At 43.2% G+C, this 218689-nt stretch overlaps 3 protein-coding genes and 1 long non-coding RNA gene across 4 annotated transcripts; 2 read left to right on the top strand and 2 right to left on the bottom strand.

The window, feature by feature from the left end:
- The first annotated feature begins 30221 nt into the window (after positions 1-30221).
- On the top strand, positions 30222-97174 carry Wdr19 (WD repeat domain 19). The gene is made up of 37 exons (XM_048415037.3): positions 30222-30327; positions 33158-33249; positions 33520-33585; positions 38466-38591; positions 42007-42122; positions 45613-45728; positions 50896-50976; positions 52422-52534; positions 52797-52970; positions 54130-54200; positions 54640-54812; positions 54900-55014; positions 55833-55939; positions 56782-56904; positions 59178-59327; positions 60253-60400; positions 60525-60729; positions 63616-63775; positions 63952-64062; positions 66033-66142; positions 74684-74741; positions 76765-76905; positions 76984-77066; positions 77496-77579; positions 78748-78894; positions 79503-79627; positions 82103-82215; positions 84156-84224; positions 86175-86252; positions 87372-87468; positions 88615-88739; positions 90921-91002; positions 91910-92060; positions 93670-93793; positions 94353-94429; positions 94695-94819; positions 96448-97174. The coding sequence occupies exons 1-36, from the start codon at positions 30322-30324 to the stop codon at positions 94804-94806; spliced, it is 4029 nt and encodes a 1342-aa protein (XP_048270994.3). The 5' UTR covers positions 30222-30321; the 3' UTR covers positions 94807-94819; positions 96448-97174.
- A 274-nt stretch (positions 97175-97448) lies between these two features.
- Positions 97449-177526, bottom strand: Rfc1 (replication factor C subunit 1). The gene is made up of 26 exons (XM_087909480.1): positions 177456-177526; positions 167568-167853; positions 151903-152031; positions 146049-146124; positions 144428-144550; positions 136230-136462; positions 135121-135198; positions 129789-129866; positions 128532-128619; positions 126347-126627; positions 123860-123967; positions 121492-121671; positions 117916-118020; positions 114764-115163; positions 114042-114154; positions 112750-112864; positions 111106-111197; positions 110823-110960; positions 109880-109975; positions 109459-109557; positions 108174-108328; positions 107937-108054; positions 104448-104593; positions 101692-101905; positions 100228-100419; positions 97449-98673 (listed from the first exon to the last, which is right to left on the bottom strand). The coding sequence occupies exons 1-26, from the start codon at positions 177524-177526 to the stop codon at positions 98590-98592; spliced, it is 3798 nt and encodes a 1265-aa protein (XP_087765606.1). The 3' UTR covers positions 97449-98589.
- Positions 177527-180312: 2786 nt separating this feature from the next.
- LOC146893841 (uncharacterized) lies at positions 180313-202481 on the bottom strand. Its single transcript, XR_015002706.2, has 2 exons — positions 202388-202481; positions 180313-180736 (listed from the first exon to the last, which is right to left on the bottom strand). It is a non-coding gene; the product is annotated as an uncharacterized LOC146893841 (long non-coding RNA).
- Klb (klotho beta) lies at positions 180560-215900 on the top strand. The gene is made up of 5 exons (XM_048415120.3): positions 180560-181384; positions 202317-202827; positions 206586-206854; positions 210211-211354; positions 213766-215900. Exons 1-5 carry the CDS (start codon positions 180560-180562, stop codon positions 214149-214151), a joined length of 3135 nt encoding a protein of 1044 aa, XP_048271077.3. The 3' UTR covers positions 214152-215900.
- The last annotated feature ends 2789 nt before the right edge of the window (positions 215901-218689 follow it).

The raw sequence follows: 218689 nt of genomic DNA, 5'->3' as shown, positions 1-218689 counted from the left end.
TAACGAACAAGTTATAAAAGCTAACTCAAAAAGCAAAGAATCTATGCAGGTCTGTAACAAGTGAAGAGTCAATAATCAAAAAAACTCTTAAGAAAACAATGTCATCTACAGTAGTGGAAGGAGGGGGAAATGATCGTTTTAACTGATTTTTAAAGTATTTAATGAAATACAATAGCCTTTTCTGGTTTAAAAAAAAATTAGGAAGCCGAGACTTCCCTTAGCCTACTAAAAGGCTTTTCTGGAAACCCACAGCTGACAACACAGTGAGTGAGGCCTTCGCCCCTGTGGTCACGGAAAAGTCTCCTCTGTGGTGAGCGCCAACACTGAGTTAGTGTTCCAGCCAGAGAAATTAGAAAAAGAGGAAGAAACAGGGAATTCAGGTTTTTTTTTAAAAAGTAAAACTACCATTAATAGACGATATAATCCTATATTTTAAAAAGACTAAAGAATCCACCCCCCCCCCAAAAAAAAAAACCCAAGCTAACTAAAATTTCAGAGATGTTGTGTGTGAGATCACAGAAAGCCAGTTATGTTTCTATACACTAGCAAAGAATCATGAGATAAGATTAAGGCAGCAATGCCATCTATACCATGGGGAAAATGAAACACTTAAAATCCACTCACCAAGGAGGTGGCACATGTAGATGATCCGTCCATTACTGAAATAGAGAAGATGTAAATACTCGAAAGGCACCTTGTGTTCACAGGTTGGGAAACGTGTTGGGATGACACCAGACCCACCACCGTCTAGAGTCAGTGCGCTCCCTACAAGACCCCAGATGAACTCTTCACTGGATTGAGAAAGTTAATCCTAAAATGCATATGGAATTGTAAGCGACCCAAAGGATCAATGAAACAAGCATCTCTAATAACGGGGAAGTGGGGAAGGACTCGCATTTTCATTTTATGATACTGATACATAAGTAAACACGCAGGCCAATAGGATGAAATCGAACGTCTGGAAGTAAGTTTGGAAAGTGCACTAGACTCGCCGGTTTTCAGCAAGGATGCCAAATCAATTAGGGAAAATATCCACATGGAAAAGTATAGAGTCCGGCCCTTCTCCCTAAATGCAAAGTTAATACAAAGTAGATAAATCTCTAAATATAGTAATTAAAACCACAATACTGAGAAGGGAACAGATATGTCGAGCTGCACACCCAACCCAGAGGCAGGCAGAGTTTGAGGCCAACCTAGTCTACATAGAGAGACTTTGTCCTGTCTTAAGAAAAAGAGAAAGAAAGAAAAGCTAAGGGGCTTGGGAGATGACTGTGAGGGAGACCAAGCTTAGAACGCTTGCTGCTTGTGCTTCAGGACCAGAGTTCAAGTCCCCAGGAGCCACGGTTACATGAGCAGGCATGGCTGTAACCCCAGCAACTAGGGAGCAGATACAGGCAGATCCCAAGAGTTCTCTGGCCCATGAGCCAAGCATAAAGCAAGCTTCCAGGCAAGTGAGAGGGCCTGTCTCAAGGCAATAGGGCGGGCAGAGAGGAAAACATCCAATACCAGCTCAGACATGCCCGGAAATACACACATACAACACACAAAGTGAAAAGACAACTCAGGATAGGAGAAAGTAGTTGCAAATTATATATCTGGTAAGAGACTAGAATTCAGACATTCAATACCAAAAAGATGATCCAATCAGAAATATACAAAGGACATAAGCAGAAGCCCGAGAAAGCGATACAGACGGCAAGCACCTGAGCAGACACTGACTTCCCGGTCATTATGCAAATCCACAGCGCAGTGAGACACGGCTTCACCCACACTGGAATGGCTGTAATTTTAGAAGCAGAAAATGAGTGTCGGAGAAGACACGGAGAAATTGTTCACTGTGAGCATGTAAGAGGGTGCAGCTGCAGAGACAGCTTGCGGCGCGACTCGCCGCTGCGTGACCCAGCAATCCACCCAGACACAGAGGAAGCAAGATTTGACTGCCTCGTTGATAAAAGGCACCAAACCACATGGCTAACACAGACAAGAATTGTGGACTAATATAAGTTATGAGAGTTAATAAGAAACCTGAGATAATAGGCCAACCAGTTTATGATTAATGTAGACCTCTGTGTGTTTCTTTGGGGCTGAACGGCTGCCGGACCAGGTGGGACAGAAACCTCCGTCAACAACTATGCCTGGCTTTTCCTGTGAGTACTGGGGATCTGAACTCAGGTCCTCGCGCTTATGTAGCAAGCACTTTACTGACTGTGCCACTTCCAGGTGCTACTGCCAGTTTTTAAAATAGTCAAAAGCTGATATTAAGAATTCATCTAGGAGCCAGAGGCAGAGGCAGGTAGATCTCTCAGTTAAAGGCCAGCCTGGTCTACAGAGGGAGTTCCAGGACAGCCAGGGCTACACAGAGAAACCCTGTCTGGGGGGTCGGGGGGAGGGAGGGAGAGAATTCAACTAAGGAACTGTTTGAAAGTAAGACCTCAACTAAAATTTGAAAATGGCTGTCTCTGACGTCACACACGTTTGTCAAGACGTGATAAGCCGCGCTCTGCAAAGGTGTGGACCGAGTGGGGTTTGCGTCCTTGCTCCGAGGCAGCTGCAGTGATATGATTAGGGAGAAGCTGCAGAGAGCTGTCTCTGGGCAGCAGCAAGAATAGCTGTGCCATGTGAGCATGTCAGAGAGAAAAGCGCCAGATAATAGGGTTGGCAAAGCTGACCTACTTACTCGATTCTGTATCAGAAACTCGGTGGCGAAGCTGCAGAGAACACGAAGGAAGGGATTAATCCAACAGAGAAATCCTTTACCTCAGAAACTCCCCAATCAATAGAACTCCGAGTGAAAAGCTAGGAGACTAGAGTGAAAAACTAGGAGACTAGCATCTTACACACAAATAGATCCTAAAGCAAAGGAGGGGACCGTGTTAGCACCTTCAGAGTTTACAGGAGCATGCTTTATTTTTATTTTTATTTGGCATGCATTCATATACCTGTGTTTAAATATATTTATATTTAGCATGTGCCTGTTATGCCTTCCCATAATAAGCTCTCACTCACTTTGTATGAACGTAAACACGAAGGAGATTTGAGGCTTGGGCTGAATCGCACCCAAGGCAGGGTAGGGAGAACGAAGAGAATCCCTGAGGTGTCGCTTTCCTTGTGCTGGGGGTGGAGGCTGGCTGGAGAGGACTGGAAAGTATTCACAAGGGGATGGGAAAGCCAGACATCACCAGACAGTGAGGAAGAGCCATGGGTGGGGGCAGCCCTGTGCGAATGCTCAGGATTGGAGGGGACTGGCAGCTCGTTTGTTTAGGTTTGTTGTTGTCGTTGTTGCTTGTTTTTCAAGACAGGGTTTCTCTCTGTAGCCTTGCTTGTCCTGGAACTTGCTTTGTAGACCAGGTTGCAGACTCAGGATCTGCCTGCGTCTCCATCCCAAGTCGTTTGCTATTTTACAGATCAATCATATTGATAAATAAATTAGGAATTATTGCTTAAAATGAGGGATCGGGAACTGGAGAGTGGTTTGGTGGTTAAGAGCATATAGTGCTCTTGCAGAAGAACTGAGTTCAGGTCCCAACACCCATATCAGTCAGCTTACAACCACCTGTGACCCCAGTCCCAGGGGATCCTGAGCCCCCTCCTACCTGCTGCCGATACCTGCATTCACAAGCATGTGCACCCCCACACACACACACGTATATACATAATTTAAAATAATAATTATCTTTTTAAAGTAGAGCCAAGGCTAGTAATCTTTTTAAAAAAAATGAAATAAAACCAAAACAGTCTTGCAGTGTAGCCCTGTATACCTACATGCCTGCCCCATAGTGGGTATAACTCGCAGAGATCTGCCTTCCCCGCCTCCTGAGTGCTAGAATCAAAAGTGTGTACCACAGTGTGTGGCACCAACTTGTACACGACTCCAAAATACATGGAGGCTCTGCTGATGGTTGCAGTAGCAGCCAGACGTAATCTGCAAACAGCCCGAGTTACTCAGGCTGACAGATCTTCTCGACGTATTGAGTCAAATGAGGGTGTGGAGGCAGAGGCAGGTGAATCTCTGAGTTCGAGGTCAGCCTGGTCTACAGAGTGAGTTCCAGGACAGCCAGGGCTACATGGAGAAACCCTGTCTCAAAAAACAAAAGTCAAATGAACCACTTTCAACGGGAGCATTAACAGAGATCTGGTTTCTTTCCTCACAAATTTTCAAATGCATTGACATTTTTAAATTGACGGTTTCTCTATATTGGATGGTGGGAAACTTAATCTCCTTGGAAGATATGGAAGAGTCAAAATAAGAACTAGCCATTACAGGACATAGAGAGATGGAGCTGGGCTGAGCTGGAAGCTTCCCCCATACCGAAAGGCACTGTGCAGGCTGCTGGGGGGAAAAGATCTAAGCCCAGCTGTGGCCCCTGCATGCTACGCCACTAACATGCCAGGCGGGATGTGCCTCCGAGAGCAATAGTGGCGACTGTGAAGGAGTTCACAGCCTCTTCTCTGGTTGGCTTTAGAGGCCGCTCCAGGGAAGGGACTCCATGCCTGGTACTGTAAACCTCCTCAGAAGCCAGTGGCTGGGGATGTCAAAAGCCCTGGTGAGAAATTGATTGTTGTTTTGCTAAGGGTCTGTTCTTCCTGTCACATAGTGCTTTCTACACATTTGTTTATGCTCGTGGGTCAGTGCTGTGCTCGTTTGTCTTTAGCCAGAGAAGCTGCCCATTGCCGTGGGTAGCGATCACTGCAGAGACTCGTTAGCTGAAATAAGCGACTGTTGAATGCTCAGTCCTAAATAGGATATCAGTACCACCCCTTCGAGGTTCAGGGAACCTTGTAGAAAAGGGAACAGGAAGAGGAAAACAGGGGGATAATGAGCTGGCTCAGCAGGAAAAGGTGCTTGTCGCCAAGCCTGAGGACCTGAGTTCGATCCCCAGAACCCACACTGTGGAAGAAGACCAGCTCCTAAAATTTGTCCTCTCACCTCTACTGGGGCATGCTTACGTATGTGCATATATGCATGCAAACACACAATAAATACATACATATATACATACATTAAAAAATAATAATGTAGCCAGGCGGTAGTGGCACACGCCTTTAATCCCAGCACTCAGGAGGCAGAGGCAGGCGGATCTCTGTGAGTTCAAGGTCAGCTTGGTCTACAAGAGCTAGTTTCAGGACAGACACCAAAGCTACAGAGAAACCTTGTCTCTTAAAAACCAAAAATAAAATAATAAGAAGAACGTAAGAGCCAGAAGCGGAGTGTTGCAGAACACTGTCTTATAGTGGTATATTATTTGTGTTTTAATAAATAAAGCTTGCCTGAAGATCAGAGGGCAAAGCAGCCATATTAGTCAGCCAGACAGGCCAGGGAGTGGTATACACACCTGTCATCCCAGCACTTGGGAGACAGAGGCAGAGGGATCTCTGTTAGTTCAAGGCCACCCTGGGATACACAAACTTGAATCTGTCTAAAAGAGAAATAGAGCTCACACAAAGGTGGTCCCAGCACTTGGGATCACAGGCCTTTAATCCCAGCACTAGGGAGGTGGAGACAGGAGCGATATGGGTGGGTAGAGAGAGGAATATAAAGGGGAAGAGACAGGAATTCAGGAAGTATGGAGTATGGGGTGTGGAGTCTTTGGGAGTTGTGGAGACAGGATCTTGCCCATTTGCAGTCTGAGGTGGAGGTAAGAGCCAGTGACTGGCTGCTTTGCTTTTCTGATCTTCAGGTTGAACCCTGACTTCTGTCTCTGGGTTTTTATTATTTGTGCTACACCATCTTCCAGGCTTGGCATGGTCACTGCAATGCATGAACTCACAGCATCTGTGACTACCTGTACAATACTAGGTTCCCAAATAATAGCATTATACACACACACACACACACACACACACACACACACCAAGGAGGACACATTTTCTAAAAACTCCTTAAGAAGATATTTGTCACAGTCCAAAGTAAAAGTAAAATTCAAAAATAGGAAGAACTCAGAGCAGACACTAGTTTGGGATAAGATTTAGGCAGATTATTAGATGAATCATCCTACTTAAAATAACCAAAATAGGAGGGCAGTCAGTGGTGGTACATGTCTTTAATCCCAGCATTTGGGAGGCAGAGGCAGGCAGATCTCAGTGAGTTCAAGGACAGCCTGATCTATAGAGCGAGTTCCAGGACAGCCAGGGTTGTTATACAGAGAAACCCTGTCTTGAAAAAAGAAAAATTAAAAAAGTATCTGAAAAATATGAACTGTGTTTTCTTTAAAACATCAAAAGGCAGTTAGAACATTGAGGATTAGTAGGATAAAAATCTAAATGACAGAAGAACCTAGAATGATGGAGAAGGCACCAGGCTGTTTTGCTGAAGATTGTTTGCCAGGCTCACAAACTTTACTCTTTGGTTTGGTTGACCTCACAGGAAACAGGATAGAGAAGGGGAAATGTAGGGCATGCCCAAGGTGAGGAGACCACAGCAGAATGAAACTGCAACCTCTAAGCCTTACAACCCCTAAGTTGGGGGTTGGCCAAGAGAACATGGGTCCCCATTAAGGACACACACAAATCACACTGGCCTACAATTCTGTTTAGTTGGTGCTCCTTAGCTCCTTGTTCTCTTTCCATCAATTATAATGTGGCTTAAAAGCTGAGCTAAAGAGTTGGGCACGGTGTTCCATGCCTATAATCCCATCACATGAGAGGCTGAGACAAACAGATCAAAACTGAAGCCTGTCGGAAAGAATACAGAGTCTCTGGGGGTCAGGTGGTCTATCAATAAAAAGCAACACATACTATCAGAATATACTTAAAATTCATATTCTGCAGTATGACAAAATCCTGCGTGAAAAAATATTTACACAAGTCCTTTTGGGAGACTCAAGTTAGAGAAAATGCCTGGCACAAGATTATACCTCAGGACTCTAGACCTGACATTGTAGCTCAGTGGATGGAGTGTTTTCCTAGCAAGCAGGAAGCCCTGGACTGAAACCCCACCACCACATGAACAGAATATAGTGAGTAACCCCTGTAATTCCAGCACTTGGAAGGTAGAGGCAGAGGACCAGAAATTCAGGGTCATCCTTTGTTATGTAAAGTGGAGGCCAGCTTAAACTACGTGAGACCCTGTGTAAGATTAATCATGAGAGCCAATACAAAAGGAGGAGGGAGGAGAGATAAATAGTACTAAGGATGCTTGAAAAGTGTATAATCATTTTATAGTTACCAAAAATTATATACTACATATACACGTGTGAACATAATTTAAAGGAAATTGTGCCAGTTGGGGTGATAATGCTCCCTGTAAGATCCATAGAGTATCTAACAAAAACCTCAGATCCAAGCATGAAAAAAAAAAAACCCTCCTTTCAAGATGTTGGCAGGGGAGTACAAGAAAGTCTGAAAACAGTGCAGGCTATTGCTGCTGCCTTTAGTTGCCTCTCTGAAGTGGAAGGTAAATCCCTATTACTGAAGACACCACATGCTTCACTGAACTCAGAGGAATTGAGCTAATTTGACCCAAAGGCCTTCTCTCTGAGGGCGAGCTTTCATAATACCGGAAGATGCTATACAAGTTGCCAAGTGAGGAATGCATCCATAGTCCTCCCCAGCTTTGACACCATGAACCACAACAGCGATCAGCATGCAAAATACCCCTAAAGTGCAATAGTGGCACTGTGTCTTGGCAGTAACCAACAGTTGTCTAATTAGATTTAAAACCTAATCAATAGCAGGGGAAATCATGCCTGGTACTGTGAACCTAGACAATCACCTCTAGCTAGCAAGGCCATAGAGCTTCGAGGGGAACCTACCACTGTCACTTTCCTAAGCCAGGGTAGTTCCTAACTACATTCTAAATACTCATCCTTACACCCACAGATGCATGCGGCTCCCAACCCTCATCAGAGAAGCACCTTTTGCAGCAGTTGGGAATCTTCACAGAAAGACACGGCTGATCAGAAGGCAGAAAACAACTGACTGTGGTGTGCCCGGCCACAACTGATGGAGCTAGAACACGTCCTGAACCTAAGGCTCGGGGAACATCATGAAAGCAGGGACGGGAAGGGTGTAAGAGCCAGAGGATTTAAAGTCAGTTGCAAGACGGCCTGTTCCAGATAAGACGGGAGGGCTGTGGTCATGGACTCTCAACAGAACGGCTGTTTCACCAAGACCTGAACAATGACACCACGAGATGACATGCCAGAGTGGATGAGGGAAATCACTACATGCAGTTAATGACTCCTGAGATGGGAGAATTATCATTCTTCCTCAAATGAGAACCTTGAATGGTTATCCAATCCCAAGTGACCAGCACCCACCCACCCAAAAAGCAGTACAGATTCCACAGGACACATCTATGTGTTATAATTTTTTTATTATATATATTCATTATATATGTGTATGTATGTGTATATATATATGAGCAAGGAAGAGGCACATGGGAGAGATGAGAAGAATGTAATTACATTTGTTTTGTTTTGTTTTTGTTTTTCGAGACAGGGTTTCTCTGTGTAGCTTTAGAACCTGTTCTGGAAACCGTTCTATAGACCAGGCTGGCCTCGAACTCACATAGTCCACCTGCCTCTGCCTCCTGAGTGCTGGGATTCAAGGCTCATGCCACCACCATCTGGTTATAATTACATTTTAATTAAATATTTCAAAACTAATTAAATTTTTAAAAAACTTAATTCAGGGAAAATATAGTTTTGAGTATATAAACAGCAGCTCTCTGGTCAAATCTGTCTGGTGTTTGCTTTTTGTAAATAAAGTGTTGTTGAAAGAGACTCTTAGCTGGGGGGGAATCTAGAAGAAATTAAATTTTAAAATGTATGTTTTATTTAACCAGCTTAGGTGCATTGTGGTGTTAGTCTGAGTTAAGTTGCTGAAGCACTAAGCACTTCATATATGTGCCATCTCGTTTAATCTTTACAATGGTTCTGTGAAATACATAGGGTTATTCCCAATTAATGGTATAGAAACACTCTAAAAAATGATAAAACAAACCAAATCTGTGAAGGTTTTACCGGCCATTATAGCGTGCTGTGTGGAGATGATTTCCTGCTGTCTTGGTTAATCACAAGGACGTGTTTCGTGCCAAGGTCAGATGTTGTCGTGTGTAGACGTGCCACATCTGAGACTGTTTCTTCACTTTCTGTAATGGCAACAGGCTACAATTCAGCCTATTATGTACATAAACACACACACACACACCGCCCCGTGCACGTGTGTGCGGTCGTGCGCGCGCAAGCACGCACATGCTTTCCCTAGCGAAAGGACAAAAGAAGGTCGTTTCGGAAGGGCTGGCATGCTCCATGGGTGCAGAGAAGCTTTGTCGCTATTAATAGAGCGGAGAGCAGGGGCGCTGAGCAGAGCGGTAATGAATGAAAATGAGGGGATGAGCACGAGGAAGGAGTCATGAATCTATTATTAGAAATTTAATATAACTTAAAGAGGGCAGCGGCTGTACTAGTCTAGGGCAAGTGGATAGTTATTTGAGAAGTAACTGGGCCTCTGTGATACAGCAGTGGGAAGCCAATCAGGCCTCGAAAGCCCACAGCTGATCAGGGCCTGTTTGCTACAGAGACTGGATGGCGCACAGACGGATGGACTCCAACACGCTGGCTGGTTACCAGGGTCTGAGATCTGCCTTGCCCTACTTGACTTGATTAGCCTGTTATATTGTTTAATGGTTGCTATCACAGGACACCGTGAGTGAAAGACGACTTTTATTAGGACACCGAAAGCGCTGTGGGCACCATGCGTGGCTCAGTTCTCTGATTCCAAGTCCCACAGGCACGCTGCCGAGAATCCCAGGAGGAAACACACTGCGCTGGAGAAACCCGGTCCTTTCAGACAGAGGTAGCAGACCAGGGCTTTGTCCTCAAGGTTCCTCGCTGCATACCCGTGCCTACTAAGTAGCCCGTGTGTTGGCAGGGACACGCTGGACCGTGACCGACCTGCCCTCCACTTCCTCCCGCAAAGTCGCCAGTGGCCTCTGTTGATCATGCCTAACTGCTCCACCCGGCAAAGGATAAAAGGGCCCATACCTATTCTCAACCGGCAGATAATGAAGAGTCGATACAAAGACAAGAAGCAACAAACTGAAAACGGGAAGAGTAATGTTCAGTAGTGCCCCGGTACAACTGAGTGGAGAAACTGTTGAAACCTGAGAAGAAAGAGCAGAGATCCAGGTTTTTTTTTTTTTTAAAAAAAAAATCTATCTAACTGTATCTAACACAGTATCTAACTGTCCATCATCATCTGTTTTCTGTGTTGTGTGTGAGAGAGAGCCAGCAAGAGAGACAAGTCCAATGTTTGCACTAAAATACCTAAAAACCAGGGTCCTTGACTACGATGGTTAATCTTCACTGTCAGTTCGGCTGGCTTTAGAATCACCATGGAAACGGCGCTGGACACATCTGTCAGGGTATTTCCGTAGAACATGGAGTATTACCGCCTACTGGCTTGCACTTCTGGCTCCTGCTCAGCTTGTTTTTAATATAACCCAAGATCACCCTCCCAGTGATAACACTGCCCACAGCGGCCTAGGACCTCCTGTATCAATCACCAAACAAGACAATTTCTCACGGACATGGCCACCAGCCAATCTGATCTGGGTAATCCTTCAGTAAAGACCCTCTTTTCCTAGTAACTCTGGTTGTGGCAAATTGGCAATAAAAATGAGCCAGGGCACCATAGAATAATAATCCAGCTATTACATTTTGATTTATTTTTAATACAGAAAAGGGAAGAAATAGTTTAGAAAAAAAGAAATGTGTGTGTGTGTGTGTACATTCTTACATTGGAGATAGATAGATAGATAGATAGATAGGATAGATAGCCCCAATGTAAGAAGATAAGTAATAAATGAGATTCATTATAAGGCATTAGAAGAATTCAGAGAAAGAAGTGAGAAGTATAAAACTTTAAATGTGACATGGACAAAGGACTGTCTCTGGATAGAGAGGAGGCAGACGTGGCACATACGCACATAAGCAACTGGCGGTTTACAGTAGTACAAGGGAAAACCTAGTGTCAGGATAAGGTGTTTAATTTTAATTGGGCATGTTAGGTGAGCCAAAGGGGACTTTTGATATATGGACTTCAATACTTTGATAGCTGAACCTTGATGGTCAGCCTCAAGAGGAGGAAGTAGCCAAATAAGGGGACAGACCCTGGTGACCAGCTTTAGGAATGTAATCTAATGGCAAGGCAGAAGGAATGGGGAGAAGGGCAAGGCCTGCCAAAACCATGCTTGCCGTGTCCTTCACCGATTTTAAAATGGCAATTTGAGAATATTAGATTGATGGGAAATTTCTTATTAATCATTTGTGCCTTCTCCCAGTAGTACTGTTTGTAAGCTTCCCCGGGAGAGTCCTGAGCATACGAAGCTTCCTGCTTTGGGGGAGATATCCTTATCTACTTGAAGGTCATCCTTCTGCCTTAGAGGTTTTGACACACATAAAGAAGCCAGAGGTATGAGGCTGTGAGATATCCTTGAAGCATCTGCCTCTGTAACCATCTTACTCAGGAACAAGGTCATCAAAACAAAGCAAACTGAAAACGGTCAACAAGATTCCGTGGGCTGGAGGAGCTGGCCACAGCTCAGATCACAAGCCTCTTCCCACTGTACACCCAGACGATTACGTGGCATGTACAGCAACAAAGTTAGATTGGCTGGAGTTACCTCTGCCCCACACAGGGACTTACATTGATGGGCAAAGAATGGTGGAGAAAGATGATAGAATGAGATGTCAGGAACTCCCTTTCTTAGAAAAGTTAGCTTATGCAAAGCCACCGTGATGTCACGTGACCAAGAAGCAAAAGAATGCCAGGATTAGACATGTAAATAAATTCTATAAAGATATAAAATGTAGACATTGTTTTGAAGGGACAAAACCAACTTCATTTTGGACTAGGCCCCAAGGTAGCTATCAGCAAAGCGGGAAATCCCCTAGACTGGACCCAATCAGAGAGTCGCCTGTACCCCTTAAGCCCATAACTGTAGATCTGTGGGGTTTTGCCTTTATAAACCCTGCCTAAGAACAGTGGGGCACCTCCTCTGGTCCCCGCTGTGTCGGTGAGTGAGACGAGGTCCCTACCGTAGTTTGTATTGCATGATTAAACCTTGCTTTTGCATTTTGGTGAGTCTGTGTCTCTGGTGGTCTTCTCGGGGTCCTCATGACCTGGGCACAACAGTATTATGCCAGAAATTGACTAATAACTGCAGTAGCTTTAGCCTGAGGGGTTTTCTTGGACCTATTTGACAACTGGCACTCTGATCATTAAGAGTTAATAATACGCTGCTCAGGACATGGCAATCTGCCCAGGCTGGCTTGGAGATTTTCTGTCTATGGTCCTTAAAGCCACCAGCCTGAGAACAGACTGTCACATGCCTCTAGATTCTTAAAAATTGGGTTGTGGGGTTGATGAGCAAAAATGATTATAACAGATAGCTCTATTTATCAATAATAACTAAACCTGAGGGGGGATTATTGTAAAAGATAACTGTGTTCTGTCACGATTTATCAATAGTGACTAAACTTACAACCCCAGTGTGCAAAAGAAAAAGTTAAACACATGTTCAGAAACAGAAACAAAGCAATCTATGTTTTGGAACGTGAATCTATCTCTGTTTACTAAATTCTATATCAATAAAGAAGCATTCTAGCTGCTAGTCAGCCAGGCTGCAAGTCTTGCCACCGTGGCCTGGTTCATCCTTCCTTGCCTACTGCTTACCTCTGCTCTGGGACCTGTCGACCACCAGAGTGACAGCAAGTGTGTGTGTGTGTGTGTGTGTGTGTGTGTGTGTGTGTGTGTGTGTGTGTGTTGCATCTCCCTGGAAATCTACATGGGAGGGGAAGGGGCAGCTTAGCAACAGGATGGATGGTTCAGTGGTTAAGAGCATTTACTATCCTTAGAGAGGATCCTAGTTCAAGTGTTTCCCAGTACCCAGGTCTCTCCTGACTGTAATTTCAGCTCCAAAGGGCCCAGCGCCCTCTTCTGGCCTTGTTGAGCACCTGCACTCATGTGTACAAATGTACATTTAGACATACACAGAACACAATGTTAAAACTAAAAAGCAATGTTTAAAGGGGAAAAAAGAAGTTACTCTTTGGCTGTTGCTCTGAGAAGGGGGCAGGCCAAGCAGTGCAGATCGGCGTGCATTGCCCCTCATGCATTTCTCTCGGGATGCAGCCCCTCGTCCTGCATCTTCAAATTGGTGCTCCAGTCAGCACAGCTAGCAGTGAGAATATGCATGAGAACAGTAGACTGAACATTTGAACATTGGTTTTGTCAAATTCACAGAATCCATGACGTAGAAACAGCTGTCTTGTAAACGTTTAACGACTGGCTCTCCTTTGGTAGCACTTCCTAGTTATAGCAGTATAAGTATCTCGTCAGTTACAATTTCATGCTACCAGCATGACATCACTAAATGCAGAGTTGGAGAGATGGACTCAGCCAGCCTTTGTGACCCAGGGCTAATTACAGCTGCTCACCAGGGGATGGGAAGAAAACGGCTGGATCCATCTGGTCCAGCTGGTGAGAAGATTCCAGTGCCTTCTCAAGGGGGTGGGGCGGGTGAGAAGCTTCAGAGGTACCATGAGCCAGGCCTCCCCACAAATAATTGTATCTTAATCAATCTTTAAGCTGAAAAGCAGCTTAATATTCCCTTTTAAATCCTGAGTGATCGATATTATCAACAAGGGGGAAAGGATTTGCTGAAATTATCTCTAAATGATAAAACCCTTCAAAATACAAAACAGCCTTCTGGAAGTCACAGAACCTATGACAGAACATACTGGGCTTCATCATTTTCTTCCAATTTCCAGAAAGTGCTAGAAACATTTGTCACTCAATGCATCAGCATGTACACAGACCGCAACTACTGCTCCAATGCATCAGCATATACACATGCTGCAGCTACCGCCCCAATGTAACAGCACATACACACGCTGCAGCTACCGCTCCAATGCATCAGCACATACACACGCTGCAGCTACTGCCCCAACGCATCAGCACATATACACGCTGCAGCTATTGCCCAATGCATCAGCGCATACACACGCTGCAGCTACTGCCTAATGCATCAGCGCATACACACGCTGCAGCTACTGCCCCACTCCACAGAGCACCAGGAAATCAGCTTTCCCATTTTAATGAGTGGTGACTGAGTTTTAAAATGCACAAAGACTTGAAGACAAATTTTTGAAGGAATAGCAAAATAGTCAATAAAATATTCAAAGCAGGGCTTGAGGGATTCTTCAATGGTCGAGAGCCCTTGTTCTTCCAGAGGACCCAGGTTCCATTCCCAGCATCCACATGACAGCTTACAATGGCCCATAACTCCAGTTCCAGAAGATCTGATTCTGGCCCTCAAGGGCAGGCACTATACACTTGTGATGAACATACACACATTCAGGCAAAACACTCACACACATAAAATAAATCTTTTAAAACAGTCAAATGTGCTCGACATAATTAGTCATCAGATGCATGCAAGTTGTATCTAGACACAGCCAGCCACCGCTCTAAATGGGCAAGCTTTCCAAAGGTTGCCAACATCAAACGTTGACAATAATTAAAACTCCTATACTTTGTTGGCCTTAGTGCAGGAGGATCAGAGCTCAGGATCACCCTGGACAGCATAGTGAGTTCAAGACCTGTCTGGGCTACAGGAGACCGTGTAGAAGAAAAACAAACAAACAGAGACCAACCCAAAACATATACAGAAGTGTTCATAGCAGTTCAGTGTAGAATCATTTCAAACCAGAAGGCATCCAACATAAAATTCATAAGCTGTGCCATACTGGCAGTGACAACCAGCCCCCACTAAGAAGAAACAACTACCGATTTGCACAGCAACATAGAGTAATCTCATAGATACAGAGAGCAAAAGAAATAAGGGACAAGAGAGCCACGGCTGTGTGTGTCTGAGTTGCCTCAGTGAAGGTTTTTCGGTTTTAGTATTTGTGTGAGCGCCTGGTTTTAGTTCCTTGCAGGTGTGTATCTCTGAATAGAAATGCTGGGTCATAGAATTCTAAGCTTAACATTTTTTTCCCTTTTGGGGGGTCTAAAGTTGTTTCCACAGAAACAGAGATGATTGACATTCCTATGAATAAAGGGGGGGTGTGCATGTGCGTGCGTGAGCATGTATGTGGGGGCATGCATTACGTATTTGTGTATGCATATGTGTGTGTGTTAAGCAGGAGAAGGTACAAATCTTCAGGAATAAATTTGGCACAGTCTAGGCCAAACCAAACTTCCTCTACAGCACAGGAAGAAGAAAAGAAAAGGTGGAGGAGGCGGAAAAGGAAGAGAAAGAAATATCTGCACCTAAAATCATGCTTGGCGTAGAACTGGACAAGAATATTAACTTAATGATGAATGTAAAATTTTATTTAAAGCTTAAAATTAATCTTACATAATTACAGTTAATAATTTTAAGTGACTAATTATTAGTTATCAATATTAGGTGGAAAATCTGGAAATCCCTGATCAGCAATTGTTTTAAACACACTACGGCTTCTTTCTGTGTCACACTGGTAGGAAGTTATTTAAGTTATTTATTTCCTCAAATAACCATCATACAATGCCATGAAGAGCCCAGCTAATGGCTCAGAAACTGGCAAGGGACATCACTCAGTCAAGGACACCCTCAGGAAAAATGCTCCCATCTGAATCTTCCTTTCTCCTGACCCGAAGGAGTCTTGCTCTGGAGACTCGGGTTCAGCAATGAACCTCCACCTCCAATCTCTCCTGCTGAGCTGCTATTAATATATCAGATTGACTTTGAGAAGTAAGTTCAATCTTCAAGTTGTAGATATTTGGGTCAAAAAAAAAATCAACACTCAAAATCGTTCATTTTCAGTTCCGAATCAGAAGTCCAACTGGTTTCCTGAAAGCCAGCTCTAATGAGAAAAAACTTCAACCACTGGGGAGTTTAAAGGGGAAAGAGAAGGGTGGATGGGGAAGTCTCTGCTTGCTGGTTCAGCCTTTGAAATTAAAAAGTTGAACACAGCAGATCAAAGAGACAGCCTGTGATGGTTGGGTCCCTTCTCTGATGTGCTGCTGGATCGGTTGTGGTTTTGCCTAGGGGCACAGTGGAGCCTGCTGGGATAGGAATGAATTAATTCTGACCTGTCAACACAGACACTCAGACTCAACTGAAACTGTAAATGTAAAATACTCCTAGGTATTTATTCCTTCTCCCTTTTTATCCATCAAGTTATTCGGTCACAAAAGCCGGTAGACTTTAAATATTAATTGTGACATTAAATATGAATTGTAGAGGAAGAAACGGGGGGTTGTCAGCTGTGGCTAGTACTGTGATTTCACTAACTGAACTTCCTAGAATGCTCCTTGAAAACTATGCTATTGCTATATTAATAAATTCTTTTCAGTGGCAGCAAGCATCAGCCTCAGACGATACTCAAGACAGGCCTGCAATGTATGCCCATGTCCAGCTATGGAGACTCTTAAACTCTCTGCTATGAGCTGGAATCTGGTAAGCGGATATTAGTTAGATTAGAGTTGTTTCACTGATGACAAACTCAATCGTAATTTATAAACCATCCTGTTAGAAGGTCTTTCTTTTCTCATTGCTTTCATAATTGAAAGGGAACAGACCATTGACCAGGACAGAGGGGTGATTATGTCTGGTGGTGACATCGCTGCCAATGACAGTTGTTGTATCCGGAGTCAAGGCCAGGTGACAGCTCTGGCACCCCAACTCCTCACCAATCCTCTCCGCTATACCTATAAAACAGAATACTCAGGGGACACAGTGGCTCAAGCCTGGAACCCCAGCACTTGGTAGGAGAGGCAGGTGGATATCTGTGAGATTGAGGCCAGCCTGGGCTACACAGCAAGTTCCAGGTCGATATCTGAAGGCCCCCCAATATTTGAAAGACTCCCATGTCCACATACTATGTTAAACTCTGCTGAAACTTAACTGAGCCATAGGAAATAAAGCCCCCAGGCTCAGCTAATAACTCTGCGAAATTTAGCTGGGCCATAGAAGGAAAGTCCGTTTCTACCCCCCACCCCCCCACCCCTACCCCCTCGCCTAACCGGTGCTAAAACAGGATATCTATGGGTTGCAGACTCACTAACTAGGCTGAGGAGAGGGAGTACCCCACCCCCAAGGCATTCTATCGAAACTGTCAACTTGCTGCAGGGTTCTCTATCTAGCTTTGTGGTTTTTCGGGGAAATTCGGGAATAGACATGGGGCCATTCCTGGGGTGAGCTAAGCCTGCCAATTTGAGAACCAATGAAATGCTTGTTGCTATGCAGCCTCTTATGTAACTCTTAAATCCCTATAAATACATAATGTGCCTTCAGCCCGGCATGCTCAGTAACTTGGTTGCTGTAGCATCCACAGGCGACTGTGTATTCAATAAACTGCCTCTTGCTCTTGCATCCAGTGGACTGGTTCTTCGACAGACGGCTCCAAGTGAGACCCCCTGACATTTGGGGTCTTTCAATATCAATGTTCTCAAAGACAAGCAAACAATAAACCATTGTAACAATAATAATGATTGAAGGGAGCAGGCAAAAACACCTTGGCCTAAGTACTGCCATTTTGACTTCGGACTCCATTTTACCTGTAGGGTGAAATAAAGTTCAGGTTCCCAAGCCCTAGGAGAGATGAGACCCTCCAAGGACTAACCTTCCCAAACCATAGAAAAAGTCAATATGCATCTTTAGTTCTTTAGAAACATTATGGTTGTTTCTAACAATGGAAGAAACAAATTAATCTGATTGGCTGGACTGTGAAGCCTACATTATATGGAACACATAAGGAAGCCCCTAATCTCTGACTTTGATTGGTGAAAATTGCAACTATAACTTGGTAACAAATGTTTGTGATTTTTGTGTTTATAAACCGCACTTCTGCCCCTGTTTGGGACTGTCAGGAGGAAAAAGGCTCCCAAGTCCTCATCCTGCGGCCCTGATTGATCAGTGACCCTCTTTTTTATTAAAATCTTTGGAACCTATAAGTGTTGTCCATCTCCTTCCTCATGGTGCCCAACAGGCTAGGTGTAACAATAGCAATAACAACAACAACAACAACAACAACAACATAATAATAATAATAATAATAATAATAATAAACTTGGTAGAAAGTGAATGTCTATCCAGAGAAGAATATGTAGTAAGCTGCAGTGACCACACATAGAATTCCCCTCAGCAGCTACTAAGGTACAGCACAACATAAATGAGTCCCCCAACATAATATGAAAAAGCATGTTTAAAGATATCAAAAAGGCATGTTTTTAAAATGTGATTTAAATCAGGTGTGATGGCACACACCTGTGATCCCAGAGCTTTGGAGGTGGAAGCAGAAGGATCAAGACATTCAAGGTCACATTCTCAGCTATACGGCCAGTTCAAAGCCAGTTTGGGATGCATAAGAACCATGTCTCAAAACACAAAAGGTAAAGAATTGAATATTCAATTCAGTACAAACCCACTTACATGTAAAATGTAAAAACATGTTAAACTTGTCTGCATATAGTCTCTTGACACAGCACACATATGTAGGTTTTTACTATGCATTTATAAATGCATTGGTTGCTTTTCTGTTGCTGTGATAAAACAGAATGACCTGGCAAAGTTACGGAAGGAAGGATTTATTGTGGGCTCACAGTCCCAGAGGGATGAGAATCCTTTACGAAGCCAGCAGGGAAGCATGGTGGCAGGCAGGCTTACTGACTGGAGCAGCAGCTGAGAGCTCACAGCAAACAGGGTACAAGAGAGCATACTGGGAATGGCACTGGACTTTTGACCCTCAAAGCCCGCTACCACACAGCTCCATCAGCCAGAGACTGAGTAGTCAAACAGCTAAGCTTGTGGGGGCGTGTATTCTCATTCAAATCACCACAATATTAACTTTGTTATATACAAATACCCATCACTTACCACCACACCTCAGCTATTGCTGAGTACAAAAGATAATCCACAATCCATACTTGGGCTTTAAAACATGGGGCCATACATTCCTCAATACAATATATCACTTATATATATAACAAAAGATCAGCATCACATATGGAATGAAGATTTATCTATGAAGTAGCTATTATATAAGAATTTATACTTATATATCAGTAAAATATTGCCAGTGACTTGAGTTACATGCCATTGAAGGAGAAAGTCTTATGATTCACTACGATTCACTACGGCAAGGGACTCTGCCCAGGAGATGTGGAGCTCCTCCTCCTCCTATTCTTCCTTTTCCTCTTCCTCCTCCTCCTCCTTCTCCTTCTTTCCCTTCTCTTCCTCTTCTTCTGGGTGAGGGAGCACTGTGTGAGAGCACACATTCAAAGAAGGAAGGACAATGGATGGGGAGGGAATAAATGGGTGAATGAACTCATAAATAAACAGCTCCAGCAAGCATGTACTCAACAGTCTAAAAGCTGAACCATGTCTGAGCTCTAAGGAAAGCCGTATGGGTAAGAATAGTCATTCTCCAAAGGCTTTATGATAGAGGAAACAGCACCTAGCAGTTAATGTATTGTAATGTGACTCATGGCACCTTAAAAAGAAATACAGTTGATACGGACGTGGGTGATAGGACAGTCAGCTCCAGTCCTAAATCAAGTTTTCTACCCGGCAATTTCTAGAATCTGACCTCATCATTCATCCCCACTGCATGCTCCTACACACTCCTTACATTCTCATTTGAACGCTCTTCTTTACACTTTTTTGAGGCAGGGTCTCACTGGGTAGCCTTGGCTGACCTGCAACTCGCTATGCAGACCAGGCTATCCTCTTATAGATTCTTATAGATCCATGCACCTGCATCTACCTCCTGAAAGCTGGGTTTAAAGTTGAGCGGCATCACGCCCAGCTGGAATGTTCTTAAACGACCTTCTGATTAGTGCGTCTACCTAACATCTGGTCCGTGCAAATCTTCCTAAACTTGCAATCAGAGTTAATGTCTCTGACGTCTGTTACCTTGAATGTGAGATTTCACAGGCATCTGTGTGCATATGGACAAACTGCAAATTCTATACACTGAACAAGTATGAGTTTTCACAGCCATCTGGGAACATATGAGTAAACTGCAAATTCTATACATTGAACAAATGTGAGATTTCACAGGCATCTGTGTGCATATGGACAAACTGCAAATTCTATACATTGAACAAGTATGAGTTTTCACAGCCATCTGGGAGCATATGAGTAAATTCTGCAGTTCTATACATTGAACAAATGTGAGATTTCACAGGCATCTCTGGGCATATGCCCAAACTCTGCAAATTCTATACATTAAACAAGTATATTTTATTACATATCAACTATTCCTCAATAAATCTCGTTTTTAAGAAAGGGAAAATTTCATTTATTTATTTACTAAGTTCTGGGGATCAAATTCAGGACCTTGTATATGCTACGCAAGCATGCTCTACTGAGTTGCAACCACAACTTGGAAAATTCTTTCTCCAACACAGGACAAATCACATCACTTTTACCCCAACCCTCTCTCAATTGCAGAAGTACAGTGCAGACTCCTCAGCAGGGTGCTGAAACAGCTCCCTGCCCAACAGCCCAGCACAGTCCCCTGAAATACCAGAATTGGTTTACCACAGTTAACCCTTCATTCGGGTTGCTCTCGTCGGAGTAGCCTTTCCATCTCCTGTCTGTTCACTCAAACCCTATCACTCGTCAAAGCCCGCCCCAATCCTGACCGTTGTAAAGCTTGTCCCGAATCCCTCCACACCTCCACATGCCATCAGTGCTAAATTCTCTTCTCCCTGCTTGCCATTTCCTTTATAGTGAACTACAGCCAGCTATAAAGCAAGGCACCCGATAAGTAGAATTTTAAAAAGTGGCTTCAGTGTTGAACTGAACAGAATTGGCTTGTTTTCAAATAACTCTTACTATGGGAACTTCAAAAACAGGTTGAAAATGGAAGGAACGGCACTCTGATAGATTCCCATGATTATCCCTGTGTGTGCATTTTATGACTCATTTTTTATTTCGTTATATAGGTGTTTTGCCTACATTTGTGTCTGTTCATCATGTGCATGTAATGCTCTCAGTGGCCTACAGAGGACATTGGAACCCCTGGAACTGGAGTTACAAACAGCTGTTAGGTGCCTTATGGGTACTGGGAACTGAACTCCAGGACCTTTGGAAGAATAGCCAGGGCTCTTGACCCCTAAGCCATCTTTCCTTCCCCCATAAACTCCCTTCTTTAAAAACATTTTACAACTCAGCCATGAGTCAGAAATCTGCCTGAATTTGTGTGTGTGTCTGTGTCTCTGTGTGTATATCTCTGTGTGTGTGTCTGTGTGTGTGTCTGTGTGTGTATGTCTCTGTGTGTGTGTCTTTCTGTGTGTGTATGTGTATCTGTGTGTCTGTGTGTGTGTCTCTGTGTGTATGTCTCTGTGTGTGTATCTGTGTGTGTATCTGTGTGTATGTGTGTGTCTCTGTGTGACCGTAGTTAACCTCCATGTTTATTAATGTGTGCTCTAATTTCTGGCTTAAACGAAAGATTAAATGGGTCAGAGAGAACGCTCTTCCAGAGGACTGAGTGCTGTAGAATATCATTTTAAGGTGTGTTACATTTGTTTATGCTGTGGGACATTTGGTTTAATGATCCAAAGATGTGTTACATTCTTTTATGTTACATTTGTTTAACTCTTTGAAGCTGTGTTACTTTATGTGTCTAAAACACCTGATGGTCTAATAAAGAGCTGATTGTTTAATAGTAAGGCAGGAGCAAGGATAGGCGGAGCTGGCAGGCAGAGAGGATAAAGAGAAGGAGAAACGAAGAAGAGGAGCAAGAGAACAAGGAGAGGAGGATGTCAGGGTCAGCCACCCAGCTACACAGCAAGCCACTGAGAGAGAAGTAAAGAAAAGTATACAGAAGTCGAGAAAGATAAAAGCCCAGAAGCAGAAGGTAGATGGAATAATTCAAATTAAGAAAAGCTGGCTAGAAACAAGCCAAGTTAAGGCCAGGCATTTATAAGAAAGAATAAGACTGTGTATTTATTTGGGAGCTGGGTGGTGGGCCCCTCAAAGAGTCAAAGAGACAAGTGCCAGCGAGTAAAAACAACCAACAACAGCCCAGGTTCAATTCCCAGCATTGACATATTGGCTCACAACTGGTTTGTGGTGCACAGACATACAATCAGGCAAAAAACACCCGTTACACATAAAATAAAATGAAATAAACCAAAAAATATATTTATTTTATTTTATGTGTATGGGGTTTTGGTACATGTGTACATGTATAGCTTGTGCATGTCTGGTATCTGAGGCGGCTGGAGGAGGGCACAGATTCCCTGGAAATGGAGTTACAGATAGTTGCGAGTCACTGTATGTGTGCTGGGAACTGAACCTGGATCCTCTGGAAGAACAAATACTCTTAACCGCTGAGTCTTCTCCACAGTCCTGATTCCTGGCCTTTTTACTTAGGTAGCTCTAAACACTCTAAAATTATAATTTAAGGGTAATGGTTGGAAAAGCACACTCGTAATGAAGCACATCTTTTCTCGGCTCCCCCTCCGCTATCACTTGCTTACACCTCAGAGTTTAGCTTTTCTCTCGGTGCAAAGCAATCACTAAATATGCATAAAATATTGGTTTGTTACTGTAATAATTTTTCCTGGCTCATCTAATAATTTCCTACAATGCACAAAACTCCAAAGGTTAAAATTTGGGGAGTATTTATTTTATGTATATGAGTGCTTTATCAACTTTATGAAAGAAGAGGGCCTCAGATCCCACTATAGATGGTTGTGAGCCACCATGTGGTTCCTTGGAATTGAATTTAGGGTCTCTGGAAGAGCAGCTGGTGCTCTTAACCACTGAGCCATCTCTCCAGCCTCCTTGGGGAGTGTTTATATTATTTGTGTTTTAATAAATAAAGCTTATCTGAAGATCGGAGTGCAAAACAGCCACACCGATCAGTGCATACAGGCCAGGAAGTAGTGACACACTTTTAATCCCAGCAACCACAGTAGCTAGCCATAGAGGCCGGGCCGTGATGATACATGCCTTTAATCCCAGACTAGAGAGGAATATAAACCAGGAGGAGACAGGTCTCAGGCTTGGTTTCAGTCTGAGGATTCGTGGAGGCAAGATCGCCCATTTTGGTCTGAGGTAGAAGTAAGAGTTAGTGGCTGACTGCTTTGCTTTCTCATCTTCAGGCAAGCTTTATTGAAACATATATAATAGACCACTTTATTCATATGAGCTGAAGAACTACAAGTTCACATTTCAAAACTTGTTTTCCCAGGAGCGGTGACACACTTATTATCGCAGCACTGTGGAGTTGGTGTGGGAGGGGGAATTTGCTGTATACAAAGATCAGAAGTTCAAGGTCTTCCTTGGCTACATAGTGAGTTTAAGGCAGGCTGGGATACATTATAACCTATCTCAAAAACAAAAGATTGCTCTTCAGATTATTTATAGGGGGCTGGAGAGATGACTCAGAAGCTAAGAGCACTTACTGCTCTTGCAAAGGACCTGGGTTCAGTACCCAGCACCTGAATGCCAGCTCACATCTACAACTCCAGTTCCAGGGGATCTGCTGCCCTCTTCTAGCCTCCAAAGGAATTACACACACAGTGAAAATACTTACATGTAGGCAAACTACTCATGCACATAAAATACAGATAAAGATTTTCTTTGGAAATTTATTTATAGAATATTCTGGTCATTTTTATTTCTTGGTATGATGTCATGATTATCCATCTACCTCAGTAGGCCAAGAATAATCAAATGCCAATTCGTGGGCTTGGAGGTGAAACTTTAAAGGTACTGTATTTCTTAATGTCAGAATGAAGTCATTCCAAGTGATTCTGTGTTTATAGTCTACTGAAGAACTCTGTATTGTTTTGGTTCCCCATAAAACCTACCAGGCTACAAGGGCCCTAGGAGGTTAAATGATTGCACAACATTGTCCAAAAGAGCCAATTACTTCAGCATTTGCCACCAGAGCCCTAAATCTGAAGACAGACCAAAATCAAGCCTTTATTTGTATAACTGTATAAATGTCATCTAAATGTGTCCACCACTAGCTTTCCCCAAAGCAGCGTGCTATAAATAAACACACTGCATCTGCTCATTGCTATGTATGCCCTGCTGGGATGTCTTCTTGGGCTTAATTACAGACCACACACAGTAATGGATTTTTAGTGGCAAGTTTAGCATGTTAGCCATGTCAGATTCAGTGTGTGCGTGCTGTACTTCTGGGTGATGAAGGAGAAAACTTTGCAGTCTTAAACCGTTATCCACATCAGCTCCAGCCTCTTTGTCGCAAGACCCCATGACTTTAACTCTGATGCACCAGAAGTCTTTAGACACACCACATCAGAGTTTCCATCTTCCCCCACCAGATTCTTCCTTTCCCCTTCAGCCACGTACAAATGGTTCTATCCTGGCATGTGTTGCTTCGGCAAGTTCTTTTGAGACCTATCTCTGCGCCACACACATCCTTCAGGATACGTGAGTCTTGGAGCTGAGCCGAGCGTGATGCCTTGCTCCTACACACTTCAGCCCACAGAGAAGACTCCACTGAAGTTTCTTGTTTTTGGTTGTAACAAAAATAAATGATTGCTGTGTCTGTGTTTTTTACTGTTTTTTTTATTTAAAAAGGTGTGTGTGTGTGTGTGTGTGTGTGTGTGTGTGTGTGTGTGTGTGTTTGCCTGCATGCATGCCTGGTGCCAATGGAGGCCAAACAAAGGCATAGGATCCCCCTGGAAATGGAGTTACAGGCATGAGCTGTTATGTGGGTGCTGGAAACCGAACCTGAGTCCCCTGAAAGAGCAGGCAGTACTCTTAAATGCTGAGTTATCTCTCTGACCTCTTGCCAGCATTTCTTAAATTATTCCCTATTTTCTCATTAGGAAGCACTTCTGTGGGACTAAGACAGCCCACAGTTCTCCCATCCCATCTTTCTGCTGCGCTGTGCCTCAGGTGAGTGGATCAAACAGGACAATGACTCATTCTCCTATGGTTCTTTCCAAGCCATCACTGTCAGCCTTTTACATGGACACCGATTTTACCCATCCTATGCCTCTGAGCTTGCCGTCTCCTCAATGCTCCACTTCTACATCTGCAGGAAGAGGAGGAGGTGGGGTCTCACAGGTTACCAGGCCATTTTTCCTTGACTTTGCCATTTTTTCTTTTCTTTCTTTCCTTCTTTTTCTCTTTCCTCTTTCTTATACCATTGCCACCATCATAAGGTAGTTTTTTGAAAGTGACCACGCAGAGTTTGTGGCATGTGACAAGTATGCCTTGACAACTCGGGCTTTGCAAGAATTGCCTACTATTTGCTTCTCTGAACTAATATTGATCAGTTTCAGGATTTTCACACTCAAGACAGAACAAGGTGCAATGGCTCCATCTAATGTGCCTTGCAGCTTTTATTGGCCTCATGACATCCATAGACAATTCAAGGTCATTCTCAACATCACACTGGATCTGTATCCATAGCTCATGACTGAATTATTTGGTGGGATACACTGGAAGCTGGTTAAGTGCACCATTGCAGCATCAACCATGTTGACTGTAACTGTCTCCATTGCATTTCCTTTGCCTTCAACCCTACTATCGAGTGGGGCATCTGTAGCCACAAAACTGTTCTGACATACTGTGGTTGATGTTGACAGCCATGTTGACTTATACCAACACTGGTTTTATCAGTAAGGGGCAAAGGTTGCTCTTTGCAACTTTTGGTACTTCTATATGGGGAAGGGATGGCATAAATGATTATAAGAGCTCTTCATCTCTGATCTGAAAACATTCACCACTGCAGATATAAGCTTCTAGTTATGCTGTGTCCCCTACCCCAACAGTGGTTGTGCAGCATCCTAGTTGCTTGCTTGTTTGAGACAGGCTTTTCCTGTGTTATCCTGGCTTTCCTGAAGCTCACTCTGTAAGCAAGCTGACCTTAAACTCAGAGATCTGCCTGCTTCTGTCTCCCAAGTGCTGAGATTCAAGGCATGTGCCACCTCAGCCCAGGCACCTAGCTTTCATCAAATAATGACATAAACCAAATGGAACTGGTTCAAGACTCAGGGGAAGACTCACTGGAGACTCTGTCCAGAGGGGCAGATGGGTGGCAAGCAGAGAGAGTTGGGGTAGCCTGGCGGGTGCTACCTCAGAGCAGTGGGCGGAACTATCACACATGTCTGCATTCACACCTGCCATGCTCAAGCTGGCAACTTCTAGAATGTTCTCACTCTGACTTTCTGGCTTTTCGTTAAGGTATTCTGATTCATAAAATTATTCTTTTCTTCCATTTGAGAAACAAATTCAATTCTTTTTGTTTTGTTTTTGGTGTTAGATAGGGTCTCACACAGCCTAAACTGGGCTCCAAATTATTAAAGTGGGGGCTTCCCTTAAACTCCTGATCCATCCACTCCACATCTCTCAAGCCTTAGAACTACAGAACTGCGTATTCGGAATCCTTGCTGCTTGAAGAAAAAAAAAAAGATTGGTACCAATCTGGTTAAGATTAGGGCATTGAACCCTGGTCCTCTGAAAGAGCAGCCAGTGTTAACTACTGAGCCATCTCTCCAGTCTGCCACTGGCATTCTTTAATTAACATAAGGTAGAGACACTATCTAGCACAACATCACACGTGGAGTAGTTATGCTTTTACTGAGCAAGCGTTCTACTAATTTGTAGCCATTTTATTTTTGCAAATGAAAATTCCAGTTTGCTACTCAGATCTCAGAATACTTTCTTCTTTAGGTTTTATGAAGCTCTTCTGCCAGTTGTTTTGGTGGGGGTTTTGGTTGGTTGCCTGGTATTTTTTATTTTCGGGGAGTTGTTTTTGTTTTTTGTTTGGTTGGGGGTTTTTGTTGTTGATTTTTGTCATTGGTTTGGATTTTCAAGACAGAGTTCTGGCTGCCCTAGAACTCACTCTGTAAACCATGCTGGCCTCAAACTCACAAAGATCTGCCTGCCTCTGTCTCCTGAATGCTGGGATTAAAGGTATACACCACCATGCCCAGTTCTCCCTGCCAGTTTTTTTATAATTTACTTGAGAGGAAATTTATGCACCACTAAATTCACCATTTTGAAGTGTACAATACACAATATTCACAGAATTGTATAGTCATCACCACCACGTCATTGCCTACAGTTTTCATCACATCTCAGAAACACACACACATCATTTTTCTGTCTACAGAACTGCTTATTGGGATATAGAATATCCTATATTATGTCTCTTCTTGTGATTAACTTCTTTCTCTTTATATGCTTCAAGGATATATACTTTCAAGTATATGCATACATATATACATACATGTATACACAAATATACAAAGATATTTAAACATAACAGTATATATGCATACATACAAGGATATATACAATCCTTATATATGGATTACATCATACATGATATATAGTGTATATATGATACATATCACATATAATATTTATACATACATCCTTATGTACATATGAGGATCATATATCCTTGTATATGTATATATGTATAATTCTTATATATAGCCTTGTATATATGTATATGTATATATATATATATATATATCCTGTTATAGTGTTGTTATTTATCCTTCACCTACTGAAGGACATCTTTGTTTCTTCCAAATTTTAATAGTAATGACTAAAGTGTCTATAAACAGCTGTGTCGGCAATTTTGTATGTTATGTTTTTATTTTGCAAATACCAGTACTGGGTCACGTGACAAGAGCACACTTAGTTTGTTAGGAAACTGCCAAATATCCTTCAAAGAACCCAGCGCTCTTCATTCCTGCCAGTGGTGATTAAGAAGCCCAGTTGCTCCACATCCTCGCCAGCATTTGGTGTTGCGGGGAATCTGGGTGTCAGCCATTCTAGTAAGTATATGACCACAGTGCTTGTTCTAACTTTTGATCTCCTGATAACACTTGATGCTGAACTTTTATTCTTTACTTACTGTGATAGTTTGAATGGAATTGGCCCCTGTAATCCCATAAAGAGTGGCATTATTAGGAGGTAAAGCTTTGTTGGAGTGGGTGTGGCATTGTTAAAGGAAGTGGGCTCAGGCTCTGAGGTTTCCTATGCTCAGGATACTGCCCCGTGTCTCAGTTGGTGTAGGATTGTCAGCTACTCCTCCAGCACCATATCTGCCGGCACACCACCATGCTCCCCACTGGGATGATAATGGACTGAACTCCTGAAACTGTGAGCAAGCTCCCTCAATTAAATGTTTTCCTTCTAAGACCTTGCCATGGTCATGGTGTCTCTTCACAGCAACAGAAACCCTAAGACACTTGTCATCTGTGGAGCTGTTCTGGCTAGAAATTTGATCAGACACGGTTTTTGCACATGTTAAAATCTAGTCATTTGTTTTCTTGTTTGTTTTTAAAGTTGTTTTTTATATCAGTCTTTCATTAGGCCTATCTTTTGCAAGTGTTTCTCCAAGTCTATGGCTTGTTTTCTCATTCTCTTGATGTCACTAGCGGGGCGTTGCCTGTTTTCATTTTTGTTACATTTATGTGTATGTGCATGTGTGCGTGTATGTGTGTGTGTGTGTGCACATGCATAGGTGTTCTCCACAGCATGCCTTTGTGTGTGTTTGACTGTATGCATGCACTTGAGCATGTGGGGTCACAGGACAACTTGAGGACTCTGTTCTCTCCTTCCACAATGTAGGATGGAAACCTGAACTGAGGATGTCAGTCTTGGCAGCAAGTGCCTGCATTACCTGAGCCATCTCCACACCCTGATTTTAACTGTAATGAAGTTGTTTATCCATTATTTCTCCTATGGATTATATCTTTAATATTGCATCTAAAAAGCAATCAAGTTCAAGATCACTTAGACCTTCTCCCATATTGTCTTATTTACAGTTTAGCATCTTTCATTTGGTCTGCGGTTGATTTCAAGTATTTTTTGTGTTCTTTACTCTCTCTCCTCGGTTCTGTACTGTTCTTCACACAGATCTTGAACGTGTTCCTAGACTCTTAGCTGCATTTCACAGAGATTTGTCTGCCTCCGGAGTGCTGGAGTTAAAGGTGTGTGTCTCCCCACCCAGCCAGGACTTGGTTTTTGCGTCAAGAACCCTGTGTTCTGAACACTCCGTGCTACATTTGGGTCCCAGAATGCCTGAGCAATCCCAGCTGGCTGGAGTAATGGCTTCCAATTGGCTAAAAAGTGTCTGCATGGTGGTGGGCTCCCAGTTAACACTATGAGGAAATCAATTTTAAACCTGGAAATTGCCCACACTGCATGGGGTAGATCTCTCTTAGCCCTAGTACACATATATAAAAATGATAAATTTTAGCAATTATCAGATTCTACATGCTAATATTTTACTGAATATTTTCCATTTACGACTGCAAGGAGTATTGACATGGAGGGTTTTGTTTTGCTTTTTTATGACGGTTTTGGGTTTGACTCGTTTCTACTTTCTGAAAGAGGAGTAGAGAAATTGTAAAACTTCCTCCTTGAGTGTTTCGTGTAACTCACCAATGAACACCTCCGGACTGGTGCTTTGTCTCTGAAGGTATTCACTGTTTATTCAATTTCAGGTTTTCTGTTGTTGATTTATAGAAGTCAGGATTTGAATCAGAAACCTGAAATCAAGAATTAACCCAACTGCAAACCCCAGTAGTTGTCTTATCTAAATCTTTTTTTCTCTGCAAATCAGACTTCTAACAGGTGTAGAGAAAAAGGAAACAAAAAGATGGGTTGATTGTCATTTTCAACTAGCAAAAGAGGCAGTTTCGCAAACACTAAAGACGCCCAAATGTCTTCAGGTCTAATCTTTTTAAAAGGCTGCAAAATTCTAGAGCCAGTTCATTTTATTACCCCTGTTCCTCCCCGACCACACTAGCTAAAACTGTCTCAACGACCTTGAAAGAAAAGATCTCTCACGCCACGTCTCCCCCACGGCACAAAAAGGGGAATAAAAACAGTGAAGGACGACACTCTAGATTCACCAAGCCTTTTACGTGTAGCCCTTGTAGAAGCCGTCTGGCCCCTAAGCCGATTCCCGCCTCCTGCTTGTCAACGTCTTAACTCCTGCCTTTCTCCTGGTGTCTCTCCACGTCCTCTCCCGCTATCCGCGGCGTCTTCTCGTCCCATTTGCTCAGGACCCTATCCGTCCACAGGGCCCGCCTCCCAGAGTCGGTTTCACCCAATCAGAGCTCAGGAAGGAAGTTGACTAGACCTCATGACCCTCAACTTCCTGGGGCTTAGCTCCGCCTCCACACGTGACTCTCTCCACCCTGCCCATCTCTCTCAAAGGAAGGCGCCAGCGAAGCCCCGCCCCACGCTCGCTGATTGGCTGCTATTTGCATGGTCTCCTAGGTGACAGGAACGCGGCAGCCTGGCGGGGGAGTTCTGGTGCGCCTGCGCACTAGCAAGATCGGGGGTGCCACTGGAGCCTGAAAATGAAGGTAAATAACTTACAAAAGCCAGCGGGGTGAGAAGACGCGCTCGCCGCTGGTTTCCTCAGATTCCCGGAGCGCGACTCTGAGTAGTTTGTGTCCCCGTCCCTCCCGCAGGAGTGCTGAGGGGTGGAGGAATGCGCCCCGGGAGCGGGACGGAGGGAGGGGTTGTAGGGATGAGGGGAAAGGACGTTCTGAAAACAGGCGGAGAGGGAGGCCTGTGCCCTCCGGAACCCAGGAGAAGCCTGGAGCTGAGGATGCCCGAACTTCTCAGCGCTGGGGACGGGTCGCTGTGGAGGTGACCCTGTGCCTCAAGCTGCCTCATTTCTGTGGCTCAGCACCAGCCAAGCCACTGACCCAGAGCCCTAGAGAGAATGAAAAGTCTCCAAAACTGTAATCAAAACTTGCTTCGCCTGTGAGCCATCCAGTGTACAAATTCCTGGTCGCTAGAACACATGGCGGAGAAATCTAAATCTGCACACTTATGTGCGTCGTACTCTGCATGAAGGTTTTCTACGATCGGATTTATTGTGAATCCCACAGCTGCCGCTTCTTCGCTCCTGTGGTTTTCCTCAGAGATACCTACCCTGCCCGACTCTGGCAAAGAAATAGGAAAGCCGATTTGAAAATGATTTTCGCTTTCCTAAAGCTTCACGGTGGCTCTTGTGTAGTTGGATTGACAGATAATTCTGCATAATTCACTTCAGATGTGATTCACTTTCTGGTATGATGTATCAGATAGGCGGAAATACTTTATAGCTGAGAATCCTTCGCTTGAGAGTTACAGCGACTTGCTGTAATGCCTATACCCAATACATACGAAGCAGATCTTTGGGTTTCTGGTTGGAAAGTTGTAACTTTCATTTCTGAGTTGTACTAGAGCGGCTATAAAGCTCTGTGGAAGAAAACTAACCTGTAAGACCACAGCCTGAGACAGATCTGCAATGAAAGGAATAAAATAGGGTTTGCGGACAATGTAATCACACAGTTGCAGGAGTAAGATGTTCTTAAATACGTGTACATGTCCATGCTGGACAACCTGTATTTGCTTGGAATCATAGCAATCTCTACTTTTAAGTTGCATTCCCGGGACACTGGCTTTCAGGAGGTGGATACAGAATGTGTTCAGAAAGCATTGGGGGAGCTGTGTTGCCGCTCAGCCCCAAGTCCTCTGCAATAGTATAGAAACTGCATCTATCTAGATAAAGGTGGCCTTTTAAATCGGATATTTTTCATGTAGGATCATGTTCCCAATTAGTCTAGATTTGGAGTCTGATATAAGAATAACATAAATCAATGAAATTTCAAATTTCTAACTTTTAGCAACTATAAGGTTGTTAAAGAAACAGATAAATTTGTGATAATATGTTTTGTTTTGATGAGTATCTCCAACATTTATTTCAACATGTAATCAACAGAAACATGATCCATGAAGCCAGCATTGTTGTCCACACCTTGGGGAGGCAGAGGCAGGTTGACTTTTGTGAGCTGTTACACAGAGAAACCCTGTCTCAAAAAGACCAGGAAAAAAAGAAAGAAAGAAAGAAAGAAAGGAAGAAAGAAAGAAAGAAAGAAAGAAAGAGAAAGAAATAGGTATAACTAGTGGGTAAAAGAAGATAATTTACAGGGATTGTAAGCATTTTAGATAGGTCTGCTGTAATCATCCAAGACTTTTAAGTGGTAATTTTGTTAAATTTAATCCCCCAAATATGTGTCACAATTAACAAACTCATGTTTAAATTCCTCCGGTGTGCATAAAGCACTGTGACACATTTTAATAAATTTAATGATTGGAAACATTTAAAAATGTTCTCACATTGCACAGAGCTTTAACACCAGCATTCCGAAGGCAGAGAGAGTCAGGTGAGTCTTTGTGAGTTGAGGCTAGCCTGCTCTACATAGCATTTTACTGTCCAGCGAGAGCTACATATGGAGACCCTGTCTCAAAACAAACAAAAGAAGTTGTGTGATAATCTCTTTTATCTTTTGTTTTGTTTGGTTTTGGTTTTTTTGAGACAGGGTTTCTCTATGTAACAGTCCTAACTGTCCTGGAACTAGCTCTTGTAGACCAGGCTGGCCTCGGACTCACAGAGATCCACCTGCCTCTGCCTCCTGAGTGTTGGGATTAGAGGTGTGCGCCACCACCGCCCGGCTTCTCTTTTATGTTGAGGTCTGCACTAGTCGCATCTCTGTTGCTGTGACAGACTTACCTGAGAGAAAGGACTTAGTGGCTCAAGTTTATTTCATCTTACCGTTCCAGATTACAGCCCACTAGGCATGGGAGGCACGGTGGCAGGAAATTGAGCAGCCAGGCATATCCATCTTCAGTCAAAAGTAGAGAGCAGGAGAAAAAGCACGCCCACTTGCTTGTTCTCAGTCATTTCTCTTCTACAGTTCAAACAGGCCAGCCCCGTGGAGACAGGCCCTCACTGAGACCCCTTTTCCAGATGACTCTAGGTTGTGCCAACAATTAAAGCTAACTATCAAAAAGTCCATTCTGCTGTGCAAATTACTTGTGGTTGATTGATTGGTTGGTTATATTCTGTTCATTTTATTGTTGATTTTTTTGTTTGTTTTGAGACAGGGTCTCACTTTGTAGCCCTGGCTGGCCTGTAAGTTACTGTGTAGACCAGGCTGGCCTCCCACTGTTAGAGATCCCTCTGTCTGCCAAGTGCTGGGATTAGAGATGTATGCCACCATACCTGGCTCTCACTGTTACTTTTTAAATAAACACCATCATTCATTCTGTAGCTTACATATCTGTATGATTAAGTTTTGACATATTTTCTGACCAATTATAATTGTTTTGAAAATGTAAAAATTGTGTTTCTTTTTTTAGCGTGTTTTCTCCCTGCTGGAAAAGACATGGCTTGGTGCACCAATACAGTTTGCCTGGCAAAAATCATCTGGAAACTTCCTTGCAGTAACAGGGTAAGAAAAGAATGAATATTTTAAATAATGGTTGTGTGCATATGTATCCACACCTAACCTGTGCCCGTACTGTCTCTTTAGTGTAAATTCTGGATGAAATAAATCTTCCAGTTTACAGAATCTTTTCCTTGATCACAACTTTTAAAAATACAAATTTAAAAACTACCATGAAAGAACATTGAAGTCAACTGGTATAGATCCTAATTTTTTTATAACGATAGATAAATAAGAGAAATAGTTAAATAACTTTTATATTCTGCTTGCTTTCAGAGCTGACTGTATTGTTAAAATCTTTGATCGCCATGGCCAAAAAAAAAGTGAAATTAGCTTACCTGGGTAAGTACAGGGGTGAACCAAAAGCTGTTTGTTGTCTATAAGATAAAAAAAAAAAGAAAAGAAAAAGACTGCTGTCTTAAAATTAAATGAGTTGTCCGTCTCCTCTTTTGTTTTCTCTAACTATAAAAGGGATTTTCTTATGCTAAAGTTAGCAAAGCATGTGTGTGGCACTTGAACTAGAGTTTATATCTATATACATAAATATTTACAGGGAAACTTTATGTGAGCAGGATAAGTCAGTCCAAAATAAGGTTTCTCTGGGGCTGGGGATGATGGCTTGGTGGCTAAAGCACTTGCCACACAATCATGGGGACCAGAGTTCAAATCCTGAGAACACACAGAATGCCAGGACAAGAGAAGACTCACCTGTAATGCCAGCCTTGGAAAACGAAGACTGAATTGACCCCTAGTGCAGGCTGGCTATAGACTAGCCATGTAGGTGAACTCTGGGTTTGATTAAGAGGCCCTGCCTCCATAAATAAGGAAGAAGAGTGATTAAGGATGATTTCCAGCATGAACCTGAAGCCTCCACACGCACACACACACATGTGTACCCCTACATGTGAAAACATGCATATACATACAAACACCATACACATGAAAATTACAAAATAAGGATTTTCCCATTAGGATGACCCAACTTGTATTTCCTTTGATAATTCCTCTTCAGTAAGTCACTGGAGAACAATTACTTGGTGCATTCTTCTTAGAGAATGAAGATGCCTTCCCCATTCAGGATCCCATTCTAAGGGCATGGGTAGACCAGGTGCTGTGAATAGTGCAGTGTTCTGTCGACAGACGCCGCAGTCTCTCCCACTGGAGACACCCTGGCCTCGGCAGACTTGTGCTGCCGTGCTTTTCCATGCATGTCTGCTGGCCACAGTTTGTTGACCACTTTTCCCGGTCCCATTGTTTGCGTCTCTTGGCCTGGCCTCTCTCACCTGGTCTGCCCCATGCTTCTGAGGCTAGTGTTTCTGCCGTCTCCTGCACTCTGCATTGTTGCTTCTGATTGCTGTATTTTAGGGAATGAGATCAAAATAGTCACCCAGTGATTATGCCTAAAGGAAGGCACTCAGTAAAAAGCTGCTTTGTGTAAATTGTGTGAGTTTAATTGCCTAATCTCGGTGACACCTGTTTTGTTTGCATAAAAATCTCATCTGAATTCTGCTGCTGGATTCATGATAATTGGGTTTGACCAAAAATAATCTCCAGACAAATAAAATGCTGTCTAATTGTCAATCTTTAACTGGCAAATGATTTTATCAACAATTTAAAAATTTCCCTCTTCTATGCTCCCAAAGAATGGTTTCTGAGACCATTAAAGGAAATTAGGGTCCCCAAACACATCTTAACTGTTTGATGAATAAAATAAAATGATTACCAAATAAATGCTAAATGTAAATCAAAGTATGTTTTAGCCACTACCCAAGAACAAAGAATAATGAAAAATTAGCATTTTATCAATGAAGAAGTCTATTTTGTGAGAATGGAGAAATTATAAAGTTAAAAACATTGTATCTCTCATTATATATTTTACACACATATATGGTTTTCTTTTGATTTTGTTTTTGAGATAGGATTCCCTGTAGCCAGACTTGGCTTTGAACTCAGTATGTAGCTGAGGATGACCTTAAACTCCTGATCTTCCTCACTTATTCTACCAACTATGGGGGTTTGAAAAAAAAATGAGTCCTAAAGGAAGTGGCACTATTAAGAGATGTGGCCTTGTTGGAGGAAGTGTGTTACTGTGGGGGTGGGCTTTGAGTTCTCCTGTGCTCAAGCTACTCCCAGTGTTACAGTCCACTCTCTGTTGTCACTTTGGCAACTATATTCTGCCTGGCTATAGGCCAAATCAGCTTTATTTATCAACCAATGAGAGCAATATATTCAAAGCATACAGAAAGACACACCACGTCAGGTGGGCTTTGAGTTAAAGGAAGTCAGGACAGGAGCTCAAACAGGGAAGGAACCTGAAGGCAGGATCTGATGTGGAGACCCTAGAGAGGACTTCTTACTAACTCGCTCCCGTGGCTTGCTCAGTCTGCTTTCTTATAGAACCCAGAACACCAACCCAGGGACGGCACTACCCACACAATGGGCTGGGCCATCCCCATCAATCACTAATTAAAACGCTCTATAGACTGTCCCACAGACAATCCTATGGAGCATTTTCTCTACTGATGTTCCTTCTCTCAGATGACTATAGCTTGTGTTAGGCTGACATAAATTAACCAACACAACTGACCCCTTTTCAAGTTGACACACAAACATATTGCTAAGTCACACTCTTTTCCTTCTTCTTTATCCCCAAGATCACATATTAATAAAGATATAATGTTATAAAACATTTTATAAACATAAAAGGTTCCATGGCCTTACAAATACTTTAAAATTTGTCTCTTTAAAAAATCCAAATTCTCTGTAAAACACCCAAATCTCTTTCTCTTTTTCTTTCTTTTTAAAGTTTAGAGTTTCTAAAGTGTGGACTTCTGCAAATTTAAGTACCTTCTTATTTCAGTAAGGAAAAACAGGGCACAGTCACAAAGCAAAAATTGTAAGTAACGGAATGTCCAATGTCTGGGTTCCACCCACGAATCTGCTGGGCTCCTCTAAAGGTCTTGAGTCATTGCTCCGGCTCTGCCCTCTGCAGCACACACAGCTTGTCTTCTAAGCTCAGGTGGTCTCCATTCCACAGTTGCTGCTGTTCTTGGTGGTCATCCCGTGGTGCTGGCATCTCCAAAATGCAGCTGTCTCTTGCTGCAACTGGGCTGCACTTTCACCAACAGACTCTTACAGCTCCCTTCATGGTAGCAAGCCTCAACATCTTTTCCTGACTCCTTCAATCCTGGGCCTTCAGTTGCTACAGAAGCTGCAACTTCACAATGGCCTCTCCTGACCTCTCCCAGTGCCAAGCCTCAGCTGCTCTCCATGACCCCTACATGCACTCAAAACCAGCACCACCTGGGTGACTCTTAAACTACCAAGTTCAGCTGCCGACATGAGGTACAACCTTGGCTGCCACTGGAACACAGCTTCTCTGTGCAGACTCTCAGGAAACACAGACGATTTCACCTCAGTGATGCCGGTCTCTTCTTAATCACTGCTAATTCCTCAGCTCTAGCTAACCGCTGATTATCCCAGCAAAGCAAGGTTTCACTTTGTGGTTCTGATAGTTGTTAATCATGGCTAATTCAAAATATGCAGTGATCCCGAAAGAGTCTTTGAATACTCTCAAACTTCCCTCCGAACTTCATAAACTAGGCCTCCACCCTCTGTATTTCTCTTAAAATTGTATCTTCCACACTCTCCCAGAACAGCTCACCAAGCTTTGAAGACTCCATGGGTTTTCTAGCCCAAAGGGCCAAAGTCCTTCCACAATCCTCCCCAAAACAATCCGGTCAGGTCTGTACAGCAGTACCTCGCTGTCCTGCTGGCATCTTCTGTCTTCGTTAGGGTTACTAGTCCGGTGACGAAACACCGTGACCACAAAGCAGGTTTGGGAGGAAAGGGTTTATCTGGCTGACACTTTCATATCATAGCCCATCCTTGAAGGAAGTCAGGACAGGAACTCAGACACGGCAGGGACCTGGAGGCAGGAACTGATGCAGAGGCCATGGAGGGGTGCTGCTTACTGGCTTGCTCATCCTTTCTTACAGACCCCAGGATCATCAGCCCAGGGGTGGCCTCACCCACATGGGCTGGGCCCTCCCCCATCAATCACTAATCAAGCAAATGGAACCGCTTTTCGCAACTGAGACTCTCTCCTCTGCTGACTCTAGCTTGTGTCAAGCCGACATAGAACTAGCTAGCACACCAACCTTGACCTATTTTGTTTGACCTGTCTAGTAGAATTGCATTTTTATAGTGCTTTTTTGTTTTGTATTTATGAAACAACCTTTTTCACTACTTGGTCTTACATAATGAAATGCATTACTTTGTATGCTAACTTTAAAAAAAAACTAAAAAATTTGTCTTAGGAAATGACCTACTAAAGGGCTGAGGATACAGCTTAGTGGTAGAGCATTTGGTTGACATAATTGAGGCCCTAGAATCAAGCTCTAGTAACACCAATAAATAAATAAATAAATAAATAAATAAAATAAGTAAGTAAGTACTAGATACCTATCAAACTGGTACACATCTACAATCTCAGTTCTCAGGAGGCAGAGGCAGGAGAATCACTGCAAGTTTTAGTCCAGGCTGGTCTACATATGAGTCCCAACTAGACAGAGCTATGTAAGAAGACCCTTGTCAAAAAGAGAAAAAAAGAAGGGAAGAAGAAAGGAAGGGAGGGAAGGCAGAAGGAAGAAGGAAACATATTTTAAAAGCTACCTATTGGTTCTTATTTTTAATTCATTTGTAGAAGTACTTGATGAATTTATCTTCCTTGAAGATGATGTTTTTATAGGACTCAGGAAAACTTGATAATTGGTTACATACAATTTTATTTAGTATAGTGTGTGGAAGTAGTACTAAAAGTAGAACTTAAACATTTCTCCATCCCAGCCAGGCAGTGGTGGCGCATGCCTTTAATCCCAGCACTCAAAAGGCAGAGGCAAGCGGATCTCTGTGAGTTCGAGGCCAGCCTGGTCTACTAGGCCAGCTAGTTCCAGGACAAGGCTCCAAAGCTACAGAGAAACCCTGTCTTGAAAAACCAAAAGAAAAAAAATTCTCCATCCCTCAACACAAAAACAACAGAAATATTGAGATTAGTCTTATGTTACTAGTGGATATCAGGTTGAATTTCTTATTTTGGGACGTTCATGTCCTAGTAAAAGTAATGAGTGGTCTTATTGTAGGCAGAAGTCATTAGATGGGTATTTGTTTCTTCTCTCTGGCTTTTGAGAAGTAGAGAGTAATGATTTTATCTTTTCTAAAAGCAACTGTGTTGCCATGGACTGGGATAAAGATGGGGATATCCTGGCGGTGATTGCTGAGAAGTCTACTTGCATTTATCTGTGGGATGCCAACACAAACAAAACCAGCCAGCTAGACAATGGCATGAGGTAAGGGTAATTCTGTTGTTATTTAAGTGATATATAAAGTACTAAATGACAAAATACTTTTATTATTTGTATCATTTTTATTAATGTCAGTAATTATACTTATTATTGGGATATAATATGTTATTTTAACAGATGCACACAATGTGTATTGGCCAGATCAGTGTAATTAGCATTTCCTAACTTTGTAGTTATTTTTAGACTTTTCACTGAGCAATGTTGCTGTTTGTTGGCTTTTAGTTGTTTTTAAAGTTTTCACTGAGAACTGTGACTCTGTTGTCTTAATGCTGACACTTACTGTTTTGACTTTGGAGATGCAGTGATGAGGGCTTTTTGGTGTTGTGATAGTGACTTGGTTTGGTTTTGGGTTTGGGTTTTTGGAAGAAGATGTCATATAGCACTTGCTGACCTCAAGTTCACTGTGTAGCTAAAGATGACTTTGAACTGCTGATCCTCCTGCCCCTACCTCCTAAGTGCTGGGATTAGACGCCTGTACTACCATGTCTTTCTTGAGTAATTTTCTTAGGAAGGAAAATATAATTCCTTTTATGGTTAACATATGTAATCCTTCCGTTAATTAGAATAAAGATGTGTATGGCCAGATGTGGCGGTACACTCCTTTCATCGCAGTACTCAGAAAGCAGAAGCAGGTGGATCTCTATGAGTTTGAGGCCACCCTGGTCCACATATCAAGTTCCAGGACAGAAAGGACTATAGAGAGAGACCCTGTCTCAAAACAAAACCAAAAAAGAATAAAGATGCTATGGTTATGAAATAGATTATTTTGAAAGTCTTTTGGTAAACATACCAAAAATGACCACGATGAGAAAAAATTGATATGGGAAAATCTGGAGGTGAGATGACTGCAGTATCACACAATAAAAGACCACACATCAAACAAAGTGGACGGCCAGGACACCACGGGTGATCTCTCACCTACTCGGGTCTCCCGAAAGAAGAATGCAGTCTTTTCAGTTGGCATTCATTTGCTTGTTTTGTGTAGGAGTATGGATGTGTGCATGACTGTGTGCATGCATTTGTGTGTGGATCCAGGGATTGAACTTGGGCCATCAGACTTGGTAGCAAGTGTGTTCACCTGCTGAGCCATCTAGCCAGCCTCTGATATTAATTTTTAACTAAATTAAGTTAAATTAACTAAATAAAGTATTAATACTTTATTATCCTATGTATTTATTATAACTATGATATTATTATTACTGTTAAGTTTTTTATCAGTTATTGCAGCTAACTTCATATACTTCATTAATATTTCAACTTCAAATATTGTATGTCACCTCATCATAATGTATGACCTTTCACAGATTCAACTTATGTCAACTGCACTAAGAATTTTTGGTGCTCTGAATCCAGATTTAGCTAGAGAGAGTCTCCTCCAACTTAACCTTTGTCCTTCTCAGTGTTCTGAAGACAGAGGCACACTCTATCTGTGGTGCTCAAGATGTAGCTACATTGGAATTACCTAGAAGACGCAGTAACATACAGATAGCTAGATCCCACCACCCTTACCGAGTTTCTGACTGTGTAGGTCTGAGGTGGGAGCTGGTAAGTGGCTTTTCCAGCACACCCTTGGGATGCTGCTGCTGCCTCTGGGATGACTTTTGAGAACTGTTATTTTGGACCCACTGTGATTTCTTCCCTCAGTCTCCAAAGAGTTCTTGTTCCCTTTTTAGGGAGTCATAGAGTAGGCAGCCTGTGAGTCCTAGAATGCTCGCAAGAACTTGGAGCTGGCCAGAAGGCCCTAAGGTGATGAACCGAGTTTGATCCCTGGGACTGACATGGAGGAAGGAGAGAACCAACTCCAACAAGCAGTCCTCTAGCTGTGTTGTCGTTCCCACACACTCAAAGAAATAAATGTGATTTAGGAAAACACCTTTAGACAAAAGTACTTTCTTTCTGATTCTGAACAACTTTGTAATAGTGATGGGGCAACAAACATAATCCTTTTTTCTTCTCTTTTTTGCTGTAGCTAAGAATTGACCCAGGTTTTTGTTTCCAGTGTTCTACCACTGAAATATATGCTCAGCCAAGACACATACTTAAGGTTATGAATTCTCAACACTTTTTCTGATTTAGTTTGTCATGTTAAGAAACACTCCTTGTCCCCTCGTGTACATGTGTGAAGTACCTTTATATGTGTGCATGTGGAGACCAGGGCTGATATGGGGAGTCTTCCTTGATCACTCTCCACCTTTTCCATTGAACCCAGAGTTTACCAACATGGGTAGTCTAGACAGCTTGCTCCGCGGATCCCCTCTGTCTTACAAGCACTAAAACTACAGGCTGGCCTGTCAGGCATTTACATGGATTCTGGGGATCCAAACTCTGCTCCCTCACACTCGTGCACCAAGTGCTGCTGTAGAGGCATTCACAGGAATGGTGAAGATGGCGCCTGTAAATGAAGTAGACTAAAGGTGCGTGCAATAGCCAACTTCACTCAGAGCACCAGACAATTTATTCCCTGGGGGTTAAGCAGAATCACGTGAGTAAAGTATACAATCACAAGGGCAAGCCACAAATGGCCGGCAGGCCCAAGATGCCAGACAAACCCCATGTGGCAAAACACAGTTTTCCATAGAGGCATATAAAGAAATAACAATAGCCAGCTGTAATGAGAATCTGAAGAGAGTTCTCTCCTTCCTGGTCCACTTGGGAGAAGGAGCGCAAAAACCACATTCCAAGAATCACTCCATGTTTTGAAGAAACTGAGGTCACAAGACTCTTGTCCTGCTTTCTTGGAGTGTTCTTACGAGCACCCAGAATTTTCCTCACTCAATTCTTGGACCGTGTTCTGGTAATTTGATTGTCCATTAATATTTTTACCATAATTATAGTTAAAACCATCATCAGTAACACAAATCACCCATAAATTTGGGTTCTGTAAGAACTGAATTGGGGTCTATATCCCTTATTTAGTAGTATTTTGAGTCTAACTGCTACCAAGATGATTTTGTACTGTCTCCAAATCTTTTTTAAATTTTATTTTATGTGTATGGGCTTGCCAGCATGCATGTCTGTACTGCATGTATTCCTGGTGCCTTCAGAGGCCAGGAAGAGGTGTTGGATCCCCCGGAACTGATGTTACAGCCAGTTCTAAGCTACCATGTGAGTACTGGGAATCAAACCTGGGTCCAACCAGTGCTCTTAGCCTCTAAACCATCTCTTTACATTTGCTTGTTTATTCATTTGTTTTCTTGAGACAGTCTTACTATGTAGCTATAGGTAGCCTCGAACTCACAGAGATCTGTCTGTCTCTGCCTCCTGAGTGCTAGGATTACAGCTAAAAGCCCATGAGCTATACTGATGTACTTCAGCTTCTAAGCAGAGGTTAAAGTTATACATGAAGTATGAGAGGATTATGATTGTGAATTGTTCTGTAATATGTGTCTTAATATTACAGGGATCAAATGTCCTTCCTTCTTTGGTCAAAAATTGGAAGTTTCCTGGCAGTTGGAACCATTAAAGGAAATTTGCTCATTTATAATCATCAGACATCTCGAAAGATTCCTGTTCTCGGTAAGTTCTGCTAGAAGCTACACATTTGAGATGCTGCAAGGGAAAACTGTAGAGAAAGGGTTCCCTGCTTCATCCTAGACTGCTGACCCTGGAGGTCCCTCCCTGCTTGCTAAGGTTTCCTGAGGTACACGGGGCAGACTGAGCTAAGGTCAGCCCATGTCTTCGAGCATCAGGACATTAACGGCAACTGATCTCCCCTTTCACCCAGAACTCTAGACATGGGATCGCTCGTATGCATGTCATCACCTGCTGGTCATTTATGCTCATTTTTGACTGATTTTATTCAATGTTGTGTATTATAGTATATACTGATTTTAACCCAGGTAGTACTTGCACTGAAACATTCAGTGATTGCTTATAAGACCCACGCTCTCAATTCTTACCCCACTTTGTCTCCAAACACCAACTGAATGCAGACATTGGACTGGGAGGAGTTTCCCTCAGAGTGTGTGACCCATTTGACCTTGCATGAAGCACTCTGGTCTTCCCCAACCTCTGTTCGCTTGGCCTCGGGCCCCTTGAATACCTTTGAAGATTCCCCTTTCCGCTGTAGCCGCACACTGGTGAGTGAGTGATAGAATGAGCAGGGCTAACAGCATGGATGTGGCCAGAGAAAGCATCCCTGCCACTCTGGAGAGGTGGCGAGCGCTGGAGATAGCGACACCTACAGGACATGTGAGAAAGAGTAGTGAGCCATTTCAAAGATTTTCACAGATATCTCTTTAGTATTGATTTTCATTTTTAATAATGAGAGATAAATAGAAGCATCATTAATCTGTTTGGAAGACCAAACTAAAATTTCCTCCAAGATACAAAAGTCAACTTTTTCCATATAAATTTCTTTCTTTTTCTTTCTTCCCTCCCTCCTTCCCTCCCTCCCTCCTTTCTCTTTCTTTCTTTCTTTCTTTCTCTCTCTCTCTCTCTCTCTCTTTCTTTCTTTCTTTCTTTCTTTATTGTTTTTTTCAAGACAGGGTTTCTCTGTGTAGTCCTGGCTATCCTGGAACTTGCTCTGTAGAACAGACTGACCTTGAACTCAGAGATCTGCCTACCTCTGCCTCCCAAGTGCCAAGATTAAAGGTGTCTGCCATCACTGCCCAGCTCCATATAAATTCCTGTATGATTCCCGTTGACATTTTGTTCCCTGCTTTATCTCTGAGCATGTCCTGTAATACATTTATAAGCCCCAGAGATTTTGATATTGGGTGTATATGTAAATAGTATGTTAGAGCATGATCTCTCATATCAGACTACCATATGAACATGATGTTGCTGTGATCTTTGGATTTAATATGAATATAATTCTGCCCACATTTTTGCTTAATAACCATATAAAATGTACTGAAAAGATTCTAATTATTTACTTATCTTAGTGCCTTTATAGTAAATATACCATTGCTTCTCTCAAACTTGGTTGGGATTTGTGGCTTGACTCTGTTTACTCTTAGCCTTTTTTTAGAGATTTATTTTTGTTATTTTGAATTATATGTAGGTCTTGATTTCTGTGCACATGAATGTAAATGCCTAGAGAGGCCAGAAGTATTGGATCCCTGGAGCTGAAGTTAGAAGTTATTGTGAGCCGCCCGATGTGGGTGCTGGGACCTGAAGTTGGGTCCTCTGGAAGAGCGCAAGTGCTCTTAACCACTGGGCTATCTCTCCAGCCGTTCTTCTTAGCTTTCTTAAAATCAGGCCACCCCACTCATGGCTGCTTGATCCACCAGCACTGTATAGAAATCAAATATGCATTTCATGGTGTACATTTTCTTTCACTTGACTAGGTGCTGGCATTTCTTGCTTTGCAGGTTTCTGATATGTAGAAATGTCAGTTGTGATAGTTTAACTAAATAATGCCAATCTCCCATTTCAGTCACCAGAGTGCTGTAAGTAGGTCAGGTAGTTTGGTTAACTGTTCCTACTGATGTCATGCTTAGCCTGGGTTTTGAGCAGTGTGACAGTGTATGAGAAAAAGGAAGGTTTCTTCTCCTCTCCTTGGTAAAGGACGGTGTTTATGGGCAGTGAGATGGCGCAGCAGGTAAAGGCACTTGCGGCCAAGCCTAACAACCTAAGTTCAATCCCTGTAACCCACGTGGTGAAGGAGAGAGTCACCTCCCAAAGATTATCCTTTGACCTCCATATGTGTGCTGTGGAAAACACATGCACATATGCACACAGCATGTATTCACACACACAAAACAGAAGGAAGGAAGGAAGGAAGGAAGGAAGGAAGGAAGGAAGGAAGGAAGGAAGGACGGACATAGATAGATGTGATTTTTAAAGATAAAGAAGACAGGTTTTTGTCTTTAGCATCTTTCGGCCTCTCTTCATACAACCCTTTCCCGTCCTGATGTAGCTGGACCACCTGAGTCCTTTAGTCTGTGATCAACATGATCTCTCCATATACAGGCAGGCTCTTCTCTAAATGTGCCCTTCACTTTTATGCCCTGCTCTCCTGACTCAGAATGCCCTCTGTGACCTGAGAACTCCTGAATCTGTATCTCTTCAACCCATTGGCTAGACTCACACATGAAGTTCTCACTCTGCATCCTCAGTGCGAGACCCATGTGCACTGCAGATCTAACACCCCCCAAGCCCTCTTGATTGACCAGAAAGCGTCTCGGGTTTTTCCTCTTGTCATGCCCAGGTTGCACTCCTGGCTGCAGTCATGGGGCAGCCTCCTGTTTTCTGTCCAATTTCCTGTATTCTCAACATTTGTCTCCTTGTGCCCTGCTGTAGTGCACATGCACCCTCTGTGTGCTCATGGGCACTGCGTCCTTAGGTCCAACCGTCCACAGCTGGAAAATATTCAGGAAACTGAACACACACAAACATGTGTCTCCTACTATTCTATAGTGGTGTGATACAGTAGTGAGGGGATCCCCTTCTTAACACAGTCTCGCTAGGGAGCATTCACATTTGTACCCCATTGTTAACATAGATTATACTGTAGTTATCGTGGTAACCCCAGTGTTACCATAGATTATACTGTAGTTATCAGTGTTACCTTAGATTATAATGCAGTTATCATGGTAACCCCAGTGTTACTGTAGATTATACTGTAGTTATAATAGTAACCTCAATGTTACTGTAGACTATACTGTAGTTATCATGAGCAGTTAAAATCGTGAATGATGTCAGCTTATATCAAGGACTTATGAGACCACGGGCTGAATGGTAGCTTTGGGATTTACTTCTCTTAAAATATTACCATTACAAGTTTGTTTCTATGATAAGTCAACAACTTTTATAGAGAAAAACATTGTTCTCTGCTGGGGCCTGCGTTTGTAATCAGACAAAAAGTTATTATGTACCATTATCTTAATTTCTAGCTTTGTGATAAAGTGTTTGAAATAAGGTTGCCTAGACACCAAGGGCTTGGATGAGAGTAGAATCCCTTGATTGTTCATTCCCATTGCACAGAAGATTAGCTTCACACATTTTTTTATTTATTCTTTTGAAAAGTCCATGTGTCTGCAAGAATTGTCTCTTTTTTCAGGAAAGCATACTAAGAAAATTACATGTGGATGTTGGAATACGGAGAATCTTCTTGCTTTGGGCGGTGAGGACAAAATGATCACCGTTAGTAACCAGGAAGGCGACACGATTAGACAGGTAATACATTGTAGTCCCTGCGTGAGAGGTTCGTTTTCCCTTGTAATAAACAGCTTCATATCAAGCCAGTGTATCAATTTTTAAGTCACACTCGGTGGTAGTGGCACATGCCTTTAGTCCCAGCACTTGGAAGGCAGAGGTAGGTGGATCTCTGCAAGTTTGAGGCCAACCTGCTCTACAGAGCAAGTTCCAGGATAGCCAGAGCTATTCAGAGAAACTCTGACTTGAAAAAAAGCCAAAAACAAAAAATCACTTTGTAGAATATGCATATAATTTCATATTTTAAATGATATTAATATTATTTTATTTTATGTGTATGAGTATCACACATACAGTTATATATACATACCACATACATGTCTGGTACCCAGAGAAGTCAAAAGAGGGTGTCAGATTTCCTGGAACTGGAGTTCCGATGGTTACAAACCACCATATGGTTTTCAACTGGACCTGGGTCCTCTGCAAGAGCAACAAGCGCTCTTAGCTATTAAGCCAGCTGTCTCTCCAGCCCCCTCCAGCCCCCTCCAGCCCCCTCCAGCCCCCTCCAGCCCCCTCCAGCCCCCTCCAGCCCCCTCCAGCCCCCTCCAGCCCCCAATCTTATGTTTTAACTGTGAGGAACTTTTGTCTGTTCCCATGCATCCATACACATGCGCAGCTCCCAAATACAAATGAACACTCATATTGTCACACTTGCATGCACACACACACAAATCATTTGTTGTGTATTGTTAGGAAAGTCTTCTTTAAGATGAATACGTTATCTGTTAAAGAAAATATGCTTTCCCCTTTGGTATAAAATGAATTGTCAGCCCTGTGGTTTCAGTGAGTATGTTTGTGATGAAGTTTTATTTTATGCATGTATGCTGATAAATGTTAAGAACTAGAAGATTCTGGACTCAAAATCAAGCTTTTTATTCTATAGCCAATACCTTTCATTGATATGTCAAATCATTTCCAAAGTAATCCTGACAAGACTTCAATTAAGATGTAATTCTACTACTTTTGAAATTTCCCAAGATAGATTTAATCCTCTGAGGGCCCCTCCTTAGGGGAACTTGTGTTGCTATAGCTACCTAATATCACCAATGGGAACATTATTCTTTGAATTGCTGTCCTTACTTTAGCATTGACTGAAACGTTCTTGGAATATCTGCTTAGGCACACGAATAAGCCTTGCTCTGTGCCACACCCACACAATTGGGAATGTAACGTATTCATCAGTTGCTGCTGTATAACAAAACATCTCAAAATGCAGGCGCTTAAAACACCTGTGTTTCATGGTTGTCAACAAGGAATCCAGATACAGCTTCTTCGTGTGCCTCTGCCTCAGGGTCTCCCACAAGGCTGTTTCTAAGTTCACTCCTGTAGTTGTTAGCCAAGTTCAGCTCCTTGCAGATTGCTGCTCCTACACAGAATCACTAGTCACTGCAAGTCCTGATTCCTTGCCACATAGATCTCTCCTGTGGAGTATACAGTGATTGAATGTGGTTTGTCACCCAAGGGCTCGTGTGTCAGAAGTTTGCATTGTCTCATGTATAAAATGTCAGGAGGTAGCGGAACCTTTGAAGAGTTGGAGCCTAGTAGAAGGAAATGGAGCCCTTACGGACAAGAAGGAGTTAATGTAGTTCTCTTGGGATTCTAGTAAATAAGTGAAGGTTGTTCTAAAGATCAAGATTGCTGGGGCTGGAAAGATGGCTCAGCAGTTAAGAGCACTGGCTGCTCTCCCAGAGGACCTCGGTTCATTTCCCCGCACCCACATGGCAGCTGGCAACTGTCTATAATCCCAAGATCTGACACCCTCACACAGACATCATGCAGGCAAAACACCAGTGTACATAAAATAAGAATAAATAATTTTTTAGAAAAAAGATCAAGTGTGCCTTGCACCTGCTTCAGCCGCATGCTTACCATGGCCCTCATATTCACCACTCCTGCCGTGATGCTAGGTAGTCTTCTAAAAGACACGTGGCCTTTCATGATTAGTTACCAAATCTTGTGGTACAGCTTACAAGCTCTATAGCTTTGGGAGATGGTAAAGATCAGTAAAAATTTAGATTATGATCTTTAAATGACAGAAAACAGCCTGAATAAGACAGAGTGCAGGCAGATGTTATAATGCAGGGTAGGAGTGTGGCTCAGTGGTAGAGCACTTACCCAGCATGCGCAAGGCTCTGTGTCAGTCCTGACCAGCACCAAATAAGGAAGGAAACTAGTCGTAACTGAATTATAAGTTACAAAGTAGAAGGACTATGAGAATATGGCAGTCGGAGTAGAGAAGAAGGCTGTTTACATGGTGCGCCAGCTCCCTTCCATCTTAGCGCTGCCGTCTTCTAGGATGCATCCCCATCTGCCAGCTGAGAGCTGGCGCCCGGGGTCATGTCTGCAGTCAGCTCCAGGGAAGGACAGAAGGAATTAGTGAAGGAACTGATCCCAGGGAGCCCATCCTGAGTTAGTCTACCTAGATGACCAGATGCCCCGGGAAAACTTACCTTAGCGGTTAATGCAGTATCTATCATTGTGTGCAAGCAAAGCAGCCTGAGCAGAGGTAAGGGACGGACTAGTTCAGGCTGCCCAAGCTAGTTGAGGGTTGCACAAAGATGCAGATATATAGTGAACGAGGTGGAAGAAGTGTGTGCCTCTGCGGTGCTGAGGAGAACCGCTAATGTAGATCTTATCTTTTATTTCTTATTACTGTGTGTGTGCACGTACATGCATGCACATGTGCAAACGCACAAGAATGGAGGTTAGAACAACTTTGTAGGGTCAGTTCTCCCCTTCTGCCTTTATGTGGGTTCTGGGGATCAGACTCAGGTCATCGGCGTAGATGCCAAGCATCTTTCATACACTGGGTCATGCCACTGCCTCAAGCTAGTATAGTTTTTAAGATTTGCTTTGGCATGATTTCTAGAACCCTTACAATTAGGAGCATTCTATTCTGGTGCCCCTTAGAAACAGAAAGGTAGGTATACTGTATTGCTGCAGCACCCCCAATCTGGGTGCCCGTACGGGACATTCCCAATCAGTAGTTGTACATCTTTGTTCCTTGAATCATGAAATGACCTTAGACTATTTTTTCTACAGAGCATCACAAGAGTTCATTACATCTTGCCAGTATTTTTATACAAGATAATTGTTTCCACTTTCTAACCTTACGGTTTTTATTGCCTCTTTTGGTGACTGTCCTGGTTCAGAGGTCACCCCAGCGTTTGGTGACTGTCCTGGTTCAGAGGTCACCCCAGCTCACTCGTGCTTCGCTTGCCCCGTCCTGCTCAGCACTCGTCATCAGCTATGGAGTCTAGAGATCGGTTTGGCTATTTTGTCTTGGTTTTGCAGTTTTAGGGCCCCATGTGAGCACGGCAAGCGCCCTACCACTGAACTCATCCCTAGCCTACTGGTTTTTTTGCATTTGAGACAGAAGCTCACTTTGTAGCCCAGGCTAGCCTGGAACTCACTTTGTAGCCCAGGCTTGCTTTAAACATGTGACCATACTTCTGCCTCAGCCTTCTGGGAGTTTTAAATTTAATAATTCTACATTTTGTTTTTAGAAAGTACTTGGCAGTTCTTTTAAAACCCTATTTGAAATGTATGCAAAGGTAATGTATACATGGAAAAAAATAATTCACAGATGATAATAAAACTCATGATTGCAGAATGACAAAGCAATGCTGAGACAAAATGATATACGTTGTGACCACGTATTATATTGATAAAACTGTCGATAAAAATGATATACCCCTTCGGGATGCACATTTGAAAAAAACTGACAAGGCTACACAGGCCGCAGCAGCCAACCCCTACCGTTGTTAGAGCCTCGCCCAGCAAAAGCATCTCCTATAGCACAGAAGTATAGTCTGCTGGGCTACAGACACTGGCTCAGCAGTTAAGAACACTTGTTCTTTCAGAAGACCCAGGTTTGATTCCAGCACCCACGTGGCCACTCCCAACCTTTCATAACTCCTGTTTCATCAGCCTCATGTTACCTCTGAGGGCACCAGGCACACACACGGTGCACAGACATACCTACAAGCCAAAATCATACCCATAAAAAAAATTTAAAATTAAAACTGAAAAATAAAAAGTGTGGTCTACTGAAACATTTAAAAAGCTTTATTATTTTTTAGTTTATTTATTTTACATCCCAGCCCTTTCTCATTTTTATGAGTAACCCTGTGTCTCTTTAAAGTATTTATTATATAATCTCTTATGCACGCTTGCTCGCTCTCGCTCTCTCTCTCTCATGATTGTGTTTTAGGGACTTCCGGTGTCTTGTGCCTCCCTGAGTACCATTCTTTTGAATTTTAAGCTCATTTTCTGCAGGGTTTATCAGACTTGGAGCATTTGGCTCAACCCTTCAGGGTATGGTGGGCCCGGCTCCTTCCACCTTTCATTTAATTTCCCCCCAGAGGAGCTCCCAGACTGCTCGGTGTGTAAGCCGGAACCGCAGACTCTAACGAGGATAGGAGGGCAGGTCGTGGGTTACGTTCTTGAGATGAATGTTGTTTTTTCTGACCTGGACCACAGCTAAGGAGTAGCTCCCCTGCCGCCCTCTGTCTCCAGCCACACTGAAGCTGCAGCTTGAGCGCACATGCATGCTGCCTTCAGTGTGGTATTTGCTGCTGATCTCTGTAAATCCTCCCTTGAGCTTAACTTTCCATTTAAAAAAAAACACACATTCTGTTTCACCCAGAATTTCCAGGTATTTGGCAGTAGAATTTTAAGGTTCATAATCTAAATTTAGTCATAAATAAAAGCAATCTTTGTGGAGTTTTTGTTTGTTTGTTTGGTTGGTTGGTTGAGTTTGGTTTTGGGGTGTTTGTTTGTTTGTTTGTTTGTTTGTTTCAAGACAGGGTTTCTCTGTGTAGCTTTGGAGACTGTCTTGGATCTTGCTCTGTCCAGGCTGGCCTTGAACTCACAGAGATCCGCCTCTCTCTGCCTCCCGAGTGCTATGATTAAAGGCTTGCACCACCACCGCCCGGAAAGCTTCATCTTTTATTAATATTCAGAATGACTCTCTAAGGTTTGTTTGAGAGAGGGAGGGTATTCTGAATGGAACCCAGGGCTTCAGTCATGCCATGCTTAGACTGTGTCCTGTCCCCGAGCTCCACCCTGATAATAGTGACTTGATTGCTGAGTCTGTGCACAGTGATGATGATGTCTTACCCCGTAGACACCGGTGAAATCAGAGCCAAGTGACATCAAGTTCTCCACCAGCAAGACCGATGACCGAATTTCTTCTGCTGAGAACACAGTAAGCATTCCAATTCAAGCCCACCCCCAATCATTCTGGGAGTTTCACAGTGTATTCAGTTCCCTTTTCATGGCTGACTCAGACTTTGATAGTTATGTCTGTTGTTTCTTAACCGAGGTAAGCCTCATCTCTCAGACCTCAGAGTTGTGTTTGCCATTGCGAACTTCCTCCATCCCAGCAGATGAGGACGTCTGCTGTTGTGGCTACTGTTGCTGGGCCCATTTCTGTGCTAGAGAAACACAGATTCCTTTAAGGATGGAAACAATAAAGCCTTAGGTGATGGCGCACGCCTTTAATCCCAGCACTCAGAAGGCAGAGGCAGGGGATCTCGGAGTTTGAAGCCAGCCTGGTCTATAGAGTGAGTTCCTGGACAGACAGGACTACACAGAGAAATGGCTGTCTCAAAAACAAAAACAAAACAAATAAAAGAAATGGGAAAATGATTTCTATGTGATTTAAGTTTTTTTCACGTTCCTGATGGTAAACAGATCTCTGAAACAGGTCATAGCTTGTGTTTCTTTAACATGTACAATTTCCTTGCTATACTATTATATTCTAGAATCCAGATAATTTTCATAATAAACATAAAAATATGTAAGGAGGTAATTTCAATATTTCCTGAAAGGCTATGTTTTGATTTGATGCTGTTGTAGTTGTTAACATTTTGGAATCCAGGAAATATAGCCAAGTATCTTTTGTTTGTTTGTTTTTGTTTTTTCAGGACAGGGTTTCTCTGTGACTTTGGAGCCTGTCCTGGAACTAGCTCTTGTAGACCAGGCTGGTCTCGAACTCACAGAGATCCGCCTGCCTCTCCCTTCCGAGTGCTGGGATTAAAGGTGTGCGCCACCACCGCCCGGTTGCCAACTATCATCTTTATCATAAGATAATATACACTTTTCTCTCCTGGGCATAAAGATAGCCTCCAGTATCATGTAGTTAGTTCTGATTTTGTGTGGGTAACAGGGATCCTTTTTCAGCCATACTCACCTGTGGGTGGTGGAAAGAGATGCTAGTTAGCTACCTTACCCGTTGAAGAGACACCTGTAATCCTCCTGGGCAGCTCACGATCAAGGAGCCTCTTAGAATGGAAAATTCTGTGCTGCAAAAGTGAATTCAGCTGCAGCAGAACTATCCAGGGTCGCTTTCCTAAAGAGCACAGTAACTGATGAGAGGTATAGAGAGTTCAAAAGACATCCACAAAGGCATTGTAGTGTATCTCAGAGGGATATTGAAAATGCATAAAGCCAGAGACCTTGCCAGACTTTCCATCAGTAAATGCTTTTGGTTACTTTTGTTGGTTAGGTTTTATACTAATGATAGCATTTAGCACATCCAGCTTTGGCTCGCTGTGCTCGTAATGGGGTTTGGCTGTTTGGACTTGCTCATTGGTCTTCTCGTGAAATTCTGAGTAACTCATTCCACGATCTCCTGCTCTTTCCTGGCAGATAAGTGCAGTAGTTGGCAAGAAAATGTTGTTTCTTTTTTATCTGAATGAACCAGATAACCCAGTTGATCTGGAGTTTCAGCAAGCCTATGGCAACATCGTCTGCTACAGTTGGTATGTACAAAAAACTAATTATAGAAAAAGACCCGTGTTTTTTCTTACTGATGATGTTGGCCTGCCTGTAACATTGTATTCTGTGTATAGCATTCTCCTTATTACAACATTGCAGTCTGATTTCACGTGTAACACCACCCAGCATGTTATCTGATACACAGTGGGGCCTCAGTGAATTATATTTTATCATATTAAGGTTTTTGCCATTTTGCCCTTGATAGTTCACCTCCTTTTTAATCCTGTGATCACTTTGCTGCTGTAGGTATGGTGATGGCTACATCATGATTGGCTTTTCCCGTGGGACATTTCTGGCCATTTCTACTCACTTTCCAGAAGTTGGGCAAGAGATATTTAAGGCTCGTGACCATAAGGATAATCTAACCAGCGTGGCACTGTCCCAGACTCTGAACAAAGCTGCTACATCTGGAGACAACTGGTTAGTTAGAGTCGCATATTTCTGGAAATGTGGGGACGTCTTAGTTAGGGTTTCTGTTGCTATGAAGAGATATTATGACCATGCCAAATCTTATAAAGGAAAACATTTATTTGGGGCTGACTTACAGTTTTAGAAGTTTAGTCCATTATCATCATGGAAGGATATGGCAGCATGCAGGCAGACACGGTGCTGGAGAAGGAGCTGAGAGTTCTACGTCTTGATCGGCAGGCAGCCAAAGGAGAGTGGGTCCCACACTGAGTGTAGCTTGAGCATCTGAGACCTCAAAACCCACCCCCCACAGTGACACACCTCCTCCATCAAGACCACACTTCCTAATAGTGCCAATTCCCTGTGGGCCAAGCATTCATATACATGAGTCTATGGGGGCCATTCCTATTCAAACCACAACAGGGGGATATTCAAGAGAATCAACAGAATTTTGTGGTTGGTGTGCATCTGACATCCACACTTTCTTAGCTTCTTGTTCATTATACAATGAAAAAAAATTAAGTCTTCTACTTCCCTGCTCATATGCAGATGGTCAGCACTCATAGTCTCTTGATACTGTATAGTGAAATAGAAGACTATTTAACAAAAACATCTAAAGGTTTCATGCCTCAGAACAGAAGAATAAAATGGATTGTGTTAGAAAATCAATCTAAAACTAAAATGGTAGTTTGAAATTCCACGGACTGAGCACGCTCCATCTGCTTCTCCTGCTGACCCAGCTGTAAACCAGGGCAGGTGTACAGATTGAAGGGCTTTGAAAATTAAGTAATAGCAGGCCAATCAAAGGACAAGACTAGAATTCATGTGCCCCAACTCAGCAGGGAGACCCCCATTTATTTGCCAATCTTTCCTAGCCAGTGTTGACAGCAGCCTGAAATCTGAAAGTGGGCTCCAGGGCACATAGAGGGCCCATGAAGGAGCCATTCACTGCAAACTGAAGCTGTAGCGACAAGAACACATAGCAGGATGAACGATGAAAGTGGGAGGAGGGAGAGCCCAACTGCAGGACCAAAGTGGAGGGAGGGAGGAGAGAGGGTCCAGCAGCAGGACCAGGGCAGGGGTAGCGAGGAGGGTTGATTAGAAACGATATACAAAAAAATGCCAGAATGAAACCAAATAAAAATAGATACTCCTTTTCCTTTACTTTCAGCGTAAAAATCCACGATTTAACAGAATTAAGAGACATGTATGCTATAATTAATCTGGATGACGAAAATAAAGGTATTGATCTTGGCAAAGCTGACTTGTATTTTGTCATTGTAGTTACGGAGAATAATGATTGTTGTATGATTTGCATTCTTATAGGCAGAATTAAATTAACACCTTTCCGCGAAGCTCTCTAAAATGGGTTTTTTACTTTAGGAACTGTGATAAGCCGTGCTACTTGACTAAGAGGTTGTGAGTATGCTTGGGTCCCAGAGGCTTATAACAAACTTTAATCCCAGTCTACAGTGGACATATACTTTTGCTTGAGTCATAGCAATGACTCAGTGCCCATATTTTCTTATTAATGTGAATATAGGAAGTGAATAGTGAAACAGCAAGATGATTTAGAGGACACATCTAAAGTTTTTATGCCTGTTGCATGAAACTGTTTGTTTGATTGCGTGCCACCAAATATTGCGATTTTGAACGATGGTTTATTTGCGCATTGTTTCAGGGTTGGGTACCTTATCCTGGACTGATGATGGCCAGTTGCTAGCACTGTCTACCCAAAGAGGCTCACTTCACGTCTTCCTGACCAAGCTGCCCATCCTCGGGGATGCTTGTCACACAAGGATTGCCTATCTCACCTCCCTCCTCGAGGTCACTGTGGCCAACCTCATTGAAGGAGTATGTAAACCATACGGTCTGTCCTTCGTTTATGAATTGAAACAGTTTTGGCAGTTGGTTCACTACTGCTCCAATCCTGTGTTGTAGGAGCCACCGATCACAGTTTCCGTCGATGTGGAACCCAACTTTGTCGCCGTGGGTCTCTATCATCTGGCTGTGGGGATGAACAATCGAGCTTGGTTTTATGTCCTTGGTGAAAATGGCAAGTCTAAATCCAAGTGTTGTAGCCTCGTATACCATTCTTCTTCTGTTCTATTTGGAAAGCACTAGAAGTGATTTTGGAGACTGAGGCTTCCACTTATTTTCATCCTGACATCTCTTTCTTAGATGGCTCTGTTTCCACTCTAAACCTTTGCATGACGTCTAGACAGATTGCGTTCTTTGCTTCTGTAGTGAAGACAGCATGACTTGAGTTTTCTGTTATAGAGGCCCTAGGTTGAATGGCCCTTTCTGCTAAGGGATTGTAGCTACCCTGTGAGCTTGACTTAATCTAGAAGATAAAGCTGCTTTAAAGGGATCATGAAGCTAATGAGGCAAAATTAAGCATTTGTGACCTCATTCTGCACAATGGCTTTGTTGAAGCACCCCGTAGCCTGGAAAGTGCTTAACTAGGGGAGTCCATTCCTTCCCATTTTGTTATTTGAATAATGCTATTTCCATGTAAATGGAACTTGATCTTTCATTGTCCCTTCTATCTATTCTTTTCCTCAATTCTAAATCAGATTAAAAAAAAAAACCCTGAGAAATGACCCATTAAGAATAAAACTCCATTCTTGTTTCTTAAGGCATGGTTTCTTCTGCTTGTGATGTTACCTGCCCTTGTTTTGTTTCTTATGGACCACAAGGGACTCTCTGAGGGTAACTTACATGGCAACTAAGAGTTTCTTTAGAGTGGATGAAACAGGTTTTCGTTCAGAAGACCCTTGCCAAAGTATACATTGAACAATCATTTGCAAGTAAATAGATGCAGCACTGGTACCTATGATTTAATGTGTTTAAATGTTTTTGGAATTGATGCAGATGTAAAGAAGTTAAAAGATGTGGAATATCTGGGAACGGTAGCCAGCATTTGCCTTCATTCTGACTATGCAGCCGCACTCTTTGAAGGAAAAATCCAGTTACATTTGGTAAGTCCTTTCCCGGAAGCCTAAGTTTGATGTCCCATTATCAAACACCGTGGCTGGGAAGCAAGAATGTCGAGACTAACTAGAAAACCCAGTGTGGGTAAAGGATGAACACAGTCCTTACCTGGCTGTGTGTGATGTTCAGTTGACTTCTTAGCCCTGGAAGCCTGATGAGCGCCAATAGTGTTGCTCACGACATTAACTGTCGTGAGATGGTCCCGTTGGTAATCTGCATCTAGAAGGAACTGCAGACGAGCTGTGAGCACCTGAAGAGCATGCGCTCGCTTCTGTGCTTGTTGCATGCGGTGATCCACCTAACTGTGCCTACTGTTGCTCATTCCAGAGAGACTGGCCCCCATGGGGGCAGGAGTCTAGACCAGGGCATAGCACACATCTATTTCTCGACTCTGTATTCAGGAAGCCAATGAAACTAGCTGCTGAACCTGCTGCACATAAGCTTCCCACTAAAAAAGGATGCTCAGGACTGCCCTTTGGGCCAGCTGTTCTGTTTTGTGCTTAAGCTGGCATATGGTAGTGTGAGCATCTAATATGTAGCTGAACTTGGGAAAAAGACTTCTCCCTAGCTGTGCACCTTATTTACTCAGATAAATCAAGGAACCACCAAATCAGCAGTTCTCAACCTGTGGGTTGCGATCTCTTTGAGGGTCACATATCAGATATTTACATTATAATTCATAACAGTAGCAAAATTACAATTATGAAATAGCAATGAAGTAATTTTATGGTTTTGGTGACCCCAACAGGAGGAACCGTATTAAAGAGTTGCTGTGTTAGGAACCTTATTTAGGAACCACTGTCCTAAATAAAACATCTTCATATTTTAGATAGAAAATGAAATCTTGAATGCTCAAGAAGAACGTGAGACTCGGCTCTTCCCAGCAGTGGATGATAAGTGCCGGATCTTATGCCACGCCCTAACCAGTGACTTCCTCATCTATGGAACAGATGTGCGTATGAGCTTCTGGAAGGCAGAGCACAGACAAGGGCCAATTCCTAGTTTGCGATCTCGATCATCTTCCTATTGTTTCCCTCTCTTTATCAGATTCAATACAAATAAAGTTGTCTGTGATCAGTTATACACTTATGTAGAACCTAGGTGGCTTAATTGGCTAGTATCAGTGCTTGGTGATTTTAAGCAGTTTTGATTACTGTACTGGCTGGTTCTGTGTATCAACCCAAGCTAGAGTCATCAGAAGGGAGGAGCCTCAGCTGAAGAAATATCTCTATGAGATTTTCTCAGTTAGTGATAAATGGGGCAGGGCCCAGCCCATGGTGGATAGTGCCATCCCTGGACTTGTGGTCCTGGGTTCTATAAGAAAACAGGCTGAACAAGCCAGGGGAAACAACCCAGTAAGCAGCACCCCTCTATGGCCTCTGCATTAGCTCCTGCCTCCAGATTCCTGCCCTGCTCACATTCCTGTTCTGACTTCCTCCAATAAAGAAATATGATCTGGAAGTGTAAGCCAAATAAACCCTTTCCTCCCCAACTTGCTTTTTATTCATGGTGTTTTGTTGCATCAACAGAAACCCTAACTAAGACAGCTGCATAATGCAGAGGGTAGACTCTGCAGTCTGACATTTGGGGTTCAGATGTCACTTCCATGACCTGCTAGCTGTGGACAGCTCTTCCAGCCCCACCTCCCCTCGTGGGTGCTAATGTAATCTCCTTTTTACATATTGTTACATTCATTTGCTAAACCTTGGTCTAAATTTGATCTCTTGGGTGTTTGCTTAGTTACTCCTGTGTTTTATCTGCATGTTATGTCTGTGTGCCAGATATGTGCTTGGTCCCTCTGACGCCAGAAAAGGGTGTCAGATCCCCTGGAACTAGTGTTCCATGTAGTTGTGAGCCACCACTAGTTCTGGGAATTTGACTCAGGTCCACTGAAAGAGCAGCAAGTGGTTTAACTGCTGACCGTCTCTCCATCTCTGGTGTACTCCAATTTTAGTTTCTGGAGGTTTGGTTTTGTTTTGTGAGGTGGGGTCTCACTGTGTAGCCCTTGCTGGCCTAGAACATTCTACCTAAAGTAAGATGGCCTTGAACCATGGAAATCCACCTGCCTCTGCCAGTGCCAGTCCCGGCATTAAAGGTGTGCGTGTACTACCTGGCTTCTTGTTTATATGGTGCCTTTACCTAGTCTTGGTATCAGGGCAATACTGACCTCAAAAAAAAATGAGTTAGTCATCATCAACTTTCTGGAGGCATTTATTAGAATTGTGTAAATACTTTTCCCTTCTGTGTTTTGTAGATTTCACCAGTGAAGGCTGACAGGCTGCTCAGTACTTCCTGGGCAGTTTGTTTGGCTTGACTGTATTTCTTCCATAGACGAGTAGGGAGACAGCAAGCGCCAGGGGTGTACACAGCAAAGCCAGACCGGCATGCAGGCCTCTGTAGTCTACAGGGCTACACTAGACGGAAGGAGCCAGCACTACAGCCAGGCAGTTCAGACTCAGAGCTAAACCCTGAGGAAAGTGAATTAGTTGACTCCATGCATCCCTGCAAGCAGGCAAGGATCTGCTTTCTGGAAGTTTCTCCACGGTAGTTGTGTGAGGGGTGAACTGGACAACCTTTCACAAGACTACCAGCCTGCCTGGAGTTGGCGGGGTCACTGACTGCCACCCTGCCATGTAGTTTGAGTCTCTGACTGCCCAGCCTGCCTGGAGTTGGCGGCTCACTTAGTGCCCAGTCTTCCTGTAGTTGGTGGTATCACTGGAGTTTATTGGTTTGTTTTTGAAAGTTTCTCTAGCAAGTAGAAAATCTATAAGTCAATGTGACCACATATCACTAAACATATTACAGTTGCTAGATTATTGAATTACTTCTGAATTCCCATTTCATTTCTCCAGAGTCTCTGCTTCTCATATATATTAAGTGCATTAGCTCTTCCTTTATCAAAAGTAATCATGTTTTTCTTTTTTTTCCTTTTTTTTTAAAAGATTTATTTATTTATTATGTATACAACGTTCCTTCCATGTATGCTTACATGCCAGAAGAGGGCACCAGATCTCATTATAGATGGCTGTGAGCCACCATGTGTTTGCTGGGAATTGAACTCAGGACCTCTGGAAGAACAGTCAGTGCTCTTAACCTCTGAGCCATCTCTCCAGCTCCCTCATGTTTTTCTTTTAAAATTATCTAAATTAAATGTGAAAAGTCAGTATTTCCTTAACCACATTTTAAATTCCCTGACCGGACTTCTGTTCTCTTTCTCTTTTCCAGACTGGCATTATTCAGTATTTCTTCATTGAGGACTGGCAGTTTGTCAATGACTATCGGCATCCTGTTGGTGTGAAAAAGCTCTTTCCTGATCCAAATGGAACCAGATTAGTTTTCATTGATGAAAAAAGTGATGGATTTGTTTACTGTCCTGTAAGTCTAGAAAATTTGAAACTGTGAGCTGAGGTTTAACCAGTGATGACAAAATGCTTGTCTAGCAAGCTTTATTATGCTGCGGGCTCAATTGCCAGTGCTGGGGAAACAAGACAAAACTTAAAACGCTCAGGTTTTAATACAATAAAGTAGAAAAGGGTTTTGTTGTTTTGTTTGTTTGCTTCTGAGACAGGATCTCTCCGTTATATAGCTCTGACTATCTTGGAACTTACTATATAGACCACTCTGGACTCAAACTCACAGTGATCCACCTGCCTGTCTTGGGGCTGGGATTAAAGGTGTGTGCCACCACACCTGCTAAAAAAGTTTCTTATAATAAAGTATTAATCAAATAAAGTTTTCCTTTCCACAGAGTCAGGCCTTATAGTCCTTGGATGTCATCTGTGTCATATTGTGTCAGTGAGCCATGTCAGGAAAACTTGCCTGTTATTCTGTAATTTTTGTATCAGTCTCACAGATTTGTCATTGTCGTTGAGACTGGATATTATTGTACTTTGTAGCCCAGGCTAGCCTCATCCACTCAAGTCTTGACTCAGAAACAAACAATGCACCAGAAAAGCTGCTCTGTACATCTTGAGCGGCGTCAACTTTTTAGTAACTTGGAGTCATTGTGTCTAAACTTACACTTTTTTCCATAAGCTAGTCCAATTATCAAGCCCTGGATTTTCCTGGGAACTATTGTTTTGTTTGTTTGTTTGGTTAGGTTTTCAGGGTTTTTTTCCCAAGCCTGATATAGTACAGTAATCGGAGGAGAAGCTCTCTTGCTGTGGAAATCTGGGGTCAGAGTGGTATTGGATTGGAGGTGGGTTGGTAAGCCATGCCTGCTGAGGCTGCAGACAGACTCTTGATAGGGCAGGTTGTAATGACAGACATGTGAGACAAATTTGTAAATCCTGTCTTGTAGGTTAATGATGCTACCTATGAGATTCCAGACTTCTCACCAACCATTAAAGGTGTTCTTTGGGAAAACTGGCCAATGGATAAAGGTGTATTTATTGCTTATGATGATGATAAGGTGTACACTTACGTGTTTCACAAGGACACCATCCAAGGTACCGAATCATTTATTGTCCTTTTTCTGATAAATGAATTTCCAGTGTAGTGAAATTGAAAACTTTCTAATATTTGTGCCAAGCATTGTCTTGAGGTATTAAGGGGGTCTCCTTTCTAATACAGGATCCAAGGTTATTTTGGCTGGTGGCACTAAACTTCCCTTCTCCCACAAACCTTTGCTGTTATACAATGGAGAACTGACCTGCCAGACACAGAGTGGGAAAATTAACTCCATCTACCTCAGCACCCACAGCTTCCTTAACAACATAAAAGATACAGAGCCTAGTGACCTGAGACAGATGCTGATGCAGACCTTGATGCTCAAGCGGTAAGGAGGAGTGGAAATGATTGACAGCAGCTTGTTTGCCTTCATGTCCTGCTCAAAAGATGGGAATAGTGGTTGTCTCATGGGCTGTTTTGAAGCTTAGAAAACGGATAAGAGGGGCTGGAGAGATAGCTTAGTTATTAAAGTGCTTGCCTTGTAAGCATGAGGACCGAGTTCAGTCCCTAGAAGCCACACTCAAAAGCAGCTGGGCATGACAGCATGGCCGTGACTGAAGTTCTGGGGCTCTCCTCCAGTCAGCCATGTCTGCTTAGCAAACTTAGAGACCTTGTCTCAAAACAACAGCAACAACAAAATGGTGGATGTCATTTGAGGACCAATACCTAAGACTGGCCTCTGTCCTCCACACACTGTGCCATATGCATGTGTTCACTTGAGGTACACAAACATATGTGTACACACACACAAATGTCAGTGCATAAGAAAACATAAATTCTAGTGGAAGTGCTGTTTTCGGGTATGATTTCTATAAGTACTTTATTATGAGAGAAGCACTCAGAGTCACAAATAATCCCATTATTGGAATGTAGTAGGAGGCTACTTGTCCGTTCTCAGCCGCTCAGACCCAAAATAATCACATAGAAACTATATTAATTAAAACACTGCTTGGCCTATTAGCTTAGGCTTCTTATTAACTAGCTCTTATGTCTTAATTTAACCCATTTCTATATTTTATACTTTACCACAAGGCCCATGGTTTACCGGCAAGGTTCTGGTGCATCTGTCTCCTTTGGCAGCTACATGGCATCTCCCTGACTTTGCTTTCTTTTTTCCCAGCATTCAGTTTAGATTTTCTACCTAGCTCTATTCTGCCCAGGCCAAAGCATCTTCTTTATTCCAATGATAATAAAATATATTCACAGCATACAGAGGGAAATCCCACATCATTGGAAAGTTCATTAAACAAATGATGAGGTTTGATTTTTGCCTGCTTGAGATTTCTTTTTTTCCCCCTCTTACCTGGGACCACTGTGAGTTCCTTGGGGCTCTTGAATAAGTTCCTCAGGGTTCCATAAGCTCTTGGACTCTTCTCTATTTATTTATAAAAGCTCACATGACTTTATCACCACCCATACTGACTCCAGAAACTGCCTGTAGGGTTACGTCTTCAGCTTAGTGGCAGAGCACTTCCCTATTGTGCCCAGGGCTTTGGGATCCATCCCTGGCATGATTCAAAAGAAAACAAACAAACTGTCCTTGGTAGCCAAGTGTAGTGACCTGCCCCTGGAATCCCAACACTTGAGACTTCTCAAGTTTGAAGCCCGCCTGGCCTGTCTCAAAAAAACAAAACAAAAAATCTGTCTTCGATGTAAACTTGTATTTATAGCTTCCCATATGACTTCTCCTGCAGTGGTTCTCAACCTTCCTGATGCTGCCACCTGTAATAAAGTTCCTCGTGTGTGTGACCCACAACCATAAACTTACTTTGTTGCTGCTTTATAATTGTAATTTTGCTACCATTATGAATCATAATATAAATATCTGTATTTTCTGATGGTTTTAGGTGACCCCTGTGAAAGGGTCATTGGACCCCCAAAGGGGTGGAAACCCATAGGTTGAGAACCACTGTTTCATAGACTCGTATTTTTCTTCTTTCCCCATCCATCCACTGTGTATTTTCCTAAACACAAATACACACACACACACACAGAAAAACAACAGGCAGCAGAGAACATCTGTGATATCCACAGTTTGCTGAACTCTGAAACGTATACATTTGTGACATTAGAATGCTGATGTTTTTGAGGTGGGGGTTGGTTGGTTGGTTTTTGTTTGGTTTGGTTTTTGTTTTTGAGACACGATCTCTCGAGGTAGCCCTAGCTGTCCTGGAACTCACTTTGTAGACCAGGATAACCTTGAATTCACAGAGATCCTCCTGCCTCTGCCTCCCAAGTACCGGGATTAAAGGTGTGCACCATCATGCCCAGCCTAGAGTACTGGTTTTAGTAGACTTAAGTGAGAACAAAAATCATTTTCAACTACATGTAGATGCAATGAGTGTTTTTCTGTCTCACCAGCCAGCTCCCAAATAGTGAAACGGAGACTTCTTATTAATTATGAAAGCTCAACCTATAACTTAGACTTGTTCCTAACTAGCTCTTATAACTTAAATTAACCCTCTTTTATTAGGTTACATTCTATCACGTGGCATTACCTCTTTTCCATCTTGCACCTCCTGTTTCCTCTCCCCATCTTCTGTGCAATTCAATTCCTCCTCCTCTTCCTTTCTCTCCCCGGAAATTGCACCTACACCTCCCGCCTAGCTTTTGACCACTCAGCTGTTTATTACATCACAGCAAGCGCATCTCCACACAGTCTATAAATGCTCCACAACATGTGGAGTATTAAAACTAGAATTCGTTGTTAATTGGTGGTGGGAAGGGGCTGATAACAGTAAATTCTGACTAGTAAGAGAAGGTATGAGAGGGGCTGGGAGGTGCTTAGTGGCTAAGAACACTTGCTGCCCAAGGATCTGGTAGCCATGTACAAAACTGGGAGCGTCTGCTGCCTACCCAGCCTCTCTGCAAAACCATGAAACCCACATTCAGTCAAAGACTCAGTCTCAAGGAACTAAGGCAAAAAATGATAGAGCAGGATACTCCGTGTCTTCCTCTGGCCTCAACGGCCACATGTAGCTGGACATACATATACCCACTCATACACATACGTGAGAAGGTAAGGAAAAGTCTATGCAAGTGAAGGAAGAAAGTTCAGAGTGCTTTTTTCCCCGTAACTCGCAAGTGCTGATAATAGGTTAAGAAATGTTAGATTTGTCTAGCATGTAACATGTAGTGATACACAGCCCAAAGACTGCCTAGTAGGTGACAAGCAAAGGCAGAGCCATGGTTCAGTCTGTGTATTCAATCCTAGGTTTTCTGATGCTTGGGAAATATGCAAGATGCTAAATGACCGCTCAGCGTGGAATGAGCTGGCCAGAGCCTGTCTGCATCACATGGAGGTGGAGTTTGCTATCCGTGTTTCCCGGACTATAGGGGATGTTGGCACAGTAATGTCCTTGGAACAGATAAAGGTATGCAGTGTCTCGTGAGTCACAGACTAAAGTGTAGATGCTGCTCATCCAACCTTCTACATTTCAGTTAGTCTTTATTGAAACTGAATTGGTGGACTGGTACCACCTCCTACTGAGCAAAGCCTTTTGAAAACTAAAGTCCTTATATTTCTTCTCACCGAAACTTTTATTTGTAGGGAATCGAGGACTACAATCTTTTGGCAGGACATCTCGCCATGTTTACTAATGATTTCAACTTGGCTCAGGACCTGTACCTGGCATCCAACTGTCCTGTGGCTGCCCTGGAGGTATGACAGACAGCAAAGGGAGGCAGGTCGCCACCCTGCTCTGTGGGCTGACGTCTCAGCACCAGACACCACCTGTCTTCCTCTCCTGAAGTGTAGCCGTCCCGCTCCCAGGCCCCTGAGTACTCATTAATGTCAAAACTGCTTTCACTCTGCATTCAGTGGAGGGATGAAAAAGACGTGGTGTTGTCGCATTGCTAAATAATTCAAAGTGTAAATGTGCCCAAGGAGAGCAGACTGTGGAACTTACAGAAACCGTAAAAAGAAAAGTAGGTGCTGTTTATTGGTTGCCTGTATTGCCAGGTGCCATGCTAACCTCTTAACCTGCATCCATCTTATGGGGTAGCGCTGTGTTAGGTCAGTTAACCTCCACTATGGTCCATCTTATGGGGTAGCGCTGTGTTAGGTCAGTTAACCTCCACTATGGCCCATCTTTTGGGGTAGCGCTGTGTTAGGTCAGTTAACCTCCACTATGGTCCATCTTATGGGGTAGCGCTGTGTTAGGTCAGTTAACCTCCACTATGGCCCATCTTATGGGGTAGTGCTGTGTTAGGTCAGTTAACCTCCGCTATGGTCCATTTTATGGGGTAGCGCTATTGTTTCCTCTAGTTTCCACATGAGGACACTGAAGCACTTGATCTTCAAGCTGTTGCTTGAAATTCCACTCTGTGTTAGAGCTGAAGGTTGCAGAAGGACTGAACGGAATGCTGGTCTGAGTTCAGAGGCAGAAGGGGACGGAAGCCTGGCGGTACAGGCAGTGGAAGGGTATAGACCAGCCAGCCTGTGCTGCCTCCCTGTAAACCCAGGAACTCAGAGGCAGAAGCTGGAGGACTCCTGTAGTTCAACATCTGCCTGGTCCAAAGAACAAGTTCAGGCTAGCCAGGGCTACATAGCAAGATTCTGGGGGTGGGGGGGGGGGGTGGCAGGGCTACTTAGTAGGACTCTGTCTGGGAGTGCGGGGAAGGGGGAGACACAGACTTGTGAGGTGGACACACCTGGATCTGATTCCAACTGTGTGTGACCTTGGTAATGTCCTTTGACCTGGCTTCTTTAAAGTGTGGGTAATGCCTAACCCTCAGGGTAGTTGGTAAGAAAATGGGTTTATAGTACAATTAATTAGAAGCTTTATGTGTTGGGTTTTCTGTTATTCATGTTGCTATGCAGCTTCAGATTAGCTGAGAAACTGTATGATGGCAGAAAGATGGTAAAGGCATTTGCCACCAAGTCTGATGACTTGACCTTGATTCCCAGGACCCACCAAGTCTGATGACTTGACCTTGATTCCCAGGACCCACCAGATGCAAAGAGAAAACTGACCCTTGAGAGTTGTTCTCTCCACACACACTATGACACTTGTGTACCCATGCACACGGACATAAGTAAATGTAACTTGAAAGAGAAAGAACGTGCATCAGTCCCAGGCCAGGTGTAGTGGCTTCTGCCTGCAACCCCAGCAGCAAATAGACTGGGAAGGTTGCCGCAAGTTCAAGGCCAGTCTGGACTGCATAGTGAGTTCCAGGACAGCCAGGAATATGAAGGAAGGAAGGAAGGAAGGAAGGAAGGAAGGAAGGAAGGAAGGAAGGAAGGAAGGAAGGAAGGAAGGAAGGAAACCAATTCCTAAAGTATTTTCTAATTTTTTATTGGTGTCCTAAAGTGAAATTTTAAATTAATTGATTACATTAGCTTTAATTTCTCACTATTGGGAAAATTACTAAAGAATACAATGTTTATTTTTAGATAGACTTGACTTTTGAGAGGAATACAAACTACCATTAGAACTAAGTTATTTGTCCAGTCTAGAAAGCTCTATCACTGCCTTTCAAGATGTATATTATAGCAATATCTTCGTAAATGGAAAGTTTCATTATTTAAACAAAAAAAGAATGTAATCCCTTTTACTGAGCCTGGCTCTATGCGGCAACTTTGCAAAGCCCTTTGCCTTCCTGGACCTCAGGACTTTGTCTCTTGGGCAGATGAGACGGGACCTGCAGCACTGGGACAGTGCCCTGCAGCTGGCGAAGCGCCTGGCTCCGGACCAGATCCCCTACATATCCAAAGAGTACGCCATCCAGCTGGAGTTCACGTAAGCCCAGTAACTAACGGCTGCACGTCCACAGTGCCAGATGGTCGCTGATTAGGCCTTTCTTTTTGGAGGTGGGGGTGGGGGGTGGGGATCAAGCCAGGGTTTGACTAAAACTCCCTCTGTAGCCCAGGCTAGCCTCGAACTCAGAGATCCGCCTGCCTCTGCCTCCCGGATGCTGGGACTAAAGGCATGCGCCACCAGTGCCAGGCAAGGCCTTTCCTTAATAATGGTGGGGGCAGGATTCCAGAAAATGTTTTATCTGTCCGATGATGTCTCGTTTTTTAACTTGTCCATTTTCATTTTCAGCATTAAAGTCCAAGTTTGTGTCTAAGATTTTTTTCCTCGTTTAGAGTCTAAATATTGTGAATGACGTTTAGCCAGCAACAGTATCCAGAGCTCCAGGGTAGCACACTGGGTTTTATGATCTGTGCTCAGGATTCTGGCCTCTTTTTAACATTTGGAAGATTGTCTATGTCACATAAAGGCAGAGCACAAAACTTTGAAGTGTGGTCTGTATCCCGGGCTGTTTGTGCTGTAGTCACAGAATGCCTGAGACCAGGTGATTTGTCAAGACCAGAAGTTTTAGGCTCGAGAGACTGCTCAGTCGTTAAGAACACTCCTCCAAGGGACCCCAGTTCAGTTCCCAGCACACATGTTGTTTGGCTCACAATCACCTGTAACTTCAGCTCCAGGGGCCCCCGCAACTCTGGACTCTGCATTTATCCACACACATGTCCATACTCACACATGTAATTACACATAATTAAAAATAAAGCAAATCAGCTGGGCAGTAGTGGTGCACACCTTTAATCCCAGCACTAGGGAGGCAGAAGCAGGTGGATCTCTGTGAGTCTGAGGCCAGCCTGGTCTACAGAGCTAGTTCCAGGACAGCCAGAGCTGTAATATAGAGAAACCCTGTCTCAAATAAATAAATAAATAAATAAATAAATAAATAAATAAATAAATAAATAAATAAATAAAGAGCAAATATTTTTTAAAAAATAGAAATCTGTCACAGCTGTAGAAGCTAGGAAATTCAAGTTGAAGGCACCAGCATTATTTGGGTTCGGCTTGGTTTTTGAATTCTTACACCATGGAAGGCTAAAGAACAGGAGAGAGAGTGTGCCCTTCCACCCTGAGCCCTTTTAATCATGGCTCCAATGGCTCAGAGTTCCTACCTCCCGGCATCACAGCGGCAGGTAAATTCCAATATATGGAGGGTGGGAGGCAGTTTCAACCCGTAATTTAAAAGTTGTAGAATTTTTTTCTCTCGTGAATTAAACTGCATATAGATGAAAACTCAGTAGTGGTGAAAGTCGATGCAGAAGCTTCCCTTAGAACAAATGGCCAGTGCTTGCATAATAACCCTGCATGACGCATGGTTCTGCTTCACAGACCTTTTCGTATCTTTGGAATACCACAATCTATTTTGAATTACTTAGAATGTTCTAGTATTTTTTCTTTTCTTTTTTCTTTTTTCTTTTTTTTCTTTTTTTTTTTTTTTTTTTGTTTTTCAAGACAAGGTTTCTCTGTGTAGCCTTGACTGTCCTAGAACTCACTATGTAGACCAGGCTGGCCTCAAACTCAGAGAGATTCATCTGCCTTTGTCTCCTGAGTGCTGGGATTAAAGGTGTGTGCCAGCATTGCCCAGGTGTTCTAGTACTCTTGATTGTGAGGCCATCTTAGCTACACATCTACCAATATGCTTAATTGACAGACTCTTTTTTTATTTCAATGCTGCATAAAAGTAATTTCAGAAGTATTCAGTAGTCAGTTATTGTAAAAGGTCTCTTGTTTGTTTCCCAGTCACCCGGAAGCTCGAACCCAAAATAATCACACAGAAACTCTATTATTTAAATCACTGCTTGGCCTATTAGCTCTAGCTTCTTATTGGCTAACTCTTACATCTTAATTTAACCCATATCTAAAAATCTGTGTATCGCCACATAGCTGTGGCTTACTGGGTAAAGTTCCAGCGTCTTGTCTTGGGGGGAGGGGTGCTACATTGCTTCTCCCTGATTCTGCTTTCTTTCTCCCAGCCTTCAGTTTAGTTTTCCTCTGCCTAGCTCTATTCCCTGCACAGGCCCCAGATAGTTTCTTTATTAACCAATGGTATTCACAGAATACAGAGGAGAATCCCACATCAGTCAGTTTTAAATTAATGTCCAACTGTAGTCACTGCCCCAAAGCACATAACTATAGCTGAGCCGTTTATTTTCAGACACTCATACAGGCACTGACAGCACCAAAACTGAACAATTTTTCTCAACATTTACTAAGATACATTCTAAATCCAAAAATATTAGAATATTGAAAAATGCTAGTTTGTGGTTATATTTGCTTTTTAAAAACTTTTTATTGATTCTTTGTGGATTTTGCCCCTTATATCCCAATCCCACTCACTTCCCAATCCCTTCATATCCTCCCTTTGCCCTTCAACCTCCCTCCACAAAATAAAATAGAGGAAAACAAAAAAATAACTAAAAAGTCTCGGTGTGGAAGCTGTAGTGTGACACAGTGAGTCACACAGTTACCCTTTAGTCCATACATCTTTACCTGTAAGTGTTCATTGCAGAGTCATTGGTCTGGTTTGAGGTCTCTAGCTTCCACTGGGCCCTCACTGTGACTCCTCATGGATATCCTGTTGCTTTCCTGTGTCATGGATCCTGCAGCTTTGGATCTGCAGGTCCGGCCCCTTCACATGCTTCAGCAGTTTTTAAATGAGGTAGATGTTGGAGTGGGCCAACTCATAGCCCTGGTTCTGGGTCTGGGTGGTAGCTGGGTTGGTCAGCCTGCCAGCTCTCCTTCATCACCACCACCAGGCAGAGTGTCCAGCACTGCCCCAGCTAGCTCACCCTCTGAAGGTGTGGGGTGCAGGGCCAGCTCTCCAACTCTCATGTTCTCTGTTATATTTATTTTCAAAAAATAAAAAACCCCACATTCTTACATAATTCTACATGGTGTTCATACAATGAATTCATTAAGGATATTATCAGACAAATTTTAGTTGTATAAATTATTATACCAAAAGTACTCTTTCATTTCTAATCAGGATACCTCATTTAAAACTTTTCTGTTCTGGGGACTGGAGAGGTGCTCAGTGGTTAAGAGCACTTGCTGCTTTTCCAAATGACCTGGGTTTGGTTCCAAGCACCCAAGTCCAAGGCTCTTAACTGGCTCAGGGTTTCAGATGCCCTCTTCCAGCCTCCCCCAAAAAACTCTACACATGTGTGTGTGACTGACACACACACATACACATAAATAAAAAATAAATTATTTACTATTCCTAGGTAAAAACTTTTTGAATATATTTCTTCTTGATCATTTTTAATTTTAAGTTTCTGCACATATTTACCTTTTTTTTTTTTTTTTGGTTTTTAAAGACAGGGTTTCTCTGTAGCTTTGGAACCTGTCCTGGAACTAGCTCTTGTAGTCTAAGCTGGCCTCAAACTCACAGAGATCCGCCTGCCTCTGCCTCTCAAGTGCTGGGATTAAAGGTGTGCACCACCATCGCCCGGCACCACATATTTGCCCTTAAAAAGTAAATCCGTGAAGCTGAAGAGATGGCTCAGCAGTTAAAAAATGTTTGCTGCTCTTGACGAGAACCCAGGTTCAATTCCCAGCACCCACATCAGGCAGCTCATAACCACCTGTAACTCCAACTCCAGGGTGTTTTGATACCTCTGGTCTCTGTGGGTCCCTGCACATACCCATATACACATATGCAAAATTTTAAAATGTTTTAAAAATTAAAATATATATGCAGTGAATCCAGGAGGCTAGGGTATAATTAAGTGGCAGTGTTGCTTGTTTAGCTTTAAATTGAAAATTAAAAGGTCCATACATCAAAAATAACATATTGGAAACTTAGTGCGTAGCACAAGAGACCAGGCCCCCGTGCCATGGCCCTCCATCTCCATCTAAGAGAAAAGAATGACCCAGTGTGTACCTAGTCAGCACAAACATCTCCGGGAGCCCTTGGACCATTCAGGAGACTGGTTTTTACTTTTTCCTGGGATGTTTTTGTAGTGAACTCTCCCACTTTACCTGACTGGAGTTAGCTCTGAGACGTCAGTGGGAAGTCTCTGCTTTGGTGGTGGCATGTGTCCGTGAAGCTTCCCATGCTATTAGTGCATGCTTGCACCTCTGGTCTAACATGCCAAGCACCTAACAGTTCAGAAATTGTTCCCGGCGATAACCAGGGTGTATCTTCTTACCAAGCATCCCAGTAACCTGCACCTGCTGATCTCAGCACCCAAGGCTCTGCCTGTGCCAGTCCCACGAGCTTCATTTGGTATCCACAACCCTGACTGTGTCAAGAAGGACCGCTCTGTCAAGTCTAGAGAGATTTAGCTCCCCAGTATGTGTGTGTGTGTGTGGGGGGGGGGGGTGTACTAGTAAGCTCAATTCCTGAGAGAGGTCCAAAATGAAATAACAGTAAAGTGGGTGAGCTAAAAATAAACAGAGAGTTCCAAAATCTTAATTTAGGGTCTCCTAATTGAGCAGGATCCTGAGCAAGGAACTGTAATTCTTCTTGTCAGGAGGTGTCCCCAGGTGGGCTGATATAATTGGACCCAAATTAGACATTCCTCCTCAGGAAATTGCTGATTGTGAAGCCCTGGGCTGATGAAAGAAATCTTCAATCAGCAGCACAGCTTCCCTCCCGGTCTTTTTATCTGTCAGTCTTTTTATCCAGAGGTGGATTCGGAAACTGAACAAGCCTCGCAGAACCTGAGTCTTTCTCCTTAGCTGACGAGGGCGCTTGGGTGGATCTCAGTGCCGTTTCAGAGCTAACTGCCTGCAGTGGAGGGGTGGTTGCTCAGAGGAAGACAGCTCAAATAAAAGGTCTTGGCAAGTCACTGTTCTGAAAACTGCAAGTAATTAAGTCTGTCAGACCAGAGCCTCTGAAACTTTATCCATTTGCAACCCCTTTGCCTGAGAAATGTTTGTGCAACCCCAAATCTATAAAACAGAAATGAAAGATTTGCTGTTAATTCGTAAAGAAGTCTATTTTTCTGCATTTGTGGGGACTAGCAATACGGCTTAGTGGGTAAAGAGCTTGCTGTGCAAACACGGGGACCTGAGTTTGCATCCCTTCTTGCACCATGTCATTAAGAAAAGAAAAAGCCAGGCAGGTGTCAGGGTCCAGCCCAGACATAAACCATTTCTCGTACCAGAGTGGAGGTGAGGGAATAATTGAGACACAGTTCACAAGGCAATATCAGGAGGGAGTCTCAGGGTCCATTCAAATCCTGCAGATCACCCATGTTATTATCCAAACAGCTTTTATATCAAGAGGTAAACTGAGGGGGAGGTTCATTAGCGTTCTGTTTCCTAGGCAGCGGGGAGAATGACTTAGGTCACGTCCACAGCTATGCCTGCTCTGTCACCTAGACTGAAAACACCTCTTCCCCAGGCAACCTCCTAAATTACAATAGAAGGAGCGGATCCTGACCATTTGCTTTGGGCTAAGCGACCACCTTCTGTGTGGAAGGTGCAAATTGTCCCTTGCCAGGCCGCTCAGAATTGTGACTGCCCTACCATGAGGAATATTGGCCTGTATAATCCGATCCCTACAGGCAGGGTGGCACTTGCCCATTTTCCCAGATGGGAGGTGGGGGATCCCAGCCAGTTGATGAGCTCCAGGTTCAGTGAAAGATTCTGTTGGAAGAACAAAGTGGCAGGCTAGAGAGACGGCCCTACAGCCTAGAGTACTTGCTGGTCTCAGAGAGGACCAAGGACCTGAGGAAGGTTCTCAACACCCACGTGATGCTATAACTGCAGTTCCGGTGGATACAGTGTCCTCTTCTGGCCTCTGGGTAGCTGGCACACATGCATGTGCATATGAAGGCAAACACCCAGGTGCATAAAATAAATATTAATATTCTTAAAACATAAGGTGGAACCGGGCAGCACTCAGGAGGCAGAGACAGGCAGATCTCTGTGAGTTTGAGGCCAGCCTGGTCTACAAGAGCTAGTTCCAGGACAGCCAGGACTGTTAAGACAGAAAAACCCTGTCTCAAAAAACCAGAAAATAGAAAAGGAAGAAAGAAAGAAAGAAAGAAAGAAAGAAAGAAAGAAAGAAAGAAAGAAAGAAAGAAAGAAAGAAGAAAGAAAGAAAGAAAGAAAGAAAGAAAGAAAGAAAGAAAGAAAGAAAGAAAGATAGAAAGAAAGAAAGAAAAAAGCAAGGTGGAAAGCAATAGAGGCAAATGCCTGACATTACCCTCTGGCCTCCACACAGACATGCAAGGTCACATACACATTTATACTCAAGGCACACAGGCACATGCACACACACAATTCTTTGGGATATATGTGTGTGTGTGTGTGTGTGTATATATATATATGTATATATATATGTATATATGTATATATAAATCTTACCATTTATTAAAGAAGAAAACAGATTTGAATACTAATAAAATGTATATGCTTGTTTATTCTTATACAAAAAATTAAATTTGCCTGGACATTCTTTACTGTAAGGCATAGAACATTGTTATTTTTTTAGAGTTTATTGATATTGTGATCTGTCAATGCTTCACATAAATACATAGTACAATTGCCAAAACTATGTTTAGGGCCATTTCAGAAATTGTTAGAAATTCTGTCCTTATCCCAAGCCAAAATTCAATGAATGATTTTTTTTAAATGAAGCTCAAGTCAACAACTCAGACAGGAATTTTGAAAATCAAATGTTCTAACACAATACAATGCATGTATTGTATATACTAATTTGATACTTACATGCTGATGAATGCGGTAGGAGAAATGTTAAATGTTGTTTTGCACAGTTAAGCCCTGATTAAGCTATAGTTAAGCCATCATGGTTCTGTAAGAGCAGAAGACTCTATGTATAGTAAAAACATGGCAGATAATAACGTTCAGTAGCTTTGGATCTGAGCCAGGAAGCTGCCGGCAGTTTCTCTGGCACCGTACGGCATGTAGCGTGCACAGTACAGTGTATCCAGAGCCAAGGCAGCAGCAAAGTCACATGATGTGACACGAAAGAGCCCTGCCAGAAACACCTTGGACCTTTGTGTTTTATTCTGAGTTGATTTTTTTAAATTGCTTTTACTGTATCAAATGTTTCGTGATGCCCACACTCAGCCCTGGGAGCATGACCTTCAGCTGAAGAGGCTGGTTGTAGATTTGCAGGTCTGTGTTGTTTGCAGTCAGATACAGGAACTGTTACTGCTGTTCTGGATCCACAGTGTAGCCAAAGACCGTGGGTTGAAGGTGGTTTCTAGCCTGTGACGTCAGAAAGGAGGCTGGGCCTAGTATAAGGAAATTAAGTCATTGGTGCCCTGAACACCATATTGGGTCACAGGACCCTCCTCTTTCTCTGCTTCTTGGCCACCATGAAGAGGGTAGCTTTGCTCCACCATGTGTCCCTGCCACGATGCTCTTCTCTGTCACAGGCCCAGTGTGACAGGTCAGGGACCATGGATTGAAACCTCTGAAAACCGTGATCCATTTATTTTCCTCAGCTACTGTCCGGCAGCTCAGCACACTAGCACAATTATAGCTGAGGTGATCCTTTACACAAATAATTTACACATGTGTGTGAATATGGGCTATGTACACACTTAGGCATGTGCTCAAGTGTGTGCGCACACGCCTAAGTGTGTGTATGTCCCACAGTGCGCATGTGGAGGTCAGAAAATGTTTGCAGTCAGTTCTCTCCTTCAGCATGGGTCCTGGGGATGGAAGGCAGACCAACAGGCATGCGTGGCAAGTAGGTTTTTCTGCCTAACCATCTTAGCAAGCCCACATGTCGTCCTTTTGAGCAGAATAAGGACCAGAGCTGTCCACACTGTAGTGACACGTGTACCCTTCCGCACCTACTGTTCACAGACGCAACTCAGACTCTTTTCTTTATGTTTAGTTCATTCCCCTATCATCATCATCCTCCGTTGATAGAATTTTGAAAAGTAATTTGAAAAAAATTTAACTTTTTTATTACAATGTGGGGGGTATGTCTGTCTGTGTGTGTGTGTGTGTGTTCTTGTGTGTGCGTGTGTGTGTGTCTGTGTGTGTGCGCACGCGTGTGTGCGGCTCAGAGGACAACTTGCAGGAATCACTTTGCTCCCTTCACTAAGTGGGTCCCAGGAACCAGCTGAGGCCAGGCCTGGCAGCTAGTGCCGTAACTGCTGAGCCATCTCACAGGCTCCAACCCAGATCATTGCTGTGTATATTCTTACAAATACTGGGCATTTGGAAAAAATGGGTTTCTATGACTATGTGATTGTCATTTCTTCCCTAAAGCAAATAATTAACTAAAAGTAACCCATAAAATATGCCATAGCCTTCCTGAAATACCTAACATATCACATTGTAAGTACCTTATGGCACAACTCAGAATGTTTTTAAAGTACCGAGATAAGAGCATGCTGCACTTTGAATGGATGCCAGCATCCGTGGTGTAGAGCATCTTTCCTGAGCGTGAGCCACTCGATGATAAAGGGTATCTTTAAATCTCTGTGTATGTAGCTAAAAGTCTTAAATATAAATTAGTTCACTGTGATTTTTGTCTTCCAGGGGTGATTATGTAAATGCTTTGGCTCATTACGAGAAAGGGATCACAGGTGAAAACAAGGTAACCTTACAGAAATATAAAATACGCCTGATGCTCCAGGACTGTGTGTTCTGTGCATTTTCAAACCCGAGTCTCGTTTGCATTGTCGTTCTTCAGCGTTAGCTGTGAGCTGACTGTCAGTTTACTAATGGCTTTACAAGAAGATGCTTACGTTACGTTAACCTAACAAAACCAAAGGGGGCGAACGATTTTTATTTATTTAATCTGTTTGCCATTATATCCTAGATAAGAGCTCCTAATGAAGATTGGAAGTAAAATTTTTATTTCATTTCATTTATAGGCCAACATACTGAGTGATAAAACTCGGTGAGAAAGCATGGTATATCCAAAGACAGTTACATTAGATGTCTTAGGTTAAAGGGGGGTGGTGTGCACTAACTTGGAAAGGCTTTGCACACAATAGAACCAAGTTGATCTTCTTTTAAGCCCATGTTATGTACACACGTGTCACAGGCCAACAGTGATTTCATAGTCTTTTGCTCTTATGACATTTCAGTAATCACTGGGCTGGAGAGATGGCTCAGTGGTTAAGGCACCAGCTGCTCTTCCAAAGGACCCAGCTTCAAGCCCCAGTACCCACATGGTGGCTCACAATTGTCCTTAACTCTAGGCACATGTGGTACACAGACAAACATGCTGGCAAAACACTCATAAACATAAAATAATAAAATAAATTTTGATTAGAAATTATATCTATTTACTTATTGATTGTGGGCTGGACGATTAATTGAGGAGGGGGCATGCATGCCACACCGTATAGATGGCTGTTAGATTACACCTTATAGATATCTCTACCATAGCAGCTCCAGGGGGATAGAACTCAGGTCCTCAGTTGAGTGGCTACTTTTACCCGTTGAGCCATCTCACCAGCCCAATATCAACATCCTTGTTTGGTTCCATCTGTTTTGGTTCATTCTTTATACTGTCAAATACAGCAGCAACTAGCTCTGTATGGCAGTTTGGATTGTTAAAAATGAAGTGAAATCCTGCTCCTCCTTTTCATGAGCCACATTTCGGATGCCCAGTAGCCCCTTGTAACCATTAGCTCGTGTGCTAATGGGGAAGAAAGAAGACATTGCTGCTGTTACAGGAAGCTCAGTGGACACACTGCTGTGGACAGAACCCAATCTGACACAGCTCTTCACTAGAAAAGTTGAGTTACTCAAAAAGATCTTGCCAAGTATGGTGACACATGTCTGTAATCCTAGGAGTTGGGAGGCTGAATCAGGAGGATTGCTTCGAGTTTGAGGCCAGCTTGAATTATGTAGCAAGCTGGGTTTGGTTTGGTTTGGTTTGGTTTGGTTTGGTTTGGTTTGGTTTTTCCGAGACAGGGTTTCTGCCGCTACCTGCTGAGTGCTGGGATTAAAGGCGTGTGCCACCACTGCCTGGCTGATTTAGTGAGTTTTAAGGTTAGCCAGAACTGCTTAGATAGACCCTGTTGCAAACATGGCAAATTTAGTAGTTGTTAATGACTTGAACAGTTCTAGATGAAGTTATGTGTAATCCTACCTAGTACAGAGATCTTCAGTTTGATTAATAACTCCCTACTTAATTCTATTTGTAGCATTTATGCTGTAATAACCAGTATGTTCCTTCTAGGTAGGATTTTATACCAAGAGGCATAAAACAAGGCATCCTCACAAGGAATAGCAAAATTTCCTGCTAAGTATAAAAGGTCAAGACCTCTGAGAAGAAAAAAATAACTTTGTATTAATTGATTTTTTTAAGTGTTAATTTCAAAATTGTGAGTTTCTTAAAACAGCAGATGGAAGTAAATCTGAAAATGACGGATGAGCGCAGCCTGACCTCTGGCTGCAGGAGTTCACGGTGTTAGAGTTCACGGTGTTAGAGTTCACGGTGTTAGGAGAGTTCACGGTGTTAGAGTTCACGGTGTTAGAGTTCACGGTGTTAGAGTTCACGGTGTTAGAGTTCACGGTGTTAGAGTTCACGGTGTTAGAGTTCACGGTGTTAGAGTTCACGGTGTTAGAGTTCACGGTGTTAGAGGCCTTGCCTTTAATTGCAGGAACACGATGAAGTGTGCCTGGCTGGGGTGGCTCAGATGTCCATAAGGATGGGAGACATCCGTCGAGGGGCTAACCAAGCCCTCAAACATCCCAGCAGGGTCCTTAAAAGAGACTGCGGAGCCATCCTGGAGAATATGAAGGTACTCTTTTGTCTTCATAAATATTCATGTGGCCAGGTCATAGCAGATTTGGTGTCTTACGTTCCTTTATTATTGTAGCAATTTTCAGAAGCTGCCCAGCTGTATGAAAAAGGCCAGTATTACGACAAAGCCGCCTCTGTCTACATCCGCTGTAAGAACTGGTAAGGGCTGGCCAGTTTGCTTCCAAGTAGCTTTGGAAAGGAGTGTGTCTGGGCTCTCCCCACTTGTCTCTGCCACTCTTCCTGTTGTCCAGTCTGTTCTCTCACTTGGCTCTGCCTCCCGTCTCTGCTGTTATTACACAGATGAGTTCGCATCCATAGCTGCTTCCCAAAGAGCATCCTAAATCAGATAAAGTACTGGGAAAAGAAAATCCTTATTTCCCAAAAGAGTTAAGGCAATGCCTTCATCTTCCCTCTCTGTTGGTGGGAGAGGGGGGATCAGGAGAAAAGGAGGTTAAATCTGGTTTGTGTCTAGGAGTCAAGATGTTTGTAAGCTCGTAGCTGCCCCTGGAAAGGAGAGCGAGTTGTGGGCAGCTAACTCCTCCTGGTTCAGGAATGGTGCTGATCTCGTTCTCAACTCTACCTTCCTAGGGCAAAAGTTGGTGAACTTCTGCCTCATATCTCCTCTCCTAAGATCCACTTGCAATATGCCAAAGCCAAAGAGGCGGATGGAAGGTAGGTACAGTTCCCCACGTCTGTAAAAACCTAAACAGGCTTGGTAGGTTAGCCATGTGCATATTCAATCTTCTAGAAGGCAGACACGTTAACACATTTAACACGATCCTAGTCAGCTGAAGTACCAGACTGTAAACACTTCTGCCATGGCAGACCTGTATGTGTGAGATACAGTCTGCTGTCTCTTCTAACCAAGGCTCAGTACTGATTTTCTGGCACAATATGGCATGAACGTGGTAAGAAAGATGCCTTCAGGATGCAGAAGGAGCAAAGAATAGGCACATGGGTCCCATACTGTTTAAGCCACAGTGCAGTCCTAAATATAGTTAGGTACTGAAAATGTCTACAACTTAATAGGGACAAGAAACTAAAAACCACCACTAGGAAAGGGGGCTAAAGAGAAAAAGGCAGGACTCCAAGGAGAGATATAAAATGAGCTGTATTCCTGTGAACACTGGAAGTTCCTCCCCGATGGTAGTGCAGGCATGCCACCATATTTGAAGTTTATTTTTATTTTGAGCTAACAACAAGTATCAAAATGCCCTTGTTGTGTGTGGCTGATGGAAGTGTAAATTTCTTCAGTCTTTGGAAATTAATGTCAGAAGTAGCTGCTAAAAGGCCTTAACAGATAGCCGCTGTTAAGGGGTTAGTAATGCCTTCCACTTTTAGAAAAATAACCTTGGGAAGTAGATGCTAACACATACTTAAATGTCGTGCTGAAATTGGAAGGGCAGAAAGTCAGTCTGAACTGAGAAGTCCTGAGTGCCATCTAGAGGTGAACACGCAAAGATTTTGTATCTTGCTGTTAAAGCTTTCTGTCTACCATAGTAAAGCAGTCTGTAATTTCTGTTTTCTAAAATAATCCCACACTGCTATTGCGATCTTCCCATTGAAAATAAAAAACACAATAGAATATAAACAAGTTGCATTCTGTTAATTCATAGGAAAAAATAAAATTTATTATTGGTCCCTTACACTTCATTTATACAACCCCTAAAAAGGAATGTGTTTTAGTAGAAGAGTGCCAGGTATTTGATTCTCAAGGAGAAAGAAGTTCGAGAGAACAGAGCAGCTGCTGTCACCACAATAGAAAATAGAAAAGTGTCCCCGCATTTGCTGGCTCCCAGCATTGAGAGCCTGCACCTGACCTGTGTTGCATCTCTCCCAGGTACAAAGAAGCCGTGCTGGCTTATGAGAATGCGAAGCAGTGGAACAGCGTCATCCGCATCTACCTGGACCACCTCAACAACCCCGAAAAGGCCGTCAGCATCGTCAGAGAGACCCAGTCTCTGGATGGAGCCAAGATGGTAGCCAGGTGACGGCACACTTGTGTGTTTGGACCGCCAAAAAAGTCTCTTTTCTGTTCTTATTAGCTCTAGACATTGCAATGCAGTTACTGTCGCGGTCAGCGTGTGAGTGTGTCGAGTATAAGTGTGATGCAGAGCTGCAGCTATGGGACGCGTTTTTATTTTTACCTAGTTGAAAAATATTTTGTTTTATAGGTCCTGGTATTTGATAGTTTTCTCATTACTGGGATAAACTACCTACAAAAGCAATTGGGGGGGTTATTTTGGCTTACAGTTGATAAGAGAACTGTCAGTCACAGCAGGGAAAGAACGGTGGGTAGCAGGTCCGAGGAAGCTGGCATCACATCAGGACCAGATGGCATCCAGTTAGGAAGCACAGAGAGGTGGATGCTGGATGCAGCTCCCTTTCTCCTTTTACTCAGTCTGGGATCCTAGCCCATGGAATGAGGCTGCCCACATTTTTGTGTCCTCACACTTCAACCCAGTTTAGAGACTGCCTCAGACATGCCCAAAAGTGTGCCTCCTGGATGGTTCTAGATCCTGTCGAGTTGATGAATTTGACCACCACAGTCAAACTTGCCACGAGAAGCCAGCTAACTAATGTCCTTTGTCACAGGTTCTTTCTACAGCTGGGCGACTACGGGTCTGCCATCCAGTTCCTGGTCCTGTCCAAATGTAACAATGAGGCCTTCACCCTGGCTCAGCAGCACAACAAAATGGAAATCTACGCAGACATCATTGGTAAATGCCATTGTTTTCCCTGCGTTCTCATAAATATTTCATTATCATAGCAACGTGACTCTTAACGATCGAAAGCCTAAGTGGGTTGTCCATCCAAGCACTCCTGTACAAACTAAGCCATGTATGCACATATGGTGCTTGCTGGGTTCCAGGCTCCCTACAGCCTAAAGATGAGGTAGAATTATAAGAAGAGCAACCGTCAGAAATGTGGGGTTAATTCCAAGAGGCCACATTTCCCAAACCCTGATACTTATCTACCAGAAGTGGTGAGCAAGACTTCACCATGAAGGCGGTGGGGAACACAGGATGATCTTAGACAATAAACCGTGTTCAGGGGCCGGGAGATGATGGCGAGGAGTCCAGAACCCTGGCAGTTGTTGCAGAGGACCTGGGTTCAGTTCCCAGCACCCACATGGCTGTCACAGTGGTCTGCAGCACTAGTTCAGGGGCTCTGTTTGAGAACCTGCATACATGTGGTACATATAAACGTGCAGACAGAACACACATGCACATTCAAAGTAACCATGTTTTAAGAAAAGAAAATGTTTTCATAAAGCATAGAGTTGAGATACAGTTCAGAGATGTAGGGTTGCTTTAAGAGAGCGCTAGACGCAGATTACACTTTTTAAAGAGTTTGCCGACCCAAAACAATTTTCTGTTCTGAGAATACATGTTTGTATGATTCTTAGATATACGTGCATAGGTGAAATCCCGGATCCAATCCCCAGCACTTTAATCTTAAAAGCGGGGGGGGGGGGGGGTCTCTTATATCAAGAGCACTCATGCTGACCCAGTGAAAAGGCTCAACAGGTAAGGAGCCAGTCACCAGGACAGACAACCAAAGCCTCAGTGAAGTGGAGACCCAACTCCCTCCCTTGTCCTCCAACCTCCATATGCACAAGCCCCACCACCACACACCGAAGTGAATAAATGTAATTCTTAAATTCTTTTTTAAAAGAACATTGGGGCTGGAGAGATGGCTCAGAAGTTAAGAGCACCAGCTGTTCTTCCAGAGGACCTGGGTTTGATTTCCAGCACCCACATGATGTAACTCCAGCACCCTCTCCTGGCCTCCATAGGTATTGCACCCATATGGTACACAGACATTCGTTCAGGCTAAACACCAATACACATAAAAATAAATAACACAAATTCTTTTAATTAAAAAAGAGCATTCACACCTGTGTAGCTATCAAAAGTGGATATTGCAAGAACTTTGTCAGTCTGTCCCCACTGGTGACCACGTGCTGTCCCCACTGATGGCCCATGTGCTGTCCCTAGCCTCTGCTTCAGCTCTGTGAATTTGGCTATCAAGTGTCTCATAAGCTGGGCAATAAGATCTTTGTCCTTTTGTGGGTTTGGTTTTTGGTTTTTGTTGTTGTTGTTGTTGTTTTGCTTTAATAGAATTCATAAAATGTCCCTGTGAATTGATAGGAGCCATGAGAAAATTTTTTTCAGGCATCAAGGGAACATGTCATTGAATAACTGAAGAACATAAAGCTCTAAAGGAAAAAACGAAGGACAGACAAGAGCAGTGTCAGACCTGAAGCTTAAGGCAGGAGAATGAGTTTGAGGTCACCTTGAGTTATGTCATGAGTCCTATAATGGATGGGTGGATGGGTGGGTGGGTGGGTGGGTGGGTGGGTGGGTGGAACAGCAGGCTGGAATGTGTTTATGTTGAGTTTTAATTTGGCTTCTGGTTGTTCTGAAGCTCTAGATGGGTCATAGTTAGGGTTACAGACATGGTTGTTCCTGCTGTTTTAGGATTCAGAGTCTGAGACTGATAAGTTCTCAAAGAATAATAGCTGAATTTTCACATAACCTCACCCTTTCCTCTCATGACTCCTGTTGTGAGTGAAAGATTGTGGGATAGTGTTAATATCTGAAGTAATTATGACAAAAATGCTTTGTAATGAAAACAGACAAGATGACAGTATTGATGTTCAATGCTGAAGGGCTTTTGGACTCCTGGGTTTTTTTTTTAAGGTTGTTTGTGTGTGAGTGCTGTGATGTTGTTGATGTGTGTGTGTGAGAGAGTGCTGTGATGTTGTTGATGTGTGTGTGTATGAGTGCTGTGATGTTGTTGATGTGTGTGTGTGTGAGTGCTGTGATGTTGTTGATGTGTGTGTTTGTGTGTGAGTGCTGTGATGTTGTTGATGTGTGTGTGTGTGGGTGCTGTGATGTTGTTGGTGTGTTTGTGTGTGAGACTGCTATGTGTGGGAGGGAGAGCACACATATCACAGTGTGTGTTTGGAGGCCAGAGGACAGCTTTACAGGGTTGGTTCTTTCTTTTGACTTTTGTGTAGATCCTGAGGATGAAACTCAGGTCATCAGACAGGAACAGAGCGCGCTTTTCCTTACTGAGCCGTGCCGCTGCCCCAGCCTCCTGTCCCAGGCCGCCTCTCACAGATCCTGGCCTTAGATTGGCAATGGCAGATCATCAGGTTTTACATTTACAGTGAATGTGTCTTCTAGGTTCTGAGGACACAACTAATGAAGACTACCAAAGCATCGCCTTATATTTTGAAGGGGAAAAGAGACACTTCCAGGCTGGAAAATTCTTCTTGCTGTGTGGCCAGTATTCACGGGTTAGTATTTGCCAAGGAAACATCCCTGGACACCACAGGAGGATTATAGGTCCACCACCCAGCTCCCAAATAAACATGGAGACTTATCCTTATTTATGAATGCCCAGCCTTAGTTTGACTTGTCTCTAGTCAGCTTTTCTTAAATTATCCCATCTACCTGTGCACACCTCTGGGCTTTTACCTTTCTCTGTTTCTATGTAGCTTTTCTTTCCTTCTTATTCTGTGTCTGGCTGTGTGGCTGATTGGCCCCTGGCATCCTCCTCTCCCCCTTTTCTCCCTCCCTTTATTTTCTCTCTCTCCTTCTATGTCTTCTCTCTGTCTGAGAGCCCTGCATATCCCTCTTCTGCCTTGCTATTGGCTGTTCAGCTCTTTATTAGATCAATCAGGTGTTTTAGGCAAGAAAAAGAACACAGCTTCGCGGAGTTGAACAAATACAACATAAAAGAATATAACACATCTTTGCATCATTAGACAAATAGTCCACAGCATAAAAAATGTAACACATCTTCAACTAATATTCCACAACAAACATGCTAAGCACAAACCTTCCAGTGAGCCCCCACCTCACCCTTCAGAGCCATCTTTGAAATCTCCTCCTACACACATACATAAACAGGCTCCCTAAACCCTCTCCCCGCCCCAGTTACATAGTTTACTGTGTTCTCTGCCTCCAGTTTCTTTTGCTTGCCAAGTAGCACTCGCTTTACCTAAGGCAAAAAGTAGTGTCCAAAGACATGGAGTTGAGATGCCTGTCACTGTTGGATCTCGCGCATCCTCCTGAAGGGAACAGACACTGCTTACCTCTGTTGAACTTCTGCACTCAGGAGACTGAGGCCAACGGAGCCTGATCACAGTGTCCTTCAAGACAAACAGAAGCCTAAGGCTCTTGAATTCAAAATACTGCCCAGATTTTTGCATAATACCTCACTGGCCAAGGAAAGCATGTCTGTTTGTAAACACAACCCACAGACTACCAGTTTGCCATTTGTGGCCATTTAGAAGATATCCAAACTCCTTAGCTGGCACGCAAGCTAATTTGCTATCTGTTGACCAGCCAGCCTGGGCACGCCAAGATGGCCTCCAGCTGTTTCTGTAGAAGCGTGCTGCACGAGATGCCTGCAGCAAGGCTTTGCCAGCCTCACCCTCCGTTTCTGCTCTGCTCCCTCAATGACTACCTCAGACTTGTCCATTCTGCACGTCTTTGTCCCTCTGTCACCTTTATGTCATTACACACACACAATCAGTTTTGCCTCCTCAGAACACCTATAACTGGCTTCCCACATAGCCCTTGGTTGTCTAAATTTCTCCACAGGTGTGTGTTAGCAATTAAGATGGTTCCTGTTACTGCCACTGCCTCACACCCATCTCCCCTGCCACATCAGCCTTCCTGCTGTTCTTCAGATACTCCAGCACAGCCCTTCCCCACATGACAGGGTATCAGTAAATATTAAATGATAGGACTTATTTGTCCAGCCATAAGCATCTGCCTGGCATGCCTGAGGCCCTGGGTTCAATCCTGAGACACATGCACGTACACAATAAAAACAATGAATTAAAATAATGAAATCATCCTAAGGAAAAGAACACATTTTACATTTTCATCTTACCATAAATCACAGCTCAGTACTTTAGAAGGGTCTCTGGATCTTTCCATGTTTTAGAACTAGACCCAGCCTCTGAAGTGGCTCTGTCAGGGTGGTGGCACACACCTTTGATCCCAGAACTCAGGCAACAGAGGCAAGTGGGTCTCTGTGAGGCCACAGCCTGGTCTGCATAATGAGTTCCAGGCCGGCCAGTGCCACACAGTGAGTCACTGTCACAAAAGAACTGTGCAGGCCCCTGGTTGAGATGAAGACGCGCCTCCATTTAGTCTGTGTTAGAGCTGACTGCCCAGCACACGTGCCTGGCGAATTCTCACTGCTGCCCATCTCTCCTTTTAGGCACTAAAGCACTTCCTGAAATGCCCAAGCTCAGAAGATAATGTAGCAATAGAAATGGCGATTGAAACTGTAAGTAAACGCTGAACTGAAACTTTGAAGGATGCTAATAGCTTATTTGGTGTTGGTTTTAATTTTTGAAGACCTTTCCCGGAGCCAGGAATGTAGCTCCGTTGGTAGAGTGTACTCAGGAAGCCCTGGGTTCAATCCCCAGCATTGCTTGGTGGTTCATGCCGATAATCCCAGAAGATGGAGATAGACTGACTCAGGATTATCCTCTGCTACATAGTGAGTTGGAGGCCAGCCTGGGCTACATGAGACCCCTGTTTTAAAACCAAACAGAACCCAGTGGTGGTGGTACACGCCTTTAATCTCAGCACTTGAGAGTCAGAGGCAGGTGGACCTCTGAGTTTGAGGCTAGCCTGGTCTACAAAGTGAATCCCAGAACAGCCAGGGCTACACAGAGAAACCCTGTCTCAAACAGAAACTTCCAAATATATGCAAAACTTCACCAAGCCGTGCAACAAACTCCTGTAGCTGTCATCTGACTGTGACAGCTGTCAGCACACAATCTTTATTCACACCCTGTCCCCTTTCCTGAATTATTTTCACACAAGCAAGATCTATCCTTCACATCAGAATACACTGTCTGAATTATCAAAAGAAGATCCTGTGGGTCCCCCTTTGGGTAAAACTTGCTCATAGCAAATGCAGCTCCATCTCCCATAACCCCACGCCTGTGCAGATCTCACACCGAGTGTTAGAGCTTCTCAAAAAGTCCCCACATTCAGAAGCTGAAGTGTTCCCAAATTGGAAACTCACTGGGCATCATCTTGACGCTTGAAAAGTTTCTTTTCTCAGGGTCCAGGGAGGAGGTGGCTCCGTGGGTAAGAGCCCTTGCTGTAAAGGCCAAGGACCTGAGTTCAGATCCTCAGCACCCACATAAAAGCCAGGCATAATCACATGCACCCATAGCGCCTGCACTGGAGGTAAGGGTAAGACAGGTAGATGCCAGGAGCCTTGGGCTCAGTGAGAGCCCCTGTCTCAAAAACATAAGGTGAGAGCAAGAGAAGAAGAAACCTGATGTCTTCCATTGACCTCTGCCCACAGACATGCATATACACTCCACACACACACACACACACACACACACACAAATTTGAGTTCAGATTCTCAGATTAGGATGCTCAGCCTGCATAAGACCCAGCATGTATGCTCAAAATTTGGAGCTGTTCGAAAAGGATGTTAGTCACCAATCTTAAGAGAGGTTTTGGTGGCGGTTTTGGTGATCCTGGGTTGTTTAAGATTTACTTTTATTTTCTGTGTATGTGTATTTCGCCTGCATGTGTGTCTACGCCCCACATCTGTGCAGTGTCTGTAGAGCCAGAAGAGAGCATCTGATCCCATGAGACTGGAGTCCAGGTGCTTGTGAGCTGTCGTGTGGGTGCTGGGAACAGAACCTGGCAGCCGGTGTTCTTAACCACTGAGCCATCTCTCCAGCCCTGGTGTGTGTGGGGTGTGTGTGTGTGTGTGTGTGTGTGTGTGTGTGTGTGTGTGTGATTTATTATGTGTATATGGAGGAGGAGCCAATGGAAGTCAGAAGATATTGGATCCCCTGAAGCTAGAATTATAAGACAGTTATGCGCTACTTGGTGTGGGTGCTGGGAATTCAACTATGGTCCTCTGGAAGAACAGCAAATGCTCTTAACTGCTGAACCATCTCTTCAGCTTCTTAATGTTTTTATAAACCTCCAAGAAGTACATTCTCTGTATACAGAAGAAAAGCTCATACTTTGATACAAGCAGCTAAGAAAAACTAGAGCTTCTAGGAATGGGATTTTACTGAGGAGGACTCCAAACCACTGCTAAAGACTCCAGGCTAAATTGTATTTCAGGTCATTTAGGTGGTTTTTATTCCATTTCCTTAGCAGAAAGTGGTTTCCTCTTCTTCCCAGCCCTCATTTCCTATCCCTGCTAAGTTTAAGATGCAGAATTTAATGAGGTGTCTCTCTTGTGAACCAGGTGGGCCAGGCCAAAGACGAACTTCTCACCAATCAACTGATAGACCATCTGATGGGGGAGAGCGACGGGATGCCGAAGGTACAGGAGGCTCGTCACTGAGGGGTGTTCATGCCCCAGCCTCGCCTCATTGTCTGGTCTTCTTTTTTTACCTGTCATGACTTTGCAGACCTATAGAAATGTCACCCTGGAAGCAGCCATCCCCACACACTAGAGGACGCCAGGAATGCGCCCTTTAGAACTGGCCAGGAACCTGTGCAATAGCCACACCCCTTGATGTAACCATCACCCCACACACAGTTTTTTTCTAAACCGTCACAATTTCGTTTATTCTAGGCACTGAGAAAGCAATCATTGAAACTGTTGACCTAACAATGGGCCCTAAAAATTGGGGTGTTTTACTCATATTTTTAATTTTGGAAATAATCTAAATGTTAAGTATAAATCACTATAAGGTCAGTGGCTGAGAGCAGACGTCAGAATCCATGGCCCCTGCAGGTTACTATAGAAATCTGTCTGCGCTGTCCTGGTGAGGACAGATGTGATGCCTTAGGAAGTGCCCGGAGCCCTTGGTGCCCCTTTGCCTCCGTGTGCAAAGCCATCTGCTGTGACAGACTCTAGCTACTAGTGTGGGGAGACATCATCCTTATACAGATAAAGCCACTGAGACCCAGAGGGACTCTGGTGCCTTGCCAAAAGATACAGTCCCTTGTTTGCCATCTCACACCCCTCCCATTATGTCCACTAATTTTAATAATCTGGAAACCAGCCCCAGGTACAGAGTGAGCCAGCCCCCGTTTGGACTTGGGTGGGAATGGCTAAGGGTGATTACAGAGAAGACTTGCATCGGTGTTAAGATGTCCTTCTGGCCCAGGAGAGGCTGTGTGGAGCTGGGTAGAATGTATCCAGGTGACGCTGCTCCATGCCCCTCCCCCAGCGCAGGAGCGGCTGTGTGGAGCTGGGTAGACTGCATCCGGTGACGGTGACGCTGTCCCAGGCCTCACTCTGTCCCTTTCCTTTCACCTTACCGTCCACAACATGAGCCTACAACAACGGGTTTGAAGGTTTAGCTGTTTCCTAACCACTTAGTTCCTGCGCACGTTCAGCTGAGCAAACTGGCTTTTAAAATCGTCACTGCTGACTGGGAGCTGGATGTGGCCGTGACTGAAAGACACAATTTCTTGTGTCTTTCTCCCCCAGGATGCCAAGTACCTGTTCCGCTTGTACATGGCGCTGAAGCAATACCGTGAAGCCGCGCGGACGGCCATCATCATCGCCCGAGAAGAGCAGTCTGCAGGTGCGTACCTAACACCGACTGGCTTCTGTGGTCCTGGGACCTGGACAGGGCCCTGCCCGTGCAGGGACAGCTTTACCGCCAAGCTACTTCTCCAGCACCAGGTCCCTCATCTTTTTCTTTTCTACCCAAACAGGTAATGGGTTAAAATCCAGGAAAGAGTAGCTAACTTCTAGCCTAGGCTTGCTGTGCCCCAAAGGACCAAACATTGTTTTTTCTTAGATTCAGAGGAGGAAAAATCATGCCCTGTCCCAAGGGATGTGGGTAACTGTGCTGAGACCTTCTCTTGCTGGATAGTTTCTTCTCTTTGTAACCACATCCTGGGAGCTCAGGGGTCACTGAGAACTGGACCACAGTTCTGCGCTTGAGGATCAGGGATTAGATTAGAAGGAGGAGAAAGAAATTGAATTCAGAGTTGCTGTTCAGGATGACAAGTGCTAGACTAGAGAGATATGATCAGAAAGGACCCGGGCCCCCTAAGGTACAGGAAGGGTCTGCACTGGGGAGATGGAGGATGGAAGGAGATTAGGGTGAAGGAGCAGAGAGAGCAAGAGATGAGTCCAGTGCACTGGGCAAGACCAAGAAGGGCTGGGAAGGTGGCAGGCTAGCTCCAACGGGGCTTTGAGCCTCTGCTAAGGAATTTTCGTTTGATCTCACTGCCTTTGGTTGGCGGGGGGGGGTCTTGTTTGGTGGTACTGGGGATGGCACCTCACACATACTAGATATCATGCCACTGAGCTGTGGGTGTCGTAACCTCGGGGCATTGGGCTTGGGGTGAAACTTGAGGTTTTAGAAACCCTGAAAGGAAGACTGGTTAGGAGCCACAGAATAGTGTGGGGACTCTAACCATGGGCCTGAGGAGGCTGAACTTGAAGGATTCAAACTCAGTGCACTGAGGGGGTGACCTCTAAGGCACCACCGTTTTCCCTAGAATGACTTACTGGCTGTTAGTACCAAGGATTTGAACTCGGTGCACTGTGGGGGTGACCTCTATGGCACCGCCGTTTCCCCTAGAATGACTCACTGCTGGTATTGCCATCAACAAAGACATAAAAAGCTCTTGCACTGCCATATGGTTGAATGCTGTTAGTAGCATGACTAACAGGCTGACTTGTGAGGTGAGGGTCTCACCCTTCGCTCTTTTCCAAGGGAACTACCGGAATGCGCATGATGTTCTCTTCAGTATGTATGCAGAACTGAAGTCCCAGAAGATCAAAATCCCCTCCGAGATGGCCACCAACCTCATGATCCTGCACAGTTACATACTCGTGAAGGTGAGGCTGGGCGGAGTGGTGTGGGATCTAACCGGCCAGGGGGCCTGCTCAGCCAGTGGGGCTTCCTTCCCGTGCTTCTCCGAGCTTTAGAACCATTTCCTGCATCTCTATATTCTCAAGTAGCAAAGCAGCATAGCCAGTCCCAGTGTGGCGCCGTTGTACACCAAGGACAAGAAGTAAGTAGTTCAGTAGACTCCTAAAAGGAGGAGCCGGGGAGAGAGCAGTGACGTCCTCCTGGACAGACCACGCAGACGACAGAGGCAGGGTTCAGAGCACTAAAGCCCACCCAGGTGGGAGGAAAGAGATGGGTGCAGACTTTGCCATGTGTGTTTCTCCGGGTTTCGGTTTCTATTGTTTTTGACACAGGATCTCCCTACATAGGCTGACTTATTTATTTCTAGTTGTAGTGGAGCCTTTCTGTTTGGTTGCTTTCATTTTTATATTTTTTATGTATGTGTAGATTGGGATTGAGCCCAGGGCCTCACACATAATAAGCAAACACTGTACCTCTGAGCTGCATCCCATCCCTGTATATTGAGGTTTGTTTGCTTGTTTTGTTATTATTTGTTTTAATACAAAGTCATGCTATTATTCCTGGCTGGCCTGGAACTTACCATGTAAAACAGGCTGGTTTTGAATTGTGGCAATCTTCCTGCCTCTGCCTCCTGTCACTGGTGCCAGGATTACAGCATGCACCTCCATGCCTGGCTTCTGTTTTAAGATTTATTTTTATTATTTTTAATATGTGTGTGAGTATGTGCACAAGTGTCATGCCCACAGAAACCACTGGCATCGGATCCCACTGGAGCAGGAGAGTTATGATCCACCCCACTGGTACTGGGAACGAAATCAAGTCACTGAGCCCTCTCTCCAGCCCCTCCATATGTATATTATACACATAGGTCTTTGTAAAGATGCAAACAGGCTTCAATTAACAATTTTACCCAAAATGTCAGTGCTGTCCGAGTTCTTCTCTCTGTGTCGGTGCCGAGTCAGTTATCTGTCCAGTACAGCAAGCTCATTCAACCTTGACGGCCCCTCACAAAGTTAAGAAAAGTTCAAAAAAGGTAATGGAAGATGAAGCTGACGCAAGAGCAGGTTCTGGGAGAAGCTGAGCAAGCAGAGCTGGCCCTCAGCTCCCCCAGCCCTCTGTTCCCCCGGCCCTCAGCTCCCCTGGCCATCTCTCCACGCTGAGCCAGCCTTGCACCCCTCCATGGAGGAGCACCCTCGTGCCTTCCCCTTTGTGCCAGTTTCTCACAAAGCAGCAAGCACTTCCTAAAACTTGTGACTGTGGTTATCAAAACTGCTTTAACCCTTGGGAGGGCCACAGTGGCTCGCACTTTGAATCCTAGCACTTGGGAGGCCGAGGCAGGTGGAACTCTTTGAATCCCAGGACAGTCTGGTCTACATAGTGAGTTCCAGGACAGCCAAAGCTACATAGAGACCCTGTCTCAAAACAAAACAAGGCAGGCAGTGGTGGCGTACACCTTTAGTCCCAGCACTCAGGAGGCAGAGATGAGCAGATCTCTGAGTTTGAGGCCAGCCTGGTCTAGAGTCAGTTCCAGGATAGTCAAGACTACACAGAGAAATCCTATGTTGAACAACAAAACAGAACAAACAAAAAAGACCAAAAAAGGTTGAATCATGTCAAGGCTGAAGAAACTGATGGATGCTTAATTGTCACAGTATCCTTATAGCTTTGGGGCTGGGCCTCTGCCTACTGCAGCTTCGCCCTGCCTTCAGCACCCCCTTGCTTCCCAGACCCCATCCAGATTTGCCTGACTTCAGTCCCTTCCCACCGCAGGCTGAACTCACTTGGATCACAGCCCCCTCTCTTCCTCCTAGACCTTGACTCAGTGCTCAGTTCTCACTACACCTTAGACAACTTGTCAGCCCACAGAGGCTGGTAAAAGGCGGACCAGGGATTTACTTTGGGTGTCCCAAGGTAGAATACAATACTGAGCATTGCTGTGGTGCCAGATGTCAGTTGTTGAAGAACATAGGACATAGCCAGGGTACAGGAAGCAGCTGTGGAAGAGAAAGTAGGACAGCAAAGTCCCAGCCAAGGCTTGGGAATCTCAGCTGAGTCATGTCTGGACCACAGGCAATGAATTGTTTGGGGAAAGAAAGCATGGATTGGAGCTAATATAAGGCTGCAAGAATTAATGTCATTTATTTCAGATTCATGTTAAGAGCAGAGATCATATGAAGGGGGCACGCATGCTCATTCGAGTGGCCAACAACATCAGCAAGTTCCCGGCCCGTAAGTCCTATCTCAGCGGAGCTCTGTGCACACTTGGGGCTCAGCGCTGAGGTGTGCACTCCCCCAATCAGGCATGTTCAGAGCTCGCTGTGTTGTCAGGTCATTTATCTCCATAGCAATCCAGAAAGTGGCAGGCTGGGGTCCCCACGACCACCCCAGAATTTAATACTTCGCCCAGAAACTGTGCAAGGCTCAGCCCACAGTAGTGCAGTCACTAAGGTTATTATACCAAAGGGAAAAGGCTGGCGGGAGAGCAAGATGACCGGGAAAAAGCCCAGTGGAAACCAAGTGCAGACAGACACTTCTGAGTCCCCTCTGCGCATGACGCGGAACCCGAGTCATAGCGTTGCCAGGCCTGAAGCGTGTGTGCCAGGGTTTTCACTGTCAGTTTGTCACACGGGACCCCCCTGCCTGGCAGGTCAAAGGGAAGTAATGTGTGCCCAAGATCACATTGTCTAACACTTATCATCTCAAGCCTGGCTTCTGGGAAAGGTCCCTTTCTCCCAGAACTGTTTTTAGAACATTCTTAAATGAACAGACTTTTTCACACAGTGTGACAGGTGTCAGCAAACTTGCCGTAGAGAGCCAGATGTTAGACATTTTAAGCCACTTGGTCTGTCACAACGAGTCAGTCACCCCGTGGTGTGACTGGGGCTGAGCTCCAATGGAGCTTTAACTTCTGGACACAGAAATCTGAACCTCATATAGCTTTAACACGTCACACAAAATATTACTGTTATTTCCTTCAACCAGTTCCTGGGCCATACAAAAGCCAGAGGGCCAGAGTTGGCCTGTGCCGTAACTCACCACCCCGTCCTCCTTGGGTTTGTTTTGGAGATGTGGCTCGTGTGGCCCAGACTAACAGTGCTCTCGCCTGTCTCCCTTCTGCTCCCTGCGTGTCCTGCAGACATCGTGCCTATCCTGACATCGACTGTGATTGAGTGCCACCGGGCGGGCCTGAAGAACTCTGCCTTTAGCTTTGCGGCTATGCTGATGAGGCCCGAATACCGCAACAAAATCGATGCCAAGTACAAAAAGAAGATCGAGGCGATGGTCAGGTGGGCAGATGCACCCATTTCTGCTGTCCAACCACAGATGGGACTTCTAATTTACATAGGCTCAGTAGATAAAGTGGGTAGGGGTAGGGGCAGGGGCAGGGGCCATAGCTGACATTTACTGTCAACCTGACTGAATTTAATCACCTAGGAGACACACCTTTGGGTATGTGTACAGGGTGCATCCCTGCCCCAGTGCAGGCTGGAGCCCCAAGCCGGATAAAAAGGAAGAGTGGGTGAGCTGAGCATCACTCTCTCTGCGCTCCAGCCGCCTCCCGCTCCTCCATGATAGGCCCTGAGAACTAGGAGCCGAAGTAACTGCTGCCTCCCCTCAGCTGACTCCTGCTAGGCATTTTGTCACTGGACAGGTAGCTAATAATAGGAAATAAAAGCGACAGGAACCTCACTGATGTCTGAAGTCAGAATTTATGGGAACCATACACAAGGCATCATCGACCAGGGATGGAGCCACTGTGTGCCGACGCCACCAAAACAAATGCTTCCATTTTCCCCATGGGCCGTCCAGAGTATACAGGGCTCCTCTTCTCCCGTGGTTGCAAGATAGCCGCCACATCCAGACATCACATCTCCATTCAAGGCAGGACGAAGAGAGAGAATTAAAGCGCACATGGGTCCTTGCCTTTGTATCCAGGACTGCTTCACTTTAATTTCCAATATAGCCACAGAGAGCCTCCCTATGAAGCATTCTGTCAAGTGTGAGCAATGCTGTTTTGGCAAGAGGAAAATGGCTCTTAGACAGCATTGTCTGCCATAGAGAGATGAACAAAACCATGGATGTTCTCAGCATGGAAACTCCACATTAGCACAGAGCACTGCCAGCAGAGCCTCCAGATTCAAGCACAGCAGATGAAGGCAGGCCTGGCTTCAGAGAGCAGCAGGGAGGCCTGCTTTCCCAGAAGACCCTGCATGGCTGGGGGGAGGTGGGGAACAGTAACAGAGAGGGACAGACATGCTCCTACCCTGGCCCCACAACTGACTTCCTCTTTCTGCAGCTCCAAATCCCCAGGCATCCAGGTTTTGAGTCTGCCATGATCAGTTCATTCATAAAGGCAGAACCTACAGTATCAACACTTCCCAAAGGGCCTCTCTGGACACTGCTGGCAGTGGGGAGCACACCTTCAGTGCACAGCCCTTTGTGGGGACACTATCTCCTAGACAGAAGAAGAACACATCACTGGAAACGTACGAAAGGAAAACTCAGTTATAACTCTGCACTACTTAATCAGAGTAGTGACATCATAACTCGGGACCCTTGACCCAGCCAGGTGAAAGGACTCACTGGTAATGGCAAGCAGAAGCAAGCAGGACTTGAGTGCTGTCCTAGTGAGGGTTACTATTGCTATGATCAAACACCAAGACCAAAAAGCAAGGGAGAGAGGGCTTACTGGGCTTCTACTTCCGTAAATGATCAGTGAAAGTCAGGAACTCAAACCGGGCAGGAACCTGGAGGCAGCAGCCAGAGGCCAAGGAGGCATGTTGCTTATTGGCTTGCTCCCTATGGCTTGCTCAGCCTGCTTCCTTATAGGACCCAGGACCACCAGCCCAGAGGCGGCCCCACCCATCAGTAAATGACATGTGATGCTTTCTCCAGGAGACCGGACACATCCGAGACAGAAGAGGTCACCACCCCATGTCCGTTCTGTCAGTTTCTTCTCCCAGAATGTGAGCTGCTTTGTCCTGGCTGCAAAAACAACATTCCCTACTGCATTGCAACAGTAAGTGCCTTTGTAATAATAATGTCCCTTTCCAGTTGAATATTTAATATGCCAGTATTTCTTCACCTTTGACACTATTTTCTGACTCATTTTCCAGAAAACATTTAGCATGAAATTCCAGGCAGCCGAGGTGAGGTTCAGAGCGCACAGGAACCCAGGAATTAGGCAGCAGCACACTCAGCAGGCTGAGGTGTGCTCTCACATGCTTTTTCTGCCACCTAGTGGCTTCAGGACACAGTGCAGTCTGCTCCTTGTAGGCTTGCCTGTGCTTTGTCCTGAGGTCAGCTGCATTGGTGAGAGAGCACACCCCCAAAGACTTACTTACCAGAAAACTAAAATGTCAAATTTGTTCATCCTTTGACTACCGTAAGCTATAATTTGAAGGAAGATAAATTCACACACTGGAATAAAAAGCCGGTTTAGTCCCTCTGTAAGCATGAGTCTAAGTGGAGCCCAGCTGTAGCCCTTCGGCCGCACCCTTCTAGACAGATGAAGTAGCAATAGTGTCCTAAGTCAGAGCCTTGTTTCAGAGGATGGATTTCACTCTTAACATTTCCAGGGCCGACACATGCTGAAAGACGACTGGACGATGTGCCCACACTGCGGCTTCCCTGCGCTGTACTCTGAGTTCAAGATGTAAGTGTGCATCCTTTCCCGTCACACAAACGAGTCCAGAAATAGGCCTTCCCTCTGGGGGCTCCTCTGTGTTCCTAAAGACCCAAATTTATCTTCTTGGACGAACCTTGTGACCTCTGAGCACATTCTTCCCCAGGGGATCTTCCCTAACACAGGTCCTCATCCTGCCTCAGTGGACAGAGGCATTAAGAGGTGTAGGCAGAAGTGGCTCATTTTCCCATGAGCTTAACCCGGAGACAAATAACTCTGCATTTATCTCCCCCAGCTTACTAAACAGTGAAAGCACATGTCCCATGTGTTCAGAAAGATTAAACTCTAGCCAACTGAAAAAGATTTCAGACTGCACGCAGTACCTACGGACAGAGACGGAACAGTGAGCCGCAGGCCCAGGTAAGGCCCACTGCGCACTCTCCTCCTGGGCCGCAAAGCCCAGGATCCACCGCTTAATCCTTCAGGCTGGCAACGGCTCCTTCTGTGTGATGTGTAATTCTCAACTGTCTTAAACAGACTTATTTATTTAAATGTTCTAGTGATGGTAATATGGTTTCCCAAGTGGCTAAAGTTATTTAGCCAAGCATCATGAATTCTAACTAGACTGTTATCAAACTGTATGGGTTCTTTTTAATAGACACTTACAGCCAGAGCCAGCTTCCGTTAAATGGGAGCTCTTCAGTTGACTATTTGCTGTACAAAGTTTGACTTTCAGAGATTTTGAAATTCTAGTTGTTTTTTTTTTCCTAAGTCTCACTTTGGCCACACGAAGCTGCAGACAGTCCTTCTACCTCATTCTGGTGACAAGAATTTTTGTTCACATGGGATTAAAATCCTGGGATTAAAGGCTTCCAGCACCATCCCTCACTTTATTAGGATTTTTTTTTTAAAGAAAGATCTCTAATCTAATTAGTTTCTTAGTTTTCTGAATGTTGAATTTTGTCAATGAATTGTGTGATGATAAAGCTTTCTCCCTTTATTCTACTTAGTGGGTTATATTGATAAAATAAAATCAACTTTTACTCAGGGATAAACTCACCTCATCACATCGTGGTTTCTAGCCATCCCCTGGTTCAAGGACTTACCCTCAGGTGCAGATACAGGGCCCTGAGTCTAATCCAGCAGATTCTGTCAAAGGGTGACACCCTCCAGCTGCTGCTGCTGCTGGCTGCTTATTATACCCTTGGGCAGTTAACTGTTTATTACATTTTGTCTCAAATTTACACCTGCATCTGTATGTCTCTACCACTTCTAAAAGTGGAGCCTTGTTAATAAAGCTTCAGGCTCTCTCCCGATACTGCCTTTGCATCAAGGTGTGTGGTAGATACAGGAGCCTGAACTGTGGCTGTCAGAGCTCCTCAAGCTATGGCTTCAGTGAGCCAGAACTAAGCACTGCTATGGAGAAGGAACCTTTGTCTAATTTCAGAAAAGAAAAAAAAATGCTCTCTATAGCCTGCCAAGCATCCTTGGCATGTTGACAGCTGGGTCTCCGCAGTGTGCCGTGCAGCTGTGGTCGGGAAGCCCAGTACTGTAGGTGCACAGGACTGGACGTCTGCAGGACTCATGCTCCAGGAAGTCCAGCTTCCTGACGGCAGGACAGTACTGAGACCTCCCTAAAGGCCTATTTGTCCCTTTCTCAGACAGCTCCCTCAGGAGGCTGTGTCCTCCCTGGACTCAGTGACACGGCCTGCAGCTGAACTGTGTCCTCTTGTCCCACACAGTGTGTGCTGTGCCGTTGGTAGTATATTGTAAATACCCAGTTTTCTAATAACCTTTTTATTTATTTAAGTATCTCCTTTAAAATAAAACTGTTGACTAGATATTTGTAATATTTTCCTGCATTTGGATACAGAGAAGGTGATGGAGGAGGTGGCCTGGAGCCTTTATAGGGTCTGTCCCTTGAACCAAAACACCAAAGACAATTCATCTGTACAAAATGCATAAACCTAGTGTCTGTCCATTCTGATGCACGCTATGGATTCCTACTGCACAATTAAGTCCCCTGGTTTCCCCTGTTATGTTCACAGAGCACACTCACTTGTAGGAAGTCTGTGCCTAACCACACCTTCAGCGTGACGTGTGCATAGCCAGTGTCACCAGTCTCAACAGCCAACAGACATGGGAGTCGCACGAATCAGGGGATTCGCGTACAACAGCCAGCAACTGAGCATTACCAGCAGCTTCTGTGGCATCCGAGCATCCCACCTTCACACCTCCAGCTTTATCTGTCCTCTTGGGGCTCTCCAGAGGCTGTGACCTCACTAAGCAGTACAACTTAATGAGAAAGTCACCAGTCCCAAGCTTCTTGCTACCTCCCCACACCAGAGGTCACCTGGCATCTGTGTATTCTGGGATTGACAGGCTCAGCTTTCCCTTGTGAGGACACTCATCCTAAACTTCAGGGGATACCCATCCTGAACAAGTCCTTCTAACTCTATTGCAGTTCTGCCGAAATCTCTCAAAGGAACTACAGGGACTTGTCTGAGACACAGACTCAATGGCCGGGACTTGATACTCTACAGAGTAAGCAGAGAACCTGGGCAGCTTGGGGCACCACAGGCCACTTCAAGAGCTACAAGGGGATTCAATCCCAGCACAGACAATTAGGTCCTCATGAATGCTAAGGTATTCACGCCTACCTTCTTTTAATCTGCACCCTTTACACCATGCTTAGGAGGGCGTCAAAGAGGAATCCGAAAGACCACCATTGCTGTCCTATTGCTCTCATCTGTATTAAACAACATATTTACAGTCTCTAACTCTAAAAAAAAAATTATTTTTACAGCTTATTCACAACATTCATAATTTAAATTATAACTATATTAAATAAGCAAACACCATTTTTTGTTCTGAAAAACAAGCAGAATGCTGGGCCTTTCCTGGAATGTATATCCAACTGAGGGAGGCATGGTTTGCATGTCCAAAGGAAAAGAAATGGAAGAATGCGCACGAGTATCCCCTCTGGGTGAGGAAACCATCACCGCAGCAGCCAAGATTCAACAGAGAAGAGAGGGCAGGACACAGAGGCTCAGGCTTAAGCGCAGTGTTTATTTCCATACTGAACCGATCTCCGTGAAGCATACCTTTCACCCTGGTTAATATACCTGCGATGTCTCCAGGACTTGTCTCCTCTCCCAACAAAGCCATGAGTCCTCAAAGGCAGAGCATGGTCCTCAAATTCTTTCTGGCATACACCTCACAGAGGCAGCATAGACCTCTGAGCACTTACTGAATTAAAAAGCTAAACACCCAAAGGCCAGGTTACGTCCATGGCCCTAGGGTCCTTCAACAAGCACAGTTCTAGATATAACCTGAAATTACAGTAGGGATATGAGCTCCTCACAGGACAGCATCTCCCATCAGAATGAACATGTAAAGCTGACCCATCCTAGACTACTGGTTTCACCCTGAAGGTTGAGACTGCAGGAGGACAGGAATGTGTGGCAGTCCAGTGTCCGCATACCCGAGAGGCCTCTCAGCGACTACCTACAGCAGCAATGTGGTTAGTGCAGAGGGATGCTGTGATTTGAGCTCTCCACCTGGAGAACTGTGATTCACAGGGTTATGCCAAATATTTTAATCTAATCAAATTAATAAGGAAAGTAATATACTAACATAATATTTTTGCTGTACAAGATGACAATCTTAAGAATGATCCATGCAGTCCATAGACATTCGATTCCTGATGCCTACTTTGCAGCTTGACAATGAACCAAGAATACTCAGCTCCAGGTGGTGGCTACTTTGTATTAAGGTTTATTTACAGAATTTCTCCATAAAATAAGAACTACTGAGTTCTTAAAAAAAAAAAAATCAGCCCTGGTCCTTTAACAGCCATGAGGACAAACTGTTAGGCTACAAAAGATGCCTCAGTTCCACTGCATCCAGACTTAACTAAAATCTGACTCCGAAGCCTGTGTGCTCCTAGTTTTGAATCCCAGCACTCTAACTGGGTTGGCAGGGACGGTGCAGGCTGAAGCATCCTGTCCCCCTCTATAAGAGGGGTGTGAGAGTTGCTAGCTAGCCCGCCTAGCTGTACCGTCCTCTATGATGGGACCACCAGGCCACCCCACTGTGCTGCACTGGCTACTCTGGGGTAAGGGGCACGGCTTTCCAATGGGCTAGTTGAGAGGGTAAGTGAAACACAGCTATTGGTACTGAACATGGTTTCATTTCTTCCAACTTTTTCCTTTTCCTTTTTTGGACTCCTTATCTTTGTCTGGTTTTGAAGACTTTGAAGATCCTGTCTTTTTCTGTTGGAGGAGAGACACACAAAAGAGTTAATATGTTGATGAGTACATAAAATGACAGCATAGTCTTTATCTACAACTTAATTAGAAAAGCAAGGTCACAGGTATCTACTGCTGCCCCTGAGAAGCAACAAGCAAGCTACTTACAGAGAAAACATCTAGATCTACTCAGACCTAGAACTAAGGTGTGCCCCGTGTAAGGCAGTTTCCTGGATTCAGAACACAGTGTTCATAGGAAAGCCAGAATACTCAAGAGATGGCTTACAGATATGGCAATGTCTACATGACCAGCTTCCCTTTTAATCTCTCACAAAAGATCTAAGCACACTCATTTTTGAAGCAGGGAGAGAAGAGAAGAGGGGAAACCAATTCAATTTCAAAGGGCCTCTATTCCTAGACGTGCAACACAGAAAGAAAGAGCCGCGCACAGGCGGAAGGAAAGAAGGCTGCAGCCCGGTGCCTTGGCAGCTGCCAACAGTAGACTGACTCCATGCCTCATTCAGATCTTTACTAGTAAAAGAAATTGTCAAGTTCTGCTCTGAGAGACTTTACAGGCAATTCAATGGCTGTAGGCAACACGAATAATCGAAGTGAACAATAGTTTAAAACATTTTTCTATTCATGCTATAAAAATGCACTGTGGTATGAAAGCATATACCAAAATCCAAGTAGGTATTAATAGCACCTGTCTGGGGCAGGTGAGATGATTACTCGGTGGGAAATACTTGCTGCACAAGCTTGAAGACCAAAGCTCAGATCAATACACACATAAAAGCAAGGTATGGCAGGTAGCACACTTCTCTAAGCTCAGTGCTAGGGAGAAGAAACACACACGTAGCTCCTAGGACTCACTGGCTAGCCATCTAGCCAGAGCAGCAAGCTCCAGGTTCAGTGAAAGACCCTGTCTCAAAAACTAAGGAAAACAGAAACAGAAGACACTTGGAAAAAACATACACATGGATACAGGTGTTCTTGTAGTACACATACATGACCATCACTACGATTGCCTACTTTCTTGCCGTTTGGCTCCTCCACTACTATAAGAAGTTCACTTTATAAAAATGAAACTGCCAGGCATGACAGCACACACACTTGGGAAGCTGTGGGTGGCAGAGGCAAGGCAGGCAGATCTCAACTCAGGGCCAGCCTGGTCTACGGAGCGAGTTCCAGGAGAGCCAGGGCTACACAGAGAAACCCTGTCTCGGAAAAGATAGATAGATAGATAGATAGATAGATAGATAGATAGATAGATAGATACATACATACATACATACATACATACATACATACATACATACATAGATACATAGATACATAGAGACATTTGGAAAATAATGATAAATATGTGTGTGTGTATATATATATATATATATATATATATATATATAGTGTGTGTGTGTGTATGTGTGTAAATGAAACCTATCCCATCATCAATGAGCAAGACATACTTGCATTTTCAGCTTACCCTGCTACATGCGGAACAGGCCTTATTATTCCCATATCACACAGGAGCAAAGGTCACCTTTGAGATGTTCCTGCCATAGTGGGACACAATACCTTGATCATGGCATCAGTCTCTATGGCATCCTGCTCCTTCTCATCAGACTGACTGTCATCTTCCTGTGACTCTTCATGGTACTCAGAATCCAGTGCCGGGCCTGTGCTGAGTCTTGATGTCTTTACTGCCTGAAGCGAGTACGGAGTCAGGTGGACTTCCTTATTATAAGCTCTTGTGAAGGCTGCTTTCACCTAAACAACAAAGGAAAGTGGTTACCCTGAGTGTCCTGAGTGCTGGACAATGCGTTAACATCAGTTAAGCTGAAGCTTTGAGAAGTCCAGGAAATCCCTTTAAACTATTTACAAAATAGTTACATACATAATAGAACCCAAGTACATTCATTCTTCTCTAGGGAATTCTGTGTGTGTGTGCTAGAGGTCAAGTATAAGCCTTGTGCATACTCGGCAACTCCACCATCACTGAGCAGCTATGTGCCCAGCACACAGCATTTATTTTTATATTATTTATTTATCTGAGAATTTCGAACCCACAGCTCAAAAAAAAAAAAATTAAGAGTAAGTGGTTAAGATGTGTGTAGTAGCACACATCTTTAATTCCAGCACTCTGGAGACAAGAGGCAGGAAGACCTCTGCTTGGTCTTCAGAGCAAGTTCCTAGACAAGGGCTATACAGAGAAACCATGCCTCGAAAAATCAACAAAAGAAGAATCGTGGTTAATCTGTGATCGATAAGTAAGTCAAAAAGAGCTCACTATAAGATTCAAGTTGGTCTTGACTATAAACTGTGGAAACTGGTACACATGGCAGTAGCACATGCTTGTAATCCCAGCAACTTGAGGAGGCAAAGGAAAGAGAATACAGGTTCAAGAGCTGCCTAGACTATATAAAACATAGTGAAGGTCAGTCTGGGCAACTTAATGACCACGTCTCAAAAAGTTCAAAAGGAGCTGGAGAGAGAGACCTCAGCAGTAAGAGTACATGTGTGGTATACAGAACGTTCTAGGTTCAATCTCTAGTTCTGGGAAAAGAAAACCAGTCTGGGGAAGGGGAAGAAGAAGAGGAAGAAAAAGGGGAAGGGAAGAGAAGGGAAGGAGAGAAGAGGAGAGGGGAGGGGGAAGGGGAGGGAAAAGAAGAAACAAAAGAAAGGGAAGGGAAGAGAAAAGTTAGAGAAAAACTTGATAAAAATCCTCAGACTGTAAATACACTCTACATCACCACCTCTCAAGCTCACCCCGCCCATCAAGAACATATCATTCTTGCACCTTACACCTGTTCTCTTATTATTCCCCTTGAGTAAAACAAGAACTGTAAAAGATAAAAACACGAACTGTAGCGTCAAATTCTGCAATTCATCAAATCCTCTGACCACTATCCTAAAACACTGTCTCTGGAAAGCATGGGCCAGAAAGGCAGCAAACGTTCAGGGAGGAACAAATGTGTAAAGCAACTATAGTCCCCTCAAGCACTGCTAGGACAGCCATAGACAGTGGGCAGTACATCTTACCTTAGGATCCAGTCTGGAAAAGGGACTGGGCTTGCCACCCCAGCTGCTAACTTCCATGATATTCTCAAAGTCTTCTCTCACTAAATAATACGTGTCCATGAGTGTGACAACATGCTGAACTCCTTCTACCCCTTGTGAGGTCAAGGGTCGCACAAGTGCATCTCTGATGTGTGACAGGTAATCCATGTTCACCGTTCTTTTGCTGGAGTAAGTTCTGAAACACACAGGACAGAAGGATACACATCTTTATTTTTTAAATCATGTCAATGGCTCCCCATTACACCCCCCCCACATTAGATCATCACTACCAGTCAGCCAGATTCTTTTGTCTTTTCAACATGTAATTATTTTACAGCATGTAAATTATTTCATAGGTCCTTTTAATGAACAGTATTTTGTCCTTAGAAAAAACAGCTCTTAGGGCGGTCAGATGCCATACAAGCCTGAGTTGGACCCCAGGACCTATAAGTGGAGAGAGAACTACAGGCACTCTCGCATGCAGATGTACACACATAACCAACCAACCAGTAACCACTCTTTAACTACTACAGAATACTGCGTTCAAAATGAGTCAGTAAAATAAGACATCCACATGAGTCAATGGGCTGAAATACAAAAAGGTTTTAGCCAGGTATGGTGGTGCATGTCTTTGATCCCAGTGCTCTGGAAGAAAAGACGGGGAGATCTCTCTGGTAGTTCAAAGCTAGGCTGGTCTACATAGAAAGCTCCAGACCAGACAAGGTTACATGGTGAAAATATTCCTCTCTCTCTTTCTGTCTGTCTCTCTCCACACCACACACACACAGAGACACACACACACAATATTTTTAATTTCAGTAAGCATTGTAACTTAACCAATCAACCAGAATTTATAAATTGATTATGTATTTCTATGCATCCACTCTAAACTGCTGATCCAAGTCAGCATAATAATGTTCAGTGGAACTCCCGCCATTTAACAGGGGGTATTGGGACATCTAGCACTCCCCCACTGTGCTCAAAGGCAGTTTTCTCCTTTGCTCTGACTGGAAAGCAAATATGGGTTCTACTTCCATCTTACTCAACACCCCAACAATTGTGTCTCTGTGCTTAGCCTTACCATAGCCATATCGATTCATCGTTCCCAGCCCAATACCAAAGGCATCAGGAAACAGCGAGAGTGCCTACACTTAGTGCCACTTTTTGGTCTGACTGTAATAGAGACTGTACATGAAGACCTCCTTTGTACTTCCCCATGTCTATGCTTGGAACCTTCCCATCGCGGGCAGGGTTTTCCTCACCCAAGAAGCTGCAGAGACTGCCTACAAAGCTGGAAAATGGTCTATGGATCCAGGGCAAGCAGGGAAACAGGCTTTGGGCTGCTGAGAACTAGAGTGTTACCAAGAATTAACTTTTCTGGGCTGGTGTGGTAACACAAGTACTCCAGAAGCAGAAGCGGGCAGATCTCTGTGAGTTCAAAGCCAGTACAGAGTGAGTTACAACACAGCCAGAGCTATACAGAGACCTTCTCTCAAAAAAACCAAAAAAATTAAAAACTGACTTTTTCTTTCCCAAATACTGGCATTCCCTTAAAAGTAAAAAACTGAGCAAATGCTGCCATTCCACATGTTTACAATTGCTTCTAGCTTCAAACCTGGCAATACTGTATCCAGGTGCTTTAAGCTGGGGGACCCCAGGCTGGGTGTGGAAGTGACATTGGTGGTCCTAGTAAACCCAAAACAGTCTGGCGGCTCCTCCATCTCCCATGCCACAGAACAGCACTTTCAAGTCTCCCTGACTCTGACACAGCAGCCTCCATTTTATAAGGACCTGGGATGGCACTGCACCCACCCAGAAAACCCCTCAGGAAGAAAGGAAGTTTGTGTTGCTTTAAGTCACTCTGTGTCGGAGCAGCAACAGGAAACTAAGGGTGGAACGGGGGCTCCTGCCATGAGCTAGGAAGAGAGAATTTAGGGAGAACTGGGACATCACAGGACAGGAACTGCCCCAGCTTTCCGCAGTGACCGGGGTAGGCCCAGAAATGAAAATAGGATTCTTCAGCAGGCTTCATGGTTATCAGCAGATCCCTCACATGGTAATAACTTATCAACTGTAACAAACTGTGACAAACTCAAGCACTGTTGAACTTCTTTAAACTTTCCAAGTGTGTTCACTTTCATGACCCGAGTGGCAGCTCCTGTCGTGCCAATCTGTGTTCCCTATCCCAGACGACTAGACCAGCTTTCTAGTAAAACAGGTTAAGTAAGACTAACTCATTTCTTTATGAATACTGAAGATTACCTATTCTGAAGAGCAAAGTTATTCCACTAATACAGACACACTTCCAGCACCAACAAACAACAGCAGTCTTTAAAAGATGTACACACTTTAAGAATGCTCTCAAGGGCTGGAGAGATGGCTCAGTGGTTAAGAGCATTGCCTGCTCTTCCAAAGGTCCCGAGTTCAATTCCCAGCAACCACATGGTGGCTCACAACCATCTGTAATGAGGTCATGTGTCCTCTTCTGGCTTTCAGGCATACACGCAGAAAGAATATTGTATACACAACAAATGAATAAATAAATAAATATTTTTAAGAATGCTCTCAAATCATGACACATCTGCCATCTGGCTGGTCTTTTGAGAACAGAACTCAGGCCAAGCGGCAGGAACTTAGCCAGATCATTCAGCTGATGAGCAATGAAGTCCAGTCACCTTCAAGTGCAAACCATCCCTACAGGGTAGCAGAGTGACAGGGATGGCACTAACCCCGCTTACCTAAGACTCATGTGCAAGGCCAGGTCCTGAACAATCCGGTCATGTTTGCCCGTAGATGAATGCTTCCCCAGCCAGCTTGGGAAGCTGGGAAACTGAGTCATGTAGCCCCTCATCAACTCTCCAGGAAGAACACTGGCATAAATGGCCTGGAGAAAATCAAACATACAGTCCAGAATTTAAATTGGTATAAAGTTGGGTCCGATGCCCCAACATAAACCATTTTTTCCTCTCTGGACAGGCATGGACGCGAGGGAATAATTGAGACACAGTTCACACATCAATATTGGAAGGGAGTCTTAGGCTTTATTTATTTTTGAAAATCACCCACGTTTATTTTTTAACTAAGGTGGAAGTTTATTAACATTTGTTTTTGAGGTATTCTTTAGCAGCTTTCATCCCACTGTGAGGTATAAAGAGGGTGGAAACAACCCAAATGCAGCATGTGAAGATGGGGGTCACTGCAGAGTGATTTAGAGCAGAGAATCTTCACTCCGTAAGAGAAAGAGATCAAGCATACATAAACATACACACATCCATCTCCTGCCATGTCATACCTTGTACCACTCAGCACTATTTAAGCAAGGAGGCCATCACCAGACACAGGCTCCTCATCTCCCAAAACTGTGAGCGCAATGAACTGTTCTTTCAATCTTACCTAGTTTGTGGGCAGGACATGATAGCAATCAGAAACAGACTAGCAGTTCATGGATGAAGAAATGGCCCAATGCCTAATTACAGCACCCTCTCCCTGTCCTAATTACAGGTATGGGAAGTTTCTCCCATAGAAAAAACAGAGTAGAGACTAGGGAGCCAGTTTAGGTAAAGTGCTTGCCACCTGCGCTTGAGGACCTAAGTTAGATCCCCAGCAATCGTGAAAATTGTAATCCTAACACTGTAAGAGACAAGAAGATCCTTGGGACTCAATGGCTGTAACCTAATCAATTCCAGGCCATCATCTATTATCTTGGAGCCATTAAGAACATACTGCTCTTCCAGAGGACCCTAGTTTAGCATCCGCACGGGGCTGTCTCCAATACCAGTTCCAAGAAGATCCAATGAACCTGCCTCCACGGGTACCTACACTAGTGTGCACATTCCTACACACACACACACACACGCACACACACGCACTCACTCACACTTGTATACCTTAAATAAATAGGTGAAGGCTGGAGAGATGACTCAGTAGTTAAGAGGGCTCACTGGCCAGACATGGTGGCGCATACCTTTAATCCCCGCACTAAGGAGGCAGAAGAAGGAGGATCTCTGCAAGTTCAAGGCCAGCCTGGACTACAGAGTGAGTTCCAAGACAGCCAGGGCAACACAGAGAAGGGAAAAAAAGTGCTATTTCTCTTCTGGAGGACGTAAGATCAGTTCCCAGCACAACTGGTTGGTTGTGTGACTCACCTCCAGGGGATTCAGTGCCTCTTCTGGCTTCCACGTGCACTCACCCACACACGACATACATTTACACAGACAGACAGCCACACACATGTACACACACTCAGAAAACTAGGCATAGTGGTACACACCTTTAATTTCAGCACTTAGAAGGCAGAGGCAGGCAGATCTCTCTCAGTTCAGGGACAGCCTTATCTATAAAGAGAGGTCCAGGCCAACCAAGGCTACATAGTAAGACTGCTCAAAAAACCAACCAAGCAAAACAAGAAGCAAGGCAGATGGTACCTGATGAATAATCCCCAAGGCTGACCTCCGGCCTCCACATACATGTGAGTGCACACACATATAGCAGTGCAGTGCACAGAGATGAAGTGGGTGGAGAAGAGGGAAAGAGACAAGCAACCCTGGTCTAAAACTGTCTCAGAGTCATCCTTGCAGCCTTGGCCAACCAGCCTCAATCTACCTTTCCCTTCCCAGAGGAGAGTATCACAGCCCAGAATCAGAGAGGAATGTGGCAGCTGACGGCAGGGAGACCAGGTGAGAGCAGACTGAGCTGCCACCCGAGGGAGGTGCCAAGGGGAAGGGTGACTTCAGACGTCTTCTCTGCGCAGCATTTTCAGTCTGTTGAAGACTTTAATTAAACTTTCCACAAATGTTGTATCCTGCCTTATTCTACTAATATTTTCTCCCCAAGTTCTCATCAGATAATCTCTACAAACTGGTTTAAAGGTAGAAGGGCTTTTACCAGGACAACTTACCATAATTCACCATTCTCCTGTAGCTGCCATGTCCACTTTTCTGCAGTGTTTCCTATCAAAACTAATGCTTTGGGAAATATTTTATATAGTGTTTTTCTGTGCTTAAGATTATTTAAGATAAAATCTCAAATGTACAACTACTAAGGAAAGAAAACATTTTTGTACAAATTTTGTAAAAATAAAAAGATAAAAAAAAGGAGGTCTTGGGGGGCGGGGAACGATGGTTGAGTAGTTGAGAGCACTGGCTGCTCTTCCAGAGGTCCTGAGTTCAATTCCCAGCAACCACATGGTGGCTCACAACCATCTGTAATGAGATTTGGTGTCCTCTTCTGGTGTGCAGGTGTACATGCAGACAGAACACTGTATACACCATCTATACTTCAAGAATGAAGCATCGTCTTTTTCTTTTCAAGCAAATGTATGGGTAGAATTAAAAGAGGGCAGGGAGGGCTGGTGTGGGGACAGCCACCTGGAAGAGACTGGCACAGGACTGCCTCAAGTCTGAGACCAGCCTGGGTTACAGAACGAATACCAGACTAACTAGGGCTCCACAAGACTCAAACAAAACAAAACAAAAAAACAGAAGAGGGCAGACTTTCTGGAAAGCTTTGTTACTCGGACCAGTAATACTGCTGAATGGACACAAAATTCAGAGCTATGGCTATAGATCCATGGTAGAGTGCTACCTTGCATGTACAAGGCTCTGGATTCCATTTCTAGTATGTATTCTCACATGTGAGAATACTTTTAAAGATTAAGTGTACATTAATCTGTTTTCATAGTACCTAATAAAATGGATTTCTGCAGCAATGAAGAACCTTACCATTCCTGCCCTGGGTGCACTTTTCCAGGCAGGGCTCTGAGCAGTGACCCTCTCAGAGAGCCACAAATGCACAAAGATTCTTAAGGTAAAGCAGTAAATAAGACTTCTGATGCACACCTGTGGCTGGAACTGACACCTAGAACACTTATTCCCATTCCTCCGTTTACATGAAAACACTTTTTAGCAAATAAAGACAATAGTGACCAGAGTTTTTTTTCTCTAAACAGACTATAATTTTGCCTCAAAAGACTATAGAGATAGTTCAGCAGTTACAAGCACTGGCTGCTCTTCCAGAGAACCTGGGTTCAGTTCCCATCACCCACATGGTGGCTCACAACCATCAGGAACTCCATTTCTAGAATATTTGATGCTCTCTTCTGACCTCCACAGGCACATGCGTACATACAGGTAAAACACTGATAAACATAAATAAAATTATTTAAAGAAAAAAACTAATTATAGGAACCACAAGAATCTTTCTTCAGCTGAAGTAGGCCCCACGCTTACCTGTGTGGGCAGAAGACTCCAGTTCTGCTTACTCCGGACCTGACTGTCCACTAAGTCACCGTCACATATGCTGTCTGCCGCCCGGCTTAAAAGCATCAAGTGCTTTTTCATGTCACCCCTGCAGAGAAGCGCCAGTCTGAGTTACAACACTATCCACTCCAGCCATTCTGCACAAGCACTTGGTCTCTGTAGTGCTGGAAGATCCTGATCCTACCCCTCAGTGCCCTCAGCGCTTACCCTGCAGCCACAGGCTTTACATGGAGATAGTTCTCCTGAACAAAGAGGGGGGCTATGGAATAGTCATGGAAAAAGAGATCCGATTTGTCCATCAGTGACATGTGTGCAGTCTCCTCTCCAGCTGCAAACACCTTCCGGGCAACATCAAATGGACCCTGCCAAGAAAGGGCACAAAATGACTGAATGACCAAAACCTAATACTGGTAAAGAGACGAGCAACAGGAACCTTCACTGCCTGCTGAGGAGATGGCACAGCACTCTGGGGGTCCCAAATGAACAGTTTAAGGCACCTTTATCATCACTGTCAAAATCTGGAAGTACTAAGATGTCCTTCAGTAACCAAACGGGTAAATAAACTAATACACGTCCAGGCCTTTGACTATTACTTCTCAACAATTTTAATAAAAAAAAAATACCAGCTAGGAATGTTGGGATATAACTGTAATCCCAGCACTTGGGAGATGGAGTTCAAGGTCAGCCTCAGCTACACACTGTCTAGAAGCCAACCCAACTGAGCTATAGGCCACACAATTTCAAAAGACCAAATAAACAAACAAAAAGGACAGGAAAAGGAAAGAACAGTTGGTCAGTCCACTAGAAGACAGGACAGAGCCTTAAATGTACACAAATGTACTCTATGGAGTGAAAGGAGTCAATTTCCAAAGGCTACATGCTGTATGGTTCTCACTATATAATGCTCTGGAAAAGGCAAAGCTATGGAGATGGAAGAGACTGGCGGTTATGAGCCAGGCGGTGGTGGTGCACACCTTTAATCCTAGCAATCAAGGGGCAGAGGAAGGCAGATCCCTGTGGTTTTAAGGCCAGCCTGGTCTACAAAGTTAAATTCCAGGACAGCCAAGGCTACATAGAGAAAACCTGTCCTGGAAGGGAGGAGGGAAGAAAAAAAAACTTATAGCTCTAATTATAATTTCTGACTAGTAAAACGGAGCACAGAGGCAACCGACAGAGACCCCTAGCTGTGGAGTTAAAACTAACCATCTGAAACACGTAATTCCCAGCAGTAAAAACCTTGCAGGCCATGAATGCATGCAGAAGATATGCTGAAAAAGCCACTCCGCAAGATGAAGCATGGGCCTCACTTAAAACACCCCTTCCTCAGAATCTGCAACAGATGAGGACCATGCCTGTCCCACTGCCTACAGGTCTGACAAGTCCTTGGGCTCCACAGGTTCAACACAGGAGGAGTCCATTATGTCTACAAAGCTAGTACAAGCAGAACAAGAAACATTTCAACTTCAAACTAGGAAATGGAAACACATTTTACCAGTTTGATGTCCTTCTTGGCCCTCTGAGAATCAGTCTTGGCTTGGTCATACGTTAGTGCCTTACTTTGTGCACACCACATACTCATATTATGTAAAACCTACAAGAAACATAAATAAGATGAGAAAGGGTTACTATTCTCCTACCCTGTACAAGTTTGAAGAATGAGGGGGCAAAGAAATTAACAACTGTCAAGAACTGGAGAGATAGCACAGCAGTTAAGAGCATTGATTGCTCTCCCAGTACCCATATGGTAGCTCACAGCCATCTGTAATTCCAGGGCCAAGGATTCTAATGCCCGCTTCTGGCCTCTGCCAATACTAGGCACACAAGTAGTGCACACTTACATGCAGACAAAATACCCATACACACAAAATAATAAGATTAGAAGAGTAACAACTGACACATAATATATAACTCACCTGTCTGACATCTTGATTAGCTCCCAAAATTATTTCATTCATGGCTGGAGGGGGGATCTTCAAACCCTCTTTAAATGCAATAGACAGCATCGCACTCTGAAATTGACAAGGAAGGACAGCGTCACTGACCTTTTTAACTTACAGCATCTAAAATTCTATTAAAATATTTGTGAGATACTTTGGAAAACTGACCCTTGAGCTTTCATTTAGCAATCATTGCATCTTGGATAAACTTCACTGGCTACAATATTGACATTGCCTAAAGTTGAAATCAACCTTTATGTAAAGATGATAATGACATTTAAAAAAGAAATTCTGAACCAGCGCGCTGGCTAGTTTTCTATAAACCCAACACAAGCTATAATCATCTGAGAAAAGCAAAGGGGATTGAGAAAACACCTCCATAAGATCCAGCTGTAAGGCATTTTCTTAATTAGTGATCGATGGGGGAGGGCCCAGTCCACTGTGGGTGGTGCCTGGGTTCTGTAAAAAAGAAGGTTGAGTAAGTCATGAGGAGCATCACTCCTCCACGGTCTCTGCACCAGCTCCTGCATAGAGGAAGGTTCCTGCTTTGTGTGAGTTCCTGTCTTGACTTCTTTCTATGGTAAACAGTGATGTGAAATGTAAGCAAAAAAAAAAAAAAAATCCTTTCCTCCCCAAGTTGTTTTTGGTCACCATGTTCATCACAGCAATAGGAACCCTAAGGCAGTTAGCAAGATCGCTCAGAGGGTAAAGGCACTTCCCATCACACCTGAAGCCTGAGACTGATTCCTATGTGGTACAAGGAGAGAACGGCCACCCAAAGGATACCCTCTGACCTCCACACGTATACCCTACTGTACATGCATGGGCTCACATGTGTGTGCACATGGACACAGAGACACACACCAAATAAATGTGGTGGGTTTTTTTTTTTCATTTTTTTAAATTACAATCATCATACCTTAATCTGTTCAACCCGAGGTCTTTGGAAACGAAGATCAAAACAATAATGAACCAAAGAGCGAATTTTGGGATGATTTCTATCATTGCACATACAAATGATAGGGATTTTAGTATGCTTTATCAGGCCTATGAGTTCCTAAAAGGCAAATTGGGAACATAAAAATCATTATTTTAATACTATTTAATATATTTTAGTATTTTTAAAAAGCCCTCAAATGCTATAACCCATATTTCTTAATCTATAAAAATCAACAGAAAAAAAAAAGATATAATGCTGTCACCTGAATTCCGCCCCTGTCCTCACTGCCTGCCATGCCATCGACCTCATCCATGATGAGAGCATGCTTCGAGCTTACCGAAGGAGCTGCTCCGCCTGGCCAAGGGTGAGACAGGACAAAAACACAGCAACACTGTTCAAACTGCTATTCTGCAGAAAGTTCTAAACATATTTTAAGTTTCAAAAACTGCAAATGTTAAACCATGAGAAGAAATTCTCCCAATCCTTCCACAGTCCCAGTTTCTCTTCCCAGCAGCTCCCTTAAAATGTGTACCTTGTGGTTCTTCACTTAATAATTTGTGGTCACTGACCCATTCCCCCTCCCATCCATCAATAACACTTCCTTTCTCCTAAGATTTACTTATTTTCCAGGCAGTCGTGGCGCACACCTTTGATCCCAGCATTTGGGAGGCAGAAGCAGGTGGATCTCTCTGAGTAGGCCAGTCTCATCTACAGAGCGAGTTCCAGGACAGCCAGGGCTACACAAAGAAACCCTGTCTCAAAAAACAAAAATCTAATAATAAAAAGATTTATTTATTTTACGCATATGGGTATTTTGTATGCATACATGTCTGCATACCAGAAGGGGGAATGTCCAACCTCAAGAACACTTCTTTTTAATGTAATTTAATATTCTACTTTACAAATGTATAATAATTTAGTTTATTAATGAAATCTAAGATACATCCAAGATTTTGCTATCTCACACTTATATTTAAATATCCCCATATGTATGTATGTGTCTATGTGTGTCTGTGTCTATAGTGTGTGTTTATACCATTGTGCACATATTAAAGTATAATGACAGCTAAATTCCAGAAACTGGAATTCAGAAATCAGAAATTATGTATGATTTAAACTTAAGGAAAATGCCAGATTGCCTAAGAGTTGAATTAATTCTTCCACTAGTCATATAGAAAAAGTAACATGGAGAGATAGCTGTCAGTGCAGTGTTTGCAGTGCAAACACAAGAACCTGAGTTCAAACCCTATAATATACATAAAAATTCTTGGGTGTAGTGATGCACACATCACACATCTCACACACACACACACACAGAAAGAGAGATTGTGAGTGAAAGGACTTTTTCTGAGCAACTTTCAACAAGTAATTTTCAGCATTAAAAATACCAAATAAAATGCCAATTAAAAAAAAAAAGAAAGAAAACAAAGTTCTGAGTAATTCTCCACAGGCATGTGGATCCTTAACTAATACATCTTCACTAGTCACAACCTGAATATCGTGGGCCCTTCCACAGATATGATATCATCTAGCTCGAAAGGGGCCCCTCATTCTTCAAGGCTTTTTGAACAAATACATCCTTTTACTGGTATATTACAGAATGCCCCAATCAACCACAGGCCTTACACAGGCCTTTTGACCTCATATATCACACTGTATTTTTCATTTATTTTCCATACTCCTTTATGGGATTCACCTGCCAATTATCTAAAATTACATACAAAATGAAAACTGTGTTACTCTGTACACATTTTTATCACATTCTCAGAACCCTCTAAGACTTACAAGGGTAGTAACCACTGCTCAGGACACCCCAGGATGCTTACACACAGCAGTACTCACTACAGAACACTGAAGTGACTTGTTCTTAAACACATCTACAGTCGCAGTTCAAAAGGACACATACTTGTATAAAAGCCTTTGATGCTGGTGTTGTTCAATGACTCAGCAACAACTGATTTCAAACTGTTCTTACTTCGAGTATCACTTGCATTTAATTCCACGTAACTGTAGCCCAGTTCCTAGTAAAAATATTGAAAATTGTTACTATCACAGTGCAAATGACCCTCGAGGCGGGGGGGGGGAGGGGGGGATCATCATTAAGGAACACAGAGTTTCTAAATCACATAAAAAAACACAAGTAAAAATATTAAATATGATACAAATAAGCAAATTTAATATTCTTCATAGTTTAAAGATTCTTTTTTTTTAAAGTAATTTTATTAAATTATAAAAGTTTCCATTTACGCCCCTCTTCCCAACACCCTCCCACTCCCCCCTCCCTCTCCTCCTCCCTCTTTGTCCCTAAGGGCAGTCAGGGTTTCCTGCCCTGTGGGAAGTTCAAGTTCCTCCCCCCTCCCTCCAGGTCCAGGAAGGTGAGTATCCAAACAGACTGGATCCCAAAAATCCAGTATATGCAGAGGAAACTAGTCCCAGTGTCATTGTCAATGGCTTCTCAGAAAGACTCCAGGCCAGCCACATTCAGAGAATCTGGCCACATTCAGAGAATCTGGTTGGATTACGTGCTCGTTCAGTCGCAGTCCAACTGGCCTTGGAGTTTAAAGATTCTTGAAACAACATACAGACATACAACACACACAGAAGTTTGCTCTTAAAACCACAGCTGGTAAGCTAGGTACAGTGGCTCATACCTGGTTATCAGACCATCTGCCACAGCAGCACAGTGGTCAAGTAACCCTTAACTTAATAATGGTTCTAAAGAACAAGAGTGGGAATGCAAGGAGGGCACCAGGACACAGACACAGAAGGTCAGACTAACGCTAGAAAAAGGGCAGAGGAAAGCATGGTACACACAGGTCTCTACAGTGCCTGCAGCTACAGCATCTACTGGGGGCTTAGGAACGTTTAAGGGGAAATAGATGTTATTACACTAGCCAATAGAATAGTAGGTTTGGGGGCAGTTGTTTGTTTTCTTTGGCTTTTCTGAAACATTCTATGTGTCCTGGAACTCACTATGTAGACCTGTCTCCCCAGTGCTGGAATATAGATAGGCATGCACCTCCACACCCAACCAGAATAATATTGTTTTTTAAAGGATGGAGTGACAAACATCGCTAGAGCCAAAGAACTCGCTAGGAAAATATACACTGTAGGTTTACACACAGCAATACATACAGAGCACATGCACACAAGAGCTATGTAATCACTGCAAGGTTTTACCTTTCCAGCTACACCCACCTGACACACAAGAGAAGCTGTAGTGGTTTTGCCAACACCCGGGGGTCCAGACAGCAATGCTGCCTTGAAACTGGAACCATCATCTTTGCTGGAAAGTTTGCCAAATTTTGCTGCTAGAGGAAAATAAGTTCCAGAGCATGAACACGCACCATCTAGCGGACTCCAGAAGAGCAGGATCATTCATGAACTGCTCAAGAGCATCCCAAAGCACAAAGGGACAGGGCAGACCCACTGCACTACTGAAAGCACATCATACACGTAACTGAGCTTTAGGCCACTGTGCCAATGCATACCTCGGCTCCATGCCTTTTCCTCATGGGCCCTGAGCACTCTCCACGGTCTCTCACAGGCCTTCGGATCTTGGGACTGGTCATTCTTTCTGGCCAGTGTCACACACCGAGCTATCTACTTGAGCTCCAAAGTCTCCTCAAGAGAGCTGACATCCTCTTCCCTGACCACACCGCATCCCCAGAGCTCCCTGTACTTACCCCTACAGTAGTACTTGGCACATGCATTTAATAACTGGCTCTCTGGGAGCTCCTGAAGGGCCTACTTTGTCCACAGAAGCTCCACCAGGGCCTAGTACTGCACTTGGGCTCTGAACAGTTTCTCAATAAATACTTGCTGACAGATAAATGAACCAACCATGAGCCTTTTGCCCATGTGTGCAACTGAGCCTTACATGCGACAGACACACATAAAATAACAAGTTGTGAAATCACCATGTTTTTTCTCTTCGGGAGAACTCTTATGCCAGTTTCTGAGCCAGCGCAGCAGTTTGTTGGCACAGCTCTGGTCACCTTGCTGTCCGATTATGTGCTTGAGTGAGGTGGGCTTGTACTTATCCACCCAGAGCAGGTTCTCCACCTTGTTCCCGCTGCTGTCCTCAGCCAGACCCTGAGCCCTGCTGTGGCCAGACATCTCCTTCACTTCCTGCTCCGTGAAGTCCACGCCCCTCTGAAACACATCTGCTTCCTTCTTCATGGCCTTCGCCGGGCTGCACTTTTGGGGAGTCAGTTTGTTCTTTTTAGACTCTGATTCCTTCTTGGTTGGACTAATTTTTCTTTTTCCTTGGTCATTTTTTTTGGGTGTTTGCCCCAATTTGGACTTTTCTTTCTTCATCTGAAGAGGGAAGATTAAAAAAAAAAAAAAACCTGAAATGCAGAAGATTGCTATCCTGCTACACATACCCCAGAGGCAAGGTGACATAGCCAAGTGAGCTACTCCGCCTAGGATGCTCCTGTCACAATGGACTACTGCAGTCACCACATCCCACACTTCACAAACATAACAGCATGTACAGAAAGCCAAGAATGCAGTAGTCATTTTTAAAATGGAAAGATGGAGCCATGGGGTAAACAGCAACTGCTTGTTTTAAAGTTTCTTGACTACATAAAGCTAATGTTTCCTCAAAAACTTGTATATACAAAGTCAGAGCGGCACTGTATTGGATGGTACACACACATTACAGCCATAAAATGAAAAAACACAAATATCCACTGCGGAACTTAGCATAAACAAAAAATTACTGAGATCCACACAATGAGACATTATTCAATCATAAAAGTGACTGAATAGTAATACATACTACAACTTGGTATGCTGTGAAGCCATTACAAAAAGTGAAAAGGCTAAAAACAAAAAGCTACATATGGTATGATTTTACTTATATTAAATGTCCAAATTAGGAAAATCCATAAAACAACAGTATAGTGACTGCCAGACAAAGGGTATGACAAGCAACTATGAATAAGTATAACATTTATTTTTGGAGGCAACAACAGTGTTTGGAATTAGATGCAGTAACTAGGCTAACAAGATGGCTCAGTTAATGTTCCAAGTTCAATCCTCAGAACCTACATTGTGGGAGAACCAACTCAAGCCAGTTGTCCTCTGACCTCTTCATGCATGTCATGAGACCAAACACATAAAATACATACAATCAAAAATAAATAAATGTATTTTTTTAGTTAGTGATGATCACTGCACAGGTATGTATTATGCTTTTAAAAGGTGACTTTTTAAGGAATGTAAGTAATATTTTAATTTCTAAAACAGTTAAATGTCTTCCAGGAATGCTAGACCTTATGAATGGCCATTTAATGTAGTGACATTTATTTGTATTTCAATAAATAAAGCTCGCCTGAGGATCAAAAAAGTAAAACAGCCACACTGGCCAGCCTTATAGACCAGACAGAATGGCACACACCTCTAACACCAGTAGCCATACTAGATTGCCAAGGTGGTAGTGGTGCATGCCCTTAATCGCAGAACTAGGATTAAACAGAAGGAGACAGCTCTCAGTCCCGGTCTCATTCTGAGGTTTCCTGGAGGCAGGATCATCATTTTCGGACTGAGGTTGAGGTAAGAGCCAGTGACTGGCTGCTTTGCTTTTCTGGTCTTCAAGTTGAACCCCAATATCTGCCTTTGAGTTTTTATTAATCGTGCTTCAATTTAAGGGAAAACATTTCTGGAGATTCAAGGTAACTGTCCACTAAGGAAAGTCATCAGTTACAAAACAGGAAGTCATTCCACTCATGAAGACCGCAGACACTATCTCAACCAAGTAATCAAGACATATCAATATCATGAACATTGAGACACACCAAAAAGAACACAGTATCACCCTGCGTTATTCTTGCCAAACTGGGTAGCACAATCGAATCAGAGAAATGTCGCACAATGCCACAATAGACATTCTATAATCAACTGACCAGAAGAAAGTAAGGAAAGAGAGAACTACCCTTGGTTGGAGGAGGCTGAGACAGCACAAGTCAATGGAGTGTAGGATCCTGGAGCAGAGAGAGGACAACAGGAACAATGTGCAGTTGGTCATGAAGCAGCAACATTTACTCCCTACTGGTGGCAACTGGACCACGGTCACAGAATCCACATCATTCCCCGGTCACACTGGTGACGGTCCTAAGGACACTAACCTTGCCTCAGGCACTCCTGAGTCCTGCAGTGACTGGCAGGTGGAGAGCAGAACCAGTGTGAGAGCACGAGGAGACGCGCGCGCGCGCGTGCACACACACACACACACACACACACACGCACGCACGCACGCACGCACACGCACACACATACACACACAAACACAATGACAGGGTCAGACTGCGTCCATCCTGTCCCTCGCCTACTCTACTGTCCTGTTTCCCCCCTCTGTTGAAAACAGAGACTAGTTTCTGTCATAACGAAAAACTCCTAATAGAGTTCTCACTAAAGATGCTGATAAACTCCTCTTTAAAAAACAAAGAACAGAAAACAAAGCCTTCAGACAGTAACATTTACAATAAAGTCAATACAAGAATACCAAATATGAACTGAGGACATAGCTCAGCAGTTAAAAGCACTTACTTTCTGTGCAGGACCTGAGTTCAGTTCCCAGAACCCATGTCAGGTGGCTCACAACTGCCCATAACTCTATTTCCAGGGAAAGATGTCCTCTTCTGGCCTCATAAGCACTGCATTCATGTGCATGTGTACACACAAAAAAAAATTTTTAACAGTGTGGTCAGGTGTGGTGGCACGTGCCTTTAATCCCAGCATTCCAAAGGCAGGGGCATGTGGATCTCTGAGTTTGAGGTCAGCCTGGTCTACGTACCTCGCTCCTTACCAGCCAAGACTAAGTAAATTGCTTGAATCTTTTAAAAAATATATGGAAAATAAGTATGAGTAGATATGTTATACAGAACACACTATTTGCTACCTTCCCTCTCTCTTCCCCTGAAAGACATCCTGAGACACAATCTTCCAGAGCAAGAGGAAGTAAGGTGGTACAGGGGCATAGCTAACAATACTGTCTACTATGCATCTCCATCAAACAGGAGATTTATATGCCAACTTCATTAAACCAGGCTTGTCTTATACACACCTCAGCTTCAGCAGCTATTTCATACTTGGATTTCTTGCCTGGCATAGTTCGAATCAGATCCAACAGACCATCTTCATCAAGGATTTTTGTTCCCAGAGCTGCTGCCTGTTGAGTAAAATACAAGTCATCAGAACTCCATCCAAATCACTTCATTCTGTAGAGGAAAAATTATTTTAAGGCCTACTGGTGGATGAAGAGCCATATTGCAAATATGAATAACAGTAGAATTTATCTTTAATTATTTTTAAGATTTCATTCTATGAGTGTTTTGTTCATCTGTGTGTCTATGTACTATGAATGTGCCTAGTAACCAAGAAGGTCTAAAGTTGGCTTCAGATTCCCTGTAACTGGAGATATGGACAATTTTGAGTGGCCAGTGGGTTCTGAGAATTGAATCCAGGTCCTCTCCAAGAGCAACAAGTGTTCTTATCTATGAGCCCTAACACTGGAATTTAAAAAGAAAATCACCAGTTACCATTATGGATGAAATCTAGTACTCCAGTAATGAATACATGAGTCAAGAGAGAGGTTATAAAGCTCTAACTGTTTTCCTAGTTTTAATTTTGTGTGGAGGCCCAAAAATGTGAGCCTATGGCCGCTTGTCTGATAGAGAGTTTGGAGGTTGCTTAAAATGGTTGACAAGTGTAGTTACACATCCTGACTCAGGATGTGGTTACTGGGATCTTTTGGCATAAGTTGGCTCATACAAGTAGATCCATTCCATCCTGACTGATGGTCAGGATATGCAAGTGTACTTCTGCTCCTTCTTTTGTAATGTGAGGTTACCTGGGGAATGGCTGCCTTAGGATGCTTGGTCTAGGGTAGTTTCACTGTCTAAGCAACACAATGCTAATGATTTGATGCCTCAAAGTGTTAAAGCAATTAACTGGTCGAGTTGTCCTTTGCATCATGTTAAAGATGCAACATGTGAAGCTTCACAGTTTCAGATTGGTTATTACAACTATATGCAAGCTCCCCTGAGATATATAGATGTATAGTCTTTGAGCCTGGCTAATGTTACTACCTAATGTTTGTTCGTAAATTCTTTACGTACAGTTTTAATTTTTAAAACTTACCATTAAAACTGGGTGATAGTAGTGCATGCCTTTAATCCTAGCACTCAGGAGACAGAGGGAGGTGGAGCTCTGTGAATTCAAGGCCAGCCTGGTCTACAGAACTAGTACCAGAACAGCTAAGGCTGTTGCACAAAGAAATCCTTTCTCAAAAAAACAAAACAAAAACAAAAAACAAAGCTACACAGGGAAACCCTGTCTCAGGAAAAAAAACAAAAAACAACAAAACAAAACAAACAAACAAACAAAAACCTAACATTAAAAAGGAAATAATGGGGTTTGGGGTGTAATTCACTAGCTATGTGTGCTAGGTGCACCAGCTAAAGGACCTGAGTTCAAACATCCAGTACCTACATAAAAAGCTGGATGTGGCTGCATATGTACCTATAACTGCGACTCTGCAAGATAAAGACAAAAGTGGGTTCCTGGACACCAATGTAGCCCCAGGTTTCAATAAGACTATCTCAAAAGAATAAGGTGGAGAATAACAAAAAAATATCTAACATCTTCTCTGGCCACCACACAAGTGCGCACATTCATGGGTGTGTACGTGCACAAACACACACATGATTGAAAGGTAAGAGGATACTACAGACTTTAAGGCCAGCTTGGACTATGAGGCAAGAACTTGTCAAAAACTTGACAGAAAAGGAAGAGGAGAAGGTTCGCCACAGCACCACATTCCTATAATACCAGTACTCAGGGTTCAGAGGCAGGAGGACCAAGAGTTTAAAACCAGCTTCAGCAATACAGCAGGATCCTTTTAATTCCAAGAAACCAAGGGGTAGAGTACCTTTCTAGCATGTACAACGGCCTTGGTTCAATGTCTAGTATCATCAAATCAATAAATAAACACACTCCCTAAGCCTGGTTCTTAGTTACAATTCCTATTGTTGTGAGAAAACACTTAACCAAAGCAACTTAGGGAACTCTTTTACAGTTTCACAGCACAATCACTGAGGAAAGGAGATCAGGAACTCACACAGGGCAGGAACCTCAAGACAGGAACTGAGGAAAAGACCATGAAGGTGTGCTGCTTACTGACTTGCCTCTCATAGCTTGCTCAATCTGCTTTCTTAATAGCATCCAGGACCAACAGTCCAGGGGTGGCACCATTCCCAGTGAACGAGGCCTTCCCACATCAATCATCAATCAAGAAAATGCACCACAGGCTTGCCCACAGGCATATCGAGAAGGGGCATTTCTCAGATGAAGTTCCCTCTTCCAAAATTAACTTTGAATGACATAAAACTAGGCAGCACAAGTGGCGAGTGGGTAGTAGTTGGTATGGCATTACTACTTTTGTGCTATTCTTTACCTTTGTTCCCCCTAGAAAGGAACAGAGCCAGGAGGACTGAAGTCCAGCCTGTTGTAAGAGGCCGCTTGTTCATTTCCCGGCCACTCAGACTCCCAAAATAATCACACAGAAACCATATTATTTGCAATACTGTTTGGTCAATAGCTTAAGTGTATTTCTGGCTAACTCATATCTTAAATTAACCCATCTCCATTAATCTGTGTAAAGTTCCGGTGTCTGTCTCCAGCGGCTTCTCTCTGACTCCACCTCTTTCTCCCAGCATTCAGTTTAGTTTTCTCTGCCTAGCTCTATTTTGCTAAGCCACTGGCCAAAACAGCTTCTTTATTCATTAACAATAAAAGCAACACATATACAGAAGGACCTCCCACACTACCAGCCACCTCTATTCCCTATGTTTTACTCAGGTGGCAGTCATTTCCTACCTTCCTGCTAAGGACTCTAGTATGTCCATCTCTGAGGGAGCAGGCCCACCTAATGAGAAGGCCTGTTCTCTTCTACCAATGAAGTGGCACATTCTAGAGTGTTGCTGGGACAGCCCTGTAAGACCAGTCCCAGCTACACAGCTTTTTCCTACCCAGAAGAGTAACTACCTCACAAGCACAAGGCAACATGCTTGATACCCAGAAGGCTGAGAGAAGGTGGCTAACTAAAGGGGTTAGTTCCTGAACTGCTAAAACGTCCCAGTGACTATCGCCTCAGGAATTCTTTTTATGTAAAGAAAAACATTAGTCGGGTATCCTGTTACTTCCTATAGACCCCTGCTTCTCTCACACAGCTACCAATAATGAAAACTTAAGATAGGATCTATAATGGCATGTATAAGAAAATCTGGAACCCAAAAAAAAGAAAACTATATGCTTCTATGTTAAAAAAATATTTTTGAAAAGATTTAAACTAGAATACACAAAGAAAGTCAAGTAAACAGCAACTATGATTTCAATTAAAAAACCAAAATCACGCCAGGCGGTAGTGGGGCACACCTTTAATCCTAGCACTCAGAAGGCAGAGACAGGTAGACCTCTATGAGTTCAAGGCCAGTATGGTCTACAGAGTGAGTTCCAGCACAGCTAGAGCTGTTACACAGAGAAACCCTGTCGTCTCGACAGACAGCATGTATATGGTGTGAGGAGTCACCAACAGCCACAGCAAGCAGGCACTACTGTGAGGAAAGCTAGCAGGACCCACCTTGTCACTCTTGGACTGTCCGCCGTCCCGGCCCATGATCAGATAGTTGGTTTTCTTGCTTACATTTCCTGTTACTTTCCCCCCATAACGTTCAATTAGAGATTTGGCTTCTTCCCGTTCAATGGACTCCAGCACGCCCGTGATCACAAATGTCAGGCCTTCTAAGCAATTTTCAGCTCCCTACAAAACCAAAATGTTTAAGCAGAGAGGAAATTACATGGTAGCTTACCAAAGAAGTATCTGGCAGCCAAGCTACAACAAGCTGACTCGTCTCACACGACATTATAAATAACCCCAGCATGAAACCTGGCTGAGATTACAGCAAAACCTCAAAGTAAATCCTGATGAATTCCTACATAGCTAACATCTAACAGACACCAAAAGAATGAACAAAAACACACTGTTAGCAAAATTAAAATTACCTGTTCATGCCATTCTCCACTTTTCATATTTAAATCAATAATTAGTGTTCATAACTTGGTGTAAACATCAAATACAATCTGCCCACTGCCACTCCCACTGTTGTTAAAGGCCAGCTTTGGTTCTGGAAAGCTTCTCAAGTTGGAGCTCTCACCGTTCTCTCTGCTGATTACTCATACTGAGAGTAAACCTAAGAAACCGCTTGATACATAAAGGTCAGATCACAACACCCATACCCACTGGAAAGAGAACTGGTCATATCAGAGCTGACCAGGCTTCTCCTCACAAATCTCAACTGCAACTCTGCACGGCTATAGAATTTTTAATTTTTATAACAGATTGGCTAAATTATACAAACACAATGGTCATTATCATTTCTGGTACCCATTCAGCCACACTTCTCACTTCCAGCCATCCGTGACTCCAGTTCCAGAGACCAATGCTCCCTTCTAGCCTCTGCAGGTACTACAAACACATGATGCACACACATGTAGGCAGAACTCCCTACACAGAAAAGAAAAATAAATAAATCTTCACACACAAAAAAGAAAATGTCACTGGTTAGCACTTCTCACCATTCCTAAGTGATCACCTGTACCTTTTTCTACTCTAGCCATTATAATCTATTCTCAGCAGCCAAAATGATACTTTACAAACTCGTTCTCTTCGGGGCTTGGAAGATGGCTCAGTGGTTAAGTGCTCTTCCAGAGAACCTAGATTCAATTCCCAGTACTCACATGGTGGCTCCAACTGTACTTAACTCCAGTTCTAATAGATTGGACCCTCTCTTCTGGCTTCAGAGGGCACCAGGCACATACATGGTGCACAGACATGCATCTAGATAAAACACTCATGCATTTGAAATAAGTAAATATTTTTTTTCTAGATATTTCTAGATATTTGCGGGGAACCTGAGTTCAACTCCTAACATTCACTTAGAGGCTCACAACCACCTGAAACTCCACTTCCAGGGAATCTGACTCTCTCTTCTGACCTCTGAGGGTACTAAGCATGCATACAGTACACATACATACATACATACATACATACATACATACATGTGCCAGCAAGCCACCCATACATATAATTAAAATAAAATTAAAACAACAACAAACTCCTTTTGGGCAAAAGTCCAGAATATCAGGCCCTACGAAATTATGTCCCTATTCTCCTCTTCAGCAGTCTTTAGTCCTTGGTAACTTTGTACCAATTACAATACTTTTCCTTTAGTTAGCTCCTTAAGCATCCCATGCAAATTCCTTCCCCTCTCAAAGATGTCACACATTCTGACACTGACCACATTTACATGTCATCATGACCTCTTCATACCTAACGACGCCTCTTCATTCTTCAAATCTCCATTTCAATGTCATATGTAAGTCAGTGGTTCTCAACTTGTGAGTCAAGATCCTTTTGGGGGTCGCATCTCAGATACCCTACATATTAGTTATTTTCACTAAGATTCTTAACAGTAGCAAAATTAGTTATGAAGTAGTAACAAAAGTAATTTTGTGGTTGGGGTCACCATATGAGTAACCGTCTTAGGGGGTTGCAGCATTAGGAAGGTTGAGAGCCACTATCTTAGTGATCCACCCAGGATCATCCATGTTTCTCTACTATATTCTCTAAGAGCACCTAGGGCTTTTCTCTCAAGGCATATAGCACAATTGCTATCAAATAATAATGGACTTACCAAGCTTTCCCTTAAGCTCTGAGTACCAGGAATGCAAAAGACACTGGCGATATCAGCAGGCATGGAAAAGTCCATCCCTTCTCAAGTTACTTATTATTTAATGGAAAATGCCTGTGTCCATCAGTGAGTCAGAATATGAATAAAAACTTCTAATTCATATGGGGTAGCTGAGACGTTCTGTTAATAATGGCTCACTAACTCTGCTGGAGCATGAGGCGGAGTCCTGACAGTGCTGCACAATCGTCATGGTCTTACCTTGGGTATTTCTTTGGAGCCCAGAGCTTTGGGACCTTCACGATTTAAGAAGCTTCGATAAGCCTGGTAATTAGTGCGCTTCTTTTCAGAATCTTCTGGACTTACAGACTTTGCACAGAGGGAAAGAAAAAAGAAATCATACAAAATTAAAATGTACCCAGAAATAATTACATATAATTCATTTGTGTGTGTGTGTGTATATGTAAATGCATGTATTTCTGATTCAGAGATACTGGGTGTGTCTAGCACATGTATATTGGGGAGGGCTCCCTAGATAACTTTTAAAACCTACAACATTGTGTATTCCTATTTTATATTGTTTTAACTTAAAAGTAACTTCAAATCTCTTGAAGTAGACAAAATATTCATTTGTATAAATAAGCGATATGACCAATAAGATAGTTAAGCTGGTTTTGAGTTAATCAGCTACTGCAGCTGATCCTAGAATCAGAGCCTTTTGTTGTTGCTGTTGTTGTTGTTGTTGTTGTTGATGATGATGATGATGATGATGATGATGATGATGTTGAGGAGATAGGGACTCACTGTGTAGCCCTGGTTGGCCTGGAACTTACTATGTGAACCAGGCTGACCTTGAACTCAGAGATATAGCTATGTCTGCCTCCTGGGTGCTGATATTAGTGGTATATACCATCACATCTGGCCCCAACCCTACTTAACAATGTCTCTCACCTATTAAAAGGTCCTTGTCAAATTATAGTTGCCTAGACCATGTGCGTTGGGAAGCCATATTTTTAGCAACCTTCAAAAGACATTCCTGTATACCAATTGGAAATATATTCATCTGTAACAGTAATTCTATTATGTAAAAATCTGAAATAATTTTGGACTATCTGCCTGCCTGCCTTGTTGTTTGTTCTCTGACAGGGTCTCTGTGTAGCTGAAGCTGTCTTTAAACTACCAATCTTTCTTCCTCAGCTTTCCAAGTGCTGGGATTACAGGTATGCACCACACAGAGCTACAAAATAACTGAAACTTTTTCATTTACTAAGTTAGAATTATTTGACCAAGATCAGCTGAATTTACCAATCTCTGATGTTCCTAAGTAAAGGTTCTGAGATATTTCGAGTCCAACTTTGGAAAACACCATAACAATAACAATATCACTTTTTAAACTTTGATTTCTTCCTCCCCCAAAATAGTCACCTTCTGCAAACTTCCCGACGCACTTAGTGTGCCTGGAGAAAAAGGTCTCCACCAGGTAAGCATTTAGTGAAGAAAATCTGAGGGCAAAAAGCTAACTGGTCCTCTAACCATATTTATGACCATTTCCTGCAGACAAAGCATTTTAAAGTCATCACCATCCACTGTTCTGCACACACACAATGGTGATGAGCAGTTCAAACAGACACAATTCTGCCTTTGATGCTAAGTGCCTATGCAGCAGGAGAGAATGGTAGTTTCTCTTATAAGTCTAAAGTGCTTCCAAAATGGAGGTCCAAAAAGACCCTCTGTTTGTGCTTTTTTCAAGACAGAGCTTCTCTGTGTAATGGCCCTGGCTGTCCTGGAACTCACGGAGATCCACCAGCCACTGCCTCCCAAGTGCTGGGATTAAAGGCATGCACCACCACACCTGCCCCCCCCCCCAAAAAAAGTACCTTCTTAAATATATCTGAATCAGATTCTTTTTGTGTCTCTGGGGAACTTACGTTGTGACTCAGGCAGACCTTAACTTTGAGGTTCTCCTGATTCAGTCTCTCAAGTAACTGGGATTATAAGGCCTATACCCTAGTTAGGGGAGGCGGGGAGAGGTGCTTTTGAAAAGCATCATTTTGGCTGAACGGTGGTGGAAGCAGTGGCAAGAGGATCTCTGTGAGTTCTCTCCTTCCACCATGTAGGTCTCAAGAACAGAACTCAGGTACAGCAGCGCCCTTACCCACTGAGTCATCTCACTGATGCCAAATATATAATCTTATCTCTATTCTACACACACATCAAGAAGTAACTATGTGTCACAAGCTGTTGAGTACTGTGAGTCAATTACAGCAGATGACAGTTGATATTTATAAGGAAACCCACCAGGTGATCAACTAATCTGATAGAGGAAATTCATAGGCAAGGCTTATGAAAATATTGCCTACAAATACTGCTTCTGTCTGTAAATCCACATGTGCAAAGAAAGCTATGGTATCTCCACAATGCTTACTCTGTAATGTGTAATTTCATGTGATATGTATATGTAATCTCATAATTACATCCCAATCTTATGGGCACATATATCTGTGGATGGTCAGGGAGATAACTTCTCATTAAGCTGTATAATTTTGATATATAGGAAATGTACTAGGATAAGCTTCTTAGCCAGATCTACTATTCCCTGAGGACTGTAAGACACTTAGGCCCTGTTTTTTATCACTAGCTCACACTAGCATAAAGAAAACAATTTCTTCTCAGTTCTAAAACAAGCCACATACAATTTGCTGATTCATAACCTCAAGAGCAAATACATACTTTTCATAAATTTCCTACCTCTTTTTTAGCTGGGGAACTTTTGGTTTTCTTAGGAGTTTGTTTCTCTTCTTTAAGTTCAATGGCGTTTTCTTTTCTTTTTGAGGCAATCAGCTCTGTGTCTTTGTAAGAACTTTCTTCTTTTGCTTTCATAAGTGCCAGCTTGGAGCTGGCCTTAGGAGAGGAACCGGCTTCCCTCTGATGAGCTGATGAGCTGTGGGGCTGTTCAGATCCTTTGGAGCTCCCACCCTTACTGGGCTTAGCAGGACTGCAGGTCTTTCTTTCATTTAAGAAATGCCCTGCTTTTACAAGGAAAGATTATGATTGCTATCTGGGCAATATGCCCAGCATCACCATTTTTATTCTTCATCTTTGAAGAGCATGACTTCAGTAGCACATGACTTCAAAACATTTACTACTCTAGCTCAGATGGCATTCTTGTTTTTTAAATTTAAATATTCACATAATACTTCTTTGCATTCAGTTCAAATTAAGAGATCTGTCATTTTGCCAGGTGGTGGAGACGCACACCTTTAATCCCAGCACTTGGGAGGCAGAGGCAAGTGGATCTTTGTGAGTCTGAGGCCAGACTGTTCTACAAAGTGAGCTCCAGGACAGCCAAAGCTACACAGAGAAATCTTGTCTCAAAAAAACAAACAAACTAAAAAAGAGATCTGTCATTTTAAATTTAAGCTATCCATGTTATATATTATTGTTAGTAACACAGAAAGATATGGGTGTAGCTCAGGAGTGCAGTGCTTGCCCACCAATGCACGAAGTCTGAGTTCAATCCCAAACTCTGTGAAAAGACAAAGATTTCATTCCACGGATATGCTATAAAATTTACAGAGACAAAACTTAGTGCCTGGAAGGTTACATAGAATTCTGTAAAATAATGGGAAAGCCTCAAATCCTGAACTGCCAAGACTAAAAGGTACTATATAAGCAGATTTACTTCTATAATTAGATCTTCTATTAGCCCCTCACATCTACAGGTTCCATACTCATGGAGAAACAACAAGCTATGAATAGAAAATACTTTATATAGATACAACCTATGTACATTTTATCCTGATCACTATTCTCCAAACAATACAGCATAATAACTATTTACATAGCACTACACTGAATAAAAGTATCTAGTGATGGCTTAATGTATATAGGAAGTCAAGCTTTCTATAAATTATATGCAAATTCCACACCTTTTGCATACAGAGGTTGAGTCCTTACAAACATGGGTACCCACAGGGATCATGACACCAATCTTTCACAGATAATGGGGTGGGAGGGGAATCTGTATGCCAGCTACTTAGAAGGCAGAGGCAAAGACTGCAGATCTAAGGTTGAGGTATAGAATGATTCAAGGCCAGCCTGGTTATATAGTAGGGCCCTATCTCAAAATAAAAAGTAGAAGGCTGAGAATATAACTCAGGAATTTTAGCAGCACGTGCAAGGCCCTAGGTTTAATTCCTGGTATTGCAAAATAAAAAAGGGTAAGGAAAGGTGAGGAGTGACAGCATCAGTAGGTGGTTCAACATCAAGACCAGCACAGAACAGGCCACCCAAGACAATCGTAAGAGCTTCAGATGGTCTCAACAATCAGAAGTCAATTCCGTGACACTACCTCTAACATAAAAGCTCAAGGCATTGCTCCTTTGTTGTCACATACCAAACTTAGGAAGCCACAAGTACCTAATGCACTCTTCATAACGCTAAGTGCAGAAGGGCATCCCCACCAGCTAGTGTCCAGCTTTCAAAGTGCAGGTGATCTCTGACTTAGGACTGTTCAACTCAAAAGTTTTCTACTTTATAGTGGTGCAAATGCATTCAGCTGGGAAACATGGCTATTTTGAGGTTTGATTTTACAGGATTGTGACTGTATATCAGCCCACCATCTCTGTGGGTCCCAAACTCATGGATTTAGTACTCTCTTGAGATACTGGGCATCAGCAGTGAGATTCTCCCCAATGTTCTATGCTGCTGACACTCAGAAGACTGGATACATACCTGCACTTTTCACTATGACCAAGTCTTGAGCATAAAGACATCAAGAGAGCAGGAGCAGCTTATCTAAACAGAGCACACACTAGCAGCTCTCTAAAACACCCACCAAACAATTAGTGAAAAGAATGCTTAAGCAAAGTTACCAAGTATTCTCTTCTATAAAGACAAGTAAGCGTTCTCTTACATTCCTTCCTAGAATTACCTTTATTAGGGCTCTTTTGATTTTCTGCTTTGCTTAGATCAGCTTGGAGAGGTAAAAATGATTCTCCCTCTTCAGGGTCCTTTCGGGCCTAAACAGTGTAAAAAAGTGTCAGAAGTATTAATAGGAAAACTGTTACTACAAAACCTGCTGTTAAAATGGATTAAATTTTTAAGTTTAAGGGTCACTTTTCAAACCAAACCAGCAAGACACTACAATATACTGCCATTCATTTATCTACAAAAAACATTGCAGCAAAGGCAATATTTTATTACTCCATTTTACTGATAAGGAAACAGATAAAAGATTACAACAGTATGCCAATAAAACATCTCATTTCATCCCAGTCTCCTAAACCAGAAATGGAAGTCCTATTGGTGTTTCATTTATCACAGCTTCCAAACTACTAATAGTATTATGCAGCTAAAATAGAAACAAACACAAAAAACTGAAAACAAATTAAAACTCAGTAGGAAAATAAAAGAGAAGCCAAGAATGGCAGCTGATGCCCTGATCTCAGCACTGGTTGGCTGAGGGTTGAGCCAAGAAAATGCCAGTTTAAAGCCAATCTAGGCAACATAGTACTAGGCACCCAGAGCTACATGGCAAAGACTGCCTCAAAAAAACAAAGCATAAAAGAACACTCAAGAAAAAGAAGTTCAGCAGTGAGATTCTGTTCCTGAAATACTACAGGAATAGTAATACTACAGTTATTAAACTCACATTTTAGAGGACTGAAATATTCTCAAATAATACATAAAAAAATTCTTCTGATAAGGAATAAAGGCAAAGCCTATGGTTTTATGTGACAAATTCTGATTTATTTCTTGCAATCTTTTGGAAAGACTAACTTTGTAAAGGAATTTCCATACACACACAAAAATTACAAACTCAAAACAGTTTAGCTAGTGGGGTGACTCAATGGATAGTAACCCCACTTATTGTTCCAGCACGGGCACTTGAGTTCTGATCCCCAGCACTCATGGGAAAGCAGGCATGGTGGGGCATTCCTGTAGCTGCGCTGCTTGGGAGAGCAGAGACAAAAGGGTCCTGAAGGCTCACACTCACTGGTCAGACAACCCAGGAGAAATGCCAATAAGCTCCAAGTTCAACTAAGGTGGAGAACAACAAGACCTGACAATCCACCTCTTGTCTACATGCACATACACACACACGCACGCACGCACGCACAATAAGCAATCCAACATCATAATATACACCCACAGTAAGCAATCCAACATTATAATGCCATAATGTTACCATTTTGGTCTTGGGTTCTTCATCCAACATGGCTAATGTTCGAGCAAACTCTTCATCTTCATGCAACTGCCTCTCCAGCTGTAAAATGCACCAATACGGTAAGATGCTTTTATTATTTTTGTATCTAAACACTTTTAAATGTGTGCTTCATGTTTAGAAGAAATTAGAAAAAACTTTCTAAAAATAACAAATGACATCTTCCCACTAAATATTAACAGTATCAGGCTTGTTTCAAAAAACCAAGTTTACAGATCTCTAGACCTGCAAGCATAATAAAGTTAGTGCGCATTTTAAATTTACTTTTTTGTTACATTTACTTATTGTATATGTGGGTGTGTATGCCATGGCATTTGTGAGGAGGTCAGAAGAAAACTTGCAATAATTGTTTTTCTCCTAATACGGACCCTCAGACACAGCAGCAGGCACCTTTACCCACTGAGCCATCTTACTGGCCAATGGGGTTGCCACATTCTAAAGTGATATTTCTTTATAACATCTTAAGTCACATTTTTCTCTTAATGGTCTATTATATGTCTTGAGGCTTGTTGGTTCTAAGGAAAAGCTCATGTGTATATGTGCATCTAAGTGGGAATGTAAACTTGAGTGTAGAGAGCAGATGAGGGCATCAGATTCCCTGGAACTGGAATTACAGACAGCTATAAGCCTGACGTGGGCATCACAAACCAAACTCTGGTCCTCCACAAAGGCTTAACTGCTGAGTCATTTCTCCAGCCTAGCCCAGGCTACCCCATACACCCATTCTTTTTCTTGAGGTGGGGATCTTACTACACAGTTCCAGCTGGCCTGAAACTCACTATGTAGACCAGGCTGACCTCAAACTCTCAGAGATCTGTCTGCTTCTGTCTCCAAAGTGCTGAGACTAAAGGCATGTGCCACTATATCCACTTGCTCCTTGTCCCAATCACCTTTTGTGGAAGGCAAGTGTCTCATGTAGTCCTGGATGATCTGGAACCTACTATGTACACCAGACTTACTTATATGTATTTTGAACTCTAGAAATATCACTAGAAGGAATTCTAAGGGGCTGAAAATATGACTCAGCAGTTAAGAGTACATACTGCTCTTGCAGAGAACCAGGTTAGGTTCCCAGGATCCGTGGGAGACTCAGCTCTAAAAAGATGTGATGTCTCTGATGACCCCCACAGGCAACTGGACTCATACGCACATATCCACACACAAACACACACATATAATTAAAATAAATCTTTTTAAAATTCTCAATCTATAAGAAAATAATCATCTATGAGACACATAAACAGTAAATCTAAGAAACTGTATCTAATACTGGGAAATAGCTGAAGAGGTAAGAGCATCAGATGCTCTTCAGAGGACCCTAGTGTGAGTCCCACATGGCAGCTCTCTTCCAGGCTCCATAGCATCAGGCACACATGTGGGCAAAACACTTATACACATAAAATGCAATAATAAAAACGATTTAACAGAAAAGTATCTGGTTTTTTTTATATACACAATAGTAGGAACACACAAATACCACCACCATTTTTCCTATCAAACGCATAGACATTCTAAGCACCTATCATTGCCAAATGTTTGTACTTTCAGCAAAACAGAGCTCTTTCAGAAGAGAATGTGAAATAATGAAATACACTTATGATGACTAAACATTTCGTGTGCCCTGGTAAAACTAACTGCCCAACTTAGTATTCAACAAAATCTTCTATTATTCAAACAGGAAAAGTCTGCAAAAATCTACCCAGTCTGAAATAAAGTTGAAAGCTGGGCTAAGCCTGATGAGAACTCAGTAAACAAGGTCTTCCTGGTTAGAAAATGAACTAGTCACACTAGAAAAAATAGCTCACTGATAGAGGCCACATCTTAGCATGTGCAAGACCCTACATTTCATCCCCACTAGCAAAAAAAAAAGAATATAAACTCATGCTAAGTAGGCCTTTCCTAGCATGTCTTCACCACAAATAGACTATGCATCTAACTTCTAAAATCAATGTGAACATCTTAATCACAGGAGTTGCAAACACTATGGGCAGGCCCCAAGGGTTTCTGAATTTGACACCACTTGTCCACAATACACAATGTAGTATATTTATGGTAAGAAGGATTCTAGGTGTTTTAGGAAGAACTCATATACTTTCATTAGAAAATTCGGGGCAGTGGTAGCACACACCTTTAATCCCAGCACTCAGAGGCAAGGGGATCTCTGAGTCCCAGGCCAGCCTGGTCTACAAAGTAAGTTCCAGGACAGCTAGGGCTACAGAGAAAAGCCTTGTCTGGAAAAATCAAAATAAAGAAACATTTATTACTGGTAATACATTTTACATAATAAAGATTTTTGTTTATTTGTTTTGGGGGTGTTTTCTAGTTTTGTTTTTTGTTTTTGTTTTCTGAGACAGGGTTTCTCTGTGTATCTCTCTAGCTGTCCCAGAACTCACTCTGTAGATCAGGCTGGTCTCAAACTCACAGAGATCCACCTGCCTCTGCCTCCCTGAGTGCTGGGATTAAAGGCATTTGCCACCGCCCGACTGAACCCTGTGTTTTAACAGAATGTATAATGTAACTGACTTCATGTGGCATCTAATATACTGACTTGAGTGTCAGATAATGGACAGACAGTTATCATGAATAAAGTGGTAAAATTAGGTGGGACTCTTGGAAGATAATTAGGAAAGATTATCAATTATTAACACCCTAAAAAGTCATTCATTAGATTAATAAATTACCTAAAGATTCTAAAAGAATATGACAGAAATAGGAAAACAGGGGACTGTGATACCCTTTGGAAAGCACTGGGCAATCCTCTACTATCTGGTACAGATAAGGTAAGTTATCTAGAGAATGACTGGACCTAGGCCATTTGTACTACCCTGAGTCATCAGGATATCTGTTTAGAAATAATACAACAACAGAACCAATGGCAGGAAGATATTTTTGTTTGTCATTGTTTTGAGAGAGGGTCTCACTATAGAGTGTTGGCTGGTCTGGAACTTATTATGTAGACCAGGCTGACCTCAAACTCTTAAGAGATCTGCCTACCTCTGCTGGGGTTAAAGGTGTGTACTACCACACCCAGAGAGGTTAGGTTAATAAAACGAAGAACTACAACATGGTCTGTCCCAGGCTCTACAACAAGCACTGAGACATAATCAGATCTTGGAGGTCGAACTTGAAAGCTACACACAGAGGCATTTATATCACAATTTTAATAAGCGGCAATAGTTGCTGGGGGTCTGGGAGTCTGGGAAAAGGACACCTACTCTAAGAAACAGGGAAGGGTTTCCACAAACCCCTAACCCTGAAACTTGGGAAGATGAGCACTCCCATGAACTACAGTCGTAGTCAGTGTCTGCAAACCCCGGCTCTCCTGGTCGTCCCCATCCATTCACCACCCTCTAGTCTGTTAGATCCTCCTCTTCATCTCTGACTGTTAAGAACCCCAGTGTTCAATCCTGAAAGCCTTTCCTTTTGCTTCCATTTCTCCAAGGTGGCACACAGGTACGCATGTATTAAATGCTACACAAATGTTAATGACTTCCAAATATACAACTTCAGTTGAACGCCAGACTTGTGTCCTCAGCTACCTCCTCTGCGTTCCACCTGTAGGTCTATCAGACATCTGCAACTCAACTGTTAAAACAGAACTCATTTTTGTTCTGTTTTGGTTTTGTTTTTTTTGTTTTGTTTTGTTTTGTTTTAGAAACATTCCTTCCACCTGAACATGGGTTCCAGAAGTCAAACTCAGGTAGCCCAGTTTCCATGTCAACCACCCTTAATTATCTCTCCAGCCCCAGTAACAAAATGCATAACTTCTCTGGACCAGCTGGCTCTCCATCCTGTGTTTGGTCCTCAAATGGAATCACCATTCATCCAGTTGCTCAGGTCCCCTGACTTCAAACCTGTCACCCACCTTTCTCCATCTCTTCCACTTCCTACCTGATAAAACCAACATCTCCCACTTGCCATACTGTAACACTCTCCAAGCTGGTCTGCTTCTGCTCAGGCCCAACTACTGGGAAAGGTTTCAACTACTGTTTGCATGACAGAAGCCAATGTACTTTTAAGACCCACCAAGTCATGTCACTTTATTTCCCTTTCTTCCTTTCTTTCTTTCTTTCTTTCTTTCTTTCTTTCTTTCTTTCTTCCTTCCTTCCTTCCTTCCTTCCTTCCTTTCTTTCTTTTTGTTGTTGTTGTTGTTGTTTGTTTTTTTCATTTTTAGAGACAGAGTTTCTCTGTGAAACAGCCCTAGCTGTCCTGGAACTTGCTCTATAGACCAGGCTGGCCTCCAACTCACAGAGATCCACCTGCCTCTGCCTCCCAAATACCACCACCCGGCTGTCACGTCACTTTGTTAAGAACACCGACAGTGTCCCATCTCACAGAAACTAAATCTGAAGTCCTGACCAAAGTTCTTTGCATGGGTATCAAAGACCCATGGTGACCTGTAGGGCTTGCTGATGGCCATTTCTCCAAATCCTCTCCTGTCTGTCGTCTCACCCATTACTCCAGCCACACCAGTCTCCTGAGCACACCTCCTCGTCAGGATGCTCACACTCGCTGTCCTGTGCCTAGTGGGGAGCTGGGTAGCCACCACTGCCTCGCTGGGCTTCACCGTCTGACACAGTGCATTCGCCACCCACCCCAGAACTACACCTTCACTCTTCTTCACCATGCCTGTAATTACCTGCCATTATTTTCTTCCTTTGTTTTTTATTTAAACAGTAATCACCTACTACCATAGCAGTGCTAGGCACTCAGTAGTAATCAATAAAACTTTGTCAGATATGGGTTTACAGCTCAAGAGAGCATCCTGAACCAAACACAGATTTTGAAGTCCTCGGTATACACAGTAACTAACACAACAGGAAAGGGCAGATGTGCTCAGAGTCAGAGCAAAAAGACACAGGGGCAAATGAAGGTCTTTCAAAAACACTGAGGAGCCTCCTATTCACAGAACTTTAAATGTTTTACATAAATAATTATATGTTAGGTTTATCGTTTATCTTTTATAGGAATTTACATTCTTATATACCAGATTTTAATTTATCTTACACCAAACTTCTAATAAGGCTCAATTCAAAATAAGACTATAACAATTTTGACCTAAGTATGGTTGTGCACAATTGTAAACCCAACACTCAGAAAACTGAGGCAGAATTGTTGAGGCCTGCCTACACAGTGAATTTTAATCCTGTCTTGGATGGATGGGAGGACAGATAGACGGACACACAGACAGTAACACCCTATTCAAAAGGACAAAAAAAAACTAGAACATCTTGGTTATTTGAAAATATGCACCAAGTCGTAACATCAAGTTATTAATGCTAACTAACTGCAGTACCTCTGCCTCTTCATCCAGCTGCAGCTGCCTGGCGATGGCCTCGTCATTTAATCTGGAATCAGCCGTGCTTTGAGAAGACTATATTCCAAAGAAAATCAAGCAAGATAAACATAAATTAGGCTAAAAGTAAAGTGCTTTTTTGGCAACACCTATTTAAATACATCAGTCAGAGATAGGTCTATCAGTAATTGTCACAATCTACAGCAACGAAGTCAAGATTACAGCTGTCCTGATGACATCTAGTTTCATAAAGAATAAATGTCCTACAGACAGTTCTCACTTTAAGAGAAGTGTGCACACACACCACTGGTTAGTGCTCTGGCTTGCAAATTAGTCTAAAATATTGGTCAACCTATGTAAGGATGATGGTTGAGCCCTGTGAAGGTACCAACAAGTCAGTACACTGAGGCTCGGCCTTCACTGTGCTTCACCCATGCGTTCATTTCCTCGATCACCAGAAAAACTAGAGAATCAGAATAGCTATACTCTGTCAATATGATGCTTATCTCTTTTCAAAATAAAATTGGGCACTCTGTTTGCTGAAGTCAATAGTATAAGTTTCCATTTTGAAAATTCCATTTAATTTAAATTTTAATTAAATTTTAAATTTAATCTAAATTTTAATTAAATTTTAAATTTAATCTAAATTTTAATTAAATTTTAAATTTAATCTAAATTTTAATTAAATTTTAAATTTAATCTAAATTTTAATTAAATTTTAAATTTAATTTAAATTAAAGAACTATGACTTTTTCTTATAGATTAAATGCTTTCTTGTTTTCAAACAAAAAATGCATATGTACATAGTGTGTGTGTGTGTGTGTGTGTGTCTATGTGTGTATAAATTCTAATTCCTATAGTTTCCAAATGGGTAGTATTTGTCTATAGTCATGGAAAAAATATTTCATTATGATTAAAACATGCTTACTAATTTATAATATCCAAGTTTTCTTTAATAGTATCCATGAGTGAGTATCAATTCTAAGCATTCTTATTCTGTTGTTTCAGAGTGTCCCATTATCTAGCCCAGGCTGACCTCAGCTTCCCTCCCCCAGGTGCACACCCCACGCCCAGCGATCCTCACTGTCGGTTGCACGCAGAATACCCACCTCTTTTCTTTTGCTTGCCACCATCTTCTTACCAGATCTCTGGACACTTTCAGTTCCAAAATAATCGAGCACTGATGTTGGTGTAAGTTTTATTGGTGATAAAGGTTTATTCTTAGTCTTAGTGTTTTCTTCATTCTTTTTCATGTTTGATGCTCCAAGGTAACTGTTTGTAGATACTCCATTCTCTTTTGCTTTGGAGGTTGCCTTTTTACATACAAAGTCATCGTCTTCATCTTAAATGGAAAATATTTTTGATAAAGCATAGGTCTTTATAAAAAATAATTGTTTCTAGTAATTTTTTCTAAAAAGCAATACCTTGGGTTATTTTTTCTTCCTATCTTCTGAATTTAAGTCACTCTTATATTCACAAGGCCAGGCCTATGGTTACACAAATATTTGTAACACACCCATTCTATACCAGGCACTGAGGAGGCTCAGAAGAGACCACTTCCGTAGTGAAAAGATACACACCTGACCCCACGGAACCTGTGGTCTACAGGAAGAAACAGACACACTAACTTTACACACACACACACACATGTATACACACATACCTACATACAGATACATTTGTTTCGAGCTGCATTAAGAAGCAGTAAAAGAAAGCAGTCTAAGGAGTGATTAAGAATACCAGAGGCAGCCAGGCCAACCCCAGTCATGACTCCCCACACCAAGAAGGGAATGATTATAGAAAGGGATGTAATTCAGTGACTACCTAGAACACATATGAAGTCCTAGGTTCACCAACCAACACCACAAAGGGAAAAAAATGTCCAACAAAGTGAGGGATGTTCTTTCTGATAAAGCAATCATCAAGGAAAGCCTATTCTTGGGATATCAAACTCAAGGCCTTGTGTACCAGTTAAGTACTCTTCCCCTTAGCTACAATCTTTTAGTTTTTGAGACAGAGTCTATGTGGCTCGGGCTGTTTCTGACCTCCCTACATAGCTGGGCTAACCTCCGGCTCAAACCTTCTGCCTCAACAAACCTGCTACTGAGATCGCGAGTGACCCGGCACACCTGACTAGGGAAAGTGTCCCTGATGAACAAAATCTGTTTATCAGGTGTTGTTGATCGTCATCAACAGCCCTGAAACGAAGACGGCTCCAACAAGAACAGTCAGATAAGGTACACTACAAGCACCAAGCCTTACAGTGAGTGTGCTCCCAAGTTGAAGGCGGTGTAGCTACAAGAGTTCAGGCAAAGAGGCAGAAGTCAAATCCTATAGGGCTTCCTAGGTAATAGAAAGAAACTCAGGCTGTAGCATAGAAGCCCGAGTAGTGCAAGGTCACACCCAGTTAAGTCTTGTCCTTCGGAGAAGACACTGTAGAGGGAAAGGCAAAGGTGAGGAGTTCACTCAGGAAGTCATTACAACTCCAGACAGGGTGCTGACTCGGGTAGGTTCACAGAGGTGGGAAGAAGTTTAGTCTCTGGCTATATGCATACTGAAGGATGATGTCTAACAATTATCTAACCACTCATTTGGGACTTCTGTTTGTTAAATTTTATATCCTAAAATAATTTGCCTCAGTAGGTACAAGTGCTCTGTTGCTAATCCTGATGACCTGAGTCATCCTTGAGACCCACCTGGTAGGAGAGAACTGACCCCACACGGGGTATTCTAACCTCCAATCATTCACTGAGGCGCATGCACCCATACATGTGGGATACATTTTGTCTACCCTGGAGAGAACCTCTGTCCTACCACACGCTCTACACCATGGTGTTCTGCCTCGTCAAAAGCCTATAGATGGGACCAGAGAGAGGGTCAGTGATTAAGAGCATTTGTTTTCACAGAGAACCCAGGGTTCATACCCAGCATCTATCTGGTACCTCACAGCCAGCTGTAACTCCAGCTCCAGGGGATCCTATGCCCTCTTCTGACCTCTGCAGGCATTACATGATGTGGTACACATAAACAGGCAAACACTCATACACAAAAAATAAAAATAAGCTTTTTAAGATTTATTTATTTATTATATACATAGTGTTCTATCTGCATGTATGCCTGCACACCAGAAGAAGGCGCCAGATAGTATTACAGATGGTTGTGAGCCACCATGCAGTTGCTGGGAATTAACTCAGGACCTCTGGAAGAACAGTCAATCACTGAGCCATCTCTCCAGCCCCAAAAAATAAGCTTTTAAAAGAAAAAAATCATAAATAATTATTCTTTTTAAAAGCCTATAAACAAAGCAGTCACATAAGATAAACCTCTGAAATAATGAACCAAGTGCTTTGTCACAGTGGTGGACATCTACCATAACACACTGTCACAAGCACATCTGAACACACCCTGCCATCTTGCCCTGCTAAAACAACAAACAACTCAAGAAAGAGCAGCTCTGTCCCACACAACTGGATGGCTTTTTTAAGCCCTTTTAGGCTTCAGTACTTTAAAGGCTACATCGATGTATTATGTAGACAGAAGGCAATATGAGCTATGCGGCCAAGTGTGATGGTACAGCCCTGTAACTCAGCACTTAGGACACTGAGGCAGGAGTTAGTTCCAGTGAGTTCTAGGCCAGCTTGGCAACACAGTGAGAAAGCATCTCAGAAAAATAACAAAAAGAATACAACAAAGTAACTTGCTTCCTACAAAGCCACAATCATTGAACAGGTTTTGCTGAGCCATCCTCAGGTAAAATAAATCCTTTGCAATCCTACACAATGTGCAGAGGTAAAGCATTCCTCTTGCTTTCTAATGAACCTGATTTGTTTCTGTCTTTGTCAGAAGCCAAAGGCCAGCTGTTCTCTCCTCCCCAAAACCTATAATAAAACACTGATAAACAGATCTAAGTCAGATTTCTGGCCACTACTTGAAAATCATAGGCAACTCAACACTTAAAATTTCCCTCCAGGATATTTGTCTCCTTGTAAAAACACCATTTATTTTTATTTATAGACAACATAATCTCAAGTGTGCTACCAATGACCGAGTAAACTAGCATTTTCCAACACGGAGCAGAGGAATTGCCTAAGAGAGGAGATTGTTCTGCCACTCTGAGTTAGACATGTTCATTTATTTAGAAGGATAACGGGTGAAAGAGAAAGGAATAATGTGAAGATCTATAATAAAATCTATTTACAAGCCAAGTAGGAAAAGCAAATCTAATTCTGGAGCTCCTGCGCTGAGTTTGGCCTCTGCAAATAGATCTGACTGTCCTAATGCTATGAGTGTCTTGCCTTTGGTCTGGAACATACCAAAATCCAATTAACAGGTAGATTTCATTACAAAGATTAAAAGTAATTGACTTAGCAACAAATGAAGCTCTAAGTAGGGAGCTGGCGCGCAAAGCCTCAGTGCGTGTATGGAGAGACTTTTCAATACTGCTCGCTGCTGTCAGTTCGGAAGCAACGGTGCACTTGTTAGGCCTTCAAAACACTTGTTAATTAAATGGATGGAAAAGGCGGGCAGCAAACATCCCATCTCTATTCATTCATGTGGTAAATCAGTCTCACATACAAGCAGAAAACAAAACCAATCAAGAAGCCAGGAGTCTCATAATTTGTTACCAATAAATCCTTTCAGAATCAATATGAGTCAGGTAAACAGGTTTTCTTTTGTGTGTGCTAAGAAATCACACCCACGACCGAGCATCCTACAGGGAGAGGTGGCAAAGGCAAGTTAAGACATTAAACAATAGAAAAGTGGGTTGCATAAATTTATACCCAAATAAGTACATGTGTGCTTAAATACACAAGCTTGTTCAATGCAGCTGCATAAGGCAAAGGACCAGATGAGGGAATGGGATATTCACTAAGTGACTTAACACATTCTTAATCCAAACACTTCACCCATGCTCAAAATCTCAAACTTAAATTCTTTTATGCAAAATTCTAGCAGGCGGGGGCTAGAGAGATGGCTCAGCGGTTAAGAGCATTGACTGCTCTTCCAGAGGACCTGGGTTCAATTCCCAGCACCTACATGGCAGCTCACAATTGTCTGAAAATGCAGTTCCACGAGATCTGACACCTTCACACCAATGCACATAAAATAAAAGTTAAATAAATCATTTTAAAAAAATTTAAAAAAAAAGAAAAAATATCCTAGCATGCTTGCCTCCTAGGGAAGAAACAGTCCTGTTTAAATGTTCAGTAGGAATAGTCATTATCAAACACCATGCTTTATAAACTCAGAACTTCCACATTTTACTCCAAAAAGAAAACCCTAGCATGTAAATTAATATTGGTTCTCAAAAAATGTAATCAAATACAATAGACAGTTCTCACGTCAGAGACACAGTGTCCCGCAATCATTCTGCACGTCTCTGGCAGAATCTATTTAAGAAAGCTTTCAGACAGAAAACTATACTTGTTGCCTCAAACACAAAATTATGTAACTCAAAAATTAAGCAGAGAAGAATATTATACTGACCCTTAATATTTTCTGCTGTTTTTCCAAGTGTTGGTCACTGACCTTACACAGCAACCTAGAAAGTACATCACCACTTTTTTCCCCAATTAATACCTATCAGATAAATACAACTTCCAAAGCACTGCCTCCAGAATCATTCTAAAGTTATCAATAAACAATCCTACAGAAAAGACAAGACAAGGAAAAGCCCTAATTTCTTCAATCAAACAACAGTTCCTGGTGAGGTTCCTTTGGCAAACAAACCCAAGGCCTCTCATTTCGTTAAGAGCTAAAAGTAAATACATTTATCCAGTACAACAAGCATTTGGGGTTTTGCCAACTGAGAAAAAAATTTTACTAGCCAATGGCTAGCTACAAATATAGTTTACAAGTATTTTGTTCCTTTTCCTGTAACTTGGAAAACTGATGTAGTTAAACTCATTTTTTCAAATATCAATAAATACTTGAAGACAGATTTAATCAAAATGATGAAAAATATATCCTGAAGCTGCACTGTAAGCCTGGCTACATAATAATGTAAACAAAAATACTTGACATGACACAATTTCTTCGGTCCTTCTCATGCTGTTTAGGAAGTATTACGCGGAAGGAAGAGATGCAAACATGGCTCAGAGGTAAAAAGCACACAATAGCTCGTAGAAGACCTGAGTTTGGTTCCCAGCAACCACAACAGGCAGCTCACAACTGCCCATAACTCTAGCTCCAGGCTATCCATGTCTTCTTCTGGCCTCCCTGGGGTACTGGGCACCCATACTCAATTTGTACATACCCCATACAGCATACATACAATTAAACCATATAACCACAAACATAAATATAATTAAAAATAAAATCTTTTTAAATTAATTTTTAAAGCATTACATAATAGAAATAAAATGTAGGCCACTTCTATGATTTTAAAACAGCCACATGTTTTAAAGGTAAAGACCAGGTACTGTACTCAGTGGTAAGAGAGCTAGTCTAGCAATGCTCAGGGTCCTGGGCTTCAGTCCTAGCACCTCCCCCAAAAAATGTAAAAACAAATTCAATTATCTGTGGTAATGACCTTTTGGGTTTTATTTTTGGGAGTTGAGTTCTGTTTTTAGTTTGTTGTTTTTCAGACAGATTCTCATATAGCCCTGGCTGGCCTCGAACTCACTATGTAGACTCAAAGAGATGCCACCTGCCTCTGCTTCCCAGTGCTGGGAATTAAAGGCTTGTGGCACCATGCCCGGCAGCAGTGGTTTCAACCCCACAGCCAAGAAACAGGGGATGGTGATGCATACCTGAAATCTCAATGCTGGCAAAGTGAAAGCAGGGGGATCAGAATCAAGATACAGAAATCCATAGACAGGGCTACAGGACACCCTGTCTTCAAAATAGAATAAAACTAGTTTCTACATGTCAATTTTATGGGGTTGAAGAAATGGTTCAACAGTCAAGAGCACATACTGCTCCTACAGAGAACCCATTCGATCCCAGTCTCCACATGGGAGCTCGCAAGGGATCTGACAACCTCTTCCGGCCCTCCTCAGGCACCAGGCACAAACATAGTGTACAGACATATAAGCATGCAAAAACACATGACAATTACATAAAAAAACAAATGTTTTAAATCACGTGGAAAAACAGATACTATATAACACTAAATATCACAGTAGACGGGTGTGATGCTAATCTAACACTAAACATCACAGTAGACATAATCTCAACTGTCAACTTGATGAGACCTAGAGTCACCTGGAGTTAGGCCTCTCAGCGTGCCAGGGAAGTATCTTCTATAGATTAAGGGAGGTGGGAAGACCCACCCACTGTGAGCAAGACTCATTTGGGGGCAGTGACTGGACTAGAAAAGGAGGAGGGAGCAAGCTAGGCCAGCATTCACTCTCTGCATCTCATGCGGATGCCATGTAACCAGCGCCCTCAAGTTCCTGATGCCATGCCTTCCTCACTGTGTCACCTCACACTGTGGGAAAATAAGCCTTTCTCCCTTAAACTGTCGGAGTATTCTACCACAGCAACAGAAATATAACTAAGATAATGGGCACGCTGTACCCCCAAATTATTAGCTAAGATAAGGACAGTCCTCACTTCTACATACATATGCCATGGGCTGAATGGAACAAGATTGAGTCAGATGTGATAGCTCACACCAGTAATCCCAGGCTGAGGTAGGAAAACTGATGTGAGTTCAAGGCCAGCCAGGGCTATACAGCAAGACCATGTCTCAAAAAAGGAAATAACAAAAGACGGGGAGGGGAAATCAAATTGTCTAGTGATTATAAAAATCTCATCTAAGATACTGAACATCTCTTCAGAAGGCTGTAATTAAAAATTATTCTAATGAAAAGAGAATCTGTGATCAGAGCCCTTAGTGTACTTAAATTAGAAAATAAGGATAGCCCTGGTCCACAGTTAAAAGTCACAGCTATCTGGCACTGACATTTTTACTAGAAAGCATGACCACAGCATCTTCACTTACACAATAGACCTACTACCATACTGTTTTAACCCTCCCACACATTTAAAATGCCACAAAGGCAAAAGGTACCTCTTAAATACTGTACAATATGCCTAAGCAGATATTTAGCAACAAAGTAAAAAGGTTAAAAACGCCACTCTGTCCCTTTTGTAAGAAACACATCAGTACTGCCCAGCTTGAGACCCATGCCATGAAAGGAGCTCACCCCTGAGGGCCAGGACCCAGAGGAAAAAGAGCCAGAGACCTAGGACAGAACCAAACACAACTGGCAAAAAAAAAAAAAAAAAAAAAAGGCAATGAAATGATTCCTAGTAACATGCTGCTATATTCATATATAGTTGCCTAGCCCAACTGCCATCAGAGAGGCTTGACCAATCAACTGAGGGAGATAGTTGCAGAGACCTGTGCACAGTCAAACATTAGGTGGAGTTCAGGGAATTCTCCGGAAGAGGGGAAGGGAGGAATGTAGGAGTTAGTGACACCACAACAAAGCCCACAGAACTAACTAAGCTGGGCTCATCATGGCTCAGAAACTAAACCAACAACCAGGGAGCCTGCACGGCATTGACCTAAGCCCCCTGCATATATGTTACAGTTGTGTAACTTGGTCTTCTCATGGGACTACTAACAGTGGGAGCAGGGACTGTCTCTGACTCTGTTGCCTGCTTTCAGGACCCATTCCTCCTACTGGATGACCTTGTTTAGCCTTAACAAAAGAGGCGGTGCCTGGTGTCACTGCAACTTGATATGCCATGACTGGCGGAGATCCATGGGAAACCTGCCTTTTTCTGAAGAGCAGCAGAGGAGGAAGAGAGCATTGGGACGGGGTTGGGGATAAGGGGTAAAGGTAGGAGGGATGGGGAGAAAAAGAGGGAGGGAAAACTTTGGTTGGAATATAAAAACAAAAATAAATAATAAACAAACAAAAAAGAAACACAACAGTCTATTAAAAATGTTTCAAAAAATAGTTCAAGTGGGGGCTGGAGAGATGGCTCAGAGGTTAAGAGCACTGACTGCTCTTCCAGAGGTCCTGAGTTCAATTCCCAGCAACCACATGGTGGCTCACAACCATCTGGAATGAGATCTGGTGCCCTCTTCTGGCCTGCAGGCATATGTGGAGGTTGAACAATGTATACATAAGTAAATAAATCTTTAAAAAAAAAAATAGTTCAGGTGTGGGAGAGATGACTCAGCAGTTAAGAGGACTAGTTACTGCCAGGTGGTGGTGGTGCACACCTTTAATCCCAACACTCAGGAGGCAGAAGCAGGCAGAAGCAAGTGCAAAGGCTCTAGGTCATGATGCCCTTCCTCTGACAGATACAATTCAGAAAGCCAAAAGGAATACATTTGGTACCTTACCTGTCTCAGAAATGTAAGTAACAGGATCCTTCCGAGAAATTTTACCAGGTTTAGAAGACAGTGGCAACTTTTCTGATTTCTTTTTAGCATTTTTCACCTGCACTGTCTCCTCTGAGTCTGAATCTACAAGAGAAGGATTAAAACTATGAAAGGAAATACCAGTATATTTTTAAGTGGTCATTATGAACCAATCCCCTGAGAAGCATCTCTTGATGAATTCTTTACATTACTTTTATCAGTAATAAACTCCTGCATTAGATCCTATTACTGTTTTAACAACCGACCCAAACCTTAAAAACTACCCATGTGGGCTGGGAACATGGCTCAGTGGGTAAAGGTGCTTGTTGTCAAGCTGATGCTAAGTTCAGTTCCCAGTACCCACACAGTAGAAGGAGAAAGCCAACTCCCCCAAATTACCTGTCCTCCACATGTGGCACCCACACCCACACACATACAAAAACAAAGCAAAACAAAAACAAACAAACAAAAAACCCACAAATATATTATCTTTAACAATTCAAGAGGCAGGGGCAGGTGGATCTCTGTGAGTTCGAGGCCAGCCTGGTCTACAAGAGCTAGTTCCAGGACAGGCTCTAAAGCTACAGAGAAACCCTGTCTCAAAAAAACAAAAAATAAAACAAACAAGCAAACAAACAGAAGAGTCAGTTCTCTCCTTCCACCATGTGGGCCCAAGGAACTCATCAGGCTTGACTAAAATAGGTGGGGGGAAAATACCAGAAAATATGAAAATTAAGTCAGGTGTGATACGTATGTATGTGTGAGTGTGGTGCAGGAGACTGAACACAGGCCTGCGGTGCTATCTACTTAGGAGCCTAGGCAATATTACCACGCCCTGTTTCAATAAATAAACAGGGCTGGGGGCTATGGTTCAGTAATAGAGTGCCTACCAGGCAGAGGGTCTCAGTTTAATCTCTGGTTTCACAAAATAAATAAATGAATAAATAAGATATATGAGTCCTGTTCCCCATCTCAAAACTATATCAAAGAAAATCCTTTAAATTCTGATTATTACTTTTTCAACAGAACTGAAATTACCATATCTTCCTATCACACATAAAAAATAAATTTTTGATATTTACTTTGGGGCAAGGAAGAGAGTTCAGCAAATAAAGCCCGATGACCTAAGTTCAATCCTGAGGACCTACACATGCAAGAGAGCACCGACTCCTACAAGCTGTCTCTGACTTCCACTCACACGCCATGGTACACATGGCCACACACACACAAATTAATGAATTAAATGAATTAAATGTTTAACAGCAAACAAGCTCAACTTCTAAGAACCTCAGTTTGAAAAAAATAAATGGAAATATTCTTTTTTTTTTTTTTTTTTTTTTTTTTTGGTTTTTCGAGACAGGGTTTCTCTGCAGCTTTGGAGCCTGACCTGGAACTAGCTCATGTAGACCAGGCTGGCCTCGAACTCACAGAGATCCACCTGCCTCTGTCTCCCGAGGGCTGGGATGAAAGGTGTGTGCCACCACCACCCAGCCACACAGCACTTACTAATGTCAGAAACACGTGTGTCTCCAATGTCAGTTTGGAAAAGTTACATGGGAAATAAAAGACTTTTAAGCCTTTAAAGACCTCAAAAAAAAATTACCTGAATCATAGATGATCCTCTTTTTCTTGTTGTTCTGCTTTGGTTTGGAGGCATCCTCTTTACAGGAATTATTAACCTGTAGACAGCAGGGTATAATTAGAACAAAGGAAGCCTATACAACTTAGCCTGTCATTCTCATTAGACTCAGGCTTAGTGGCTCTCAACAGAAGCAACTCTGCCTCTGTGGAGATATCTGTTGATATCTAGAGACACTGTTTATCACAAAGTAAGAGACGGGTTTCTTATGATGGCTAGTATGAAAGGTGCTCCTAACATCACCCAATGCAACAGTTACCTAGCCCAAAATGTCGGAATGCTCTTGCTGAGCAGGGCAAGAGCAGAAGCGCACAGGAGGGAAGACTCACAGAGAAAACTAAACTATTATTCAGCTACACGTTCAGCACCAGCCCACACAGAACGAAGAGTAAAAGGATGTCAGACGTCACAGGGTCAAGACGCTTATTGCCTTGAATGTCCCTGAATGCCTTGGGCTCCAGGGTGGTGCTAATGAGAGGTGGCAGAACCTTTAAAAGGTAGAAGCCAGTGGAAGGCCCCTAAAGGGGAAAAGAGAACCAGTCCTATCCCTTTTCTACCGGTCTGTCTCTTGGCCATGAGGAGACCATTCTGCTCTACCACACATTCCCAGGGTTACGTGCTGTTATCAGCAGATCACAGACTGGAAACCTCCAACCCAAAATAACCTTTCTCTTTATAAGCACATTATCTAAGCTATTTTGTGATAGTAATGGAAAGGTGGCTAACACACAGGTTGGGTGCTTCCTAAAAATGCAAGATAAAAACAAAAATAAGAGCTAAGCTACCAGTTCATGACTAGCAAATTCATGCTGAAAAACTAAACGCAAGCCAAAAGCTTACATATATTTATAAATGTCATAATTCTAATATACTCAGATTTTTCCCAAAATGCATCAAGAAAGTAGACCGAAAGAAATGATCACTTAGAAAATGAAAATACCTATGTATTTCTGTCCATTAAAACAAAACATCAGAACACAACTAGTTTCAAAAACCAAGACAAATGAACCATAATTCACAGCTACAACAAAGAGCTAGGGCAGGAACCAGAAGTGAAGGCAGCCACAGTGAGTCTCAAGTACGGAGACGAGATACCTCGAAACAAAGTCTCTAAATTCTGCCCAAATTTCATACTGTTTCTATAAAATAACTCCAAGTACTTAAAAGGTCAAAGTTTTAAAAGACTAAATTAAAAGAACTAAACCAAGTCAAGCGGTGGTAGCACATGCCTTTAATCCCAGCATTCAGGAGGCAAAGGCAGGGAGATCTCTGAATTAGAGGCCTGCCTGGCCTACAGAGTGAACAGAACAGCCAGGACCACACAGAAAAACCCTGTCTAAAAAAAAAAAAAAAAAGAACTAAACCAAGATCCAAGATTTCACCTGCTGCCCAGCAAACAGGAAATCAAGAATTTGGAGCCTGAGTTTGGTCAAGTAAATCACATGGTAAGCCAAAAGAACCTGTGTGGTTAAGTACATCAAGACAATGATTCAAAAAGGATCCAGATATTTGTCAATCATCACCGCAATGTTTGTGTGAGGTGCTTTTGAATAAATTTAATATTTAAATCAATAAAATAAAAGAGATGTCCCTGATGGAAATAGTTGAGCCTTATCAAATTAGCAGAAGCCCTGAGAAGCTAACCTTCCCTGAAATGAGAGAGAACTCCTCCTACCTGACTTCTAGTCAGACGTCAGCTTTTTCCTGCCTTTGGACTGGAATTGCACCACTGCTTCATTTTGTTTTGGCTTTTGTTTTGTTGTTGTTGTTTGGGTAGGATTGTTTTTGTTTTTCAAAACAGGGCTTCTTTGTCTTGGCTGTCCTGGAACTTGTTCTGTAGCCCAGGCTGGTCTCAAACCCACAGAGATCCACCTGTCTCTGGCTCCCTAGTGCTGGGATTAATCACTTCCCAGCTGAGACCATCACCTCTTTCAGAGTGGACCCACCTGCTCAGCTATTCTGAACTGCAGGCCTTGCACCTGGACGGGAACTCTACCATCAGCTCTCCTGGGTCTCCAACTTACAAACTGCAAACCTTTTCGGTTTCTACAACCCCCTGACCCAGTTCTTAGTAATAAATCTACTTATGTTCACACTATTGGCTCTGTTTCACTGGAGAGAGTGACTGACAGAAATTGTTAGCACTAAAAAATGGAAGAATGCTATTAAAAATATATCTAAGATAAGAAGTGACTTTAAAGCTAGGTACTGAGTAGAAACTGGACGGAGTTTGAGATACATGCAAGAAAAAGCCCAGAATGCCATAAAGGAACTGTGAGTAAAAACATGAGTCCAGCTGGGCAGTGGTGGTGCACGCCTTTAATCCCAGCACTCGAGAGGCAGAGGAAGGCAGATCTCTGTGAGTTTGAGGCCAGCCTGGTCTACAAAGCAAGTTCCAGGGAAGCCAAGGCGAAAAAAAGACACCCCACCTCAAAATAAAGAAACAATAACCTGAGTCCAGTGGCAGTTCATGAGAGAGAAAAGAGCTACAGTGAAATCTTCCACTGCAGAAAACACGCATCATCATGAACAGCACTCTGAGATAAATGTCTGACTTGGGAATCCAGCTCCATGACAGGAGTAGCTTGCCTAATCTACACAAAGCCCTCTGTTTAGTCCTCATTGTCGCCGTAACAAAATTTAAAGGAAAGAAGAAAAATGAAAGCTAAAGGCCAACTTACTGAGTTCCCTGACAGAAACAATAACAGGCTTTTGAAACTGTAGTAAAGAATTCGGCAGGAGCCAAGCAGGGCTGGAGCATGTTTTTAATCCCAGCACTCAGGAGACAGAAGCAGGTGAATCGCTGTCTGGTTTACAGAGCAAGTTCCAGGACAGCCACCAGGGCTACACAGAGAAATCCTGTCTTGAAAGAAAAAGGAAAAAAAAAGAACTTGGTTGTGTGCAGACCTAATGGCATATGCTTTTGATTCCAGCACTTAACAAAACACAAGCAGGCAATCTCTGTGAGTTGGAGGCCAGGATGGCCTACAAAGGGAGCTCCAAGCCAGACAGTCAGAACTATGGAATGAGACCCTGTCTCAAAAAAAATAAAAGAGAGGGGGAGAAAGACCTAATTTGGTTGTAGGACTGGAGATGGTTGCACTTGTTGCTCTTGCAGAGGACCCAGTTCAACTCCAAGCACCCGAATGGTGGCTCACAATTCCAAGGGATCCAAAGTTCTCTTCTAGCTTCTGTGGGCACTAGGCATGCAGGTGATACACATACATATATGCAGACGAACCACTCTTACATATAAAATATATACATACATACAAAATAATTTTTAGAAAAATAACTTGGTTATGTTCTAGTGCTTTACAAAAAGTAAGAAATTTAAGTATTGAGCTAAAGAAAGTCTGAAACAGAATGCTAACTGTACAGGTTGAGCTCTAAAAACTTATGATAAAGGTGAATTACACGAGAAAACTCACAGAATCACTAACCTGGGCCCTTAGAAGCTCACTGAACCAACAATCAGGGAACCTGCATGAGTCTGACCTATGCTGTCTGCATACATGTTATGGTTGTGTAACTTGGTCTTCTTGTGGGACTACTAACAGTGGGAGTAAGGGCTGTCTCTGACTCTTTTGCCTACTTTTGGAACCCTTTTCCTGTAACTGGGTTGCCTCATCCAGTCTTAATATGAAGGGATGTGCCTAGTCTTACTGCAACACGATATGCCATGTGTGGTTGATATCCCTGCTCTTTTCTGAAGGAAAACAGAGAAATGGATCAGGGGGAGAAGGGAGGTGCAGAAGGAGAGAATTAGGGGAAACTGTCAGGATGTAATTTATGAGAGAAGAATTTTTAAAAAATCCATATGCTAGACCTTGGTAAAATAGTTAAGAAAAAAAGAGAGAAAAAGGAAGGAAGGAAGGAAGGAAGAGAACTAAGTACTGCTAACCAAAACTTCATGACTTGGAAAATTATTTTAACTGCTCACACTGCAAAAATGAGACAGAATATTTTGAAAAAAGTACCAAGGGTGTAGTTGAACTATCACTAAAGAGGTATTAATACATGCAGAAACACTGCCATTTTCAACTAAAGGGGACAGAACAAAGAAATCTACCTGACTTCTTATATTCCATAGATGGACCAATAGACTAAGAGATCATCAGGACTGACTTCATTTTCAAAGGGGAAAACATCATCTTATTCAAAAGACCAGACAGTCTTCACCTGAAGCCTCAAAGGTAAAAGAGTCATAAAGAGTCCCAAGGACAAGACTGCTGCCTAGACTTACAGGAATGGAACCCCAGTGGGTCTGCAAAAGGCTAGTCTAAATGAGACTAGTCTTTATACTTGATGGTATATTATTGATGGTATCAATCCTGGGGAGCGGGTGCGACTGAAATAGAATGAATACACTTTTAGCTGGCCATGGATAAAATGTTATAGACGGGATGTTTACATCCCAACTTCCTGTGCTGGAGCTCTAATCCTTAATCTCGGTACTCAGAAGGCAGAGGAAAGTGGATCTCTGTGAGTTCAAGGCCAGCCTGCTCTCCGTAGCCAGTTCCAGACCAGCCAGGGCTACTTAGTGAGACTCACTCTCAAAGCAAACAAACAAATTTCCAAAGTAATTAACGAGGAGGTATGAAGGAGGTCCTGATTTCCCAAGATTAGCATCCTTGTAATAGGCACCAGCAGGCTCAATCTCTCCTTCCTGAGCACAGGCACCCAAGAAAAAGCTGTGTGAGAACACAGGAAGACAGCTACAAACCAAGAGTCCTCACTAGAAACTACATCAGCCACAGAATCCTCATCATGGAAAAACTGGCCCCAGAACTCAAAGTATGGTTGTCTGGTTTAAGCCACTGAGACAATGGTATTATGTTGTTGTGTCCAGAACAAATTAAAATATGGCCTGCAGACTCAAGAGCAAAGGCACTTAATAGAGATAGATGATCCTCATATATTCCAGATACTGGAATATATGAACAGACAAGCACTTTAAAGCAGAGTCTAACACCATCTACCTGGAGATAGGCCCTGTGTCTCTATGAACAAACCTGGTTGGTTTGTTTGTTTGCTTTATTTGTGGTCCAGACTGACTTCAAATTTCTGCCTCACCCTCTTAATCTTAATTATTTCCTGCATATGCCATGCCACCACAGCTGGCAAATTTTGATCTTAAAATGCAAATGTTTTGCCAGGCACTGGTGGTACACACCTTTAATCCCAGCACTGGGGGGGGGGGGGGGGGAGGGAGGGCAGGCAGAGACAGGCAGATCAGATCTGAGTTCAAGGCCATCCTGGTCTACAGACTGAATTCCAGGACAGTCAGGGCTACACAGAGAAACCCTGTCATGAGAAAAACAAAACAAAACAAAAAAAGCAAAGGTTTTGTTTGTTGTTGTTGCTACTGTTGTTTTTAATGAGTGTAGGAGTTTTGCCAGCATATTAGTCTGTGTACCCTATGCAGGCCTGGTGCCCACAGAGGCATGAAGAAGGCTTCAGATTCCCTGTAAGTAGAATTACAAATGGTTGTGAGCCACCTACTGGATGCTAGAAATCGAACGTGAAAAGAATCGAACTCTGAAAGAATAATGCTCTTGACCGCCAAGTCAACTCTCCAGCCCAAAATGCAAAGTTTTAACAACATGCAAAGTTTTAACAACTCAAAGGAGAAAGGGGGAGAAGACAACAGGATTGAACGCAGCAAGTTAGACTAGACATATTAGCCTTATTTCTTTCTTCCTCCTCTGTTAACTGCACTGAAATCTCTAATTCTTCAACACTCCCAACAAATCAAAGTTAGGAACTGAGTTTCCTGGACGCCTCGCACAGTACAAACTTGAACGTGGAAACTGACCTTGACTTCCTTTACTCCTTTCTTTCCTTTGGCAGTTCCCGCCGAGGGTTTTATTTTCTCATTCTTCTTTACCGTCTCACTTACAGGCTTTTTTTCACTTGATATAACCCCAAAAAATTTCCGAATGTCCTAAAAACAGAAGAGGAGACATGTAACTATTACACATGTAATATTCTAATTTCAGTTACTAACAGGACAACTTTACTCAACTGGTCTAACCCAAGTCATCTCTCCAAATCAAGGCCATCTGTATTCAGCAGCATTCTTTTTTATAAATAAAAGCCTCCTGGTAAAATTACCTGAATTAAAAATAAGTTTCCTGCCTGGTGGTGGTGGTGCATGACTTTAACCCCAGCACTCAGGAGGCAGAGACAGGAGAATCTCTGTGAGTTCAAGGCCAGCCTGGTCTACAGAGTGAGTTTCAAGACAGGCTCCAAAGCTACAGAGAAACTCTGTCTCAAAAAAACAAACAACAACAAAAAGGTTTCTAATATAAAGTAACATTAATCCCAGGCAGTGGTGGCACATGCCTTTAATCCCAGTGCTCAAGAGGTCAAAGGTAGGCAGATCTCTGAGAGTTAGAGGTCAGTTTGGTTTACAAAGTGAGTTCTAGGACAGGCTCCAAAGCTACAAAGCAACTCTCTCTGGGGGGGGGCGGGGGGAGGTAATATTAATCCTCAGAATGTAAGCAAAAACAAGTAAAATTTTGACAGCATTTACTGCTCTTGCAAGGACCTGGGTTCAGTTCCCATCACCCATATTAAGTGGCTCACAACCACCTATTTGGGTTCTCACGCCCTCTGCAGGCACCTACATCCATGTGGTACACTTAACCTCACAGACACATACACATAAATAAAAATAACAAAGCAGTTTTGTTTGCTTGTTTGCTTCTGTTTTTGGAGACAGGGTTTCTCTGTGTAGCCCTAGCTGTCCTGGAACAAGCTCTGTAGACCAGGCTGGCCTCAAAAAACACAAAGATCTGCCTGCCTCTGCCTCCTGAGTGGTGGGATTAAGAGTGCTACACCAACATCCAGCAACAAACCAATTTTAAAGAATTGTTTTTGAGGAGCTGGGCATGGTGGCGCACGCCTTTAATCCTAGCACTTGAGAAGCAGAGGCAGGCGGATCTCTGTGAGTTTAAGGCCAGCCTGGTCTACAAGTTCCAGTATGGCCAGGGCTGCTGAACAGAGAACCCCTATCTTGGGGAGGGTGAGGAACTGTTTTGACAATAGCAGCACAGCTATGAAGAGGCAGGTAGTGACTGAGAACGCATGCACATACAAATCCCATAGTCCCAGGTGGCTGAGAAGACACAGCTTGGTACCACCAACAGCGACAAGACTTACACTTCAGTTTGAGAAAACAACTCTCACAACCTGGATTGTTCTTAGAAACTAAGAACGTTGAAAACATTTTTCTCTACATGATTCTTTTGAAACTCTTAAAGAAAGAAAAAACTATAATATACTCCTTCATTACTTGACCCCGGGCTAAACTACAGCATTCAAATTAATCATACAAGGACTTTACAATACAATTTAGCATTAAAAGCATTCAGTTTTCTTATTCTTCACATATATATTTTCCTTACCTTCCTTTTTTTGTCTTATTTTTATTTTGTTTGCCCTGGCTGTTCAGAGGCTCACTATGAAGGCTAGCTAGGCTGGCCTCTAACTCATAGGAGGTCTGCCCGCTTCTCCCCTCACCCCCAGTGCCGGGGTTACAAGTGCACACCACCACACCCAGCTCTCTACCTTTCTGTAATCTAGTTCTAAAACTACTGTAGAGAGGAAAGTGAACAGAACAGACCTTAGAATCAAGAAGTCTTTGCTTGAGTCTGCGCTCTAGTGTATTCTACTTGTGTGATCCTGGACAATTCATTTATATCTCAAGCTATTTTCAGTTATAGGTGACATGGGATTCATTACACCTACCCTTTACAAAGCTCCAACATGCATCTGTTATCATTTTGGCTCAGCAAAAAGCTTCTCCTCTATTATTCACTCAACTCTCTGAAACAACACCTTTTATAAACTATTTATAAGCAAAAAGGTAGGATTTCATATCTTCCTTTGCAAATCTCCTGTTATATAAAAAGTTCTAACTCATTAATTAAATCTAAGTTTAAAAAAATCTTGCTGCCATAGTGGCAGCATGTGCCTATGACCAGGTGGTAGAGGCTGGAACATCAGGAGTTCAAGACCAGCCTTGGCTACACAGCAAGTTTCAAACTAGTCTGGGATACAAGAGACTCCAACTCAAAAATAAACAAAAAAAAAGATATAAGCAGTGAGCCAATGTGATGACTCAGAAAGTAAAAACAAGTCTCTGGAACCTATGTGAAGGAGGGAGGAGAGGACCGACTCCTGAAACTTGTTCTCTGACCTCCACATGTGTGTGCCATATGTACACCCACACAAATATCACACACATGCATACATACACACAAATATTATAATAATAATAATAATAATGTAAATAAAACACAGCCTATTGACTAAATGCCTTGGCTATAAAACAAGACATTTGTGTCAAGTCGTGAAGAATAGGACAATAAAGAAAGCCACAGTCATATGTATAATTTGCCAAGAACTGAGCTTGAGGCTGACTACTTTATTGCTTCTGGAGGAAATGACAGTTTCTAATCAGTCTCGCTTTTTAGGATTATACGGTGATTCTTCACTCAAACAGTGGGGCTTAAACACATACAAAGGAAAGAAAAAGAAAAGGACAGAGATAATGCAGGTACTCCACAGAAACAGCAAAACTCTAAGTTAAAAATCAGGGAGCTAGCAAGATGGCCCGGAGGGTAAAGGCACTTGCTGTCAGCCTAGGGACCTGAGTTCGAGCCCTGGAGCCCACACGGTGAAAGGAGAGAACTAACTCCACATTGTCCTGACTTCCACACCTAAACCATGGCACACATATATACGTAAAGAAACAAAATGTAAAATTAATAATTAAAGTCCTGTTTTTTACACCACAGACTAAAAGTAAAATATTTAGCGAATGAAGCAACTGGTAGCACCGAGTACTGACGTGGGAAAGTCTGCCCTGCACTCGGCATTGCTGCCTTCTTCTTAGGAGCTCCGCCAGCTCCTCCTCGATCCCTACTCCGATGTCGGCAATGCATACTAGACTAGTTTACATCTCTGCGTATACTAAATATATATTATATGAGCCCGCAAATAAACCAATTAACTAAAAAATCTGACTACATAAAAATGAAACAAAAGACATCATAAACAAAAATATCTACAATATAAGTACTATATAAATGGACTTCTACAAATCAACAAAAGACAACCAAATATAAAAATGAATAAAAGTTAATAATAGAAAAATTATAAAAAGAGATACAAGTACCAAAAAAAAATACACCTTTTCTTCCAATAATCACATTTATTGTATTTTGGGTTGTGAACCTACTTTTAACAGCTGAATCATCTCTCTGGCCCAATCAACACATTTGTAAAAGGAAAGATAGGGGATGGAGAAGCACATGATGCTCTTGAAGAAGACCTGAGTTTGGATCCCAGCACCCACATCTCACGGCTCCCAACTGCCTGTAATGCTAGCTCTGGTGGATCCAAAACCCACTTCTGGCCTCCAAGAGCACATCCACATACCCACACACAGATACACACGCACATACATATAATTTTTAAAAAAATAAGAAATTATAAAGGGGGCTGAAGAGATGGCTCAGAGGTTAAGAGCACTGGCTGCTCTTCCAGAGGTCCTGATTTAATTCCCGGCAACCACATGGTGGCTCACAACCATCTGTAATGAGGTCTGGTGTCCTCTACTGATGTGCAGGCATACAGACAGACAGAACACTGTATATATAATAAATAAATCTTTAAAAATTTATTTTAAAAAACAAGCAAAAAAAAAAAAACAGTGAGAAGGAAAGCTCACACATCTCTGGGCCACTAGGAAGCAACAGTCGACAACCTGATCCTGGTCTGTGATGAGGATGCTAGAACAAACTACACTCAAGGATGGAGGCGCTAGAGAGCTCAGTGGTTAAAGTGTGTGCTGCTTTTGCAGAGGACCTGAATTCAAATCCCAGCACTCACAACACCTGTAGTTGTAGCTCCTGGGGATCAGATGCCCTCTTCTGGCATGAACAGGCTCCAGAACTCACAAGCATATACCCACGCAGAGACACACACTCATACATAATATAGAAGTAATAAATCAAAAAACCAAAGAGAGAAATTCAAGGGTAAGCCCAGAACACCGTAGAACATGGTGAAAGAATGAGTAAAAATGGAAAGTAGTACCAAAACAGAATAGAAAGGGTTCAAAAGAGCAGCGCTCAGAGCAGGTGTTCTGCATGGCACCTCAGGAGTAATGCCAGCTCAGACTCCTGGAGGAGTGTCTGGAATGGCAGGAATGCCCAGAGCTTCCTGCAGCTATGCAGGATTCAGAAGCCACTGTGGTCTTTCTGGATATGGCAGAGAAACAGGTAAATATGACAAGTATGTTATGAATCTTACCAGTAAATATTCAGTCAAACTGAGAAGAAAAGCATAGGTCTTTCTGAAAAAAGCTTTTACTAAGAGTAACTACCTAAGGGATGCCAATTATACAAACCAGAGTCTTAGCCATACCATCAACAGAACTATGTCTTAATGCTAATCTCTACCCCTTGGCACCAAATGTAGCTCAAGATTTTTACAACAGTTTTCCAGAAAGGCATCCATTGAAATCATGGGGTTTTTTTCTAGTAGGAATTATAAATTTTCAACTCTTTACAGTCCTAGGGCTTGAACCTGAGGTCTTGCCCACACTAGACACGTATTTTACCACTAAGCTACATTCCCAGCCCCTCTCTTACTCTTTATTGAGACAGGGGTCACTAAATTGCCCTGGCTGACCTTGAACTTATTCTGTAGTCTAAGCATGTCTTAATCCTCCTACCTTAGCCTCCCTGTGGCTACAATTACAGCTTGTACCACCAGGGATCGCCTAACACTTTATATTTAAAAAAAAAATTTAAAAAAAGGACAGATAGAGAGATGGTGCAGAGCTAAAGAGTACTGGCTGCTCTGCCAGAGGACCTGGGTTCAATCTCAGCAGCCACATGGTGGCTCACAACCATCTGACTCCAGTTCCAGAGGATCTAACACCCTCTCTTGGCTTCTTATGGGCAGTGTATTCCCATGGTACACAGACACACATTGCATTGGTATGGATCTTGGCTTATTGATATAAATTTAAGGTAAATATTTTTTTATTTTTATTCTTGAGACAGGGTTTCTCTGTAGTTTTTGGTGTCTGTCCTGGAACTAGCTCTTGTAGACCAGGCTGGCCTTGAACTCACAGAGATCCGCCTGCCTCTAACTCCTGAGTGCTGGGATTAAAGGCATGTGTGGCAATAAATTTTGTTATATGCATATTTCTGCTCTTGATTACAAAGTATTGTGTTTGTATAACTCATTTAAAAATGTAATGTATAATTTTAAAACATAGGTTAATAGACAGTCCTTAGTTATGATAAAAGATAGATATAAATGTTGTAACTATAATTCTTGCTCGATACCTTTTATGTCTTATGAATTTTACTATGTTAAAGTTAAAACCATCCTTTTTATTTAAACAGAAAAGGGGAGGTGATGTGGAATTCCCCTCTGTATGTTGTGAATACCATTGATGAAGAAAGGAACTACTTTGGGCCTATAGCAGAGCTATAGAGGGACAGAACTAGGTGGGAAAAACTAAACTGAATGCTGGGAGAAAGAAGGTAGAGTCGGGGAGAAGCCATGTAGCCCCACTGGAGACAGACACCGGAACTTTACCCGGTAAGCCACAACCTCATGGTAATATACAGATTAATGGAGATGGGTTAATTTAAGATGAGTTAACCAGAAATATGCTTAAACTTTTGGCCAAATGGTATTGCAAATAATATGGTTTCTATGTGATTATTTGGGGGCTGAGCAGCCAGAAACAAACAAGCAACCTCCTACAACAACACAAGCAGGCAAAACATCCATGCACATAAAATAAAAATGTTAAAAAAAAACAAAAAACTTTTAGTTAGTGGTGTACACCCTTAATTCCTGCACTCACGGCAGGGAGAGCTCTGTGAGTTCAAAGACAATCTAATATACACTGAGTTCCAGATGAGCCAAGACTACATAGTCTCAAAAATAAATGAATAAACAAACAATGTAAGAGGACATGTTAATTGCAAAACAAAATAAATATAATGTGTACTAAAACAACCTTTAGTTCAGTATGGTACACACACATGGAATCCCGGGACTGAGGAAGCTAAAGCAAAGGACTGCCAAATTCAAAGGCAGCCAGGGCTACATAACAAGTACCAGGCCAGCAATCTAGATAGCAATGCCCTATTTCAAACCCCTCCACCAGGAAATCCTTAACTGGAGTTTTTCCTATGATTTGTTTGAAGAAAATGTAAGAAGAGGCTAGGGAGACAGCTCAGCTGTACAAGTGCATGCTGTGTTCAAATCCCCTAACCCCAGATAAAAAGTGGGACATGGCTGCTCATATCTGTAACCCCAACACTGGGATGGGGGCACAGACATGAACGGCATGGGGTTCAGTGAAGACCCTATCTCAGAAGAGGATGGAGAGTAACAGAGCAGGGCGCCAGTGTTTCCCTGGGCTCCTCATGAACCTGGGCCCACACGACACACACACTCCCTAAGAGTGTGACTATAATTCACCTCCTGTATTAGGTCTGGATGCCTTACTCTCGTGTCATACTACAATACTGTGGCTAGAAAAGGCAAAAACTACTTTCACTTTTAGTAGGCCATTTCCTCTTCCTTCAAAATTGGTTTTTAGCCAAACAAATTACTTTTTTTAGAAATCAAAACCATCACTACACACACGATCAACATTACTGGGGCAGCAAGTCCAGCCCTGCCTCAAGCACTTCCCTGAGGAAAATACCCTGAGCATATAAGTATGGTCTAAAAAAATCTTGAATTTTTCAAAACTTCCGGGGGTGGGAGGGGAGTTATTAACTGTACAGAGAAGAATATGTAATACGTTCCAGGGAAGAAAAGTCTAAGGTCCCTCACGGACTCCTTCATTTACCCAGGTTAACACTCAGAACTTCTAAAAGCCTTCAACAGATCAGGATCAATGCTTAGTGGTCAGAAGAAACAAAACAAGAAGCAGCAGGGCCATGGCGGCACACCCCTATAATCCAGAACTAGGGAGGAAGAGGCAAGTGAGCTCTGTGAGATCGAGGCCAACCAGGTCTACAGAGTGAGTTCCAGGAAAGCCAAGTCAAGGCAAGACAAGAAAAACTGCCCCCCCCCAGAAAAGAAAAGAGGAAGGAAGGAAGGAGGGAGAAAACCGTAAAGGAAAACAACCCAGCCCTCAGCTCTCACAGAGCTTTAACCAGTCTCCGTGCTCTTCAGCGTCTTCAGCAAACAAAAGCTGAGCCTAGAGACTGAGAGCAGAGGGACCTGCCCCCGCCCCCGCCCCGTCCACTGAAGGTCTCCTGAAGTCTCTGCTGACAATGAAAATCATCATCATGTCCAGGGGATACAATAGTGTCTCTCAGTTAAACATTCATCTTAGAAATGTTTGGGTTCCTGACCCAAAATTACAAATGGACAAAACTGAGAACAACACAGAAATAATTATCTAATTTAGGTTTAAAATAATTGGTTTCCTTCCACACTCGCTTAACCTGGATAACTAAAGTGTGAGGCTGATTGTGCCTGCTGAAGTGGTTTATTCCAGGATTCTGACATTTTCACCACAGCTAACATACTGAAGTTCTTGTTCATCCAGAGGTTAACAATTCACAACTTATTTCTAATCAAAAAAGTCAAATTTCAACTACCAACATGACCACATAACTTAAGTTCAAACCAAAAACAGACCTAAAATATAATACAGGAAAACACCATACTTCTCTAGACTACCTTACTGTCATGAAGGAAGAAAAAAAAAAAAACTCAAACAAGCCAAGGTCTCAGCAGGTAGCCCTGGCTGGTCTCAGACTCAGGAGGCTCCGCCTGTCTCTGCCTTCTGAGGACTGGCAGACAGTAAAGTGACTACTGCCACCCCACTCACTCATGAAATGCTTTAATAACTTAGACAAAGGGTGGAAAAACATTTTAATAGATTTATTTTATTTGACATGAGTGTTTTGCCTGCATGTATGTGTGTGTACCACGTAAGTGCCTGGTGCCTATGGAGCTCAGAGAAGCCTGGGGTCTCCTGGAAATGGAGTAATGGATGGTTGTGAGTCACTATGTAGGTGCTGGGAACCGAATTTGTGTCCTCCGCAAGAGCAGCAAGTGCTCTTAACCACTGAATGAGTGCGCTTGTCCCTAGAACAGTGGGTCTCAACTTTCCTAATTCTGTTACCTTTAATACAGTTCCTCATGTTATAGTAACCCCAACCATAAAATTTTCATTGCTACCTCATAAGTGTAATTCTGCTTCTGTTATGAACTGCAATGTGAATATCTGTGGTTTCCAATGGTCTTAGATGACCCCTGTGAAAGTCATTCAGTACCTCACAGCATTATGATCCACATGTTGAGAACCACTGTCCTAGAAAATGCCTGCAACTTTTACCTTCTTGATGGTTTTTTACTGGAACTACAACGTTTATTCACACATCAAATATTTATGAAAAATGTACCATATGCCAAATACTACAAAGCAGTTCTCTGTCCCTGCGGCTTCTACCCCTGCAGAGCATCAGTAACAAGCAGTGCATTTAGTAAAGTATGTGTGTATGCCAAAGAAACAAAACACGCAGTCTTTGACTTCCACAACAGTAATTTTTAAAAATAATTTATTTATTACTATCATCTATGTGCACTGGTGTTTTGCCTGTGCGTTTATTCATGTGAGGGAATCAGATCCCGTAGAATGGAGTTACACAGTTGTGAGCTGTCATATGGGTGCTGGGAATTAAACTCGGGTCCTCTGAAAGAGCAACCAGTGCTCTTAACCTCTAAACCCACTCTCCAGCCCCACAACAGGAATTTTTAAGCTTTTATAAACCTCATGAGTTATATTTTCCCCAGAAATATTCAGAAACATACATACATACAAAACTGACTATAGGTCTGAGGTACTCAGAAAAAGTACTTCCCTATCAACTGTAAAGAACTGAAGGATGAGGGAGCGGGGAGGGGCAGGAAGGACTGAACCAGTGCAATGGCTCCGTGGGAAAGGATAACCAAAGTTCAATTCCAAAGACCCACACTGCAAGTTGCCTCTGACCTCCACACATGTGCTGTGGCAGGCAGTACATACACACAATAAATTAATTAAAGAGATGTGGTTGATTAGATAAGTAAATTGTGGCTGGGTAACGCTAGCTAGTACTTGGAAGATGCAGGCAATAGAAGGAACTGAAGTTCAAGGACATCCTTGGATATGTGAGATTCTCATTGATAGACACACACACACACACACACACACAAATACATACATACAAAAATTAATGTGCTTCATCCACATAACAAGCCTAGAAGTTGTCAGCCCCGATTCACAGACTGAGACTGGAATTGAGAGTGTCAAGAAGCCCATTCACTAGCAATAGTTTTAAAATTGAAAATTGGGGGCTGGAGAGATGGCTCAGCGGTTAAGAGCACTGGATGCTCTTCCAGAGGTCCTGAGTTCAATTCCCAGCAACCACATGGTGGCTCACAGCCATCTATAATGAGATCTGGTGCCCTCTTCTGGCCTGCAGGCACACATGGAAAAAATGTTGCATACATAATAAATAAATAAATAAATTTAAAAAAAAAAAAAGAAAGAAAATTGGGCCAGGCAGTGGTGGTGCACACTTTTAATTCCCGCACTCTGGAGGCAGAGGAAGGCCAGCGTGGTCTACAGAGAGAATTCCAGGACAGCCAGGGCTAATAGAGAAACCCTGTCCCAAAATAAATAAATAAATTCATAAATTAAATAAAATTGAAGACTGGGGCTGAAGGGATGCCTCACAGTTAAGATCCTTTCTATTCTTCCAAACGACCTGAGTTAGGTTCCCAGCATCCCTATGAAGAAACCTAAACTCAATCACCTGTAACTCTAGTCTCCAAGGACAACTATACATATGGCATTCACTCAGACACATAAATACACATAAATAAAAATAAATATTTTAATTGATCTTAAATATAAGGTGGGAAATTGCTAATCATCACTACAATCTCAGAACTAGGAAGTCTGAGGCAAGGAGGAACAGGAATCTAAGGCCACCCTGGTCTACTTGGAGTAACTGCCTCGGAGAAAAAGACAAGGTTAGACACAAGAGAGAGGCAGCTCCCATCACTAAGGTATAATTAACACTCTACAAGATGATTGATTAGAGAGAAATGTTGCAAATCAGGCCACCCAAATCCAATTTTGATAAACACAGACCAAACTGAATTACCAGATTTGGTGAGATACTAATAGGAAGGGGGTACATTTTCTAGGTTTTAATTTGTACCAAGGCATTTTATTTCCAACTTGGTTTCAAAACTATCAGTACAAGTAGAGATGACAAACATAACATTTTGCTATATCCCCTAACACCAAAGAAACTCAGCACAAGACGGCCTTCAGCTCAGAACTCCAGGGTGTAGAGCTGATGCACATGTGCTGAGGCACACTCAGAAGCTCTCCTTACTTTTCCACCTGTCAGGAGCTAAACCACCAACGAGGCACATGAGAAAGGAGAAGGGTGCAAATTATGTCGCTATGTTAATTTATCTGTGAAGTGCACAGGATTCCATGCAAAGTACAGACCACAGTGCTCTGCAGAGCAGCTGCCAAAATAATACACATTGGTTTTTACTTCTCTAATTTAAAATTAGCAAACAAATGAAAATATTTAACATTTTAACGGTCCACCAAATTTACAAGAAAATTTATAATCAACAAACTTCACAAAATCTACTCAAATTATCTAACAAGCTTTTACTTTATAAACCACCAAATGCACTGTTTCATTTCTTTGTTTGTTTTGGATTTTCTCTCTGTAGCCCTGGCTGTCCTGTAAAGACCAGGCTAGCCTTGAACTCAGAGATCTACCTGCCTCTGCCTCCCAAGTGCTGGGACTAAAAGTATATATCACCAAGCTGGGCTTGACGTTTTATCTCTTGAATTTTGAATGATCTGAAATGTTAGCTATTAAATAAATAGAAATGCAATATTAAAAATAAGGGGGGCTGGAGAGATGGCTCTGCAGTTAAGAGCACTGACTGCTCTTCCAGAAGACTCAGGTTCAATTCCAGCACCCACAGGCAGCTCACACCTGTCTGTAACTCCAGTTCCAGGGCTTCTAACACCCTCATACAAACGTACACGAAGGCAAAACATCACTGAATGTTAAATAAAAGTAAATTATTTTTTAAAAAGTAATAAGAAGCCATAATTTGTACTGCTGTGAGATTTAACTGCTTAAAATATAAGTGAAACCCTTTAGATACTTTTTTCTTTTTTAATCAACAAGCTTTCTTTTTTCATCAATAATTGGTTGGTATAATTATTAAAATTATGCATATGGTTGAACTAAATACACATCAGTCCTTTTTTCTTTTTTTTAATGTGCCTGGCTGTTTTGCTTGCATATATGTCTGTGTACCATGTGCATGCAGTAATACCTTTTTTAATTTATTTTTTTAAAAAAAATATTTTTTCTCATTTTACATGCCAAATCCATTTCCCACTCCCTCCCCTCTTCCTGCTCCCTCCACCTCCCAACCTACCCCCTCCCCACTCCTCAGAAAGGGTAAGGCTTCCCATGGGAAGTTAAGTCTAGCATTGTTTTGAGGCAGGACCAAGGCCTTTCCCCCCCTACATCCATAGAGAATGAGTTTCAAAAAGCCAGAACAAGCAGTAGGGATAAATCCTGGTCTCACTGCCAGTGGCCCCACAATCTGCCCCAGCCATACAACTGTCACCCACATTCAGAGGGCCTAGTTTTGTCCTATGCTAGTTCCCTCGCTGTCAGGCCGGAGTTGGAAGGCTGTCATTAGCTCAGGTAAGCTGTTTCAGTGGGTGTCCCCATCATGGTCTTGACCTCTTTGCTCGTATTCTCACTCCTCCCTCTCTTCAGCTGGACTTTGGGAGCGCAGCCCTACAAGTCAACCTTGAAGGAAGTCTTTGGGAGTGGGGTCAGCTGTCTGAACACTGTAGTCTGATCATCGTGTCCCGCTCTACAGGCATCTTTACATCACTCTACACATCGTGGCTGACTGTGTGAAGCTCTCCCTGGAGCAAGGCTGCCTGTACTGCAATACAGCCTTTTCCATTTGTGTTACGACTTGACCTGTGAGGCCTCTGCTTACTTTCCTGGCTTTATCCATCTGTTTTCTACCAGGTATGAATACAGAGGTTCAAGTTTATTCTTTATTCTTCCCATGAGGGTATCTGGTCTTGGCATCACTTTTTTAACTGAATTATCTTAACACCTTTGTCAAAAGCCAAAAAGCTGGAAACCTCAAGTTCAATGACCCCCAGAGCAAGAGCTAACCTTCTGTCTGTAGATGAGCTTCAGCAGAGGAGGAAGGCCCTCAGGCGGTGTGGCGTGTGCCTATAGCATCTCTGCTGGCCAGAACATTTGCATACCTCTCACCACATTTATCAAAGGGAACGGAGCCTCAGAAATAAGAACTACTGCACATACTATAACTTAATGCTCAATCAACACTCATTAAATAGAACTTTATTCGGGAGTTCTGCTAGGCTTCTTTTCATGCTAACTGCTGGAGGGTTAAATTAAATACCAATATATAATTTTTTAAACATTTACTTTATTTTATGTGTATACTGTTTTGCCTATATATATGCATATATACCACATACCTGTCTGATGATATTGAAGTTCAGAAGAGGGCTCTGAATTGTCCTCAAACTGGAGTTACAGATAGTTATAAACTACTATGTAAATGCTAGGAATCAAACCCAGGTCCTCTACAAGAGCAACAAGTGCTTCTAACTAGTGAGCCATCTCTCCAGCCCAGTGCGTGTATACATGTGTGTGTTTGTGTGTGTGCGGTGTATTTATTTTCCATGTATATATGTGGATATGTGCACATGAGTGCAGGTGCCCTCAAAGACCAGGTGTTTTGACTCCCTTGGAGCTGCATTTGCAGTCAAATGTCAGTCACCTGACACGGGTGCTGAGAACAGAACCAGATTCCCTCTGCAGGGGCAGCTGGCACTCTTAACCACTAAGCCGTCTCTCCAGCCCAATACAAAATTCTAATCTACTTACTAGAAACATTTCCTTTCAGCAAACAGTAAAAACTGATCGACTTAGCCATTTTTAGCAAGGAGAATTATTTTAAGTACTAGAAAAGTGAACCAGGAGCTGGGGCAAGGGCTCAGTTGGTAAAGTGCTTGCCACCCAAGTATTACGAGTTGAGTCTGAATCCCTAGCAGCCACATAAAAAGCTGGGTGTGTGGTGGTGTACCCCTGCAATCCTAGCACTGGTGACGCAGAGACAGACAAGATTCCTGGGGCTTGCTGGCCAGCTGGCCAACTTAGGCACTGGTGAGCTCCAGGTTCTGTGAAACCCTCACAAAAAGCAAGGGGAGTCTAGTACAAACGTGAGTACCTGCATGCAGACCCACAGCGCCCCAGAAAACTAGGCAAAGCTCTATGTGCTGTACTCCAGCACCAGGGGAAGCAGAGACATGAGGATCACTGGAGTTTGCTGGCCAGACAGCCTACAGTATATACATCAAGTCAGCCTGTTCTAAATATATTGTAAGGTCAAGGCCTGACACATGATACCACTACCCAAAATTGTCCTTAAAAACAATGAACTTAGAACCAACATGATGACAGAGTCAGGAGCATCTCTGAGTCTGAGACCAGCCTGGTCTATATCGTAAGTTCTAGGGAAGCCAGGACTAGTATATAAGGAGACCCTGTCTCAAAACACAAAAACAAACTTGAGAGGCTTGGGAGGCTTGATTGGGAACACCTGTTACTCTTGCAGAGGACCTGTTCAGTTTCCACCACCCACATAACAGCTCACAGCTACTCTTGACACCAGTTCCAAGGGATGCAAAGCCCTCTTCTGATCTCCTTGGGGCCAGGGTTGCATATGATGCACATACATGTACATAGACAAAGCATTCATACACATAAAATAAGAAATTTTCTTTTTAATTTTTAAATGCCTGGAGGGGCATGACTGGAGAGATGGTTCAGTAGTTACAGAGTACTTGCTGCTCTTTTGAACCTGAGTTCAATTCCTAACACCCACAACTTTTTTGTTGTTGTTTGTTTTGTTTTGTTTTTCTCTGTATAGCTTTGGTGCCTGTCCTGGAAGTAGCTCTTGTAGACCAGGCCGGCCACGAACTCACAGAGATCTGCCCGCCTCTGCCTCCCAAGTGCTGGGATTTAAAGGCGTGCACCACCACTGCCCAGCCCACAACCATCTTTAACTCCGGCTCCAGGCATGCATGTTTACAGAAATACATCTAGGCAAAACATACATATTACAAATTAAATAAAAAACTAATGAACATGGAGCTTGGAGAGATGGCTCAGCGGTTAAGAGTGTATACTGTTCTTGTAGAGGGCCTGAATTCCATAACACCCACAGGAGGCAGCTCCAAACCACCTGTAACTCCAGCTTCAGAGGATGACACCCTCTTCTGGATGCCATGGGCACACATGTGTGCGTACACAAACACAGATACATATATACACATAGTAAGCTTTTTTTTCAAGAAAGCACTTTAAATGAATGTTTAGAAAGTGTTTAAAGTCAACAACTCACATATAAACCTGGAAAAAAAAGGCTGACCCTGCATGGCTACTATTAACTATTTTTTCCCCAAGAATAAACAGCAGAGAGCTGAAATTTTTCCAATCTAACATAACTTTTCCCCCTTGAATGCTGACATTCGGAAGAATGCTGGATAACAAGGTGAAGAATAATAGGAAATATACATACATATGATTGTTAAATACCCTCTAGATTAACTGGGGATCTTCGATTGTCCTTTAAATTAAAAATTGCTTCAAATATGCAACTATCTCCTATGCCTCCTGCTATTTCACTTTCGAGCTGTTAGTTCATTGTACAGAATTATGAACTGAAGTTGCGACTGAGGGCGTTTTTTAACACTTTAACAGGTGACAAGAAATGACAGCTGTCAAATACATAACATCTCTCTATACTCGCTGTGTTTTTTACTCCTGGTAAGCCAGATTATCTGTTCGACTCCTATAAATTACTCAACAAAGTAAAACAACTTCCTTGTGTCATCAGCTCTCAAAACACCTGAGACGCGCTTCATGAAGAAGCTGATTAAAGCGAAGGCCCGAGTAACTTTTCCCTAAGAAAGCAAAGTATAACATTCTTCCTCACAAACTTGAAGTCACTGTTTTAGGAAGCATTCCAACTGAGATTTGGGACAGTGCCGCACACGAAAGAAACTTTTAACTCCGGATCCAAATCAACGTTCCTCTTCTTCCTCCCTTCCCCCAGGAGTCGGGGGAGGGGGGGTGGAGTGTGAAAGTGCCGCGTTGCAGCCACATCCCTGCACGCTGCGTCCGCGGGGCGCCCCGCACCCTAAGCGGGCCCCTCAGAGCACCCTGCGCCGTCCTCCCCAGCCCGCACCGCAGCGGCGCCCCGTCCACACCCGGCCTGCAAAGCCTCTGGAGCTGCACGGCCTCCCGGGCGGCTCACCATCGCAGCCCCAAGACCGAAGAGGAACAGGTGGGCAGGCCCGCGGCTGGGGAAATCCGTTATCGGGGCTCGGGATCCATTGGCGCCAACAACTTCTCCCGCGAAGTGGCAGAAGCGCAAGCGGCGGCGCGCGGCGATGACGTCAGGAGGCGCGCGCTCGCCGCGCGGCCCCGCCCCCAAAGCGGGAGTTTCACGCTTGGGCGCGGTACCGCCCCGGCGGCTGGAGGATTGCTGCTGCCTCTGTAGAGTTCGGTGTGCGCGTGCGATCGCGACCCGGACGCCCAATCTGTGAACTGAGGCTGACTTCCTCTAAGGCGGGTTCCCAGGTGCCTTCCTTCCGTGTACACGTGCACAGCAAGGGCAGTGCTCGGCAGCAACTTCCAGTAGGTTTTACTCCCACCCTCAATAAAATGAAATGTATTCGATACTCACTGCATACATCAACTGTTCCCCCTCAAACTTTACTCTGATTTGTTTTGTTTTCTTTTTAATGTTTGACCTATCGATTTTGGCTCAAACTAAGAGACCCACAGTTAGAAAAGTCCCAGGATAAAGAGCAAATATTTATTACTTTTTACACGTTTATTTATTGGCGGTGGAGTTCGCCAGTGACATCAAAGAAAAGCTTGTGGGAGCCCTTCCGCCACGTGGGTACATGTTTGCTTTAAAGGGACTATGTTTGCTTTAAAGGGACTATGTACATTAAAGGAATATTTACGTTAAGTTTTTTTCTTTTAAATATTTATTTTTATTTCATGTGCATTGGTGTTTTGCCTCCATGTAGGTCTATATGAGAACCTCAACTCTCCTGGAACTGGAGTTACAGACAGTTGTGAGTTGTCATGTGAGTGCTGGGACTTGAACCTGGGTCCTCTGGAAGAGCAGCCAGTGCTCTTACTACTGAGCCATCTCCCCAGCCCCTGCATTAAGTTTTGTTGTTGTTTTGAGACAGGATCTCATGTGTACCATCCTGGTCTCAAACTGTTCAAGTCCCTGAGCATGACCTTGAACTAATAATTTTTCTACTGTCTCCTAAGCGCTGATATTTCATGTTTATATACCAACATTCCTGGTTGATATATATATATATATATATCAACATGCAGGGGATCAAGCTCTGAGCTACTATGAACAAATGCAACCAACTGAGCAACCCCAGCCCCAACAGCTCTTTGTTTTAAAACTACCAAACTACAAAAACTAGCCCCTTAATTCCTAAAGCTTCAGTAAACTGTTTAAAGAATAGTGAAGTACCCAGGTAGTGATGGCACACTCCTTTAATTCCAGCACTTGGAAAGCAGAGGCAGGCAGATCTTGGTGAGTTTGAAGCCAGCCTGGTCTACAATGTGAGTTCTAGAAGAGCCAACAGAGCAGTTACACAGAGAAACTCTGTCTCAAAAAAGCCAAAAGAAAAAAAAAAAAAGAATAGGGAAGTCGACCTTTAATCTGAGTACTGGGAAGGAAGAGGCAGACAGATCTACAGGAGTTCAAGGTCAGCCTGGTTTATGGAGCAAGTTTCAGGACAGCCAAGACTTCATAGAGAAAGCCTGTTCAAAATAATAAATTAAAGAGAGAGAGAGAGAATGATAGTGAAGTCTGAAGCAATGCATATCAAGATAGACACCCACAGAAAAACTAGAATCTGAAGAGAGTTAAGATAAGCAAGTCTCAAGAAGGAGCGAGGTTGTTTCACTCTGTCAGTTTGGATAGCTGGCTTTGGTATGTGACTCAGGTGGACCCGGAACTCATGATAATGCCTCTGCCTCCACCACCCCACTGCAGGGATTACAGGGGTAATCCTGTAATCCACACCTGGCCGGCAGGTTTCCGATTAATAATTAAACAACTTGGTTGTGGAATAGAATGTAACATTTGCATACAATTTCAAGAGAAAACATGAGATTATCCAAGAATTTAGTGAGGAGAGCAATATCAAACTTTGGCCTTAGACTTTCAAATCTTTTTCTAACTCTTCCGGTAGGGCCTTGTCCCTTTCTGACCCTGTATCTACCAGGAGAGGCTGTAAAGCATTCAGGAATACAATAGTGTGTATTTACTAGATATCTATTGCGACATGATTTTGGTTTTGTTTTGTTTTTGTAACAGAACTTCTCGATGTAACACTGGCTAGCCTGGAACTCACTACCCAGACCAGCCTGGCCCAGAACTCCAGAGGTTCACTTGCCTCTGCTTCTCTGATGCTGGGATTAAAAGCGAGTACCACATCCTGCGTCTTTTTTATATGTGCAGCTCTGCACTGTTCTAGGTTGAAATTCACCACTAAGAATAAAAATCTCCTAGCTGGGCAGGGGTGGCGCACACCTTTAATCCCAGCACTTGGGAGGCAGAGGCAGGCAGATCTCTGTGAGTTCGAGGCCAGCCTGGTCTACAAGAGCTAGTTCCAGGACAGGCTCCAAAGCTACAGAAAAACCCTGTAGAAAAAAAAAGAATAAAAATCTCCTATTAGAAACAAGTGAACTGTTTCTATGAGCAAGACTTCACTGCCCAGGTCCCCCCAAAACCAGGTACTCTGTTCCTCTCCTCTTTGTGCTAGTTATGTGACCATAGAGAAGTAATTGTGACTCAGTTTCCTTACCTGGTAAAGATGGAACTGTCCCTGACACACATCAAGTAATGATAGCATTTTTGGGGGTGGTAGTTATTTGCTTTGGCTGGAGTTTAATCCAGACAGTCTTGGTATGTAACCCAGGCTGGCCTCAAACTTGAGCTCTTGCCACCTCAGACTCCCACATTCTAGGATTACAAGCATGCACCACTATGCATGGATGATAATCGTGTTCTTACATCAATGCTTGCCTTTATTACTGTGGAGTTCGCACATGTGTGGCAGAAATGACCAGGGAGACCCTGCCTCATCAACAAGGTGGAAGGAAAGAGACAGCACTAGAAAACAGTCCTCTGACCACCGCACACTGTGGTGGGCGTGTGCTCACACCCAGAGACACAAAATAAATAAGTAAAAATAAATATAAAACTCGAGAGCCTTCCAAAAATACAGTATTCTGCCTGCAGGCCAGAAGAGGGCACAAGATCTCATTAAGGCTGGTTGTGAGCCACCATGTGGCTGCTGGGAATTGGACTCAGCACTTCTGGAAGAGCAGCCAGTGCTCTTAACTGCTGAGCCGTCTCTTCAGCCCCTTACTGTACAGTTTTGTTTAGGGAAATAACTGATTGTGGAAGACTAGGTCTGTTTGATCCATTGAGAAATCAACAAAATCTGTGAACCAAATCCCTAGAAAGACACAGCAGATATACGATACAATTTTGTTCATACAACCTTAGGGGAACTAAACCAATGTAAATTATTCATTGTGTTATAATCAATAAATCAATGACTAGGTTGCATAAAACTTTCATATGATAGCTGTTGTGGCACACACACTTAAGCCCAGCACTCAGAGACTGAGTCAGGCAACTTTCTGTGAGTTTAGGGCAACATAGTGAGACCCTGTCTCAAGTAATAAAAGACAAAATATGAGGGTTACTCCTCTTACAGAGGACCCAAACTGGGTTCCCATGAAATTGAAAATTGAAACTTATGGCCTGGAAATTCTGAAGCATGCATGGGCAGCCCGTATATGACAGTTCTGGTGAACTTGTCCCTATTGGGTTTCATGGTCTAAGTTGATGAGGACAACTTACCAGGTCTCTTCCTCAAGAGGGCACCAGATCTCATTACAGATGGTTTTGAGCCATTATGTGGTTGCTGGGAATTGAACTCAGGACCTTTGGAAGGGTAGGCAGTGCCCTTAACCACTGAGCCATCATGGCAGTTCACAAATTCCTGGAACTCCAGTTCTTTGGGATTTATTGCCCTCTTCCAGCCTTCTCGGACACTGCACATACCTACACACAGATGCATATCTACACAGAATTTTAAAATGAATCTTTTTAGAAATAAAATAAAATCCTAACCATCAAGACAGAAAGAAACCTGCAAAAAGGGTATATCATGGAAATTTATTAATTCTTCTATAATAGGTGTATAGTGGCTCACTATACACAATCCCAGCGATTGAAAAACAGAGGCAAGAGGATTTCTGCAAATTTCAGGACAGCTTAGTTGTATAGCAGCAAGTTCCAGGAAAGCCAGGACTGCCTAGAAAGACCTAGTCTCAAAAATGAAAGAAAAAGAAAACTCGTATACTTTTTGTATTGTATTATTTTTCAGCATTTTTTTTTCTTTTCCTTTTTGAGACAGGGTATCACGCATCTTAGGTTGGCCTCAAACTTGCAACGTAACTGAGGCTGATCTTGAACACCTGATCCTCCTTTTTCCACTTCCCAAGTGCTGAGTTGGATGATAGTCCTGCACCGCCACACCCACTGTAAAACAAGTCGGAGATCAAACCCAGGGCAGTTCTGCAAGAGCAGCAGATGCTCTTAACTGCTGAGCCATCGCTCCAACCCATTTGCTGTTATTTGTTTGTTTGACTGATTGGTTTTCTTTTAATGATTCGAGACCCAGGGTAAAAAAGACACATTTGAAGGGAATTATTACATATTAGATCTGATTATATGGTGCTCACAGGCTATGGCTTAATCCTTAAAAGAAAGGCTGTGGGAAAAAAAAATTTAACTCTATCAACAAAAATAATTTTGTGAAAGCCAGAGCTATTTTCTTTCCCACTTAGGAACAGATCACTGATGGGGAAATTGTCTACATTCCATGAAAAACTCTTTGTCCGAAAAGTTAGAATATTGACATTAGAATCTTTCTTAGTTGTTTCTCGGTTTGTGAATAGTTCGATCTAACAGTTTCTAATAGGCTTACGTGATCTTCATCCCCAACACAGAGAGGAAAGGCAGTGCTCTGAAATTTTTGAAAATGGCATAGCAGCAGTAGGCCAGGATACCAACACAAGGCACAGGAGCTGATTCTTGGCCCTCCTTTATATTCTAATTGCAGGCATGGATAATTGCAAACCACTTGAGGGATTAAATGGCCTCTGTAGCAATGCCTCTGTCTTCTGCTAACTTGTCTAAGCTGTAGGACGCACCCCTGATTCACTTTGAAACCATCTTCAAGAGCACAATGCTCACATTGTCTTTCCCTAGACTTTGAAAAATCAAGGGAAATCAATTGCATTTTCACTGTGCTGCAACAAAACGACCTTCCACCCTCTGGATAAATATTAGCATGCCCTGCTCCGTCAGGGTTTATTGGAACACTTTCCCTATAGACAACAGTCTGTCAGGCAGCTTCTCTGTGGCAGCTGGAGGTCCACAGTGGTTGTGTTGACCTTGAAGCTATTTAGGAACACAACCATCAAAACCCATCACCATTAAGGTGCGAGTATTCTAACTTAGGGAATCAGGTACGAACTATGCCAATTATCTTTATTCTTAGATGATGTCCAGTTATCCTTGATATGTTAACACTTGAGTAATGTAGGTCTGTAAAAACTTGTCTGGTGGTTTTCATATCCTATAAATAATAGAAAATTTCTGCCAAGTCAATCTGCACATTCACTTACTTGAAAAGGGACTTTTCCCTTCAGAATAATAAGATAATAAAAAGTATATCGTTTCTCTGTTAATGTACATATTTGATTATGTACATAATCCCAAACTATAACTTCCTAAAATACTCATTGGCCATTGTTTTTAATTGTGTTTCTTCAGTAGTAGGGATTGAGCCCATCAGACCTCGCCCACACTATGTATCACTTCATCACTGAATTATAGCTCTGTCTTTTCTCTTTTATTTTGTGCTAGAAGACCTTGAACTTATTGAAGGCTTGTTTTGTTTTATTGGCTTAAAGGAGGGGTTGTTTATCTTCTAGTCCAATTTGAGCTTGAACACACTAGTAGGCAAGCATGACCTTGAACTTCCGATTCTGCTGGCTCTACCTTCCAAGTAACTGGAATTATAGGCCAACACCACCAGGCCCTACTCTCACAGGCAATTTTTGGTTGGTTGGTTGGTTGGTTGGGGTTTTTTTGTTTTTCGAAACAGGGTTTCTCTGTAGCATTGTAGCCTGTCCTAGAACTTACTCTGTAGACCAGGCTGGCCTCAAACTCTCAGAAATGCGCCTGACTCTGCCTCCTGAGTCCTGGGATTGAAGCCAGAGCTATTTTCTTTCCTACTTAGGAACAGATCACTGATGGGGAAATTGTCTACATCCCATGAAAAACTCTTTGTCCAGCTCTCACTGGCAATTTTAGGGCACGTGTAGACAGAGGAATAAATGTTCTAACAGCATTTTGCAGTGGTAGTAGGATTTATGGTCAGTGTAATCTTTTTCCCCATGTGTTATAAGGCAATTACAGAATTGCTGTTGATTCATAGGAATAATGCGAGATACAGCCAGTGAAGGAAACTACTGTCCCTTCCTTGCAGACTCCTGCCATAGGAAGACCAGGCACATGTGGGATACCATAGGCCTCTAGGACCTTTTTGGTTTTAGATCTGTGTTTGTGTGTGTAGCATGAATATTCATATACATGTATATTGGAGTGTGTGGGCATATGTGTATGTATATTGGTTCACATACACATATGCTCAGGATGTAGAGGCCCGAGACTGATATCAGCCTCTACAGCAAGTACTTAGCTACTGAGCCACCACCCCAGATTGATTCTTTTTTAAGATTATTTTATTTTAAGACAGAACCTTGTGTAACGAAAGCTGGCATCAGGCACACTAATTACAGAGAATGGCCTTGAATTTATTATTATTATTTTAAGATTTTAAGTGTATTTTAGTTTTTTTTAAGTGTATTTTATGTGTATGAGTACTCCACCTGCATATATGCTTACATACCAGAAGAGGGCATCCGCCCCATTATGGATAGCTGTAAACTACCACGTGGCTGTTGGAAACCGAACTCAGGACCTCTGAAAGAGAGACCAGTGATCTTAATTGCTGAGCCATCTCTCCACCCCCAGACCTTTAACTTCAGATCTTCCTGCTTCCACACCACAAATGCTGACGACAGGCATGCACCACCGTTCAATGAGTACTGTGCTGAGAATCGAACCTAGGGCTTCAAGCATGCTAAGCGCACACTCGACCCAACTGAGCTGCATCCCCAGCCCTGCTGCTGTCTTTTTAAAAGATGGTAGCTAATTAGCCTACTTTGTGTACACAGTATGTTTGTGTCTGTGCACATATATGGGAATGCACACATTCATGTCTCCTCGTGCGGAGAACACCGAAAGGAGGGTGCCCTGCATTGTCATTCTACTATTCTCTTGCGACAGGACTCGCTAACCCTGGAGCATCTGGGCCAGGGAGGCTAGCTGGTCAACAGAATCTCTGTTCATGCCTAGGAGGACAGCTGTGTAAAAGTAGGAACGGTCTTTCCTTTCGACCCTCTAGACTGTGAGAGTTTCAGGGGCCTAGAGAGCACCAGCTTGTACATCTTCTTGAACGGAGTGCTGGAATGCTTCTCCAGATCCTGAAAGGTGTCAGGGCTCAAAAAACTGCCACACCTGAAGATGGATGTCCTTGCCAGCCGTGGCAACCCTTCAATCCTTCCCTACTCCCTGGATATTGAATGCTACCTGTGTGCGTTATACAGATATTTAAATGCATTTCTTTATAGTTTATTTATATTATATCATCAAAGTATTTTTGTGTGTGGAGAAAAGAAAATCTGCCCCTCAAAACTGGGGCTTACAAAACTGTAGCCATGACAAATTTCAAAACAACAGTAACAAGAAAACCCAAGGTCTCAATGTATGGCATTCACTGGAACAGAACTCAATATATAGACCAGGCTGACTGAAATCTCCCAGAGATCTGTCTGCCTCTGCCTCAAGTGCTGGGATTAACCACACCAGGCTCTGTGTTGAACTTTCTCTTTGTATGTACACTGGGGATTCAAATTCAGGTCCTCGGGCCTGCACAGGAAGTGCTTGGAACCACTAAACCATATTCCCAAGTCCAATCTAATCAAATTTTAAGATTTTATTGATGGAGTACAAGAAAGCAATTTATTGGTTTCTTTATATTAACTTTCTTTTTTTCAAAGATTTTATTTATTATGTATACAGTATTCTGCTGTATGTCTGCCTGCAGGTCAGAAGAGGGCACCAGATCTCATTACAGATGGTTTGAGCCACCATATGGTTGCTGGGAATTGAACTCAGGACCTCTGGGAGAGCAGCCAGTCTCTTAACCACTGAGCCACCTCTCCAGCCCTCTGTATTAATTTTGATTTTGCAACTTTACTATAGCTGTTCATTTGTGCCAGGATTTTCAGCTGATTCTTTGGGATTTTCTGCATAAAACAGCCATGACTGTAGAAGAAACGGCGGGCTGCTTCCCGCCACCCGTCCAGCTAGCTTTACCCGAAATAATTACATGGAAACTATATTAATTTAAGCACTGCCTGGCCCATTATTTGTAGCCTCTTATTGGCTAACTCTTACATATTGATCTAACCCATTTTTAATAATGTATGTAGCACCATGAGGTGGTGGCTTACCAGGAGGATTCTAACCTGCAGCTGTCTCTGAGAGGAGAGTCATGGCGTCTGCCTCACTGCCTTCTTCCTCCCAGCATTCTGTTCTGTCTACTCCACCTACCTAAGGGCTGCCTATCAAAAAGGCAAGGCAGTCTCTTTATTAACCAATGAAAGTAACATGACCCTTCTCCATCACATGATCACCTATAAATTTATATTTTTTGTTGCTTCCCAGTGTGTACATTTTGTGGTTGCATTAGGTAGAAATTCTAGCATGGTGCTGAACTGAGAGAAGAAAGTAGGTGTGCAGGTCAGTGGTAGAGCATTAGGGAAGTCCCAAGGTCAATCATGAGGACTGCACACACTAACAGTGATGAGAACAGACATCTGCTTCTTCCTGACTTCGTTGGAAAGCATCTGGTTTCTCATCAGGAAACTTTAACCTCACTAAGTTGCACACATACACATTCTTTTTAACCTTATAGATTTTTTTTTCAGCTGAGTGTGGTGGCACACACCTTTTTCCCCAGCACTCAGGAGACAGAGGCAGGAAGATCTCTGCGAGTTTGAGGCCAGTCTGGTCTACAGAGGGAGTTTCAGGATAGCCAAGGCTACACAGAGAAACCCTGTCTCAAAAAAAGTTTAGATTTATTTACCCATATTTTATGTGAGCGCATCTGTTTGCCTGGGTGTGTATGCATATGCCACACAGGTGCCATTGGACGTCAGAAAAAAACGTCAGACTCCCTGGAACTAGAATTGTGGATGGTTGTCTGCTGTCATGTGAGTGACTGGGAGCCAAACTCAGATCCTCTTCAAGGGCAGAGGGTGCTCTTAACGGCTGACCCTTTTGCCAGCCTCAGTCACTATAACTTTTAAAAAAAATAAACAAATAAAATTAAATATATAAAAGAAGGAAAATTAAAACTGAGTGGTGGTGATGCACACTTTTAATCCCAGTACTTGGGAGACAGAGGAAAATGGATCTCTGAGTTCAAGGCCATCCTGGTCTACAGAGCTAGTTCCAGGAGAGCCAGGGCTACACAGCGAAACTCTATCTCAAAAAAATCGAAAGAAAAAAAAAGAAAGAAATAAGAAAGGAGAAGAAGAAGGAAGAAAAAGGAGGAGGAGAAGAAAAATTAAACCAAAACTCACCATCCAACCACAAGTTGGTAGAAACTGTGAGTATTTTCTTATAATTTTGTGTGTTGGTAACGATCTGATTCATTCATAAGTCATGCTGTTTTTGACTCAGCTATTCAATTCACCTCCAAGACACACAGTCAGCCACCGAGCTGCACCTTTAGTTCCACCTTAAGTATTTAAATGTCTCGGCATGGTCCTCAAAAACAGTAATAATCCCTTTGGAACACACTGGTCATAGTGGCACGTGGGCTCCTTGGCAAAATGCTGTCTCAGAAAAAGAGAAAAATTGCTCTACCCATTAACTCACAGCAGCCGTGGCTGCCTACATAAGACCAGCAGAAGAGCCAGGCCTGGTGGTGCTTCAGTCCTAGCATTCATGTCGGCATGTCCCTGTGAGTGCCTGGTCAGCTTGGTCTGCATAGCAAGTTCCAGGACATCCAGAGCCACATAGTGAGACCCTGTCTCAAAAATCAAGCAAAACCGACCTACACAAGATCAAGCCAGTCGGTATTCCAGCAGGACAGGGGAGCTATTGGCAACTGATGACTTCTGGGGTTGGGTCAGTTTTCTTTAAGAGTGTGGCCCTTCCTAGGTTGACCATACTCCATGAGTATACGGGCAGTACAAATCAGACTCAGTAGATATCTGGGAATTCAAAGTCAGCATGTTCTATATAGTAAGTTCTAGGGCAGCCTCTCTCAAACGCACAACGTTGGGAAGGGGTGGGAAGTGGGGGGTGGATCTGGGAGGAGTTAGAGAAAGGGAAGGATGGGGATGAATATGCCAAAATGCTTTTTATACATATGTGAAATTCTCAAAAAAATAATAAAATATATTTTAAAGGAGAAAAATAATTGAGTCATGATTAACTTCAAGAATTACTGCACTGCCTGCTCTTCCAGAGATCTTGAGTTCAATTCCAGGCAACCACATGGTGGCTCACAACCATCTGTAATGGGATCTGGTGCCCTCTTCTGAATTGCAGGCAGAACACTGTATACATAATAAATAAATAAAATATTTTTTAAAAAAAGGAATTACTACACCAAAGGGTGGTGGCACACACCTTTAATCCCAGCACTTGAGAGACAGAGACAAGAGGATCTCTGTCAGTTCAAGCCTAGACTTGTCTACAGAGTGAGTTCCCAAACAGCCAGGACTCCACAGAGAAACACTGTCTCCAAAAACCAAAAACCAAACCAAGACAAGAAACCCCAGACACGATCTAGATAAAGGGAGAATCACATCGCAGTGGTGGGGACCCACCTGGGAAAACACTGAGGCTGAACTGGGTGTGGGCAGCTTAGTGTGTGTCAAGCTAGAGGAGGTGTGCACACACAGTCTCAAGTGATGATAAGGGAAGCCCGAACCGGGTCAGAGCCGGACTTTCAACACTGCCTCTCACTGCCACTTACTGGACTCTTTTCCTTCCACGTGAAAATAACACTTTTTCTCTGGGGAGGCTGAGGCAGCCCACATGGATAACAGGCTGGGTCAAACTTGGATACACAACAAAGTCCTGTCTGTAATCCTGGCACTCAGAGGCTGAGGCAGGAAAAGCTCCAGAAGTTCCAAGCCAGTCTGGACTATAGAATGAGAACCTGTCTCAGGATAGTTTTTAATTTAAGTTTATTGAGCATTTACTATGTGTCGATCTCTAGCTGAAGTCGCTTAGGTGTGGTAACTTTACCCTCATAATAATCCACAAATAATCATCCTTTTTAAGCTTCTTGGGTTGTTTGTTTTATTTGACTTTCTTGTTGATTTTGTTTTTTTTTAAAGATTTATTTATTTATTATGCATACAACATTCTCCCTCCATGTATGCCCATACCCCAGAGGAGGGCGCCAGATCTCACTACAGATGGTTGTGAGCCACCATGTGGTTGCTGGGAATTGAACTCAGGACCTCTGGAAGAACAGTCAATGCTCCTAACCGCTGAGCCATCTCTCCAGCCCCCTTTCTTGTTGATTTTGATCCAGGGTCTCACTATGTAGCTCTGGCTAGCCTGGAACTCACTATGGAGTCTACCAGCCTCTCTCTGCCTCTCTCAAGGGCTGAGATGTTCACCACCACACCCAATGTATGCTACTTCTGTGTAGCAGGAAACTGTCGTGCGCAACTGAGTTCCAGGTCAGCCAGGGCTATGTAGTGAGACCTTTGTCTAACAAATAAACAAATAAATAAATAAATATTAAATTAGACCACTTCCTGGACCTGGTGATGTAGGCCTGAGGCAGGGGAATTGTCACAAGTTACAGGTCAGCTTGTACTGCATATCAAGTTCGTAGGCAACATAGTAAGCCCCTGCTTTAAAATAAGAGTCAAAGGAGGACTAGAGACACAGGCCCGTGGTGAAGCATTTACTTAGCATGCACATATCCTGGGTTCGAGTCCTAGTATTGCCGAAAGAAATTCAATTCATATACTCCAACAAATCCTCACACTCAAATTATCTCCCACACTCAATGCTACGTAGCCCCGGCGACCTCAAATTCCTTTTGTAGCCAAGAATGACCTAGAACTTCTGATTCTCTTGCCACCAGCTCCTAGGGGCACCAATCCTAAAGCACCTACGAGGCTTGGTTTGCGGTTCTTTGAGATGGAGTCTTACTTTGTAGCCAAAATGGCTTTGAATTATGTAGCTAGGCAGGCCTTAATAGACTCACAACTATCTTCCTGCTCCAGCCTTCCAACTTCCGGAGTTACAGGAGTGAACCAGCGTGTTCAGCTAAGTTGTTTGTTTGTTTGTTTGTTTGTTTTTGAGACAGGGATTCTTTGTGTAGCCCTGGCTGTCCTGGAACTAACTCTGTACACCAGTCTGGCCTCGAACTCACAGAGATCCACCTGCCTCTGCCTCCCTAGTGCTGGGATTAAAGGCATTCATCACCACTGCCCAGTTCAACAAGTTTTCTTAAAACAGATGACATTTACTAAGATTATTCTTGGGTGTGCATGGTTTTGGTTGACGTGTGGTAGCCCGCTTTTAATTATTTATTTCTGGCCATTGACTTGCATGTAAAATTGCTTTTCCTAAAATGGGAGATGATAAAATTACCACTCTAAGACTCTAAGAATAGAAAAGTAGATCCCTTATTCAATAAAGTTCACAACATTCAGAAACGATCTATGTGAAAGGCTGCACAGACAAAGCCACTCTTCGGCATTGTTCCCATAGGTTTATTTAACACATTCAAATTAGCGCCAGAGATGCATCCCCGTCTATCTCCCGTTTTGCTCATCCCAAGAAGACGACACGTGTTGCTGACTGCACGGAGGCCACCTCCCTCAAACTGCGTGGCTCTCATGACCCATCCTGAGTCTCCTAGTCCAGGCTAATCATTGACAGGGCTTTACAATCCCAGGCTTTTGCTGGAGAACTGATAAAGGCAGTCCAGCAGTTAGTGGCAAATGAAGGTAGGCTGTGCAGCAGGGTCTCCAGGGAATGAATGGATTTTCTGCAGCTCTGATGAAAGAAACACACGCTCTAGGAAAACAATGTCCAACAGGGCACTGCAAAGATCTGTCGTGCTGACAGCGTTTGTTCTGCTGCGAGCCGTTACCGGGTTCTCTGGAGACGGGCGAGCACTATGGGATAAAAAACATTATGTGAGTCCGGTCAATGCAAGTCAGCTGTTTCTCTATGACACTTTCCCTAAAAACTTTTTCTGGGGTGTCGGGACTGGAGCATTTCAAGTGGAAGGGAGTCGGCAGACAGACGGGAGAGGACCCTCGATCTGGGATCGTTTCATCCGCACACACCTGAGAGATGTCAACATCACAGCCAAATCCGCCGACAGTTACGTTTTTCTGGAAAAAGACTTGCTGGCTCTGGAATTTTTAGGAGTTTCTTTTTATCATTTCTCAATCTCCTGGCCACGGTTGTTCCCCAATGGAACAGTAGCAGCCGTGAATGCAAAAGGTCTCCAGTACTACAATGCACTTCTGGACTCGCTGATACTCAGGAATATGGAGCCGATCGTTACCTTATACCATTGGGATTTGCCTTTGACACTACAGGAGGAATACGGGGGCTGGAAAAACGCAACTCTGATAGACCTCTTCAATGATTATGCCACATACTGCTTCCAGACCTTCGGGGACCGTGTCAAATACTGGATTACAATTCACAACCCTTACCTCGTTGCTTGGCATGGGTTTGGCACAGGTATGCACGCGCCAGGAGAGAAGGGAAATTTAACAGCTGTCTACACTGTGGGACACAACCTGATCAAGGTACTGTACAGCCGGCTTCTCACAAGAGTTTCGGAGCACAGGCGTGGGGGTTCAAAGAAACACTCTGTGTAAGGGGTAGCCTAGTAAAAATTGGCACCACTGATTTTATGTTAACTCACAAATTCTGTCCTCGATTTTTATGTTTAAAGTAAGATATGTTTCATCTTCCAAAGCTGGTATTAGTATGTTAGCTTAGTTGGCTTCTTTCACAGTGGCAACTGAAGGCCGTTTTTAAAACTCTATAGTCGTGTGGTTAAAGTTATAGTATATAGTATAGTTATAGTAATGGGAGTCTAGCTTTACTCTGTGGGAAAGCAGCAGCTTACAGATTTAGAGGTTGGGCTTCTTTTCCGACAGCACATCCTGATTCCAGAGCAATGTTAATGCACAATCATTCTCAGTACGGATTTGTGGCCCCTGTTCTTAGCGGGAGTTAGCAACAGCTAAAAGGGAACTGACAATAGCTCACCTGCACATGTTAAATGTGGAAAATAAAATGAATAGCAACCCGTGTTTAGCATTACGTGTGCCATGTAGCAAAAGAGGTGGGCCAACATGTGTTGGGAGCGAAATGAAAGCAATAATATAAAAATTGGAAATATTAGGCCCTGCTAAGGTATTTAAAACCATGTGTTTGAGAAGTCAGAATTTATTCTGGAAAATGTTCTGTGTATTAAAGCAATAATGAAAACACAGGAAAAATAATAGCTTCTACTGGGTACCATCGGTTATGGGAAGCACTTTTTGTGTGCCACGTTTGACCCCCATAACAACCATGAAACAGGCCCTCATTTTCACTGTTCCCATCTTAAGGAAACCTGAATCTCAATGAGATTAAATATCTTAGCCATGGTTCAAAATAAAATTCAGCAGCTATAAACCTGAGCTGTATAACAACATAATTAGATGCTCTTTAAGTCTTTTTTATTAAAGAGTAACCTAGGGACTTCAGAGAGGCACAGCCTCATGGGAGGTCACCATCTGAAATCAGATATAACTTCTTGGATAAATAGTTCACTTGAGAAAAATAAGCTACTCGAAATACTTGTTATAGTTTTAAAATGAAAAAAGTTATCAATAACATTTTATAATGTGCTAAAGGAAATCATTTAACTCCTAAGGAATCAAAATTTCAAATATACAAATAGAAAAAATGTCCAAGCACATAAAACGTACCCATTTAACCCTCTTTTCTTTGGGTTTTCTGAATTTGCATAAATATATATCTTACATATTTAGTCCGATAGTTTCAGTCACATCTTCCCTTGGCATGAAACAGGTTGCATTACGTTTTCACGGTCATTTGTTGCATCCGAGGTAACTTTTAAAAAGCTGTATTTGCATGGTTTCTCTTTTCCTCTATTTCATCAACTAGACTTTTTTTTTAAGTTTCTGTTACATTTGTACATGACTGTGTGAGCGTGTGTGTGTGCGCACATGTGGTGTGAGAATGTGTGCTCCCACCAATCCCTGTGCACGTGCCACGGTACACTTGTGGAGGTCAGAGGACAACTTGTCGGAGTTGGTTCTCTCCTCCCACCACGTGGGTCCTGGGGAGCAAACTCAGATTATCAGGCTTGACTCCAAGTGCCTTGACCACTGAGCCATCTCAGAGGGCTTCATTTTTAAGTAATCATGTTTTCCCAAGTCACTTCTCTGATGTGCTTATGATTTCTAAACCACTAGCCTAAATAAATGATCTAAGGAGTCCCTTGCAATCAGCCAGACAGTGAAATGCGCCGCCTAACCCGGTGACCTATTGCACAGAGAGAAGTCTCGTAAGGCTTTGGTAGCCTGAAGTGAACTCATTCCCCACATCTCCTCGCAGCCTTTTCTTTAACATAAAAGAGATAATTTTGATATTTTGTGCTGCAAGATATTTTCTCTTCTTGCTTCTCCTTGTGGCCCAGGAGAAGCATTCTTTAGAGTTAGCTTTTAGTTCAAAACTATTTACTAAATTAAAGCTAATTTAAAACTCAAGGGTTAGGTGACCCTAGGATACTTTATTCTCCACTTCTCAGAGGTTTTGAAAAAACATACAACAACTGTTAGAGTCACTTTAGCTCTAGAATGATCTCCCAAAGTTTAACTCAATTTGAAATGTCCTAGTTTAGAGGCAACCTGAACTGTCCAGTTCACTGCAGACTAACGAGGAATTTGGGTTTCTGTTTGCTTGTTTTTGTTTTTAAGATGAAGCTTCACACAGCCCAGACTAGCCTGGAATTTGCTATATTTATTATAGAACTGATGATGACTTTGAAATTCTTACCCTTCTGCCCCCAGCTCCCGTGCTGTGGATAGAGGTGTGGGCCACCATTCCTGATTGGTGTAGCTTTGGAGATCAAACCTAGGGCTTCATGCATGTTAGGCAAGCTCCCATCTGAGCCACATCCCTAGCCATGACCTGACTTAGACTCTGTGTTATTGAAGCTACTTTATGATTCCTTAAAGTAAGTCTATACCTCTGGTGTAAATTTCCCATAATCCCACCTGCCAATGGTTGTTCTGTTCTGAATTTTTAATAGTGTTTAAAGCAGAATAAGGGTGAGACTTGTCTTATCCATTTTTAAGCATCTAATTAACTCTTGTATGTAATTTTCACAACGGCCTTACAAAGGTAGTTATTATCATGCCCATTTGACAGAATAAGATTGGAAATATGTATCAGGTTGCTTCCCTGCATAAAATATTTCAGTGGGGGTTGGAGAAATGGCTCAGCGGTTAAGAGCACTGACTGCTCTTCCAGAGGACCCGGGTTCAATTCCCAGCACCCACATGGCAGCTCACAACTGTCTGAAAATCCAGTTCCAGGGGACCTGACACCTTCACACCAATGCATATAAAATAAAAAGATAAATAAATCATAAAATTAAAAAAAATATTTCAATGGTTTTCCAAAACTTTGAGGCTAAGGTCTTCATTTGTCACCCCGACCTTCAAATCATAACGCCTGCCTTCACGTCAGCTTACATCTGGCCGCTCCCTCATCCAGCTGTCAAGCCACTCTCTGGGGGCACACACAGCCCATCACGATGTGTTGTTGGCAGTGGCCAGGCTTCCCTTGCTAGTCCTCTGCACCCAGCCCTCCTAGCATGTTCCAGCCAGACAAACTGCCTTTCAGAGCCCTGTTTTTCCCATCCAATGTTGTGGAAAAATTGTTTTAGACTGTTACCCCCTTAGAGGTAACTGTCCCTTCTGTCCTTCTGTGGGCTCACAGCAGCCATATCGTCTGAGTCTTTTTTGTTTGTTTGTTTTTGTTTTTTGTAGACCAGGCTGGTCTCGAACTCACAGAGATCCGCCTGTCCCTACCTCCCAAGTGCTAAGACGTGCCACCATGCCCGGCTCCTTACCGCCCCCCCCCATACATTGGTGTTTTGCCTCCTGTGTGTCTGTGTTACAGACAGTTGTGAGCCGCTATGTGTGGCAGGGGGTGAGAAGAACTGAACCCCGGTTCTCCGGAAGAGCAGCCAGTGCTCTTAACCACCGAGCCAAGCCGTCTCTCTAGCCCCCATTCTTTCCTTCCTCTTCATTTAGACAGAGTTCCTACAGAGACTTTCTTTGATGCTGCTGCTGTTTTTGTTCACTTGCTTCCTTGGTTTTGTGTTCTTATGTCATGTCTATTTGGTTTGGGAAGGAGCGTGGGCGGACTGAGGCACAGGGGTGGAGGTCGGAGGATGACCTTGGGGAGTCATTCTGTCTCTCTCTCTCTCTCTCTCTCTCTCTCTCTCTCTCTCCCCCCCCCCCCCACCACGTGGATCTTAGGGATGGAACTTGGGTTCTTGGGCTTGGTGGGAAGTGCTTTTCCCTGCTGAGCCCTCTCACCTTCTCGGCTCGCTTGCTCTTGGGTTTTATGTTTCTAACATCTAACGCAGAGCATTTGGCACACGTTAGGGTGCAGATGTCCAGTGAGTGATACTTTGGGGTTCTAACTTAATCTTTGTAATCCAGGAGCCATGTATCAAGGATGTAATCAAGTTCATTCTTCCTGCTCCCTTGTGCTGTCACTTATTCTGGACATATTGCAGATATGAGTCTGGCGGTGTATTAGTCAGGATGTGCTCGCTGTAAGTGACAAACCAAATCCAAGTCGGCATTAAGCAAAAAGAAGCAATTTCCGGGCTGACTAAGCAGGGGTAATGGACTCGGCAGCTAGGACACCTTCAGAGGGCCCTTTCCTCCCTCCCTCGGGTTCGTTCCTTCTGATAGGTGGATGCTGTTTTCTCCTTCATAGAAGAAAGATTTTAGCTGGGTTTGATGGTATGTGCCTTCAATCCTAACACTCGGGAAACCCATCTTTGTGAGTTTGAGGTTACCCTGGTCTATGCAGAGTTCCAGGCCAGGTAAGGCAACAGCAAAAACACTGTCACAAAATTCAATACATTTTGAAAAGAGAAAAGAAGGAGATCTCTTATATTCAGTTTTTTTGTTTTGGTTTTTGGTGTGTTTTTTATGGGTTTTTTTTTTTTGGTTTGTTTGCTTTTGTTTGGTTGGTTTTTGGTTTTTTGAGACAGGGTTTCTCTGTTTATCTTTGGTACCTGTCCTGGAACTAGCTCTTGTAGACCAGGCTGGCTCGAACTCACAGAGATCTGCCTGCCTCTGCCTCCCAACAGTCAAATGGGTGAGGCAACACATGCCCAATGTACCAATCCAAGCACTCAGCGGGTGGAGGCAGGAAGATTTCATGTTTCAGGCCAGCCTAGGTTACGTAGTAAAAACCTGTCTCGCTCGGTGTGGTGGCACACGCCTTTAATCCCAGCACTTGGGAGGCAGAGGCTGATGGAGCTCTGTGAGTTCGAGGCCAGCCTGGTCTACAAGAGTGAATTCCAGGACAGCCAAAGATACACAGAGAAACCCTGTCTCAAAAGAAAGAAAGAAACAAACAAGAATCTGTCTCAAAATAAATAAATAAATAAATAAACAAACAAACAGGACTAGCAAGATGACTCAGTGGGTGAAGTCACCCGCTGCCAAGCCTGGTGACCTGGTAGGAGAAGAGAAACTCCCATGAGGTCTGTGCCATGCACCCCCTCAACAGACACACATGTACACACATGCCTACAAAATAAATATGATATAGTTTTCAAAGTAAATAAATAAAGTTGCATAGATAGTTGACCTACTTAGGTGGTACCCTTCTTTCTTTGATCATCAAAGCTAAATGAGTTCATATTAGTTAGTCAAGACAATAATGGCGTTAATTTTTCATTCTATTTTTAAATTCATAAATATGAATAATAATCTAAGCTTGTAAATTTGCCCCTGAAAGTGGGGCATCTGAGAGCCCTGCGTAAATAGTCTCAGAGTTGGGGTGTGCATTTGACAATGAAGCAGTCAGCCATTCCATTTATTAGTTCACAAAGCACTGCTGGCGTCCATATTAGCTGTGATCATTCTGCCGCTTTGAAATGTTATCTTTCATAGACATATGCTGTTGACATAGTGAGAGGGTTTCTCGACCCCAGAGCTATTGACATTTGGGGCTGGGCAACTTTCTGTTGCGATGGATTAGCCTGCATATTCTACGATGTTCATCAACAGCCATGGATCTCCCCACCCCTTCTAATTCCTCAGCCTGAACCAGCCCTGCTTCAGGCTTGTGACAGCCCAAGTGTCCCTAGACCATTGCCAAATGTCCCACAGCAGTCAAGTGTCCTTCCCTTTCCTCCACTTCTCAAAAACCAGTGACTTCTATCTATACTGGACAAGTGTTCAGAAGAAACAGGGCTCGGTCGAAGGCTGTAAGGACGGCTGTGATCTTACAACACAGCTTCCAGATTTTCATTGGCCCTCTAAAGTGCACGTCTAACTTCAAAGTTAACTAGGAAGACACAATACTTTAAGAAATGTTTTCAAGAGGGGGCTGGAGAGGTGGCTCAGTGATTGACAGCACATATTGCTCTTGCAAAGGATCTGAGCTCAGTTTCTAGCACCCATGACAGGTGATTCTCAATTGCCTGTAACTCCAGCTCTAGGAGAGCCAATGGCCTCTTCCAAACAGTGCACTTACACAAAGACACACATACACACAGACTTTAAAAAAAAAATCTTAAAAAATGTTTTTAAAAGCTGGTATAAACCAGATGATGGTGGCACGTGCCTTTCATCCCAGCACTTGGGAGGCAGAGGCAGGTGGATCTCTGAGTTTGAGGCCAGCCTGGTCTACAGAGAGAGTTCCAAGACAGTCAGGCTACACACAGAGAAACCCTGTCTCAAAAAAAAAAAAAAAAAGAAAGAAAGAAAGAAAGAAAGAAAAGAAAAGAAAAGAAAAAGAAAGAAAGGAAAAAGAAAAAAACTAAAAAAATACAAAAAGAAAATACCACTGAATATATAAATTTTACACAGCATTTTAGTGTTCATTTATTTCTGTAACCAAACATGTTATGTCATTTTAAAATATGCCACAAAAATGCTTCCTCTTACCCAAGTAAAATAATTTAAATGATGCGCATTGTTTATTAGTTAGGAAATGCCAGTGTTTGCATTTGCATTATTGATCACCCGCCCTGTGCTGGGGATCAAATGCAGGACTTAATGCGTGAACTATACTCCTAGTCCTTTCATCCACACTTAAATTATTGATAATTTAGTCCATGAATATTTTGTTTTTAAATTTACTTTTCTTTCTTTTTTGTTTTTGTTTTGTTTGTTTATGTTTTAGAGGCAGCGCTTCTCTGTATAGCTTTGGAGTCTGTCCTAGAACTTGCTCTGTAGACCAGGCTGGCCTTTGTGAGTTCAAAACCAGTCACATCTGCTTAGCAAGACTCAGGACAACTGAGGCTACACAGAGAGATCTTGTCTCAAAAAAAAAAAAAAAAGAAAGAAAGAAAGAAAAAGAAAAAGAAAAAAATTGTATTCTGTGTGTGTACTGGGCATGGGGCTGCTCACGTGCGGTGACTCAAGTGTAAACGTCAGAGGTCCTACTAGGAGAACGAGTTTTCTCCTGCTCTGTGGTTCTCTAGATCCAACTCATACCACGAGGCTTCACAACAAGCCCTTTTCCCCACTGAGTCAGCTCACTGACCCTGAATTTATTGTAAACGAACTTCAGTCCTCAGTAACATGGCTTTCTATCAAACACAACCTATATCAACACTTTTTTGTAAGCCACACACAAATGCTGACATGCTTTCTGACATTCCTTAGGGATTTAAGGGATTGCTTCACACCGTGAAAGAGGCGTCAGGACACGAGATGTTGGGAAACTCCACTCTAGGTCAAACCCTCACCGGCTGGTTCCTGAGTTTGGGATAAGTCTATTTTTTCGCCTTATTTTCCACCTCTTTGAGGACTTTGTCCAACCATTTCTTTGCATCATTAGTTGGAGAAGCTCACATAACGCTGGGTGTATGTTAGGTATATGTCAAAGAAATAAATATATCTTTTTAAAATCATTTTCTTTTTCAAATTTTTAAAATTTTTATTACATTTGTTTATTTTTATTTTGTTTTAGGGTTGAGATGGGGGTTTTGTTTGTTTTGTTTTTTGTTTTTTAGTGGGTTTTTTGTGGGGTTTTTTTGTTTGTTTGTTTGTTTGTTTGACTTTTCAAGACAGGGTTTCACTATAGTTTTAGAGCCTGTACTGGATCTAGCTCTTGTAGACCAGACTCACAGAGATCCACTTGCCTCTGCCTTCCGAGTGCTGGGATTAAAGGCGTGCGCCACCACTGCCCAGGTGAGACAAGGTTTTATCATGTGGCCTTGGCTATCTGGAACTCACTTTGTAGACCAGAGCAGCCTTGAAATCACAGAGGCTGCCTGCCTCTGCATCCCCAGTGTTTGAGTTAAAGGCGAGCACCACCATGCCTAGCTGTCAACTTTTCATTTGTATGTGTGGTGGGATATGCCTGTAATCTGGACACTTAGGAACTAGAGACAGGAGGATCAAGAGTTCAAGATTAATAGCTGCGTAGTTAGCCTGAACTCCATGAGACCCTGTCTCAAAAAGTCAAATAAATAAAGTTTTTAAAGGCAAACAAATAAAGTAAGGCACAACTCCTCCCGCAGAGGGGCTGGAGAGGTTGCTGTGTGGCTCAGAGCACTCATTGCTCTGCAGAGGGCTGAGTGCGGAAGCTACAGCTCCCTGTGACTCCAGCTGGACCCCACGCCTTCTTCTGGCCTCCCCACACACACATATGGCATGCTCACACACAAGCAGACACATACTCATAAGCACAAACAAAATAAACCTTAACATTTTTAAGTGAACAAGGCTCTGGGTTTGATTCTCAGCATCCCTCCCCTCCCCCCAAAAAAGCTTTTAAAAATAACCTGAGTTGTAAGAGCCAAGTGGTGTGTCAGTGAGCGTCCATCACACTCTTCTACTTTGTTTTGTTTTGTTCTTTGTTTCTCAAGACAGGATTGCTCTGTTTAGCTGTGGAGCCTGCCCTGGAACTTGCTCTGTAGACCAGGCTGGCCTCAAACTCACAGAGATCCGCCTGCCTCTGCCTCCCGAGTGCTGGGATTAAAGGCCTGCGCCACCACTGCCCAGCCATGCTCTTCTATTTTTGTGATCATGATTTTCACAAGCAAAAATAAAAATAAAACAAGACAGCAAATATTGAAAAATCCTGGCTAACCCTGAAAACGTGAGCTCGGCCCCCTACTTTCAACAGAATGGAAAGAGAGAGCCAACACCTACAAGCTGTCTTCTGCGTGCACTGCGACAAATGGTATCCCCACACGCAATAAATCTCAAAGATGTAGTCAAAACTTAAAAAATAAAAGGAAAAAGAATAGAAAATAGCTGGGGTGGTTGTAATCTCAGCATTTGGAAAGCTGAGGAGGTTCCAGAGTTGGAAGCCAGCCAGATGTGTTAAGATCTTGTCTCAAAATGCAAGAGGACAGAAACTGTTTTTATATAGCTTGTTTTTAAGGTGTTGTTGGAATTCTTAAGCAAAAATTGGTGTTAGAACCACAAAAACAACTTTGAGAAATGAATCCCATGTTTTACCCATCTTTCTTTGCCCACATACTGCCCTAGCTTCTGTCTGGAATATCAGAAAACTGCAGGTTTCTAAGATGCGCTGATGTACATTAAAAATCATCTCTAAGTCTTCCAGCCAGCCTCCCACCAACAGTATGTTGAAAACTACAACTAGTGTCCCAGTGAAGGGCAGGGGAGGCTTTCGGGTGTCCCCCTCATCACTTTGTGCCTGATTCCTTTGAGGCAGGGTCTCTCCCTGAAGCCACAAGCCCAGCGATCCTTGTCTCGGCACCCACAGCACTGTGCTTGTGTGGACCACACCCAGGTTGTCTTCTCCTTCACGCTGGGACTAAACTCAGCCCACCTGGTTGTGCAGTGAGTGTGTTCTTAACTCCTGAGCATTCTTGGCAACTTCAACGTGAGGCTTTTTGAGGTCTTATACATATAGAGGTAAATCTTCAAAGATTGGAAGAAATAAATTTTGGGGGGGGGGACTTTCAAAAGCTTCTTTGGGAAAGTTGTAAGATATTATTAATACAGCCAAAATTAAATGTTTCTGCAATTGGAGCTAAAAGACTAATACGTTTTTAGCTACCGTGGCTAACATGTCTTATTTATCTATCTATTTATTTATTTATTTAATTTTATGTGCTTGGGTGTTTTACCTACATGTGCTTACAAGCCAAAAGAGGGCGTCAGAGTCCCTGGAACTGGAGGTACAGTCATGAGCCAGCATGCGAGTGCTGGAAATCAATCTGTGGCTAAGAGTCTTCTTCTCTCTGGTCATAACATATTTCATTTTAGAGACAGGGTCTCTCTCTGTATTCCCTGCTGTCCTAGACGTCTCTATGTAGACCAGGCTGGCCTCAGATTCACAGAGATCCTCCTGTCTCTGCCTCCTGTGTGCTGGGGTTAAAGATTAGCCCTGGGGCTGGAGAGATGGCTCAGAGGCTAAGAGCGATCCGATCGGTGTTTTCCCTAGAGATCCTGAGTTCAGTTCCCAGCAATCACATGGCAGCTCACAACCATCTCTAATAAGATCTGTTGCCCTCTTCTGGTGTGCAGGCAAACCTGCAGGCAGAACGCTGTATACATAATAAATAATAATAAACCTTTAAAAAAAGATTAGCCCTAACATAATTTTAAAATAGTATTTTTCACTTGTCTTTATAATGTTAATTGTATTTGCTCAAAATTTAAGTGTCCCATTGAGGGTATATTAGACCCTTACCAATATTATTTAGACTTTAAGCAAATTACTTAATACAGTTATAATTAGTTAATATAATTCATCTAATTATCTAATGCCATAGGTCTTACATTATAAACACACACACACACACACACACACACACACACATTTTTTATTCCTTTGGAGACAAACTCTTGCTGTGTAGCTCTGGGAGGCCTGAAACCCAAAGTGATCCTCCTGCCTCTGCCTCCAGAGTACTGAGATTAAAGGCATGCACCACCACCATCCCCAAATGCATTTTATTTATTTTTATTAAAATGTAGGAAATGCTAACCTGACAGATTTTTTTGTTTTGCTTTTGTTTTGTTTTGTTTTGAGACAGGGTTTCTCTGTATAGCTTTGGGGCCTGTACTGGAACTCTCTTTGTAGAGCGTCCTGGCCTCAAACTCACGGAGATTCTCCTGTTCCTGGCTCCTATTCCTGAGTGCTGGGATTAAAGGAGTGCATCACCACCCCCAGAATGACAGATTTAAAATAGTAATCTTGAGCTATCAAGATGGTTTAGTGGCCAAAAACACTTGCCCTCAAGACTGACAACCTGAGTTCAATCCCCAGATCACAGGAAGGAGACAACAGGGACTGAAAGCTGCCCTCGGACCTCCTGCTTGGACTGTGACTTGTGGGCTTCCCCACCCTCAAATCAGACCTCCAGAAAAGGAAGAGAGGGAGAGGAGGGGAGGGAAGGATGAACGGAGGGACAGAGGGACAGAGGGAGGAAGGAAAGAAAGAGAAAAAAGAATGATTAGGGCTGGAGAGATGGCTCAGTGGTTAAGAGCATTGCCTGCTCTTCCAAAGGTCCTGAGTTCAATTCCCAGCAACCACATGGTGGCTCACAACCATCTGTAATGAGGTCTGGTGCCCTCTTTTGGCCTGCAAACATACACACAGAAAGAATATTGTATACATAATAAATAAATAAACATTTAAAAAAAAAAAAAAAAAGAATGATTAGCGTTCTTCCCCCTCCACCATGTGGTTTCCAGGGGTTGAACTCAGCTAGGCAGACTGGCTACAAGCAACTTTACAAGTTTACCCATCCCGTCCCCAGCCTTTTTTATCTTCTTTTGTTGCATTTATTGTTTGACCCAGGGTCTCTCTATGAAGGTGAGGCTGGCTTCCAACCCCCAATCCTCCTGCCTCTGCCTCCTGAGTGCTGGAATTTTGTGTTTGTGTTTCCATGCCTGGCTTCATTATTCTTTGAGATACTTTGAATCAAATTTAAATAAGTGAGGGAACAGCTTGGGGACAATTGCCAAAGATGGTTTCTACAACCATAACACCCTGCGGTTTCTACAACCATAGCACCCTGCCAAAGATGGTTTCTACAACCATAACACCCTGCTATTTCTAAGAGTCACAGACTCAAAGGGTAAAAATGGCACTCTGAAACCTTCAAGAGAATAATATTTACTTTTTCTAACTACTAAGTAGAAAAAGTTAAACTTCAGTGAATGATTAACAAGAGTTTCGATAAATGAAATTATAAATGATCATAGAATACCTTTGCAGTCTGGTCTAAACAGCTTTGAACACGCTCATACATGGAGAACACACCAGCCAGAGTAAAAACTACTAACAAGCCCTACAAGTGGGAACGGATGGTTTGAAAACATGGCTGGAGGAGAACGGCACTGTGTACTAGATCATTACGATGAAATGTTGGAGAAAAAAAACCTTCCACATTAGGGTAAGTGTGGTACACGCTTTGATACCAGCACTAGAGGGGCAGAGGCAGGAAGATCTCTGTGAGTTAGAGGCCTGCGTGATCTACAAATCGAGTTCCAGGTCAGCCATAGTGATACCCTGTCTCAAAACAAACAAGAACAATTTAAAAAAAAAAAAAAAAAAGTCCGTAGACACACGTGGGCTGGAGAGGTGACTGGGGGCAAGAACGCCTGCTGTGCAAGCATTAGATCCTGGGCTTGCATTCCAGCGCGAGGTGAAAAGCCAGGCGTGGCTGGGCTGGTGCCTGTAACCTCAGCACCATTGGGGGTGAAGCCTGGAAAATTACTGGGATGTCCCGGCCACCAGCCTACCTTCCGGTTCAGCAAGAGACTCCGTCCCATAAAGCAGAGAGTGACAGAGTAAAACACTCCGTGTCGTCCTCGGGCTTCTGTGTGGGTACCTGCACAGAGCACCAGCGCATGCGCGCATACACCGCAGGCACCTATGTGTATACTCACAAGCATACAGACACAATAGTAATAAAAATAGCAACGTAAGATTTCATTCAAACCACAGTAATACAGTGCTAGGAATGCTGGACATAGCCTAGAACCTTCTAATGTGTCAGTCATGAATGAATCACAGAATTACCTAGAGTGGTCCTTGAGTGATCTGATGGTGTCCTTTGAAAATGGTTTGGGAGAACCCAGAAGTGGGAGAAAGCCAGGATCTTTTAATGGTGGGTTTTTTGTTTTTGGTTTTTGTTTTGTTTTGTTTTGTTTGGATTTTTGAGACAGGGTTTCTCTGTAGTTTTTGGTGCCTGTCCTGGAACTAGCTCTTGTAGACCAGGCTGGCCTCGAACTCACAGAGATCCGCCTGCCTCTGCCTCCCGAGTGCTGGGATTAAAGGCGTGGGCCACCACCACCCGGCCAATGGTGGGTTTTTTAATAGCAAGGTGGTACATTGCCAGATATGTGGGGTGCACTTGTACTCCTGGCACTTGGGAGGCAGAGGCAGAAGCCAAGCTGGTCTACATAACGAATTCCAGGCCAACCAAGGCTACATATGCTGGTACCTCCTGCTTCCTCTCCTAACCAGAGATTATAGCAAGAGTTTACATTGTCCAAACTTTCATGTTAAGCCATCATAGCTTCCTCCTCTTGCCTTACTTTAAATATCATATGCTATAATTGGGTACAAAACACACCCCATGTACAATAAATTCCAGAATATTTACCTTCCATTACATTTTTTTCTTTGGGGATATTTAGAAGTTTGGAAATTCTGCAAGAATAATTATATAAAACACCCCAATTCCCTGACAGAAACCGTTTCCAATTATTCTCTGGTGTTTTAGAGCTCTTATTTATTAATTTTTAAAAATAGGGACTTGCCGAATGGTGGTGGTACACATCTTTTAATCCCAGCACTCGGGAGGCAGGGACAGGCAGATCTCTGTGAGTTCGAGGCCAGCCTGGCCTACATAGGGAATTTCAGGACAGTCTGGACTACATAGTGAGAGCCTGTCTCAAAGAAAAACACTTATATAAACTTGCTTTTCCTGACGTATGTATAACTTTACGGAAAAACAAAACAGAAGGCAGTCCTGTGGGTTCCTCGTGTGTCTGGGTCCTGAGGAGGCGCCCAGCTGGTAAAGCAGGGTGAAGGCTCAGTCTAAGCTCTGATTCACGGATGATTCTTCTTGCCATGTCCCTTAGAGGTGCTCTCAATGTGCCACCCCTCACGTTTGTGCCATATCCATATGCACCCCTTGCATTTTCACAGCCTCAGAGACAAAAGCACATTTCAAAGTCACGGAACTAACTTTGCACGATACCCTGGTAATGACAGTGAGTTAGAAACTGAAGGACTTCTATCTGGTTCTAGCCTTAGCACTGAGACTTGGGTAAGTCGTTTATCTTTTCTTCTTTCAGCTTTCATCCACAATAGAAAAAATATTTAGACTAGGTATGGATCCATACCCCTTTAATACAAGCACTCGAGAGGCAGAAGCAGGAAGATCTCTGTGAGTTCTAGGCCACCCTGGTCTACATATCGAGTTCCAAGCCAGCCAAAGCTATATAATGAAATCTTCTCTCACAGAACCAAACAAAAGTTTAATTTAAAAAAATATTCCCTAGATATCAGGCGACAGCCAAGAGTTGAAGAAGCAATATTCGGTGAGTGAGACAGGGTTCTTAACCTCTCCACCCCTTGGTTTCCTGCCCCCCTAAAATGGGGAAATGGTGCCTGCTCCATTAAGACTTGAGTAAGAGAGCAGGGACAGGAAGATGGCTCAATGGTTAAAGCATTTGATTGACAGATGGTTCAGTACTTAAAGCACAGGATAAATGGCTCAGTGGTTAAAGCACGGGATTGATGGCTCAGTGGTTAAAGCATTGATTGACAGATGGTTCAATAGTTAAAGCACTGGATAAATGGCTCAGTGGTTAAAGCATGGGATTGATGGCTCAGTGGTTAAAGCACAGGATAGATGGCTCAGTGGTTAAAGCACAGGATAGATGGCTCAATGGTTAAAGCACGGGATTGATGGCTCAGTGGTTAAAGCACAGGATAGATGGCTCAGTGGTTAAAGCATGGGATTGATGGCTCAGTGGTTAAAGCACAGGATAGATGGCTCAGTGGTTAAAGTATAGAATTGATGGTTCGGTGGTTAAAGCTCGGGATTGATGTCTCAGTGGTTAAAGCATTTGATTGACAGATGATTCAATGGTTAAAGCACTGGATAGATGGCTCAGTGGTTAAAGCACTTCCTACAGAAGCATAAGAATCTCTAAAACTCAAGTAAAAACAGACACAAGGGAGTGTTGGAGCAAGCTGCCTGCAAAACTGGCATATCAGTGACTGCTGAGACCTTGCCTACACACACACACACACACACAGAGAGAGAGAGAGAGAGAGAGAGAGAGAGAACAAACAAATGAGAAGCCCCAGTAAAGCACCAGAAACATTTGGTGCTAGGATGTGTTCTTGCTGTTTATATTATTATATTTCCCCTGTCCTTAACATCACCACTGTTTTATCTGACAATGAAAGTCAGTCACCTCTAGGAACGTGCACTGTTCCTTGTACGAGGGTGGTGCTGTCCTAAACACGTCTCTGACCTCTGCATCTGACATTGGTGATGGCATAAAGGCCACCATCTTCTGGGAAAGACAGTTAACGTGGGGGTGCCCTGAGGCCCTGAGGGACTCATGTGGCCTCTGCCACCCCGAAGGAAAATGTCCAGTGCAGGCATTTACTGAAAGAGGCGCAGGGATTTTCCCATCGGTGTTACATGCCATGCTAGGCGCTTGGACAACCACATGGATTTCCAATCTGGGGTGGGAGGATTTCCGGCAGTCCTCTAGGAGCTTTCTAGAGAGTTCTGAATTCCAGAAACATGCAAAGCTGGAAAAGTGGTACTGTCTTTCCAGGATGATGAGATAGCCAAGTATAGCCATAGCAGCACATCCCTGCGATTGCAGCGTTCAGGAGGATAGAGAGTCATTTGCAGCTTGTTCTTTCAGAGTTGGGGACTTCCTTTCTTGTGTTGAGACAGGGTCTCTCATTCTGCACAACCTAACCTGGAACTCAATACATGGTCAAGGTTGACTTGAGTTTCTGATCCTCCTGACTCCTGAGTGCTGTTGGGTTTATAGATGTGCCACCACACCAGTGGATGCCTGCTGAAGATGGAAGAGAAGGTTTCCAGCATTCTAGGCAAGCCTTCCACCAACTTCGGGACATCTACAGCCCTCTGTCTGCTCTGCCACAGTCCTGCGGGACATCTACAGCCCTCTGTCTGCTCTGCCACAGTCCTGGTGTGTGTGTGGGGGGGGGGGGGAGTTTCAGCTCACTCTAACAAGGGAAGCCACTAAGGACTCTGAGAGAGAAATGATTTGGCAATCTCAAAAACCTCAGCAACAGCAGAGCCAGAAGCAGAACCCAGATTTCTTGAGTCCGAAACCAGGGTCATTTCCCCAACACGAGGATGTAAGTGGAGGACATGATCGTATCATGCCCAAGGATAATTTCCCTGCAAACAAAGCTGTGCAAGTCTGGCAGCAGACGATCAGAGAACACGCATACCAGTGGCAAAATCGGGGAAGTGATTTGGAAATATTTGAAGCAGTTCTAAGAAATAGGCTTTCCAGGGCTGGTGAGATGGCTCAGTGAGTAAAGGCATCTGCCGCCAAGCCTGATGACCTGAGTTCAATCCCCAGGGCCCACTTGGTGGAAGTTGTCTTCTGATCCGTGTGATTGTGCACGCACACACTTAGGCACCTGTGCACACAAACAAGCACCCACACACAAATAAATAAATGTCACTTGCCTGTCTGGTGCCAGAAAAAGGCATCAGATCCCCTAGAACTGTTGTTATACATGGCTGAGAACTACCACATTGCACTGGCAATTGAGTCCTTTGGAAAAGTAGCCAGTGCTCATAACCTCTGAGCCATCTCTCTAGTTCCAATGAACATAATTTTTATACTAAAAATGGTCAGCTGCTCATTGGTGGCTCACACCTTTAATCCCAGCACTTGGGAGGCAGAGGCAGGCAGATCTCTGTGAGTCGGAAGCCAGTTTGGTCTACAGAGTGAGTTCCTGGACAGCCAGGGCGTCACAGAGAAACCCAAACAAACAAAAAAGTCAATCTGTTCCTGTTACTGACAGGAAAGAATTCAAATAAATTAAAAACTGCATTCCCAAAGTCAGTTACTTACAACAGGTATAAAAGAAAAACAAGCTGATGTCTATCAAAAGACAGAGCTGATCAAGTAATCTTGTTCCTCAAATCCGGAACTTTCACAGTGTTGAGATAATTATCGAGACCACAACACGGAAAATGTTTAAACTGAAGTTAGCTGGGAAATACCTTCTAAAGTGGCATTAAAATATCTTCTGAATGTTTTCACAAAAACATGAAAACATTCTGTTATGTTATGGAGACATTTATTTTTCTGTTTGCTTCTTAGTTTCTTGAGCTAGAGTCTCTCTACATAGTCAGGCCAGGCCTCAAATTTATATTCATCCTCCTGACTCAGGCCTCCAGAGTGCTGAGATTATAGGTGTGTGCCCCCACACGTAGTGACTGTGATATTTTAAAGTAAAATTTAAGTTTTAAGTTTGTTCTCTACTCAATAGTTTTCACAATCAATAAATTTACAAACCACATGAAGGTATTTCAACCAATATGTGACTGAAATCTGGCAGATTTGGAAAATGGACTTTCTATTTTTTCTTTTTAAAACAATTATTGTTATTATTATTATTGTTATTATTATTATTATTATTATTATTATTATTATTGAGATAGGGTTTCACTATGTAGGCCTGGCTCACCTGGAACTCTCTACACAGACCAGGCTGACCTTGAACTCACAAATATACTTCTGTCTCTGCCTCCCAAACTCTGGGCTTAAAGGCATGCACAATCTTGTCTGTCCCTGGAAACTTGAATATCTTTTGTTTCTTATTCAGTTTCAGGCCTGTAAACAAAATATCTTGATCATCCCCATCCATTCTCCAACTCCTCCCTTCCACTCCCCCCGCCAGGCACTCCCAACAGGTGGAATAACTTTTCAAAGGACCAGGGGTTCCCTAAGGCCCTCAAACGATGGCCAGGTTCATCATCTACCTTAAGTCATCCTTCCCACCGGTGTCCCTCGATGGCATTCTGACCCTTAACTCATCTCTGTTTTATTATCTTACTTGCTTCCTACACACCCATTGAATTTATCAACCTGGACTTCTGAAGAAATCAAAAAGATCAGCCTGGTGGACATGGGAGGGACCTGAATATGGATGAGATTTTGGGACCCCTACGGTCTCTCAAGGGTATTGGGTCCCAAGAGCTGGCTCTAACACAAAGGCAGTTAGGTTCCCCAGCTACTGAGTCTAAAGAACAAAGGTTGACACGCTCTTCAATCATTCCAAAGGTAGATGGCCTTGGACAAGATAGAAGGTAACCTTGGAAAACCACAGGAGGTTGAGCAAGGGTCCTGGCTGCAGGCCTTTTTGTCTCGTCCAACAGATCCTGAGTACCATCCTTCTGAACATCTGCAAGATTCAGGTCATATGGACCATCTCAGGGCAAAACGCTTCCCTGGTATTTGACAAACAGAGTCAAGTCATACCGTCAGAACTGCTCGGAGAGCCTCCCCCATTTTGTCTAGTGAGCCCTGTCTTTGCCTTCAGTCAGAGCAAAGATAACCTGAGATACCTTGATAGCTTAGGCAAACAGCAGCAACCGAGCAAGACACAGGGGGAAGCACGAAGGTCACCTTGGGCTATGACAACTCGTGTACCAGAAATCCAGGTTGCAAACACGTGGCAAAAGTGCAAACTATTGCCTTCTAAGCTGTCCTGGGTTCTATTTTAATTCTGATATAACCAAGATTTCATCACAATTTAAGGCGTCTTTCCTATAATCACCTAGTTAATAGAGGGTCATTTTTAAAGATACTCGCTTCCCTGTCCTTCCCTGCTAGGCTGGTTAATTTCTGTTTGTTTCTCTTTAAACCATTTTTTTTTACTTATTGGGGGAGAGGTGTGTGTATGTGAGGGGTGTGAATGCTACAACACACATCATAAGATCAGAAAACACCTTTCGGGAGTTGGTTCTCCCCTTCATTCATGCAGCCCAGGCAAACCTTGAACTGCTGATTCTCCTGCCTCTACCTCCCAAGTGCTGGGATTGCAGGTGACCACCCCCACCACTTGACTCTGGCTAATTCCTGTTCGGAGCATGTTCATGCCTTGATCTTGATTGTGCCCCGTTCTCCCAGTAGTGTTGTGAGGTGATGGTCCTGTGAGTGAGGCAGCTTACTAACGGCCCAGCTCTCACACTGTGCACTGTTCTCTTTAGTGTCCACATCTGGTGTGCACAACTCAGAAGGGAATTGGCGATTGTTGTGTGTTCTAAGTATGAAAGTACGGAACTGTCGAAAGACTAAGTGACCACAATCAGGGTAGGACGTCCCCTCTGGAGACTACCATTCACAGCCGTAAAGAAAGCAGTCCTCAGAACTTTCCACAGAGATTCTAGCCTCCGAATCGCTCAAGAAGGTGGGACTTCGGACCATTCTTTGACAGTTTCAGTATTCTAATAAAGAATATTTTGATATTCTTTCCCACCTCCCAACTCCTCCCAGGTCCCTCCCCCACCCAACATCATTTGTATTCTTTCTCTCTCTTAAAAAACAAAAGCTAAAGAGAAATTCACTATAAAAACAAAATAAATTGTTTTGGCCAACTTCTAAGCATGGGGCTTGCATGAAAGTATGGTTGGTATAACCAGTGTGACTTCAAAAAAGAAAACGGCTTTTCCTCCTCCCAGCCTCTGTTATTTACAAATAGCTGCATGACTGGGGTGGGACTTCGGTCCCTGCTCCTCCTCCATCATGAGACTTTGGTCGGGCTTCATCTTGTGCTGGTCACAGTCTCTGTGAGTTTGTGGTAACCAGCACAGACCCACAACTGGATGAGGTAGAAAGTGACAGACTTTGGTGTGCTTAGCGCGCGCGCACACACACACACACACACACACACAAACACACACACACACACACACTCACACCCTCAAGGCTCCCGAATCTATGCAGAAGATGGGCCAGGAAAGTTGGAATAGTCAGAGATGGTAGACAATTGTAAGGAAATAGCATTTTCCAGACACAAAAGGCAGATACACGTAAGAACTTCAGAGACTGCGGCCGAGACCTTTTAAAGCAGACTGCCTTGGTCTTCACTGGCTCCTTGAAGAAACTACAACCTCAGCCTGCAAGCAAGAGAGGAGGTTAGAGTTTAAGACCTTATCTAAGACAAAAACATTCATAAAGATCCTTGTGCTATGAATTTGAGACCAGCATGGTCTACATAGTGAGTTCTGGGACAGCCAAAGCTACATAGTGAGACTCTGTCTCAAAAATAAATAAATAAATAAATAAAAACTATTAAATTAAGCTCTGGAGTTGCATACGGCAGTTCACAGCTATAAATAACCCCAGTACTACGGAGGTTGAAATATGAGAATCGTGGTTTGGAGGCTAGCCTGAGGTACATTGTGCATCCTAGTCTCAGAAGAAAGGAAATCAGGATGAGCTGAACATTTAAGTGCTAAATTATTCCAGGATCTTACAATGAAAATTCAGAGAGAGGACTGGAGAGATGGCTTAAAGGTTAAGAGCACTGGCTGCTCTTCCAGAGGTCCTGAGATCAATTCCCCGCAACTACAAGGTGGCTCACAACCATCTGTAATGAGATCTGGGGCCCTCTTCTGATGTGCAGGCACAACGCTGTATACATAACAAATAAATAACACCTTTTAAAAATGGGGGAAAAAAAGAAAGAAAGAAGACAGAGAGGAAGGGGGCGGGATGGTGAGTAAGGACCCATTGCTGAGGTGATGTCTCAAAATGACTGCCTCTAGAAAGTTCTCCAGAAAATAGTTTCAATTAGCTTTTTGTTGTTGTTGTTGTTGTTTTGTTTTTAGAGACAGGATTTCTCTCTGGCTTTGGAGCCTGTCCCGGAACTAGCTCTTATAGACCAGGCTGGCCTCGAAGTCACAGAAATCCACCTGCCTCTGCCTCTTGCGTGCTGGGATTAAAGGCGAGCTCCACCACTGTCCGGCGGTTCTAAGGTTATTTACAGTGCTAATTCAATCCTCGCACCATCCGTTCGTGAACTCTATTGTTACTCATTTACAGACTATGCAGCCAGCCCTGTCCTGGACTTCTACAGCAGGACCAAATGGAGGGCTGAGGAGATATCTCAGTTAGCAAGCTGCTTGCCACACAAGCACGAGTACCTGAATTTAAGTTCCAGAGCTCATGGGAAAAGCTGGGTGTTGGGGCCGTCCAACCGGCTCAGCGGGTAAATAAGCTTGCGGCCAAGCCTAATGGTTTGAATTTGTTCTCCAAGACCCGCACCATGGAAGGAGAAAACCAGCTCTCCAAGGTTGTCCTCTCTGACCTGGGCACGTTTGCCTTGGCATGTGCACGAAAACACAGGCACACATGTTAACAACTGTTCAGGATTTGCTAACCGTGTCACAGCCCCCGTGAAACCCGACGATGTTTTCTTTCCCACCAGGCTCACTCGAAGGCGTGGCATAACTACGACAAAAACTTCCGCCCCCATCAGAAGGGCTGGCTGTCCATTACCTTGGGGTCCCACTGGGTGGAACCAAACCGAACGGAAAACATGGAGGACGTATTCAACTGCCAGCACTCCATGACTTCCGTGCTGGGGTGGTTCGCCAACCCCATCCACGCGGACGGCGACTACCCCGAGTACATGAGGACGATGGTCGGCATGCCCAAGCTCTCTGAGGCAGAGAAGGAGGAGGTGAGGGGCACGGCTGACTTCTTTGCCTTTTCTTTCGGGCCTAACAATTTCAGGCCCTCGAACATGGTGAACGCAGTGAAAATGGGACAAAACGTGTCACTCAACTTAAGACAGGTGCTGAACTGGATTAAGCTAGAATATGACAACCCTCGAATCTTGATTTCGGAGAATGGCTGGTTCACAGATAGTTATATAAAGACGGAGGACACCACGGCCATCTACATGATGAAGAATTTCCTCAACCAAGTTCTTCAAGGTTGGTTGCACTTTGGCTCAGTTTGTAATAAATTTATGTGTATATATGTTTGCTTGTGTGAGTGTATATCACATGTGCACACGTGCTTCTGGAGGCCAGACGAGGGAGTCAGATGGCATGGAGTTGTAGAACAAAATGCAGGTCCTCAGGAAGAGCTGCGAGCTGAGCTATTCTCCCCGACCCCAGTTCAGGGGTTTTATTTAAGGTTACCATGGATATGTCATTACTGATGTTGGTTTTTCTATTGTTCAATACTGACCAAAATTTGTTTGTGACAGGGTTTCTGTGTGTAACAGTCCTGGCTGTTATAGAACTAGCTCTTGTAGACCAGGCTGGCCTCAAACTCACAGAGATTCACCTGCCTCTGCCTCCCGAGTGCTGGGATTAAAGGCGTGCGCCACCACTGCCCAGCCTAAACTATTTCTTTTTTTGTTTCATTCTGTATAAAGGACATGTGGAGATATGTTAACAGTTTTCTATCAAGAGTAACTTATTGAAATTATGACTCTTTTTGTTTGTTTGTTTGTCTTTATTTTTCAAGACAGGGTTTCTCTGTGTAGCCCTAGATATTCTGGAACTCACTCTGTAGGCGAGGCTGGCCTCAGACTCACAGATCTGCTGCCTCTGCTTCCCAAGTGCTGGGATTAAAAGTATACGACATCACCGTAGGTAGTGAAATCAGGTCCTTTTATCTTGACATGATTTAACAATGAAAGTTCTACAAACAAGGCTGAGCTTTTCCTACTTTCTTGGAGATTTCTTCCTACCTAAACATCACCTCGTTCCCTACTCAGGCAGCGATACCTACAGGCCAATGGGAAAGATGAGGCCAAAGACAGCTCGGGCTGTGTTCCCATCAGAGCCGGGCTCCATTCCACCTGAATATAATTCCTGGGGCTCTTTCTCTAGCTGGACAGCGCTTTTTAGAAGTTCTAAGTATTGGAGAGAGGGAGATGGATAAGTGGGTAAAGTACTTGCTATGCAAGCAAGAGGGACCTTAATTTGACCCCCGGCAGCCACATAGACAGCTGGGTGCAGGACTGGTGAGATGGCTCAGCCAGTAAAGGCAATTGCCCCACCATGTCAGATCCCCGAGTTCAATCCTGGGACTCACCTGGTAGAAAGAGAAGTGACTGTCTTCACACGTGCATACATCGATCCACACACATTCACTACACACACACACACACACATCTTCCACCACAATACATAAAGTATAACTTAAACAAATACTAATGTGGAGAGAAATCCCACAGGAAAAGAGGTTTCAGGAAGGGTTTCCAGAAAGTGCAAGTCTGGCTCAGTGGTTAAGAGCATTGACTGCTCTTCCAGAGGTCCTGAGTTCAATTCCCAACAACCACATGTAGTTTACAACCATCTGTAGTGGAATCTGCTGCCCTCTTCTGACACAAAGGAGTACTTGCGATAGAGTACTCATATACATAAAGTAAATAGATCTTTAAAGAGAGGGAGAATTTTAACAGATATTTAAAGGGGTGGGGTGGCGCATGCCTTTAGTCCCAGCACTCAGGAGGCAGAGGCAAGTGGACCTCTGTGAGTTTGAGGCCAGCCCTGGTCTACAAAGCTAGTTCCAGGATAGCCAGGACTGTTACACAGAGAAACCCTGCCTAAATAAATAAATAAATAGAAAAAGGGGAAAAAAGAAGAAAAGCAAATCCCTCTCCTGGTCTCATTGCAAAAAGGGATAGCATGGAACACAGCCACACCACCCAGCCCTGGGTCATATGAACATGGTGACCTTCACAGGACACTACCTACAGGCTTCTGGGTCAAGTGCCAAGCACTTGGGCAAAAAGGGATCCATTCCACCCTTCCTCACAACATCACCCCACCGTGGGACCAGAGTGCGGCTGTTGAAATACATTTGTCTTTTTGGAATCTTTTGTCATGGTTTTCTACTTTTCTTTCAAAAAGAGATTTTCTACCTTTTAGAAAAGCAATGTTGATGACAAGGCCCCATGCAGAAATGAGGTATTTCAGCGAGGGAAATCAAAGGAATTGGTTTTATTTTGTTTTGGGTTTTTTTGTTTTGTTTTGTTTTGTTTGTAATTCAGTTGGGTGGTGGTGGCTCAAGCCTTTAATCCCAGCACTCGGGAGACAGAGACAGGGAGATCTTGTGAGTTCGAGGCCAGCCTGGTCTACAGAGGAAGTTCTAGGACAGCCAAAGATACACAGAGAAACTAAAAAAACTGAAAAAAGAAAGAAAGAAAAGAAGGAAGGGAAGGAGGGAGGGAGGGAGAGAGAGAGAGAGAGAGAGAAAAGAAGAAAAATGATAAGGCTCAGAGGCTGCTCTTACAGAGGACCTGTTTCCTGCACCCATGTGGCAGCTCACAACTCCAGTTCCAGAGAGTTTGATGCCCTCTTCTGGCTTCCATGGGTACAGACACATAGGTAGTTCACAGATACAAATGCAGGCAAAACACTCCTGCACATGAAATATAACACAAATAATAAAAACTCTAAAAATGTTTTGGGGCAAATTTCAGTTTTTATTTTAGACCAGGCTGACCTTGAACTCACAGAGTGCTGGGATCAAAGGCTCCCTGTCTCATTTTTAGCCAACCAGAGTTTTAAAGCTGGAAACGTCCTTAGAGATGATCTTCTCCAGTAATTTCTGTTTACAGATAGGACATTGCCATCGCAGCCTTGCCCAATAGCTCCCTCTCAGAGACACAGCGGGACCTGGCCTTGGGCCTACTGCCCTTCAGCCCAGTCACTTCTCACCCCACTTCTCTGCCTTCCATGCCTCCCGCCTGCAGCCGCTTATGTTCATCCTGAGAGCTGGCATTCAGTCCCTGAAGGACAGTTTCACAGACTGGACAGTGGTGCACATACAGGAACCTGCCCGAACTCAGAATGAGAAACTCTAGGTCACTAGCAAACATCATATCCCAAAAGGCTATGAAACCGCCGTGCCCCATGCCCCATGCCCCAAGACACAGATCTGCACACTAAGTATTTCCTATTTTCTCCTCTTTTTTTTTTTTTTAATTTGAGACAAAGTTTTACTCTGTAGCTCTGGCTGACCTGGAATTCACTATGTAGGCCAAGTTAAGCTTGAACTCTGAGATCTTGCCCATCTCTGCTTCCTGAGTGTGGAGATTAAAGACACGTACCATCATACCCTGCTAAACTACATGATTAAATCTTTTTGTATTGTTTTTGACACAGGGTTTCTCTGTAGCTTTGGAGCCTGTCCTGTAACTAACTCTTGTAGCCCGGGCTGGCCTCGAACTCACAGAGATCTGCCTGCCTCTGCCTCCTGCTGCTTGGCTTAAATTTTTTTCGGCTCTCAGAAATGTTTTTAATGAGGCCTTTCCACTATCATTCATGTATATGAGGAGGGCACAGTGTTGTGTGTGGGGAGGGCATAGTGTTGTGGGTGGAGAGGGCACAGTGTTGTGGGTGGAGAGGGCACAATGTTGTGTGTGGGGAGGGCACAGTGTTGTGTGTGGTGTCCGTGTGGAGATCAGAGGACAATCTTCAGGACTCAGTTCTCTCCTTCCGCCATGCAGTTCTAACTTAAGCTGTCAAGCTTAGACCCCTTTACTGACATAGCCATTTTGCTGGCTCCAAACCAACAATTTTTTTGTTTGATTTAAAGGGCCTGCTATTTAGGACAAGTGTTGCTTGTGTGACGAGCCATGCCTTGGCATGTTGTTCATGAAGCTGTACACATGAACTAGAACTATGTTTAGCCCTCTGAAGACCCCCTGCTCTTCCTTTTCTCCGTGCAGCACTGAAGTTTGATGACGTCCGAGTGTTTGGCTACACAGCCTGGTCCCTCCTGGATGGCTTTGAATGGCAGGACGCCTACACAACTCGCCGAGGGCTGTTTTATGTGGACTTCAATAGTGAGCAGAAAGAAAGGAGACCCAAGTCCTCGGCGCACTACTACAGACAGATCATACGAGACAACGGTTTCCCTTTGAAAGAGTCCACGCCAGACATGCGGGGGCAGTTTCCCTGTGACTTCTCCTGGGGAGTCACTGAGTCTGTTCTTAAGGTAAATTAACCACACGCTAGGACAGAGGGTATACAATATGTTTTTACAAATGTTACGGGTTCAGATGTTTTACTTGCATATATATTCTGTGTGCCTGGTGCTCATAGATCCAGAAGAGGGCACTGGATCTTGGACCAGGCTGGCCTTGAACTCTGAGACCCACCTGCCTCTGTCTCCCGAGGGCTGGGATTAAAGGTGTATATCTGGAAATTCAGATAGTTATGAACACCCATTGCAGGTGCTCTGAAACCCTCCTCAGTGCTCTCAACTGCTGAGACGTCTCCAGCCCTGAGTTGGGATTTAAAAACTTGATTACACTAAATTGTAGATGTATGTGGTGCGGATGGTGGCACACGTGGAAGTCAGAGGACAAACTGTGGAGTTAGCTCCTTCCCCTCCACCTTTACATGGGTGCGAGGGCTTGAGCTCAGGTCACCAGGTTCACTGATAGAGTGCTTTGCCCTCTGAGCCATCTCCCCAGCCCAAACCCATTGGTTTTTTTGTGTGTTTTTTAAAATTTTCTATGATTTATTTATCTTTATTTTATGTGAGTTGGTGTGAAGGTGTCAGATCCCCCGGAACTGGATTTTCAGACAGTTGTGAGCTGCCATGTGGGTGCTGGGAATTGAACCTGGGTCCTCTGGAAGAGCGGTCTTAACTGCTGAGCCATTTCTCCAGCCCCACCCATTGATTTTTATTGGTCTATGTTAATTATACAAACTAGTGTGTTTCAGAACCATAGCTTCACACGTATATAAGATGTACTGGTTTTTATTGGCCCACGAACAAGTAAGTGTGTTCCAGTATCACCTCTTCACACGTATATAAAACACACTCTAGCCATGGTCACCTCCACGTTACTTCTTTTACCCTCCTACTGGCCTCTTCCTTTGGGGGTGACTCACCGTTCCATAGTCTCTGAGCAGGTAACCACGTGCACTGTCTACAGCTAGTGCTTTCTGGGGCTCTGGAAAGTGCAGGGCAATTCTTTTGATCTTGTCCTTTCTTTGTGGCAAAATTGCCTTTTATAAACATCTTTTCAATAGCACTGGGATGTTCTGAACTTTCCTGAACACTGAAGCTGGCCTTAGCTGGGAAGACTGCTCGGGTAATTGATTATGCACAGATTGAACTCCATGTCCACATGATCAATGTTCTCTCAGTTTAATGTTCTAGATAACCGGTTGGCAGATGGCAAGAGGGCAGTAATATGACTTTGTAACTAGACTATGAAAGATGACACATGAGAAAACAATTAGAAGGAAAATATTTACCAAAGGTTAATTATCAGTTTTCATGGTGCACTTAAATTCAGTCGGGGCGGTGGCGGGGGGGAGTACTTTAATGAAAGCACAGAATTTTTCCCTGCTTTAATTAATCTTGAATTTGGAAATGTTTTTCTTACATCTTTTGTTTTATTTTATTTTACTAGTTTTTTGAGACAGAGTTTCTCTGTGTAGCCCTGGCTGTCCAGGAACGCAATCCAAGTCACCTCACCTTTGTACAATGGTTTTCAGTGGAGACCCCACCTTCCGAGAGCATCTATGTGGTCCCCACAGTGCACGTGGGAAGTGGGTGACACAGGACCATCCCCATATGACTGGACAGTCCAAGCTCAAAGAGAAAAATCCAAGGTTGAGGTTATAGTTCAGTCAGTACAGCACCTGCCCAGCACACTCAGGGCCCTGAGGATTTTTGTTTGTTTTACTTTTTTTTTGTTTTTTATTGAACTCTACACTTTTCTCTGCCCCCCTCGCTGCCTCTCCCCTCCCCACTTCAATCCTCCTCCAAGGTCCCCATGCTCCCAATTTACTCAGGAGATCTTGTCTTTTTCTACTTCCCATGTAGATTAGATGTATGTAAGTCTCTCTTAGTGTCTGCATTGTTGTCTAAGTTCTCTGGGCTTATGGTTTGTAGGCTGGCTTTCTTTGCTTTATGTTTAAAAACCACCTATGAGTGAGTACATGTGATAATTGTCTTTCTGTGTCTGGGTTACCTCACTCAAAATAATATTTTCTAGCTCCATCCATTTTCCTGCAAAATTCGAGATGTCGTTATTTTTTTCTGCTGTGTAGAGCTCCATTGTGTAAATGTACCACATTTTTCTTATCTATTCTTCTGTCGAGGGACATTTAGGTTGTTTCCAGGTTCTGGCTATGACAAACAATGCTGCAATGAACATAGTTGAGCGCATGTCTTTGTGGCACAATTGAACATCCTTTGGATATATACCCAAAAGTGGTATTACTGGGTCTTAATACCACTTAACTTGAGGAAGGTTATTTCCAGGGCCCTGAGTTTTATCATAAGCATTGCACTAACTAGGTGTAGTGGCATATGCCTGTACTCCCAGCGCTTGGAAACAAGAGACACAGAAGCTCCAGGTCATCCTTGGGTGTTTATTAGGTTTAAGGCTAGCCCTGGGCTGTATGAGCCAACGTGCACGTATGCGCACATATAGCACACACACACACACACACACACACGGGGGCGGGGGCAGGGAGAGAGCATCCCATACACTCTGCTGCTGAGTAGTGCTATGCTCACAGACACATGGTGGAGGAGATACTGCATAAAAATGGGATATCTTTGGACCTTCTTTCCCTTTTTTTTTTTTTTTAAAAAAAACCATTTTTGGAGGGCTAGAAAGAGAAGGCCCTTTCTCCCATATTACCAACAGAGCAGCCAGAACTCAGAAACTATTATGAAGTTATATATTTTATCTTGTAGTCTCTGCTATATAGCCTAGGCTGGCCTCAAACTCATAGTAATCCTCCTGCTTCAGCCTCTTGAGTGCTGAGATTATAGATATGACCACTACTCTAGGTTATCACTTGGTCTTTTCAAACAAGAACGACTGAGAGTTGTAGCCACTATATGCAAGGGGTCACTGCCTACTGTCACACACACACACGCACACACACTCAGCCTCCTCTGAATGCAAGTGCTGCTCTCGGTGACCTCATTTTTACCTGTCATCAATTTACGACAGTGCCTTCGACTGAGGGCACCGAGCCAATTTCCTGATTCATTTGCACACCATCACACGAGATGCTATATAACCTGGATTTGTGGGTCAAATGAGCTGGAAAATGGCCCCTTAGGCTTTCTCACACATCTGTCCTTCCTCTCCTCTGTGCGATTCCTGGTCTCCCTGGAGATTTGAAGGACTAGAATCAGGCCCTCTCTCCCTTATTACCAACAGAACAGTCAGAGCACAGAGATCGTTATGGACAAAAGTTATTTATTGTATCTTGCTGTGAGAGGCTTCTTAAGACTCAGTTCTCCTCATCTGAGGGTGGGATATGCTAGGAGCCACACTTGATTTACCTGAATGCGTTTGTTGTTCTCCACAGCCGGAGTTTATGGTTTCCTCCCCCCAGTTTACCGACCCTCACCTGTATGTGTGGAATGCCACCGGTAACAGATTGCTACACCGCGTGGAAGGAATAAGGCTAAAAACAAGATCATCCCAGTGCACAGATTACGTAAGCATCAAAAAGCGAGTGGAGATGTTGGCCAAAATGAAAGTCACCCACTACCAGTTTGCTCTGGACTGGACCTCTGTCCTTCCCACTGGCAACCTGTCTAAAGTTAATAGACAAGTGCTGAGGTACTATAGGTGTGTGGTGAGTGAAGGACTGAAGCTGGGTGTCTCCCCCATGGTGACGTTGTACCACCCCACCCACTCCCATCTAGGCCTCCCGGAGCCACTTCAGAGCAGCGGGGGTTGGCTAAACACATACACTACCAAGGCCTTCCAGGACTATGCGGGGCTGTGCTTCCGGGAACTGGGAGACTTGGTGAAGCTCTGGATCACCATCAACGAGCCTAACAGGCTGAGTGACATGTACAACCGCACGAGTAATGACACCTACCGTGCAGCCCACAACCTGATGATCGCCCATGCCCAGGTCTGGCGCCTCTACGACAGGAAGTATAGGCCGGTCCAGCGTGGGGCTGTATCGCTGTCCCTACATTCTGACTGGGCCGAACCTGCCAACCCCTATGTGGACTCACACTGGAAGGCAGCCGAGCGCTTCCTCCAGTTTGAGATCGCCTGGTTCGCGGATCCGCTCTTCAAGACTGGGGACTACCCATTGGCCATGAAGGAGTACATCGCCTCCAAGAACCAGCGAGGGCTGTCCAGCTCAGTCCTGCCACGCTTCACCCCGGAGGAGAGCAGACTAGTGAAGGGCACCATCGACTTCTACGCGCTGAACCACTTCACTACTAGGTTCGTGATACACAAGCAGCTGAACAGTAGCCGCTCTGTTGCAGATAGGGACGTCCAGTTCCTGCAGGACATCACCCGCCTGAGCTCGCCCAGTCGCCTGGCTGTAACGCCCTGGGGAGCACGCAAGCTGCTTGGGTGGATCCGGAGGAACTACGGGGACATGGATATCTACATCACAGCCAATGGCATCGATGACCTGGCTCTGGAGAATGATCGGATCCGAAAGTACTACTTGGAGAAGTACGTCCAGGAGGCTCTGAAAGGTGAGGTTTGGGGAGCTCACATACAGAGAGGTGGGAGGGGTATATGAACTGACAGCAGTGAAAAGCTGGGCACCAAGATCACCAGCAACTCAGATTTGTGGTTCCCGATTGACTCCTATCCATTGGCTTGCCCCCTTATAATGGGCCTTTATTACTGAATTTTTGTTTTTTCTTTTTGTGAGACAGTCTCTTTAGTCCTGATCATATCAGAACCAGCTGTGTAGACTAGGCTGGCCTCAAACTCACAGAGATACACCTGCTTCTGCCTACCGAGTGTTGGAACTAAAGGCATATGCCACTATGCCCAGCATAATTTTTAATTTTTTCATTATTAATGTTTCTTAGACAGGGTAACTAGTCACCCAAGCTGGTCTCCAATGCCAAACTGACTGCTCTCTTGTCTCAGGCCTTCCAAGTGGTGGGATTACAAGACTAGACTACCACATCTGCACTTTTATAAAGTGGCATCAGCTCATTATGGAAAATTTGGAAAGCATTTATTTTCCCTAAATAACACCTGAACTCTCACTTCCCAAGAAAAGCACGATGGATGTTAGACAACTTCCAGTGAGCTCCCTAGATATTGTTAGTACAGCTGAACTCAGGCTCTCAGCCTTTCGCATACACCTTGTTCGCTTGCTTGGGGAGTTGAACCCAGGTTCCATTTGACTATACTAAAAAGCTACATCCCCATATCCCTAACTTTTCTATTCTCGTGGAGCTGGGAATTTAACCAAGGACCTCATGCATACAAGACAAGAACTCTACCACTGACCTACAACCCCAGCCCCCAACTTTGTGGTGCTGGGATACAACTCCAGGGCATTTTTTTGTTTATTTTTTGTTTTTTGAGACAGGGTTTCTCTGTAGCTTTGGAGTCTGTCCTGGAACTAGCTCTTGTGGATCAGGCTGGCCTCGAACTCACAAAGCTGGCCTGGCTCTGCCTCCAGAGTGCTGGGATTAAAGGCGTGCGTCACCACCGCCCGGCCCCAGGGAAGCACAAACAGCCGAGACAGGCTGGTCATTAACTCCTGCTCCCCAGCATGTGTTGCCTCCGCTGGATGTTGCAAACTAGTGTAACCACTCCTGCCCCACTTTTTAAAACATCAGACGTGTTTCACGTCATTAAAACTCTTACAAATGTTAATGGCTGCTTAATGTCCTATTTATAAACATATCTTCATGTATTCAATGTCAGAGACCAGCTTCGACAAAAATACCACTTACCAGGGTAGGGGCATGGGAATCAGAAAAATAGAAAAGAGGACAAAGACATGAGTGAAAATAATAAAACAGAGAACACAGGATAGTACCAGGAGGGAGTTCCAGTGAATACTGAACTCTACCTGCATTTAATTATCCCAATAGCACAGGGGAAGAAGACAAAAGACTGCTTTAACGTGGTAAAAAGCACAACTCGAACAGCTTCTTGCTTCAATACTTTGAGTCATCAAGTCATGAGAAGACATTCTGTTGTTTAGGCAGTGAGCCCACCCTAGACCAAGTATCCTGAAGGCAGCCACTCCCAAGGGTAAGCCTCCTATTACAAAAGGAGCAGAAGTAGGCTTGAATACCCTGACCATTGGTCAGTGTGGAGTGGATCTACCTGTATGGACCATCTTAATGTCAAAATGACCAAGGAACTACACCCTAGGTCAGGATGTTGTTGTCAACAATTTTGAGCAACCTCAAACTCTCTGACCTTCAGACAAGGTGAAAATAGGCTTACATTTTTGGGCCTCCACAATTCAACCATTCTTTAGTTGGGAATATCACCCCACTGAAAAACTTCTTTGGACAGAAATGTCATTTCTAATTACCTTAGACTGCCCAATATATGAAAATGTGCAGATTAGAATCAACAAGTAAGACTGGGGACAGAGTTGGCAGTGTTTTTCTCACATGCAGAAAGTCCTGGGCTAGATCCCTAACACATATGAGCCAGGCATGGTGGCAAAACCATGTAATCCAGTCCTCTGGAAGTGGTGGCAGGAGGATGAGAAGGTAATGGTCACCTTCAGCTTACATAGAGAGTTAGAGGTCAGCCTGAAATGCATGAGGCCCTGCCTCCAAAACAGTATCTTCAATGAAAATCATGACTTCATAGCTTTTTGACTTAGTTTCAATGAAAACTAAAATTTTTTTTAAATTGTGTATGAATTTTTTGTCTTTGTGCATATCTGCTGGCCACATGTATCCCTGGTGTCTGGGGAGGTCAGAAGAGGGCATCAGAGTCCCTGGAACTGGAGTTACAGGTGCTTGTGAGCCATCACATGGGTGCTGGGAATTAAACCTTGGCCTTTGCAAGTGCAATCAGTGCTCATAACCATTGAGCTACTGAAATCTAAATTCTTATTCAAAGATACTTTACTGACTATTTGTGATCAACAATGTTGCTGTTTTTTTCCTAGCCTACCTCCTTGACAAGGTCAATATCAAAGGCTATTATGCATTCAAACTGACAGAAGAGAAATCTAAGCCGAGATTTGGATTTTTCACATCTGACTTCAAAGCTAAATCCTCTGTAGAGTTTTACAGCAAGCTGATCAGCAGCGGCGGCTTTCCCTCTGAGACCAGCAGCCCTGCATGTGGTCGGCCGCCAGACACCGAGTGCACCGTCTGCTCATTCTTCACTCACAAGAAGCCACTCATCTTCTTTGGTTGTTGCTTCATCTCCACTCTGGCTCTACTACTGTCAATCACCATTTTTCATCATCGGAAGAGAAGAAAATTTCGGAAAGCAAAGAACTTAGAAAATATACCATTGAAGAAAGGCCAGAGCAGAGTTCTTAGCTAAACTATCATTTCTGACACGGTTTAAAGATTCACTCCAGTTCCAATTACTGGTAACTTACAATGTGAGAGACAGCTGTAACCAAGGTGATGACAATCGATGCTGTTGCAGTGCGGTCCAAATCCTTCCCTTCGGTACTGACGACCAGTGAATACAGTTCTTTGAGCTGAAGGCTTCATCTCGACAGGAATTCTGGGGATGGCCCCAAACATGGCTAACATGGTTTTAGGAAGTTTGAAGCATGTTTCACATCATTTTTCTCTAGCTCTTCTGTAAATAGCAATCACTATCCATGGTAAAGAAATTAATTTTAAAAAGTGAAGTTCTGTTGTTTTAGACTTCATAGTTTCAAACTATTTTGTTGTTATTGTTTTTTTTTTTTTTTTTGAGACAGTGTCTATTATGTACTCTGGGTGTTCTGGAACTCACAAAGATCCACCTGCTTCAGCCTTTTGAGTGCTGGGATTAACCACACCCAGCTAAGACTATTCTTTAAACTGGACAGTTAGTGACAGATGCTGTCACTTCTAACAAGGTGCTCTGTTTAGATGAGGTGTAGTCCTCAGAGGGAATGTAGAAACACAACACAATTTTAGATAATGCTTGTCCATAGGCAGTTAAAGCATATGATTTAAAACATACAAATCTTAACTTTTCACAAAAACAAAAAACAGGCATTTTTTAAACATCTGATTTTGTGAGCTCTCTCTTCCTGAACTTCTGTTTTGGTAGGAGGGTTTGGGGGAGAAGGTTCAAAACAGAGTATTTTTTTGTAGCTCTGACTGTCCTGAAACTCGCTCTGTAGACAAGGATGGCCTTGAACTCAGAGATCAATCTACCTCTGCCTCCAGAGCGCTGGAACTAAAGGTGTGCCCACCATATCCAGGTTGGAGTTCTGATTTTAAAAGTAACTTCCACAACTCATGTCATGGAAAGATCACAGGACAGACAACTAGACCCAGTGTCTGTGAAGATCACGTTCACTTAGCTTTACAGCACAGCAATTTCCATTTTAAAATAAACTGACATTATCCCTATTGCCCTGGAGGAAAGACGACCTGGCACACTTAGGAAAGTTAAAAAGATGTTGATCTTACTATGAGTAAAGGGCAAAGACCTTACCACTATTCCTAGAGCTTTGTAACTTCTCATGCACATAGGTACAGAACACAACCAGGGAATCTGAACGGAGGAATCCAGCATGTCAGTTTGAATAATTGTATTTCACCTTTTAAGGCTAACACTAAGTATACCTCAATTTGGATACTTTTGTATTTGATCACCAACACTAGGGATAATTTGAATGTGTACCCATCCATAGCCATTATTTCAAGTCAATATATAAATAACCATGTTACCCAGTCACTGTTAAACCTCTCCAGGAATTTAGACTTAGGAGTCAAAGAAAAGTAGCTCTTCCAAAAAGAGCCTTAGTAACAAAGCATCCTAAATGGTAAGGTGATTTTAATTATCTTTCAGATCTACCTTGTTAAGATGTCAGACATAATTAGGGTTTTTTCCCCACCCTGTAGACAGGTGTCTCTATCCCTGGCCATCTTAGAACTCACTCTGTAGACCAGACTGGCCTCAAACTCAAGATTCATCTGCCTTTGCCTCCTTAATGATGGGATTAAAGGTGTGCACTGCCACCTCCACCCGGCCACAACTGTTTAATTCTTATAATCACTAATTTTCGATAGCATGTGCCAAAGCGATCAGAAATAAAGCTGCTACTGGACTAGCCAAATCTAACAGCAGATGTTTGCTTTCTCCTTCTGGTTCCCAACCCCACCCCCTGCCAATCTGAGCAGGTTTTTCCTTTTTAAAACATGTATGGGTGTTTTGCCTCATGCATGTATGCACCACTTGTATGCCTTTGTCCTTGGAAGCCAGAAGAGGCACCAGATACCCTGCAACTGAAGTTACAGATGGATATAAGTCAACACATTGGGGGCTAGAAACCAAATCTGGGTCTCACTGCAGAGTCCTGGCTGGCCTGGAATTCACTATACAGACCAGGTTAGCCTCGAACTCCCCCTGCCTGTCTCCTTAGTAGTAAAAGAATCTTTACTCTCTTTTGAGAACTGTCTAAGGACAGGACACCCATTGTAGTTGGCTGAGTGACTGTATTGGTAGTCACATAGAAAAGCTACGGATCACTTGGTCTTTAAAAAAACAAAAACTTCCAAAAACTTCTTAGAATTGAGTATTTTGCCTGCATACATGTGCACCTGGCACCTTTGAAGGGCAGAAGAGTACACTAGATCTCCTGGAACTGGAGTTACAAACGGCTATGAGCCTCCATATAGGTATTGGAAATAAAACCTGACTCCTCTGAAGAGCAACAAGTGCTCTTACCCACTGTGGGGGTCTCTACAGCCCTACCTGGGTTAAGCCACACGAATTCACTCAAGAAAAACTTTTTAAAATCACCTTATTAACTTCTTAGCATTTATAAACCTCCGTGTTAGTCTTGGAAAACGCAGCAGGCAATAGGAGTAACAGAGAACTTGGAATCAATCCTTAATTCAAGTACCAAATTTTAAGGTTTTGATTGGGTGTCATTATATAGACTAGGCTGACCTCAAACTGGCAATGATGCTCCTGCCTCAGCCTCAAGAGTGCTGGGATTAAGGTGTGCACTACCATGCTCAATTCAGTTATGGTTTCTAACTCAATTAGCAACTGTTTTGTGTTTTTGAGACAGGTCTCATATATAGTCCTAGCTGACTATACATATCTCTCAGGACAACCTCCAAGTTCTGATCCTCCTGCCTCAACTTCAAGGGTTACAGGGATGTACCACCACATACCCAACTGAAACCTTTACTTAACGATGTGTTTCCAGGGCTGGAGAGATGGCTCAGCGGTTAAAGCACCTGCCTGCTCTTTTCCAGATGCACTGAGTTCAATTCCCAGCAACCTCATGGTGACTCACAAACATCTGAGATCTGGTGCCCTCTTCTGGCCTGCAGGCATACATGAAGACAGAACACTGTATACATAATTAAAACTTTCTTAAAAATGGGTTTCCATTAAGCTAAACTTAGAACATGTTCCTCATCCCTAAACTTGCCTTGCTGAGTTCCCCAAATGTAAAGTTCCTAGCCCAACGCTTCCTACTGCTACACTCGGGGGTTCAGCGAGCATGTACAGTTACCCATTTTAATTGATCACATGAAAATCATTAGGTCACTCTAGTGATAGTAAATGCACCAAGATTCTCCCAGACACAGGTTGGAGATATGGCTCAGTGGAACTCAGTACTTCCCCAGCACACAAGATCCTACGTTTGATTGATACTGAAGAACCATTTTCTTTTAAAGATTTATTATGTATAGTGTTCTACCTGCATCTATGCCTGCACAGCAAAAGTGGGCACCAGATCCCATGGTTGTGAGCCACCATGTGGTTGCTGGGAATTGAACTCGGGACCTCTGGAAGAGCAGCCTCTTAACCTGAGTCCTCTCCAGCTCCCAAAGAACAGTTTACTTATTATGTAGTGTTCTGTCTGTACATATGCCTGCAGGTCAGAAGAGGGTGTCAGATCTCATTTCAGATAGTTGTGAACCACCACCACCATATGGTTCTGGGAACTGAGCTCAGGGCCTCCACCGATAGTTCAGTATAATTGGCATCAACCAGGATGTTTGGTATAGCACGGAAGGGTAAAACAGGGGGGGGCTGGAGAGATGGGTCAGCGGTTAAGAGCATTGGCTGGCAACTCTAACAAACTGGTCAAATATGTGGCTGAGGCTTGTCTTGAAGATTATGTTCCCACTCCTGTAAGGTCAGGATTACTGACAGGCACACACCAGCCACACACACATGCATTGCCGAGGCTTTAACACTAGGAAAGCACTCTGCCAACTGAGCTACAATCATCTCACACAGCCTCACTGATTCTCTTGCCAGGGACTACGGACATGTCTGTACAGTTTGTAGATTTGGTTAGGTGTGACAGTTATGTGCAAATCCAGTTGGGCACAGTAGCACAAACCTTTAACCCCAGAAGGCAGAAGCAGGTGGTTCTCTTACATGAGGCCAGCCTGGTGTATAGCTCCAGGACAGCCAGGGCTAAAGAAACCTTATCTCAAGAACTTAGAGTCTACACGATAGTATCTTTAAAAAAAAAAAAAAAGCGCCTTGCTTTACAAACCTGACAACCTGAATTTGATTCCTAGAACCCAAATAAGTAGACTCCAAGTTGTCCACTGACTTACACACACACAAAATGGCCAGGCCACCTACCCATACAATGACAGGACAAAAAAGGTTAACCAAGAATTTCTTGCATGGCTGTCAAATGCTTAAGTTTGATTCAGTGTGTCTTCAAAGCGCTCATAAACTCCACCTAACTCTAGCCCCAAGTGAACACCCTTTCTGACCTTCAGACTTAGAAATATTTTAAAATTTGATGTGCAGGAGTGTCAAGTCTGCCTTTATGTTTCACATGCATGTCTGATGCCCTGTTACCATCAGAGTAGCAAGTGCAGGTAGCCAGCCCTACATTTGCTTTGGCTGTTGGCAGGAAATGCACT

The sequence above is a fragment of the Myodes glareolus genome, chromosome 8 (assembly GCF_982192425.1).
Source record: "Myodes glareolus chromosome 8, mMyoGla1.1, whole genome shotgun sequence".
Lineage (NCBI taxonomy): Eukaryota > Metazoa > Chordata > Mammalia > Rodentia > Cricetidae > Myodes > Myodes glareolus.
Note: the sequence above shows the minus strand (reverse complement) of the source record. Positions and strands in the feature narration are given on the sequence as shown.

Coding starts and splice junctions, on each gene's coding strand:
- Wdr19 (XM_048415037.3), top strand. Junction 45,729..50,895: donor AAGGCGACACGATTAGACAG/GTAATACATTGT, acceptor CTTACCCCGTAG/ACACCGGTGAAATCAGAGCC. Junction 77,067..77,495: donor TACATCCGCTGTAAGAACTG/GTAAGGGCTGGC, acceptor CTACCTTCCTAG/GGCAAAAGTTGGTGAACTTC.
- Rfc1 (XM_087909480.1), bottom strand. CDS start 177,526: ATGAATGCTAGGACTGAAGCACCACCAGGCCTGGCTCTTCTGCTGGTC. Junction 128,620..129,788: donor AAGAACCCAAGACCAAAATG/GTAACATTATGG, acceptor TACACTGTTTAG/GCCCGAAAGGACCCTGAAGA. Junction 112,865..114,041: donor CAGCTTCTCTTGTGTGTCAG/GTGGGTGTAGCT, acceptor TATTTTTACTAG/GAACTGGGCTACAGTTACGT.
- Klb (XM_048415120.3), top strand. CDS start 180,560: ATGAAGGTAGGCTGTGCAGCAGGGTCTCCAGGGAATGAATGGATTTTC. Junction 181,385..202,316: donor TGGGACACAACCTGATCAAG/GTACTGTACAGC, acceptor CTTTCCCACCAG/GCTCACTCGAAGGCGTGGCA. Junction 206,855..210,210: donor TCACTGAGTCTGTTCTTAAG/GTAAATTAACCA, acceptor TGTTCTCCACAG/CCGGAGTTTATGGTTTCCTC.